Raw genomic sequence first — 288,358 nt, forward strand, 5'->3', positions numbered from 1 at the left:
ACCTCCGGTAGACCACCAGTCATGGAGAGAGACCCTAGACAACCTGCGGTAGACCAACGGTCATGGAGAGAGGCCCACTGACAACCTCCCGCAGACCATCAGTCATGGAGAGAGGCCCACTGACAACCTCCCGCAGACCACCAGTCATGGAGAGAGGCCCCTAGACAACCTGCGGTAGACCACCAATCATGGAGAGAGGCCCCTAGACAACCACCGGTAGACCACCAGTCATGGAGAGAGGCCCCTAGACAACCTGCGGTAGACCAACGGTCATGGAGAGAGGCCCCTAGACATCCTCCTGCAGACCACCAGTCATGGAGAGAGGCCCCTAGACAACCTCCTGCAGACCACCAGTCATGGAGAGAGGCCCCTAGACAACCTCCTGCAGACCACCAGTCATGGAGAGAGGCCCCTAGACAACCTGCGGTAGACCAACGGTCATGGAGAGAGGCCCCTAGACAACCTCCTGCAGACCACCAGTCATGGAGAGAGGCCCCTAGACAACCTCCCGCAGACCACCAGTCATGGAGAGAGGCCCCTAGACAACCTCCCACAGACCACCAGTCATGGAGAGAGGCCCCTAGACAACCTCCTGCAGACCACCAGTCATGGAGAGAGGCCCCTAGACAACTTGCGGCAGACCACCAGTCATGGAGAGAGGCCCTAGACAACCTCCCACAGATCACCAGTCATGGAGAGAGGCCCTAGACAACCTGCGGTAGACCACCTGTCATGGAGAGAGGCCCTAGACAACCTGCGGTGGACCACCAGTCATGGAGAGAGGCACCTAGAGAACCTCCCACAGACCACCAGTCATGGAGAGAGGCCCTAGACAACCTGCGGTAGACCAACGGTCATGGAGAGAGGCCCTAGAGAACCTCCGGTAGACCACCCAGTCATGGAGAGAGGCCCTAGACAACCTCCCACAGACCACCAGTCATGGAGAGAGGCCCTAGACAACCTGCGGTAGACCACCTGTCATGGAGAGAGGCCCTAGACAACCTGCGGTGGACCACCAGTCATGGAGAGAGGCACCTAGAGAACCTCCCACAGACCACCAGTCATGGAGAGAGGCCCTAGACAACCTGCGGTAGACCAACGGTCATGGAGAGAGGCCCTAGAGAACCTCCGGTAGACCACCCAGTCATGGAGAGAGGCCCTAGACAACCTCCCACAGACCTCCAGTCATGGAGAGAGGCCCTAGAGAACCTCCCACAGACCACCAGTCATGGAGAGAGGCCCTAGACAACCTCCCACAGACCACCAGTCATGGAGAGAGGCCCTAGGCAACCTGCGGTAGACCACCTGTCATGGAGAGAGGCCCTAGACAACCTGCGGTAGACCACCTGTCATGGAAAGAGGCACCTAGACAACCTGCGGTAGACCACCAGTCATGGAGAGAGGCCCTAGAGAACCTCCCACAGACCACCAGTCATGGAGAGAGGCCCTTAGACAACCTGCGGTAGACCACCTGTCATGGAGAGAGGCCCTAGAGAACCTCCCACAGACCACCAGTCATGGAGAGAGGCCCTAGACAACCTCCCACAGACGACCCGTCATAGAAAGAGGCCCCTAGAGAACCTCCGGTAGACCACCAGTCATGGAGAGAGGCCCTAGACAACCTCCCACAGACCACCAGTCATGGAGAGAGGCCCTAGACAACCTGCGGTAGACCAACGGTCATGGAGAGAGGCCCTAGAGAACCTCCGGTAGACCACCTGTCATGGAGAGAGGCCCTAGACAACCTCCCACAGACCTCCAGTCATGGAGAGAGGCCCTAGAGAACCTCCCACAGACCACCAGTCATGGAGAGAGGCCCTAGACAACCTCCCACAGACCACCAGTCATGGAGAGAGGCCCTAGACAACCTGCGGTAGACCACCAGTCATGGAGAGAGGCCCTAGAGAACCTGCGGTAGACCATCTGTCATGGAAAGAGGCACCTAGACAACCTGCGGTAGACCACCAGTCATGGAGAGAGGCCCTAGAGAACCTCCCACAGACCACCAGTCATGGAGAGAGGCCCTAGACAACCTCCCACAGACCACCAGTCATGGAGAGAGGCCCTAGACAACCTGCGGTAGACCAACGGTCATGGAGAGAGGCCCTAGAGAACCTCCCACAGACCACCAGTCATGGAGAGAGGCCCTAGACAACCTCCGGTAGACCACCAGTCATGGAGAGAGGCCCTAGAGAACCTCCCACAGACCACCAGTCATGGAGAGAGGCCCTAGACAACCTCCCACAGACCACCAGTCATGGAGAGAGGCCCTAGACAACCTCCGGTAGACCCCCAGTCATGGAGAGAGGCCCTAGAGAACCTCCGGTAGACCACCAGTCATGGAGAGAGGCCAACTGACAACCTCCGGCAGACCACCATGTTTTACGTTCATATCTGCCATGTTTCGAAACAAGACGTCATTGCTGGTGTGACAGTCTGCTGTTGACAGGAGCACAACTGAGAGACAGCGCATCTACATCAATCATCGTCAAATATGAAGTCAGTTGTTATCTCCTTGCCATAACATGGCCGTTATCAAAATACCAAAGGTTTCTTTTTTCCAAACGCAAACAACCAAACATAAATTATTCTGCCATCGGATTTGTTCGAAATAAATATCAAAACAAGGACAAATCGTCAACTGAGACTACGCTTATTCTGGTAAAGGAAATAAACCAGATTAAGAAAAACTTCCAAATTTCAACATAAACCCGTCCAAACAGAGCACCATTGCGAAAGTCGTAGTACAAGTAGTAGCAATAACGATCTCCTGTTCGGCCTCACCAATTCACACTTAACTACCAGTTGTTTCGAGAAGATGTCCTAAAATAAATAAATGTGATATGTTGAGTTTCCCCCCTTCCGAGCTGAAAGCAGTGATGTCCATTCATCCACACTATTTACAGCGCCGGAGAAGAGGATGCGAGTTACGGCGGCGTGTCATATCACCAGCAGTAGGGTATCTGTCTTGTTAGGCTGTAGGTAATCGCTGGTCGTATAATATGTGACGCTATCGATTTTTTATTAGAATGCCCATCATTGAAGGTGGTGTAGGGTTTCGTTTCTGTACGACAGCAATACAAGCTAGTATGTAAAAAACCTACTCCACTTTGACGCACTCGATTTGGAACTGCAGACTGATCGGTGACGTCACCTGCTAATTTTGGCGTCATTTGACGTCAAGTGATACACAAATGCGATTTTGAGTTTGCCAAGTTTTAGGTGTCGGGGATATTTTCGTCTCCAGTTCACGGAACTAAAGGAGAGACGAAACAGAGATTGGTGTGAAATATTAAACTTAACTTTCAATAAGACACCTGTTGTCAAATTATGTCTTTCCATAATGGCGGACCATAACGTGTGGTGGTTTGGTCGGGGATGCAGCAAACATTAATACTGATAGTCAGGTTCGCTACAACACATTATTACGTTTTAAATGTTAAAGAGTTCTACAAGACGAGCAAGATAGGATTACACATTTCTCGCAATCATGGCAAAACCATGGTGTACATTTCATCTGTGACACGTGCCGTCGCACTTTAGTATCCCCAAATAAGGAGTGGAAATAATATATTTTTATAGACCTTCTAAACCACTGAATTGAAAGTCTTCGAACAATTAGCAAGAGTAACAACAAGGTAGACACAATTTTATGGATAACAACTTCTTTCATGCTTTATCCATAAAATTGTGTCTACCTTGTCATCGTCAACTTCTAAGTAATGCCTATCGAACAATTTAAAAGTACCAACGTCCCTGATCCAAAGGAGGGGGAGGGTTTGTTTGTTTGTTTGTTTGTTGTTTAACGCCGCACTCAGCAATATTCCAGCTATATGACGGTAGACAATCCAATGATTGATATCATGATCCACGCAATTGAGACCGATGACATGTATCAACCAAGTCAGCGAGCCTGACCGCCCGATCCCGTTTGTCGCCTTTTACGACAAGCATAGTCGCTTTTTACGGCAAGTATGGGTGGCTGAAGACCTATTCTACCCCGGATCTTCACGGGTCAGGAGGAGGAAGGAAACATACCGCTAGCGCCAATATGCATGTTCTACACTTCGTTATCAAAGGGTGATTGATTGATTGTTGTTCTCTGCAATATTCTAGCTATATGACGGCGGTCTGTAAATAATCGAGTCTGGACCAGACAATCCAGTGATTGATATCATGAACATCGATCCACGCAAGTGGCATACGATGACATGCATCAACCAAGTCAACGAGCCTGACCACCCGACACCGTTAGTCTCCTTTAACAGCAAGCATGGGTTGCAGAAGACCCATTCTACCCCGGATCTTCACGTGTTTCAAAGATGACAAGAGTTTCTCTTTTTAGCAAGAGAGACATGTTGGCTCTTATACAAGGCTTAGATTTAACGCCACTTTCAGCAAAATCACAACGGCGTGCATATAGTCGAATCCTCCAGTGGTTTATAGCGTGAACAACGACCCTCGCCGTCATGGTAACCCATCGTCACCAGCCGATTCTTACTTATTGTCGTCTATCGGGGTTACATACATCCATTCCGGCCCTGACACCCCTCATGGGTGATAAGGTTAAGTTTAGGGGTACCAGGGGTTTCTATTTTAAGAACGTTCCAGTGGTCTAAGGCGCCGCAATTCGCTGTGCAGAGTTGCGTCCCTTGGACACGCCAAAAACCTATGATCGGTTCGAATCGCGGTCCGCCCCGACAAAGGAAAGGCCTGACATGTTCACTAGCTGTGTCTTGCTGGAGAAAGAGGAGGGGTACATGTCGTGCACATGTTATGTTATGTTTTTGTAATGTTTTTGAAAGTAAATACATACTTTTTTTGGTACTTTTCACAAATTTGGTGAAAGCATGTACTTTTTTCGAAATTCAAAATTTGGCATGTTTGCTTAACGAAGTTAAATTTAAATGGTAGCGTATAAATGTCACTTTAGACAGCAGACATTGAATGTTGGTATATGCGTATGTTCTAGACTTCAGTACGTTTGCGTACTTTGAACGGTCAGAGATATCGTGTATTAAATACTGAATTTACGAAACATCTCGTCAGTATTCATATATCATATATACACGCATACGCACAGAATCGCGTTGTAAACTATGCATAATCCACAGGGTTCAAAATAAGCGGCTTCATGAACAGACCAACATCTAATAAAAACACTAATAAAAAGGAGCCAAGAGATACTGCGGTAATCTAGACTTGTCAAATATTATAGACTTAAATGGGCTTTATTGGATATATATGTTTCGGGGTCAGTATGACAGATTAAGAGCACATGTGCAATGATGTCACATTACCAGCGGCATTGTTGACACAATGTGTAGTGACGTTACAATAGATCATGACACTACTCACATCACTGTTGACACAATGGGTAGTGACGTAACAATGGATCATGACACTACCGATATCACTGTTGACGGAATGGGTAGTGACGTAAATATAGATCATGACACTACTGACATCACTGTTGACACAATGGGTAGTGACGTAACAATGGATCATGACACTACTGATATCACTGTTGACGGAATGGGTAGGGACGTAAATATAGATCATGACACTACTGACATCACTGTTGACACAATGTGTAGGGACGTAACAATAGATCATGACACTACTGACATCACTGTTGACACAATGTGTAGTGACGTAACAATAGATCATGACACTACTGACATCACTGTTGACACAATGGGTAGTGACGTAACAAGAGATCATGACACTACTGATATCACTGTTGACACAATGGGTAGTGACGTAACAATAGATCATGACACTACTGACATCACTGTTGACACAATGTGCAGGGACGTAACAATGGATCATGACACTACAGACATCACTGTTGACACAATGTGTAGGGACGTAACAATAGATCATGACACTACTGACATCACTGTTGACACAATGTGCAGGGACGTAACAAAAGATCATGACACTACTGACATCACTGTTGACACAATGGGTAGTGACGTAGCAATAGATCATGACACTACTGATATCACTGTTGACACAATGGGTAGTGACGTAACAATATATCATGACACTATTGACATCACTGTTGACACAATGTGCATGGACGTAACAAAAGATCATGACACTACTGACATCACTGTTGACACAATGGGTAGTGACGTAAATATAGATTATGACACTACTGACATCACTGTTGACACAATGTGCAGGGACGTAACAATAGATCATGACACTACTGACATCACTGTTGACACAATGGGTAGAGACGTAAATATAGATTATGACACTACTGACATCACTGTTGACACAATGTGTAGGGACGTAACAATAGATCATGACACTACTGACATCACTGTTGACACAATGTGTAGTGACGTAACAATAGATCATGACACTACTGACATCACTGTTGACACAATGGGTAGTGACGTAACAAGAGATCATGACACTACTGATATCACTGTTGACACAATGGGTAGTGACGTAACAATAGATCATGACACTACTGACATCACTGTTGACACAATGTGCAGGGACGTAACAATGGATCATGACACTACAGACATCACTGTTGACACAATGTGTAGGGACGTAACAATAGATCATGACACTACTGACATCACTGTTGACACAATGTGCAGGGACGTAACAAAAGATCATGACACTACTGACATCACTGTTGACACAATGGGTAGTGACGTAGCAATAGATCATGACACTACTGATATCACTGTTGACACAATGGGTAGTGACGTAACAATATATCATGACACTATTGACATCACTGTTGACACAATGTGCATGGACGTAACAAAAGATCATGACACTACTGACATCACTGTTGACACAATGGGTAGAGACGTAAATATAGATTATGACACTACTGACATCACTGTTGACACAATGTGCAGGGACGTAACAATAGATCATGACACTACTGACATCACTGTTGACACAATGGGTAGAGACGTAAATATAGATTATGACACTACTGACATCACTGTTGACACAATGTGTAGGGACGTAACAATAGATCATGACACTACTGACATCACTGTTGACACAATGGGTAGTGACGTAACAATGGATCATAACACTACTGATATCACTGTTGACACAATGTGTAGGGACGTAACAATAGATCATGACACTTCTGACATTACTGTTGACACAATGTGTAGTGACGTAACAATGGATCATGACACTACTGACATCACTGTTGACAGAATGGGTAGTGACGTCACAATAGATCATGAAACTACTGATATCACTGTTGACACAATGGGTAGTGACGTCACAATAGATCTAAAACTACTGACATCACTGTTGACACAATGGGTAGTGACGTAACAATGGATCATGACACTACGGATATCACTGTTGACACAATGTGTAGGGACGTAACAATGGATCATGACACTACTGACATCACTGTTGACACAATGGGTAGTGACGTAACAATGGATCATGACACTACTGACATCAATGTTGACACAATGGGTAGTGACGTTACAATAGATCATGACACTACTGACATCACTGTTGACACAATGGGTAGTTACGTAACAATGGATCATGACAATACTGACATTACTGTTGACCCAATGTGTTGTGACGTTACAATAGATCATGACACTACTGATATCACTGTTGACGGAATGGGTAGTGACGTATCAATAGATGATGGCACTACTGACATCACCGTTGAAGGAATTGGTAGTGACGTAACAATAGATCATGACACTACTCACATCACTGTTGACACAATGGGTAGTGACGTAACAATGGATCATGCCACTACTGACATCACTGTTGACGTCACATGTACACTTTGTGCTGTGAGGCACGGTTGTTGCTGACAAAAGACACTGCTTCTTGTGAACAGTTAATGATGAAGTATTGAAAACAAAGAGGTTAATATTATCATACTGATTCAACAAAGCTCGTGCCTATCGCTCGTTAAATACAAACTTCTCGGAACATTGCCGTACTCTTGTAATTATCTCTTTATATATGCAGTAAACTACGGTTATAACGAACTCAAGTTCGTAATAACCGTAGTTCGTTATAAGCATATATACAGCATATATACAACAAATGGCCGGGACTAAAAAAATAGTTCGTTATATCTGTCAGTTCGTTATAAGCGTGTTCGTTATAAACGTAGTTTACTGAAATGTTTAATTTCAAGAGCGACATCTGTAGGTCAGATTGAACGTTACCTACGCCCTACTCTGTTTTCAGGACACGCGTATTTGTTTACAAAAGAAGTGACCACTCCTAATAAGATGACAGTCACCACGGGGCGTGTGTGCCATGTCGTAAAGGATTTCCCGATGTCCCAAGTGGGTCATATACTCTGTCAGCCAGCTAACCACTCGCGTTGTCCGCAACTTTGACACGGATTAAATTGAGACAGATCAGTTGAGTGTTGGTGATGCTTTCATTGACTGATTAGTGTTTCTCACGCACCTGCGCACGCACACAGACACTGAGACTACAGACCTCGTCGATGGCTCCCGTCTCAGCATATGGACACGCGACGGGGTTTAGAAGCGCCAGGGTAACAGGGTCACCCAAGCGGGCATTGAAAATAATATGTTCCTTCAAATGCTGTAACCAAATAATTTTTCTCTCTTTTTACAATAAAAGAAATATAGTTTATGACGTTCACCGGGCATGCTGCTAAAAAATAATAAGTTGGTGGTAACCAATTGCCCCCCCCCCCCCCCCCCCCCCCCGCCCCTTTCAAGACTACTGAACTGAAGATCACCAGGACGTGACACCTTCTACAACATACCGCTAATGCGCAGTTTCACAAAAATACCCCGCTTGGAGTAGGTTCACAGATACATCCGGCTGAGCCCCGTGGGGGGTATATTTGGTTGAAGAAAATATTGGGGATAATCTCACGGTGTATGGTCTCCATTATTTATCACGACACATGTAACACACTAGTTAATCAAGGGTGTATTGGACCCTAAGCGTGATTTTTTGGAAAACTCATAACCATACCCATTTTAGTGAGTGAGTATGGTTTTACGCCGCTTTTAGCAATATTCCAGCAATATCACGGCGGGGGACACCAGAAATGGGCTTCACACATTGTACCCATGTGGGGAATTGAACCCGGGTCTTCGGCGTGACGAGCGAACGCTTTAACCACAAGACTACCCCACCGCCCCCATACACATTATAGGCATAAAAGATTTGCACGATATTCTGAAGCGCCGTTTTTTCCCTTTCCTCCTCGTCAAAAGACAATCGCCGAAATGGATATACACCAAGTATTGCTACTGACGTTCTGTGTCCCGTTTCACAAGGTCACGTGACAGCTACGACTGTCGTATTAAAGTCTATGTCCGGTTAAATAGTTACGATCGTCTAAACTCTAAGCTTTGTGGACCAAAACCATTATCAAAAAAAGACTTTTATCCTCAGCAACCAATGCTTGCCGTCAAAGGCGACTAACGGCATCGGGTGGCCTGTCTCGCTGACTTGGTTGATCCATGTCATCGTATAACAATTGCGTGGATCGATGTTCATGATGTCAATCACTGGATTGTCTGGTCCAGACTCAATTATTTACAGATATACGTCATATAGCTGAGTGCGGCGTTAAACAAACAAACAAATCATGACAATGGTTAAGTTAAAGATTACAAAAATATGCCTGCCTATAAGAAAGATTGATGAGAAAGAATCACTTAGTTACTGGAGAAACCGTTGCTCCCCTTCAAAACAGAAATTCGGGAGATACACGAGAGCAAAGAGGATCTTAACAACAAGTAAAACCCATTATACACCTCGAAAAAACACTCCTATATTCTGAAATAGTCCTAACTCCAATATATAATTTGAAAATATCGACATATATCATTGACCTCTATTGATGATGGATTGATGCGACGGATTCCTGCTGACCAGTTGGTACACTAGAACCTGACGAAAAGTGTGTCCCTCCAAGGACTGGTCCTATCATGGTGCGCCGGCGGGGTAGCCTTGTGGTTAAAGCCTTCGCTCGTCACGCCGAAGACCCGGGTTCGATTCCCCACCTGGGTACAATTTGTGAAGCCCATTCTGGTCGGCGACTTACGGGATCGGGTGATCAGGCTCGCTGACTTGGTTGATGCACGTCATTGTATTCCAATTGCGTGGATCGATGCTCATGATTTCAATCACTGGATTATCCGGCCTAGACTCGGTTATTTACAGATCGCCGTTATATAGCTGGGATATTGCTGAGTGCGGCGTTAAACAACAAACAAACAAGAAACAAATCAAGTGCGGGCTCTCCTGTTGTGTTTGTCCGGCCGTCCAACTGTAACATAGTCGCGGGTACATTCCACAGCGGGACATGTTTGGTTCTGAAGTCTCGGCGAGTGCAGGGTGTATATACTGCTGTGTAGTTTCTCGACGACTTCCACAACCTTGTTTCATGGAAGACTACACAATAAAATGACCGCCTCTGTGATCTAGTGGATAGAGCGTCTGCCCGTTCCGACCAGTACCTAGTGTGGTGAGGTGAGGTGAAATGGGGTTTAACGTCGCGTCCAAGATTATTGCACTTATATAGAGACGTGCATGTACGTGTGTGTGTTTGTGTGGCTGCTTGTACTAGTCCGGACTGATGCCGATTTATAGTGCTAGCTCACTGAGATACCATGCCGCAGTTTAACATGAATACCCCACTCAGACACAGTATACTGACTCCGAGCCGACCATCCTTGTTTTAGCCCCTTAATGCCGAGCGCCAGACAGGGTAACACAACAAGTACCATCTTTTAACGTATTTTGGTATGACGCGGTCGGGGATCGAACCCCGGACCTTCCGCTCTCCGGGCGGACGCTCTACCACTAGACCACGGAGGCGGTCAGTACCTAGAGTGACCAGCGTGTGCTGTTATAACTGCTGTACTCACCTCATTGCCACGGACTGAAGAAGTCCCCGCATTCTGTCTTGTCGAATTCTCCATTCTGCCTACATCGGCCAGTTGCAGGTGTCCGTGGCGTACGTTGACGTTGACGTTGACATTGCCGTTGACGTTGACGTTGACGTCGATCGAGATTATCCCACAGATGCGCTATCGGGTTCAGATCCAGAGAGTGTACATGGACACGCGCATACAACACGCATACATGTATGCAAGCACATTACTATGATGTGCAACACGATAACTTTCAACACGGCGCGAAGACATTTGTAGCATGCCTGCCATTGATGCAGGCACCTATCCTGTCACAGCCCACATATGTCACCCAGAAGGTGAAACAAATTGTAATCTGCATGTGGTACCTTCAGAATCTGTAATGAGAATATGACACATTTGAGTTTAAATACATATGTAATATAAAAAGAGGAAACAAACATATGAAAACAAAACTAGTAATATGTTTTCCTAATAAGGTGAGGCGAAATGGGGTTTAACGTCGCGTTCAATATTGAAGCGCTTATACTGACCCCGAGCCGACCAGTCCTTGTTTTAGCCCCTTAATGCCAGCGCCAGGCATGGTAACAATCCCTTGATGGAACCCCCGACCTTTCGCTCTCCCGGCGAGCGCGCTACCATTACACCACAGAGAAGGCCCTTGACAACCATGCCTTTTGAAACACTTGTTATTGTTTTCCAGGAACAAGAGGGATTAAGTTGGCACAACCATCGTGGTATACATGATACATGTGTAAAATATAAACTAAAGTGAATGGCATAAAAACTCTTTTGTTGGCAAATCATATGTTAGCAAAATATGTTGCATTGTCTAGAATTGAACGAACCTTTATGGCAGTGACAATGGCTGGACGGAATGGCATAAAAATGTTATCTATATCTATGGTGGTAAAGTTATTAATATTTTTCATAATGTATCTTTTCAAAGTAATAGTTACATTGTAGTAATATTATTCTTATAATGAACTAGATCAATTGAGATATGCAGATATTGTTAAAATTGAAAGCCACAGTGTTGTGAGTGCGTCGTTTTTTAAAGAAACCATGAATAATACTCCACTATGAGAGTTACCTCCAAAATACTGTATGTTTACCGGTACTCCTGTAGACTGACACGTCAAGTATTCACGCTGTACAAAGGTGCCCATGCCTCGCTACACGGAAACTGAGTCAACGTTTCCCGCCTGTCCCCGTGACATAATGACTGTTTGTTTGTTGTTTACCGCGGCACTCAGCAATGTTACAGCTATATGATGGCGGTCTGTAAATAATCGAGTCTGGACCAGACAATCCAGTGATTGACATCATGATCATCGATCGACGCAATTGTTATTCGATGACATGCATCAACCAAGACAGCGAGCCTGACCACCCGATCCCGTTAGTCGCCTCTTACGACAAGCATGGGTTGCTGAGGACCTATTCTGCATAATGACAGAACTTGTCCTTCTTTGCTCATTGTACCCGACTAACACACAAATGTTTTGCGTAATAATTTACGGTTTGGAATGTTAAAAAAATATTTTTATAATTATTTATTGATGTCGTGTGTTTATGCCGTATTAACATCATTATACATAAGTGAGACAAAGATAAAGTTTCTGGATAACGTTTGTTCACAGCTTTCAAACTATACTGAACCGCAAAAGAAACGTCGTCATAGATATATGAGAAACCTTATTTGTCCAAACACTGTAAACATACTTTGAGACATATAAAAAAGATGAAACTTGGCAAAACTGATCATCAAGGTTGAAATTAAAGTGTCAAATGTTCTTAAAGTGAAACACAACACTAGTCTCTGAGAAAATGGCATCACAAGTCAGTATACCGTGTGTCAACCATGTGCATTGATGACTGCTGTGCAACGTCGACACATGGAATGGATGAGGCGGTAGATGAAGGCCATAGGCACTTGAGCCCACACTCTCGGGGACGCCTGACGCAGTTCAGCTGCAGTTGTCGGCCTTGGTCGGACGTCATTCAGTCGTCTTTGAATCTCGTCCAACAGGTGCTCAATGGGATTTAAATCGGGCCTGAGGGCAGGCCACTGCATGGTTCTGATGCCATTCTGCTGGAGGAAGTCTCTCGTTGCTCTCGAAGTGTGGACAAGGGCGTTTTCATGCTGAAACTCGTGGTTGCGGCAACGTGCCAAATGAGGTATTGCGTGTGGTCTCAAGACTTGATCAATGTACCGAGCTGCTGTGACACCATTGCCTCTCCCTGGACCGATGATCTGGAAGACCACAGGGCCGACCCTCTGTGCAAGACCAATTCCACCCCACACCATGATGCTCGGACCACCCCACGAGTCTCTCTCAACAACACAACATCCGAATAACGTTCCCCACGTCGTCGCCCGACTCTCTCTCTGCCATCTGCTGTTGAGATACAGTAACGGCTCTCCTCTGAGAAGAGGACTCTTCTCCACTGCTGGTGGCACCAATGTTGGTGCTGTGTTGCCCAATGAAGACGGTCCCGGCGATGAAGTGGTGTCAGAATGGGTCCTCGGTGTGGCCTGTGACAGTGGAGGTGTCTGCTCGTCAGTCGTCGACGCACGGTGTCCGCACTAATGTGTCGCTGGTGTGTCCCCATGGTCTGTCGAGCAGTTTCCGCAGCAGTAACAAGGCGATCTTTAAGATGCTGCCTCACAATCTGAAGATCCTGACGTCCGGTGGTGTCCCTTGATCTTCCACTACGTGGTCGGTATTCTGTAGTGTTGGTGGTCTGGTACCGTTGCTGGAGCCTGTATACGGTCCTTACGTGGACTTGAAATGCATTTGCTACTTGTCGGGCGGTTTGTCAGCTTGCAATCGTCCAAAGGCTTGGTGTCGCTGATTTCTTGTCAATCTTGGCATGTGGTAGCAATTCAATAACGAATGAATGTTATCCGATCTAGGTGGATTTTTGAAGGGCAAGAAATGTGGGAACGCATGTGCATTTCAATTTGCATGGAACTCACGTGCACCCGGTTACCATGGCCATTGCCGTGATGTGTTAGGGCGATCGGTTTTATTGTCATTTGCTTTGTTTTTTTATCATCAAATTTCATTTTTCCGGACAAGGTAATGATAAATTTAAGAAACTTTGCCAAAAATTACCCAGATATTTAAATGACAACTTTTCATGTAATGTTACTTGGGGTGACGTTTCTTTTGCGGTTCAGTATATTACCCTCTCCATGTAACCTTCTCAAACCAAAAACAAACAGAGCATGGCTCATGGCGAAGGGGACTAATCTTCAACGCGACGTTAAACCCCATTTCAGTTCATCTCATAAATATTATATTTTGAAAATTTTGAAATATTAATATTGCAATATCTCTGCCACACTGATATTTGGTAAGGTATAAATACGGATATATATCTGGGAAATACTGATATTTTAAAAACTGTGAAAAATTAATATGGGAATATCTGTGCTAGGCTGATATTTTGCAATCTATGCAATACGCCAAGTTAAAATTGGTGAAATATTAATATTAGAATATCTTTCCTTTACTGCCTGTATTTGAGAATCTGTGAAATACTTATATTTGGAAAACAACAGAAGTTGAATGTCAAAATTCGCTATAGAAAAAATATAGAACTTGTAGAAAGTAACTTTTAATAAACAACCAAAACTCAAAATCGAGTATTTCAATGATATCTGTAACAAACGTAACTTGTTGGGGAACATGATGTTGCGCGAAGCTCTGGTGCAGAACATTTTTATATATTATCCCCAACTTAAGATATTTTCAATAACATCAACTCAGAGAAATAGTTTCACTTGTCGCTCAGTTTATTATTATAATGATGTGGAGAGGTAAAATAACAAAATGTGAAATAGATGTCACTGCATACATTTTGTAGTAAATCATAATATCAATCAATTTTTGTTGTTGCGTTTAAATATAAAAATGTTACGTATTATTGAGCATGAAATATCACCATAGAAAATAGACTGTGACGAAAAATGGATTTAAGTACCATATAACATTATTACCTAGACATCTATATGTATAAATATACATAGTACAGTAATCATGTCACCGTAGTTATAAGGGTCGCGGTATTGGCAGTAACGACATGCATCGTAGCCACTGTATACATATGGCGTGAGCGAGCGCCAAGCAGTTTGCCTCGCGGATTAGGCCTAGCGAGTCAATATATACGCGTACGTGTTGTACATTGTGCAGGCAGGTGTAGTGTGCAAGTTATGGAAGTGAGACTGTGTATTTACGATCTACTGTTGATTAAATAAGCGATACTGAGATAAGGAGAGGATACAGGAGTGAGTCGCTGTTTTGAAAACACATACAGACCCATTACGCGATTACTCTCAAATGTCAACAGATGAGCAAGTTCTTAATTGCATAGTTTCTTTTCAAATTAAATCAGATTTCATCGTAATTGTATCATTTACGTATATAATATTTTGCTTGGACTATTCGAAGAATCATTACGCGCTCAAAATATTACCCCGTAGCTGAAATAATGCGTCCATTACCGTCGTGGATTTCCAGTACATATCCCTGTTACAGAAGAATTAGTTTCAATTGTCACTCATCCAGCAGTGTGCATTGTTGTAAGTATTTTAATTATAATTCGCATTGCGCACGTGCACTAGGCAAGTGCAGGTCGGTATATATTTATAAATCCAGAAGATATAATATCCGCGCATAAAACCGTGTTAGTTGTACTAGAATTTAATCGAGAAATGACATCATATTGTATTTTAAAAATCCCGAAAGAAATCTGGTTAAAGTGGTTAATAGGTGAGTTTTATAAACAACAGGTATTAGCGGCTTCTTGTTGTCTATGCATGGGGTCTGCATAATGTGGTAGTTATATCAGTCACACATTTTAGTTCAAATTACAAAAGTAGTGTTGGACAAAGTTGATAAAATCTGAAACCGATCTCATCACTTGCGAAACAAACGACACACACACACGCGCGCGCACGCTGTCTCCCCGGACAAGCGGAGGAATAAATCATATAAAAGCAAACTAAAATTCGAGACATCAGTCTTCGAAACAAACGTCAACTGGTTTAATTTTGGTTGATAAAATACGTATGTAAACGTAATTCAAGATGTTACAAATCCAATGCACCAATGTATTGCGAATATCCACATGTTTATAAATAAATTTCTATGTAGATTAAAATCTTCATATGAACAAGACTGGCATGCAACTCTTTCAGAAAGCTCAACATCATATAACTATTCGTTGTATAAGCAAACGTTTGGCCTGGAAATATATATTACTATGTTCACACAAGAGAACTTTAGACATGCTCTGGCTAGATTACGGTGTAATTCCCATCATCTTCGGATCGAATCTGGCAGACACAAAATGGAACCTTGAGCGGAACGAGTTTGCAAAGCATGTAAATACAATTATGTTAATTTATGCTAATATGCAAAAGTTACCAGATTCTGAGGGCAGATTTATACCAAGAAAATATTATGAATTTCCAACAGGGCAAAAATTGAACATTTTAATGTCATCTTTCCATCGAGCAACTGTACAAGGTCTATCTTTGTTTATTGTTAAAGCCATGTATTTTAGACAATCATTGTTAAATACATAAATGCGATCCTCGAACTTCCACTGTACATTTCCCTTAGTTTCGCGGGCCTATGGCCTACAATACACTTGAATATAGACCCTACTGCTACAGATCCACGATCCTATGGGTATTTGCAGTCCTAACGAATTACATACCGTACATCGAAAGAACTTGTTTGATAGGCATTACTTAGAAGTTGACGGATGACACAATTTACGTTGCTTGACAACGGTATAAGGATCTATACCGAAACGTCGCTTTTCACAGTATTAAAGAAGTTGTTATCCATAAAAATTGTGTCTATCTTGGGAACTCTGGGGAAAATATCCTTTCACATATTATATCACAACTAATATATTTATGAATAGAGTGAATTAAAGGTGTAACTCCTAACTTTGTCACCGCATTAATATCAAGCAACAATGAAACATTGCCGTGTCGGGCGGGGTCGTGTAATTTGCACAGGATGTGTTAAGTATTTTCACAGCCTGATGCGCCAATAAAATCCTCGAGAGAACCCTGGCACCACGTATTATGGGGGCCAGGACCAGCCGGGCGCCCAGTCCGACGGGGAAGACCATATGAAAACGTTCTACCGTTCCCATTTAGGTTTGCTTTGTACCATTTCAAAGATGGTAACAAAGATGCTTGAGATAAAAGACCGGTCATCTGTATGTTCAAGCTAATGATCTGCTGGCGTCCTGACGGCGTTGTTGTCAAGGCCATGAGGGTGCTGCTGCAACCCCACTGAAGCACGCAGTGATATACAATAACGATGCTGATTAGAAACGGTAAATCCTCCCGTGGTGACAAGTAGCCGAGTCTGGAGATATACAATGTCTTGGTAACAGACGAATGACACAAACACTGATAGAAGTTGAATAAGATTGTTGGGTTCCGGATAAAACAGTAGGCTTTTCTCCCGGAGCAGACTGGGAGACAGCATTACAGTCTCTGCTTTGAAGGCAGAGATTTTTTCGAATCATTATCGTTTGTTTTGATGTTGATGCGTCCATGTATGTTTTGTGTACTTGTTCTCAGGCCACACCTGCCTGGTCTGCCAGCCACTGGCAATACAGTTAAATACATGGCTTTGGAGATGGCATACATCATTCGTCACCACTCGCCCCTTTCCGTAACCTGCAAGAAAAATCGTCAAACTATCGATGAATGTAATGTGCGAAAAATGGACAAACCAATCAGAATGCGCGTATGATTTCAAGTTCTTCGCCAAAGGATCCCTCAGAAATAATTTTTGATTTTACACATGTCATGCATCTAAAAATATTCCAAAGACACAGTAAATTTGTGCTCAATCATACTGTATAATTCCGCATGTCCAGATGTGCTTTAAATGCATCTGAAACATATATAATATATAGGGAAATGCGTGTGAAGCATTACGCAACGAGTTGACAATTATTGTTTTAAGTATGCCCGTTTGCGCTAAGACGGAACCCGGTCGCAAAAATGGCCATGTGAGGGGCACGAGTAGCTATTCGGCGAGTTGGTCACGAATGGGCATGCATTGGATACACCGGAACCGGAAGCCCCGCCATCTTGGAAAAAGACCACAGAGAGACCAGGGTGCCATTGCACAAAGCGATCTTAGAGCTAAGGTGATCGTAACACCCATACCTTAACGTAGACTTACGACAGTCGTAACACTAAGTTTGTTTTGTACAACGGCACCCTGGTACACTACTCACGTCCAGTTCGTGAAAGGGTGTTCGGTGGTGTACATAGCGAGCATGTCGTGCGCTCTGTAGTGCTCTTATGTGCTCAGTGGTATTCGGGGGTGTCAATGGTGCTGGTGTGTTGTACTATAGCTTTGTTATTCTGTAGAGCGTGTGGTCTGTTGTGGCGGTCTATGGTGCTGTAGGGGCGGTGGGGTAGCCTAGTGATTAAAGCCGATTGTTCGATTCCAAACAAGGGTACAATGTGTGAAGCCCATTTTGGTGTACCTCGTCATGATATTACGGGAATATTGATAGAAGCAGCGTAAAATCCAACTCACTCACTCACTTTGGTGCTTTTGGCGTCATGGGGTTTTCTGTTTTCTCTTTGATGTTCTGTTTTACATCATGTGCTGTTGGTGTTCTGTTGTGCTTTGATGAATCAGGACACTGCTGGCATCTGAAGACATCTCGTCTAATGGGGTAGTGGATGAGTCAGTGGGTGAGGTAGTGGGTGATCGAGGTAGTGGGTGAGGTAGTGGGTGACCCAGGTAGTGGATGAGTCAGTGGGTGAGGTAGTGGGTGATCGAGGTAGTGGGTGAGGTAGTGGGTGATCGAGGTAGTGGGTGAGGTAGTGGGTGACCCAGGTAGTGGATGAGTCAGTGGGTGAGGAAGTGGGTGATCGAGGTAGTGGGTGAGGTAGTGGGTGACCCAGGTAGTGGATGAGTCAGTGGGTGAGGTAGTGGGTGATCGAGGTAGTGGGTGAGGTAGTGGGTGATCGAGGTAGTGGATGAGTCAGTGGGTGAGGTAGTGGGTGATCGAGGTAGTGGGTGAGGTAGTGGGTGATCGAGGTAGTGGGTGAGGTAGTGGGTGACCCAGGTAGTGGATGAGTCAGTGGGTGAGGAAGTGGGTGAAGTGTTTGATTGTTAACCTCGATGACCTTTGGCATTTGCAGGATGATTTTTTCTTGGGAAACTTAAAACCAGTTTTCACGTGCAAGTCATTGACCATGTCAACTCACAATCCGTAGGTATATGACACTTTCTCACCAAATCATTTAGCCAACGAAGTAAATTTTGAAAATCGTCGTGGCAACACTCGTCAGAGGAGCGATAAATAACGCGTTTGGTAGACTTGGCGCTACCATGGTGAATCACACGTATCAGTGGCAAGGCATTTCCATGTTACCCAGAGCACGATTACCTGACTTGGGGCACGATATCGCCATCATGGCACCATAAGAGATCATCCGAAATCCGGGAGTCCCTGCATCGAAACAAAACACTCACTGCGACGTACGCTGTAAGACCTTTCTGGTTTATGTTCCATGTCGGCACAGCCTGTCCGTAACCGTTTACGAGCTGCCGGAACTCTTCCAATAATAATAATAATAATAATAATAATAATAATAGAAAACTACTACTACTACTTTTACTACTACTACTACTACTACTACTACTAGTAGTAGTAGTGAGCATATTCATTATGCGCTAAGGGCTACATTATTAGGGCTCAGTGAGCACTCGATTTTCATTCTCAGCTCCCTGGATTGAAAACAACCCAAGCTCAAGAAGGCCATATGATGGCGTTATTGTACCACAACGTAACCGACTTCAGCGGCAACGGTGGTGTTGATAACATCATCAGTGGCTTCCCCAACGTTGGCTTAACTTTTGGCCTAGTGACGAATCCTTCAAAGAAGAGATTGCGGATCTGTGTGTATCGGAATGAGCGCTATGCCGGGTGTTTCGTACAAGAAATGTCAGGATGTGGGGTGCCATCTCTTTTGGGCGAAGAACACATCTTGTTCATATCCAGGGTAACGTAACAGGTATGCGTATTCGTGACGACATCTTACGTCCTCACGTTGTTCCGACTCTGCAAGCACCAGCTCGTCTCCACACAACACAAGTCTGTACTTGCGAACTCAGAACATACTCGTTCTACCGTGGCGGTCAAGGTCACTGGGTCTGAACGACATTGAGCATCTGGATGGGATGGACAAACGTTAACGTTAACGTCAACAAGGGCAGCAATTACGCCAAGCGCTTCGGGGAGAATGGGCTGCCATTCCACGAGGTGTCATCTCATGGTTTCTTTGTCCTTGATGCCAGGCCTTGAGATATTGACATAATCGGCACATACACAGACATCTGCGTTAACGTTTCATGACCTCTGTTCCATTTTGTAATCTTCCAAGCGCACAGGTGTCCCGCGTATCGCTTTCAAAACCTATAGGTGCGATTCTTTTTAAAAATAATTTATTTTGCTTACTCATTCTGCCGAATCATTTTTGGGTGCACCAACACAAGCACGATTCGAGATAGCCTTACGAAACACAAACAGCCTGCATGTAATGGGTCTCCAGTAACCCATTCTTGCCGTGAAGGGCGACTATGCTTGTCGTAAAAGGCGACTAACGGGATCGGGTGGTCAGGCTCGCTGACTTGGTTGATGCATGTCATCGTATCCCAACTGCGCAGATGGATACTCATGATATCAATCACAGGATTGTCTGGTCCAGATTCGATTATATACAGACCGCCGTCATATAGCTGGAGTATTGCTGAGTGCAGCGATAAACAAACAAACAAACAAACAAAGAGGGTTAGTACAATGTGAGGGTGGACCACGGCTCTGAGACGCTCGCGGTCGAGGTTGCCACGTGCGGTCACCGGCGTTGTAGGAGTTGAACTGATGTGTGACATTTGGGTAATGAAATGCTGCTGCCGCTGAGGACGGGTAGTGCAGTTACTCTGTGGTGAGAGGGGCACTGTGCTGCAAGTTGCTGTGCCCATGTGCTGTCTCGATCTATAGACTGTGTAGTTAGAGCCACGTGTGAAACTGATACATTGTACCTGTGTATATGGTTACCGCCCCCCCCCCCCCCCCCCCCCCCCCCTCTCTCTCTCTCTCTCTCCTCGTACAATCAGATTTTTTTAATATGTTGGACTGTACACTCGAATTACAAGTAAATGTACTTCTGTTAGCAGACAAGCTAACTTGGGTCTTAAAGACTGTGATAGAATGTGCCTAGGCTTCCAGTTAGGAGAGTGTGGTCCTCCTTTAAGGCGTTGGCTTGTTACTCCCACGACTCGTGTTCGAATCCCCAGGTGAGTGCAGTGTTAACTCATTCGTGGTGCCCCCGCCGTTATATTGCTGAATTACTGTTAAAAGTGACCTAGAATCCCACTCACTCACTCATCCGTAATTCCACGCGTTGTGCATGTTTATACAGAACAGTTCCTACCTGAAATATACAAATAGTTCAATATAGTAGTCATGCGATGGTATACATCTTCGCGAAATTCGTATGCATTTCAGTCCTCGTGGTAAACTTTACATATCCGGCACTCCATATGGTTCAGTCCTCGGTGGTAAACTTTACATATCCGGCACTCCATATGGTTCAGTCCTCGGTGGTAAACTTTACATATCCGGCACTCCATATGGTTCAGTCCTCGGTGGTAAACTTTACATATCCGGCACTCCATATGGTTCAGTCCTCGGTGGTAAACTTTACATATCCGGCACTCCATATGGTTCAGTCCTCGGTGGTAAATTTTACATATCCGGCACTCCATATGGTTCAGTCCTCGGTGGTAAACGTTACATATCCGGCACTCAATATGGTTCAGTCCTCGGTGGTAAACTTTACATATCCGGCACTCCATATGGTTCAGTCCTCGGTGGTAAATTTTACATATCCGGCACTCCATATGGTTCAGTCCTCGGTGGTAAACGTTACATATCCGGCACTCCATATGGTTCAGTCCTCGGTGGTAAACTTTACATATCCGGCACTCCATATGGTTCAGTCCTCGGTGGTAAACTTTACATATCCGGCACTCCATATGGTTCAGTCGTCGGTGGTAAACTTTACATATCCGGCACTCCATATGGTTCAGGGGACATAGGGAACTCATTCATCGCCGCAATTCGTAGCGCAGAGTTGCGTCCCTTAGGCATGCCAGAAATCTAAGATCTTTGTTGAAACCTGGTTCGCACTGATTATGTGTCTAGGTTTGTCAGCACCATCCCTGTGCGCTTAGGTTTCACCGAAGTGGTAAGACCTGCATCACTTCTCCTCCACAACAAGCTCTCAGGCCGTGATATAACTGAAATACTCCCACATCAAGCTCTCAGGCCGTGATATAACTGAAATACTCCCACATCAAGCTCTCAGGCCGTGATATAACTGAAATACTCCCACATCAAACTCTCAGGCCGTGATATAACTGAAATACTCCCACATCAAACTCTCAGGCCGTGATATAACTGAAATACTCCCACATCAAGCTCTCAGGCCGTGATATAACTGAAATACTCCCACATCAAACTCTCAGGCCGTGATATAACTGAAATACTCCCACACCAAACTCTCAGGCCGTGATATAACTGAAATACTCCCACATCAAACTCTCAGGCCGTGATATAACTGAAATACTCCCACATCAAACTCTCAGGCCGTGATATAACTGAAATACTCCCACATCAAACTCTCAGGCCGTGATATAACTGAAATACTCCCACATCAAACTCTCAGGCCGTGATATAACTGAAATACTCCCACATCAAACTCTCAGGCCGTGATATAACTGAAATACTCCCACATCAAACTCTCAGGCCGTGATATAACTGAAATACTCCCACATCAAGCTCTCAGGCCGTGATATAACTGAAATACTCCCACATCAAGCTCTCAGGCCGTGATATAACTGAAATACTCCCACATCAAACTCTCAGGCCGTGATATAACTGAAATACTCCCACATCAAACTCTCAGGCCGTGATATAACTGAAATACTCCCACATCAAACTCTCAGGCCGTGATATAACTGAAATACTCCCACATCAAACTCTCAGGCCGTGATATAACTGAAATACTCCCACATCAAGCTCTCAGGCCGTGATATAACTGAAATACTGTCCAAAGCGGCGCTTAACCAACCTCATTCACTCACTTTATGTCCAACTGGAAGCTAAATGACATACTCTTAGTTAGAAGTATATATTCCCTGAAGAAATTCCGGGTCACAACATTGGTCCTAGACTTGCACAAGTCTCAAAGGCAATAATTATTAGTTAAAATCATAATTTCTAGATTATGTAAACAACAAGAACAAATTGTCGCTATAAGAGATTGGAGTCTTGACTGTCCACATACCTAGACTTGATTATTTGGAGAATAGAATTACTACACATCCTATGACTTTTCTTTCAGTACAGCCTTGGAGCAAGGCTACATTAGTCCTTGTACCCCATGCTGGTCGTGAGAGTTGACAACAGTGGAGATCGGAGGGATCTGATTGTAGGCTATCGTATCCACTGACTTATTTGTGAATTGGGTGTATTTTAATAAAGCAAGAAGAAGGTTTTTATCTCCTTATGACATTTATGGACCATCAGTTTTCAAAATGACCAAGTTATGTCAACCTAAAAACATATCTCATTTCTGTCGCCACATTTTTGTACAATTAAATAGAACAATGATTGTATTTTTGCCGCCATGTCACAAAAAAAGACTTGTGTAAACTCCTCATTTTGCTGTGTTTATAGCCTGGAGTGAATAAAGTTCTGTTCGGTTCTGACGTGGCCGTGGATCAATCTATAACAATCACTGGTATACCTATGCCTGGATCATCGACCGACCGACCGACCGACCACCAATCAATCAATCAGCTTCATTACACATAAGTTTACATATACACTCTTCCAAAAAAGAAACGCACAGGTAGATTTTTAGTAAATTTATTGTACGTAATAAAGTCCATATATTTATTTTAATATCACAGATACAAATATGACATTTTGGAGCTAGATAGTCACATGTTTTCGTTGTACAAAGGCATTGAAAACTGTTCATTGTCATGTCACATAAGGCCACAAGGTTGTGCTGAACTCAGTATCTCGTGTGACCGCCCCGGGCAGCAATCACGGCTCTGCATCTCCTCGGCACTGACTGGATAAGTGTACGAATTCTGAGCCATTCTTCTTGTAACGCGCTGGCCATTTGTGGGAGTGTCTGCGGCTTGTTCTGACGTTGACGTACACGTCGATCGAGTTCATCCCAGAGGTGTTCGACTGGGTTTTAGATCTGGAGATCCCGACGGCCAGGTCAAGCCGTTGATGTTGGCATTATGAAGGTAGTCTACCGTGACACGAGCTGTGAGCGTTGTCCTGTTGAAACATCTCCCTCATGGAGGTCAAGGATTGGAAGGAGGTGAGGTTGAAGGATTTGATTCATTTAGCGATTTGCTGTCAGATGTCCCTGAACCACAACCAAGTCAGATCTCCTAGTGTAGGATATGTACCCCCAATGTGGGGCAAAACGCTCATTTCGACGCCGATAAACACGTTGTCTTCCACCTCGCCGATGAAGAAGAAATCGTGATTCATCGCTAAACCACACTCGCCTCCGGTTTCTCAAATTTCAAGGGCTGTAAAGTATGGCACCAACGCAAGCGTCGCTGTCGATAGATCTGTTGCAAAACAGAGACGATAACTGGTCTTCTGGGTCGGATTCCAGGCTCGCGAAGATGGTCACTGACAGCCTCCGATATCCTCCTCAAACCATGGATGCTTCCTGCAGTCTCCGTAGCTGTGGTATTGCGCTGACGTTTGTGGAACAGTCGAATGTAGCGATCCTGTGCAGGGGTGGTAATTCGTTGTCGGCCGGTTCTCGGACGGTCTGCAGTGGATTTGAACTTTGTATATCGGTCCCAAAGGCGACACATGGTGCTGGGGTGGACGTAGAACTGGCGTGTAACAGAAGACTGCGATCCCCCTCTTTGGATACGTCCTATGGCGATGTTCCGACCGGCAGCGCTGAGTCTCGGCATTTTCGAACTTGAAAAATGTTGACAATTGAATGACAAATGCTTGCCTTTTTGTAGCCACTACCACGTGTTACGAATGCCATAACTTGCAGGTGCATTTTGCTTTACCGTTTTCCTCCATGACATTTTTGAACAAGTTTGAAAACAATGCCGTTTAAGACATTGCCAATCGACAATGGCTGCGTTTTGACGCACCGTTTGTCGAATATCAGGCCACCAACATTTTCCAATTACATATATCCAATTTATTATACCGGATTTTTTGTGTAGTCAGGTTCAGTAAACTACATACTACCTGTGTACGTGTAAATCATTATGGAGATAGAAATTTACGAGTAGAGAGGCGTAGGCAGTTACGGTTACAATCCAGCCTATTAAATTTATATAATAACATGCGTACATATTGTATTACTAGCTTATCTATGTACATACCCAGTTATCATGAGCACGTGATACAATTATAGATAACAATGTGCACGGGTTTCGTGTGTGCACTGTCACATTTTTTTTTATCGAAAGTTAATTAACATTTAATAGAAATTCGGGATGGATTGGTAATTTATGGTTTGAAGATTTAAATTTTAACAAATATATTACAATGTGACTTCAAACAAAGCTAAGTGACACACTTAGAGGAAGATACTATTTTTTTCATTTTATATTGGAGCGACTTGCCGGGAATTCGTACATTAAGTGCATGTTTAAACCACGGGGTGAAATAATTCTGTATTTTGGGAGCCCAAGGCTATGCGGAGATACTGTAATAAACTGGAGCCATTTAAAGTGGTAGTCGTGTTTCAGTGAGTTTTTCAGTGACATTGGGTATAATATAGACTTACATTTATCTGATGCTATTTTACACCAGTATAGCAGAGCGTGTGGGATTTGGCCATAGTCGACTATACACAGGCTACTATAATTAATGGATGGATGGATGGATGGATGTATGGATGTAGGTTATGCAGTCGATGTCATGTTATACCCTTTGTCGAAGTATACTGAGTTATAAACTGCCGAGCAAGAGAAAGTAGACTTGAAACTCGGATTTGACCAAAAAAATGCAAACCTTATCAAAACGTTACTGGGCGGAAAACAGTCTCCGAAAAACTGCAAACTTAAGAAAAACTATGATAACCGTATCATATAAATGTCAACCGAATAACCATTTCTTGTTTGTTTGTTTTTACCAGTGTGAAATATCGGTGTATACTTTCGTTTGTCCGGCAGTGTATGTGGAGGTGATACAGATAGGACTTACGTGACATATGCATCATGTGCTAGAGAGACCCGGCAGAGCCCTGTCCCCGTTATGACTGTCGTTGGGGGAGATCGCTTAGCGGAACAGGGCCGACAAAGCTACATTAGCGCTACGATCATGGTATGTCGGTATGCATATATAGTGGAGTGGACCGCCTCCGTGGTGTAGTGGATAGAGCGTCTGCCCGGAGAGCCGAAGGTGGATGCTTCGATTCACGGCCACGTCATATCATACCAAAAGACGTTAATATAAGGTGCACACGCACGCCTGCACGTACGCGTGCGCGCACGCACGCACGCATGCACGCGCACACACACACACACACACACACACGTAGCTATGTAAGGACAATAATCTTTAACGCGATGTACAGCGCCATTTCGCCACACCTCACCTATGTTAAAGTATAGGAGTTGGGATTGACACTTGGCGCTAAGATCGGCCGTGGGTGTCATCACACAAAGCGATCTCAGCGCGACGACTGTTGCCCCGTTCCACAAAGCGATCTTAAGTCAAATGCTTTAATACAGATTTACGACAATCACAACGCTAATTTCGCTATGTGGAACCTTCCCTTGGGATCTGTATTTCTGTAGACAGTGAGATAATGTCGCGGCTCCGGACGTGTGAATGGCGACATCGTCCAGCTGATTGAAGTAACCATTCCTTCTCTCCGAAACGTGTCCTTCACATATTTTCGTTTGTTTATTTTGTTAACCTCGAACTATAAATGTTCAGGTCTGAACCGAGCGAACCAGTGATTGATATTGCCAAAAACGCCCAATGCCGTTAAAAATATTATAATTCTCGGTTTGTCAGTACCAGCTAGTGGGTTTCATCTACGACCATCTTGATATCAATCACTGGATTGTCTGGTCCAGACTCGATTATATACAGACCGCCCTGATATACCTGGAATATTGTTGAGTGCGGCGTTAAACAAACAAACACATATCTAGGACCTGCTAATTCACTCTCCTCCAAAACTAAACTTGACACGCCAAGATATAGCTAAAATATTGTTCAATGGGGCGTTTAACCCAAGTCACTCACTCACTCGTGCGTGTAGGTGCCTTGGCTGTCTTCCTCTTCACAAGCATGGCACATGCAGCGGCAAGTTATTCAACCTTGGAAATAAATCTGTACACTTAAGAAATTATTCATGTTCTTGTTTCATTATGACTAGACAATTTCGACCAACGAAATGTTTTAGATTAAACATTTAGTACGAATGTGAAAATACGAGATGTATACGAGATTCGGCAGCCTATGAAAGAGGGAAAGATAAGTCGTTATCTGGGATATATACATTGAGAGTATCTTGGCATATCTGCGTTGGTGAAAACGCGACAAAATCTCTTGCTTGGGGAGGTACGCAGACCAGAATCAGTGGCCTTTGCGTTATATCTTGCGGAATTTTCATGCTCCGAAAAACGGGGGAAAAACCATTTCCTTATTACTCGCATAAATATTTAAGAGTATACACTACCACATTAAGTTGAGCTATGATTTATGAAACGATTCCTATAAACAATAAGAATATTATTTTATATATGTCCAGACGGTAATTATCATCTACATGTATATGCGGTGTCATGTGATTGGATCGACTCCACATATAGATGGAAGTGGGTAGCTTTGAGAAGAGCCCTTACGGTGGGATGTTGAATATTTCATAAAATGCAAACAATCGAAACTGGAACGTAAGATAAGAAACTAGATTTGACATATGGAGCTTCATATGCAACTATAACAGTATATCTACAGGTTATCTCCTCCGCATATCTACAAGTACTCGTATATTTTAAAATAAGTTAAAACTGATAGACTGTTCGGCCTAACCACCATTAATACTTCACTGCGACTAACCTGCGACATTGGGTTATGTGTGTGTGTGTGGGGGGGGGGGGGGGGTGGGGGGGTGGGGGGGGGGGGGGGGGGGGTGGATGGTGCTTATTCTTTGGTCTTCTCTCATAGCGCTATGGGACCCGTGAAAATCCAAGGTACAATAGGTCTGCAGCAACCCATGCTTGCCGTAAAAGGCGAGTATGCGTGTCGTAGGGGGCGACTACCGGGATCGGGTGGTCAAGCTCCCTGACTTAGTTGACGTTGATCTTTGTCAATCACTGGATTGTCTGGTCCAGACACGATTATTTACAGACCGACGTCAAATACCTGGAATATTGCCGAGTGCGGCGTTAAACAAACAAGCAAAAAACATAGCCCTATGAACGTCATATATACTTTCGAATGCTCTTCTTAGTAATAAACTAAAATATCACCTTGTAACAAAATATGTGAGGATGTTATTCTGTGGTATGTAACTGTATGCATGGAACACATGTATGTGCCCTCATCCCTGGAATACATGAACAACAATCGAGATGATACGCGATCCAACAAGTTGTCCTTGCGTTACTTTGATAGATGGCATTTTAAGATGACGGATATTTATACTATCAAGATAGATAAAGTAAATCACAAGTAACAAAACTATACTCCATCTTTTTTAAAATAAGAGATTTTCAAATAGATTTACTACTCACATAACACCGGACCCCCCCCCCCCCCCCCCACACACACACACACACACACTTCTCTCTCTCTGTGTCTCTGACGAATACATTTATTCGTCAATCCGTTAGGTAAAACTTGAATTTATTTATATACTATATGGATCACTGCTTGTCTCTGCATATATACCTCAGAAAAAAATACCTCACAAAATTCGAAGTATTTGAGAAAGATATAAATGAAATAGATGGCATCCTTATGTCTACCCTCCACTGCATAGGCACTACCCTACATTGGTCGTGGGAGTCCGATTTCCCCAACTATCACAGGCTAGCTCCTTTAAAAAACCAGCATAACATCGCCCCAGTTTATTTACTATGATTCATGACAAATCTCTCACGAGCATAACACGTACGTCAAACTTTATTTTAAGAGGAATGCGTAAACTCGGCCTCTTCCTAAACAGTGGAAATACGCACGCATTAAAAAAAGTCGCGTAAGACGGAATATACCCATATAAGCAATCGAGAGGCGGGGTTATAAATTGTCACGCACGTGGCCGATAAATTCCATGTGTAAAATCAGTCGGACATCGGCGTGGTAGCATTATCTAATTACACGTGCGTGCTATTGGCATTTACTCAGGGCCAATAATTCAGAAAACGAAAGTGACAATAATAAAACGACTGTAAACCAGTGGTCAGGTGAAACGACGAGAGGTTTATGTTCTACTGTCTGCTGTAGTTTCACGTGAGCATTTCCACGATTCTGATTGGTGTTTCCATATGACGTCAATAACATGGAATTCCTACTGGCGCGTGAGTTCTGGAATATTTAATTTTCAACTCTAAGTCTCTTGATGAAGCTACGAAGCAAAGCGCGGAAATAAATATACTACAGAGGGCTTCTGCAGTCGATGTATTCTTATCTGCCATGTTGAGAAGAGTATTTTCAATCATGAAGAATATATCTGGGTCACTGATGACGCAAATGAACCGCCGCGCTTAGTAACCAGCAATCGACTCCTTCCGCGCAAGAAAAGAGGTCAGATTTAGGTTGGAGGGTTATTTCAGTCTTGATCGTTCCGTGGCTGGATATAGTGACGGCGAGGATTACATAAGGCTATTACTACGTTAGTTTATACCGCCTTAATCTGGTGAATATATACCAAGTGGCTATGTAAGCGGACTGATATTTTCATATCGTCCCACTATAAATACTGGACTGGTGTGTTTTCCTTTTCCTAAAATAGAACGAGCTTCAGATTTTCACCTATAACTCCTCACTGGGTAGTAAAAATAGAAACGTTAGAGTTATTTTGGTTCAATTCATGGATTTAGTCTGGTGAGACTTGTAGTGTATCGGGAACGCTGTTTATTCAATAGTGAACTCCGATTTGAAAGAAATATGTCACTTAGACGGAAGAAAGTGAAATATGAACATTTCCGTCTTATCGCGTACTGGATATTTTGACGTCCGTTAGACTTGTCATGTTATACTTCGTTATCAAACCTGTGCTAAATGACTGGCTGTCTCTCTTTCAGAATACCTTACACCCTGTAAGAAACACTGGAATCGCCGAAGGACAATTTCTTCCTACTGTACAGCGGGATTGTGACCAGCACTCCAGCCGTCAAAGGCCGTTTCATCAGTCTGTCTCACTCGGACTCATGTAGTGAACACGGCATTTTACAGACGAAGAAAAAGTCATCGCGACCCTTGAGGGTAAGTCAACATGTTGTATGTACTTATACACCCTAGCTTATGATAGTGTTGAAATATGACCTTAACGGCAACAGTTGTAGCGGTCGGAAGGCTGGTTATGTCAAATGTCAATCAAATGTTACGCCCGTGTGGAACACAGTGCCTGCGGGAAAGTTCGGACCATGTACGTAACTTTAATACTTATGTCAGCATTGCCAGACAGTATAACCACTCGGCGAAAACGGCCGACAGACTTTTAACAGGGGATATATATTCGGGTTTGTGTGAATAACTGTTATCGTACATTTAGGATGTGTTTTAGCAAGTGAGACCCGAGGCTTCGGTTAGTTCGAACTTGATGTGTTGCCAATGGCATTTGCGTCACAGACCTGCCTGTCGTTCCTAGCAACGTATCGCCTAGGTACTGCATTGGCTTGGTAAAACCGTCAAAAAACTGACGTTCACGGTAGCGCCTGCATCGCGTATTGACCGGTCCGAGTACTAGGTCCAATTATTGATATTTTTACCAACTACCTTTCCCCTGCCTGTCGTCGGCTGACTTAGCTCCACATAATCAGGCAGCTCAATCGCAATTTGTTGGTCGTGATTTTGGCCCTGAAACCAATTACCAAATCTGTTCTTCTTATACACAGCCCATCTGTAGTCATGGAGTCTATCTGCTTAGCTGTAGATAAGACAACGGGATTAGTAAAGAGTTTTCCCCATCAACGTAATGAGTTATTATCATACCCAGTGCTCGCATGTCGTGTGGACCTGGTTGTCTATGGCGATACTACCAGCTTGTGTTTTGCCAACACCTCTACTCTGGCAGCAGTATATCAATTTAATAAAAATGCTTTTGACTGTTTATGTTACCTAGATTTATTATTGTATTATTGACATGTAGTCCAACATGTTTTGCTGTATATTTCAGTGTGTTGTTTTTGTGTCTGAAAAAATTGTTCCTATTTTCATGCATTTCTGTGATTATATTTGCTCATTGTTGAATATAATAAATCAGTTTTAATTTAATTCAATCATTAAATGAATGTCATGTGTCTGTTTTTACACATGAATGATTACAGAGTGGTTACCATGTGGGTGACCTTGATAGTGTCCTCATACCTTGAACACAAAGATATGTTCATGCTATCAATCACATGTTGGCTGATTTTGACTAGTATTTGCAAGGTGCTTTCATATAGGTGAGATACAATCAGATTTGTGTTAACACATTCACTCACTCACTCAGACACTCACTGATTAGTGGTCAATGTTCTATTGATGAGTTTATAATGGCTTCTGGTCAATAGGCTATTTTCAGCTTAATAGAAGAAGAGTAAACTTGTAATACATTGTTCTACTTCTGCTGCAATCCATAGTGAGCTTACTGTAGGTGAACACACTGTTATCACATGAGGCACTTTGATGTACTAACTGTCAAACTAGGCTGTGTGATATACAGAAGACATCAACTGTGTACATCTCTGTTGCAAGTGTTGATGAGAGGTAGGGTGTTATTATTCATATATACCTGGCAACCATACCCAAATTAGTAGGAATTAGGGATTTGCATCAAGTGACATTATATTTTTGAAGGTCCTTAATTAAACCAAGCATATATGAGGTATATGTGTATCATTTTCAGTGAGGTGTAGAGCCACTTCATTCAAGACAGGCATACATTTTTCTCAGAGAGGTATTTGTGTCAGGAATGTTTAATTTTGTCTCTTCTCAATGTTTTTCATAATTTGTGATTTATTTTATAATAAGACATTGTTCTATCATGGTGTCATTTCCAGAGATTCGAACATGCGCTTGCAACTTGATGGCGTAAATTTATTCTCCCTGCAGTGTTGTTTTATTGTACGGTTTACAACTCACACTTGTCATTTATTTCTTAATTATAGGAGTTTTTGAGCCTAATTATTATTGAATGTTATGGAGGTGTTTAAGCCTATGGGCTTCATTTATTCATATATTGTTCAATATTTGATGAGCAGTTAGGAAGTATTTTTCAAAACGAATATTATATTTTTTATAGCTGTTCACACTGTCTTTGACATGTTTCATTAGAATGGGTACATGTAGGACAATTTAGGTGTTTAAAAGTTTGGAAAACAAATTGAGAAATATTGATCTAAGAAAACAAAATATCACACTTTTCAAATCTGAATCCCTGTGAGACACATTACTATCCTCTCCGAGCACTATGACTAGGAAATCCCTTGTAGATATGTGTGTTTTTGTAATATTGACAGTCAAGTGCATCTGCTAAGCACAGGAATCCAATATAAGATATTTGTTCAATAAAGGGGAATAATCTCACCAGGGTTTTATTTGTCATAATAGCTGGATATGAACAGCTGGTCAGTGTGTGTGATCCAGTTATACAATATTGTAAAATATTAACTTGGGATAAAAGAAAATGTATTCTAATACATTGATTAATATATAGTTTATTGCTTTTGGGCGTAAAATATTTGAGGCACTCCCATTGAATGGAACATGTTTCCAGTAGGGCAAAATTTGGAAAGTTAATAATTTGTGGTTTAACTTCAGATACATGTAAACATGTTTTTATATGTCTTTTCATGGGGATCAGCTGTCTCTTTGCAATATTGATATTTTCAAAAGGTTAATTTGTTTAAGCTGTGACTCCGGTCAGCATCATGTGTCTGGGTGGGACGTGCTGTATTGTCACTCCAGGGAAGTATGGCACTACTCATCTGGAACGGTCACACCTCAGTGAAGGCTCCTTATTGTCAGTGTTGGCATCATATGCCAGGACATGTTCCCTTGGCAACACACCAAAATATTTACATAAATTCCCTGTTTGTGAGAAAACTAGTATATCTAAAAATACCGTGAAATACAGTAAAATAGTTTATAACGAACATGCTTATAATGAACTGACGGATATTACGAACTTAATATTTGGTCCCGGCCATTTGCTGTATAGATGTTGTATATATGCTTATAACGAACTACGGTTATAACGAACTAAAATTAGTGGTCCATTTGAGTTCGTTATAACCGTAGTTTACTGTATAGCAATTTTCGAACAATATGTTGTTTCATGCTGAGTTGGAGGAGATGTTAATATTATTAACGAAATAATAAACTTAGGATTGTTAGAATTAGAAAATCATAGTCAAGTAGTTGGAGATAAGTGACACATGTTATAATTGAACACTTCATGTGTGAGTGTAATGCTGAGAACAGCCTGTTTGGTTTAGTTAGAATAAGGGCTTATCAGTTAATGTTGATTCGGCTGATCAGTTAATGTGGAAGAAAGTCGGGGACACTAGGACAGAGGTTGTAGACATTTTGTGTAGATTAAGGAAAGGTTCACCTGACACAATTATCAGAAAGGTCTGACCTAATTTGTGACTATAGATATAGTGAGTGACACAGGGCCACATCTGGAGGAGGGTTATGGGTAGATGTTACTGTCTGGTGACAACTGACAAACAATAACATACATTCACTTCCACAATTACTTCTTTCTCCCAATAAATGATATTAATGTACAGTTGTATGTATCAATCAATTTTAATCCTAATGTTCCTGTGACTTCACAGATTCTTTTATGTGTATGATGTTACATCAGTAACTAGGTCCTCAGCATCCCTGGTGATGATTGTCGTAAGAGGCGACGACCAGGATCGGGTGGTTAAGCTCGCTGACTTGGTTGATGCATGTCATCATATCCTAATTACGTGGTCGATACTCATGATGTCAATTACTGGATTGTCTGGTCCAGACTCGATTATTTACAGACTATGATATATAGCTGGAATATTGCTGAGTGCTGCATTAACAAACAAAAAAACAAACAAACATCAGTATTTGGAATGGTGCATATGCTTCGTTAACAGGAGATTGGCCCACTCAAATAGTACTGATCTGATTCTTGCCAGTTTAAGTTCATAACAGTTTATATTAACCTAATACATCTTCCACCATAATATTTTATTGAAGTTGAAACATTTGTTGAAAGCTTGGTACTGCTATTCCTGATCCCCCCCAATTGTGGCTGTGCATATCACTACACTAGCTGTACGGATGATCCTCAACACTGTGATTATATTGTACATGTATTTTGGCAGGTGTTTGAAGAACACATGGAAACCAGATCATTGTTTAACACTCATTTTTAAAAATGTTATTTGTACTTACAAAAACAGATTACAATTAACAGATAGGAGCTGCATGTTTTGATAAAATTATCAGAAAATAATTTTGAATATGATCTCAGGACCGATATGGAGACGACATGGTCCTTTTTAGATTGTTGATTAATGAGCATTAACATATGGAAACTGGGAAAATGAATATTGTTTCTAAAAAGTAATGATGTCTTAATAGAAGGCCCTCATTAGTTTCCCGTTGGTGTACCTGGATTAGAACAGGTCCCCGGTAACCTATGCTTGTCTTAAGACCCAGTGGGGACCAGGGTTAGAACAGGTCCCCAGTAACCTGTGCTTTTCTAAAGACCCAGTGGGGACCACGGTTAGAACAGGTCCCCGGTAACCTATGCTTGTCTAAAGACCAAGTGGGGACCAGGGTTAGAACAGGTCCCCAGTAACCTATGCTTGTCTAAAGACCCAGTGGGGACCACGGTTAGAACAGGTCCCCGGTAACCTATGCTTGTCATAAGACCCAGTGGGGACCAGGGTTAGAACAGGTCCCCGGTAACCTATGCTTGTCTAAAGACCCAGTGGGGACCAGGGTTAGAACAGGTCCCCAGTAACCTGTGCTTGTCTAAAGACCCAGTGGGGACCACGGTTAGAACAGGTCCCCGGTAACCTATGCTTGTCTAAAGACCCAGTGGGGACCACGGTTAGAACAGGTCCCCAGTAACCTATGCTTGTCTAAAGACCCAGTGGGGACCACGGTTAGAACAGGTCCCCGGTAACCTGTGCTTGTCTAAAGACCCAGTGGGGACCACGGTTAGAACAGGTCCCCGGTAACCTATGCTTGTCTAAAGACCAAGTGGGGACCACGGTTAGAACAGGTCCCCAGTAACCTATGCTTGTCTAAAGACCCAGTGGGGACCACGGTTAGAACAGGTCCCCGGTAACCTATGCTTGTCTAAAGACCCAGTGGGGACCAGGGTTAGAACAGGTCCCCGGTAACCTGTGCTTGTCTAAAGACCCAGTGGGGACCACGGTTAGAACAGGTCCCCAGTAACCTATGCTTGTCTTAAGACCCAGTGGGGACCAGGGTTAGAACAGGTCCCCAGTAACCTGTGCTTGTCCTAAGACCCAGTGGGGACCAGGGTTAGAACAGGTCCCCAGTAACCTGTGCTTGTCTTAAGACCCAGTGGGGACCACGGTTAGAACAGGTCCCCGGTAACCTATGCTTGTCTTAAGACCCAGTGGGGACCAGGGTTAGAACAGGTCCCCAGTAACCTGTGCTTGTCTTAAGACCCAGTGGGGACCAGGGTTAGAACAGGTCCCCGGTAACCTATGCATGTCTAAAGACCCAGTGGGGACCAGGGTTAGAACAGGTCCCCGGTAACCTGTGCTTGTCTTAAGACCAAGTGGGGACCACGGTTAGAACAGGTCCCCAGTAACCTGTGCTTGTCTTAAGACCCAGTGGGGACCAGGGTTAGAACAGGTCCCCAGTATCCTGTGCTTGTCCTAAGACCCAGTGGGGACCAGGGTTAGAACAGGTCCCCGGTAACCTATGCTTGTCCTAAGACCCAGTGGGGACCAGGGTTAGAACAGGTCCCCGGTAACCTGTGCTTGTCTTAAGACCAAGTGGGGACCACGGTTAGAACAGGTCCCCAGTAACCTGTGCTTGTCTTGAGACCCAGTGGGGACCAGGGTTAGAACAGGTCCCCGGTAACCTATGCTTGTCTTAAGACCCAGTGGGGACCAGGGTTAGAACAGGTCCCCAGTAACCTGTGCTTGTCTTGAGACCCAGTGGGGACCACGGTTAGAACAGGTCCCCAGTAACCTGTGCTTGTCTTAAGACCCAGTGGGGACCAGGGTAAGAACAGGTCCCCAGTAACCTATGCTTGTCTTAAGACCCAGTGGGGACCACGGTAAGAACAGGTCCCCGGTAACCTGTGCTTGTCTTAAGACCCAGTGGGGACCAGGGTTAGAACTGGTGGCTGTACACCTGGCAGTGTGCACAGGTGGTCAGAGGTTTCCCATGTGTGGGGCATTGGCCAAGAGCTACAGCCTAGGCCTCCTTTCACATGAAGCTAATATGTTGTGATATCAATTAATTTCTGTTCAAACAGAAAGCTGTGTTTACCACATTCAGTCACTCACTCTGCCCTATCTGTCTATCTGTCCGTGTGCGTGCGTGTTGGGCGAGGGGTATACCCAAAGGGGGTGGGGGGTGGCACATCAGTTTGGTAAAATGGCTATAGATGGGTCGATAATGTCAATCAAACAAAACATATCAACTATAAATGACATGCAATGAACCAATCATCTTATGATGGATTTTATCCAATTCTCACCACATGGAATGGTAGTAGTTGACACAGCTGTCCATGGTGGGGGGTGTCTGTCTGTAGTGGGCTGGCCCCCCGTTGTGTGTTGCAGGTAGGTGGCACCAGCACTGGTGTTATTGGGTGTGTCACATGTGTTGGGGATGACAAGGGAATGTTTGACTATGTGCTAGAGACTGTTCACCTGTATACTCTCAGTCCTGTTTGTGCAGGTAAGGTGTACATTTTTCACTTTGCAGTCTTCTCTACCATGTCTGTAGTAATTTTTAATTGAGCATATGACATTGTAATAATTCTCGTACATGACCTTAAACAATATATTTAAGAAATCAAGACAGAAATGGTGGAATCACTGTCTCCAAAATGTTCCTAGAGTAATTTGGGGCATTTTGAAATCACCAGCTACATAATATCACACACAAGACATATACAAGAATGTTAACTGGCTGTTTATACTGTTCCATGATTTTAGAATAATATTCTCCACCTGGGTACATTGTGTGAAACTCATTTCTGGTCCCCCGCTGTGATATTGCTGGAACATTGCTAAAAGTGGCGTAAAACCATACTCACTCACTCACTCACTCACTCGAGAACATCCAGTATTCATGGGACTTTTCGGCCATGGAAAATTTCATACATCTTTGGTCATACAAATCTGATATGTAGCTGAAATTCTTCAAGGAGCACAAAACATACTGATACAGTTGGTGAGTGTAAAGGTGGACATGCCTGTGGTCTACAGTTGGTTGGTGTAAAGGTGTCGATATGCCAGTGGTCTACAGATTGTTGGTGTAAAGGTGTCGACATGACTGTGGTCTACAGTTGGTTGGTGTAAAGGTGTCGACATGCCTGTGGTCTACAGTTGGTTGGTGTAAAGGTGTCGATATGACTGTGGTCTACAGTTGGTTGGTGTAAAGGTGTCGATATGCCAGTGGTCTACAGATTGTTGGTGTAAAGGTGTCGACATGCCTGTGGTCTACAGTTGGTTGGTGTAAAGGTGTTGACATGCCTGTGGTCTACAGTTGGTTGGTGTAAAGGTGTTGACATGCCTGTGGTCTACAGTTGGTTAGTGTAAAGGTGTCGACATGCCTGTGGTCTACAGTTGGTTGGTGTAAAAGTGTCTTCATGTCTGTGGTCTACATGTGGTTGGTGTAAAGGTGTTGACATGTCTATGGTGTACATGTGGTTGGTGTAAAGGTGTTGACATGTCTGTGGTCTACATGTGGTTGGTGTAAAGGTGTTGACATGCCTGTAGCGTACTGTTGGATTATGGAAAAAGTGGTGATTTAAAGGTCACTATTCACTGCCAGTCCAGCCAATTACCTTCTTTTTGTTTGAGTACAATTCACCCTCATAATTAGTCGACTGTGAACCAGCAAATTATATACCTCATAACTAACACCAAGAGTTGCTTAATGTAGCACAAGATATTCATCATCAAACCACAGCTATGGAACACGCAGTAATGTTTGCGCGATGTAAACCGGTAATATGTATACTTGTGACTTATCAACTGACATCGCTGTGATAGATAGGCATCTGACGCAGATACTGTCATATGACACACTTGGCACAATTCTCCTGCCTCAGATTACTGAGAGGCGGCAATCTCAGGGTGTTACGTACCTGTTATAATCAAAGCATGTGATACGATGAGTTATACCACGGCAATGTAACCCACAGGTGTTGGTTAAATCAATATGATGTAAGGAAATAGGAGGCTGGGTAATGACTGTGCATCCACTGCTTCCATTGTGAACAGTGTGAAATGTATACACAGATATGTGATATTGATTACAGAACTGTGACGACCATACATGCAAATATTGCAAGACTCTTCTATTTAGAACAGGAACTAGTGTGACGTCATTCACCTCAGAATATACTCTAGTGCTTAGTATCTGTTTACGGGAAAAATATTTAATGATATTTATAGCCGTTATAAAAACATCCTTGTATTCAAAGGTTGAGTTAATTAAGGTTTAAAAAAAATCACCGGAAACATAATTTGAATTTACTTAATGTATCCTGGTATATACGTAAGATAGTAATTGATCAGGTAAGTTCTAAGGATTATTGTTAGTGGTGTGTTTGATTGGCAAGATGTAACATGTTGACATTGTACGTCAGTCTTGTTGAGAGTGGCCATGCTAAAGCAGGCCTTAAGAGGAACTGGTGGGCTTGGCTTCACGGGGTGGCACTGTTCAGTGTGATTTATGAGCATGTTGGCCGTCTTACAGTGGCTCAAGTCAGGTGAGCAATTAATCATAATGTGGTAACCTACAGGTACGATGTGAGGGTTACTACGGGGGGTTATGTCACGTCAGAGGTTTTTTTCACTTTTGTTTTATTCATTTCAGCAATATATACAGAAAAAAACATGGCATGTGATACTATGCATTGTTGACATCATATGATATGATCATTTGCAATATATTTTAACGTTACAGCATGATGTGTTGTCACACATCAGAGAGTTACTACAGGGATTGTATCACACATCAGAGGCTTACTACAGAGGGTTACTACAGGGGTTGTATCACACATCAGAGGGTAACTACAGGGGTTGTATCACACATCAGGGGGTTACTACTGGGGTTGTATCACACATCAGAGGGTAACTACAGGGGTTGTATCACACATCAGAGGATTACTACAGGGGTTGTATCACACATCAGTGTTACTACAGGGGTTGTATCACACATCAGAGGGTTACTACAGGGGTTGTATCACACATCAGGGGGTTACTACAGGGGTTGTATCACACATCAGAGGATTACTACAGGGGTTGTATCACACATCAGGGGGTTACTACAGAAGGTTACTAAAGGGGTTGTATCACACATCAGAGGGTAACTACAGGGGTTGTTTCACACATCAGGGGGTTACTACTGGGTTTGTATCACACATCAGAGGGTAACTACAGGGGTTGTATCACACATCAGGGGGTTACTACTGGGGTTGTATCACACATCAGAGGGTAACTACAGGGGTTGTATCACACATCAGGGGGTTACTACAGGGGTTGTTTCACACATCAGAGGGTAACTACAGGGGTTGTTTCACACATCAGGGGGTTACTACAGGGGTTGTATCACACATAAGGGGGTTACTACAGGGGTTGTATCACACATCAGGGGGTTACTACAGAAGGTTACTAAAGGGGTTGTATCACACATCAGAGGGTAACTACAGGGGTTGTTTCACACATCAGGGGGTTACTACTGGGTTTGTATCACACATCAGAGGGTAACTACAGGGGTTGTATCACACATCAGTGTTACTACAGGGGTTGTATCACACATCAGAGGGTTACTACAGGGGATGTATCACACATCAGGGGGTTACTACAGGGGTTGTATCACACATCAGAGGGTTACTACAGGGATTGTATCACATCAGAGGGTTACTACAGGGGTTGTATCACATCAGAGGATTACTACAGGGGTTGTATCACACATCAGAGGGTTACTACAGGGGTTGTGTCACACATCAGAGGATTACTACGGGGGTTGTATCACATCAGAGGGTTACTACCGGTGTCATAGCACATTGTCTCTTGTCTGTCCGTCTGTTTATCCATCTTTTCATTGTGAACATTTACATTTTTCACATCTCCTTATAAGGAAGTCATTTTTACCTTTGCAGCATTATAGTTGGGGTCACAAATGTGAAACAATGTTGCAAAATGTTTATTTTTCCAGAATTTTTTGCACCAATTTTTATTTCACGCACTGTTGATATTTGTACCAAAATATTGTTAAAGCGAGCTAAAGTGATACTTCTTTTCTAAGTAAGGTGAGCTACAGAGCCTCTACTTATTTTCATTCCCACCTACTGTCCCAAATATATCTGAACTCCCCTTAAAAACATGTTGAAACATTTCAGTAATAAAATCTGCAAATCAAACAGAAATCTGGCCTAACAATACATGATTCCTACAATAAGTGCCTCAGCACCGGAGTGTGTGTGTGTGTGTGTGGGGGGGGGGGGGGGGGGATGCTGTTTCAGTCCCATGTTTCCTGTCATTGTTTTAGACCTGACTAGGCATCAGGGAAGTAGTGTCTCCATTATGAATAACCCATACATAACAATTCTTTTCATCCAATCAGCCACCAGAAACACTTCAGTCCTGTATCTGATATACATGTTTATGGGAACATATGTATGGTATATACTAAATATCACTCATGAATTATGATACATAAAAGTGTGATAAGTGTGGTATGAAATATGAATTAAGTTTTACAAATATCAGTGTGATAGGACTGGTGAAGTTTTGACAGTGAGATATGGGAAAGATTATCGACACTGAATATTTCTCCTGTATTGGAGGGAGTTAATAATATGTTCTCCCATTACAAATATTAATAATCAATGGGAAATTAAGGATCCTTGGAACTTCAAAGGCATTTTAAGAGGCTGATTATATGTATTGAAACTGTCAAGATGAATGTATTATTAATGGCAATGAGCTGTTCTCCAGTCAGTTTACCATGTAGATAGTATACATGTCAATATCTCAAGTTACTAAGAGATTACAAATTGGCATTTCTTTCATCTTACAATTAAATTTTCAAGCCAAAACTCTCCTCAGCATTTACAACCAATGTAAAATATTCTGAAATTTAATTTTTCTCACTGAACGTATTGATTTGTAATTGTTCCTAATTGAATTTCAGGCAACTTTGTGGCTTGTTAGGTGGTGAATTCCTCCTGATCATCTGTTCGTTCAGTCCATTGATTGGATTGTTAGCATTGTACTGACAAGAGCCCCCGGGGGTGTCAGAACTAATTTAACATATTGGATGCCATCTTCCAGGCAACACATCTAGATATACAACATTAGATAAGGTTTCACACTCCATGCTTAAAGTCATTACTAGGCTGGGGCAAAATATAGTTCTAGTAAGAATTATTTTTTAACATACCTGTCACTTTGTGCTTTTGTTTTTGTTTTTTTCACTGAGATTTTGGTGGCTAATTTTTTTAGGGAAGAAAAGAACTGTAAATAGTTTTTCAGTAGGATTTTGGTTGCTGTTTTTTGTGGGAAGAAAAGTGGTGTATATGTCTTGACTGATTATAAAGATGGTGAAGATGACGGCCACGAACACTGTGATAAGGAACACGTGTGTGAAGACCAATTTCTTGTGAAGTGTAGTAAAGATTATCTATTATCAAGTAAATGATTTGATGAAATTAAAGGTGCAAGTACACTGAAACATTCATATTTTCTTTATTATGCATCAAGAAGGAGGGTGGTTGGGTAGTGTAGCCTCAATCTCATTCCAATCAGATGTTTTACTCCGATACGATATCTCTCTGTGGGAAGATCTGAGGACGCTCCACAGAAGGTCATTTCGGGTGAACTTTCTAATCAACCAATCAGCATCATGGAAGGCTTCTCGGTATGAGTGAGCGCAGAATTCACACAAGCTTATCTCATTTCTGCATCTTGAACATGGATGTAATTGGGTTTTTTTGAATGCAAAACGATGAAACTGTGTGATAATATTGTTGTCGGTGTTTTATAAATCGATAGTACCCGGGCAAAGTGGATTCTATACCCAAGAAAGGGTATTGAGGGTATATTTTGTTTTGCTATGATCAAGGCAGTAAAATTTGGTGAAGATCTACGAGTCCTGGAATAGATCTCTTTCTGAAAGTGCTGATGTGACACCCTGGGTACAAGGGGATGGGAACGCAAGCTGTTCCAAATGTCTGACCAATGATATTGCTGAAACAGTTCTAAGAGTGGCGTAAATTCTTACCTTACCTCTCAAGAGGTTTGACAAGTTAATATGGTAACTTTTTATTTATTTTAAAGTATTTACGCCCTGGATTTGGGAGCTTCAATTGTTGCCCTTTGTTCAGGTTATCGGATTACCGCTTGATATTTGGTTAAACGGACGATTTTATAAAGTGTATGTCTTTAAGGCTTGGTGTTAATACTGACATATTGAACTCTGAGGCAAACAACAGCATAGCACTCCTGTACAGCAGTGACTATCAGCGTGTCTCTTGACCCGTGTACTCGAGGAACTGAACACAAGTGACTTATCTCATCTCACCGAGCCTCTTGTCTTTCGGGAATTTCTATCATAGAAGACTTTATCGGTTTCTTAAGAGTATGATACTTTTTTCATTTAGAATATCTTGACTGTTCATTTTTAACATCCATATCAAATTCCAATATGTTTACAAAAAATGTCTAAAACATTCAGGTTATTTGACAAACCATATTATTCAATAATGTGTTATGAGTGTCCATAAAGTTGTTATTAATGTTTTAGAATAGTTCTTGATTGCCTCAATATGTTTCAGCAAATATCAAACTGGTCCTCGGATATGCAGGACCAATGTTCATGTTGATCAGGTCATGGTAGATTTCATATCTTGGATTATCTAGAACATTTCAAAACTTAAGAAGTTTTTAATGTATGTTTAAGTGTCATTTTAGAAGCTGTAGCATCAGTGAATACAGGATTGTATAACTTCTTTATTTTTTTCAATGTCACATTTCAGTGCTTTATCAAGCAGGTGATAAATTAAATAAAATTAACTTAAATTAAATTAATAACTGGGCAGGACATGGTTGTACATCTGAGGTAGAGATTTATAGATAAGAGAAAACAACAAACAAGAGACACCTAGGGCCACTATTGACAACTTTAAATGAATCATAAACTTTGAATGAATCATGAACAGCAATTTCTGTTAAAGAATTGAAACTGTGCCTCATTGGTTAGAATGTCGACGTTAATATGCAGTGTAAGAGACTGGCAAGATGATATAGAGCTTGTTGAATCTACTAATAGCCTAGGGTTTATAGCCTCAAGTTTTTCACAAGTTGTAAGTTAAGCAGAATATACATGAAAGATCAGGTGGGAAAAAGAACATTAAGGTAAGAAGTGGAAGGTTCCAATGTAAGATAAGTTCATAAGACAAAGCTTGGTGACATGGTTTGGTTCCTTAAGTGATTGGAAAGCTGAACAATTTGCATAATATGTTGGAAATTTCTCTACATAAACAATAGTTTTTTCTCATTTTGCTAATGGCAGGATTATATTCTACCTGATGAGGAAAATCAATTGTGTACACCTAACAAGAACACAACTTCAAAAAGTGGCCACAATTGAACATTGATTGCCAGAGTGTGATGGGACGAGGTCTTCACCATTTCTAATGTACCGCCACGTTGAATTATTCACATTTCAATAATCTGGACTACGCACACGTCGTCACACCCACGTCATACAAAATCGATGTGCACTTGTCTAGTGCTTGAGCAAAAACTACTCGCTTTCGTCACACAAAAGGCAACGATTTATAGTAGCATGCATTTACACAAAAGCGCCCCCTATCTCATTGAATAAGGACGTTTGTGTATGTGTGTTTGTCCTGCACCTCACACAGGGATTTACTTATCTAAGTTTGTTCAAGGATTGTCTATTTATAGCTAATCTCTTGACTTGAATTGATAATTTTAGGTAGGGCTTCTATTTCTGAAACATATTGTCCACATACGCTGGACCATTTCAGTGCCACCGGAAGAGCCCTCATAACGTAATCTGTTGTTTATTTACATGATGATAAAGAATTGATTGAATGGGATATGTAGATTAGCTGCCTTGCTACGAGTAAACCGAGACATCCAAGTTAGGATGAAAGCTAGTCAGGTGTAGTTTGGCTGCGTGGTTGTTTTTTCAGACACTCATAAATCTGACACAAGACCAGGTGTTAATGCTATACTTGACAGACAGGTACGCAAGTCTCACAATCACAGCCAGGTAAATCAGTGGTTGGATATTACTGTAGATGAAGATACGTCAGTTTGTTATACCTCATCCATCACCACATCTGTATATTCCTGGAGTCTGATGTATCTCAGTGTGTTATTGCACTGCAGGTAAATCAATGTCTTTATACATTGCTATGTCATGTGTTTTATCATCTACTGGTCATAGACTCAAAGTCATTATATTGCTGTTGTCAGATATGTATCAATGTGTTATGTCATATCCAGGTTGGAATAATATACTTACACAGTTGTATAGTCAGATATATATCAGAGTATTATACCATGGTGAGGTCATAATATATTTATATAATTGTTAAGTCAGATATGTATCAATGAATTATACTGTAACCAGGTAGTCATAATATAATTGTATAGTCAGATATATATCAATATGTTATACCATGATCAGCTACAATCATTGTCATCATTGCTGCAGTCTGTTATATATCAATGTATTACACTATAACCAGGGAGTCATAATATACTTACATAGTTGTATGGTCAGGTATATATATATATGTGTGTGTGTTATACCATGGTGAGGTAGTTTGTATATCCTTACATTAGTGTCTAGTCAGATATATATCAATGTTTTATGCCATGACCTGGTTAAATCATTATCATCATTGCTGAAGTCTGTTATATATCAATATGTTATACCATGATCAACTACAATTATTATCATCATTGCTGAAGTCTGTCAAATATCAATGTGTAATACCATGATCAGGTAAAATGATTATCATTGCTGAAGTCAGCTATATATCAATGTGTTATACCATGATCAGGTAAAAAGATTATCATTGCTGAAGTCAGTTATACACCAATGTGTCATACAATGATCAGGTAAAATGATTATCATTGCTGAAGTCAGTTATATATCAATGTATTATATCATGACCAGGTAAAATAATTATCATTGCTGAAGTCAGTTATATATTAATCTGTTATACCATGATCGGGTAAAAAGATTATCATTGCTGAAGTCCATTATATATCAGTGTGTTATATCATGACCAGGTAAAATGATGAAAATTGCTGAAGTCAGTTATATATCAATGTGTTATACCATGACCAGGTAAAATGATTATCATTGCTGAAGTCAGTTATATATCAACATGTTATGCCATGATCAGGTAAAATAATTATCATTGCTGAAGTCAGTTATATATCAATGTGTTATATCATGAACAGGTAAAATATTTATCATCATCACTGGAGTCAGCTATATATCAATATGTAATGCCATGACCATTAGTATGTATGATCTCTTGAGTCCAATATGCATGCATCTATATGTAGTCTGGTGTTTACCTGGTAATGTGATGAGTTGTGTTAGATCTGCCTATACCCTGGTGGCTGGGTGTGGCACAGATAAGGTGGATCTCTGTCAGGTGAATTACAATTCTTGTATCATGTTGCGGCTGGCATAATTGGGGTAAAATGAACCTAAATAGGTTTGTCTGTGTCTTTGGCGTCACATTGTTTTTCAGAATCCTTGTCCTACGCAAAAGTGAAGGCCAGGCTGCTTTTATCTCGGCTCTGTAATTCCGGAACACCAGAATTCTGTTCAACATTATATCTGCTATCTTTTCTAGTTTTCAGTGGAGACTGTGGGATAAACTGTGTAGCAGGTTTTATGGTACAAGTTCGAGGGATGAGGTTGATTAGCTGTTTTGGTCCTGGAATTGCCAAATTAAACATTGAGAAAACATTTAAAATTTGTTATGAAAGTTATTGGAAGTGTTGAGAAGATTGACCGCTAGTATCTTTTCTTTCCATCACATATGTTTGGATGGATTTGAATTTGAAATTGTTCCAAATCTCTTAGTAGGACTGAAGTTGCAGTCAGGTTTCAAGCTTCGATCATCAGGTTGTCGTCTGAGAAATGGATATTTATGAATCACAATGTTACGTTCTTCTTGTACAATCTACTGCACAGCTGATATCCAAAACAAATTAATACACCAAGAAGTATGTCACAACTGTAGATACGTAAGTTTAGCTGATATAATGTTGACAAAGGTCAACTCTTGGAGCCTCCCAGGGCTACAGAGGAGTGATGTGATATGTCGTATGCTCTCAATCGGCACGACTTTCATAAACAGTTAATAGGTGCCACAAAACATAACGTAAGGAATTTTTCCCCCAATATTTTAAACATGTATTTGTGTTGAATACAAAGATAAGGTTTTAAGTGTAATTTAATAAAATTTGAAAAATATCAAACTTTTGAAAAAGAGTGTAGTATTTGATTCAGATGTTAAACATGAAGTTGATTGTTTTATGACCAAACTTGCTATATTTTAGTGAAATTGATACCCAAATGGAAGATTTTTGTGTTTTCAATTAAAAGATTGTATGGTTTTGGATGGATTCCTATCATGTGAAGCAACGGGAGAAATGGGATGGCTTTCCCTAGAGTAAACTGTTTGGGTTGTCGGTCAGCCGAAGATTGGAGTTCTCACACCGACATTGTGGTTTGAATTCCCCGTGTGAGCGTGGGCTCTGGTTCCACGAAAATGTGAAAGTGTGTCCCGGCCACGTTAACATGAGGTTTTATCGAGGGACTGTGAGGTCTCGCTTTCATAACATTAGACTCTTACAAATATTGACGCAGGGAATTATCGGTTTTACTTGTGCCTCAGTAAAAGCCCATGTTTCCCAAGGAGGGCTTGCTATTGTGTCAAAATGTGTAGACTGAATCGTGTGTCAAGACAGTTTCTAAGACGATGCTTAAAAGTTGATGTTTTGCTGTCAAGAGATAGACTTTTTTATTTTCTCGTGCTTGTGAGGGTGTTTGTTGGAAGTTAGGCAGTTGAGGCTTTGGTACAAAGCGACTTGTCTGATGTCAATCATGATGATGAATTGTCTCAAGCCAATGAAGCGATTTGTTTAACGGGGTACGTATGTATCAATGTCACTGTTAAGACAGCCATCATGTCGTCAGCAGAAGTGTCCTGTAATAAACTCCCAACATTCAGATACAGGGGTGGATTCCTTGTGTTTTTCACCACTACATGACCATTACTGTCCGAAACAACATCCATGAATCGCGTTCATCAGCTCTGTCAGAAATGAGTGCTTGTTGTTACATTTTTTATTTTTTATTTTTTTCAAGATATGGAAATACTTTCATATTTCACATACAAATGATTTATGACACAAGAAATAATAGGGCTGTTGGCAAAGACCTCCTTACACAGATCAGTGGTCAGAAGTACTTTGTTCCGATTTGACCCGTGAAGATATGGGGTAGAATAGGTCTTCAGCAACCCGTGCTTGACGTAAAAGTCGACTATGCATGTAAGAGGCTAGTAAACGGGATTGGGTAGTCAGGCGCGCTGACTTGGTTGATGCATGTCATTGTATCCCATATTGCATGGGTCGATGCTCATGATGTCAATCATTGGATTGTCTGGTCCAGACTCGATTATTTACAGACTGCCGTCATTTTGCTGGAAAAGTGCTGAGTGCGGCATTAAACAACAAACAAACATTGTTCCAATGTATATGACTGTCAGTCTATAATGTAAGGGACATGTCAGGTGTCGGCCTGCTCATTTTGCTGTAAACAGTTATCAACATTATTTTTACATCTTTAAAAGTGGTAAAAAAAAAATTGACTCTGAAATATTATATCGTTTTCCTTTCTGAACTCCATGATATTCCTATTTAGGATTTAGATAATGGGACAAAGTGAATCTTCGGGAATATCCTTTCAAGCCATTATTGAATATACCTTTTTTCTTTGTACTGGCTTGGTGTAATCATAACTGTTTGTCAATATCTTATCAGACAAAGTGAAGATGGAATTGGTCTGGTCTGATATGTGTGTGGGTTTTTCTTCCATGGTTTCCTCACTGGCAGCTCCTAATGACCCAGATGGAGGCTCGGAAACTTGAAACTGTCTGAAATGGAAACGGAACAGAATTAGGAGCTAGATTGGTGCACCTCCTGAACTGGAAGAGAGGTGATCAATTGATTTTGCTGGTATTGATTAGGTATTGATTAGCAAAGGTCCTAAGGAAAATGCACGATGTATTTTGACTGACATATTAATGGATGCTTCGGCATGGAGGACACTCTCGGCAAAGGGCAAGGCTCTTCGTTTTTGAGCTAGACTTATTGATTGTTGAGGGGAGGGCTGAGGCAGAGCTTTCAGACAGCCTCACACTGACTAGACCTCCAAAAAAGGGGAATGTTTTTGCACATTTAAAGTAGCGATATCGATTTAGTTGAAATAAGTGTGGAACAGGAATTGTTATGATTTACTGCTATTTGTAACAGAATAAGACTTTCATGAATACGGGCTGACCGAATGAGGAGGATGTCCTCTACAGGACCCCTGACTGGTGTGGCTGTACTAGCCACTAGTAAACTGAGATGACAACAGAATTAAATTGCCATCAAATGTAAGGCAACTAGGCTAACATAGGCTATTTTCCTGTTTCATCTGTATCATTAGAAGCAGGTTAAGACTCCACTTGAGTAGAAGTAAGGAGTTTTTCTCAACTTGGGCATGAGCATGGAGGCAAGGAGCTATAAGATCAATACATTCCAAAATTGTTTTAGTCCCCACAGAATTTGGACCAAAAAGGTTGAAATCTGAATTCTTTTCAGACTCAGCTGTTATATATGCTCAAGAGAATTGTGAAATCAAAATGCTGCTTTCTGATTCCAATACCAATGGCTCTGATTTCGTACAGTGGTGCTAACCATTCGTGTTCAGTAGACATAGGGGACGAGGAGCCTGAAGCTTTCCTGGGGCAAGTAGAAGCACCAATCATTAGGGAGAAATTGGCAATTGTGTTCATGACACCCAAAGAGGGGCTACTCACGGAGGCTAATGGTATTGGATGACCAAATATGCAGTTGCTATATATGCTGCATTCATGGTGGGTAGGGTGCCATGTTAAATATTTGGGGTATGCAAAGCCATGTTCTGTTTGGTGGGTGGCTGAGTCTGGTTACAGACATGCGAGGAGAAACATGTTTGATATTGTTACTCATGACGTGTTTGGTTGGGAGTCATGTTTGATATTGTTACTCATGACGTGTTTGGTTGGGAGCCATGTTTGGTGTTGTTGGTACAGAGAGTCATGACATGTTTGGTTGGGAGTCATGTTTGGTGTTGTTGATACAGTCATGACATGTTTGGTTGGAGTAATGTTTGGTGTTGTTGGTACAGAAAGTCATGACATGTTTGGCTGGAGTCATGTTTGGTGTTGTTGACACAGAGAGTCATGACGTGTTTGGCTGGAGTCATGTTTGGTGTTGTTGATACAGTCATGACGTGTTTGGCTGGAGCCATGTTTGGTGTTGTTGGTACAGAGAGTCATGACGTGTTTGGCTGGAGTCATGTTTGGTGTTGTTGATACTGGAAGTCATGACGTGTTTGGCTGGAGCCATGTTTGGTGTTGTTGATACTGGAAGTCATGACTTGTTTGGCTGGAGCCATGTTTGTTGTTGCTGGTACAGAGAGTCATGACGTGTTTGGTTGGAGCCATGTTTGGTGTTGTTGATACAGAGAGTCATGACGTGCAGTGTTGGAGGCTATGCATACCACCCTGATGACAGTATGGTGCATCTGACCTAGTGTGGGATCCCTTGTTTAGCAGCAGAGTGCATGATTTCTTCAGTCATGGTGTTTCTGTGTAATGTCCTTGACATGTGCAGACACTGTCAATCCGACTTGACTCATTAAAACTGGCCCATCAAATTTTCTTTTAAGTGTTGTTGTTGGTTTGGTGTTTAATGCTGCACTCAGCAATAATCCAGCTATATGACGGTGGTCTGTAAATAATCGAGTCTGGACCAGACAATCCAGTGATCGATATCATGAGCATGAAACATCCTCATTAACAGAGGGAAACAAATACCAACATTTGGGCCAGTAAATGTTACATATTGGATTGAAAAGTCAGTGGATGTGTTGCTGTGTCCAATACACATTTTGAAACCCATTTAACCCCTGGTATATCTGCTGTGCAGGGTAGTGATGAATTGATAATACAAAACAAAAACCAACATTGCCATGTATGTTAATGCCACGCTGTCGTTGCACTTAAGCCAGAAAAAAATGTAGATTTTTGTCTATAGAGTTTGTTCTACATAATTCATGTGTGATTGAAGCAGGGAAAGATAATATCAGGTCAGATGCATTGCATGATGGGAAGGCTAAAAACATCATTCCTGCTATAGTGAACATCGGTGTGTTCATTAAGAGTACATGAGGTCAAGGGTTGAAAGTACCGGTGAGTGAGTGAGCGTAGGCAGGACTGGTTGAGGGACAGGAGTAACACCAACAAAGTTTTACTGAAAGCTGCTGAGTGAGTGAGGGAAAGATTTGTTTGTTTGTTTGGTGTTTAACTCAGCAATATTCCAGCTATATGACAGTGGTCTGTAAGTTATCGAGTCTGGACCAGACAATCCAGTGATAGACATCCCGAGCATCGATCTAGACAATCAGGATATGATGACATGCATCAACCAAGTCAGTGAGCCTGACCATCAATCCCGTTAGTCTCCTCTTACCATTTACTGCAAACATGGGTTGCTGAAGACCCTTCTACCTCGGATCTTCACGGGTTGAATGAGGGAAAGAGTATAAATGTGTTTGTTTTATGCCACTTGTCAAATTAAGAGGGGGAACACAAAGAAGGAGCTTAACAGTGTATGCATCAGGGGATCAACCATGCTGTTTGTGTGATGAGTGAACACCTTACCTACTCGACCATTGTTCTGGGTTGGGGCTGGCAGGTTCATCTTCGGTCTGATGGCAAGTCGGTTGTATGATGTGTTGTTACATGAAGCTGGGGCCCGCCTCCTGGTATTGACATATTGAACTAAAGTTTGTTAGCGATAAAGACAATGAAGACTATACTTCACTGAATGATGCATGATGGGAGGAATAATGATGCTTGCAAACTTCTCCATACGTAGTATGTAGTTTACCCGGGGGAACAGGGACAATATGTCAGAAATTGAAAAACATATAGAGAATGTGAGTGTGTGAAAGAGTGGATTGACCCGAAACCTAGACGTGTTGAAGCTATTGAAGTCGCTGGGTGCAGTTAGGTGTTTATCCTTGCACTCATAGTACACAGTCCAGGAGATTCAGTCTTGTCAGACCTCACATGGGTAACGTTCAGGTAATGGGTTGTGGCTCGCTTTACCCGAAGCCAGCCTTGACGGTTTAGTTCACATTCTCATCCATGACAAATATGATTTTACCTTGGTTTAATTGGGTTTGTACCCTTGTGGGGATTCTCTGGCAGAATAGGTCTCCATTACCTTATTCTTGTCTCCCTGTGGTGATTCTGGTGCAGAATTGGTCTCCAGTATTTCATGCTTGTCTTCCTGTGGGGATTCAGGGCGATTATGGGTCAGAATAGTTCCCCAGTACTTTATGCTTGTCTTCCTGTGGTGATTCTTGGATAGAATAAGTCTCCAGTATTTCATGCTTGTCTTCCTGTGGGGATTCTTGAATAGAATAGGTCTCCAGTACTTCATGCTTGTCTCCCTGTGGAGATACTGGTGCAGAATAGGTCTCCAGTACTTCATGCTTGTCTCCCTGTGGGGATTCAGGGCGATTATGGGTCAGAATAGTTCCCCAGTACTTCATGCTTGTCTTCCTGTGGTGATTCTTGGATAGAATAAGTCTCCAGTATTTCATGCTTGTCTCCTTGTGGAGAATGTGGGTCAGAACAGGTCCCCAGTACTTCATGCTTGTCTCCCTGTGGTGATTCGGGGTAGAATAGGGATTCAGGGCGATTATGGGTCAGAATAGTTCCCCAGTACTTTTGCTTAAAACAATACTCACTCACTCACCCTATATGTATGTAAGGTGACAGCCTCAGTACTCACGGCAATGACGAATCACTGTACACTATCAGGAAAACAAGACACTGTATCTTTGTTTTGAAAGAAATGGTGAGATAAGTGCTGTGACTTAAGAGGACTATCTGGAAAAAGATTACAGGCAAGTTTTGTTAGTTGTCGACTGATATCTATTTCTTGCAGAGTTATCAGAAAAGTCGTTTTGATACCTACTGTTTCCCATGATTATTTGATGAGTAGGAAACTGTGGAGTTGGAGAGAAACGAGACAAACACTGTGTGGCAGGCCTATAAGAATTGGATGACTCGTAGTCACTTATTGATTCCAGTAGATAGCAGGAAGAAATGGAACTTTGTGATTTGTTTTCCACTGTTGGAGGTGCTATTGATCAGGTCCAGCTATAAACGCGGGGTTTTGATAAAAAAAATTAAATATGCAGTGGGATTGATTCTTGGTTATGATTGCATGAAAGGGGTTGCTGCAACAGAGCTGGTGACGATGACAGAGTTATTTCACCTTTTGATTTTCACCGTTTGAAACTTGAAACTTATACATACTTTTTCGACGATAAGAAAACGAAAAAAAAATATGAAGTAGAATGTTGTTATGGTTTAATAATGATGGTCTTACCATTTATAATACCTTGAAAAAAAAAGTTATTGTTAAGTCATGAGGCGAGAAAGGACAATGATTATCTGTAGAGTGTAGATGGTAAAATTAAGTCGTTGCTTTAGAAAAAACGATTGTGACATTTGTACTGTTACATTGGTCCTTGTTTAGATATATTTTTAGTCATTAGTCTTTATGTGGTATGTGGGATATTTACTAAGATGGGACAGGGATAATTTATTTATATGATATTACTGTTATATATTGGTTAAATCTGTGTAAATCAGCTACCTTATCTTAGCTCTGGAATGATCCGTACTCTTGTAAGCATATTTTTGAATAAAAATTCTTATCAGTTAAGAATTGCAAAAAGTGTTGAGGTTAATATCTTACAATTATTGTATGTTACTAAAACCAACAAGCAGTATAATGTGTTAATTTCTCTCAAGTTTAGTTTATAGGTTATCAGCTGTGAATATGTTTACACACATTTCTTTTTATTGCCAACTTGTGATAAAATTCGAGCAGAATCAATATGTAAAGAAATCAGTGTTAACAGGGCTGTTGGTGGTATTGGCGGAGTTCGTGGAAGACATGAGGATGATAGTGATTTAGTATCAGTGAAATAATACGTTGTAGTTGCATGATGTATACATAATTCTCGAGTAGTTTTTGTTTTGGATGTTTTGTTGTTGATGCTATGACAACTAAGGTTGTATTCTATGGGTATACCCTCTGCAGGAGCTTTCTGGGTGATATTTACGACTTGGATTGAGGCTCACAATATCAATCACTGGATTGTCTGGTCAAGACTCAATTAGTTACAGGCTACTGTCATATATCTGTAATATAAGGTGTTAAACTCACTGACTCACTGACTGACTCACTGACTCACTGGACTGACTGACTGACTGACTGACTGACTGACTGACTTGTGAAGATTGGGGTTCTTCAGCAACTTATGGACTATGCTTATTGAAAGAGGCGACGAACGGGATTGAGTGGTTAGGCTCTCTGACCTGGTTGATGCATGTCATCATATCCCAAATGCGTTGATCAATGTTCATGATATCAATCACTGGATTGTCTGGTCCAGACTCGATTATTTACAGAAAGCCATCATATGGCTGGAAAATTGCTGAGTTTGGCATTATACAAAAAACAAACACTCAGGGGTGGGTTGGAATCAGACATGGAAAATTATGAATTTCAACAAATTGCAACTATCATTATAAATTTCAGATCTAATGTTTGCCCATATGTAAGACTAATGGGTTGTGGCTCGCTTTACCCGAAGCCAGCCTTGACAGTTTAGTTCACATTCTCATCCATGACAAATATGATTTTACCTTGGTTTAATTGGGTTTGTACCCTTGTGGGGATTCTGTGTCAGAATAGGTCTCCAGTACTTCATACTTGTCTCCCTGTGGTGATTCTGTGTCAGAATAGTTCCCCAGTCCTTCATGCTTCATGATATAAGATTATCCTTAAACATTGTAAGGGAGTTTTCTACATGTGGATTGGAACATTGTGGAGAAGACTGATTATAATTCTGTCAGTACAACTAGCCAGCTCTTGACTCTTTTCATTACCTGCTTACCTTGAGATAACACACAACTTTAATAAAAAATAAAATCATTGACCGTCAAACTTTTTCGCTGCCGAGTCCCATGTCAGCATATCTTTCATAATTCATGAATGTTTGTCTGTTTGATATTAGAGAATCTGTGCAGTGGGGCATGGATCATGGGGCATGGATCAGGCACTACAGTTTTATGGCTGTTGTAAATGGTTGGAAATATGGTAGGTGGTTGTATGTCGGTGACAGTGTCCCCCACTAGATCACCGTGTTTGTTTGTTCTCTCTGCTAGCCTGTACCCCTTGAACTTGTGTTTAGTTTGGAACGGGCTACACATTCTCTGAGGGGTTCCCTGGGATGTGGAGGTAATGCTGAGATTCTGCTTACAAAACTTCAACAAGCGCAAACACACAAGTTTAGTCAATGAAGTTTAAATGGGATCTATTGTGTGAACATTGCTTAGGCCTTAACAGCTGTTCTATCAACTTTGTTGTGTGACGTTTTGTGCATCGATATTTCTGATGCGCTTGAGTTGAAACTGGAGTCGAGGTAAGTTTGTCCGATTCTCATTCAGCACCAGGGGGAGGGCTGAGAAGGCTGTGTCAGAGGCGAAAGGTTGAAACGCGGTCATTTTAATCAGTGATATGGAAGTTTGAGAAATCCGGCTTGTTTGTGGCTAAGATCTGATATTGTGGATAATTGCCAAGTGTAAACATTTGACATGGAAAGGTAAGGTCTACAACTTAACACCCCCGACTGTTTGATGGTTAAGTCTGTGGCTATTTGCTTAGATGAGTTCACTATTGATTTTAGGGGTGATGGAGTCCCAACACCTGGACCAATGTTTATTGATCGGTTCTACACATTTATGACATCTTTCTGCTCAGATTTAAAATTTATTGTCTTCATTCAAAAAGTGGAAAGCTCTCAAATTCAAGTGAGCTAAATCATTTAGACGGTCGAAAGGAGGTTCCGCCGCATGTGAATTTTACGAACATCGATGAAAATGGAGGCATTGATGGGTCTGGGAGCCTCTAACATGCTGTCATTCTAAACGTGCGTACAATTTCCAACTCAAATATACTTGAACTCGTTAATACCAGTAGCGAGCCGGCCTTATGTAAGACCCTTTGTCTTGTGGGAAATTTTTCAACAGAGAAAATGAATAACGCCCGGTTTCTCATCCCGTCGTTTATGCCAAAGCTTCTTCGTCTCCGAAAACTTTGTGGCGTGGAGGATATTCTGGTGTGCTCTGGAGGTGGGAAAGTTTTGTCAAACTCGACAAAGTTGCTACAGCGGAAAAAGTAGCGACACGACTGACAAGTGTTACAAAGTTGTCTTTTCCCCTGTAGTAACAGTTTGGTGATTCATTTAGCTGCTCTATTGCTACTTGTAGTTTAGCTGCGGTAGAAACTTTTCATGTTTGATCTTTAACTCTATTTGTTTCTCAGCTTGCAGTAATGTCCTCTAAAATACTTCACAGTAAGATATGTCTCATGTTGGCTCTGTTTCATTTAGATGAACTGGTTAAATGTGTAGTTTTGTATTTTGACATTCTTTATTCTGGAAGTACTTGTGTGGTTTTGCAATGAAACCAGAAAGATTATCAGATAATTCTTTGTTCACTGATTAGTGTGGAAATTGTAGTTATTTAATGTACCATATGTTTTGTAAATGAATTATCATTTATGTAGTCATATGTATAAAGAAAATCAAGAATTGATACGAAAATTATTTTTTAATTATATAATTGTTAAGTGAATGTTTCTGAAAAAAGTGGATCAGTTTTCCTTAGGTTTTACAAAAAATAATAATGGTTTGCTGGAGATGGATTTGTGAGGAAGCAGTGACTCCATTAGCGATCCATGGAAGCAAGTGGGGATCCACACTTTGGTATATAAGGCAGCTTGGGTTGTATACTCCCCAGGGAGCTGAGAATGAGAATGATTCTAGAGTGCACATTGATCTAGTGACCGGGATATTAATAGCACTTTGAGCATGCCCCTGAGTGCTGTGGAAATATGTGCAATATAAATGACCTATTATTATTATTATTATTATTATTATTATTATTATTATTATTATTATCCACAGTTCCATGGTTCCTCAGTCCTTAATGAGGGGATAGTTTATGGGGACAATGCCCTCCATACCAGATGGAGAAGGTTGATTGTGTCAAATGTATTGAAGCTCTGCTTTATGTTATTGCCTACAGTTTTGATCAACCTTAAGAATAGTCTTTGTCTTCAGAATAAAGCATCCTAGTTCTTGTGTCCGATCTGGAAAGAAGTGCCTAAGAATTGTGTTTCAATTATTTTTATTTTTATCCTCTTTTAAAATGATCTGCCTTTGAGAATTACTGATAAATTGTGTTTATTATATGTTAACTTCTGACTTTTTTAGATGAAATTAAAAAAAATCATTTTCTATTAGTGCAAAGCTATTAATGTTTGATGGTTTCAAAATTAAAATCCTTGAGTTAAATGTTCGAACCTTTGTGATCCTTCATGGTGGCCTTTCTTGAAGCCGAGAATTAATGATTAAAATTTAAGTTGGAAATGAATAATAAAAAGATGTTAATATTGAATTATACGGCTTGACAGTGTTCATGAATTTACCACAATCCAATTAAATCTGGTGCATGAGAAGTAAGATTTATCTAATAAAATAAGTCTGTCACAACAATCTGTAAAATATTGATCTTACTTCGGTACATTGACAACAGCGTTTCAAAGATTCACAATAAAACTGATAGCATGACTTTGTAATTGACATTAAATGAAGCATATTTTGCCTGATTAATCACATTAACTGCCAGTGTTTACAGTAGGTGGCGCTCATTATACTGCAAACTGTAAACGTAGAATTTCACCCAACCGGGGGCCAGACGTGAATATACCCTCACGAAGCTATTAGCACCCACTCCTATACCAGAGGAGCTTCGGGAGTGTTAAGCATCAATTATTTTCTGGCCAAGCAGACGTTTTGAGGACTATCAGCTCGGAGAACTGGGTGTCAGCTATGGTCATTGTAGTATGTATTGACTGATTGTTAGAGGGATTGATAATGTAGGAACTGATCAACAGGGACGACTGCCTCGGGCCGCTGCTTCCTACGTCATGTTCCGTAACTCGGCCAAGCTAGCTACGTAAACCTGGACAAAGTCAAGGGGACCAAACAAGCAGGCAGTATTGATCACCAGATAAGAGTAGCACGAAACTCGCTCGGCTTTGATGTCGGTTGAAGTGACAGCTGATGGATCAGTGGAAATAGGCAAAAGAAAGCGATGTGATGTTCATCTCATATCTTCATAGGTAATGCACATGGAATTTAAGAAAAAATCTTTTAGTCTATGGTTGCGTTGGAGGTGAAAGTCATTGGTTTCTGACATTTTCTTCGTGTGTAAAAAGTAAAATTGATCACTTTCTTGAATGTTTATGATTATTTTCACCCAGTGTGAAATATGACGCTTTGATTGAATATTTTCACGAGATTTATGGGATAAGTACTTAAAATGAAACAAAAGACGCAGTGTCCTTTCAGGAGAGTGAGGGAATTCCAACACACTGGCTGAAACACATTGTAACGATCAAGGTAACTACGTCTAATTCAGATATTATCTGTTATGTACGTCCCTTATGGTCAGAATAGTTTCCCCAAGAGAGAAGGACGATTGTATGTGTATACTGTATGTAGGCCAAATGGTCAAGGTGAAGTAAATATTCACAATACTGATGGATAATCTGAAAATGCTCCTTTAAGGACCCCTGGGTGCTGGGCTTGTTTCCTTCGTCGGCTGTTGATGCAGTGAGGGTGGTGTGGCCGCAAGGTTAAGACTAATGAGCTCGGGCATAAAGTTAATTATCAGGTTAACACCATGTTGGGGAGCAGGTTGTCGACTGTCGTCTAATCTCCCAGGGGTATGAGCGGCGGGATGCACGGGGTTGAAACCAAGCACACTTGGTTAGGTAATGGATTATTTATCAAATGATATGGCTGATTGGTGCTGGTGATTGTTGCAGGTGTTTAGTGCAGGTGTTCAGTGCAGCCCGATCTGTGATGGTACATAACGTAAAATTTATCTCTCTCTATGACGAAGATAGGCAACACACCTATCTCAGCCTTGAAGCGAGACTGACAGGTAAACAAAACTGGGCATCAGTGAATGAAAGAAAGATGTTTAAGAATCAGAATTAACTGCCTGATTTTATTCTTTCTTGTCACAGCATGTATCAGCCGTTAATTCTCAAGTGGGAAGTGTAACAGAAGTTGACACAAGGGTGAGTGAATTCACTTGCCTTCAGAAAACATTTTTACGGAATTTTGCTGGCACAACCTTGTCTCGTACTGTACATGTTGGGGCAGTGTTGTGTTGAGTGAGTGTGGTGATGTCCCTTGGGCCCGGGGATGCAGGGGCTGTCCTTGGACTGTCAGTCCTGATTTGGGGGGTCCCAGGTGTGGCGGTGGGGTCCCACCGAGACTATTGGACCAACAACAAATAGGAAGTATTTGTGACGCCTTACGCCAATCATAGACAGGACTTTTGAAACAAAACGTAAGGTAAAGAGAATCGGACATGGATAGTTATAGTTATGATTTATGCTGCTGTACATGGTCACAGCAGAATGTTAACGATATCTTTGTGTAGGGGCCATAAATTTCAGCGAGTCCAGTGATGGGATTCGAACCGTCAGCAAGCTGACAAGGTAAGGATGTCATCTGTGGAATAACACCACGTCCTTCTACATTTGCATCCCATCAGATTTCCAGTGCAAATTATTAGCGTCCACTCTCAATTTTTATGATCAGGTGGGTGGCATACTCTGGTGTCCTTGCTCACGCCGTCAATCACAGGCTTGTGTGGTTGTCATATTGCTGACTGCATATAAAACAACAGTCACTCACTCACTCATGCAGAAGCAGCGATGTCACTTAGGAATGCAGGAATGTCGTCAAACAGTGGATAATGTCACGTTTTACTGAGAGTGAGAAACAGCCAGACTGGCGGGATTTACATCATCCCTGAAGGTTTTTGGCAGTTGCGATAAGATGGAGTATTGGTTATGCAGAATAAAAGATATTATGCTGTCTTGCAAAATATAACTTTTTTTCTAGTAATCTGGTCATATGTCTGTACAGGGTATATTGATCATATGCATGGTAGGGTTAATTGGTCATATGGCTTGGAAGGGTTAATTGTCATGAGTCTTGGAAGGGTTAATTGTCATAGGTCTTGGAAGGGTTAACTGTCTTATGTCTTGGAAGGGTTAACTGCTCATATGTCTTGGAAGGGTTAACTGGTCATGTCGTGAATAGGAAAAACAAAACATGAATGGCTGCCTAAGGTATACATGTTATTTAACCCAGAGGTGTAATGACTATAGAAAAAGGTTTCCATGGTTACTTTCTGGTGTCTTAGACACCCAGGGGTAGTATCATCAGCAGCTGATGTATTCTAGTAAACATGTTACGATTATTTCCATTAATGACTGAAACGACTCTGGCAGTAATGGCCGATGTTAATTAATGTCTGTGCTCGTGGATATCATTCTCCAGTTCACCAGGACGCTGAGGAGGAAGTCAGTATAGCTACTCCACCTTTAGCTGATCACCTGATGCTGTACATCAAAGTAGTGAATCATACTGTTTTCTATGACTATTGAATTAAACTGACATAAAAATGAATTACACATCATTATTTTTGTAGCAAATCTTTAGGCAGTATTTAAGGTCTTGAGACGGAGACCTGGGTCGTTAGGAGAGATCTTGTTTCAAGTTTTCTTGCACTTATGACTATAGTGGAAATGTCAATGATTGTGATTAGCAAGACATTTATCAGGAAAACATCCAGTAGAAAATGTGATAGTCTATGAGATTAGCAATATACAGCCAGTTAAGGGGTTGTATGGGCTGTTATGAATGGAGGAGGATGAGTCTCTGCTCTGGCTATCATGTGACATACAGGAGAGCTGGTCGAGTTGATCTCACACTGATGGAATGGTCGCACGTCATTGTTATGACACACGGGTCTGTCGGAACAAATGGTTATATAGTTATGATGTTTGACGTATCACCTGGTGAGGCTCCCATCATGCACCAGTAGCACACGCAGGAACATTTGCCGATCATGATTCTAAAGATGCAATTATTTTTCAACCCGAGTCGTTTGGAGGGCTGATTGATACTTGAGACTTTATTTATAGGCATAATATCTCATTTCATGTGGGATTCAGGTGTTTTAGATTTCAATTTGAGCAGATATCTGTCATTATTGATGTGCCCGCACTCTAGGAGGGTTGTTGAAATACATACCTCCATCTGAAGAGTGGTCAGCTGACCTGTGCCGCGATAGGGAGAGGGGGGTTCTGATGACGGTCTTGCGTAAGCTGCTGTGGCCTCTCTTGGTCGCTATTGCTGTACATGTGTACCGATAGTCCATGAGCCGACCATGCTTATTTGGCATAAGTTCTCATAGATGCACAACAAATGTTCTGTATTTACTTGCCGTGAGCTGATAAACAATTGTTTGCTTGTTTGTTGATTAATGCCGCACTTAGCAATATTCCAGCTATATGACGGAGGCCTGTAAGTTATCGAGTCTGGGACAGACAATCCAGTGATTGACATCATGAGCATGAATCCACGCAATTGGGATACGATGACATGCATCAACCAAGTTAGTGAGCCTGACCATCCAATCCTGTTGGTTGCCTCTTACGACAAGCATAGTCGCCTGACACGACAAGCATGGGTTGTTGAAGACCTGTTCTACCCTGGATCTTCACGGGGGACAAGCATGGGTTGTTGAAGACCTGTTCTACCCTGGATCTTCACGGGGGACAAGCATGGGTTGTTGAAGACCTGTTCTACCCTGGATCTTCACGGGGGACAAGCATGGGTTGTTGAAGATCTGTTCTACCCTGGATCTTCACGGGGGGCAAGCATGGGTTGTTGAAGACCTGTTCTACCCTGGATCTTCACCGGTCAGTAAAAAACTGTGAAGCTCAGCTTTGACCATTTGAAATGTGTTAGGGCATTAGCTGCTTGTTCATCGGGAATGATAGTGTCAGGAGGTTAACTGTCATGTTACTTTAGGGGAGGTTAACTTGTCATGTGTCAGGAGGTTAACTCAAGAAGTTAACTGGTCATTCATCAGAGGAGGTTAACATGGATCTGTTGAGGGTTAACCACCCATTTATCCATCAAATTAGTGAATACACAATAATCCGGTCAGTACACTATGGTGGCCAATACACTAAGGTAGCCAATACACTATGGTGGCCAATACACTAAGGTAGCCAATACACTATGGTGGCCAATACACTAAGGTAGCCAATACACTATGGTGGCCTATACACTAAGGTAGCCAATACACTATGGTGGCCAATACACTATGGTGGCCAATACACTATGGTAGCCAATACACTATGGTGGCCAATACACTATGGTGGCCAATACACTAAGGTAGCCAATACACTATGGTGGCCAATACACTATGGTGGCCAATACACTAAGGTAGCCAATACACTAAGGTGGCCAATACACTATGGTGGCCAATACACTAAGGTAGCCAATACACTAAGGTAGCCAATACACTATGGTGGCCAATACACTAAGGTAGCCAATACACTAAGGTAGCCAATACACTATGGTGGCCAATACACTAAGTTGGCCAATACACTAAGGTAGCCAATACACTATGGTGGCCAATACACTATGGTGGCCAATACACTAAGGTAGCCAATACACTAAGGTAGCCAATACACTATGGTGGCCAATACACTAAGGTGGCCAATACACTAAGGTAGCCAATACACTATGGTGGCCAATACACTATGGTGGCCAATACACTATGGTGGCCAATACACTAAGGTGGCCAATACACTAAGGTGGCCAATACACTAAGGTAGCCAATACACTAAGGTAGCCAATACACTATGGTGGCCAATACACTATGGTGGCCAATACACTAAGGTGGCCAATACACTAAGGTGGCCAATACACTAAGGTAGCCAATACACTAAGGTAGCCAATACACTAAGGTAGCCAATACACTAAGGTAGCCAATACACTATGGTAGCCAATACACTATGGTGGCCAATACACTAAGGTGGCCAATACACTGGCCAATACACAATGTGACCAATACACTAAGGTGGCCAATACACTATGGTGGCCAATACACTAAGGTGGCCAATACACTAAGGTGGCCAATACACTAAGGTAGCCAATACACTAAGGTAGCCAATACACTAAGGTAGCCAATACACTAAGGTAGCCAATACACTATGGTGGCCAATACACTATGGTGGCCAATACACTAAGGTGGCCAATACACTAAGGTGGCCAATACACTAAGGTAGCCAATACACTAAGGTAGCCAATACACTAAGGTAGCCAATACACTAAGGTAGCCAATACACTAAGGTAGCCAATACACTATGGTGGCCAATACACTAAGGTGGCCAATACACTAAGGTGGCCAATACACTAAGGTAGCCAATACACTAAGGTAGCCAATACACTAAGGTAGCCAATACACTAAGGTAGCCAATACACTATGGTGGCCAATACACTAAGGTGGCCAATACACTGGCCAATACACAATGTGACCAATACACAATAATAGAATTGGGTCGGTCCTCAGTTATCGATATGATAAACAATATCGTGGCATGAACTCCTACTTAATCATCACTATTGTAATTGAGTATCTCAATCACTATAATAACACACTGCTCAGACCATATGGCGTTCAGGTCGCTGTAGCCTGCCTGTCATTGGGGGACGTTTTGGTTAATATTGGTCCCTAATTAATCTCTCACCTAAGGCCATCCTGTTAGATGTATTGACCCCTTGAATCTCAGGTGACAGAGCAGTTTATTACATGGTGTTCTACCAGGTAGATTACTAGATAGGACGGTATCCAGGCACAGGTACATGCATATATCACCTTGGAGCCCCACCTCCCACATCGAACATGACCCACCCTGGGCCGGGTCAATCTCAGCGCTGGCTCTCAGTGCTCCAGGGGAAGTTACACAGACATGAGGTGGGGTGAGGGTGTGTGGGGGACAGTTTGTTTTTCCCCCTACAGTTGAAAGGAAGGCATTTTTGGATTCCCACTTGAATAAATGTCCGAACATGAATGGGAGTAGATTTTGTGAACAAGATTGAATAAACGCTACTTCCTAAGTCTCCAAACTGATAATGAACTTCACTAATTTAGAAGTAGTTTATTCAAGTAATTTATAGAGATGAAAGATTCTCTCTGTCACGTTCACATATGAGTTGATTCTGGGACACTGATGTTGTGAGACAGTGTATGTGTTGAGCGGGATAAGAGGCCCTGCTGGGCCAATGGTGAACATTACATTCTCAGTGAGTGAGTTTGGATTTACGTCGCTTTTAGCAATATTCCAGCAATATCACAGCAGGGAACACCAGAAATGGGCTTCACACATTGTACCCATGTTTGGAATTGAACCTGGGTCTTCGGCGTGACGAGTGAACTCTTTAACCACTAGGCTACCTGACCGCCCCATTACATCCACAAGTGACCATAGGTTGTGTGTGAGTGTCCAAACTAAGGGATCTGTCGGTGCACCAGTGGGACTCACCCCTTTCCATTACCTGCAAGAAGACTCGTTCCCCTATTGATGAATGTTATGAGCGAAAAAAGGACAAACCAATCAGCATGCACGTATGACTTCAAGTACTTCTGTCAAAGAATCCCTAAGGAATAATTTTTGATTTTTCATATGTCTTGCATTTAAAAATATACCCAACATACAGTTAAATGTGTTCCTTCATGCTAAATAATACTTTGAGTCCTAATGTGTTTTCAATAGAATCTGGAATATGTATGATATATGGGGGAAATATGCATGAATCATTAAGGTAGGAGGTGACCATTCTTTAGCTGTGCCCGCAGACGCAAAAATGGCCATGAGAGGGGCACAAGTTGCTATTTGGCTTGTCCCGGAATAGCACGAGTTGATCACGACTGCAGTGTGACTGTGTCAACTGTGGGATGTGTTGGTTCCCCAGGAAGCGGCATCTATGAGGTGTGTCTGTGCCCCAGACCGATCTCAACTTTTAGGGTGTGCCTGTGCCCAGTGTACACAGTACACTTCTTAGTGCAGTCCAATTTCTACAGAGGACCTATTAAACTGTTAGTCAAGTCCCTCGGGTGCCCACGATCTGCATATAATCTTGTAATTGTTGCATGGAGGCTTGTGACGGAAGGCGATCTGTGATAGGGTCGGGCGGGGTCACAGGGAAGCGCTAATGAAGCAGTCACTCTCATCATCGCCTGATTTATATGGAGATTGCAGACATCTTTTATCAATTATCAGCCCTGCTTGCATGGCAGCAATTTCATGTGGAACTCATAGGAGACCAGTCGGCCCACAGAGGCTGTCCTTTGTGAATTTTGGAGGGATATTTCAGAGGTGATGGAAATGCACCGAGGGCTGAAAAATGGCTGCTGTGACATTGTATGTGTGACGGGACAGCTTGAATGTGTGTCCCATGTGAATGGACCACTTGAAGAGTGTCACATTGTATTGAAATACATGTTTGATACCTTGCAGTATTTAATATCCCTGCAAGTAGAAATGGGGGCTGTACTGGACGTCTGTCCTGCTACTAGCCTTGCTCCAAGGCTGTACTGAAAGATAAGTCCATGGATGTGTTGTAATTCTATCCTCCTTATAGGCAAGTCTAGATATGTGGACAGTAAGGACTCCAGTTTCTTATAGGGACAACTTATTCTTATTATTTACATAATCTAGAGATTATGATTGTAACTAATAATCATTGCCTTAGAGACTTGTGCAAGTCTATCCCGCTACTTGTTAGTGCTGTGTAAGTGTTCTATGGAACTTGGACAGACAATATGTTCATTATGTTTCCCATTGATATTGTTTCAGCTTGCCTATGTCGCAAATAAAGATGTGTCACTGTTTTGTGTATTGAATTGGCTCGAATGATATTACCAGGAACACAAGTGGTGAACCATGCATCACATATATGTCAATGATTGACACTGGCATGTTATTCCTTCCACTGCCATGTGCGTGATATCCTGTCACATACAGGATATTAATCAACTTCTTGTCTATATTCTATCAAAATTTTAAGAATATTTTTATGTTTATCCGTCGTATGTTGAACATTCAGCAGTAACCATAGAATATGATGTAACCTAGAAATGAACCGACAGAGCTTGAATGTAGAACTTAGGTTATTACAAGGACCCGGTGACAAATTTGGAGCTGGCCAGTCGACGTACATGAATGTTGTTGTGTTGACCCTGCGTTCACCCACGAGTCTCCTCTCTATGCCACGATGCATAATACGCCAGTGAGGGCTGACCCCGAGTCCCTTGCAGTTAGCTCATACTGCTGTTGGAGGTTGTAAGAGAGCTGACTTTGTCTCTTGATTATTGTAATTGGATAAGTAACAAGCGTATATTTTTCCTCCATTTTTGTTGTTTGAAGAGAGTGACTACGGAGTGGTCGGAGCCAAGTCTGAGAATGGGAGACGACAGGGAGAATCAATACCTATTGACCGGGCAGCACCGGTCGAGAATGTGCTTTTGTGTCCATGTTGTGTTGACCTCCAGGTTAACATGCTACTGACTGCCATGATGGCGTGGTGGGCGTGGCCAGCGGGGTGAGGTACACACTTGAGCACCAGTCAAACTGCAAGATTGCCTTTGCTTATCTTTGCTTGAGTGTCGCAGTCGATCTTGCTCTCCTGATGCTAAAACGTCCACTTTGGTAGATTTCATGGCTGTGACAATCAATAAAAAAGCTGTCGATTTCATGCCGCCATTATCTGATTTCCACACCTGGGGAAGAATTGCGATTTTCTTAGAAAATATGGTATGTTAAAAGAGGGGAAGGTAAAGCCATGTCTTTATGTGACCACTTTGAAACAGATGGGTCCCCGTTCAGCGAGGCTATCTTGCTCACTGCATTTAGTGCCAAGTCAAGAATATGTTGACATGAAATTCTTGATCTGTGTCATAATTTAATTTTTCAAAGGTTATCTATATTGTGCAGTGAGTTGAAGTTAGCACTTGTGACATCTCCCATCCACTGAGGCCCACATTGATGTGGAGTCATTGAAGGAGAAGATAGTGAGGACTTGCCTTACGTTTTGTTTGTATCGGTTTTTGAACATTGATTTTGTGCTTGAAAAGAGTTTATGCCTACACTTAGTGTTGAACCCTGTATTGATTTGTTCCCAGTGTCCTCTGTGTGCACAGTTTAGTACAGCTTAGAACATCACAAAGAGTGGTCATTATTCATCAGTGAAAATATTAAATATCAAGAAATTTAATGAAATGCATATATATTTTATTGAAATATTTTGAAATTTAATCAGTCTTGTCTATTTTTGAAATAAAAACAAAAAATTCATTATTGTGGATATTTGGATAAAAAATGGATGAGGTCAAGGGGTGGGACTCACATGATGTGAGTGAGTGGTGGGGAGGAACCCGTAGGGTCGGTTGGGTTGTGGGTGTGGCTAAATGGAGCCAGTGGAAGGTGTGGTTAGATTGTGGGTGTGGCTAGATGGAGTCAGTGGAAGGTGTGGTTAGATTGTGGGTGTGGCTAGATGGAGCTAGTGGAAGGTGTGGTTAGGTTGTGGGTGTGGCTAGATGGAGCCAGTGGATGGTGTGGTTAGGTTGTGGGTGTGGCTAGATGGAGCCAGTGGATGGTGTGGTTAGGTTGTGGGTGTGGGTAGATGGAGCCAGTGGATGGTGTGGTTAGGTTGTGGGTGTGGGTAGATGGAGCCAGTGGATGGTGTGGTTAGATTGTGGGTGTGGGTAGATGGAGCCAGTGGATGGTGTGGTTAGATTGTGGGTGTGGCTAGATGGAGTCAGTGGAAGGTGTGGTTAGGTTGTGGGTGTGGCTAGATGGAGTCAGTGGAAGGTGTGGTTAGATTGTGGGTGTGGCTAGATGGAGTCAGTGGAAGGTGTGGTTAGGTTGTGGGTGTGGCTAGATGGAGTCAGTGGATGGTGTGGTTAGGTTGTGGGTGTGGCTAGATGGAGTCAGTGGATGGTGTGGTTAGGTTGTGGGTGTGGCTAGATGGAGCCAGTGGATGGTGTGGTTAGGTTGTGGGTGTGGCTAGATGGAGCCAGTGGATGGTGTGGTTAGGTTGTGGGTGTGGCTAGATGGAGCCAGTGGATTGTGTGGTTAGGTTGTGGGTGTGGCTAGATGGAGCCAGTGGATGGTGTGGTAAGGTTGTGGGTGTGGCTAGATGGAGCCAGTGGATGGTGTGGTTAGGTTGTGGGTGTGGCTAGATGGAGCCAGTGGATGGTGTGGTTAGGTTGTGGGTGTGGGTGTGTGGAATGTGGGCTGGGAGACAGATGTACTGCACAGTAACACATCAATCGTTGTTAAGTGATAAATATTTCATCAAATAAATGTTGCATAGATTTTTATGAGGTAAGTGATATTGCACGTGTAAAGTTCATTTCTATCACATAACAAAATGGCTCCTAAATCCAACACCTATGAGTGTAAGCTGTGAAGATCAAATGTCATGCGTACCTATATATCACCATGGCAATAAATTAAGCAAAAGTGATTTGTGTGAAGTCAAATCATATGCAAGTGTCATGTGTCTCAGAAGTATTTTCTCAAAATAGAAGAGAAAAAGTGAATATTTAATTACCCATTTTCACTATTTGTGTGAAAAATGAGATATATTTGAATCAGTTAAAAATTATGTTCAATCATTTTGACTAGTATACTTTATTGATTCATACCTATTTCATGTATACTTGAAGGTAGGAAACAATTATTTATTGCGTGCCTGTGTGTGTGTGTGTGTGTGTGTGTGTGTGTGTGCGTGCGTGCGTGCGTGCGTGCGTGCGTGTGTGTGTGTGTGTGTGTGTGTGTGGGTGTGGTGCATGCATGTGTGTGTGTGAGTGTGTGTGTAAGTATTTGTGTCTGTGAGTTTTTTTGTGTGTGAGTGTATATGTGTATGTGTGTGTATATGTGCATCTGTGTGTATGTATTTATGTGTTTGATGGTGTGTGTCTGTCTGTGCTTGTGTGTGTGTTTGTGAATGTGTGTGTGTCTGGATGTGCTTGTGTGTGTGTGTGTGTGTGTGTGTGAATGTGTGTGTGCATGTGTGTGAGTATCACCAGATATATGTGTAACTGGAAATCAATAGATCAATTCATCCTTACAGTGTGTAAGTTGACAAGATATTGTCTCCAAGGAAGTTCCCATTTCCGACCCATTTTTCATTTTTCTCCTTGCCACTTCATATTTAATACCAGTAACCTGCCCAATTAGGCTCACCTGGATATTGTTGAACTGAGCGGAGGAAGTATGTCTAATTTCACACTTCCTACCTACACTGATAGGTCGGCACATTCCTACAACTGTCAAGACAACTAATGACAATGGCTGCTGTTGTTTACAAGAATGTTGGAACACAAATTCCATTACAGACAATGTGGAGTGCTCTGTGACAGACCTCTTGCGCTCCACGGTGCCACTGAGGGTCCGAGCGGCACGAAATCAACAAGCTTTGTAAATACGCCGAGATGACCGTGAGATGTGATGTAAGGCCATTAGGAAGTGGCTTCTTGTAATCCCCTCAACCTGGGGCTTCCTGTCAGCCAGACACGACTTGCCACGCTCTCTCTGTTTGTCCAATGTGGGAGGGGGATGCTAGGAGGTGGACATGATCTCTTACTAATAACCATCAGCAGATGATGCCTGCCCGTGTGGACATTGGCAAGGGGGGTAACTCACCAATACGTTATTTCAGTCCTGGTGTTTGGCAATTTCTTTTTGGCCTTTCTTAATTTTTTTAAACAGTACTGACTTTGCTGACTCTCTTTCTTTGTAATTTCTTTACCTGGGTTAAAGTACATGATTTGGTCTTCCCATTGGTCATTTCAACAACACAGGGTATCAAACATGATAAAGGGTGGTGGGGTAGCCTAGTGGTAAAAGTGTTTGCTCGTCACGCCAAAGACCTGGTTTTGATTCTCCACATGCCAGGTGCCGTGATGTTGCTAAAACCCATGTAAAACCATACTCAGTCAGTCAGTCCTACATGATAAAGTTGGTTGGTTTGGTTTGTTGTTTAACGCCGCACTCGGCAATATTCCAGCTATATGACGGACGTCTGTAAATAATTGAGTTTGGACCAGACAATCCAGTGATTGACATCATGAGCATCGATCCACTCAATTGGGATATGATGACATGCATCAACCAAGTAGGCGAGTCTGACCACCCGATCCAGTTAGTCGCCTTTTATGGCAAGTATGGGTTGCTGAAGACCTATTCTACCCCGGAATCTTCACGGGTCACATGACAAAGTAATATTGAACATTGAATAGGAAGAATAAGTCGACTGGCATGGTATAGCCTGGTGTCTCTGGGACTCTTCCGTGATATCTTCGCGGGGGTTGGGATTGGGGTAGGTGAGTACTGAGGTGGGGGTGAGGAGAGAATTGTTTGGGTGTAACGTGCACTCACTCCCCCTGTTAATTGAATGTGTGGAAGGAGGAGGCAGAAAGATAGGTGTCTGATAAGGTTACCACAGCCCAATGCCAAGGACTTCAGGTTTGTCAGGGAATTGCGTCAGTGATTGAGTGGAGGGATAGTTGTTTAACGCGCACTGACTCCCACCTGTATATGGAACTGGTACTGAAGATGGGTGAAGGGTATCTGGTAGTGTTACCAAGGTCTCATGTCATGGACTGCACTTGGCGCCAATGGTTTTGAGTTAAATAATGCTAAAACGGTGATTTAATAAAGACCTGTCTGAGTGTCTTCTTTTTGTGAAAATGATTTTAAAATAGGATTTACACTAGGGCTAGATGGGATACTGGTGTGGAATATGAAACTTTCTCCCCATGGACGATAGGTAGATCGTTTGATAGATAGGTAGATAGGTCATGGTTCATGAAGGCAGAAGGCTAGATTAACATCCAGTTTTCTAAAATGAACATATTATACAGAAAAAAACAGTTGTTGAATTATAGTTATAAAATATAATAAAAAGGAGCCCAGAGTCTCATCTAGACTTGCCAAACATTATAGACTTGCCTGGGTTGTATTGGATATATTTGTTTCAGGGTCTCTATGACAGACTATTAGAAGGCCAACATGCCTTGTTTTGTGTCTGTGTTTGTCATGATGAAGCTTTAAAACAACATCAATATAATGGACAGAAGAACCTTTCTTCAACTCTGTGTCACTGCTGATTCACAGGTGGAGGCAGGAGTAGAACACATTCAGTGTAACTCTTGAGTGAAGTTGGGTTAGTTTTGTTTAAGTATTGTGTTATTTTGGTTGTTTATGCCTCAGCCTACACAGATGATGATGATGATGATGATGATGATGATGATGATTAGGAATTGTCGTGTGGTGTTTTCAGCTTTGTTTATAGGGTATGGATGAAATGTATGAGTGTTGATGAGAATGATGTTTTAGTTGGTGACGGTGATGATACAGATAATGACGGTGATGTTCCTGCGTGTGGGAGAAGGATCGTGAGTTTGGTAGTACTGCTGCTGGTAGTTACACAAGGAAGTGAATGACTGTCCCTCGTTTCCTGATATATAAAATAGTAATAGGAAATATCCCGCGGGCTGTGGTCGTTGACAATACGTCACCAACTTCCGACCCAGCCTAAGTTTGCATCATTTCCTGTGAGTCTACTCAGTTAAAGTTGAACTTTAATGGTGGAAGACGAGTGATTGTTCCCCACTTGTTGTAGACTGGGCTGTGTGTGTGTGTGTGTGTGTGTGTGTGTGTGTGTGTGTGTGTGTGTGGTGTGTGTGTGTGGTTGGTGTGTGTGTGTGTGTGTGTGTGTGTGTGGTGTGGTGTGGTGTGGTTGGTGTGTGTGTGTGTGTGTGTGTGTGTGTGTGTGTGTGTGTGTGTGTGTGTGTGTGTGTGTGTGTGTGTGGTGCAGTCTGGTGTGTGTGTGTGTGCATGCGTGCGTGCGTGCGTGCGTGCGTGCGTGTGTGTGGTGTGTGTGTGTGGTGTGTGTGTGTGCTTTGTTCATCAGTTTCATCCTCTTGCATCAGTATCAGTAACCAGTTTAGTGATATTTACATCATGTGAATCTTTGAACGAACATTATATTCTCTGAAAAGAAAATAAGAATTTGTTCATGATCAGAACATCAACTTTTTATGTTTCATTCTGGTTATGAACTGTGTCATTATTTGGAGATGACAGGACAAGAGCTCTCATTGCGAGCATGTGACGTGGTTACAAGTGAGTTGCTTTAGCAGTTGTGAAATGACATACAAGCCTAAACTAAACTTTCAAAAATAAAAAGTTCCATGTTTGAAACAAATTCTAAAGACATATTTTATGGGTATATTTGTTAAAAATATTATTTCAAGAGCTGCTATGATAATGTTAAATCAATCTGACAATATATATATGAAAGCCAAAACATTCTATGAATCAAGAAATGACGAACACATTTCAACAGGATAACAGTTTAAATACAGATGGATGTGTTCAGCTCCCTATTCAGTGGCATGAAAGCCCACTACTCTTGCTCAGAATGACCCAGTAAAGTTAGTCTGTAAAACTTTGTTAAACAATGTGATCCTCTTCTCACTTCCTGTGAGAGATAAATTCATTATGAATGGTAATACGCTGCAGGCACCCCGCCACAGACAGAACTAATTCTTCAAGTTATTGTTTTTAATGGCCCTTGAAAAAGAACATCACTTCACAGAGGTCACATTCTCCAAAGATCGGAACTCGGAAGAAACCTCCGTAGAAAGTTTGAGGCTGATGATAAATCAATGCTGTTCAAATGGTTATGAAAAGTTGGTCACAAATGCAAATCATGACAAAGTGTGATGTGTTGGGGTTTTGAGTTATGTTGAAGATGTGGAAGATCTGAGTGAATATTACTGTTGAGCATTGATCTGGGATTTAAGTAATTGTTTTGTGCTGCCCAGGGAACATGGGTGGCCCAAAGTTGTATCAATCTTTGTTGCCCTGGTTGGAGAAATGGGAGGATGGGTTCACTGGCTGTGACACCTGAAACCTGGTCACCTGAACAAAACTTTCCACACTGTGAATTGTTATATATGAATGTGGTCAATTTGTTGTTTTTTTACATGTTTTAGTTTCTGTCTATTTTATAAGCCTTTTGTGTTTTGAAATATTTTTTATAGTTCTACATAGTTTGAGAAACATTGTAGAGTATGCTATTATTTTGACAGTAAATGAGGATTGAATCTGGAGGAGTCCTGTAAGACAAATCTTGGTTGTGTGGAACAGATTATAGAACAAGGTCTCCCCTTGAACAGAGGCCTGGATGTAGCGTGTGCCGTTCCTGCCGTTGCCAGCCCCAGATTGATGGGGTATCTCCCTCTGTAATTAGTTCCCATCTGTTACTGCAGCAGACGATGCTCCAACAGCAGCATCGCGGCCACTGTGCTGGTGGGGGGAAGATCATGTCCTCACTTTTCCCACTTTTACAATTATCTGATTACATAGTGTGAGGTGCAGCCTTAGTCATTGGTCTGAGGTGTAACAATACCAACAGTATGTGATACAATGTATTATACATGGGTGGGATACTGTACGTATTACAGTAGTATGCAATATCAGATGCATGTGGAATATTTTGTATCGTATATGATAGCTGGAGGTTATGTATCATGGTACACATTAGCTGTCGGTATCAACTGACTCCGTCACATGGTGGTCATAGTACAATGATTGTGTTGATTTATGAACATATTCCGAAATGTCTCTTGAACTACCAAAACAGCAGTATGAGTAAATGAGAAGAGAGAAAGCATTTCATATATCTGAAACAATGGACCAATATTGACTAGACAGCAAGGACAAAAATAACAAGTTGGATTTCGTCTTGGAAATAAGAATTCTAACCAAAGGTTAATATACTAGTGAGATGTAAAGAGTGTGCTTGGTGACCAGGACAGGTAGAATTATGTGATTGCTATATACAGTATACTACACTTATAACAAACTGACGGATATAGCACACTGTTTTCTGGTCCCTCCATTTGCTGTATATATGCAGTACGTATGCTTATAATGAACTACGGTTATAACAAACTTAAATTAGTCATCCCTTTGAGTTCGTTATAACCGTAGTTTACTGTACATCATGGGGACCTGGGGCTTGCCGTACACTGACAGGTGCTGGGTGTACAGAGGCAGCAACACGCTGTGGAGGTTACATGCTTGTGTGGCAGTAGTCATACCATTGCTGCTGGAGTACATTGCTGTTACTGAAGCAGGACTAGGTACAGAGCAATGCACTGGGCTGCAACACAGGGATGATACGCCTTGTCTACTGCTCGTACTCACATCTGTCGGAGTACTTGGTGAGACCCAGCTTGTGTTCCACCTAAGGTTACTGCCCGACTGGGTTCATGGTAGACCTCAACATGTTTGTACAACAGTCAACGAAGAAATAATGCTAGAAATAACACTATGCTATGGTGTTGATGTCTTTGCCGCTGCTGCTGCTGCTGCTTGGCTTTTACTTCAGAGGAATTAACTAATTCAAAGCAGCAGATACTGGGAGAAGTTTGGAGTAGAAGGTGCTTTCAGTAGGTGCTGTCTTGGCTGTTGCCTGTTAGGCTTTGAATATGTATATTAGAGAAGATGTCAAGAGTAGGCGTCAAGGATTTCCAGTGTACTATTCAAGAATACACATCAAGGACTGTCAGGGTACTTGTCAAGAGTAGGCATCAAGGACTGTCAGGGTACTTGTCATGAGTAGGCATCAAGGAATATCTGGGTACTTGTCATGAGTAGGCATCAAGAATTGTCAGGGTACTTGTCAAGAGTAGGCATCAAGGACTGTCAGGGTACTTGTCAAGAGTAGGCATCAAGGACTGTCAGGGTACTTGTCAAGAGTAGGCATCAAGGACTCAGGGTACTTATCAAGAGTAGGCATCAAGGACTCAGGGTACTTGTCAAGAGTAGGCATCAAGGACTGTCAGGGTACTTGTCATGAGTAGGCATCAAAGACTGTCAGGGTACTTGTCAAGAGTAGGCATCAATGACTGTCAGGGTATGTGTCAAGAGTAGGCATCAAGGACTCAGGGTACTTATCAAGAGTAGGCATCAAGGACTCAGGGTACTTGTCAAGAGTAGGCATCAAGGACTCAGGGTACTTGTCAAGAGTAGGCATCAAGGACTGTCAGGGTACTTGTCAAGAGTAGGCATCAAGGACTCAGGGTACTTGTCAAGAGTAGGCATCAAGGACTGTCAGGGTACTTGTCAGGCATCCAGGATTCGAATGTCAAAGATAGTTGTCAAGGTAGCTGTATGTTCATAGGGGGGTTGAACTTCGGAAGTAGGGCATGACATCCCAAAAGTGTTTTTGAAACATGTAATCATGTCCAATAAGATGCTGTAGCTGTTTGCACTCTCACCTGTTACGTCGGTCTGTATGTCGGTGTGTATGACTAAAGTAGGAACCAATGAATTCCTGCTAATGTTTGAATCCTTTATTTCAGATCGCCCATACAGTCGAGTTACCTCCCATGTTTGATGCCTGCTGTATGCTGTCAGAATCTACTGTTTCTGTCTAACTAACTTCGTCTCCTGGTAGGTGCACTTGTTTACATGAATGAATAGCCGATCCAATTATGTTTCTTGCTGTAAGCCCATATGCAGTAGTCTAAACTGAATTTTAGGAAAAAATATTATGGGTGAAGTTCTACTTGTAATTAAGACGTTGCAAGATATCATTTTCAAAATGCCTGTTATTTTTTAAGCCTGTTTTTTTTTTTTTAATACTTTTCCTTGTAAAGAGGATAAAAACAAACTGGTTGTAAGTGACAATTTGAAATGACTCTACTTTTAATTGAAAATAATATTTTGTACTTTCACAAATCTGTAAAATCCGTAAAAAAAAATCACAGATTGGTTTGATTGAATGCCCAGTTTAGTTTGTCTCCTTTTTAAAGATGGAGTCTGAGTGTATGCTCTATGTATGTATTCATGTTAGACAATTATCATTAAATCATTGCGTGTGTTAGGGAAGTAGCATATTGCGCTGTCTCATACAGACAAATGAGACTGAAATGAGCTGATGTATTTTCTTTGGTATGAGGTTTTTGGGGTTGGATTCTAAGCTACAGAATCATCTCTTTACAGTGCCAATTGTTCACTTAATATTCACAGAAGCACATATTCACTTCTATCAGTGAAAGGTTTTTATTATTAATTGTTAGCCCAGACACTATACAATGCATCTAATCACTTAACATTTAAACACACTGACAGAACCTTTTTAAAAGTGTTGTTCTACATATGATACTACAATATTTCAAAAGTATTAACTTTTAAATATCATTGCTAAGATAAACTCTATCTGATGAAACCTGCAGGTTAATCATGAAATCAGAAGATATGAGGCACAGACATATCAAGCCGAGTTGGTATAGAATATAAGGGAAATATCAATAAGGCAGTGGAATAATGGAGACCTACAGCAATGAAATTTGGGGAAATACAGGGGTGGAATAATGGACAACTACAGCAGTGAGATTTGGGGGTATACAGGGGTGGAATAATGGAGAACTACAGCAGTGACATAAGGGGAAATACAGGGGTGGAATAATGGAGAACTACAGCATGAGATAAGGGGAAATACAGGGGTGGAATAATGGCGAACTACAGCAGTGAGATAAGGAGAAATACAGGGGTGGAATAATGGAGAACTACAGCATGAGATAAGGGGAAATACAGGAGTGGAATAATGGAGAACTACAGCAGTGAGATAAGGAGAAATAGAGGAGTGGAAAAATGGAGAACTACAGTAGTGAGATAAGGGGAAATATAGGGGTGGAATAATGGAGAACTACAGCAGTTAGATAAGGGGAAATACAGGGGTCGAAAAATGGAGAACTACAGCCGTGAGATAAGGAGAAATACAGGGGTGGAATAATGGAGAACTACAGCAGTGAGATAAGGAGAAATACAGGGGTGGAATATTGGAGAACTACAGCAGTGAGATGAGGGGAAATACAGGGGTGGAATAATGGAGAACTACAGCCGTGAGATAAAGAGAAATACAGGGGTGGAATAATGGAGAACTACAGCAGTGAGTTAAGGAGAAATACAGGGGTGGAATAGTGGAGAACTACAGCAGTGAGATAAGGAGAAATACAGGGGTGGAATAATGGAGAACTACAGCAGTGAGATGAGGGGAAATACAGGGGTGGAATAATGGAGAACTACAGCCGTGAGATAAGGAGAAATATAGGGGTGGAATAATGGAGAACTACAGCAGTGAGATTTGGGGAAATACAGGGGTCGAAAAATGGAGAACTACAGCAGTGAGAGAAGGAGAGATATATATCAGCAGAATAAAAGACAACTACAGCAGTGAGGTAAGGGGAAATACAGGAATGGAATAATGGACAAATACAGCGGTGACATATGGAGAAATATAGCTGTTGAATAAGGGAGGAATTTTGCAGTGGAATGTGGGGAAATTTTACTGTGGAATACAGGGCAAACATGACAGTAGAATAAGGGGGGGATATTACAGAGGAATATTTCGGAAACATTACTGTGGAAAATGGGGGAAATAATGCATTGGAATAAGGGGGAAATATAGCAGTGGAATTAGGGAAATCAGAGAAAGGAGGTATTGGTAGTGTTCTCTGGTGGAAGGCTGAGTACTTGGGGATGCAAGTGGCAGCAAGTCATATCATATACTGCTTTTATTTACTTTATTCAAAGGTCAGACTTAATACTTTGAAAGAATCAACTTCAGAAAAGCAGATTCTTTTTAATCTGAAAAATATTTTTTTGGTGATTATAAATATTGAGAATAGAGGCATTGCATAACACCAAACTCTTTAGACAAACACATATCGAGATGGTATTGATTTTAGTCAACCAAAAGAAATGCATTAATGACAAATCACTCACTCACTCTGCTGTCCCACGTGGAAGCTAATGAGATGTACACATACAACTATTTCTGGGAATACAGGAGTTCTTAGCATGCTGATCGGCTTTGTTGTGTTTCCTGACTGACTCTGACTGATCCGTGCAGGGTATTGGGTACATCCTTCATGCATGGCAAAGCCTGTAGCTCCACTTGACACAGATATGACACATTTTCCTAACACTTCCTTAAGAATCACTATGGTTAACCTTTTACATACATTTCTCTGGTGCAGTATAGTTAGTGACAACTTTGTGAGCTAAACAGAAGACAAGATGTGGTTTATGTGTCATATTCCCCCTGTGTTGCATCGAGTGACGGTGATACAAAGTCAAACATGAAATACAGTTATTATTTATGTGATATATATGTTTTATATTACATGTATGACATTTATATAATGCACACACACTATCGTTTTTAGCTATTATTGAAAGATCTAATTTAACGTTTCAATGTGTCCAGGCGTGGATGAAATTGTTGCTGCTGTAGTTGGTAATGAGAGGAGGCTGTCCACTGGAGCTATGGCGATGGAAGACAATTGTCCTTATATGAACATTGCTACTTAGGGATTGGGCTTAAGGCCATTTAAGGCCATTCATTGATTCCCCTGGCTTCCTTGTTCATTGGGCATCGTGCAATCATCATAGCAAATTAATAATATATATAGGGTCAAGTGTAGCACAGGTTGTTATTGAATTGTTTGATAGGCATTACTTAGAAGTTGACAGATGGCGGTATAAGGATCTATACCGAAACGTCGCCTTTACAGTATTAAAGAAGTTGTTATCCATAAGTTGTGTCTACTTTGTCAGGTTTTTAATGGTAACATATCTCGGTATCACATTGATGTGGGTCTTGTAGGAGGCACTGCCATTCTTCCCCTTCACAATTCTATGCCATTATACATGTCAGAATTTTCAATGGAATTTATGGTTCTTGTAATTGGATTTCACATTATTTGTCATAGGTGAAATGTTTCTGTGTCAACATACACTCACACTTCTTTGCACTGAGCTGGAATAACATGACATGTCACTAGTGTTCTCATTATTCACCAGGTAGAACAGTGTATCTTATCATGGTTTTAACATGGTGATAAGAAAGTTAAGATATATGCTGGAGTGTCCGGGCAGACATGGTGAGTTGGTCACTTAGTATACACCATATGCAGAGTAACATATTTAGATTAATCATCGTCCCTGAAATGAAGTATGAGTCGTATTCAACAGTCGGATTAAGACATACTCCTCGAAGTCAAGTATCAATCGCATTCACCAGTCTATGAAATAGTTCTATACAGGAATCCCTCGAGTATTATGGAACTTGAGTCTCTTAACTTCAGAGCTGAAAAGGGGATGAGGATTGGCTGCTGGAACTGAGAAGGGATGAGAATGATATAGGGATGTTTATGAAATATATGGTGGTGTCAATATGAGAGACTGACCAGCTAGAAGTCAGGTGCCACCTTGCATGCAGTCTTGATTAACGACACAGTACATTATAATGGTCTGAAGTCATTCATTGTCCCTACCTTGGCTCATCGAGTTCTACTTTCACTTTGAGTTTCTTGGTACAGAATTTGTCAGGGAACTGCAACTGCCATCGTGTTAGCCCTATTTGTAATGAACAGTTGAAGTAAGGCGACATCCCGAGTGCGATGGTTCAGAGAATGTTGAACCTGCATAAACTAAACCTGCTGAACATGAATCATCACAAAAGATATATTGTATAAGGTCATATTTACCTGTTTGTAAGCTGAACTCCTAAGATATGCAAAAAATCCGGTTTTGTATGGCAACTATAAGAAATCTGTGGAGCCCAGGGCAAAATCCTCCAGACTGGGGTGTAGATACGTGTATATCCTCCATCAATGTGGAGAACAGGCGCCGGCGCCAGCATCCAACACTATGTGATGTCGGTGAATACGGGATAAATATAAACATGAGGTTGGGCTGGTATCAACAAGTGTGGAATAGTCTTTTATTTAGATGGCAGAAAATAGTACACTTATGATGAAATATTTTTAGTCTTTCCTCTCTGGGAGTAGCTAAATTCAGAACAGACCAGTTCCAGAAACGTTCTTGAGTTTTTCCAGTTGCGTTACACGTACCTGTTCTACAGTGCCTGCCAATTCTCACACCTGATTGAGGTTACCGTGCCAAATGAGATAAAAAACATTGTTCACGTGTGGAATCGATGGTGATGACTGAGCAGAAGAAATACGCTTTGAACCCATGTGACTTAATTAGGGCAGACAAGAGAGTGAGTTTAGTGGAATTGATTGAGGGTGTTTTTTTGTGAACCCTCATTTTGGAGATATGTTTTCTGTCATTGTTGTCCTGGAGAGAGCCAAATGCTATCATTTGTTTTTTCATTTGTATTGATATGAAATGGAGCAATATCGCTCTATTTTGTTTCGCAATATTTACAAATTTAAAGTCACAAAATAAATCAATTTTGTTTGTGTATTAATTCTAAAATATTCCCAAATTACTAAAAAATCTGAATCTGTTACGTGTGAAAAAAGATAATTTCAATCAAAAGCAGTATCAATTTTCATAATTTCCTTCTTGTTACATTTTTCCACATGTGAAAAATATTTTTTTCTCAAAGAGCACGATGTTTATGTGTTCAAAGAGCTTTTTTATCAAGAAATTATATGACTTTCTCACAAAACCTGAAAAAAATCCAATAAATTTACCAATCAATGCAACGGAGTGAAGGAATGTCTTCTGGGAAATCTTGGAAAACATCCATCGGTCACTGTGGTTTTCATGGACCATTATAATAAGCTGAGACTGATCAGCGCTCCCTAATTAGCGGGAACTGTACAAGATTCTGTGGCCACCTGGTGGCCAGCGCTCATCTTCTCCCGAGTGTGTGCGGCAAATTATTTGACGAAGCCTATGACGTCAGTTGGGGATTTTTAGGCCGAAATCTTATTGTGTAGCTGCTCTTGTAAAAGACAAGTTGATTGGACGTGCCTGACAATCTCACAAATCAACGAGGTTGGAAATTTCTAGGGAGTAATCATGGGTGATCTAGGTCAATCTGTTCTGGTATAATCACAAAGTATTTTTTTAGACGATGTGTCTATAGATTTGATTTCTACTTAGGAAAGTGTTTGTGACATTTTTTCCTTAACACTTATGATGGCTGATGGTTGGAGAGAATATTTTCATGCATGTTTACAAGACTTTAAGAATGATTTCAATCAGACTTGAATAATGAAAAAAACAGGGGATTTTATCATTTCAAACATAAGTGATTATTTTCAACAGATTCAAATTATCTTTGCTTTGGGATGCCATAAATATAACGTTATTAGAAGGTGTTGTCAGGCACATATGCTCGCCTACATTAGCTGTAATATTTCTGATGTGGCATTGGGCACTATTCATACTCTGTAGGGTGGTATAGGGTGATAGAAACTTTGTGCAACATAAATGCTTCATTTAGTCTTGTGCTTTGTTTACTGGTGTAAGCTCTCAGTCCAAGTGGTTATCTCTCAGAGTGGTACGTAAATAGCACTGTTCACTATCATAGTACCAGGTACGATCTTGATATGGAAATATATTTGCATATTTCATTAGAAAGAGTTTGTGAGATAAAGGATCATTGCAAAAGTAATCTTATTGAGTATTGCAATTTTTTAGCTTTTCATTAGCCCCACATTTCTTGGGTACTGTGTTCTGGGGTACAGGTGTAAACAGGTGTAAACAGGTGTAAACAAGAACAATAAAATAAGTAGATTTTTGGGATTAGTTTCCCTGTGTTGCCATATTGTTTCCACCTGTCCTGTGTTGCATGATGATCGGCAGTCGACTTGCCTATCTACCTAAATCAGGCAGCCGCCTCGCAAGTCTGCAGAAATACACTGTCCTGTTAAATCAGTTTCTTTATCAGTGTAAAATTTTCCAATTCTCAAGTGCTAAACTCCCCCACTTTGTGTTTGATGTGCTTCCAAATAACACGCCCAGGGAGCAAAGAAAACAGAATTGTTCATATTTTTCAAGAATGATGTCTGCCGTCACCTATGAGTAGCGTCTATGATCCATTTGCAGTACACAAACTAAATGCTGGGACTGTTTGTTTTGTCTGCAGGCAGGATGGATTGCATGTGAGAAAGATTTTCTGGAAAATTATTAGTTTTTTTCTTTGGCTCCGTTTGGGGTTTCGGAGTTTGATAACTGTGAGTTCATCAATCACTTCTGGCCAATTTCTGGAAACTTGGACACCAATATTCTGAAAATGTTTTTCATGTGTTGTTTAAATCCACTTGTTGTAATCTGTTCATGTTGTTTAATATTTGCATAGGTTGTTTCAATATTGTCAAGTTTGTATGATAAGCAGTTGTCACTTTGAAGGATTTGTACTGGTGCATGTGCATCCCATGAATTATTACAATTATCTACATGTTAATGTTTGAGTTTCCGCTGATCAGTGTTGATGCATGTGCTATTACAATAGATCAAGTCGCTAATTGACAAATACAGGGCTCATTATCATATAGTTCTGTAAGTATCTCTTGACTGCATGTAAATTGAATCTGTCGGTGGTGAAATGAATTGTTGTTTGCTTGACTGACATCCCCTATCTACACATGTCTTTAATTGATATTTGTGTCTATATAAATACATGTAATAGGATTAAATATAGTATTCAGGTCCTTACTAAAAAGGAAATAGACGCTTTGTTTTGACACCTCTATATGGGGATATGTCAGTAAGTATACTGTGTGGCAATGGTTTTTGCCACTGTGTAATCTAACACAATTGACAATCACCTGCGTAAGTGCCTAGCCCCTCCTCCCCGTCAGACGACAAATGATGTCACTAGCTGTCATGTTCGTAGCATATCGCTACGTTTAGCTGGAGGCTGTTTTGCTGGCTTCAGGAATCTTCGTATGAAATGTACAACGTTTCTAGTTGACATGGCAGCCTGACATGGCTATAGGAACTGTCAGTGGGTGACATAATACCCGTCAGTCAAACTCCGGATGGTCGTGAGTTGTCAGGTAAGACCTCTCTCCCTTATTTCACCCAGTGTACATGTTACTGACAAGACTGACAAGTTTACAACTGCCCATCCATAAAGCACACGATCAGATCGGCTTGAGAGATTGCCAAAAGTTAAGACTACCAAGCAGCCCCTCCTTTGACACTGGTAGGGGGCTTGTTGCAGGTCTCCGAGGCATGTAAGGGGGATTTACGGCAGGATGAAGGTGCGAGAGAACATTGTGACATTGTGTTGCGAAGGCCTTCTGGTAAACCAGGGGTAGATGGTGTGTGCTGCACATCCGTGTAACAGGTTCACCAGGATGTTTATAGTAGTTAGGACACACAACCTGTAGTCTACCCTTTCTTTCATGAGACTGTTAATTGTCTGTGACAGTCGATGTGAAGTTTTGCCATTTTCATGTAATCAGCTGATAATTGTATATAAAGTTTCAACACATATACACTCATTCATTCGTTCTTTGGATGTTAAAACATAAGCTCAACTGAATTGGTTTTCATTTTAGCTTTTGAAAAAATGAAATATTATGAATTTTTCTGACATAATAATTTTGTGGTTTAGATGATGCTTAAAATTAGTGTTAGCTGGAAACTGAGCTTAACTCATAGATGGAAGGATTTGGTGAGGTTTTTGCTTTGGGCGTTGTCTGTTGTCTGTCACCTGTCTGTCTGTCTGTCCATCAATTCGTTTTCTTCAAAGTTGCAGTGAGGAAATTATGCTGGGTTCGTCCAGGCACTTGAGCTGTTCATGGCATCAAGATAAAAATATTAAAAATAAATTCCGATTATGAAAATGTATGGGGATCTCCATCCGAGAATCCCTAAACTGAGCTGAAACGTAGCATCATATTGTGTCCCAAACATTTCACTGGGTAGAATTTAGGAACATTTATAATTGATTTTGTTTTTTTAAGGTTGGCATTTATTTACACTGTTTCTTTAGAGTTTGCTTGAATATTACATGGATATGATGTTCTCCGTCATTCAAGCAGGACATTACGTGGCATGATTTAGTGCTGGTGAAACAGTGCCATGCTCTTCTTCCTCACCGGTAGTGTAGCCCATTTGGTGCAGTGTTGGCTTGTCGGGCTACAGAGCCAGGTTCGTTTCCCCCTTTGGAGGCTATAAGATAATATTTATATGAGATCATATTTTAAGATAATATTATATATGTGAAGTGTACTCCTGGCGTGTATGATATTACTGGAATATTCATGAAATCAGCATAAAATCATACTCTTATTTCAGTATTCATATTTTATGTAAGTTTATGTATTCATATTTTATGTAAGTTTATGTATTCTTATTTTATGTAAGTTTATGTATTCATATTTTATGTAAGTTCATGTATTCATATTTTATGTAAGTTTATGTTTTCATATTTTATGTAAGTTTTGTATTCATATTTTATGTTGGTTTATGTAATCATTTTTATGTAAGTATGTGTATTCATATTTTATGTAAGTTTATTTATTCATATTTTTTGTAAGTGGGTGTATTCATATTTGTTTATTCAGGGAATGCAATCTTACATGTTCACCAACGGCCATCATATAGTTGTAATATTGCTGGGTGCGGCGTTAAACAACAAACAAACAAATACATGTTCACCACATCATAATTTTGCATATGATAGGTTAGGCAATATGATACTGAAGGTAAGATAACGGGCCAGCATGGCACACATGAATTGTCAAACATATACAGATGTTTTATAGAAGCAGAGAAATATTACTCTTAGGGTACTTTAGCACTGTGCTCATGTTTGTTTTGCTGTTTTGTTTTATAGTCCGCAGCGGGTGAACGGTAGTTTTCATGTACTAGATAAGAAAACAGTTTAATTGTCAGGTAGGCTGAGTAAACAAAATAACAACGTGTGGAATATGCTGGGAGAATGCTTGTGATGAAGCAGAACAAGCGATGCTGAACTGTCATTAGATCCACACAGACTCATAAACAGTAACAGTATATTTACCAGCAACATCATAACAGTAAGTCCATTTCAGATGCCAGGCTATAAATATGGGATACAACATGAAATTACTGACCCCATTCTGAGTCCATCTGATAATCATATTGACGGAAATCTCGTAAATTTTTCAATTAAACATAAATATTTACTTTAATTCGAAGGGAAACATTATGACACAAAAACTGTTTATCCTCCGAAGCTTAAACCCCTTCTTCCCCCTGGCTGCCTCATTCACCAGTTTGCTATCACCAGTTAAATATTTTCTGACCTTTATCGCAGTTGAACAAAGATTCTGTGTAAAATTTGAACATTTATCAAGGTTGTCCAAGTCGTTTTTCTGGCAGTTGTTTCCATGGAAACAGATAAAGCACCAAAAGCAAGTTTGTCCTGGGAAATGAGTAACTTAGTGAAGTGACATGATTAAGTCAAGTTTGTTTAGTGTTTTTTTGAAAGATCGTTAGTAGGCAAGTTCAGCACCTTTACCTCACAAGCCTCTGTCATGGAAATGTTACACCTTGAAAGGAGATTATGTAATTCCTGATTGTAATATTTAAAAAAAAATTTGCTGCAGAAGGAATTTTTCAAATATGTTTTGAGGTATATGCTTTGTTGATTTAACCTAGCTTTTCTGCTAATTACTGCACTCGCAAAGATGGATTCCAACTTGGAACATTCGTGTTTCTGTTTGGGAGGACTTTACGAAAACGTTGCATGATGGTCTTAGCATTGAGGTACAAATCGGCATCAAGTATTGTGTAACTGCCTCGCAGAGGGGAGACATCTTGTTTCGTTTGATCGGGGTAATGAGTTAGAAGCTTGTGTATGCTAGCCTGGTTTAACCTTAAGATTTACCGTCTCTCAAGGTCGGCCAAAGTCGTCAATTCTTTCACCTTCTGATTCCTTAAATCAGTGAAGTCTCTTTGTTTTCGCTTAAAGTGTTATGGCTACCGCCAAGATTCCGCCTGAAGGTGTCTTGTGGATTAACCAGATTAAATACTTAACAGGTCGGTAATCCTGAATAAACAAAATAGTTGGCGCTTTTATCGCAAACGTAATGTTTGCTCGCACAAACAGCAAAAAGTCTGGCTGGGCCGAGGCCTGATGAGGGCTGTACTGTGTATGAATTCCACAATTCTTTGTGCATTTCACAAGTAAATGGACATGGCGTTTGTTTAGTTGTTTTGTGGGGGATTGTTTGTCACTATGTGGACAGAACAAGCGGTCGCAGCATGCCGAAGGGTCACATGATCGGCACTGAGCTCGGCTCTACCTTGCTTAGCCGGCTCGCGGGAACGACCGAGGGTCCTAGAATCGCCTTCTTGTCACCATCTACAAACAGACAGAACTTTGTGTTTGTTGTCAATAAACAAAAACGCATGGCGGAGAAAGCGTAGGTGATGGCACCATTGTGCCGATGCGAACCAAACATGTCGGATTTCAAAGTGTTCCGCCCCATGATGTCGACTTGCACAATGGCAGGACAATAGAGTTAGTGAGATGGACAAAGAAGCCGTGTTGTACGAAGATAAGCTCCAGCATAAACCATGAACTGTTAATGCTAAGAAAGGTAGGTCTCACTTACTGCTTGCTCTTCAGTATTCTTGCATCAATAAACCATTGGCGATGTGGTTCAGGTCGATTTCCAGGGAAATAGTTTGTAATTTTCAATAGTTTTTCATTTTTAAATAAGAAAATTGCTGAGTGAATTTTTAAAATTTTTGATTTAATTCCATCAATGAAGTTCAACAATTGTGCAATGGTTTAGGTATGAGTTGTAGCTGATGTAGAATAGGTTGATATAATTTGATGTATTTATTATGAGTATGTCTGATATTTAACTGGGTGTTCATGATGATAAAGTTGGTCATTAAAATTAAAGGATTGACAATTTTACCTCTCAGCATATATTCTGCTGATAATTTGATAGAAAGTGTTGAATTATCAACCAATACTACTGTCAGATATGGTCATTATCGAAATAATATTTCAGCTTTGAAACATGTCTAATCTATTTTCCAGTCAGTACTTCACTGTGGACAAAATCAGTTGTAAATAATGAGCTGTAATTCTGAATGAGTTGAAGGTGGGGTATAGTCACCAGACATGTGAAACACAATCTTCCGGAACTAGCAGTCCACGGGCTGGGACGGAGCATGCAATATAGCGCTTGTTTTCTGGGAGATACTGCTAATGTTAAGTGACAGGTTCTGAAGAGATCCCTGGCATGAAAACTACCGGACTAAGGGCTTGAAACATGGAGCCCAAATTGAATTGTGTCGATGAGTGTATGCTATGAAGAACACTCCACCTTGCATCGTCATGATGTCCCGGGGCCACCATCAGCAATCTCCACAGAATGTCATCAGATTAAATCTAAATTATTACTTAATACTGTTTTAATGTTTAACAGGTAGAATTAAGTTTTAGAACTCGTTAACATGGAATGAAGAGGATCACAGGAATTAAGAGTTTTGTACCTAGAACACTTTCTTAACTTTCCTGAAATTCTGACTTTTACTTCCTTTCTGTTAGGTTCTCATCCAGGTTAACCTCCTAGATTACTTTCTTGTACTGGTAGGAAGATTTTCTATATTTTAGAGTGAAATGTTTTGCTAATATTTTATTATCCCCCACCACTAGGTGGAAGGTGGGTATAGGAATGGGTGCTGTCTGTCCTTCAATCCGTCACGTTTCGTTTCCGAAGCTGAACTCCAAAACCATGAAAGATATCTTAAACAAACTTGCCACATAGATAGGTCTAGTGGTGAACTTTGATAGTTTGGGATTTATTCAAAATTTATTTTTTGAGTTTCCAGGGCAACGACTTTGAATTAGCCTGAAAGCGGTAGTGCTTGTTTCCGAAGCAGATCTTGAAAAACGTACAATTATTTACCAAATTTGGCACAGATAGGTCTTGTGGTAAACTGGTGCCTTTTGATAGTTTGTGATTTTTGAAAAAAATATTTTTTGAGTTCTTGCTTTGCACGCAACTTGACATATTGGTGGGGGGCGATGAGTATTTCATGCTTGTTCACACATTATTTCCTTGGTGGGGCTGATTGTATTCCAGAAAACAGACTCTTTCCTCAACACATTGACAAACCCACAGGGCACTGAACTGGGTGACGTGACCATAAGCTTACGATTTCCAACAGTATCGCGAATGCTGTTCTTCAAGTGCCTTTGCCAGCCTGAGAGATATAGCCTATCCAGCTGATGGAACAGATATAAGAGTGTTTAATTATAGCCTCCATGGTGGTTGAGAGTGAACCTGTGTTCTCCATACCTGGGAATATATATGTGGGCCTCCACACTGATAACACCCTCCTTCAAGAAGATGGGATTTATATGATAGTTGTCATTGTAGAGAAGAAGCTCCTTCATGTATGACCTCAGTGTGAGGTCACATCCATCAGGTCCAGTCGTTTGTAGTGAGAAGCCACTGTTGAAGAAGAGTGATGGTGCTGTGTTATAGCCTGATATACTGTAGCAAGGAATAATACAATCAGGTTTATACATACAACACAGTGCTGTGTTATAGCCTGATATACTGTAGCAAGGAATAATACAGTCAGGTTTATATATACAGCACAGTGCTGTGTTATAGCCTGATATACTGTAGCAAGGAATAATACAATCAGGTTTATATATACAGCACAGTGCTGTGTTATAGCCTGATATACTGTAGCAAGGAATAATACAGTCAGGTTTATATATACAGCACAGTGCTGTGTTATACCTTAGCGTGGTATACTGTAGCAAGGAATAATACAGTCAGGTTAATACATACAGCACCGTGCTGTGTTATACCTTAGTGTGTATTCTATAGCAAGGAATAATACAGTCAGGTTTATATATACAGCACAGTGCTGTGTTATACCTTGGGGTGGTATACTGTAGCAAGGAATAATACAGTCAGGTTTATATATACAGCACAGTGCTGTGTTATACCTTAGTTCGGTATACTGTAGCAAGGAATAATACAGTCAGGTTTATATATACAGCACAGTACTGTGTTATACCTTGGTGTGGTATACTGTAGCAAGGAATAATACAATCAGGTTTATATATACAGCACAGTGCTGTGTTATAGCCTGATATACTGTAGCAAGGAATAATACAATCAGGTTTATATATACAGCACAGTGCTGTGTTATACCTTGGGGTGGTATTCTGTAGCAAGGAATAATACAATCAGGTTTATATATACAGCACAGTGCTGTGTTATACCTTAGTGTGGTATACTGTAGCAAGGAATTATACAATCAGGTTTATATATACAGCACAGTGCTGTGTTATACCTTAGTTCGGTATACTGTAGCAAGGAATAATACAGTCAGGTTTATATATACAGCACAGTGCTGTGTTATACCTTGGGTGGTATTCTGTAGCAAGGAATAATGCAATCAGGTTTATATATACAGCACAGTGCTGTGTTATACCTTGGTGTGGTATACTGTAGCAAGGAATAATACAATCAGGTTTATATATACAGCACAGTGCTGTGTTATAGCCTGATATACTGTAGCAAGGAATAATACAATCAGGTTTATATATACAGCACAGTGCTGTGTTATACCTTGGGGTGGTATTCTGTAGCAAGGAATAATACAATCAGGTTTATATATACAGCACAGTGCTGTGTTATACCTTAGTGTGGTATACTGTAGCAAGGAATTATACAATCAGGTTTTACAGGTAAAATATGTTTATTTCAACTGAATAGTTAATATATCTGCTGGGTAAAAATGGAAATGTACTTTTCACTTTGACATTGATACTAACGATCTCTTACTTCCATTGGATTTCAATCTAGAAATCAAAACAAAATGTTTTATAGTGTTAAGTTTTGTATTTATGTAATGTTGGCAAAGAAAATTGTTTCAAATGGTAGTAAGTGAGTAATTAAATGCCTAGAATTGGTATTTGATTTTTATCAAAATTGTGTTCATGGGTTTCACAAAATTTTGCTTTGGGCATTCCTCCCATAATAGCAGCTGACACACTATATAAATACTAGTCAAGGTGGCAACTGAAACAGGCTTGTAAGTAGCACAAAGTACTAATATTGTCTTCCATGGAGTATAGCAGTGTGGTGGTCTGTACAGTTTTGTACACTAGCGCACAGCGTTGAAGTTCATTGTAATCAGTGGTGGTGATAAAGGGTTCACAATGCTCTCAGAGAGTGGTGGTAGACTGCAATAGTTTCGTGGAGGCACACACATTGTCAACATGAATGATAAATGAGGTTTTTTAGGTTTATCAATGTATTCTCTTTTAAACATTACTCACTACTTGCTTGTGTGAATGCATTGAAGGCCTTTTTTCTACTTTCTAATGCAGAAATGAGTTGTAAGTCTAATGTTTTTGTATAGACAAGTAGACAGCAGGGGGATAATATCACCTGATGAGGCATGGCATGGGATAAATCTTATATGATCCAGGTGACAAGATACACATTCTTAATTCCATGTCATCGTGAGTGCACAGATAATCTCTCTTTGGTCCAAATAAAATATATAATTTATCTCTATGACAGCGACAAAGTAGGGAGAGTTATTTTCCTCAGTGGCAGAGAGCAGTTTACCTGAAATCAGTGATTTCCCAGAGTTGTGGCATTTCACACTTGATAAACTTGTTGCCTTTGTAAGGGCACCAATTACAAGCATGATATGGCCATATAGATATGACTGCAGCTGAAATATGAATGCCTGTATGCTCACTACAGGGGTGGTGTGAAGTTATACTTACAGTAAGATATGTTGTAACCTTTACAGCATGGTGTCAGGTTTCACTGACTGAGTTGGTTGAAGAGAGGTGATCTTTACCAAACATGCATAGAAATGACCCTTTATGACTTGGAGATTAAAGTTATCTTTTTGACCTTTCACACCTATGGAATCTACATGGTAAATAAAAACTTTGTGTTTGTTGGTGATAGACCTGCAATGAAACAAGTATGCCCCTATTAGTAAAAGTGATTTTTATATTTGTTTCAATGTGTTACCTTGGATACTTGAATTAATTCCTACATAAAGTTGAAGTGGTTTTGTTTTATGCTTTTTTTTTTTTTGTACTATTTTCATTTTTTTATATTTCATTTTATAGTATTTTCATTTTTTATTATGTTAGGAATCAGGAAGAGAAACAGAAACGGGAACACAATTGGTTTTAAATAAAAGAATATTTTGTTAATAATTCAAGAGTGTGGATTGTCCTTATGAGAATGGGTGTTGATTATGAGAATCAGATTAGTGGAAAACCCCGTTAGCCAGATAAAAATATGACACAATGTACTTTAGCAAGTAGAAGCATACTGAGTTTTGCACAGTATTTTGTTGCTTTTATTTGTTTTTTTCTCTACTGTAAAATTATGGACAGGCTCATCTGTAATACCCAATATTGGTCCTGCCTGATGTTTGATTCAAAGAGAGTTTAATCCGTGAAGTGTCTATCACCGGGTACAAGAAAGTCTTATGCCACTTCCTGTTGTTTATTCTTGATGAGAGCAGTTTAAAGATAAACCTCTCTCAATCTAGCTGATAGAATCTGTGTAACAACACCCTCCTTTTACCCAAGGCCCTGAAGTGTTTTCCTATGATAACCAGAGTGCAGTGCATCAAGGGAGATAAAGCTGTGAGAGACCATTTAGTGTGTTCATCAAGACCCTGTCTCCCTCCTTCACACTGGGGGATTACGGGACGTATCTACCAACTTGAGCAATACTCCACTCAGCGTTACACTGTACTACACCACCAAGTGGAAGGGGGATATAGGAATGGGTGCTGTCTGTCCGTCCGTCTGTCCGTCTGTCCGTCTGTCCGTCCATCACGTTTAGTTTCCGGAGCAGAACTAAAAAACAATGAGAGATATCTTTTCCAAACTTGGCACATAGATAGGTCTAGTGGTGAACTGGTGCCTTTTGATAGTTTGGGATTTATTCAAAATTTATTTTTCAAGTTTCCATGGCAACATCTTTGACTTAGCCTGAAAATGGCGGTAGTGCTCGTTTCTGGAGCAGATCTTGAAAACCGTACTATATTTCTTGCCTTGCACACAACCAGACATGTCATATTGGTGGGGGATATCAGTATTTCATGCTTGTTCTAACTTCTTTTGAGTAGCATATTAATGTCTAGGGTCTTCATTAATGATATTTGTATTTTGATATGGGTGACTTCCTGTAATGCCCATGTATTGCTGCACACCTCTGTGCTATTACCCTCGCAGTGGTAAGGCTATGTCAATACGGGGACTTACTATATGTATATTACTACACACATTAAGGTCGGATCCTTTGCAGAAACACCCCAGAACAGCAATGTAAGTAAAATGCGTAAGATGCAGTGTGTTGAAAACTCATTAGACGTGCGCATGCATATTGGTTAAGGACTTCTGAAGTAATGGAAAATGAAATGAAATGCATTCTGTCAACATCAAGACTAATTGTTTGAGACGGGTGGAGTATCAACTGTTATCACACAGGATTACCTGGTGTTGTTGGCGCCCAGTGTGTGGAATGGTGTGTACATCGCTAATAGAGTCATGTACTCGGAAAATATTTCATCCCTAAAATGAGAATATAGAACTCTCGTGAATAATGTTTTCAATCAGCCATTAGAATGTGGAATAATATACATTTGAAGGAACTCTGTTTCATTAGAATGATTTGAATCACATATACAGAACATATACAATTCATCCCCTAAAGTTTTCTCTTGTGAGATAAGAAGATCAAGTATCATTCACACTCACCTGCGACGATCCGGGGTAAATAGGTCTTCAACAACCCATGCTTGCCTTCAGAGGCGACTATGCTTGTCGTAAGAGGCGACTAATGGGATCGGGTGGTCAGACTCACTGACTTGGTTGATGCCTGTCATCGATCCCAACTGCATGGATCGATGCTCATGATATTAATCACAGGATTGTCTGGTCCAGACTCGATTATTTACGGACCGCCGTCATATAGCTGAAATAGTGCTGATTGCGGTGTTAAACAACCACTCAATTGTAACATTCCTCTAGTAGACTAAATTAGGATCTATACAGAGTAAATCCTTAAACTCAATGGTCAAGTGCTTGTGGAAGTTCTTGTGAGATTTTGTACCACTAATTACATAGTTTATGTTTTAACCAACAAAGAAATATGTTTTTCTCATCTAATCACGATATTGTTAATCCTGAGTTGTCATAACTTTATTTATGGTCCTATGTGACAATTCTGATCAAACCACAAGCAAATAAGCTGATATATAAAAATGTACATCACTATATGTGTATGTCTGTGGAGAAGGGGTTTTCTAAGCTGTAAGAACTTGTTCCCAAACCATTTCACTTATGTGAATAATAATATACTCAAACTTGAACTAACAGAGTCGTGATGTCTCTAGCTGCACAGGTGGCATCTGGACTGGACATGCTGAGGTGTCTTTGTATACAACGTCCACCAGTCTTCAAACAGGCGCTTGGACTCACCTGGACTCCAGCCTGGCTGTAACTGACACTGGCATTTGTTGATTTCTACAGCAGTGTAAACTGCTTCCTCAAATAGCGTAAAATGATTAAAGTTAAATATTTGCATTATTTAGCAAATGGAGTAACTGCAGATACCACACATTTATAAAACTTATCAAATTTTGTCGGAGTTGTAAAAATGGCACATGTTTACAGTTGAACATTCTGAATCGTTTTTAGTTTAGAGTATTAAAGCAGCAGATTTAATATACTCTTGTCACATATTTGTCTTTGGTATTAAATTAACTTTACATTCATCCATAATATTTGGTGAAAAGAACAGCATAATATGATTGCTGAATAAACATTGAATGGATGCTAAGGAAGAGAAATATATTTTAGGTTGAATTCCGGTGTGACAGGGCTTGTGTTAAGGATGTCATAACTAGTGTTGCTCCCATGATGCTAAAGTCAGCACCTCTTGATGGGCAGGGACAGTAGGCTAGTGGTTGAAGTGTTCTCTTGTCATGCAAAAGGCTGGGGTTTGATTCCCACATGTGTGAAGCCCCTATCTGGTGTACTCATTTGTGATGTTGCTGGCATAGTGCTAATAGCGGCATAAAACCTGACTCACTCACTCACTCTAGGTCTAGCTCATTGTGTCAGCTACAGATGTTTATGTGTCGTCTTCCTTCTGTGGTAAAGACGACATTGAAGTGGTATTCCCCTTGTAACTCTACCAGTCAGGTTGTCTGTCAACTGTTCCTTTTGAAATGTATCTCCGACAGTGCCAAAAAACTCTAGGTCCTCAAACATTATGTCTGGCAGGTGTAGTCTCATGTAGACAGTATATTGTTACACAGTGACGAATGTAGGTGACGCTATAATACATGATAATCAGATATGTAAGAAGAAGAAATCTATTAGCAAAAAAATGAGTGATGTTTATAAATGTTATAATATGTTTTATGATGTCAGTTGGATATTATAATATGTTTCATATCGTGAGTCATATGTATATGCTTCTTGTCTTGAGTTGGCATTCATAATCTGTTACATATATGGCAGGATATAATTTCAATATTCTGCCAGTCCAGACAGCTGTTGACATTTCCTTGGCAACTATATTTGAGTATTTCTCATACAGTTACCTAAATCTATCAAATCCTTCACATGACATATATTCTGTATTCCTCCTGCAGATATCGAAACGTATTAAATGCTTGACATCACATATATGCTGTATTCCCCATGCAGATATCTAAACCTATTAAATCCTTGATATGACATATATATATTGTATTCCCCATGCAGATATCTAAATCTATTAAATCCTTGACATGACATATATTCTGTATTCCCCATGAAGATATCTGAATGTATTAGATCCTTGACATGTCATCTAAACATATTAAATCTTTGACATGACATATAGTCTGTATTCTACATGCAGATATCTAAGTGTATTAAATCCTTGACATGACATATATTCTGTATTCCCCATGCAGATATCTAAGTGTATTAAATCCTTGACATGACATATATTCTGTATTCCCCATGCAGATATCTAAATGTATTAAATCCTTGACATGATTGACATATATTCTGTATTCTCCAAGCAGATATCTAAATGTATTAAATCCTTGACATGACATATATTCTGTATTCCCCATTCAGATATCTAAATGTATTAAATCCTTGACATGACATATATTCTGTATTCCCCATTCAGATATCTAAATGTATTAAATCCTTGACATGACATATATTCTGTATTCCCCATGCATATATCTAAATGTATTAAATCCTTGACATGGCATATATTCTGTATTCCCCATGCAGATATCTAAATGTATTAAATCCTTGACATGAGTTGATATCATAATATGTTTCATGTTGTGAGTCAGATATGATATGTTTCACACGTTTCATAACATGTTTTGTATAGTCAGTCAAATTTAAGAACATGTTTTATATTATGAGTCAGAAATACAGGAGTATGTTTCATGTACACATGTGTCTCACACTGATTTGATGGAATGAGTAAAAAGCCCTTGTGTACATGACAAGTTTGTCATATCAGTTTGATACAAACAGGACCAGATCCTAATCATGAACACCGTAGTGAACTAGTGCCTTACATATTGAAACTTAACATCTTAAACGTGTTGAAATGACGTTATTAATAATGTGACATCATTAAACATAGCATCTGTAATGATGCCTGTATTACGTCCATAGTGGTACCAGAATTACATCAATAATGTTGTTGCATGAGTAAAATCATTATCACACATGTGCCTTGTATAGATTTTTATTAACTCGCTCATGTGGATAATTAATCTTCATGTGTTTCTTATGGTGAGGCAGATATCATATGTTCCATAGTGTAAGGAAGATATCGTTTGAAGCAGATGTCAAAATATGTTTTATGTGAAGTCACACACAGGTAGTAGGAGTGATATCATTGATCACAGGTACACAGGTAGTAGGAGTGATACCACTGATCACAGGTACAAAGGTAGTAGGAGTGATATCACAGGTACACTGGTAGTAGGAGTGATATCACAGGTATGCAGCTACACAGGTAGTAGGAGTGATATCATTGATCACAGGTACACAGGTAGTAGGAGTGATACCACTGATCACAGGTACACAGGTAGTAGGAGTGATACAACTGATCACAGGTACAAAGGTAGTAGGAGTGATATCACAGGTACACTGGTAGTAGGAGTGATATACAGGTATGCAGCTACACAGGTAGTAGGAGTGATATCACTGATCATGGGTACACAGGTAGTAGGAGTGACATCACAGGTACGCTGGTAGTAGGAGTGATATCACAGGTAAACAGGCTCACAGGTAGTAGGAGTGATATCACAGGTATGCAGCTACACAAGTAGTAGGAGTGAGATCACTGATCATGGGTACACAGGTAGTAGGAGTGACATCACAGGTACGCTGGTAGTAGGAGTGATATCACAGGTAAACAGGCTCACAGGTAGTAGGAGTGATATCACAGGTATGCAGGCACACAGGTAGTAGGAGTGATATCACAGGTATGCAGCTACACAGGTAGTACACAGGTAGTACACAGGTAGTAGGAGTGATATCACAGGTACACTGGTAGTAGGAGTGATATCACAGGAACACAGGTAGTAGGAGTGATATCACAGGTAGTAGGAGTGATATCACAGGTACACTGGTAGTAGGAGTGATATGACAGGCACACAGGTAGTAGGAGTGATATCACAGGTACACAGGTAGTAGGAGTGATATCACAGGTAGTAGGAGTGATATCACAGGTTCACTGGTAGTAGGAGTGATATCACAGGCACACAGGTAGTAGGAGGGATATCACAGGTACACGGGTAGTAGGAGTGATATCACAGGTACACTGGTAGTAGGAGTGATATCACAGGTACACAGGTAGTAGGAGTGATATCACAGGTACACAGGTAGTAGGAGTGATATCACAGGCACACAGGTAGTAGGAGTGATATCACAGGTATACAGGTACACAGGTAGTAGGAGTGATATCACAGGCACACAGGTAGTAGGAGTGATATCACAGGTACACAGGTAGTAGGAGTGATATCACAGGTACACAGGTAGTAGAAGTGATATCACAGGTACACAGGTAGTAGGAGTGATATCACAGGCACACAGGTAGTAGGAGTGATATCACAGGTACACAGGTAGTAGGAGTGATATCACTGATCACAGGTACGCAGGTAGTAGGAGTGATATCACAGGTACACAGGTAGTAGGAGTGATATCACAGGTACACTGGTAGTAGGAGTGATATCACAGGTACGCAGGTAGTAGGAGTGATATCACAGGTACGCAGGTAGTAGGAGTGATATCACAGGTACGCAGGTAGTAGGAGTGATATCACAGGTACACAGGTAGTAGGAGTGATATCACAGGTATACTGGTAGTAGGAGTGATATCACAGGTACACGGGTAGTAGGAGTGATATCACAGGTATACAGGTACACAGGTAGTAGGAGTGATATCACAGGTACACTGGTAGTAGGAGTGATATCACAGGTATACTGGTAGTAGGAGTGATATCACAGGTACACAGGTAGTAGGAGTGATATCACAGGTATACAGGTACACGGGTAGTAGGAGTGATATCACAGGTACATGGGCAATAGCAGGCCATGGTAGCATGGTAATCAGTATGGTCCAGATTGTAACAAGATATGTTTGTGAGGTTTATACAACACTAAGCTGCCACAGTGAAGCTGGTTTAATGTGACAGATTACCCACTTCCTGCACAAAAAGGTGGTCTATGTATTCACCATGTATGTGTGACATGATATCTTGGACATGGACTGGGGGACTACATGCAGGCTGTCGTCAGGAGTAGGTCAGTCCATGCAGTCTTACAGCAGGTTAGCTGGACTGGAGTTTGTTGACAAAGTACAGGTTCATATGGGGCGAGTACTGGAGCGATGTGATTGGTCAGTCTAGCATGGTGCATTAAAGAAGTGTTTGTGCCTTGCTCCCCAGGGTTATATATCTTTATCATGGACTGTTTTTGGTCTGTTAATGTGTCTGTAGGAGTAGACTTGCACAAGTCTCCAAGGCAATAATTATTAGCTTAAATCATAATTTCTAGATTATGTAAATAATAAGAACAAATTGTCTATAAAAGACTAGAGTCCTTAGATTTGCCTATTTGGAGGATAGAATTACTACACAACCGTGGACTTATCTTTCAGTACAGCCTTGGAACAAGGCTAGTGTAGGAGGTACAGTATGCTACAGTGTTTTCATATGGGTTATGAACCTATATCACACAGCTGACTTCCCTGCTGCCTCTCAACATTGATACATTGATATAATAATGATGTGTTGTGCAACAAGTAGAATATCATCCTTCAATATTTTAAGTAAAATAAGAAAATTATACAACAAATGATATTGAAATAACTGAAAAAGAAAAAGGAAAATATCTAAAGAATTTTTGTGTTTTAAGTATTGTGTTGGCTGTGATTGAGAGTTTTAGCGTGGATGGTGAGTGTTGCTAGTATCTGCCGAACAAATGCTTGTTTGTAAAAGGTTAATATGTGGTTAGATGCAGAATGGAGAAACAGATTTCTATTAATGATGTGATAGTTTAATTCAAACTTATCTTTGATGTATCAGTTTAAAAAAGTCATCTGAATGCTTTTTGAATTATGAAATATGAATGTTGTATTGATATTTGATAGGGAAGGTAATCTTTTGTGTTTCTATTCATGTTATACAAGGTGAGGGAAAAGCTGGGCACAGATAGTGTCATACAATGAGATGAGAGTGTAAAAAGTGGTGTGAGGTGCGGTGAGTGAGTGAGTGGGTGGATGGGGGGCAAGGTGGGTGAGTGAGTTGAAGTCTGTTTATTACAGGAGGAGACCTCAGAGTAAGGTCTTGGACATGTAGCACATTGATGAACTCCTAGGACACAGGTATGATGCAGACCGACCAAAGATTTGCAGGTATGACGCAGTCCGAAAAAAGATTCACAGGTATGACGTTGACAGACCACAGATTCGCAGGTATGACGCTGACAGGCCAAAGATTCACAGGTATGATGCTGACCGACCAAAGATTCTCAGGTATGACGCTGACCGACCAAAGATGATGAAAATATGGGGAAGGGAGGGGAGGGGGAAGGGGAGGGTTGGCGTTTCGGTGGAATGCAAACTCTGATATTAAAGTAATAGAAATAAAAATATGGTTATAACGGACTCTAAAGGACCACTAGCTTTAGTTCGTTATGACCGTAGTTCGTTATAAGCATATATACAGCATATATACAGCTAAAGGTCAGGGCCAAAACATATGTTTGCTATATCTGTCAGTTCGTTATAAGCGTGTTTGTTATAAACGTAGTTTACTGTAGTCAGTTATTGCAGGAAAAGAGTGGGATGTTATACAAAGTCATTGTGTGCTTATTTATTTAATATATTGATGTGTTTCTCTCCGAATCTGACGTTTGTTACTAATGACGTATGACACAATCGTTGTGAACATGAAGAATGATTTCCATGATTTAAAGCTTTGGGTACAAGTTCTAACAAGGTTTTTGTAGGACGGATTTAGTTTCAGAATGTACTGGCTTTACATGAAATATTTATGAAGGGAAGAAAATAATTTATAAGTAATCAAGATGAGCCTGATCAAGGCATTATTGACTTGAATAGAAACGAGGCCTTGTGTTTTCCGACTTTATGTAAGGGAAGTGAATTTGTATTGATTAAACAAGTACTCACAGTTTTGTTTTAGTTTAACCAGTTCCTTCTTGATTTATGTGCCACATGTGATGAGCTAAATATATATCTGGCACGATATAAGCTCAATATTCCATATACCACATAGTGACACAATACTACACATCTGACATGATATATACTGATTATTCCACATGTCACATTGTTATACATTATTCTATATCTGACATTTTATACTAAATATTCCAAATATTCTAAATATGTCAATATCTCAACATATTAAATCCTTGACATGACATATATTCTGTATTGCCCATATCTATATCCGTCTTGTTTGGAAGTTGTGGTGTCATTGTACTGAGGTCACTAATGATTTATCAAACGTTGGGAAGATCACACATGGACATAAAAATCTGATCATCTGATCACATATTAATAATGGATCTCCTTAATAAGCTGAGACAGTGTAAGAAGCACATCTTGAGTCAAGTCATGATCCCAGCAAGGTTGGATGTGAAGCTGGCACTGCGTTTAGATGGATGATATGGAAACTAATTGATATAATAGGAAGTAAGAGCGGTCTGAAGGACTGGCAGGAGGCAGGGTTCCTAAGGAGGGTCTGTTGGGTATAGACGTGTTCCCCAGCATCTGGTGAGAGTGAGGGGCTAGTGGGGGGATCCATGGGAGAGAAGGAAAGACCAATTCCTCTGCCAGTAGACTGGTGCCTCCGTGGTGTGCTACGGCTGAAGAATGTGGGTCTGACGTCATACACCTCTACGATAAGCTGAGTGTCGTATTGCACGGGAAGAAGACTAGCACATACCTGACAGTGAACACTCCGCCTCTCTTCCTCTGCTGCCTACAGCTTCAACAACTTTCATACTCCACATACAGTTTGATTTTCTTTCCATTTGAGTGTTGGCTAGGATTTGCACGGACAATCCTCCTGATTGTGGGGCTGATTTACAGGTGATGACTATTGATCTCAGGTAGGAGACTTACTGCCCTGGTGCCGTTCCTATCATATTTGATACACTCATTCCTATTGCCCTCGTATTGCTATTTTGGTTGAATGTGTGGTTAATTTATTTCGGTACCTCTTCTCTCTGGGTATATTTAGACGGCTTCTGTCGAATTTAGAAACCAACTCCTTGGTGAGCTATATCGGTAGTCTGTTTGGCTTTAGTCTTTGAGTAAAAATAACGGTACTGTTTCTAGGTGAAATGATTGCATGAGACGATGTCAGGATGCTGTTAGATTGACAGACAGGTTTTGTTTACATCGCTGGGTTTTCCACGCTTCTTGTTTTAATCTTGGTCTCTATAGCAACTTTCTCTCTCATTATCCTTATCGGAATTGTGTCCTTCAGAATTACAGATCTGGTTGACTAAACATTTCCTTTTATTCAGGCTCACTTCAGGGACTTTTTGGCTTCACTGAGTTTACTTTGAAAATAGATGTGTTTTTGCAAAAGCACCTTGAAAAATTGATCATTATTGTTCCTGCCAACATTCTGTGCTTGACATTTATCATTTTATCTTTTTATCTTTCTTGTAAAAAAGTTTGAATCTCTTAAAAGGCATCACTACAAGCATCATTTTTAGTATTTAATGGATTTTTTAAGTGGGGAAAATAGAAAAGATAAGTTTACTAGATTCAAATAACAAGAATGTTTTGATTTGTAACTATTTTGTATCCACTTGTCATGTATTCAATCTGTATTGATTCTATAATTGTCTTTCGTTTACTTTTTCTAATTCATGTTTTAGGTTTGAAATACAGTGCCATATGTTTACTTTTTTCCTGAAGGTCCTAGCACCATATCAATATCCTATTTCCAAATTTGGTGAGAAAATGATAGCTTCTTTTAAAGAACTAGCTATCAATACTGCTATGTTTATCTCCAGACATGAACTTTTGACTGGGCATATGCACTTTACTCTTTTTATAAATATTCTTTGGACATGCAGAAAAATATGTTGACATTGATCTCCTTAATATCCACTGATTTTGACAGCTTGACCCGTGGTCATTTTATTTATTTGAATTTAATCACAGAGTGTGCAGCTAATTGTTGTCTGAAGTCTCTTTGATTATTGTTGCCGTGATGGGAAGATTCCCCTCTCTAACATTGAAGATTCACATAGAACCATGTGTCCGCCCAGCCACTAAATCACCTGTCCTCTGTCCGGAGTGTGACCGTGACTGACCGCTCCACTGAACAGATGGGCGCACGACTGACCGCCACGTGCCATGGACAATTGTCTTGTCACTGACTCCCGTCCATGACAATGTGTTCCTCACACCTGTGAGGCGGACGCATGTAGCAACCATTTTGAATGGACGTTTATCTGCTTTATATGAATTTGATCTAGATTTGGATTAACAGATTCAGAGGTTGGATTGAAATGGATCTGAAATTGAACACAAATGTTTTGTCTATTAAGTGCCAATATTACTCAAAATGTCTTTCAAAGACTGCCACTCTTGTGACTGTTTGATGGGTGCAAATATGATTGTTTTATTTTGCACTGAAAATAGGAAGAAGATGAATATCCCAGTCTAACAATGTCATATTAAAATTGGAATTATTTTCAAATAATATTTAGGTTTATTTAGATGTTCAAATGCAGAAATTCAAGAATTCTCAAAAATAGCTTGTGTGTAGATGTAATTTGATGGGGAAAGAAAAGACAATGTTGATGATTATGTTCATCATTTTGACAATATGTTGATGATTATGTTCATCATTTTGACAATATGTTGATGATTATTTTCATCATTTTGACAATGTTGATGATTGTTTTTATGATATTGACAATATTGATGATTATATTCATCATATTGACAATGTTGATGATTATGTTCATCATATTAACAATGTTGATGATTATATTTATCAAATTGACAACATTTGTATATCAGTGTTGTCTTAACCAGTCATCTTTAGTGTTGTTTACTTTAATAGCCAAATTGATTTATATCTCAATAGTTTGTGAAAAAGATTACCATCATTACAGTATATATGTTTCTGGGGTTTCAAGATAATTTATGGAAAAGTCAACAAATTCCTTGAGATGAGATTACTTGATGTAATCAGAGGGCTAGTAGGGTGCAGATGCTCAGAGGGGAATTGTACAAGTCTTTACATGCCTCCCCTCATTTGAACCTGTCAGCTAATTTAACCCTCCCATTGAACAGCGCTGACCCCTTGTTTCAAGGGGAACGGTCCAGAGGCCACCATTGTCATCAGATTAGAAGTCATGATGTATGGGACCCATGATGGTCTCCCTCAAATGACCACTGTCCTTAAACTACCAAACCTTAAGATGAAAAGTTGTGAGAAATGAGGGGGGCATCCCTCCTTTCAGGCCCCCCTTGAGACTCCCTGTGAACTCACCGCAGGACAGTGGAGGTCGGCACGTGGCTTTATTTGTGCCGACTCCTGGTACGATTACATTAGCCCCCACCATTGTGAGTGTGTGATGATGGGCACTGTTCTGGTCATCTGCCGGGACAGTTGCATTAGCTGACCACTGTCCATTATTGTGAAGAGCAAGGCCACGGGACACCTGCCGCAAACCCTCAGTCGTGTGGGCTTCCCCCCAAATTTGACCAATCGCTGTAATGATGTGCCCTGGTTGCATGTTAGGATGTTGTTGTGGAACAGCTGTTTGAGGGGGAGGGGCAGGGGCAGGGGGGCAAGGAGGGGGGATTGGAGGGGTAGATGGGGACGTGGGGTGTCAGTATCTCAGTTGTGAGGACGGAGTAAGGATGTGGGAATCTTGCTGTTCATATTGACCCCTGCATCTGCTTATAAGGTGTACATATATCCAGTTGATAGCACAGGTATGTTTTCAGTGATCTCACTTCCTGTTCATTTTACAGTGAAACCTTGTCAAGTCCATGGGATTTTAGGACAAAATGGTTCAAGAAAAGTTGTGTTATAACAGTAAACTATTGTGACAATAGGGATTCTGTCATAGTATTTAGTGATATGCTGAGTTAATCAAGGTTGATTTAATCAGGCTTGCGCTACCCTGTATATTCCTGCTAGTGTAGGAATGTTCGCTGACAGCTAATGTTGTTTAAGGTAGAGCAGACTACAGATTGACTTACTGGTCTATTACATACTATTTCCCTCAAACTGTTCCAGTTTGTGCCCTAGTTTCTTAATTTCTTAGAGAGAACTATGTCACAATATGTTGCTCTCTGAAATGGAGCTCCAGCCAAACTTAGCGTGTGACTGGATGCTTCCTCTGCCTGTCCCTCTTTCAGCTTCCATTTTGTGTTTCATCTGCGTATTTCTGATCGTCGCTGTGAGGAACCAGAAAACTGTCACTACAGTGGGTGAACGGCCCCACATCTTTGTAATGCACCTTCAAAAAACAATGTTGTTTGTAACTCCCATCGACATTCTCTTCACTACTGCATGGGCTGCATCCTGGTGGTGCTTTGTTTTGCTACCAAGTTTAGACTTCCTTACTTTGAAGGAAGGAGGGCTCACACTGCATATCCGGGTATCAAGGAAAAAAACCAACACAGCCTCAACTTCATTGTAAAATTGTAACTGCCTGTGTTTATCAGCTGACTAGACATAGATACATAGATACCTTTAAGGGACATATAAAACTGTTTGGAAGTCACAGGAAAGTTTTCATTTGTATTCTGACAGGCACAATGCTAGAAGTTGACTGTGATTGAAGGAGGAGTCTGCTCTGGTTCCTGTTGGTAGGCCCCTTGCTTGTTGATGTATGTGCGAGGATTGGTTCGATAATTGATCGTCCCATGTTCCTCTGCTGTATCCTGTTCAGCCCCCACGATATAGGTCAGGTGTTCACCGCTTGCCGCAATCTCCTATAAAATCCTTTGAGGATGAAACTTGTCGAAATTTTTTTGCTTCATTTGTCTAAGATTTTGTATGGCAGCAATGAATTGCCATGAGTAGGTTGATCAGACAGCATGTTTTTACAGAGGAAATAGGATTTTAGTTGTCTTTGTCTCCTCTACATGGAATATCATTGTCTTTGAAGAATTATAGGTTTTAATGATGTCTTGTGGTTTGAATGTTTCTGGGGAAAAAGGTATTTTCTTGTGAAGGAGGTCTTTGTTCTGGCAATATTATTTTACCTGCAGATGACATCCTCATGTTGGATGGCACACTGGGGAGGTCCTGTTCATCGTGTTTGGTATTTTGGATATTTTATCTAAAATATTTCTAATCTGAATCTAAACGTTAAATAGGGGAAATATGACCGTTCAGATTACGAGTACAATTCATATGTTTATGTTATAACAATATAATATATTTTTAGCCTCTGGTCATCTGTTGACATTTGGACTATTTAGCGCTTCTTTTCTCTTGGTACTGTTACCACACATGTGATTATGTGGCATGGTTGGGAAATAAATAGAAAAATCTGTTTATTCCATATTTAGACAAAAAACAGGGTTTTGAGACACTGAAAATAGCGGCAACATGAGCTGTCTACGAACGCAACATATTTTCATCTGCCCATCCTTATATTAAGCCTGTCATTTAAATCTAAATGAGAGACCTCTGTCTCAACATTGCAGAGTTCTCGTAGCCCTGCTCTTGCGAGTAGCGCACCTTTGCGAAACTCGAAACGCTGACGTCAATAGGAAAGGAGCTGGAGAGAGGACTAATAGCGACAAAGGAAGTCTTACTAGCCTGAGTTGTTGCTGGTGCATAATTATTCCCTCTATGGCTTGCTTCAGTCGCCTGGTAAAGCTGGTGGTCACGCCAGGAGATCAGCAGTAGCCACACTTGCACAATAAACCTCCACCAGACCCTCATGCATTTCATCATAACACACCAACCAGGTCGCCATTCCACATTTAGCAAGGGAGAAGAAGTGGAAAATATATTTCCATCTTTTTTGTGATAATTGTTTTTTTACCTTGTATAATAGATTGATTAGTGTGGATGTTTCATGAATGAAGCATATCACATATTTAGTTTGTTTGATTATCGCTGAAATTATTTCCTAATTGTGATGGATCAAGTGTATCTTAATTAGTAACAAAGCAGATATTTTGTAGAAATGAGCATTGCTAGGTGTATATGCATAATGTTGATCACAAGTTTAGAGGTGCGTGCAGTGAAGGAAAAATCTCAGTGATAGAACATGAATGGGGAGATGTCATGAGGATGTCACAGCTATTTTCCCCATCCATTCAACAATGAATATGCAATATACAAATATTCTATGTATGAAATTCGTTGACAGCTGTAACCTAACGTTGTTTTGTGAGTTAGTTTCACTTTCATGTGTTAGGACTGGCATCCATTTTGGTTGAAAGCTCCTCACCGGTGTTAGGTGACAGACAAAAAACAGCTTGCAATAGGTGTTAAGATCATACCTTGTTGCCATGGCAATACATTTAAAGGAAAGCAGTGAGGAGTGTGTTAAACATTTGTGCATTCATCTCAATCACTTGGAAGGATGGCGGCTGTCTCAGGGTATGGAGCATGTGGGTATGTTAGTTCACTCTCAGAATATTCTTCCTGCTATGGATGTATGGTGACTTGATTGAGACAGAAATTGTGGAACATGAACTTCATGCTGCAAAATATTAAGGAAAAAATAATGATAATATTTACAGATTTCAAATTTTGTGTTTTTGTTAATCCCATTTGTGCTGTGTCCCAGTTATCACATCTCATGAGTTGAAGTGATGAGATTATGGGTTTTATTAAGAATATGGGTTTTAGTGTAGTGATTAAAATATGGGTTTTAATGAAATGATAAAATATGGGCTTTAATGTAGTGATAAAAATATAGATTTTAATGTAGTGATAAAAATATGGGTTTTAATGAAATGATGAAATATGGGCTTTAATGTAGTGATAAAAATATAGGTTTTAATGTAGTGATAAAAATATAGGTTTTAATGTAGTGATAAAAATATAGATTTTAATGTAGTGATAAAAATATAGTTATAATGTAGTGAAAAAAATATGGATGTACTAAACATGTGTTCATAGTATATGGGCCTTAATGAAATACTGAATGTGTGTTCATGTGGATGTTCTCATCATTAGATGTAGAGGGTAATTGTGACCGTAACTTATGAGTGATGCTATCGGCACTCTGCTGCCCCCTAGGGCAGGAAAGGTCAGCTGGTTTATCCTGTGGCTGTGGCCTTACCTTCGCGCGCTAACATGGCCACCTATCTCCACACAGCTAGATTAATCTACCTGTACAGGTGACTGTAGCTTGCAGCGTCTCAGGCACAAACAACAGCCTGAGGATAGACAAGTGTTGGAGATACCTAGTAGATTGTTTGTGATATTTTTCCTATACAAGGGCTGGGAGCGACTGTTTTTATCTGGGATTTTGTGTTGTACTAGCTGTGGATTTAGGAACATTTTACTTCATCAATTACCAGTGTTGTGACTTCCTGGAGTTGGAAAACTGACTGTATGATTTTAATTGGTGAGTTGGCTCGTGTTGATTTCTGATGTTGTGAGAATGACAGTTGTAGTAGTGTACGGTTTCACAGGCGAGAGACGTTCGCGTTCCTTTCATGACGTCAAGGAATAAGACACCATCTTGCTCTTGTACAGCTATTTCAAGTTGTAGATGCAAGTGGCTTTTCCCAATTCTGACCGTTTAATGAATGGAATCATTTTTTGTTTTCAGAAGCAATATATTTTTAGATGTAGAGATTTTGAAGCTGTCATTATTCAGATTGATTTTACTTTTGTTTACAAACGTGAATAGTTCTGTCTTCCTTTCATGATGTTTTAAAGTATATGAGAGCATATTTCTGTAAGCTATAAAATTTAATTAAATGTGATTCAACAATTTTGATAGAAGATATATATCAAATTAATTAAAATGAAAAGTATTGGTATATCATGTAAGGACGTTAATGTCTCAAATGACACCAATTCGTTAAACAATTCTCATCAAGCCCGGGAATTATTCTTGAAATGACTAAAACGCAATTACCTACTATATGCTATCCCCTACATGTATTAAATAAAGAACGATCCTTTAATAGAAATGAAATTTCTATGCTGTACATGAAAGAATCTGTAATACATTCACTCGCCAGTCAAGTCTACCACATGATAGTGTTGGCCTTTTAAAAATTACCCTCAGGCATATCTGACCTACATGTTGAGAGTACAACCTAGACATGGTAACTTGGCATCGTTACACCATGGTTCATCCATTCTATAGCGCTGATGGACAACTTCAAATCTGGGTTAGCTACCACGTGTAAGTGCTACTCACTGTCTTCCAGGGCTGACTATTTGTTTGTAGAAGTTACCTTCCAGATGCATAAGCTGTGTGTGGTGCTGTTTTAGTGCCGTGTTTGTGTGTATACTACTAAAACACTAGCTAGTGTGAAGAGGCTAGCATCTATGGGGTATATCTAGCTGCCTCTCCCTCCACACTGGTACAGAAAATGTTAATGTGTTAAGCTTCTATATGTGGTCTTGGTGTCAAGAATGAGCCAGTCTCTTAAACATAATGAAGGGAGTGAAATAGAGTTTTGGATAGGAATGTGAATATGTGTTTATATCGCAATCATTTTTTGATAGGCATTTAGAATTTGGAAAAACATGGAGACATTGAAACTGGATACCACTAACAACTTCTTTATGGTAACAATGTTTCAGGGCTACATCACTTCCCTGAAGGGGCAAAAAGTAGCCCTGAAAAGTTATAAACAATAAAGATGTTATTATCCATAAAACTTGTCTTCATCACAATCATAGTTTTTCAAGTGTATTTTTAAATAGATGTTGTATTTTGATGACTTGACAAAATAAATAAATTATGAATTTTGACATGAGAATGATAAACTTAAAGTCTTTGAAAGGCATTTAGAAGTGATACACACAAGGAAGTGAATTAATGGATGTCAATTTCTTTATTATGAGGAAACAATGTTTAGGAGTATATACTTACTCCTTCATCAGGTAAATAAAGAATAAAGAAGAGGTTGACATCCATAAATTCTCTTCCTAATGATGAACTTGTTTTTCTTTTGTTCACTGAATACATGATTGCCTGTTAGAGGAATATTTCTGATGAGAAGTTATTAGTTATGTACAGTATATTAGTCATACTGGATGTAAGTAACTTTAGATTTCTGAGGAAGGATCCTTACAATGAATATCCTGTGTGGACGAGAGTGTTTAAATTCTCTTCATTTAGTCTGATGTTCCATGGAAACAAGTGGCAGTGAGTTGAACTGTGTGTGATGCAGGGAATTCCCCCAGGTCCTACGTTGTTGTGATTTGTTGCCTGGTTTTGGGCTGTTTCCTGCTTCCTACACCACTACTCCCCGCCACCAAGTGTCCTACTATTGTCCAGATGCACCCACTTTTGTATATCACTGTCACAGCTCACACTTCCTGTCAGTGACCGAATCTCCTGATGGACACAGCTAGTGGGAGCTCTATACTTACATCACACCCATATGGGTCATACACGTCACACAGACATTTAAGGTAGAGTTGTCACAATATCCATATTATTCTGATATGTACAATGAGTACTGTTCTCCTGATGTAGATAGTGATGTACTGGTATTGAACTTGTTTGACACGTGATGTAAGGGTTATCAACTTGTTTTAGATATATTTCAGCTTTTTTCTTGTTATGTTAAAAATGTAACTTGGGGCTATTAGCGACATTGTCTGCAGTCAACACTTACTTAATGTTACAAGTTATGTTTCATTTCATGGCACTGTTGTAATATTATTTTATTATGTTATAAGATATTACTTGTCATTGATCTGTTGGCATCATGAGAGATTATCTTATTAGAAATGAAGTCATAATGTTTGTTTCATGATCAGAATGTTAGTCATAAAACCTGTCATCTCAATTTCTGCTCTTTACTGACCCAATCATGAGGAGGACATTCCTATAACATTTATATGTATTGCTGTTAACATTGCAGCCGTGGTATATAGTCTTTAGTACATAGCTGTCATATATCTCCCTGCATGTAAGTGGCCATTGTACTAGACACACCCAAGTTTCAGGACACCAGTAGCTGATCTCTGGCTGTAACATACGTTACTAGAAATATCGTGTTGGGAGAATAAATGATCTACCTAGAAGGTATGGGAGGTAGTAGAACCCCTCTTGGAATATATATTGGGTAAGACTTGTGTATGCAGAATGGTGATTGGTGTTTAAGACTGTGATTGGCAATATGTTTTCCATTTTTGTTGGTATTAGTTGTGATTTGTGCTATTTACATTTTATTATTTTACATTTGCTGGTATATTTTCTACTTTCACTTGTATAATAATTTTAGATTTTTCCAGTATTATTTGATGTTTTCCCTGTATTATTTTATATTTTACAAATATTATTTGACATTTTACACGTATTATTTGACATTTTCCAAGTATTATTTGACTGTTTTCCAGTATTATTATATATTTTACAAGTATTATTTGACATTTTACAAGTATTATTTGACATTTTGCAAGTATTATTTGACATTTTACGAGTATGATTTGACTGTTTTCCAGTATTATTTTATATTTTACAAGTATTATTTGACATTTTGCAAGTATTATTTTACATTTTACAAGACTTAGTATGATTTGACTGTTTTCCAGTATTATTTCATATTTTACAATATTATTTGACATTTTACAAGTATTATTTGACATTTTTGGAAATAAATATATCTTTAGATCATGCACAATGAGATGTTATTGAAAAAACATTGATATGAAAAAATAATTTATGGGAAGATATTCTTCTTAAAAAAATTATTGAATGGGGTTCCAGACTGGCTTCCACCATATTAAGGCTTTAAGTTGCAGAATCAATGGGAGATGTTTTTTGAATTGTTGAATTGTTGATTAAAATGCACATTTTGAGACTGGATTGTCACTTTGACAAATTAATGGGTGCTATGTCTCACCATGAAGTCAGAGGTTGAGAGAGGCTTGAGATCCACTGTGCTAAAAATGTATTTTCATGTAGGGTGAAAAAAGTAATTTGTATGATGCAGACATTATCGATCACAGTTAGGCTGTTTCTCTAGCTGAAATCTGTCGTGTTCTTTTAGAGATGGGGAGAGTCTTGGTTGGACGCTAAGCGGGTCATTTGGCCCCTGGGGTAGGAGTAATTAGACTCAAGTAATGGAGTATGAAATACCCATGACTCCATATCGCTATATTGATTGGCTGCTGTGGCGAGGTAATGACGGTCCGCGAGGAGACGAAGGGGAAAGGTGTGTTAGGATGCTTCTGGTCATTTACCTATCAAGCAATGGGAAATCCTATTGTGGTCATACCTAGTGCTGAAGTAGCATGTTGTTTTGATTGCGCGCTTGGCACGGGGGCGTTTCGGGATAGTTTTAATGAGGTCGGAGTGAACATGCTGAACCAGTGAGGAGAATATTGAATGAGTTCCTTGGTAGCTAGACTCCGGCATAATTGTGTGATCAAATCGGGAATTAGGTGAGGATTTGGAAGGGAGGTCAGTTGAAAAAGACATCCATTTGACCAGCGTTTTCTCGTGAGTCGGTGATGAAGATGTCAGCTGTGTGTTCGTGGTGACAGGTAGGCTAATGTAATAGACAGGCTTGTTAATTTTACCACCATCTCAGGTAGGACAGGTGAATCTCGTTGGTGTGTCGGAATGTGAAGTGTGCAAACAGGCAAGTTTATATACACAGCTTCTTGCATAACACGTCATGTACGCGCTGTAGGCCAGTTTTAGAGTTTTTTTCGACATCAAGTGGTTTAATTCACTGATATTTATTTGGCTTGTGACTAATACTTGTTAATATCTGGAGATATTTTAGTAGACTAGGTTATATCCTTTTGACGTTGTGATGAATTTATCTAGTGTGTTCATTGTAACAAATATTATATTTTGAATAATACTTTATTAAATATAACAGTTGTTACATTTAACCACTTTCTAAATGGCACTGTGTGTTGATTGTTCTGTATATTGCTGGCCACTTGTCTGATGTGATCATGTGTTTGGATGATGTATGATTGATGGTGAAGTTGGTCACAAACCACCTTGTCTTCACACGAGCTATGCAGACAATCTGTGTCTCCCTGCCATAGCCCTGCAGTTATTAGTGTTGTTTATAACTACAGTTTATTTTTAACTGAGATATTTTAGGCAGGGCTGCTTCCTCCCAGACTCGTATTAATGGGCAATGTTATACACTGTGACCTTATCCAAGAGCTCTGCTGTTCTGACAACTCACATCAACATCATATTTACAGTGCCTCCACCTCCCCCATAGTGTAGGATTGGGCATAGAGAAATTAAAGTAGGCCAGTCCAATTTGGTTTCCCGTTTTAGCAATTTTCTAGACCGATGTGCCTCCATGGGGTAGGCCACAAATATGTCCACGTAAAAATGTGAATTGTTACAAGATTAAGAATCATCTCAAATAGGAAATGGGAGCTTATTAAAGATCACGTTAGACCGTTGACGATAGGGGCAGGCGACGTACACCTACAACACAAACAAAACTGATGCATGGCAGGAAAATTTGTTTATAAACTATGAATTTGATTCACTTCAATAATATTTTTCTAAATATTTATCTTGAATTAAAGTTCAAACAAAAATGTCAAAAGCAGCAGTTTGAAATTAGTCTGTTTCACATTTTCAAAATATGTTGGTGTAAAAATTAGCTACTAACAGACGTTATCTGTATTCCATGTGGAGAACTTAGGTTGCTGAGATAGCTGGTTTCCATGTTTACTATTTCTTAGAAGATAATAGCTACGGTTTCTGTTTCTATCAGCCTTATAACACTCATCTGCCATATGGATAATAGATAGTCAGTGGATACAGAACTCACAGACTTGTACCTTCACATAAATGTTCAAAGAAAAAATATTGTGTCTCACACGCACATGTAATAAACAAGAGGGTTTAGACAGGACATGCTTACTCTTTTCACAAACACCTGGTGTCGTCACTGATTTTAAGTGATCCATTTATATTATTATCATCACAATATTTCTTTTTACACCCAATGGAATCTGTTTTGGAGAATTATCGAGACCGATTATTCTCTGGCATTGACGTTTTATATTTACAATTTACATGGGGGTTTGGGAGTGTAATGACGACATTGTGTGCTATATTTGTGCAGACCTCCACTGTAATCAGTGACCTTAGACTGTCGTCATTCACTCTGTATGACAGGTGAAATGGAGTACTCGTAGTATTGATATTTACTATTGTCTACAACCAGCCTCTTGACACGGACTATTACTTCATCTGCGTCATTCAGCGTCAGTCTCAGCAAATATAGATTATTTGGATCAATTATTTTCAAGGGGTATTTGTTCCCTAACTACTGTTTCTATCTATGGACTTGCATCAGACCTTCTAGCGAACACAACCTTGCTAATTATAGCTGAATTATGAATGAGTTTCTGTGGAATCTAGGGGAATCCCTCACTACACAATAAATGCTTATTGGTTGGCGATGCACTTGGGTAGTTCTGATTTCAAGGGTCAGACGATCAGCCATTACTTACAGCTGACAACTGTTCTAGACAATGTGATGTGTCAATATCGGTATGTTCAGGTGTTGATGTCACACATACAGGTGATTTGTGATTGTCAGCTTTACCTGTATCCATAGACTGTCTGTCAATGGGGTATTTCTCTGATGAAATAATTATGTTCAGCAGGCATTTGTAATATATAGTGAAGGTAGAGGGTTCGCGGGTGTCAGTGTGTTCACACTCAGTTGATGGCAGTCCCTTTGTGACAGGGTACTTGAGGTAGCCATTAGTCTCATGTCAGTTGTGGCATTTGATATGGTGTAGTTTATGTTGAGTGTTGTATTTTGGTATGCTGTGTGCATTCATTATCTTATTCTTATTGTTTCCCTGACTTGATTTGAAAATCTCCACATGACTACTTCACGTTCAGAAATAGTTGTAGTGGCTGTATTGTAGGTTGTATTGGGAATTTAAAATTTCAACATTCATCATTGATTTGAAGAAATAATTCATGATTAATTATTGATCGCTCATAAATGAGAAAATAAACAATTTGACATTAAGGGCATTCTTTAGATATTTTATGTTTAGGGCTATAAATGAAATAACAAAGTTTCCAATGATATTTTATGATACTCTGCAAATACAAAACTCTATTTGGAAAAAAACCACAGGAGCAGTTTTAAAACCAGTGCAGGATTTGTATGATTTAAGCCGACTTGAATATCCTCGCAATTAGCTCATGTAACTGGAAAATAATTAAAGCCAATTGCTAATCACTAATTTCTTCATTGAAGATGCATCCTCCAAAACGATTAAACTCTGACTTTAAGCCGACAGCTCTGAGTAATCCATGGTGTTTTCTTTAATCATAGTTCTTGTAATGTTTTAACCCTGCTAACTTACAAAAGTGATCAAAAGTGTTTTCTTCATTTCTTCTAAGATAGTGTGAAGAATACGACCTTGGGTTGAGTTGTGAGTTTGTTTTCAGGTGCTGAGTGTTGTTTGAGAGGCACCTGCTCCTCATGGAGGTGCTGGCATCTGAATGTGACCCTGTTGTTCACACCTCTCTCTTGGTTTCAGAGTTGACAGCAGACTCGACTGAGGTACCAGTGCCAAGTCCATCACTTTTTTCTCCTTCCCGGTTCCACGTACGGCATAATATTGGCTCAATCAACCAAATCTCCTACTTCCAGCATGGGGCGCAAAAAAATCCAGATCTCGCGAATAGGCGATGAACGCAATCGTCAGGTATGTGTCATTTGATTTTTATGTTCTTCATCCTCTTTTTGTCGGTGACTTATTATTTATAAAGATTCTACCTGAATAGTCTTCGAAGAGTATAAGAAAGAGAACAACGTGTCATCTCAAAGCTGATGCATCGTGGCAAAGAATATTAAATGGCTCCCTTCAGCGAGTATGGGCCTAGAAGTGCATGACACTCGGAATATGTGAGCAAGGCATTTGCTTGTCGGTTAAAAAACATACATGCCTCCATTATGTATGTGATGTTGCCGATCCAAGCTCACATCTGTGTAAAAAACTCATAACATTTACACATGCACATATGATTAAAACAAGCAGGATTTGTTTAAACTGTAGGTAGTTAACAGCACAAGTGGTCCTGCCACAATACAAGTTCATGTGTTAGGCCGAGTCCATCCATTCTGTGTCCTGTTTACATTCCTGTTGCGATGTCGAAAAACTACTTTATTAATCTTCGCTAAAATGTAATACATTATTCTCTCGGAGAGATTCAACACAGACAGCATACCACTACTTAGTTCATTGATTATATAGCGGAATTAAATAATATAATGTTTTTGTTAACAGGAATAAATGGCTTCATGTTGAATGGTACTAGCTTGCCATGTCAGTAGTGATCATTAGACTTAAGTTATTGCTTCCAGACTAGTTATATGTGCATGTCTGGTTGTGTGAGTTCAACAGGGTGTTAAATGTTCATGACTGGCATCACTAGGCTCTCCTCACACATTGAGCTGACACATATAGCTGAAGTAATGTTGAAGGCAGTGTTAAACCCAGCTCACTCACTCACTCACTCACTCACACATTGAGCTGACACATATAGCTGAAGTAATGTTGAAGGCAGTGTTAAACTCAGCTCACTCACTCACTCACTCACTCACACATTGAGCTGACACATATAGCTGAAGTAATAGTGAAGGCAGTGTTAAACTCAGCTCACTCACTCACTCACACATTGAGCTGACACATATAGCTGAAGTAATAGTGAAGGCAGTGTTAAACTCAGCTCACTCACTCACTCACTCACACACTCAGTGTTATGTGATGTAGTGTACATTTAGTGCAGACATACACCCACATGGCCTGTGTGTTAACATTAGGAAAGATTAAACGGCTGTAATGAGACGGCAGCTCATGGCAATGGGTCTATTATGTTTGTGGGCATAACATGTCAAAAAGGTTATGATTCAAGGCACATGCACACACGTTATGATGGAGAGTGTGGATTAGGTAACACTGATGCAATGTTACCAGGGATAGTTATGGCGCTGTGACTATACGCCATATGTAAATAGCCCATGATGAAGGGTATAAACACAGTACTTGGCACTGCTTAACAGAAGCAGAGGTAGAAGAGAGAGGCCAATTGTTGTACTACATGTCGAAAATGATTAAAACCCACGATAAGGTATTACTGGCTGTTGTTGATAACTGTGACCAACTGGCTGGTTCACAAGAGATTGTCTCACAGTCTGTTTGAACAAACCCCTCTAACCCAGTGGGAACTAGCCAAGAGAAAACAATATTATGGGTGATTCTAGGCCTCTGAGTCAATATATGAAGTGTTTTACAGATGCTGGTATAGGGACGTTTGTACAGCTACATACTGACAATTTGTGAGCCACTTAAATCTCCGGCATTGGGCTGTTTGGTTTGATGATGTTCTTCTAAACCCGAAACGGGTTGATGTTCAAACAAACGAGGTGACTTAACAGTTTAGGAGGAACAATCACCAGTGTGTTAACATTAGTAACGGAATTGTAAGACTAGTTCCGGCTTGTAGTAGTTGTAGCTGGGACAACTGGGGTTTGTTAAGGTCAATAAGTAAATATGAGGAGGGTGGATGTAAGTATTTAGTTCACTATCTTATGTTAGGTTGGTATGCATTAATTTTTCTGATTTTTTTTGTACTGTAAATATAAACGTGTGTGATAGGAAAATTGTGTCTTGGAAAGTTTGGAATTGGAATGAAATCCAACTAGGAACCTTGTTGTATAAGAAGTGAAGTTCATGTAGATCAATGCTAGAATGGTGGTTGAGGGATAGATCTAATCTGGTGAACGACTGGCCCGGCAAGTTCCCAGTGGTTGAACACGGTAACACTGTTGTGGAGGACTGGGAATAAATACCCTGCACCGGCATGGAGCCACTGGTTTGATTTTGTGCCAATCATATTGGTGGGAAATGGAGTAGAACTGACTGGGGCAAGATTGATAGTTTCTAATTAGTGGAGGTACGTTGTGGGGATACATAGGCCAGGCTGCGAGCTGTTGGAGGGACGGGGGCTTATGAATAACCCCTACCCACACCCAGACGTCTATAGACTTGCTCCAAAATAACATTGTTACTTGCCAAGACCGCGAGGCATTCAACACCGAAGTTAACAAAATTATTTTTGAACTGAAAATGAAGGATGTTTGATTTTTTATGTGTAGATTGACAACTTTATGTAAGTAAACTGAAATGTTTGAAATGTATTTCCCACAACTTTAAATTAAAATTTAAATTAAGATTGTTTACAGAAATTTGCATGTGTCTGCTTATAAAATATTAAGATTCATGTGAAATTCTCTTGAACAGAATTTAGGTGAGTCAGGAAAATATACTTGTTTTGTCTTAGAACACACGTTATTTCACGTTTTTAGTTAGAAACGTAGGTTCCTTTGTAAAAGTTAGCTACTAACAGACATTATCAATATTCCGTGTGGAGAACATTAGTTGCTGAGGTAGCTAGTTCCCATGTTTACCATTTCCTAGGAGATAATCGCTACGATTTCTGTTTTCTTTCAACCTGAGACAACAGCATTCTGTTCGCCAGTGGTCGTTTGTCTCCCTGAATTCAAGTCATCTTCCTCCCTCCAGGAGTAGACAAAGCATTGACATCAAAATTACAGATATTAAGTAGGTAAATAGCAAATAGAGGGCCCAGCGGTCTTGTTGACAGTGAATCCATTCCAACAAACAAGAAGGTCTTGAACTCGCAACATTAACCTTTTTTTCTCAGGACGTTTACAAATTGCCCAGTGGTCAGTTGTGTCCAGCCATTGTACTCGTCAGGCTCCACCTGGATGTAACGATCTGTATTTACCTGACAAACAGGTGAAAATCTCTGACATGCTCTACATTGTGTGGTTGGAATTGTGGCAAACCGCCCCTAGCCATGGTTGTTTGGGTGTGAGACTGGAATGAGTCACATTTAGTCGTGTACCTTTGGAGTAACCTCGGAGCTAGCATTGCTCCAAGGCTGTACTGAAAGAAAAGTGCATGGATGTGCAGTAATTCTACCCTCCTAATAGGCAAGTCTAGATCTATGGACCAGTCTCTCATAAGAACAACTTGTTCTTATTATTTACAAAATCTAGAAAGTATGATTAAAACTAATAATTATGCCTTAGTGACTTGTGCAAGTCTACATTGGAGCCGGCGCACAGTGAGGTGGCCATTACACACCAGCAAACTTGCAGATTATTAAAACTGAAAGGGTATAAATAGAATATAATGCCTCTAATATTACATTGTTAGATAAAGTGACACATACCTCCTACTGGTCATAGTTATCAATGAGGGGAAGGTAGGATGTTTGAATCACCACAGAGGCGACAGTATAGACAATAATAGCACAGTGTGCTAGAACTCTCCACACTCAGTACTGACAGATTGATACACAGTAATGCTTTTATCAATATGTAGGTGTCATTTTACATCTAATTATTCTTAAAACTTTATGATCGTTTTCCATAATGATGAAAAGGAAATTAATAGTATAGGTATTGTGTAACAATATTACATATCAGACGATTAATGGCTTCCTTGAGATAAGTTGTAGCTTAGTCCCTGCTGTGAGGAATATGTCGGTTGTACAGAGAGTTAGCTATGGCTGTAGATCAGTGACATATCAAGTACAACCGTGATGTCATTCCGATGGAAAAAACAAACCGATTACTCTCAAATATGTTTGAAAAGATTTTCTGAAATTGAAGAATGTCTTAATTTGAAGGATTATATGGGAAAATGCCACCCATGCTAAGTGTTTGTTTAGACAGAATCCAATTGCTGGATTATCTACGTTAATGATCCATGTAGGCATGTAATACGACTCTTTGGTGGCCTGGGATGACCGGTCTTCCCCACAGGCACATCTGCCCACCATATCACAGATGACTGTAGTGTGGCTGGGACCTCCCCACAGCGGGAATAAATCTCTATAATCCTTCTCCAATGGTGCAATACAGCCAGACAGATTTCATTGCATGTAGCCATGGTGTAACATGTTCTCTTTTGTCAAGAGGTTTTTGTCTGTGGTGGTGTCCAGCGTGCGTCATGATGGCCCCGAGTATTGTGATTAGTTCGGCCTCCTTGGGCACTGATACCTATGCGATTTGTCACTCACCGCAGCAGAAATCTCATAATAGGTTAAGTGGACTGTATGAATCCAGGTTCCTTCTCCTCGGCCGTTTTGTCCAACCTCGGGGAGTTTTCGAAGAAAACACACATCGTTAAGGATATATTGGCAATTTATTGTAATTGAAACTGGAGTATATTGACCCCTAGTCGTCCTGTCCAGTTAACCTTACCAGGACATGCCCGAGAGGTAGTGTTTTGTCAGTAGCTGCCGAACCATACCTGTTGTGTCTCTGGTTCTTCCCCTCGATGGGGATGAGGAGAGTGGGGTTATATAAGGGTTGTTCTGGGAAGAAAGGCTTTGTTCGAAGATGACCAGATTTCTGAAACATTGTAGTTAAACTGGGAGGTATTCTGTTGAAACCAGTAGAAAAACATCCTAGTTTGGCTTGGTCTGTGAGTAAAGAGTTCTAGTTACCTACCACACAAATATTTATACAGGTGAAACATTGAATGTGAGATAGTTACTGTGTTTAATGCTTGAGAAAAGATATCAACAAACCTATTTTTCAGGTAATGTTTGGAATTTTTATCTTTCAAGGTTGAAAATGACATTAAGAATAGAACATCATGCAAAAAACATGATAGGGTCATGATTCATTAATGAAAGATCATTACAAATGTATATTGAAAAAATAACTGTGCAAGAGGCTTCAGGATTGTTACAATGTTCCAATGTCCTGACAATTAATTACTAATATCCTCACAAGGAAGAAAGGTCTTATTCCATGATGGTTCATAGAATGTGACCTTTGACCTAGGATATGCAATCGTCTAGACAGATGGTGTTGAATACAATGAAACATGGACACACCTGTCTTTCACAAGAGAATATGTTTTGATGGCATTGCCTTTAATCAAAATGATTCCTCAAAATTGGCTTCTTGATTTAAGTTGTCTGATTAAACACTGATTGGATGTCATTAGTGATGGCCCAAACAATACTCCTTGCCCCATCTTTTGTAATGTTTGTTGTTATTGGTCACCTGGCCTTATTACAGCCAATGAAAAGGGAGACAATGTGAAATGTGGGATTTGATTGGCTGGGGTATTTTGAGAGGTGCATCTGTCGGAATTGTCGGGTATTATGCAATAGTTTGAAGAAGTGCTACTTAGGCAGACAATGGCTATTCAAGTGATTCCGTTAATACTTCTTGATAGCGGCCTCATCAGAAGTGCAGAGAATTAAACATGATTGTTGGTGTTTAATCTGTGTCATTGTGTAACGCATCTGGCTCAGAACTTGTGCAGAGATTTACAAACAAGTCTGTGAATGTTAGTCTTAGGTCATAGCAAAACTTAAATGTTTCCAAGGATTTTTCTCAAAAGTGAGAAGGGAGTAGAGCCTGCTTTATGTGATATCGAAAACCATGATGAGGCGAGAACACTCCCCTAATGCAACCAACAAACTCAGCCGGGCACATGTTGGACATGGCTCTTTAATACACACGTTTTATGTTCATGGATAATAGTCCCTATATGGCTGAAATAATGCTGATGTGATATTAAATGTTAACTCATTCACTCATGGATAATAGATTCTGCTTGATATGACACAGGATATCTGAGAAATATATATGTACTGGCAATAGAATGACTGACAAGTAGGATTAAAGTGAGGTGTCAGTGCCAGAGAAACAGCTCCCTTTTTGTTAGCCCTATAAAATCAGAATACCTGGAATTTCTGGATAGATGGCATTTTGTTCCAACCATGTCATGGCAGTTTGAGATTTGTAGGTAACAATTTAAACTAAATGTTAGTTTGTCTGCATTTAGTAAGAGTCTTCATAGGTGTGATGGTTTCACTAGCTGAGGCTTGGTGAAGCTATGACACCTGGTGCTGCCGATGTAGTTCTTCATTTCATGTGCCTGCTTACAGTGCTAGATGACGGATGACCTTGTTGGCTGAAACGTTAAACAGTTTTATATTTAAGTGTCCTTCAGTGTCTTTTTCTCCTGGAATTAGTTGAGTTCAGACAATTATCTATTTCATGTGTTTGAAACATCATCCTCACATGTTTGATGTGAGGTAACAAGATGGATTGGGTAGTCAGGCTTGACCTTAACCCCAACACGTGCGACTTCACTTGTAACATCAATCACTGGTTTGTCTGGTTCTGACATGAATATTTACTGCCACCTTGATAAACAAGCACCATTATCATCATCATTTTAAGTTTATGATATTCATATTTTGAATCTTTTTTCACAGGTTACATTCACCAAACGAAAGTTTGGATTGATGAAGAAAGCTTACGAGCTAAGCGTGTTATGCGACTGCGAGATTGCTCTCATCATCTTCAATGGCTCTAACAAGCTGTTCCAGTATGCCAGCACCGACATGGACAAGGTCCTTCTGAAATACACCGAGTATAATGAACCCCACGAGAGCCGCACAAACAAGGACATCATTGAGGTGAGTGGGGGAGGAACGAGGGGTCGCCACCAGCACCAAGGCAACAGTCATGTCATCACAGCACTTACATAGAGACATTTCAATGTTAGCTTTTTTTGGATCTGAGGGGGAAGTTGGGGAGACATGTTTGTTTCGATATTTGTGACGTAGTTGACAACTTGATCCGAGATGGCACAGTTTCACATAAAAGGTATTCTTGTGTTAGTTCGTGGAAAACATATTGAAGTGCTTTATGTTGACACAGCATACATTGTTTGCCTTTGGAACACAACTTATTATCCTGTTATTGCCGAATGATAATGAAATATTGTTTTTCCATGGCACTGTGTTGTATCTAGTGATATTTTGGGGTGAAATTTGAATTTACCGATGAAGTGACTTCTACATTTAGTACATTAGCGCTGTGAGCATTCCGTTATGTGAGGCGCTGTCTCTGTAGTGAAACATCCTCGGTTCAGGAAGCACATACTCTTATGTGAGGAGGCAATTCCATTGAGAAATGTTGCCATTGTAGGAAGCATTTGGCTTTGTGATGATGCAGGTCTATTGAGAATATTGTCATTAATCGAACATATGTTTACGGGGTGCAGCTATTTGGAGCACAAGTTCATGTGATACCCATGTGGTCGTTTGAGCAAGCTATTTTATCTCACAAGTCTGTAGTTGACTAAAACTAAAAGTCTAACATGACCTGTCCAAGCCCATCATGCGACTATGGTTGGCAAGAAAATGTTTGCAGCAATAAGATTGACCTGATATCAGGTACATTGTATTGAGAATGATTGTGGTAATATTTTGATGACTATTGTGCAATTAATAAGGATGTTTACTTTCCATGATCCCAATCTAACTCTCAGTCAGCGATTGAAGAATATTACAGAGTCACCTGGGGTTTACAATTGCCTGAAATGAACAACTGAAATGCAATATTGGAAAATGAAATATGATATTCAAAATCATGTAATGAATACAGTCGGTTGTGACAGGTTTACATTTCTTTTCATGGACAAGTATGTTTTAACAATTACTGTGTGTTAATTCGTTTTCTAACAAGCTGGTGTTGACATTCTCACTGTAGATATACTGCTTAAGTTTGATTGGAATAATTCTATTCCCCAAACTGATTACTTGTAATGTGTGTAAATAGTATTGAAGATCTGAATGTCCCAATCAAGATTTGAGTAACATATATGCCATATGTGTCAGCAAGATCATGTCAAATTATTTCAAACCTAAGCTAAAACAGGTTCCTTCTTTGTATTCACAGTAGAAACATGGCCTTGAAGCGGTGTTCTGATTTCTTTACAAAAATTTAGAAGAAAATAATTGGTAGTCACCCCATTACCTTCTTTTTCATCATAGTGTATATCTAATGAAGGCATTCGACTCAGTTTTATCTTAGCGGCCTGCGCCGAGACTAAACAAACTGCAATTCTTTAACAGAAATTAACAAAGCTACATTAAGAAACCCAAGAAAAGTGATGTTTCCAAGAATTTCTGCCTCTACGGCTGAATAAGTTCTGCCATATTGGCAACAAACCCTCGTGTGTCTGCAACTTGAAGTTAGACATAGTCTCGCGTTCATTCAAGGTGTGTGTGTGTGTGTGTGTGTGTGTGTGTGTGTGTGTGTGTGTTGTGTGTGTGTGTGTGTGTGTGTGTGTTGTGTGTGTGTGTGTGTTGTGTGTGTGTGTGTGTGTGTGTGTGTGTGTGTGTGTGTGTGTGTGTTGTGTGTGTGTGTGTGTGTTGTGTGTGTGTGTGTGTGTGTGTGTGTGTGTGTGTGTGTGTTGTGTGTGTGTGTGTGTGTGTGTGTGTGTGTGTGTGTGTGTGTGTGAGTGTGTGTGTGTGTGTGTGTGTGTGTGTGTGTGTGTGTTAAAGAATACCAGATTTTTTCTGCCATGAAAAACAAGAACATATCGATTGCACTTTTCTAAACTAAGATTAAGTAACCATAAATTAACTATAGTACTTGTAAGACATACAAAGCCACTGACCCCACTACATCAGAGACTATGCTATAAATGTTCACCCATTGATGATGAAAAACACTACCTACGTCACTGTACCAAACCACTTCAAGAAAGAAATATACTCTTTGGAAAGTTATCTACACAAGATGTAAATGTCCACAATAAAGAAAACAAATTATTTTGCAACATCTTCTCAAATAAGGAAGCCATCAACATCAATTACATATCTGTAATTTGCAGCAATAACTACCTATTGATTTTAATCAACCTATGACATTCCATGTATAATATCATCAAATCTGTTGATATTTTCTTTAAATGATTTCTTTGTATACAGATATGTTTGTCTGTATATGTGTATGTGTAAAGTCATGGTTTTTCATTTAAATATTGCATCTGTTCCGTAATGGAATGTTTTCTGCAATGATTATTATCTTGTCTTATCTTATGAAAACATTGGGTGTTCTTTGACTTGCCTTGTGTAGTTTATAATCTCTATATATACATCATACACACACAAAACAAGTTAAAGAACACAATGTTGTATTATCTATAGGATAAGATAAGATAGTATATATTGCAGGAAGCATTCCATTATGGAACAGGTGCGATCTTTTAAATGACAAAACATACATACATTCATGTAAACAAAGAAGTCATTTAAAGAAAATATCACTATTAAAGATTTGATGATATTATGCATATATATTCATATACCTTTGTATAGGTATATTCATATACCTTTGTATAGGTACCTATATACACACACCCACAGTACCACATGCAGACTGAGCACGGCTGTGATCTCCTGCTGGTGGGCAGTGGGTACAGTACATACATAGAGCTCCCATCTCCCAGGTCGACTCAGCCATCCAAGCATGGGCTAAACTGTAGAAACATGGCTACTAGCAAGGAGGAGGCCGTGGAGAGGGATGGACGACACCGCCGGCATATTGTGTGTTTGAATGGAGGGTTGTTATTGAGATGAGATATCTTTTGTGAGCTGTTTACACAGCGATACCAGGATATACTACATCAATGTAGTTGATAAAGATCTCCCTGCGTTTTCAAAGGGGCTGAATACATTCAGTGACATGCTGTGTCAGTGCGTGTAGTTTTTATAAGCTTATGTGTTTTTATTTTCGATATGTCAGATACTGTTGAGGTTACGGAGTGCATGACTGACAGTGATTTGAAAGCACAGGTGAATTTGTTTTTAGGTAGGAGGTGATATAATAGATGTTCTTATCATATGAGAAAATCTGATCATTTCATATAATGGAGATGTGTTATTTTTAAAAAATCTCAGTCTTGTATTTCTTGTTAAAAGTTTTAAGCAGGATTTCATAGTGATAAGGCGTCACTCTGAGGTTATTGCATGGTAACTATCAATTATAAAGATGGAAATTCAGATGGTGACAAACTGTATCAAAGGGAGGTGACTCTTGTCAACCAAGTGTGCCAAGAATCCTGTTTGTTTCTGAAACAGATGGGTCTGTCTCGTACTGTGCCATGACAGTAGGATATATGTACTTTATGAAACCAAAACCAGTCTAGTCTTGGAATGGCATTTAGAAGTGATACACATGAGGGAGAATTTATGGCTGTCAACTTCTTTATTATAAGTAGGAGTATGTACTTACTCCTTCAAGTGAATGATTCGCCTGATGGAGAGTAGGCATATGCTCCGAACATTGTGTTCCTCATAATAAAGACGTTGACATCCATAAATACCAATCTAGATTATACAAAAAGCAAGTCTAGCTGGCTCTATTCAACATGTGAAATCCGGGTTAGCAAAATAAATATAGGAGAGAAATATATTGTGTAATGAAAGATTTGATAGATTATGTGTTAGTCTTGGGGCGTTCCTTCACCGTATTTAAACCATTCTGATGACGTCATTCTATTGTTGTTGCAGTTGATTCCGAGCCAGGAATTTACTGGCCATTTTGAATGTGCAATTTAACAAATAAAACTGATAAAACTATAGGTCATTACGCAAAATATAATTTCGAGAAATTAAATTTCAACCATTACATGGTATGGTTCAGAGAAATTACTTCGGGGCTTGTTGAATCTACTTCTGATTCAAGTGATTTCTCCATTATATGTAAAATACATGAAATAAGATGTTGGAGCTTGGCACCCTCCCCCTGTAGCCCCTCAAGTATTGAATCTTCATCCTAGCAGCATCTCTAGCAGCATCGTTCCCCACAGCCGAGCTGTTTGTTTACAACCTCCAGCCCATAAATGGATAATTAGGTCACAGAGGTAGATAGACAGATGAGAAGAGGATGCCTTGGTGGGGAGAAGCAACACGATCTTGTCAGTTAGATTCGCTCAACCAATATCCAACGCATGTTTTGGCAGCCATTTTCTTGTAGGATAGAAAGAAAAATCTTAATTGATTTGAATTTTCGTTTTTTAGAACAAATGCTTCTAGACATATGCATCAATGAAGGTGCCTTTTTCCATAATTACGTTGTTGAATGTGGAGGAAAGATACTGGAGCAATAGGTTGATTTGACCGTTGACATGCCCTGTGGAATCAGTACCTACCATACACAGCACTAACATGCCTGTACTGTAGTGTAGCGGGCGATCACTGTCGATACGTCAGTACCTTACAGAACAAGGGACTGTAATCTACGTAATTAGTGGCTTCACACTCAGAGGCTGCGGAGTGATGGCTGGGATAGCTTCCAGGATTCAGGTGCTCTACTTAACCTGCTTACCATCGATGCCATCCCAGAATTCATTCTTGACTCATAAACAAATGTTTTCGCACTTTGGATGGTAACATTGTCCAAAGTGTATCAATCAAACAAACTTTAGTTTTAGTTATGTTAAATACTTAAAATACTAATTGTTTGACACAACAGAAATCTTCATTTTTGAAATTCAACAAAGATGTCAAATCTTTTAACATTTTTGATGATAACATAATATTGTCCAAATTTATTAAACAAACCAATTTCTGAACTTCAGTTTTTATGTTATACTGAACATATGATTTGTGGCACAAAAGTAATCTTCCTTTTCATATCTGAACAGTTAATTTGAAAGTACTCTGACAAACGTTTGGATGAGTACGCGGGTAGGGGTGGGTACACAGAGTGCAGTTCAGGTTCTTGTCTATCTCCTGTGTCTGATTGGACTGCCTCCGTGGTAGAAAGTGTCTGGCCAGAGAGTTGGGAGGGCAATGGTTGGATCCACAGCCGGGTCATTCCAAAAGATGTTAAAAGATGGTACTTATTGTTTCCCTGACTGGCTTTTGGCGTTAAGGGGATATAAACAAGGATTGGTCGGTTTGGAGTCAGAATGCTGTGTCTGAGTGGGGTGTCCATGTTAAAACTGCATCATTGAATCTCAGTGGACTAGCATTAAAAGACCGGCATTAGTTTGGACTAATACATGCAGCCGCATGCGCGCGCACGCACACACATCACTTTTAAAATGCAATAATCTTGAAAGTGACTTTAAATCCGAAATCACCACACATCTGTGCCTCATTAACGGAGTAGAAGTGATGTATCAACTTATCAACTTGGACTTCGATAAGTTGCTACCAAACAGTCTTAGAGTTCGAGAGTTATATTGTCCACATGTGTTGCTCTTGGTACATTTGTATATGTTTTGGCATGATATGAAATGTAATATATTACGTTGTCAGTCAAGGGATTCATTGGATATCTTACCTTGACAATCAAGGTATGGAAATAATATCTTGCTCTAAGGGAAATGAAAAATCTTTGTCATTGTTAATAGTTATTTAAATATACTTTCATACATATTTCTAAAGAAAAGTTGCTATGTGACTGAAAGCATAACCAACACTGAGGATAAAAATATATAATAAGTTACACAAATTCATCAAATTCATCAGTACTAATGTACCGCTCTGTTAATGCAACCTCCAAATGAGCAAATCCCAGTCTGAATGAACTCCATAGAAAGTAGGTCTATATCGTTGCCTCCCCTCTGAAGACTTACACAGCACTTATCAGCAACACAAGGCCGCACAGACATGGTCAGAAATTAAGAAGGTCTTTCCCTGTCTGTGATAGCATTAGCTGGGCTTCGTTTATCAGAATATTGAAGTTGACAAGCTGTATGCTGGGATATTATTCCATAATGTCCCATAATAGCTTAATCTCCATTCATAAATCAGGTTTCTGGGCTTGGCCCCCGAACAGGAATATCCAGGTTACAGTAGATACTAATGATGGGGGAAATTAATTACCTGTAATGAATCTATTTTAGAGGGTGTGTGGGTAGCTGGTGATCGGACCAAATCCAGTCTTACCTTTGATAAGTCGATCATGTTTCTCGGGGGCTGGTTATGCCACAGTTGAACAACTGGTGTAAAGTCCTCATGGTAGGAAAGAAGTCTGTCTAGGTTACATGCATGTTATTCCTTGAAGATTGTCAAAGTGTTTGTGGGATTGGGCGGGCGCATACTTGTTCTTAGTATGGCTAATGTTTATGGGCTTAATAATAGCATCAGTAGTTTTTGGTGCTTCTAAATGAAACCAAGATATTCCAGTTGACAAAAATAACCCAGACTATTTTATATATAACCTCGGCCGAATTGCCGGAATGGCTGGTTGTGTGAGCCGGTGTACTCTGTTTCAAGCATATAGCTTTTGGTGGGGAATGTCATGATAAGATATCGATCCAGTTACCTAAAATAGTCACAGCCGAGGCACCACACTATAAATAGGCAGTCGCAGTACCGAAATAACTCAAGTGTGAGTCAAATACTTTACAACCAGGACTTTGTGATATAGAATATACCTCCCCGGAACACAGTGACCCACATTCAGACAGCCTGCCCACAATTCAGAAGAGGCAGTAGTGCCACACTGAATATGCTCCCTGGAGGCAGGCAATCAACCCATTATCTGACTGGCTCAGAAATATTGAAAATTCACTCCGACCTTTATGCGGAAAGATCTTTCAGGAGATATTTGTGTAAATTGCTTCGAATGTGGACTTGGCAAGTGCTTGTTAAGCTTTTAGGGAAAGTTATCGAGTTGATCAGAATAAGTGAGATGGTGGGAGCGATTCTTCACCTGAATTAACACAAGCCGAGCCTGGAGTGACATGCTTATTTGAAGTTGGAGTCAGCTTAGTGACCACATTTATTGCTGAAAGAGGAGAAATAAAGTCAGTAAAAAGGAGGGATTACTTGTCTTAAGGTCCCCTTTGAAGACATTGGATAAATGAAATAAATTTGGTGTGGTGTCACCTGTAGGAGTAGTGGAAGTTGATGCTGGGGAGGGAAACATGGGGAGAGGGGGTTGTTCATGTGTCTAAGGACATTGTTATAAATCTGTGTACTTTGTTATAAGTCTAAGGACTTTGTTATAAATCTAATGACATTGTTATTAGTGTAAAGACTTTGTTATAAATCTAAGGACATTGTTATAAATCTCAGAACTTTGTTATAGTGTTATAAATCTAAGGGTATTGTTATAAATCTATGGACATTGTTGTAACTCTAAGGACTTTCGTATAAATCTAAGGACATTGTTATACATCTGTATATCTAAGGACATTGGTTGAATTGACATTGGTTAAATTTGCTGCAAATTGTAGCTTTGTAACACTCATGAAAATATAGACAAAGATAGTTTATATTATACAATACAAACATATAATGACTTTGTGATTTTCTTGATCTTATGCTGAAAACCATATTTGAAGCTCAAGAAGATTTTATCAGATAAATACATTATCATACAAGCAGTATGTAATCACTATTTACATCATTAATCAGTATATTTGCTGCAGGGGACATTACTTGTCAAATATTTTAACTCAATATTATTCATTCAAATCACACAAGTGTTGAACAATATTCCCTCAGTACTTGTTTGTTGCAGGCTCTCAACAAGAAGGAACACAAGGGTTGCGAGAGCCCGGAGCCCATTGAGCAGGACCCCTACGCCCAGGGCCTGCGTGGAGACGACAAATACGACCGCATCAACGACGACTACCAACGTGTCATGCAGCAGAACGTCATGAGGGTCAGTGTTACAGGGTGATACTATTTGGGGTACAACAAAGTATATAATGTTCGTCATAGAAACAATATCAAAACGTGTCAAAACATGTGAACAATAAATGTAATATCTTGAGCTATTATATAAATTTATGATATCAATTCATATTTCAGACAATGGGATTTTGTGTATGACATTTTGTAATGTTTCTGCTGATTGTTGAACAGTTTCTGACTCTTTCACATGATTCTCTTAAAAACCCAAGACAGTCTTCCGTTGGCAATCTCATGGAATTCTCTGTTGACATTTTTCAAATAAAACAAAAACTGACGAACACAATTTACTTGTTGTGCCCAAGCCTTAAATACTAAATTTCTTTTAACTTTGTGTTCTAAACAACAACAAACACAAGATAAATACAATTGACACAGCTTAAAGTGTTGGACTAGGTTGCTCAGTGCTTGTATTCTCTGTTGTTAATGTATACGGAGACGAGTGACCGCGGCCTCAAGTGAATCTCTTGTCAAAGTTCTTTTCTTTTTACCTTTCAGAAGTTTATGAATTATCCACAGTTCTTTGACCAGAGCGTATGTATTAGTCTGCCGTTATTTCTGTATCCATGTACTCCAACTTGCTCATGCTTCTTGTTAAAATACATCTGCATATGTAACAAATCCCGAAATAATTCTTGTTGGTAAAGGGGTTACCTCCCATAAGTTCCTAATGCATATTTACAACGATGGATCCAGGAATTTGAGATTAAGGTCCCAAAACAAACATTTGATTTTTATGTTTTGGGGTGGGAAAATAATGAACAAGTTATATGAAATTAATAAAAGTGGGGTTTGTTTGCCCTTGACCCCCCCCCTGACCCCCCTGGATCCACCTGGATCCCCCTGGATCCACCTGGTTTCACCTGTGACGTCCAAACCAGCATGCCTCAAGAAGCAATCAAGTTTGTAGATGAAGCTAGGCAGTATGAGTATATCTGCTTGTCTGTTCTCATTTAACTTGCAGTTGTAAAGAATTATGCAATACGTTTAAACACAGTATTTATCTATGTTAGAAACACATGTTTATTTGAATCCACACCTTGATTGATGGTAGTGTGACAGCAGTACCTGTCTACCAGCGCCATGGTCCGTCCCCACACCACCCTCCACTAGACCACCTATAGGACCACCTGCCCACCCACCCACCCACCCACCTACCTACCCACCAGCCTGCCTCAGTTACTCCTGTCCCAATGCTTGCGTAATGCACCACTAAACATGGTATACAGCACATATCATCACATTGCTCTAGTGCTATGCTGGTGTTTCTTGTACAAAGGGGACAAGTGACATCCTGGTTTGATCCTCTCTGGTACCTTGAGACAACTTTGCTGTAGACAATGTTTATGTTTGTGTGGAAGTGTCTGGGAGATCAGTGTACATATGATCTGTTTGCAGCACAGCCTTTGTCAATAACATTGTCGAGCTGAAAATGTTCCTCAATTTGGTCAGGTTACTTTCGTCTTTGGGTTGAATATGTTCACAGTGAAGCTTGTCCCATGTATTTACAGCGATTAGCAGAAAATAGCAGTAAAATTTATTAGTTTAAGAAATCATTCTAGATTCTAGTTGTTTCCCTGTTGGACATTGTATGAAATTTCTATCATTACATTTGTAACATACACACTCAAGTTTTTGATGTTGCTGTTGTTCAAAATAAGTGGTTGGATGTTGAGGTGGTATGTGAACAGGGTATTTGACGGGTATGTCAATGGGGTATTCTGACAGGTATGTAGGTATGTCAATGGGGTATTCTGACAGGTTTGTAGGTATGTCAATGGGGTATTCTGACCGGGTATGTCAATGGGGTATTCTGACAGGTATGTAGGTATGTCAATAGGGTATTCTTACGGGTATGTAGGTATGTCAATAGGGTATTCTGACAGGGTATGTCAATGGGGTATTCTGACAGGTATGTAGGTATGTCAATGGGGCATTCTGACAGGTATGTAGGTATGTCAGTGGGGTATTCTGACAGGTATGTAGGTATGTCAATGGGGTATTCTGACAGGGTATGTCAATGGGGTATTCCGACAGGTATGTAGGTATGTCAATAGGGTATTCTGACAGGTATGTAGGTATGTCATTGGGGTAGTCAGTCAGGTATGTAGGTATGTCAATGGGGTATTCTGACAGGGTATGTCAATGGGGTATTCTGACAGGTATGTAGGTATGTCAATAGGGTATTCTGACAGGTATGTAGGTATGTCAATGGGCTATTCTGACAGGTATGTAGGTATGTCAATGGGGTATTCTGACAGGGTATGTCAATGGGGTATTCTGGCAGGTATGTAGGTATGTCAATGGGGTATTCTGACAGGTATGTAGGTATGTCAATGGGGTATTCTGACAGGGTATGTAGGTATGTCAATGGGGTATTCTGACAGGTATGTGGGTATGTCAATGGGGTTTGTTGACAGGGTATGTAGGTACGTCAATGGGGTATTCTGACAGGTATGTAGGTATCTCAATGGGGTATTCTGACAGGTATGTAGGTATGTCAATGGGGTATGTTGACAGGTATGTAAGTACGTCAATGGGTTATTCTGACAGGTGTGTATGTATGTCAATGGGGTATTCTGACAGGTATGTAGGTATGTCAGTGGGGTATTGTAAAAATGTATGTCAATGTGGTATTCTGACAGGTGTGTATATATGTCAATGGGGTATTCTGACAGGGTATGTAGGTATGTCAATGGGGTATTGTAACAATGTATGTCAATGGGGTATTGTAACAGGGTATGTAGGTATGTCAATGGGGTATTGTAACAATGTATGTCAATGGGGTATTCTAACAGGGTATGTAGGTATGTCAATGGGGTATTCTAACAGGGTATGTAGGTATGTCAATGGGGTATTCTAACAGGTATGTAGGTATGTCAATGGGGTATTCTAACAGGGTATGTAGGTATGTCAATGGGGTATTCTGACAGGTATGTAGGTATGTCAATGGGGTATTCTGACAGGTATGTTGGTATGTCAATGGGGTATTCTAACAGGGTATGTAGGTATGTCAATGGGGTATTCTAACAATGTATGTCAATGGGGTATTCTGACAGGTATGTAGGTATGTCAATGGGGTATTCTAACAGGGTATGTAGGTAGTTCAACGGGGTATTCTAACAATGTATGTCAATGGGGTATTCTGACAGGTATGTAGGTATGTCAATGGGGTATTCTAACAGGGTATGTAGGTATGCCAATGGGGTATTCTAACAGGGTATGTAGGTATGTCAATGGGGTATTCTAACAGGGTATGTAGGTATGTCAATGGGGTATTCTAACAATGTATGTCAATGGGGTATTCTGACAGGTATGTAGGTATGTCAATGGGGTATTCTAACAGGGTATGTAGGTAGTTCAATGGGGTATTCTTACAATGTATGTCAATGGGGTATGGTGACAGGGTGTTTGACAGAGTATGTTAGTTAACAGGGTTATCCTGGCTTTTAGAATATTAATGGGGAATGATGAGAGGGTGTCCTGACATCTTGCCTTGTCTTTCAGGGGGGCATCCAGCAGTACCACAACACTATGCCGGTGCCGATACACAATAGTGGCTATCCCAGTCAACCGGGTTTGATTCCGCCCCCACAGAACCATGTCCTGAGTGGCTCCCCCGGACTGCTACAGCCACCACAGGTGGCGCCCCCTAGCCACAGTCCCAGGCCAAACTCCACCGGTAGGTACAGCCACGCCCAGTTATGGCTGCGTGATAATCATCTCTCATGATCTAGCTTGCTTTATTGACTCTCAGAAAGTATTGAAGCTGTGTTACGGTGTATCAGCCTGTGACAGAGGAGCTCAAGGTGTACAGGTGGTATATGTTTGCCCCATTCTGATACTGTGACCACGATTGTGTTACTTATTCTCCAAGGAGATAATTCTGGCCAATCTGGGATTTGAACACAAAACTGGTCAAACCAGACACGGCTAAGGGATTCTTAGTTTGCCGATTTATGTAACGTAAGTTCGTGAACATTTAGAAAACTGTTTGCAGAATAGTTTGTGAAGTAGACAAACTGTTGTCGTGTAATATAATCGGTTTCTATTCATACCAATATTTCGGCCAACATTTCTGTGTCTACAAACTTTGAATGGTTGACAAACATTTGCGTAGATATTACTTTTTTAGATTTTACTTTTACGGCATATGCGAGAAATGAAGAGGACCCAAGTAACAACAACATATATTTGTCGGGTGAAAACAAACGTTTTTTAAGAGTGGAATATTCAGAATGCTGAATTTTTTTATGAATATCTAAATTTATGGTTTAATTTGTTTAGAAAAAATGACCAAATGTCAGTGTTTGGTCCATCTACTTTTGCAGGGCTTGTTGAGTTAATTCACTGTGTTGGTCAGCAGTTCTTATCTGCTTTTGTGTCTATTATGTACAAATTGTAATGTTTTGTTTTGTTTTCTTGCAGGTGGGATGGTTGATCTGAGTCATTCCCCCACCCCCAATGGCTACCCCCATCGAGTGTCCCCCTGCAGTTCGCCTGGGGTGATGGTCCACCACGCCAAACAGATGGCCAAACAGTCGCCCACCCCACCCCAAATGAGGCCCAACCCAAATCTTCGTGTGATGATCCCACCTCATAGCCGTGGCGATCTCATGTCCCCTGATGTATGTATATACACCTCTCCACTTTGTATTAGTGAGTCAGTGTGTGAGTGAGTGAGTGTGTGCATGTGTGAGTGAGTGAGGGAAAGAGACACTCCACTTTCTGTGTATTAGTGAGGGCAGCATGGGTGAGTGAGGGAGTGAGTGAGTGTGTGCATGTGTGAGTGAGTGTGTGAGTGAGTGAGTGAGTGTGCATGTGTGAGTGAGTGAGGGAAAGAGACAATCCACTTTCTGTGTATTAGTGAGGGAAGCATGGGTGAGTGTGTGAGTGAGTGAGTGTGTGCATGTGTGAGTGAGTGAGGGAAAGAGACACTCCACTTTCTGTGTATTAGTGAGGGCAGCATGGGTGAGTGTGTGAGTGAGTGAGTGAGTGAGTGTGCATGTGTGAGTAAATGAGGGAAAGAGATACTCCACTTTCTGTGTATTAGTGAGGGCAGCATGGGTGAGTGAGTGAGGGAACGACACTCCACTTTCTGTATATTAGTGAGGGCAGCATGGGTGAGTGTGTGAGTGAGTGAGTGAGTGTGCATGTGTGAGTAAATGAGGGAAAGAGACACTCCACTTTCTGTGTATTAGTGAGGGCAGCATGGGTGAGTGAGTGAGTGAGTGAGTGTGCATGTGTGAGTGAGTGAGGGAACGACACTCCACTTTCTGTGTATTAGTGAGGGCAGCATGGGTGAGTGTGTGAGTGAGTGAGTGAGTGTGCATGTGTGAGTGAGTGAGGGAAAGAGACACTCCACTTTCTGTGTATTAGTGAGGGCAGCATGGGTGAGTGAGTGAGTGAGTGAGTGAGTGTGCATGTGTGAGTAAATGAGGGAAAGAGACACTCCACTTTCTGTGTATTAGTGTGGGCAGCATGGGTGAGTGTGTGAGTGAGTGAGTGTGTGCATGTGTGAGTGAGTGAGGGAAAGAGACACTCCACTTTCTGTGTATTAGTGAGGGCAGCATGGGTGAGTGTGTGAGTGAGTGAGTGAGTGTGCATGTGTGAGTGAGTGAGGGAAAGAGACACTCCACTTTCTGTGTATTAGTAAGGGCAGCATGGGTGAGTGAGTGAGTGAGTGAGTGAGTGTGCATGTGTGAGTAAATGAGGGAAAGAGACACTCCACTTTCTGTGTATTAGTGTGGGCAGCATGGGTGAGTGTGTGAGTGAGTGAGTGTGTGCATGTGTGAGTGAGTGAGGGAAAGAGACACTCCACTTTCTGTGTATTAGTGAGGGCAGCATGAGTGAGTGTGTGAGTGAGTGTGTGAGTGAGTGAGTGAGTGTGCATGTGTGAGTAAATGAGGGAAAGAGACTCCACTTTCTGTGTATTAGTGAGGGCAGCATGGGTGAGTGAGGAGTATGAGTGAGTGGGTGATAAGTGTATGAGTGAGTGAAAAAGTGTACGAGTGAGTGAGTGATAAGTGTATGAGTGAGTGAATAAGTGTATGAGTGAGTGAGAGTATGTATTAGAAAGGACTCATTACTCCCTGCTATAGTGTCAGTGTATAGTTATGGGTCAATGTTTGTATATTTGTTCAAGGAAACATATAGTAATTGTGGTATTTTGTTCCACAGCTCCAAGGCCGAGTAGGCAACTCCTTAGTAACGCCAGTTGTTTCCTTGGCAACCCCGAACATGCCGGGTAGCGGGTACCCCTCCTCACTTCCCTCGTCGTTTCATCCAAGTAAGTACCGATCTCAAATTCAGTGTCATGTGACATCGCGGAGCATAGAAATTATGTTGAAAGCTTTGTTGTCCATGAGGTAAGTAATCAGAAACTGGCAATGATAAACAGAAACTAGCCATGATAAATATGAACTAGCCATGATAAACATGAACTAGCCATGATGAACATGAACTAGCCATGATGAACAGAAGTAGCCATGATGAACAGGAACTAGCCATGATAAACATGAACTAGCCATGATAAACATGAACTAGCCATGATAAACATGAACTAGCCATGATAAACATGAACTAGCCATGATAAACAGAAGTAGCCATGATGAACAGGAACTAGCCATGATAAACATGAACTAGCCATGATGAACATGAACTAGCCATGATAAACAGAAGTAGCCATGATGAATATGAACTAGCCATGATGAACATGAACTAGCCATGATAAACATGAACTAGCCATGATAAACATGAACTAGCCATGATGAATATGAACTAGCCATGATGAACAGAGGTAGCCATGATGAATATGAACTAGCCATGATAAACAGGAACTAGCCATGATGAACATGAACTAGCCATGATAAACAGAAGTAGCCATGATGAACAGAAGTAGCCATGATGAACATGAACTAGCCATGATAAACATGAACTAGCCATGATAAACAGGAACTAGCCATGATAAACAGGAACTAGCCATGATGAACATGAACTAGCCATGATAAACAGAAGTAGCCATGATGAATATGAACTAGCCATGGTAAACAGAAGTAGCCATGATAAACAGAAGTAGCCATGATAAACAGAAGTAGCCATGATGAATATGAACTAGCCATGGTAAACATGAACTAGCCATGATAAACAGGAACTAGCCATGATAAACATGAACTAGCCATGATCAACAGGAACTAGCCATGATGAACAGAAGTAGCCATGATGAACATGAACTAGCCATGATAAACAGGAACTAGCCATGATGAACATGAACTAGCCATGACAAACATTGCCTCCTGTATTCCACCTTGCCGCCATGTACTTGCCCCAGCCCAGCTTGATGTGGTCCTAATGTTGAGATGTTCATGATGTGTGTGTTTCCCCGCAGATGACTTCCCGCTGACCACTGCTGATGTGAGTAACGGTTACAACTCCTGGTGTGGGCAGGGCTCCCTGACTACCGGCTCGCCACACCACTCCACCGGCCTGTCCCTGACGTCAGGGTGAGTACAGCACATGCCGTCATATCTTGTGTTTGTTTGTTTGTTTGTTGTTTAACGCCACACTCAGCAATATTCCAGCTATATGATTGCGGTCTGTAAAAAAAAGAAGTTTGTACTAGACAATCTGGTGGTTGATATTATGAGCATCGATCCACAATTGGGATACGATGACATGCATCAACCTGGTCAGCGAGCCTGACCACCCGATCCTGTTAGTCGCCCCTTATGACAAGCATAGTGGCCTCTTACGGCAATCATGGGTTGCTGAAGACCTAGTCTCTACCTGGCGCTTCACAGGTCATATTAAATGTGTTGTATGTACTAGAATGTAATAATGTTAGTGTATTGTACAGATAGATATATTAACCAGCCTTAAACAGTTGTTATATGTTATGAAGAAAGGGTTAGATTCTTTGAGGATATGGAGAACCATTCAATGTATATGTCAGTAGCACCATGATGTTTGAAAACAATCTTTTGTACAAGAGGATTACAAGACTTATGTATTTGTGTATGTAATATAGTACTTGGCTTTTTATAGGGATACTGATTATAATATAATTATGTGTACATATAAGTATACATGTAAGTATAAAAGTAGAAATAACCCTTTCCCTATCATGGACTTGTAGGCTATTATGTCCAGCTGGACTGTGTGTTCTGTTTGGAGGAGTTGACGTACAAGTAGTATTTGTAGTTGCCTTGGAACACAGGCATGTGTAGCTTCATTTCATGTTTGAATAATGTCAGTACACAGTTCCAACAGCTATTCTCCTCTGAGTATGTAGCAGTACGAACTAGCTCAGTCTCATATGTTATATTTGGGATAACACTTTCTTAGTAAAGTACAGATTCTAGTACTTTTTGGGGGTTGAGACCCATCCGGGATTCGAACCCACACTGCCAGAGTGAGGCACCTAATCACCTGACTTTGTGTGCTGGCGATAAGTGCCTCACTTTGGCAGTGTAGGTTGGAATCACGGATGGAACTCAACCCCCCAAAAGTACAAGAATCTGTACTTTACTAAGAGTGAGTGAGTGAGTGAATATGGTTTTACGCCGCTTTTAGCAATATTCCAGCAATAACACGGCGGGGGACACCAGAAATGGGCTTCACACATTGTACCCATGTCGGGAATCGAACCCGGGTCTTCGGCGTGACGAGCGAACGCTTTAACCACTAGGCTACCCGACCGCCCCACTTTACTAAGAAAGTGTTATACCAGATATAACATTTGTTACATTTGACCCTTTTCTAAATGGCACTGTGTGTTCCTAGCTCTTTATCCCCACCAACAGTTGTGTGGCATTGTTACACAGATGTGAATCTGACCAAGGGTGTTGTGTTTTTCAGGACAGTACCACACACTGCCAACTCGGGCCACCATTTATCTCCCTTGGCAATCAACACAATGACACAACCTATGAATATCAAAAGCGAACCTATCTCGCCTCCACGGGACTCCACGACCCCCTCTAGTCACCACCAACAACAGCAACAGCTACGTCCTCCATCTGCGGGCACCGGGCACCTGTCGCCCGGCCACATCTCTCATAGCAACAGTTCGTCTCCGGTGAATGTACACACCAACGACTACGACGGCCCGATGGTGAAACGCTCCCGTATAGAGGGCTGGGCGACCTAGGGGATGCTGGAGGACATCCGAGTCTCCATCTTGCTGTCTGTCTCTATCTCAATCTGCAGACACAGAGACTAACGTCGCCTGATTGGTCAGCAGGACTTGGTCAGCAGCTTGCTCATTGGCACGCTAGCTACGGCCATCAGCTGGTCTGACTGCATCCGGAGTGGTGGACTTGTATATTGTACAGGAAGCTGTGACAAGCAGGACAGTTATGTACTAATACGTACTTAAAATCCCATATTTTCGTACGTATGTTTCTACTCCCGTGTTTCTGCGTAAGATTTTGCGCATGGTGGAAGGCCGCGAGCCTTTGGTGCCTTTCAGGTGGACAAACTGGATAGACGCTTTCATTTGTGTAAATATTGCTCCTGCACCTTGTGTCACTCACCACTGATGATCACTACATATGTTTATTATCATTATTATCCAACTGTGCAGAAGATGTTGTATCAGTTACTTATGTGGCTGTTTTGAATACACTGACAAATGAGGTGGAGTGTTTTGTTGACATATAAATGCATATATTCCCCCGTCTGGTGCCTAGTAACAACGTTGTGACCTTGTAACACGACATAGTAGCTCTGGACGAGTCCGAACAGCGACGGACGGACGGACGGACAGATGCTATTTCAGCTAGAGTAGTGCTCACTGTCAAATAATTCAACGAAATTAAAAGTGGTAGTAGATTAGCTAACTAGGATGGATGAAGCCCCTCGCGTGGGATTAGTCAGCGACAATGAGGATTGATATCACTGTTGTGCACAAATTAGACATGAACACACGTACGTGTCCATTCCCTCAGTGGGTAATTGTTGATGTGTATTCACCATGCAAAGGGCAAAGCTGAGTGACAGTCACTCTTTGTATACCTTGCACCATCACACAGCTTTTTCTTCTCTTTGAAACACATTGTTATCTTGACCTTTGACCTGATCATGAATCATTCGTATGATATTCAAAGCCAACTTTTCAAATGTCAAAAATAATGCGTCTGAAACTTATTTAATGTAATAGACACTGTTATTGATGAAGTAATGATCGTAATTGGACTTTTTAGGGAATCTAGTTTATCTGTATGGAACAAATTCCAGAGATTTATTATATATCTACACCCGTGAGAGGATGCTTCCTTCTCATAGCAATGTGCAATATGTTCAATGCCAGTACTGACAACACTACTTACTGATTGCCACCTCCCAATGGTCGTTAAAAGTGCTTTTAATTTATTTACATGTTAAAAATTGTTGAAGTTTGTGATGAACTAGAAGCCTGATAGGAAAGTGCAAAGTGACAGGAAAACTTCTCTCGTCAAAGCCGACGGACACTTTCGCTCCTCTGTACCGATATCTCCACTCCTAGTTCCTATAGGTTTAAGGAACACCAGACTGCATGGTTCTAAGAAATGGCTCAGGTTCAGCATATCCGAGAAATGAAATAAGTCAAAGATTGTAATATTCTGACGATTCTGAAATTTGACATGGAATACAGACGGTGTATATGTTCGAAAACATGATCGTGCTTGACGTTTGTAGTCTGGCTATGTGTAGTTCAGGTGCATTTATAAAGGCTAATAGATCATTATTTTTGTATTTGTTTCATAACACCTATAGAGTATATTTTCAAACTTTTATCACAGAAGTCGATTATGCTCATATGATCTTTTAGACCTGCAGAGTAGAGGTTGTAAATATTGGAGAGTCTTTAAATGACACTTTTCTAATCTACGCAAATTGTACGTTTACAACAATTTATACTTTGAAACCAGATACTCTTTCTGATATGTTTATTTTAATTCTTTTTCTTGAAACATTACGACCTAGTCCTTGTCTGTTACTCTGTATATGAAAAGATTAAGTTTTCATATTTTTTCATACTTTACTATTCCTTGTATATTTTAGCATTTATAAACAGTTTCATATCAGGGATGAAATTTTCTGTTAAAAGTTGAAATTTTTAGATGATACTCATCTATGAATGTTGTACAAACTATTACTATTTAATTTCCTCGAGACGGTTGATTGTTCCCTCTCACCTCTGTTAATCAACTGACATTAGGCGTAAGTTGAGTGCTTTTACTAAGATCAACTGTGATATTCAAATGATGGCTATTTCTTGAGTGAGTGTTCTATATGTTGCCTTAGCGATAATATGTTACTATGGTTACTAGGCATGTTACAGAATGTGTATATCAGGTAGCACTGGCTTGGCAGCTCCCCAATTGCAAACTGACCCTGGACTTGACAAGTGTTTACACTCAAACTATGAAATATGATTCCTACAGAAAGTGCTGTTGATTTTTTTCGAACACGGAATCAAATATTCTTTCCGTACTGTCCTATCGGTTTGTGTCTTCACAAGATGTCACTTTGCAATTGAAAAGCTGAGAAATGTGTATAGTTACTCAGGCAATATAATGTGTTACTTCGTGTTTTACTTGGAAGCGTCAGCGGTATTGTTGAGGTCATGGCACCACGGCGTGTTGGCTGGCTGACTGGAGGGCGTGGCTTCTGTCTGTGTTAACAAAAGCATTGAGGGAGAGTTGTTCCTATTGAAAGACTTCACATAATGAAAAAGTGCTTTTAACTATTAATATGTTTGTATACCATTATGAATGGTTCAATTGTTGCAAAACTTGCAAGAATTTTGTATGTATAAATATTTTTGTGCTGTAGTATACTCGTTGCCAAGTAAGTTATTGTAAAATGATAGTGTATGTGTTTTGTACTGTGTACTTGGATCACAGAGGAGAAATTCAATATGGCAGCACTCAGGCGAGGAAATGAAAACTACATGTTTCTACACAAAGATGGCATGATAACACTGGTGGCACGTCATATAAGGCGTTAGACGCTGGTGGCACGTCATGTGAGGCGTTGGACACTGGTGGCAAATGAAGCAATGCTAGGCTTGTTTCAAATGTCATGAGGCAATGCTAGGCTTGTATCACATGAGGCAATGCTAGGCTTGTGTCACATGAGGCATTGCTAGGCCTGTGTCACATGAGGCAATGCCATGCTTGTGTCTTATGAGGCATTGCTAGATTTGTGTCACATGAGGCAATGCTAGATTTGTGTCACATGAGGCATTGCTAGACTTGTGTCACATGAACCAATGCGAGGCTTGTGTCACATGAGGCAATGCTAGACTTGTGTCAGATAAAGCAATTCTATGCTTGTGCAACATGAGGCATTGCTAGACTTGTGTAATGTGAAGCAATGCAAGGCTTGTGTCACATGAGGCATTGCTAGACTTGTGTCACATGAAGCAATGCGAGGCTTGTGTCACATGAAGCAATACGAGGCTTGTGTCAAATGAAGCAATGCTACGCTTGTGTCACATGAAACATTGCTAGACTTGTGTCACATGAAGCATTGCCAGACATGAGGCATTGCTAGACTTGTGTAACATGAAGCAATGCTATGCTTGTGCAACATGAGGCATTGCTAGACTTGTGTCACATGAAGCATTGCCAGACATGAGGCATTGCTAGACTTGTGTAATGTGAAGCAATGCGAGGCTGGTGTCACACTAGGCATTGCTAGACTTGTGTCACATGAAGCAATGCTAGACTTGTGTCACATGAAGCAATGCTGGGCGTGTGTCACATGCCATCAGGCATTGCTAGGCTTGTCACATGAGGTGTTTGCAAGACTGGTGTCCCGTTACGCGTGAGGTGTTGCTGGAACGTCCACAGGGAGCCATTACGATACCAGCTGCAGATGAATGCTGGGTACAGTGGGTGTCCTTGTCTCCTCCACAACCATGTGTAGTCCGTTGCCTCACAAGTCTGTGAAGTGGAACAGTATGTGACAGGTAGACACACATGATGTTAACAGAATTTCCGAGTGATTTTCACAAACATGAATTCTTCAGACACTTATTGAGATGTGATTTTGATTAAAATCAACACAGAATTTATCATGAGGTGTTGGATGTTTGTCTTAGGGAATGACAATCCTCCAGGATTGGGGCATTTTATTGCAGACTCTGGAGGAGACGCTCCAACACTCACCCACATGTACCGAGCATCTCTCTGATTCCTATTTATTTCTGCAGCAGCCATGTCGGTGTGAAGTCAGAAGCTGTTTCAAACACGCACCGAGAACCAACTCCAATGTCACTCCGTGTCTTGTCATTTGATGGCAGATGGTCTTCCGTGGCATATTTCGATCAGGGCGCTGTTCTACAAAGCAATCGTAGCGCTTATGACAGTCTTGAGCCTATGTTAAAGCATGAGAACTATGATCATCAGCGATACGATCACTTTATGGAAACGGCCCCAGTCCTATAAGATGAAACTGTTACAGGTGCAAAATTAATTAATTTGTAAACTTGAAATGTCTGCTTCTACTTGTGTCAAATACCAGTTGTTGTCCCCACACCGACATCGCCCTGCAGCCGAAGCTACCCCAATGACTTCCGTCTCACTCTGCTGTATATTCTCATTGTCCACTCAGTGTCTCCTGTATTTGCTGAGTCAGCGGTTGTCAGCCTGTTGCCTGCTGGGCAGCACCACCAGAGTGGATAGAAGTGATGTGTGCAATGACCAGCTTTAACTATATGAAGGAGAAGTGCACTTGAGATATTGCCAGACATTAGCTACTCATACATTGTTTGTACACATCTTGTAATTGGGATGTTACCATGGAAACTGGTTGTCAGTCACATGACTGGCTTCTGATTGGTTGATGTAGGAGCCAATCAGTGCTCTGTAGCGGACAATGCTTGTTCTATCTTGTAATGCTTCGAAGGTTTCAGAATAATAAATCAGTTTTGATTTAGATTTGTTTTCACATTTTCAAAGGATTGAATGCATTTCATGCATCTATATGAAAACTTATGTATCTTTGTATGCTTGAAGACAAAGTGAAAGAAATAGTACAACAGTGCTATCTGATTCATCAGGTAGACAGGCAGTGTCTGTTACAGGTGAGATACTGGGGGGGGCTTCTTTAAGGTGAAGTGTCTGCATACAGGTGAGATATGGGAGCGGGGTGGGGAGGGGGGCTACTTAGGGGTCTTGGGGGACAGGATAGCTACTTCAATATGCTAGCGGAATGGGTAGTTACCTCAATATTCTAGAAGCACAGGGTGCAACCTTGATAAGCTTGAGGGGAGTGGTGGCGAACTCAATCTGCCAAACAAGACAGACATGGCTACTTCAATTTGAAATTTACGGGGTGAATACTCCTCAATGTCCAAGTGCCTAGGTAGGTACTTTCAGGTAGATGCAAGGTAGGCCTGTTGATGGTACAAGATACTGGGAGGGTGGCTACTCCTGGGTAGATGATAAAGAAGGGACGGTACCTTTACTGACAAGTTTAGAAGAGGTCGGTGGTAAAGACGTCATTTGGGAAGGTTGCAGCCCCAGTTTCAGAGGTATATGGTGCAGGTAGAAGCTGATTGGAAGCAGGGATATGGGGAGGGCAGTTACTTGGTGGCTCCCAGCTACAGGTATTCGTGCTGTACTGCTGTGTAACACACATGTAGCACACACACGTAACACACACGTAATCATGGCAACAGGCTTGTGTATGTCACGATGTTCACTTGTGTCTGCTCGTTGGAGGTATCAGTCATCTTAGACAGGATGGTACTAAACAATTAAACTTGTTGAAGTGCAGTTCAACTCTGTTGTTTTTTCTTGTGTGCTGGTGTTTCAATGTTCTGGGGTGCAGATGCTGGATGATGACGTCAGAGGTGTCCTGTATGTTGCACATTACTTGGTTTGGTGTACCAAATGTTGGTCTTGCAACCGAACCGCCATACAGGTGTCCTGACTGAAGTTGCACAATCCCGTCAAACAGGTGTCTGGGTTGAGGTTGCACAATGCCTCATACAGGTGTCTGGACCTTGGTTACACAATCCCAGGTCCCTGGACCGTGGTTACACAATCCTGTCAAACAGGTCGCTGGACCGTGGTTACACAATCCCGTCAAACAGGTGTCTGGACCGTGGTTACACAATTCTGTCAAACAGGTGTCTGGGTTGAGGTTGCACAATGCCATCACACAGATGTCTGGACCGTGGTTACACAATCCTGTCCAACAGGTCGCTGGACCATGGTTGCACAATCCCGTCATACAGGTCGCTGGACCATGGTTGCACAATCCCGTCATACAGATCGCTGGACCTTGATGGTATCTGGACCGTGGTTACTGAATGCAGCACACTTAAACAAACATTATGAGAAGGCCAGGACAGCTTACACACACATTATTAGAGGAATTGGGGGACGGCTTACACATTATTAGAGGAAAGGACAGGATGGCTTACACATTATTAGAGGAAAGGACAGGCTGGCTTACACACACATTATTAGAGGAAAGGCCAGGAAGGCTTACACACACATTATTAGAGGAAAGGACAGGCTGGCTTACACACACATTATTAGAGGAAAGGCCAGGAAGGCTTACACACACATTATTAGAGGAAAGGCCAGGATGGCTTACACACACATTATTAGAGGAAAGGACAGCATGGCTAACACATTATTAGCGGAAAGGACAGGATGGCTTACATACACATTATTAGAGGAAAGGACAGGGTGGCTTACATACACATTATTAGAGGAAAGGACAGCATGGCTAACACATTATTAGCGGAAAGGACAGGATGGCTTACATACACATTATTAGAGGAAAGGACAGGGTGGCTTACGCACACATTATTAGAGGAAAGGACAGGATTGCTTACGCACACATTATTAGAGGAAAGGCCAGGAAGGCTTACACACACATTATTAGCGGAAAGGCCAGGAAGGCTTACACACACATTATTAGCGGAAAGGCCAGGAAGGCTTACACACACATTAATAGAGGAAAGGCCAGAATGGCTTACACACACATTATTAGAGGAAAGGACAGGATGGCTTACACATTAGCGGAAAGGACAGGATGGCTTACACACACATTATTAGAGGAAAGGCCACGATGGCTTACACACACATTATTAGAGGAAAGGCCAGGATGGCTTACACATTATTAGAGGAAAGGACAGGACAGCTTACACACACATTATTAGAGGAAAGGCCAGGAAGGCTTACACACACATTATTAGAGGAAAGGCAAGGATGGCTTACGCACACATTATTAGAGGAAAGGCCAGGATGGCTTATGCACACATTATTAGAGGAAAGGCCACGATGGCTTACACACACATTATTAGAGGAAAGGCCAGGATGGCTTACACATTATTAGAGGAAAGGCCAGGATGGCTTACACACACATTATTAGAGGAAAGGACAGGACAGCTTACACACACATTATTAGAGGAAAGGCCAGGATGGCTTACGCACACATTATTAGAGGAAAGGACAGGATTGCTTACGCACACATTATTAGAGGAAAGGACAGGATTGCTTACGCACACATTATTAGAGGAAAGGACAGGATGGCTTACACACACATTATTAGAGGAAAGGCCAGGACGGTTTACACACACATTATTAGCGGAAAGGCAAGGACGGTTTACACATTATTAGAGGAAATGCCAGGACGGTTTACACATTATTTTTTAGAGGAAAGGACAGTACGGCTATTCTGTGTTTCTCATGCATGCCAGAAATCTATGACCATGTGTTTGAATCCCAGGTTTGTTCTGTTTCTCGGTTTGTCAGCACCATCCCTCTGTTTGTGGGTTCACCAGTGCTAAACATCACACTACCTGCACCACTTCAAGCTTTCCTCCCACAAAATGCTCACATACCATGATATAACAGGAGTACTGTTCAAAGTGGCACTGAAACAAACTTACTCACTCATCCACTAGAGTCCCCACCTGACCCTGGAAACGGCACGTCAGTCCTCTTGGTGCAAACTTACGAAATAAATACTTAGGATTATCCTCTAAATTGATGGAATGTTGTCCCTCACATACTTTCTGGTAAGAAGGGATCATTCTTTGTGTGTACAACATGCTGTCTGGTCAAAGGGAAGTAACTCTGACATTCAGAACCATGACAGTCCAAAGCTGAAACAATTGACAACAAACAAGCACAGAAGATGGTTTATGTATAATATATTCAATGCATATAAAATGATTTTATACAAATATTGCCAATAATAAGAATGAGGATGACAATGTTATATACAAGTGCAAGAGAAATTCCTGTTACTCATGGTAGTGCTGACATAACGAGACCTCCAACTTCCAGTACGCCACAGACACTGGAGACATCAGGCCTAATGCAGACATGGTACATGGTGTTATAATTACGCTAAATATAATATGAGCAATCTTATATTATCTGGCTGACATATAAAATAAACCGTTTATCGAACAATGACAAAAATGTGTGCTACTCATGTATCTGGATATTTCTTTGGAGTTTTTAAGAAGAAATTTAAAGCCTTTATGTGGTGAATTTTAGTAAAAATTGAGGAACTGGTTAATTTTGTGCTTTTAAAGCTTCCTAAACAGTAGACTGGAGAAATATCTTGCACAGTTATGACCGCCATTGTTTGGGTCCAATTTTAAAGGACTGACATGGAAGGCTCGACAACGCTATCAGTGATTATCAAATTCATGGCATACCAGTTATGGAATTTAAACACAATTATTTTCAGCTGTTCCTATGACTAGAAATTCAGCAATCATCAGAATAAATGCAAAAAAGTCTTTTTAATCCTGTGAACAAGAAAAGAGTTTGATTCCTGCATAGCATAACATGGAGTGACATCCTTTTCAGTATGTAATATCAGGCAATAACGATATAGTGAAACTTTCTGCTATATTCATTGGCCTAGGAGCGGTTACATGTCATTCGACCGAAACGCATCTTGACTCCAAGTTAGATCTTATAATTTGCTGTATTGATCTGATGTCTCCATCTGCTGAAACCCCCTACGTTCTTCATAGTTGGATTTGATGAATCTGCTTTTGTGTTTTTATTATGTAATAAAACAATTATAGACTCTAAATGAGATCAACACCTTTTTGTAGACCCAAGAAAAGTGATATTGACCTCAGATTATGTCTGTAATTAGTCTTATATATATCTATAATTGTTAATAATAATAACATCTTCGATAACATACTCTTTCATGTAATATTATGAAATACTTTATGGCATACCATATCCTGCTTTATAACAATATCCTTTATAACACCATATCATCTGATATAACAAAATACTTCATAACATACCATATTATCCTATATCAAGACATCATTTACAGCACACTATAATTCTACAAGGTGTGGCTGAAAAGTCCTGGTTGGTTGCCTACTATTTGTCTACATAATCCCCACTGAGGTCCACACGATTCTGCCGAGGATGATGGAGTGCCTGGATCCCACTGATGTAGAAAGCTTCCTCCAAGTGGTATAAGAAATCCGCCACAGCAGGAATGGCGTCATCATTTTGTATAATGCTCGACAGTCATCACCTTACAAATGATGGAAAAGATTTTGTCTTCTTCGTCAGTGTAGACGTTAGACGTTTCCACTGCTGTTACTGTTGTTTAGTGGCTGGGGAACCCAAGTACATCCATAGTTACCAAATACAAATCGATCAACAAAATTTGCCAGATTTGTTTCAAACGATGTAAATGTTCATGAGACATGATGAACCTGGACGTTTCTGATCAGGCGTCAGAAGCCTTGGAACCCAGTGTGCTGAAACTGATAATGCCCAGTTCTTCCCCTAACGATGACACCATGTCACATGGGAGGCTGTGGAGGTATCATCCCCTAACCATGACACCATGTCACATGGGAGGCTGTGGACAGTGTGGAGGTATCATCCCCTAACCATGACACCATGTCACATGGGAGGCTGTGGAGGTATCATCCCCTAACAATGTCACCATGTCACATGGGTGGCTGTGGAGGTATCATCCCCTTACCATGACACCATGTCACATGGGAGGCTGTGGAGGTATCATCCCCTAACCATGACACCATGTCACATGGGAGGCTGTGGAGGTATCATCCCCTAACGATGACACCATGTCACATGGGTGGCTGTGGAGGTATCATCCCCTAACGATGACACCATGTCACATGGGTGGCTGTGGAGGTATCATGCCCTAATGATGACACCATGTCACATGGGAGGCTGTGGAGGTATCATTCCCTAACGATGACACCATGTCACATGGGTGGCTGTGGAGGTATCATCCCCTAACGATGACACCATGTCACATGGGTGGCTGTGGAGGTATCATCCCCTAACCATGACACCATGTCACATGGGAGGCTGTGGAGGTATCATCCCCTAACGATGACACCATGTCACATGGGTGGCTGTGGAGGTATCATCCCCTAATGATGTCACCATGTCACATGGGTGGCTGTGGAGGTATCATCCCCTAACGATGATAACACCATGTCACATGGGAGGCTGTGGAGGTATCATCCCCTAACCATGACACCATGTCACATGGGAGGCTGTGGAGGTATCATCCCCTAACCATGACACCATGTCCCATGGGAGGCTGTGGAGGTATCATCCCCTAATGATGACACCATGTCACATGGGAGGCTGTGGAGGTATCATCCCCTAACCATGACACCATGTCACATGGGAGGCTGTGGAGGTATCATCCCCTAACCATGACACCATGTCACATGGGAGGCTGTGGAGGTATCATCCCCTAACGATGTGACCATGTCACATGGGAGGCTGTGGAGGTATCATCCCCTAACCATGACACCATGTCACATGGGAGGCTGTGGAGGTATCATCCCCTAACGATGTCACCATGTCACATGGGAGGCTGTGGAGGTATCATCCCCTAACCATGACACCATGTCACATGGGAGGCTGTGGAGGTATCATCCCCTAACGATGTCACCATGTCACATGGGAGGCTGTGGAGGTATCATCCCCTAACGATGACACCATGTCACATGGGAGGCTGTGGAGGTATCATCCCCTAACCATGACACCATGTCACTTTGGAGGCTGTGGAGGTATCATCCCCTAACCATGACACCATGTCACATGGGAGGCTGTGGAGGTAACCCTTTCACCTGGAGATACTTCATGATATTGTCATCTGATGCCTGCAGAACTAAGCTGCCTGGTTGTATATTTGTCCAAAGCAACCTGTGACCATGGAAAGTACTGTACTTAGTACATGCAAACTGTTTAGTCTGCTCTATACATCCTTCGTAGCTTTGCTCAGAACTTTTCAGTCACCCCCTGTATATAAACAAAGACATCCTTTAAAGCACACTACATCATTCAGTATAAAACAACATCCCTTGTCTTGCATGTCAGATACGTTATAAATTACACTGTAAGTAACACTGAAGATTGAGGTTTTAGGGGTGTCACAATTCACTAACTCATAATACGTACACCGACTTGTGAAATATTGACGACATTGAAGCATGATATTTATTATTGTAAAGGTACCAAAATAAATGAAATTGAACACGGGACATTGAATGTTGTCAGTTCAACTCCCACACAACCTGACCTGTGTAGATCTGGTAGAATAGGCCTTCAGCAACCCATGCTTGGCGTAAAAAGGCAACTATGCATGTCGTAAGAGGCGACTAAAGGGATCGGGGGGTCAGGCTCACTGATACTTGTCATCGTATCGCAACTGCGTGGATGGATGCTCATGATGTCAATCACTGGATTGTCAGGTCAAGACAGGCTATTTACAGACCGCCATCATATAGTTGGAATATTGGTGAGTGCGGCGTTAACCAACAAGCATACAAATAGACCACACAGCCCAGCTAGCTAGCCTTGTGCCAGTGTATAGCATGGGCTTTCTGCTACATGATATTCTATCCATGTTTTAATATTTTCAAAGGTTTGATTTGCAATAAATTGTGACACCCCCATAATATACAGAATTCCGGTACAAGATCAATCAATATTGAAATATATTTGAAGGTTCATTGTACAAACATTACAATTATTTGTAACATCCCGGATATACATTCTTAGTGATTTCACAAAATCCCACAACACCCACCCCAAGTCTTCTTGTCCACATCCAGTTGTCAATACCTCCTTCACTGCAAGGCTTTATATATGTACATGCATATAACAGTGTTATAACAGTGAACATTCACCACACATACATGGCACATCCTCCAAGTGGAACTGTAACCATGGCAACTTCTCCTGTACTTGTATGTATGTTGTGATCCTAGCAATAACGTCTACTGTACACTGTTTACTTGTATCACAGCAGTAGTTCCCCATGGAACCAGCCGTTTCAGAGCCGTGTTGTAATGCTTTTTAAATGTAGAACTGTCAATAATATTCTAACAAAAACAGCAAAAAAAACCAACCATTGTTATATAATTCAACCACTGTTCTAATTCTTCAAGTAAAACGATAACTTATCGATGAACAGCAGAACATTTCATGTCCTAGTTGACTTTCTACAGCTAATTACAGGTGATAACATACACTGGTATGTTACTGCGATTTGAAACCCCTGATTGACTAATCAGTTTCAACCATTCCTCACAGTCGGTCCCTTAAATGCCCTGCCATATGACAATATTATTACCAGAAAAACCCTACATGTGAAATAATATTATATAAACATACTAGGTGATGGTGAACTTAAATAGAGGGCTGAATGGAAATGTGAACTAATCTTAGTGCATGTTGATATAGAGTATTTACACAGTCCCTGAGTGCAGTACGTGACCCGGAAAGGCATGTCTTACGGCAACCCTGTTTCAGAATAGTTGTTTTGAGTGAGTGAGTGAGTTGGGTTTAACGCCGCTTTTAACAGTATTCCAGTTGTATCATGGCGTGTCAGCTTGATGGGGGAGAAAAGCCCGAAGTGATGCAGGTCTCAGACGTTTACCACTTCGGTGAAACCCACGAGCACGGGTGTGGTGCTGACAAACCTAGAAACATAATCAGGGCGAACCTGGATTCGAACCCACAATCATAGGTTTCTGGCGTGCCCAAGGGACGCAACTGTGCACAGCGAATCACAGCGCCTTGGACGACTGGGCCACCCGTGCCCCCAAAGGTGTTTTGATTGATTCGAGTTCATTTCATGGAATGTTTGCCTTTTAAAATTTTGGTTTAAGGAACCAAGGTAAACTTTAGTTGTTGTAACTGAGTAAGCATGTCACGGGTGGCAATAGGCCCCCCAAACATATATCAAATGACAATACAGGCGAATAGTATTCAAACTAGTCAAATGTTATGAAGAAATCACTAAACTTTTCTGATAAACGTCACTGTACACATATGGGGGGCATAACACCCCCCTGCACTATGTCATTCCTCATACACAACGTGACCTCATAAAATAATGTAGCCCAGTTGCGCCATCTGGTGTTCGGTTTGTGAATGTTGACCTTTAGCAACTGGTGTTCACTGATTCTGTTTTTGATGGCTTTTCTTAGCTACTTTTTTTATGTCTGTGTTGTTCACTAATGTTCTTCAAAATTTTGATTACATATTCCACAATTCATATAGATCTTTGCAAATGATAATTATTCGTAGTAATATTTAATGTTTTCTTCACTAAGTCTGACACATCTATTTCCATGTTTTCACTGTATGGTTGCTCATACATATCTCTATCATAACTCAGACATACAATCCTTAATGCTTCTCCAAATCATGGGTTGTCAGCCATTGGTCTAAGGGAGACAACCCTGGCTAGGAATGTGACAATAGTTTTTGGCTGTAAGAGCATGGTCAAACAAGAGCCTTCTCATGGAGAGACCACACATCGTCCAATAAAACAGCAATTGTATAATATTGAATAACACAATGACTGCCATTGGCTGGTGGAAATAAAATAATACCTAATATCAACTCACGCCTAGAAATATAACATTTGAAGGGTCTGAATGGCCAAATGTTTGAAGTGTTTGGAACTTACAGTGCAGATTCTTCTACCAGGAATTGAAGTGATGTACTCAAACTACAGCCATGTCTAGTCAAAACCATTCTAGGAAATGAGGTATTGTATTTTGAATACTTAATGAGGGAAAAAGCAAATGGGTGACATGAAAAGAGTTATTTCAAATTAATATATTGAAAAAAACATGTTTCATGATGATAATACTTACGCACCAAATATATTGAAAGTTGTCACGGTTAATTCAGGGAATGATTGGATTAAAAAGGCATGAAATAGTATAAAGAAAAATCAAAGAAACTGTTAAATAAAGCAAAAAGATACTGACGTAAGAAAGTTCTGCTATGCAAGTACCGGTATCACACAATCTGATGTTGTGTATCTTTGTCTGTGCGACACCTGACTGGTGACACCTGACTGATGACGCCAGGTGCTCCAGTGTTCATTGCTTCACTAGACCTACAGTCCGCTACAGTCTGCTACGGTTCGCTACAGTCGGCTACAGGTAGGTACACAGTGGCGAGGACTATTCCAGTGTCCGGATATGCCCTCACAAAGCAGGTCATTTGAACCAAACATTTCAACAAATTGCAACAATCAATAGATCTCCATGTTATTTCAGGGTCGTCAATATGATATCACAAAGGTTGTCTTCTACCAAAACAGGTGAGAACTGCCTGGCACAATGGCGAGGCACAGATGTTGGTAAGTCCTGACAGGAATTCTGACTCTCAGGAACTCCCATCACACCAGCCCTCTTTTCCTCTGTGTGATAGACAGCATTGTGCTAATACAATACAAAGAGTTTTTGTACAAACAAACATTTCGTTTACTTCAAATTTAAATGATTTCTGAATGTGAATAAGTTTTGAGTGTCTTTAACTTAGTATGGTGGCAAGAACCGAGGTGTTAAAAGTCCAACAAGAGCTTTCAATACTTACGTCAATTATGGGGCGCTAGTACCAAAGTTTTGGTTCTGTTTCCTTAGGTCTTCTATCTTACCCTGCATGAACACATCCCTTTTGCTTTTATAACTTTGAGGCCAAATCAAGTTTGAGTCAAGTTTGTTTCTTAACGTTAATGTCTTCAGAAAGTTACAAGTAAACGGCCGTTATCACATAATGATAAAAGGACAACTGTAAGGTGAAACTCATATTTACCACCCTGAAATAAATGGATTTTGTGGCTTGTGAAGTACTTGGCCTCGAGTGAAGATAAATATAGGCAGCAAGTACCACATCAAACGTTTGCATTGACACAATAACCATTTGTTTTCACCATTTTGTGTACCAAGTGAAATATCGTGAATTCCCTGATACAAATATCACTAAGTCAACTCTCTGTTCAGCTGTTTCAGTGAATGTTGACGGAACACAGTCTGTCGTGCTGTAATCTGGGAACACCTCCGACTGATGTATGCACAGGCTCAATCACAGCATAGAATAGTAAAGGCATGGATTTAGCACTCATATAATCACAGTGAAATCCTGGTAGCAGGGAGGCGACTGCAGCAGCTGGCTCCAATACCCCTGGCTCCAGGCTCAAACTCAGCCAACTCCCCCTGCTCCGAGCTCCAACTCCCCCTGCTCTGAGCTCCAACTTCCCTGGGTCTGGGAGCCAACTCTGCCAACTCCCCCTGCTCTGAGCTCCACCCCCCTCCCCCACCCGGTCCCCTCGGCGCCCCCTGGTGGCCGTCTACCATCTACTCCTCCTGCCACTGCTGGTGGAGAGTGTGAAGATGGTCTGCTGCCCGCTGGCTGATGTTGAGAGCAGGATGGAGGGATGCGAGGCCAGGCTCCTTCATCAGCGACAAGCCACAGATGCCAAAATAGGCATGGAGAGCATCTAAAACATCATAGGATAATGTACATCTACTGCACCCTGTACATACTCCTGTCCTATCACTATAAAGGAATTCTGTTTGTTTGTTTGTTGTTTAATGCTGCACTCAGCAATATTCCAGCTACATAACAGCAGCCTGTAAATAATTGAGTCTGGACCAGACAATCCTGTGATTGACATCATGAGTAACGATCCACGCAATTGGGATATGGTGACATGCATCAACCAAGTCAGCGAGCCTGACTACCCGACCCTGTTAGTGGCCTCTTACGACAAGCATAGTTGCCTTTTACAGCAAGCATGGTTTGCTGAAGACCTATTCTACCCCAGATCTTCACGGGTCGGGGGCGGTCGGGTAGCCTAGTGGTTAAAGCGTTCGCTCGTCACGCCGAAGACCCGGGTTTCGATTCCTGACATGGGTACAATGTGTGAAGCCCATTTCTGGTGTCCCCCGCCGTGATATTGCTGGAATAATGCTAAAAGCGGCGTAAAATCAAACTCACTCACTCACTCTTCACGGGTCAGCGTGACTAGTGAGCACTCTACCAACTGAACCACCCTATCACCTTGGTGGCACTAGACATTAGGAACATAACATGTGGTTGGGGGCTACAGTAATAATTGGCCTTGGACAGTACTCCAATAATAGCAAACATTCACCTTTGTCAGCTGAAGTTTGTAGACTTACCATATTCGATGTAATTAGCGCCCCGCTCTAATAAGCGCCCACAGCGATATTTATAGTGAACAATCCCAATTAGCACCCCTTCCAATTGATCAATGTACACACAACATATTTATTTGTGTATAATACGCACTCGTGTGTTATATGTACCCTTAATTAATAGCAATTCATTTCTGGAAAATATATCTGTCGTGTATAATATGCACAGGCTTTTCTTTTGTATCATTTCAAGCTGTCAGCACAAACCACAAAATTTACAATCTTTCAACTACATGTTTTTTTCTCACCAAAATTATATTCTAATTTTCCCCTATTTCTAATTTTAACAGCGCCCTGGGCGCTTATTACATCAAATATGGTATAACTAGTGAACTAGCAGATCCTGGCATGGCAAAGGGACACAATTGTGTTTGAACAGCTTTGAACATTTATTATATTCCTAAAGCTGAAGATGAACACTTAAGATATTTATATAGCCTATTAGTATATTATTACAACTAGTGTGGCTTGGCGCTGGCCCTGAGGCTGTGTGTACCGTACCTGGAGTGCTTTCTGGCCACTTTGCAAAGCCACCCGTTACATTGGACTGAGTTTGTAGGATGTAGGAACGGTTGAATTCAAAACTTGATAATTCAAAAGTATCTAGAAGCTGAAGCAGAAAGAAATCAGAGAACTATTAAACAATTAAAGGGAGATAATTGATAAAGGGAGAGCACTCCTGCATTCAGAAACAAGTTACTCAAGGAAGGTGTTTAGGTGGTATTACAAGTTATTTTGAATTTAGCGTTAAAAATTGACACTAGTCCTGTAGTCCTTGCCAAACTGCCCAATAGTTAAGGTATCACATAAGGACTAGTAGAAAGTTTCCCTTCTTATGAGTTTTGCTATATGTTATCATTATATGGACTAGTTGACTAAAACTGTTAGTTTCTAACACTGTGAATTGTTACTGAAAGTGCTGTTCACCATGAGCAAGTGCTGAAAGTAGCATACACAACAACGGAAGTTTAATATTACACAATTGACATTTCTGGTTATTTTCTTAAATATCCTGCCAAGTAGAAAGTCTGGTATGGTGCAATGTTTGAAACAACGGTGATTACAAAACTGTGTGAGAGTCGTACCTGTAATGTTGCTCCAACCCAGAAGGAGTAACACGTGTCGACTGGTTTGTTCGGTCGCCCCTGGAAACCAGTTTGTTGTCTACTGATGCACCATCGTTTTAACCGCGATACTTGCCTAGGTGTGAAAGAACTCTGTAGCTTGTCCATGAGAACTAGTGATGCAAGGCCACAGAACGTGGGGCCCCCTGCAAGAGAACACAGAGAGGAGAGTTGTACTGTAAAACTACAGAAGATTACAATATTTTTGACCTGAAGTATGTGGTGTCACAGTCACCCGGTGTATTATCAGCGAGTTTGAGACCGATGGTATTCAGACATTTTCATGATTTTTTAATCAGCTGTTTTTATCAGACACTTTTCTACAGCAGTGTTTCTGTAACAAATAGCATCAGTTGGCAATCAGCCAGCGTCCTGAACAATATACTAATCAGAAGCCCTGATCATGTGTACAGGAGAAATGTTGCCCCTAGTTCAACCATCTTTAAAAGTAACCTTTGGGTGAGTCAAATTGTTTTAAGTTTCAAATATTTCTTGGTTCTTAGTAGCAATAACAAGAATACAAATATCCTGACAAAGGACAGATCCTGCCATTGGTAAGCCCAGTTACAACAGAGCCCAGTCCAACAGAGCGACCCCTACAACCTGGAACTCACCACGGGCCTTGAGGACGCCTAGGATCTGCCCCGGTGTCTTAAGTGGGCTTCCAAGGGCGTTTAGTGCAAATAATCCTTGATTCTTGGTAGTGATGACATTAATGCAAACTATCCTGCCAAAATTGATCCTGCCCTTGGAGCCCCACTAAAAGACACTGGGAACAGATCCTAAGCCCCTGAAACATCCGCAGATCACTGTGGACAGAGGTGAGGTGAAATGGGGTTTAACGCTGCGTCCAAGAGTATTGCACTTATATAGCGACGTGCATGCCCACTGAGATACTATGCCGCAGTTTTACATGAATACCCCACTCACACACAGTATACTGACTCCGAGCCGACCAGTAGTTGTTTTAGCCCCTTAATACCGAGCGTGAGACATGGTAACAACAAGTAAATTTTTTAAAGGTCTTTTGGTATGATGTTGCTGGGGATTGAACCCCGGACCTTCCACTCTCCGGGCGGATGCTCTACCACTAGACCATGGAGGCGGTCCCTATGAACAAAGAGAAACTCCACACACTAGAACTTACCATGGGCCTCTGCATCTGGGCCCTGGGCAATGCCTCCCTCGTAGGACTGAAGCAGAAGGAGTACCAAGTATCAGTCACTGGACCAACAACACCTTCATCTTGTCCATAACTTAGCACCCACAGCTAAGATTAGTTGGATATTTGTATTTCGGAGATAAATTTACTGTGTTTTGAAATTTGATGTAGTCCCAGTGTAGAGTAGATACCTCTCATTTAAATTGAGTGCTGTAACCACTTCTTTTTAACCAATCAGAATCAAGCATTCTTCAATGTCATGTAGAATCAATACAATACATAATCACAGTGTTGATCCCAAAGATGAAAAAGGTATCAAAGCACACCTCTTTAAGATGGATTTATCTAGGATTACGAAATAGGACATGCTCTATTTTCATAAGACAAGGGACACTGGGGGCCTATGGCGGCTGAAGTACTGTAAGACAAGGGACACTGGGGACCTATGGCGGCTGAAGTGCTGTAAGACAAGGGGCACTGCGGACCTATGGCGGCTGAAGTGCTGTAAGACAAGGGACACTTGGGGCCTATGGGGGCTGAAGTGCTGTAAGACAAGGGACACTTGGGGCCTATGGGGGCTGAAGTACTGTAAGACAAGGGACACTTGGGGCCTATGGGGGCTGAAGTACTGTAAGACAAGGGACACTTGGGGCCTATGGGGGCTGAAGTGCTGTAAGACAAGGGACACTTGGGGCCTATGGGGGCTGAAGTACTGTAAGACAAGGGACACTTGGGGCCTATGGGGGCTGAAGTGCTGTAAGACAAGGGACACTTGGGGCCTATGGGGGCTGAAGTACTGTAAGACAAGGGACACTGGGGACCTATGGGGGCTGAAGTGCTGTAAGACAAGGGACACTTGGGGCCTATGGGGGCTGAAGTGCTGTAAGACAAGGGACACTGGGGACCTATGGGGGCTGAAGTGCTGTAAGACAAGGGACACTTGGGGCCTATGGGGGCTGAAGTGCTGTAAGACAAGGGACACTGCGGACCTATGGCGGCTGAAGTGCTGTAAGACAAGGGACACTGGGGACCTATGGGGGCTGAAGTGCTGTAAGACAAGGGACACTGGGGACATATGGGGGCTGAAGTGCTGTAAGACAAGGGGCACTGCGGACATATGGGGGCTGAAGTGCTGTAAGACAAGGGACACTGGGGACATATGGGGGCTGAAGTGCTGTAAGACAAGGGACACTGGGGACATATGGGGGCTGAAGTGCTGTAAGACAAGGGGCACTGCGGACATATGGGGGCTGAAGTGCTGTAAGACAAGGGACACTAGGGACCTATGGGGGCTGAAGTGCTGTAAGACAAGGGACACTGGGGACCTATGGGGGCTGAAGTACTGTAAGACAAGGGACACTGGGGGCCTATGGGGGCTGAAGTGCTGTAAGACAAGGGACACTGCGGACCTATGGCGGCTGAAGTGCTGTAAGACAAGGGACACTGGGGGCCTATGGGGGCTGAAGTACTGTAAGACAAGGGACACTGGGGACCTATGGGGGCTGAAGTGCTGTAAGACAAGGGACACTGGGGACCTATGGCATCTGAAGTGGTATAAGACAAGGGACACTGGGGACCTATGGGGGCTGAAGTGCTGTAAGACAAGGGACACTGGGGACCTATGGGGGCTGAAGTGCTGTAAGACAAGGGACACTGGGGGCCTATGGGGGCTGAAGTACTGTAAGACAAGGGGCACTGCGGACCTATGGGGGCTGAAGTGCTGTAAGACAAGGGACACTGGGGACCTATGGGGGCTGAAGTGCTGTAAGACAAGGGGCACTGGGGAGCTATGGGGGCTGAAGAACTGTAAGACAAGGGACACTGGGGACCTATGGGGGCTGAAGTACTGTAAGACAAGGGACACTGGGGACTTATGGGGGCTAAAGTGCTGTAAGACAAGGGACACTTGGGGCCTATGGGGGCTGAAGTACTGTAAGACAAGGGACACTTGGGGCCTACGGGGGCTGAAGTACTGTAAGACAAGGGACACTTGGGGCCTATGGGGGCTGAAGTACTGTAAGACAAGGGACACTGGGGACCTATGGGGGCTGAAGTACTGTAAGACAAGGGACACTTGGGGCCTATGGGGGCTGAAGTACTGTAAGACAAGGGACACTTGGGGCCTACGGGGGCTGAAGTACTGTAAGACAAGGGACACTGGGGCCTATGGGGGCTGAAGTGCTGTAAGACAAGGGACACTTGGGGCCTACGGGGGCTGAAGTACTGTAAGACAAGGGGCACTGCGGACCTATGGGGGCTGAAGTGCTGTAAGACAAGGGACACTTGGGACTTATGGGGGCTAAAGTGCTGTAAGACAAGGGGCACTGGGGAGCTATGGGGGCTGAAGAACTGTAAGACAAGGGACACTGGGGACCTATGGGGGCTGAAGTACTGTAAGACAAGGGACACTGGGGACCTATGGGGGCTGAAGTACTGTAAGACAAGGGACACTTGGGGCCTATGGGGGCTGAAGTACTGTAAGACAAGGGACACTTGGGGCCTACGGGGGCTGAAGTACTGTAAGACAAGGGACACTGGGGCCTATGGGGGCTGAAGTACTGTAAGACAAGGGACACTGGGGCCTATGGGGGCTAAAGTACTGTAAGACAAGGGGCACTGGGGACCTATTGGGGCTAAAGTACTGTAAGACAAGGGGCACTGGGGGCCTAGGGCTGAATACATTGTGATTCAGTACCCCGTACAACCCCTTGATAAGACAGTGAGTATTCAGCAGCTCACAGAGATGTCCACTCACCACACTGTTCTTTATGTAGTCTGCAGTGGTCTGGATGTTGATGCCGCTCCAGTCTTTCAGCATGTAGCTGATGCAAGAGGCGCAGTAGACAAACCTCATGTCATGCTCACTGCCCTCCGGCATCGCACAGAAGCTGAAACACACTCAGGTCAGTGAACACAGAACCCCCATATGTTGTCATCTCTTTTAAACATGAGGGTCGGTTATGAGGTTAACTCCACGCATGGTTGTAGCCACCTATCACAGTGAGGAGCCATGTCTGGTGGCAGCAGTAGAGAGCTCCCACAGTGGGCAATCGCTGTGAGGAGCTTGAAGCTGTTCATTGCATAGTGACTACAGATAGTGACTGCAAATATATATTGATAGACAAATTGTTTTTTCTTAAAATTATGGAAATTATTTGAAATGGGGCATGGCTACTAAACTTCAAGGCATATTATCCAATTATGAGACCCTGGTAACATTAATTGAAATGAAGCAGATGGACAGACATATCTTGAACTGTTTTCTGTGATTTAGCGGTAACTTCAATATGTTATGCGTTTATGGAGCCATTACGTTAAAAACAGTTTGCATACCGTGTAATTCCATACACACATTAAACATATTAGTCAATTCTTATAAACATCACAAACTTCACCATGTTCACATACTGCTTATTTAAACACACAAAACACTGTAGACATCAGGGAATCAGTGACACCATATTAAGCGCAATGCTGCAACACAAGCCCTGCCCATTCTATTATCTGCCAACCAGGAAAGAATGTGAGTGTTAGTTGGCGAGGCCCAAATTTGATAGGATTATGGAAACATAAACTAAACAAACCCTGCTTGGTTAGCCAATTAAATGCCTCAGAATCACCTGCAGTTATGTATTTTTGGGACAAAAACAAGTGTGCCCCCAGTGTCACCCAGATCACCAAGGGGAGTGAGTAGGGGTTTAGTAACATTCCAGCAAAATCACGACGGGGGACACCGGAAATGGGCTCCACACATTGTACCCATATGGGGACATGAACCTGGGCCTTGGGCCTGACGAGCGAACGCTTTAACCACAAGGCTACCCAACTGCCCAGATCAGCATTGTAACGGAGTGGACTTACCTGCCATCGTCTTGCTGCAGAGCCTTGAGGCCGCTGATGATGGCATCCTTGTCAAGTCGGGACAAATCATCTCCGAGAATCACCAGTGATGCCAGGGCTGTGTAGGTCATGGCGATGTGTCCACTGTCGTATACAATAGGTTTTGTACGTGCCTGAAGGCGAAAAGGGACAATGTAACATACAATGTCTTCAGTCATCATATTCACACTATTAAATACATATCGGATTGTAATGACATGTCAAAAGCAGGTGCAGAAAGTCTTTTCAACTTCCACATGTTGTACTTTGATTGCTTTGACCAGTGAGAGTTTGGACCAGTGAGTGTTTATTCCGATGAGCGCTCAGACCAATGAGTGTCCAGACCAATGAGTGCTTTGACTAATGAGTGCTAAGACAATGAGTGCTTAGACCAGAGAGAACTTAGACCAATTAGTTGTTAGATGAGGGTGAACTTTGATCAATGAGTTCTTAGACCAATGAGCGCTTAGACCAGTGAGTGCTTAAACCAGGGAGTGCTTAGACCAGGGAGTACTTTGACAAATGAGTGCTTAGACCAGGGAGTACACAGACCAATGAGTGTTCAGACCAGTGCGTGTTTAGACAAGTGATTGCTTAGACCAATGAGTTCTCATACCAGTGAGTGCTTAGACCAATGAGTGCTTAGAGCCATCGAGTGCTAAGAACCATTGAGTTCTCATACCAGTGAGTGGTTCATCCAATTAGTGAGTGAGTGAGTGAATATGGTTTTACGCCGCTTTTAGCAATATTCCAGCAATATCACGGCGGGGGACACCAGAAATGGGCTTCACACATTGTACCCATGTCGGGAATTGAACCCGGGTCTTCGGCGTGACGAGCGAACGCTTTAACCACTAGGCTACCCAACCGCCCCTCATCCAATTAGTGCTTAGATCAGTGAGTGTGTAGATCAATGAGTGCTTAGACCAGGGAGTGCTTAGACCAAGGAGTGTTTAGAACCATTGAGTACTTAGACCAATGAGTGCTCAGACCAATGAGTGCTTAGACCAATGTGTGGTCAGACCTGTGAGAGTATATACCAATAAGTGCTTAGACCAGGGAAAGTTTAGACAAGTGAGCGCTTAGACCAGGGAGTGTTCAGACCAATATGTGCTTAGACCAATATGTGCTTAGACCAATAAGTCCTTAGACCAATGAGTGCTTAGACCAATTAGTACTTAGACCAATGAGTTCTCAGACCATGGGGTGCTCAGGGGAGAGTTCAGACCAGTGAGTGCTTAGGCCAGGAAGAGTTTAGACCAACAAATGCTTAAACCAGGGTGTGCTTAAACTAATGAGTGCTTAGACCAGGGAGAGTTAAGACCAATGAGTACTTAGACCAATGTGTGGTCAGACCAGGGAGAGTATATACCAATAAGTGCTTAGACCAGGGAGTGTTTGGACAAGTGAGCGCTTAGACCAGGGAGTGTTCAGACCAATATGTGCTTAGACCAATATGTGCTTAGACCAATGAGTGCTTAGACCAACTAGTACTTAGACCAATGAGTTCTCAGACCAGGGGGTGCTTAGACTGATGAGTGCTTAGAGCAATGAGGTCTCAGACAGGGTAGAGTTCAGACCAGTGAGTGCTTAGACCAGGTAGAGTTTAGACCAACAAATGCTTAAACCAGGGTGTGCTTAGACTAATGAGTGCTTAGACCAGGGAGACTTAAGACCAATAAGTGCTTAGACCAGGGAGAGCTTAGACCAGTGAGTGATTAAACCAGTGAGTGCTTAGACCAATGACTGCTTGGGTCAGGGAGTGCTCAGATTAGGGAGTGCTTAGACCAGGAAGAGTTAAGACCAATAAGTGCTTTGACTAATGAATTCTCAGACCAATGAGTGCTTTGACCAGGAAGAATTTAGACCAATGACTGCTTAGACCAGTGAGTGTTTAGACCAATGACTGCTTAGGCCAGGGAGTGCTCAGACCAGGGGGTGCTTAGACCTGGGAGAGTTTAGACCAATAAGTGCTTAGACTAATGAATTCTTAGACCAATGAGTGCTTTGACCAGGAAGAATTTAGACCAATGACTGCTAAGACCAGGGATAGTTTAGACCAGTGAGTTCTTCGACTGATGAGTTCTTAGACCGGGGAGAGTTAAGACCAATGAGTGCTTTGACCAGATAGAATTTAGACCAATGACTGCTTAGACCAATGAGTTCTTAGACCAATGACTGCTTAGACCACTGAGTTTTTAGACCAATGAGCACTTAGACCACTGAGTGCTTAGACCAATGAGTTCATAGACCAATGAGTGTTTAGATCAGGGAGAGCTTAGACCAGGGAGCGCTTAGAACCATTGAGTGCTTAGACCAAAGAGTGCTTTGACTAATGAGCTCTTAGACCAATGAGTGCTTTAACCAGGAAGAATATAGACACATGACTGCTTAGACCAGGGAGAGTATAGACCAGTGACTGCTTAGACCAGGAAGAGTTTAGACCAATGAGTGCTTTGAATAATGAGTTCTTAGACCAATGAGTGCTCAGATTAGGGAGTGCTTAGACCAGGAAGAGTTCAGACCAATGAGTGCTTTGACTAATGAATTCTCAGACCAATGAGTGCTCTGACCAGGAAGAATTTAGACCAATGACTCCTTAGACCAGGGATAGTTTAGACCAGTGAGTTCTTCGACTAATGAGTTCTTAGACCGGGGAGAGTTCAGACCAATGAGTGCTTTGACCAGGAAGAATTTAGACCAATGAGTTCTTAGACCAATGAGTTCTTAGACCAATGAGTGCTTAGACCAATGAGTGCTTAGACCAATGAGTTCTTAGACCAATGAGTGCTTAGACCAATGAGTGTTTAGACCAGGGAAAGCTAAGACCAGGGAGAGATTAGAACCATTGAGTGCTTAGACCAATGAGTGCTTTGACTAATGAGCTCTTAGACCAATGAGTGCTTTGACCAGGAAGAATATAGACCAATGACTGCTTAGACCAGGGAGAGTATAGACCAGTGACTGCTTAGACCAGGGAGAGTTTAGACCAATGAGTGCTTTGACTAATGAATTCTTAGACAAATGAGTGCTTTGACTAATGAGTCCTTATACCAATGACTGTTTAGACCAGGGAGTGCTTAGCCCAGGGAGTGTTCAGACCAGGGAGAGTTCAGACCAGTGAGTGCTTAGACCAATGAGTGCTTAGACCAGTGAGTGTTTACACCAATGACTGCTTTGACCAATGAGTTCTTAGACCATGGGGTGCTTAGGCCAATAAGTTCTCTGACCAGTGAGTTATTTGACCAATGTGTGCTTAGACCGGGGAGAGTTCAGACCAATGAGTGCTTTGACTAATGAATTCTTAGACCAATGAGTGCTTTGAGCAGGAAGAATTTAGACCAATGACTGCTTAGACCAGGGATAGTATAGACCAATGACTGCTTAGACCAGGGATAGTTTAGACCAGTGAGTTCTTCGACTGATGAGTTCTTAGACTGGGGAGAGTTCAAATCAATGAGTGCTTTGACCAGGAAGAATTTACACCAATGACTGCTTAGACCAGGGAGAGTATAGACCAATGATTGCTTAGACAAGGGACAAGGTATGGTGCTGACAAACCTAAAAACATCATTGCGACGAACCAGGATTCGAACCCACAATTATAAGTTTCTGGTGTGCCCAAAGGCCACAACTCTGCAGACAGAAGTAACAACACACTCAGCTATACATCAGCTATATGATGATGGCCTGTAAATAATCAAGTGTGCACCAGACAATCCAATGATTTCTATTGTCATGATTGTGAGCAATGATCACTGTCAGGTAAGATGCCACACACACCATTTGGTCACCTCTCATGACCAGCATAGGTTGCTGGGGACTTCCTCTAACCCGGATTCACCATGAGGTGGTTCAGACACTTACAATTCAGAGATATGTTTAAGTGCTAAAATAATTGAATATTTGTCGTGTTTGTGAGCATTCACAGTGAATATGAATTTGCACTGCATCACTAATTTAGTAGCAGATGGGATATGTGTTGTATCTCTAACAGATTGCGCATCAATATATAAACATGGTCAGCATTCATGATCAATATGGTAACCATGGTAAAGAAACAAGAAGGTAACACGATTAGTAGCTTCATTGAATATGACTTTATCAGAGACTGAGAACCATCAACCTAGCACACAACGTACTGCCACCATGTAGCCCTGGTTAGCCACCAGCATCAATCAATGAAGCGACCAGTGCGATGGTCTGAGGCTAATGTATTACTGAGCAGGCTTTGTTCGGAGACTGGATGTTCCATGCTTCAGTGAAACAGGTGCTCCTCACTATGCTTGTATTGAGTGATAAACACATTAACAGCATATACTTCCATAAATCGTATACATCAGTGTTCATTAACATGGTCATGGAAGTTCAGCATATGAAAATTAAAGTTTGTCCCCAGCGTTTGTTTTAGGTCCTGATCTTATTATTATTATTATTATTATAATAATAATTATCATTATTATAATAATTATCATTATTGGAGTGAGTGAGTGAGTTGGGTTTAACGCCGCTTATAACATTTTTACAGTTATATCGCGGCGTGTCAGCTTAATGTGGGAGGAAAGCCCGAAGTGATGCAGGTCTCAGATGTTTACCACTTCGGTGAAACCCACGAGCACAGGTATGGTGCTGACAAACCTAGAAACATAATCAGGGCGAACCGGGATTCGAACCCACAATCATAGGTTTCTGGCGTGCCCAAGGGACGCAACTGTGCACAGCGAATCACAGCGCCTTGGACGACTGGGCCACCCGTGCCCCCAAAGGTGTTTTGATTGATTCGAGTTCATTTCATGGAATGTTTGCCTTTTAAAATTTTGGTTTAAGGAACCAAGGTAAACTTTAGTTGTTGTAACTGAGTAAGCATGTCACAGGTGGCAATAGGCCCCCCAAACATATATCAAATGACAATACAGGCGAATAGTATTCAAACTAGTCAAATGTTATGAAGAAATCACTAAACTTTTCTGATAAACGTCACTGTACACATATGGGGGGCATAACACCCCCCTGCACTATGTCATTCCTCATACACAACGTGACCTCATAAAATAATGTAGCCCAGTTGCGCCATCTGGTGTTCGGTTTGTGAATGTTGACCTTTAGCAACTGGTGTTCACTGATTCTGTTTTTGATGGCTTTTCTTAGCTACTTTTTTTATGTCTGTGTTGTTCACTAATGTTCTTCAAAATTTTGATTACATATTCCACAATTCATATAGATCTTTGCAAATGATAATTATTCGTAGTAAGGTTTTCTTCCTGCTCCGCCCTGTACTTTCATTTACAGTATACACTCTTGCCACAGACCAATGAGACCAAATCGTGAAAACCATTGTGTACATCGGACCCATGAAGATCCGGTTAGAATAGGTCTTCAGCAACCCATTCTTGCTGTAAAAGATGACTATGCTTGTTGTAAGCGGCGATCGGGTGATGAGGCTTGGTTTCTGCGTGTCATCGTATCCCAATTGCGTGGATTGATGTTCATGATGTCAGTCACTGGATGGTCTGGTCCAGATTTGATCATTTACAGACTGCAGTCATATAGCTGGCATATTGCTGAGTGCGGCGTTAAACAACCAACAAACAAACAGTGTCTTTAAAGTTTGACTACATTCAGTTCAGCCCACTTATGCATTACCTATTGAAAAAGCTGTTGACATGGTAAAAACAAAAACACTGTCTGCAACTTTAGCAAATAGTCCGAAGCCCGAGTTCAGTAAAACATTTTCTGGTGGAGTAAAATAACATAATACCAGTCCATAAGTAAGACTAAATAAAGTATACTGGACACTTTTCTTTGTAAACAAACACGCTAATACTGAAATCAGAGCTGTCAGTCAGAGCGATACAGATTGTTGGGCATAAAAATTATGATGTCCTACAACATGGCGCTGTGAGGAGTATGATAAAGTACCTTCACACAACAAAGTGACCGTGTTGGTAGCTCTCGATAGGTGTTCAATGTCGGCACATTTCACGAATACAATGAACAACACACAGATGATCAACAGATGTAGTTTGCTGAATGGACTGTGGAAGACATGATTGATCATCACATCCTGCCAGCCTGCGGTAGAGGGACAAGACTGACTGCAGATGCAGGGAGTTCTGGGTGGGAGAGTGGACATGCATCATGGGCTTCAATAACTTGCAATAGCCAAGTCCAGAACCAATAGGATTCAAGGGCTGCATGGCAATCAGACATGCTTTGCCTGTATTGCCAGCTTAATTTACAGCCTACAACATACTACATTTGGTTTTGGTTATCAAAAGCCACCTACACCCCCCCCAACCCACCCCCACCCCCCCAGATCTGCCTATGCAGCATCAGAAAGTGGAACTAGTCCTATAGTCCTTGTCAAACTGCCCAACAGTTTAAAGAAATTTGCCATTATTAAGGGTTTTACTATATGTTATCATTATAAAGATGAAAGCAGTTAGTTTTTATTGCTGCTATTTCCAATCAATAAAGTCACAGAGCCTGACGATTTGATCCATTAAGTCACCTCCTAGGACAAACACAGGTTGCTGGGGTTCAATTCTAAGCCAAAATCCCCACGGGTGCCATTCAGTCTAAGAGAAGCCATTGAGGATGCTGTGTCCAGCAACAGAGGTTGTAGCAACGCGAGTGGTATTCCCTACCTTGGCCGGATCATGGTGATGCCCCAGTGTTGAGGAACCTCTGAACCCACACTGGGGTCGGTTTGCACCTGAAATAGGCACCACAGGAGCTCTGACTTTAACATGTTTAAAGAGACTGTTAGCCAGTGATACTATAGCTGATCACTAAACATGCTGATAACTTACAGAGTGGAGTTGACCACAGTCATGCTTGGAATTGATCTTGAAACATAACATCAGATCATGTCAAATAAACATGATTACCTATGTTTTCTTTTCACTTCATACATTGTTTATAGACAACTCCAGACTTCACTAATGAAGTGTTTAGTCAGAATTCTTTTTTTCTTGCCTCCAAGATAGTTAGTTACCAAATTGTGGAAAACATCAAGAAAACATCCAAAAGTTGATCAAAACAGGAAGGCCTAATACGTTCAACCAATACATTCAACCAACATGTTCAACCAACAACTGTTCAATCAACAACTGTTCAACCAACAATACATTCATCCAACAACTGTACAACCAACAACACATTCAACCAACAACACGTTCAACCAACAACACGTTCAACCAACAATACATTCAACCAACAACTGTACAACCAACAACACATTCAACCAACAACTGTACAACCAACAACTGTACAACCAACAACACATTCAACCAATAACTGTACAACCAACAACACATTCAACCAACAATACATTCAACCAACAACTGTACAACCAACAACACATTCAACCAACAACTGTACAACCAACGACACATTCAACCAACAATACATTCAACCAACAACTGTACAACCAACAACACATTCAACCAACAACTGTACATCCAACAACACATTCAACCAACAACTGTACAACCAACAACACATTCAACCAACAACACATTCAACCAACAACTGTACAACCAACAATACATTCAACCAACAACACATTCAACCAACAACTGTACAACCAACAACACATTCAACCAACACCTGTACAACCAACGACACATTCAACCAACAATACATTCAACCAACAACTGTACAACAACAACACATTCAACCAACAACAGTACAACCAACGACATTCAACCAACAATACATTCAACCAACAACACGTTCAACCAACAACACATTCAACCAACAACACGTTCAACCAACAACACATTCAACCAACAATACATTCAACCAACAACACGTTCAACCAACATGTTCAATCAGCAACACATTCAATCAACAACACGTTCAACCAACAACATGATCTTGAGACTCATGTCCATCAACCAGGTATAACATATGCATTAACAAACCTTGTTCATCTGGCAAAACTTGGAGGGAGTAAATCCAGTCAATGATGTCTTGTTTCTCCTTCTCAATGGCATTCAAGGCACACAGAACATCAAGGCCAGACAGGGCAAAAAAGGCAATGGTCATTCTGTAAACAGCAGCAACAACGTGGTTAGACATCACGCCATTAACCTCTGTGTAGATGTATGACAACAATAAGGTAGAGATACAATCTAGTTTGTATGTTTGTTTGTTGTTTAACGCCATACTCAGAAATATTCCAGCTATATGAGTGAGTGAGTGAGTGAGTGAGTAAGGTTTTACGCCGCTTTTAACAATATTCCAGCAATATCACGGCGGGGGACACCAGAAATGGGCTTCACACATTTTACCCATGTCGGGAATCGAACCCGGGTCTTCGGCGTGACGAGCGAACGCTTTAACCACTAGGCTACCCGACCGCCCCTCTAGCTATATGAAGACGGTCTGTAAATAATCCAGTCTGGAACAGACAATCCACTGATAGACATCATGAACTTCGCTCCACGCAATTGGGACATAATGACATGCATCAACCAAGTCGGTGAGCTTGCCCACCCGATCCCGTTAGTCGCCTCTTACGACAAGCATAGTTGACTCTCACGGCAAGCAAGGGTTGCTGAAGACCTATTCTACCCCGGATCTTCACGGGTCTACAATTAAGTATTACAATCAGCTCTAAGACAGTTGACATGATGTTATTCTTGTATATTGTCATGGTATGCATATGGACTGGATTAAACCATAAATACCTGTGCTAGCAACCTGTTAGTTAAATTGCAACCATATTTATGCGAGTCAGACAGCACATCCAGTCCCTGGCACAAGTCAAACAGTAGTTATTACCATGATACTCATCTGTTAATTTCCTCAATATATAGATCCAAGATGTGTCTTTAGGTGAGGTGAAATTGGGTGTAACGTCCATCCAAGATTATTGAACTTTATAGCAACGTGCATGTACATGTGTGGCTACTTGTATTAGTCCTGATGCCAATTTATAGTGCTAGCACACTGAGATACCATTCTGCAGTTTAACATGAATACCTCACTCAGACATACTATACTGACTTCGCGCCGACCAGTCCTGTTTTAGCCCCTTAATGCCGAGCGCCAGACAGGGTAACAACAAGTACCATCTTTTAACGTCTTTTGGTATGACGCGGCCAGGGATCGAATCCCGAACCTTCCGCTCTCTGGCTCTTCCAGTGGACCACAGAGGCAGTCAGATGTATCTTTATGTGACATGAAGGTGTGATGAGGTGAAATGGGGTTTTACGCAGCCTTCAAAGTTATTGCACTTTTATATTGTTTTTATAGTGCTGGCCAACTGATATTCCATGCTGCAGCTGAACATGGGTACCACACTCAGACTCGGTCCACTGACTCCCAAGCCGATCAGTGCTTATTTTACTCCGTTAATGCCGAGCACTAGGCAGGTAATCAACAAGTAGAATATTTATATGTCTTTTGGAATGACACGGCCAGGTTTAATGAAGGTGCAAGGATCTTTACATGTAATGAAGGTGCAAGTATCTTTATATGTAATGAAGGTAAAGTAGGCACAATCAATAGGTAATAATTTGTTTACAGTAAAGGTGAAATTTCGGTATAGATCCTCATACCGTTATCAACCAAGCAAAGGTGCAAGCATAGTTATATGTAATGAAGGTTCAAGTACCTTTATGTGTATTGATGGCACAAAGAGTAACCCCTCACTCTGAGGTGAATGTTTTGATGCACAGTATACAGGGAATGCAGGTGTTTAAGGGAAGAGCTTTGAGCAAATACTCCTCCATAAATTGTGTCTTCAATGTAGATCTAGGTTACCTGTAGATTTGACAGCCTTAAATTTAACATTTAAAACATCAGACTATGCATAGGGTTCCAATTTCAATTTAGCGTGGATAAAACAACTGGTAACCTAGCTCTACATTGAAAACGCTGTACGTTTAACTCCATTCTACCAGGACTAAATAAAATGATATGTTCTTGGTGTTAGCAAATATAGTTGAGTGAAGCGGTATGAGTTGAGTCCAATGTTTTGATTGGGTGGTTGATCTAACAGTCTTTAGACAAAATATGCTGCTCTATATGCTAAAGCAGTTTTGACGAGCATAGAAAGCATTATCAGAGCAACTTTGTAAGGTAACATAAAGTAGGAACTCCTAAAGAAAACTAAGCAAGCCTTGCAAGTTTTCGTTCTACACGTCACTTTTAAGACTTCATATTGGTCATTGTAACGCAAAAGATAAGACAGCCCACTCTTATATTAAAAAGCACCTCATATTGAGCTCTCTCATGTTCCTAAAACTTTAAACACAGTCTATTCGTAGATGTCCACTCTGTTTTCTGCACAAAATGTATTGCCACACATATTTGAAATATTACAGTAACCTGCACTTTTGCATTTTCTAACCCATAATTGTACATACAATTATTTTTTAAACTACCTACCGAGAATGACTGAAAGAGAAGTACTATTCTATAAATATTAGCTTCTGCAGTGATTCAGCTGTCAAATAAGAGGGGCTGTTTCAATCAGAGGGGGTTTATGGTGATTTGATAATCTCTGAATGACTAGGCAGATTCCAAATTTATAGTTGAATGCATTCTTACCGTTGCGTGATCTACATTACCGTCGTGAAATCTTCCTTACAAAAAACTAATACAGTGTATCTGATGACACCTGGGCGAGGCCTTCAAAAGTTGTCTCTGGCCGTTTTAGCAATCAAACTGATCGATTGGTAGCTGTATATCCACAACTAAAGACAATAAAATAAATAAATGTCAAACTTTCACTCGAGAACATCTCACTTTCTAGAACACCTAAAACTTTTGGGGGTGAACGTATGATTCGGTTTTCGTGACTCGCAGTCGTTGGTTACTCATGCTAAGTGTTGCATCATTAAGTGAGTTTGACTGCCGAAACAGCATATACTTGTTAATCTTGCCTATTTGTATCCAACGATGCGCAACTTGATGGCAGGATTTGAAGAGTTCGAACAAAAAACTTGACATGCTTTTCTCTCACAAATTCATTCCCAGCCATTTTCTACACCGGAAGTAGTATGACTGTCATGAAGCAAAATCCGGACAACCTATGAAAAACCGGAACAAAACCAAACCTTTTGCCCATGGTCATTTCCGTGGCACCTTGTTCTCTGCATATAAATTAGCAGTAAATTCGCTTTCCACCCTTTCCAAATCCTTCAAACCGAGAAAAAACACTGTCCATGTAACTCTTTGTACACACGGGTCTATGCACAGATATGGCGCTTATAACGCATGGTAGCCCTGGCAGTGTAGAAATACTTCGAACTCTAAGCATTTTATCATCCTCGCACACTTTATGATCTATAGTATTACTCTCTACGAACATCTCGAGATGGGGACCGCTTTGGAAACTACAGCTCTGGAAAATATTAACATCCCCAGTAAATCGGATAATGTCTGAAATGGTTAGTGCCAAGAGAGTTACCTCCCTTTGACCAGGTGTTGGTTGAGGTAGACGGGCACAATTCTGAATGCAACTTGAATGTCCTTTGCAACAATCTCCACTCTTACAAAAGACTGATTCTTTTTAATTCAAATATTTCATTTAGGGTCTTGTCATGTATTACAGGGATGGGTGGGCGAGAGGTTTTTGACGCTCTAACGTACCGATTATATAATGACGTTCTCCCAATGCTTGTACATATTTTTCATGAACCTCCAAAAAAAAGACAAAATGCAAAATCACTGTATATTTTATAAAACAATTTTCATCTTTTTCATGGCCTTCCCCAAATATGGGTAGTATTTTTGATGACCCTCCCCTAGAGATTGTAATTAATATTACTGGGTGACGCCTCGTGAATCCCTTGACTGACCCCACCCTGTAATAAATGTAACTCTTTCCCTTTACAAAAGGAGGATCCTATTAAAATATCCCATTAACCTTCACTAAAGAAAGAAAGAATCTATTTCTCTATATATGTACTCATATTAATCTTTTTCTAAAAAGGGATTAAGGTGAGTTGAGGTGAAATTGGGTTTAACGTCGCGTCCAAGATTATTGCACTTATATAGCGACGTGCATGCACGTGTATGTGTGTGTGTGGCTGCTTGTACTAGTCCGGACTGATGCCGATTTATAGTGCTAGCTCACTGAGATACCATGCCGCAGTTTAACATGAATACCCCACTCAGACACAGTATACTGACTCCGAGCCGACCAGTCCTTGTTTTAGCCCCTTAATGCCGAGCGCCAGACAGGGTAACAACAAGTACAATCTTTTAACGTCTTTTTGTATGACGCGGCCAGGGATCGAATCCGTGACCTTCCGCTCTCCGGGCGGACGCTCTACCACAAGACCACGGAGGCGGTCAAAAGGGATTAAACTTAACTATATATTTATATCCCGCGAGGATCAGGTTTGTCACAGGTCCCCAGCTTTCTTTAACACGTGATATTGACACGACTGGATCGTGGGGCTAGCCTCTGTAACATGGTTGATTTTATGTCATCATAACCCGAAAGCGTGGATGTTTCTTCATGATATCAATCACCGTTTTGTCTGCCCCAGGCTCAATTATTTACCGGCCGCTGTGATTATAGCTTTGTATTGATCACAGCGGCGTAAAACAACCAAAACAAGTATTTTCATTGACCCCCAAAAGGATGCTGTTCAGCTATTTGCCTTTGGAAAAGAAGGATTCTATTCAACTACATGTATTTCACTTTCATTTACTAAACAAGGAGATCCGGGGTAGAATAGGTCTTCAGCAACCCATGCTTGCTGTAAAAGGCGACTATGCTTGTCGTAAGAGGCGACTAACGGGGTCGGGTGGTCAGGCACGCTGACCTGGTTGATGCGTAGTATCGTATCCCAATTGCGTGGATCCTTCACTGGATTGTCTGGTCTAGACTCGATTATTTGCAGACCGCAGCCATATAGCTGGAATATTGCTGAGTGCAGAGTTAAACAACAAAAACAAACAAACAAACAAACAAACAAACAAACAAACTAAACAACGATTATATACATATTTCTATTTATATTTACCGAAGACAGACTATATTCAACAATCCTCTGGTTCTCTACCAAGGAAGGGTTATATTCAACAGTCCCATTTACCTTTACTGATTACTTAACGACTATCAGAATTAAACAAGACATGCACACCTGCTCTACTCCCACTGTGGTAGATTTGCCCCAAATTATGTTTCTTGGTTTGTCAGCACCATACCCATTCTCGTGGGTTTCACCAAAGTGGTAAACGTCTGAGACCTGCATCACTTCGGGCTTTTCCCCTACCGTGTGCTTACATGGAGAGATATAACTGGAATTCAAACCAATGTTTTTATTGGTCCAGGCATCCGTCGACAAACCAATGTTTCTATTGGTCCAGGCATCCATGACAAACCAATGTTTCTATTGGTCCAGGCATCCATCGACAAACCAATGTTTCTATTGGTCCAGGCATCCATCGACAAACGATTTGTCGAATGTTTCCTTATTGGTCCCAGCCCTATCGACAAACCAATGTTTCTATTGGTCCAGGCATCCATTGACAAACTCATGTTTCTATTGGTCCAGGCATCCATCGACAAACCAATGTTTCTATTGGTCCAGGCATCCATCGACAAACTCATGTTTCTATTGGTCCAGGCATCCATCGACAAACTCATGTTTCTATTGGTCCAGGCATCCATCGAGCAAGCAGGGTTTCTATTGCCTCGGCATCCATCGACAAGCCAATGTTTCTATTGGTCCAGGCATCCATCGACAAACCAATGTTTCCTTATTTGTCCAGGCATCCATCGACAAACCAATGTTTCTATTTGTCCAGGCATCCATCGACAAACTCATGTTTCTATTGGTCCAGGCATCCATCGACAAACTCATGTTTCTATTGGTCCAGGCATCCATCGACAAACCAATGTTTCTATTGGTCCAGGCATCCATCGACAAACTCATGTTTCTATTTGTCCAGGCATCCATCGACAAACCAATGTTTCTATTTGTCCAGGCATCCATCGACAAACCAATGTTTCTATTGGTCCAGGCATCCATCGACAAACTCATGTTTCTATTGGTCCAGGCATCCATCGACAAACTCATGTTTCTATTGGTCCAGGCATCCATCGACAAACTCATGTTTCTATTTGTCCAGGCATCCATCGACAAACCAATGTTTCTATTTGTCCAGGCATCCATCGACAAACTCATGTTTCTATTTGTCCAGGCATCCATCGACAAACTCATGTTTCTATTGGTCCAGGCATCCATCGAGCAAGCAGGGTTTCTATTGCCTCGGCATCCATCGACAAGCCAATGTTTCTATTGGTCCAGGCATCCATCGACAAACCAATGTTTCCTTATTTGTCCAGGCATCCATCGACAAACCAATGTTTCTATTTGTCCAGGCATCCATCGACAAACTCATGTTTCTATTGGTCCAGGCATCCATCGACAAACTCATGTTTCTATTGGTCCAGGCATCCATCGACAAACCAATGTTTCTATTGGTCCAGGCATCCATCGACAAACTCATGTTTCTATTTGTCCAGGCATCCATCGACAAACCAATGTTTCTATTTGTCCAGGCATCCATCGACAAACCAATGTTTCTATTGGTCCAGGCATCCATCGACAAACTCATGTTTCTATTGGTCCAGGCATCCATCGACAAACTCATGTTTCTATTGGTCCAGGCATCCATCGACAAACTCATGTTTCTATTTGTCCAGGCATCCATCGACAAACCAATGTTTCTATTTGTCCAGGCATCCATCGACAAACTCATGTTTCTATTTGTCCAGGCATCCATCGACAAACTCATGTTTCTATTTGTCCAGGCATCCATCGACAAACTCATGTTTCTATTGGTCCAGGCATCCATCGACAAACTCATGTTTCTATTTGTCCAGGCATCCATCGACAAACTCATGTTTCTATTTGTCCAGGCATCCATCGACAAACCAATGTTTCTATTGGTCCAGGCATCCTTTGAAAAACTCATGTTTCTATTGGTCCAGGCATCCATCGACAAACTCATGTTTCTATTGGTCCAGGCATCCATCGACAAACTCATGTTTCTATTGGTCCAGGCATCTATCGACAAACCAATGTTTCTATTGGTCCAGGCATCCATCGACAAACCAATGTTTCTATTGGTCCAGGCATCCATCGACAAACTCATGTTTCTATTGGTCCAGGCATCCATTGACAAACCGATGTTTGGGGGGTGGGGTTGTGGGGTGTGTGTGTGTGTGTGTGTGTGTGGGGGGGGGGGGGGGGGGGGGGGGGGGGGGGGGGGGGTGGGGGTGGGGTGTGTGTGTGTGTGTGTGTGTGTGTGTGTGTGTGTATGATAAATCCGTCCGCTACTTTTGTAATGGACGTATGTCCATGTGTTTAATGTTCGAGTTCGCCTAGCTCCCATGCCTTGCCTAGACAATCTGATTACGACCTAAGAGGATTTATTTAAATAACATGACGTACGTTTTATTGGCGTAATTTACTATGCACAGGCTAACTTGACTATTTGATAGATCACCGTGTAATTTTACAAGTGAAACATCCTTTGAAGAGGAATAAAAATAAATTCATTATTGTAGAATTTGTTTATCTTTTTAACTCCTTGCAACGGAATTCATTGCAAATGGCGACATGTTGTCTTGGCACGCCACCAGTGAAATGAACTCGATATCTTGCTTGGGATCTGTGCAGTCCGGGAATCCGTGCGTTTTTTCCAGATTGTGCGCATATAGGTAGACCGTGTTGTATATGCTAAGTATTCCGAACGCTGGCTGTACACATGTTTACCCTGAAATGAGAAAAGGATCTGCCTGAAGTCGTTAGCAGTCAGTTGCAGGAGATAAAACTGGTACTGAAAACAGCAGCATGGAACGATCACCGTACCATAATGGAGGGCTCATCGTCTGCTTATGTTTTCTAGTCGTACAGATATAGCCTGTCTCTTTATCTGATTTCTAATCACATTGTTCAAAGTGGCAGTCAACCTTACGCGAGGAGGTTTTATTTTGGATGGAAATAGAATGTCTCCCCTGCATTGGGAAATATGCCCACATCTATTTGACAGACTGAGTCGATGCCTTGGGCAACAATATTAGCTCTACCTGCTCCACTGATGAACAATGCCATTAAACAAAAATATCTGTCTGTATTACGATCTACAGAACAGACCATGAATTGTGTCTGTGAAATGTGAAGAGGTGGTAGACTTGTGTGTGTGAACTGTGAAGAGGTGGTAGACTTGTGTGTGTGGATTGTGAAGAGGTGGTAGACTTGTGTGTGTGAAATGTGAAGAGGTGGTAGACTTGTGTGTGTGGATTGTGAAGAGGTGGTAGACTTGTGTGTGTGGATTGTGAAGAGGTGGTAGACTTGTGTGTGTGGATTGTGAAGAGGTGGTAGACTTGTGTGTGTGGATTGTGAAGAGGTGGTAGACTTGTGTGTGTGAAATGTGAAGAGGTGGTAAACTTGTGTGTGTGAAATGTGAAGAGGTGGTAGACTTGTGTGTGTGAAATGTGAAGAGGTGGTAGACTTGTGTGTGTGGATTGTGAAGAGGTGGTAGACTTGTGTGTGTGGAATGTGAAGAGGTGGTAGACTTGTGTGTGTGTGGAATGTGAAGAGGTGGTAGACTAGTGTGTGTGAAATGTGAAGAGGTGGTAGACTTGTGTGTGTGAAATGTGAAGAGTCGGTAGACTTGTGTGTGTGGAATGTGAAGAGGTGGTAGACTTGTGTGTGTGAAATGTGAAGAGGTGGTAGACTTGTGTGTGTGGAATGTGAAGAGGTGGTAGACTTGTGTGTGTGTGGAATGTGAAGAGGTGGTAGACTTGTGTGTGTGGAATGTGAAGAGGTGGTAGACTTGTGTGTGTGAAATGTGAAGAGGTGGTAGACTTGTGTGTGTGGATTGTGATTACGTCGGAGGCGTTTCTCCCATTTATTTAGTGAAAAACAATTTCCAGTCCAGCTATAGTTAAAATCTCCCCCCAGTGTCCCAGCAGTGGTAATGCCTTCGGCTCCCAGCTCTGAAAATACCCGCACACCTACTCTAGGCTCCACCGCTGCACAGAGCAAGTGACACAGGCCGGATATTGGCGTATTGCTCTATAATACTGGGGAATATGCCGGAGATTATGACTGATAGTATTGCTTATAGCGTTCCGGGCAAGTCATCCACGGCCCCGTGGTGTCTCTGCTGTTGAAGGACCTACTGCCATGCGGACCAGCAGTGCCAGGGAACACAATGACCGGGCACACTCTCTGACATTTCTGGTACATGGCCGAACTCGATAGGTAATACAGTTAGGCAACTGTGGTAGTGGTGTGTAGAGAGGTGGTATAAACTGTATGTAGAGAGGTGGTATAACATGTGTGTAGAGAGGTGGTATAAACTGTATGTAGAGAGGTGGTATAACATGTGTGTAGAGAGGTGGTATAAACTGTATGTAGAGAGGTGGTATAAACTGTATGTAGAGAGGTGGTATAAACTGTATGTAGAGAGGTGGTATAAACTGTATGTAGAGAGGCGGTATAACATGTGTGTAGAGAGGTGGTATAACCTTTATGTAGAAAGGTGGTATAAACTGTATGTAGAGAGGTGGATAACACGTATGTAGAGAGGTGGTATAACACGTAGAGAGGTGGTATAACATGTATGTTGAGGGGTGATATAACCTATATGTAGAAAGTGGTATAAACTGTATGTAGAGAGGTGGTATAACATGTATGTGGAGAGGTGGTATTACATGTAGAGAGGTGGTATAACATGTAGAGAGGTGGTATAAACTGTATGTAGAGAGGTGGATAACATGTGTGTAGAGAGGCGGTATAACATGTAGAGAGGTGGTATAAAATGGATGTAGAGAGGCGGTATAACATGTAGAGAGGTGGTATAACATGTATGTGGAGAGTGGTATAACATGTAGAGGGATGGTATAAACTGAATGTAGAGAGGTGGATAACATGTATTTAGAGAGGCGGTATAACATGTAGAGAGGCGGTATAAACTGTATGTGGAGAGGTGGTATTACATGTATGTAGAGAGGTATATAACATGTATGTAGAGAGGTGGATAACATGTATGTAGAGAGCTGGTATAACATGTAGAGAGGCCGTCTAAACTGTATGTAGAGAGGCGGTATAACCTGTATGAAGTGAAAACTGTACGGTATAACCTGTATGTAGTAAAGTAGGGATATCCTGTATGTAGTAAGGCGGTTATAAACTGTATGTAGAGAGGTGGATAACACGTATGTAGAGAGGTGGTATAACTTGTAGAGAGGTGGTATAAACTGTATGTAGAGAGGTGGATAACACGTATGTAGAGAGGTGGTATAACACGTAGAGAGGTGGTATAACATGTATGTTGAGGGGTGATATAACCTTTATGTAGAAAGTGGTATAAACTGTATGTAGAGAGGCGGTATAACATGTATGTGGAGAGGTGGTATTACATGTAGAGAGGTGGTATAACATGTAGAGAGGTGGTATAAACTGTATGTAGGGAGGTGGATAACATGTTTGTAGAGAGGCGGTATAACATGTAGAGAGGTGGTATAACATGGATGTAGAGAGGCGGTATAACATGTAGAGAGGTGGTATAAAATGTATGTAGAGAGGTGGTATAACATGGATGTAGAGAGGCGGTATAACATGTAGAGAGGTGGTATAAACTGTATGTAGAGAGGTGGTATAACATGTATGTGGAGAGGTGGTATTACATGTAGAGAGGTGGTATAACATGTAGAGAGGTGGTATAAACTGTATGTAGGGAGGTGGATAACATGTTTGTAGAGAGGCGGTATAACATGTAGAGAGGTGGTATAACATGGATGTAGAGAGGCGGTATAACATGTAGAGAGGTGGTATAAAATGTATGTGGAGAGGTGGTATAACATGTATGTGGAGAGGTGGTATTACATGTAGAGAGGTGGTATAACATGTAGAGAGGTGGTATAAACTGTATGTAGAGAGGTGGATAACATGTTTGTAGAGAGGCGGTATAACATGTAGAGAGGTGGTATAACATGTAGAGAGGTGGTATAAACTGTATATGGAGAGGGGGTATAACATGTAGAGAGGCAGTATAAACTGTATGTGGAGAGGTGGTATAACATGTATGTTGAGGGGTGGATAACATGTATGCAGAGAGGCGGTATAACATGTATGTAGAGAGGTGGATAACATGTATGTTGAGGGGTGATATAACCTATATGTAGAGAGGCGGTATAAACTGTATGTAGAGAGGTGGATAACATGTATGTAGAGAGGCGGTATAACCTATATGTAGAGAGGCGGTATAAACTGTATATGGAGAGGGGGTATAACATGTAGAGAGGCAGTATAAACTGTATGTGGAGAGGTGGTATAACATGTATGTTGAGGGGTGGATAACATGTATGCAGAGAGGCGGTATAACATGTATGTAGAGAGGTGGATAACATGTATGTTGAGGGGTGATATAACCTATATGTAGAGAGGTGGTATAAACTGTATGTAGAGAGGTGGATAACATGTATGTAGAGAGGCGGTATAACCTATATGTAGAGAGGCGGTATAAACTGTATGTAGAGAGGTGGATAACATGTATGTAGAGAGGCGGTATAACCTATATGTAGAGAGGTGGTATAACATGTATGAAGAGAGGTGGTATAAACTGTATGTAGAGAGGCGGTATAAACTGTTTGTAAAGAGGTGGTATAAACAGTATGTAGAGAGGTGGTATAAACTGTATGTAGAAAGGCGGTAGAACCAAAATGAAGAGAGGTGGTATAAACAGTATGTAGAGAGGTGGTATAAACTGTATGTAGAGAGGTGGTATAAACTATATGTAGAGAGATGGTATAACCTGTATGTTGAGAGGCGGTATAAACTGTATGTAGAGAGGCGGTATAAACTGTATGTAGAGAGGCGGTATAAACTGTTTGTAGAGAGGTGGTATAAACAGTATGTAGAGAGGTGGTATAAACTGTATGTAGAGAGGCGGAATAACCTGTATGTAGAGAGGGTGATAACATGGATGTAGAGAGGCGGTATAACCAAAATGAAGAGAGGTGGTATAAACTGTATGTAGAGAGGTGGTATAAACTGTATGTAGAGAGGTGGTATAAACTATATGTAGAGAGGTGGTATAACCTGTATGTTGAGAGGCGGTATAACCTGTATGTAGTAAAGTAGGTATAACCTGTATGTAGAGAGGTGGTATAAACTGTATGTAGAGAGGTGGTATAAACAGTATGTAGAGAGGCGGTATAACCAAAATGTAGAGAGGTGGTATAAACTGTATGTAGAGAGGTGGTATAAACTGTATGTAGAGAGGTGGTATAACATGTATGTAGAGAGGTGGATAACATGTATGTAGAGAGGTGGATAACATGTATGTAGAGAGCAGGTATAACATGTAAAGAGGCCGTCTAAACTGTATGTAGAGAGGCGGTATAACCTGTATGAAGTGAAGACTGTACGGTATAACCTGTATGTTGTGAAGTATGGATACCCTGTATGTAGAAAGGCGGTTATAAACTGTATGTAGAGAGGTGGTATAAACAGTATGTAGAGAGGTGGTATAACCCATATGTGGAGAGGTGGTATAAACTGTATGTAGAGAGGCGGTATAAACTGTATGTAGAGAGGCGGTATAAACTGTTTGTAGAGAGGTGGTATAAACAGTATGTAGAGAGGTGGTATAACCAAAATGTAGAGAGGTGGTATAAACTGTATGTAGAAAGGTGGTATAAACTGTATGTAGAGAGGTGGTATAACATGTATGTAGAGAGGTGGATAACATGTATGTAGAGAGGTGGATAACATGTATGTAGAGAGCAGGTATAACATGTAAAGAGGCCGTCTAAACTGTATGTAGAGAGGCGGTATAACCTGTATGAAGTGAAGACTGTACGGTTTAACCTGTATGTAGTGAAGTAGGGATACCCTGTATGTAGAAAGGCGGTTATAAACTGTATGTAGAGAGGTGGTATACACAGTATGTAGAGAGGTGGTATAACCCATATGTGGAGAGGTGGTATAAACTGTATGTAGAGAGGCGGTATAAACTGTATGTAGTGAGGCGGTATAAACTGTTTGTAGAGAGGTGGTATAAACAGTATGTAGAGAGGGGGTATAAACTGTATGTAGAGAAGCGGTAGAACCAAAATGAAGAAAGGTGGTATAAACAGTATGTAGAGAGGTGGTATAAACTGTATGTAGAGAGGTGGTATAAACTATATGTAGAGAGGTGGTATAACCTGTATGTTGATAGGCGGTATAAACTGTATGTAGAGAGGCGGTATAAACTGTATGTAGAGAGGCGGTATAAACTGTTTGTAGAGAGGTGGTATAAACAGTATGTAGAGAGGTGGTATAAACTGTATGTAGAGAGGCGGAATAACCTGTATGTAGAGAGGCGGAATAACCTGTATGTAGAGAGGCGGTATAACCAAAATGAAGAGAGGTGGTATAAACTGTATGTAGAGAGGTGGTATAAACTGTATGTAGAGAGGTGGTATAAACTATATGTAGAGAGGTGGTATAACCTGTATGTTGAGAGGCGGTATAACCTGTATGTAGTGAAGTAGGTATAACCTGTTTGTAGAGAGGTGGTATAAACGGTATGTAGAGAGGTGGTATAAACTGTATGTAGAGAGGCGGTATAACCAAAATGTAGAGAGGTGGTATAAACTGTATGTAGAGAGGTGGTATAAACTGTATGTAGAGAGGTGGTATAAACTGTATGTAGAAAGGTGGTATAAACTGTATGTAGAGAGGTGGTATAAACTGTATGTAGAGAGGTGGTATACACTGTATGTAGAAAGGTGGTATAAACTGTATGTAGAGAAGCGGTATAAGCTGTATGTAGAGAGGTAGGAGTAACCTGTATGTAAAGAGGCGGTATAAACTGTATGTAGAGGAGCGGTATAAACTGTATGCAGAGAGGTCTATAGACGGAGCCTGAGGTCATATATGTTGTTCTCTAACTGGCAAAGTTAATCTGGTGCTAATACACACACACAATATTAATGACCTGCAGAAAAAACACTGCCTTGCATTTATCAGCCTTGTAGATACGTCCGCCGAAGACGACACCGTCCCCTTGATAGTCTGATCTTTTAAAAAAACACGTCATGGAAAATCAGGTTTTAATTACAATTTACTACATCACTCGAGCGGGTTATACCGGATCAAAGTCCTACAGTCAATGGGAATTTGAGATGTATGTTTCAAATCGCCATGTTTTAGTAGCTGTGTTTTCTCGATGTTACATGAGCGGGTTTACGGTTTGCACAGATCGATTCCCTTATATTACGTGGAGTTAACGTCTCGAGCTCACTATTTATTTTCGCTCACAAGAATCGGTTTATAGCCCGTGGATCAGGCCAAATGGCAAACTGAAATGCCGCTAATTTAAAGGGTTGACTTTTATATTCTGTTCGCCGGAGACAGAGCGTCCGGGACTTATGAAGGAATATTGCCGATCCTCGTTTATTATCACGTAGTGACATTAAGGGCTACCACGCGGAATCCCTGTGGGTGCTTTACGAGCACTGTGGTCAAGGTCGATCACGTGACATGATGTAAAAAAAGATCCAGAAATTAATAACTGGATGCTTCAGAAAGCTAATTGTTTACTTAAAGTGGTACTTTTTGAAACAGTTAAACTCTTGCTAACACGTGTACTTCTCATATAAGTGAAAAAGTGTCAAAGTGTAGTAAAAAAACAACAACCCCATTCAGGCAAAGGGTTGTAATTCTTTCATTTAATGTGCATTGGCGTCTTTGCCTTGAACCAATAAATCAGTATTGTATCCTTGTCAATTCTTTACCCCAAATAAACACGTCTGCGTGCATCCGTTTGAATTTTGAGTTCGACTGTTAAAGACTTCTAAAGACGTTTTAATTGAAATAACAGCGCCTCACGAATACAATAAATCTTGGATACTCATATTCATTAAAGCGCGACATCCGAGAATTTGATATATAATAAACCTGTGCATACATAGTATTTATGCCGATGTTCGACACAATGATCTTGTTGTACAATAAGGCAACACGATGACGATGACGTCGCAAGATGAGGATATTGTTGTTAATAAAGCAATGCTGATAATGACGTCGTACAATGAAAATGTCATTGTCAATAAAGCAACGACGTCGTACAATTAACAAATTGTTGTTAATGAAGCAATGCTTACGATGACGTCGTACAATGAGGATATCATTGTTAATAAAACAACGCTGATGATGACGTCGTGCAATGAAGATATCATTGTTAATAAAACAACGCTGACGATGACATCGTACAATGAAGATATCATTGTTAATAAAGCAACGCTGACGATGACGTCGTACAATAAGGATATCATTGTTAATAAAGCAATGCTTACGATGACGTCGTTTAATGAAGATATTGTTGTTAATCAAGCAACGTCGACGATTACCTCGTACAATGAGTATATATTTGTTACTAAAGCAAAGCTGACAATGTCGTTACAATGAAGATATCACATTGTTAATAAAGCAACACTTTCGATAACGTCGTGCAATGAGGATATTGTTGTTATTAAAGCAACGCTGACAATGAGAATAACATTGTTAATACAGCAACGCTGACGTTGACGTCGTACAATAAGGATATTGTTGTTAATAAAGCAACGTTGGCGTCGTACAATGAGGATAACATTGTTAATACAGCAACGTATAAGGTTGTACAACAATGCACAACACTTACAAAGACGTCATACAATGGGCATATTGGTGCTTTGGCCTCAGTTAATACGCACTGTGTTCCAGTTTTCTTCATCTCTGTGTTGTCGTAAATGGATGCACTTTCAATTGTGTATATACGGAAAATAATATATGACAGATGTCCCTACTTTTCATTACAATCACTATTTCAACATACAGAATCATGACCCTATGCACTAACTGAGTCTACAATGGAGACTTATTACAGTCTGTCGACTCTTCTTCTCAATGAAATTGTGTTTATAGCCAATATACGTTTCAGGGTGACGTGAAATCACTGCTGCACTTTATGAAGAAGCGAGTGACACCACTAACCCTGGGTAATCCACCTCCTCGGATCGCCGGCCGGCGGGCTACTTGCACCTTATATTTTTATTTGACTTCTTTTTATACAGAGAAAATGCGACCGCGAAAGAACTTATTGGACAGTTTCATTACAGTGAGGGATTTGGGGCATTAAAGAGGTCTTAATTGTTTCTATTGCTTTTCTTCCAAAGACCGTAAATCAGAGTTGGTGTTGAGGCACGTGAAGTAATAGAGGACCATAAAGCACTGCGTGTTAAATGTGGCTGAGAAATGGGTCGCCATAAAACTCAGAAAAATCTCACTTTATGCACGGGGAACGGATTTGTTACTGTCAAATACCAGCGAACGTTGCGTATAAAACAGTTTTTTGGTTTATTTTTATGTTGTACTTCCAGCTTCTTTTATTCAAATTACTTTTAACCAGTTATTCTTTTGATTAACAGACAGCGATAAGATGTTGCATGACTTTGAAGAAGCATCAGAAAACACTTGTCACGTGTTGTGTTTACGTCTTTTCACTATAACCTGATGCCATACGTACGTCTAGTCCAGACTCAGACACCGTACGTCTAGTCCAGACTCAGACACCGTACGTCTAGTCCAGACTCAGACACCGTACGTCTAGTCCAGACTCAGACACCGTACGTCTAGTCCAGACTCAGACACCGTACGTCTAGTCCAGACTCAGACACCGTACGTCTAGTCCAGACCCCGTAGTCTCTCTCCGTTCAAAAACCAGACACCGTAGTCTCTCCGTTTAATAACCTGACACCGTACGTCTGTTCATTTAACGGACACCGTACGTCAGCTCATTTACCCGACATCGTACGTCTGTTCACTTACCTGACACCGTAGGTTAAAGGCAATCACACGTTCAGACAATTACAAACTCAGGCGACAGCGTTAACTCTATCGATGCAACAAAGTATGCCAGCACTTCGGTTAGTGAAGTCGGTTCAAGCGCCCCTCTCACTGTCGAACAGCACCAGCAACGATGGCAACGTCGACAGTCGTTTACTCTACACAGAAAACCACGTATTTCATAGTTATTGTCCATGCAACTCAAAAGTTCATATGAATAACTTTTGTATATGAAAATGAGTCATGTCGTTATACCTTGAGATTCCTGTGATGTAACAGACTATTGCTTCTGCAACTGCAAGTTACTGTATTATTGAATAAAAGGAGACGGGTCCAACTCAGTAAATACAAAAACTGTTTTTCTGCGCACCCGCCACTCACGCTCCAGTCATGTGACTACCCCGCTCCACGATCACATGATCGCTGGGTCTAATTATAACTTGACCATTTGGTCGCTGAACGGACAAGCGACAAAGCTGCTGGGTTTAACCAGTCCATCACTCTCAATACTCTCGTTATCTCACAGAAAATAGAAAATATCACTATTGTCCTTCCACTGCAGACGCTACATACAACAAATAATATAAAAATAACTAAACCCATTAGAGTTACAGATATATAATCAGTTAAACCCGGTGAGTAGATGTGTACTATTCGTGATGGTTCACGCTCGCGCGCCGGACATACTCTCCTCCCCTGGACCACCGCTGCACACTCGTGGATATTCTCATTACGATGGCACATCTATAAAATAGATTTGTGATTTAGACTGAGAAATGACTCGTCAGTCATGGTAATGGCCCCATCAAGATTCACATTCCATCCCTGTAAGATGGAATAGTAGTGTTTGTGTTCAACGTTGATTACGTGCTGACCGCGCCCGGTATTTGTCCTCCCGAGTCGTTTTCTCCCCGTGCTGAAGGCGATTATTATTGCCCTCTAGGGGACCGGCATAACAAGTAGCTAGCGAGTGGTGTCCAGTGTGTTCACTGTTATAGACAACATCATTGAGGATATTCATAACTGGCAGACACTATTTTCAGACCAGTTGGATAAAAGTGAATGTGACCGCCTTGCTGGCCCTGTACAGTGTAGGACAACATTTGCCTAACTTTGATGGACAGTGATCAATACAGCAAGGAAATGATCAAAGTAAGAATCCATTAGTCTTCCACTGATATCATTCAATTTAGCGTCTATGACTTATTATAACATACTTTCAAATCACGGAACACACATGGCACAGAGGTGATGGCGGCTAGACACACATTAAGTAGGTCATTGTCTGTATATTCTGAGTGAGTGAGTGTATACAGTAAGCGCTGTAAAATCTCCCCACATCTGCATTTCCTGCGTTTGTTTGTTTGTTGTTTAACGCCGCACTCAGCAATATTCCAGCTACATGACGGCGGTCTGTAAATAAATCGAGTCTAGACCAGACAATCCAGTGACTGACATCATGAGCATCGATCCACGCAATTAGGGAGAGAGAGAGAGAGAGAGAGAGAGAGAGAGAGAGAGAGAGAGAGAGAGAGAGAGAGAGAGAGAGAGAGCCTCCCGAGGACAAGAGCCTCCCGAGTAGAATGATTGTCCCGCCCACCAGGGAGAGAGAGAGAACAGAATACGTCATGGCTCGTGTGGCAGTCTTTACAGTTCTGTCTGGAGCTGATGGAGGAAGTAGTTTTAATATTTACTTAGTTTCTTCAGATTATTGACGGTATCAAACCCACGGGCAAACTGTAACAATTTCCTTTACGATACCATTAGAAAAACTTGCTCGACCATATATACAAATGGAACATGTGAGTTGCTATAGTAACGGGATGCTTAAAGCCCGCTCATATCAATATTTATCGTTTTGTCAAAACTATAACATGGAACTTGTGCTTCCTGGTTGTCGGAGACAGCATTGGGACATGCACAAACACAGAGACGTCACGCGGCGCTTCATTTGTTTCCTTTTAATGTTGTATAAAGTAATACATTGAACCGATCTTTATCTCTGTGTTTTATTGTGGTCGTTTTGCATAATGGGTATTCACACATGCACATATAAATGCTGTTTCAGCAGTTTATTGGTTTTTGTTGTTTTTCGGTTATGCGTTACTAGCGGAGAATGTTTGGAATCACGTGACATCGTCCATGATGTTGAGTGTCTGTGAAGCTGGCTCTAGTTGTCAGCGTTTATCAGACGAAGATGGACACGGCTGGAAATCGGAAATTAAAACTTCCGATGAAACGGATCATGAGAGGTAGGGGAATTGTCGCCGTGACAAGATGCATACATTGATATACAACGCATATTGTATAAGAAAAATCGATGATTAAAATCCTGTTCTGAATCTAGTTGTGGACCACGGATCTGTAGCAGTAGCTTACGATTGTGATCCTCCTGGGGTGATATTCATTTTGTTTTCTCACAAATGACATTAATTATCAACATCGATCATCAATACGATCATGGATGTCATCAGCTCCACGCCACAAACAACAGTTTGAGGGTGTAGTTTCCGCTTCAGCCCACTGTGTGTGAGTGCAAGTAGTTACAAACCTACACGTCACATCCGGTTTGAACGCCAGGACGTGACCTGGCCTCCTCTAGAAACGATGACTGGGCAGGCTGTGGTCACAGGCGGCAATGAACAAATGGCGAAATTTCCGGGAACTTCGAATCAATAATGTTAACTCGCCCCACATCAACAGGTGGTGTAGTTTTATAGTTATTGACCAATAATCGCTGCATCGTGTGCAAGAAAAAAGCGACTTCGGCGTCTTCAAGTCTGGTGTCATGTCGGGATGCTGCGAGGAGCTTTAGATGAGTGTTATGTGAATCACAAAACTAATACTACCAATTTTCAAATCTTTTGACTTATTAGAATTGAAAACGTGAATCGGAACCATGAAATTAAATTATCCCGGGTGTCGGGTTGCATAATCCCGTAACAGTGTCTCCACAGGAATATATATTCGGTAGTTAGCTCAAGGTGGTATTGCTAGTGAGTTGGATTTCCGTGGCGAGACTTAGGTCCGAGTGGAAGGCTTAGAAAAAAGAACGTGTGCCCAAATCCCTGTTAAACTGGATCATGTTATATTGTTCACTCAGTGGGTCATGGCTAAGTGTCGTTGTTGAACTGTGGAGTAGTTTAAGTTAGGAAACAAGGTGTAAAAAGGTTAAAATGAGTGGAAGGAGCTGCTTCGCTCGGGAAACCATGCTGTCGGGTTGATGCATGATGCGATGATGGTTGGGAAAGATGCTATGAGGGATTGATGCGCTCTTGCCACCATCTGAATACAGATTGGAAGGGGATAATCCGCTTTGAAGGAATTGCCGTATAGGGACACATTTTCTGAAGGGTGAATGCGAAGATGAAGTGTTGTCCAATAGAGACACATATTCTCAAGGGTTAATGCGGAGATTAAGAGTTTCCCAATAGCGACAAGAATTTTCAAGTGTAAATGCGGAGATGAAGAGTGGTCCAATAGGAACACGTGTTCTCTTGGGTTAATGCGGATATGTGTAAAGGAGCTTGCTAGAATCGGGACAAAGGTTCTCGTGGATTAATGGGGATATGAAGAGTTTGAAAGGGTTAATATGCACCAGAGTTGTTGGTACAGTCCATGGGTTTGGAAGGGTTAATGAGCATGATGTCAGCAGGTTGTTGGGATGATACGTAGAGTGGGGACATGCAACAAATTATCGAGATGGAATCAATGTTTGAGAGCAATGAAATGAACAGAATCATATTAGATGACTAACACTCAAAGTTAGATGACAGAGGGACCATGCTTACAGATGCTTAATACCAATTTGTAAAGTTCTGCACGTGGCTACATTTTCAAACACTAATCTTCCAGGAACTTCCCACAAAGGCGATGCTTGTCTGGGCATGTTTATAGCTCGTAATGAATTTAATCACAAAACACTTTGATCGTGCAAGTGGAATAGTAATTTCAGCTTTCACATTTCTCTAGAGCGTTTTCCACTCTAATATTGGAATAAAGCATGCTTTGTGTTGACGCTGAAAAGTTCATGTTTCTTCCGGCAAAACCTGTTTAAGGATGTTCTTCAGAATGATTTTATGATCGGATGGTATTAAGTTTTATGTAAAGGTTTGAAATACAATGGAGAATAACATGCAATTAAACTTAAAACGCGTCCGTCATCCCACCACGACACATTGTACGCTGTCTCCATTACAATGTGATACCAAGAGGACCCGTGAACATCCGGGTTAGAATAGGTCCTCAGCAACCCATGCTTGCCCTAAGAGGCGACTATGCTTGTTGTAAGAGGCGACTAACGGGATCAGGTGGTCAGCACCAGAATTACGTGGGTTGAATCTCATACAAATAAACCCTCTGTCTCTTGGTCTACCATGGTGCCAGTTGCAATGCTGACGCTGTTTCTTTTACACAGTTTCGCTGTTCAATCGCTGCGACCAAACGGCGGGAAGTATTTGTTTTCAGTGACGTTGATGGTATTTGAGGGTTGTGTAGAAATGAATCATTACCCTATTTACTCAGCTCGCCAGGAATCACATGTGCCCAATCACAATGACTCTCTCCTACCAGCCAGAGCAATACATCCAATAAAACGTCTGTTTCTCCACGATTAATTCCTGCAGCACAACCTGGCACAAACAAACAGAGGAAAGCATTGGAGCCTGACGTACAAAACCTGTAAAATACGTGGCGACTTAACATGATGTATGTCACAATGTGTCACCTGGGCTCACCAACTACTGCCAGATTGTACACAATCTCACGACTCCTCAATGATTAAGAGTATTTGAAAGGCAACGACTAAGATAGATCTTAGTATAACAAGAATTAGGATATTTCCTTTTAGGGATCAGACACTTGGAGAATGAGATCCCCGTCGGAGATGTTGTTGTTGGTGTGGGGGTAGTTGGCGGAATGTAACACTGTGGAAAGCCATTAACACATCTACAGTTCAATACATGCATGCTATACTCTCGATTTCTTCTTGTGGCGGTGGGGTAGCCTAGTGGTTAAAGCGTTCGCTCCTCACGCCGAAGGCCCGGGTTCGATTCCCCGCATGGTACAATGTGTGAAGCCAATTTCCCTCCCTGCCGTGATATTACTGGGATATTGCTAAAAGCGGCGGCGTAAAACCATACTCACCCACTCACTCACTCTATTTTTTCTCATCTCTTGGTAACGCTGATCTGACGCCAAGGGTCTTATATAACACGTGACATTGTAAGGTATCATTTTTATAAGAAACCTGTTATTGGCCTATCGCTGATAAAAATAATATAGACTTCTAATTTCATCTATGTAGTTCCAGCACATAGCGGGGGCACGGATTGTACATTCGTCTACGGCGCCGCAATTCGCCTCGTTCCCATGTCGTGTTACGTGCCAGAAACGCATCGTAGCTTCCGATTATGTTTTCTAGGCATGTCAGCGCCTACCCGTGCTCGTGGGTTTCATCAAAGTCGTAAACAGCAAAGACCTCCATTACCCCTCCGACATCAAGCTGATGACATGTGGTGATATAACTGAAATATTATTCAAAGCGGCGTCAAACAAAACTCACCCCAAGAGCAAATGGTATGTGTTTAGCCTTGTCTCGGTAGCGAGGGGACGTGCGTCTTTGAGCTTCCAGTGACAACATGCCACCAGAAAGGGGAGAGGAGGGGGGTGGGGAGAGCAGATGGTGGAACTGGTGATGGGGGGAGGGGCTAGCGTGAGACTGTTACCAGCTGACACAATACCACTCTCAATTACAGTTTTTTTGGTGGTTAAACCAACATAAATCTATGTCACGTGACTCAGCACGCATGAAACGCCATTTGCTCGGCAACACTGCCATTGTCATTTGTTGCATCACCTCACAGATCGGCGTAATCATGCAAATACGATTATTTAAATCTAATCTTTGTCTTGTAAAGTAATCAGAATCGGGCACCCGGTGACGGAGATGGCATTGCATGGTCATGCCTGGTTTAAATTCAATTTGCCAATTTTGTTCCTATCAAGTAGTTTCTGCCTGAGATAGTTAAGACGGTATTGTCTGATTTGATGACTTGTCGCTGCCCCCTGAGATGTGATTTAAGTCGTGAAGGACGGTGAACGGAACTAATAGCACTGTAATACAATCTGTGTCGTCCATTGCTTGCGAAGGCACGGACGTCCCAAGATTCTTGTTAAAGTAGTTTATGTTTACCAGTTTCTTTCTCTTTTGCTACAACCGCCTCCGTGGTCTAGTGGTAGAGCGTCCGCCCAGAGAGCGGACGGTCCGGGTTTCGATCCCACTGTTAAAAGATGGAACTTGCTGCTACCCTGCCTGGCGCTCGGCATTTAGAAGTGAAACAAGAGCTGGTGGGCTCGGACTCAGTATACTGAGTGGGGAATTGAGGTTAAACTGCGGCATAGTATCTCATTGGGCTTGCACTATAAAATCGTCATTACTCCGGACTAGTACAAGCAGCCGTTACCTGCATCACTTCGGAAGTTTTGACAACGTCACGTTGACACGTCGTGATATAAATGAACTGTTCAAAGCGCACATAAGGAATCACCAGAAACGACTAGTAACCAATTAACATGTGTAGTGTAAGTATTTTTTAAAATAATTTATGTAAGAATAGACTTTCATTTTGTGTGTGTTCCTTGGTGTAAGAGCCATTCATAGAGTGAGGGCCAAATTGTTCGAACGTCGGAGCTTGCGACACTGTTATATAGCTCTGATGCTGTACAGCAAATGTGTACAAAGAAAGTCGATGATTAAAATCATGTTCTGAATCTAGTTGTGGACCACGGATCTGTAGCAGTAGCTTACGTTTGTGATCCTCCTGGCGTGATATTCATTTTGTTTTCTAACAAATGACATTTATTATCAAAATCGATCATCAATACGATCATGGATGTCATCAGGTCAACAGCCCTAATAACAGTTTGAGGGTGTAGTTTCCGCTTCAGCCCATTGTGTGTGAGTGCAAGTAGTTACAAACCTACACGTCACATCCGGTTTGAACGCCAGGACGTGACCTGGCCTCCTCTAGAAACGATGACTGGGCAGGCTGTGGTCACAGGCGGCAATGAACAAATGGGGAAATTTCCGGGAACTTCGAATCAATAATGTTAACTCGCCCCACATCAACAGGTGGTGTATTTCTATAGTTATTGACCAATAATCGCTGCATCTTGTGCAACAAAATAGCGACTTCGGCGTCTTCAAGTCTGGTGTCATGTCGGGATGCTGCGAGGAGCTTTAGATGAGTGTTTTGTGAATCACCAAACTAATACTACCAATTTTCAAATCTTTTAACTCATTATAATTGAAAACGTGAATCGGAACCATGAAATTAAATTATCCCGGGTGTCGGGTTGCATAATCCCGTAACAGTGTCTCCACAGGAATATATTCGGTAGTGAGCTCAAGGTGGTATTGCTAGTGAGTTGGATTTCCGTTGCGAGACTTAGGTCCGAGTGGAAGGCTTAGAAAAAAGAACGTGTGCCCAAATCCCTGTTAAACTGGATCATGTTATATTGTTCACTCAGTGGGTCATGGCTAAGTGTCGTTGTTGAACTGTGGAGAAGTTTAAGTTAGGAAACAAGGTGTAAAAAGGTTAATATGAGTGGAAGGAGCTGCTTCACTCGGGAAACTATGCTGTCGGGTTGATGCATGGTGCGATGATGGTCGGGAAAGATGCTTTGAGGGGTTGATTCGCTGTTGCCACCATCTAAATGCAGCTTTGCAGGGGATAATGCGTTTTGAAGGAATTGCTAGTACCAGAGAACATGTTGTGATTGAGAAATCAAAATGTTGTCCAATAAGGACACATGTTCTGAAGGTTTGATGCGAAGATGAGGTGTTGTCCAATAGAGACACGTGTTCTCAAGGGTTAATGCGGAGATTAAGAGTTTCCAAATAGAGACACATGTTCTCAGGGGTTGATGCAGAGATGAAGAGTTGCCGAATAGAAACGAATGTTCTCAAAGGTTAATGCAGAGATGAAGAGTTGACCAACCGGGACACGCGTTCTTAAGGGTTGATGCAGAGATGAAGATTTCTTACTCTCGGGAATAATGTTCTCAATTCTAAGAGTTAATGTTTATGTGAAAACCTTTTATCATCGGGAAATTTGTGTAAAGGTGCTTGCTAGAATCTAGACAAAGGTTCTCGTGGATTAATGGGGATGTGAAGAGTTTTAAAGGGTTAATATGCACCAGAGTTGTTGGTACGGTCCATGGGTTTGGAAGGATTAATGAGCATGATGTCAGCAGGTTGTTGGGATGATACGTAGAGTGGGGACATGCAACAAATGACAATTATCGAGATGGAATCAATGTTTGAGAGCAATGAAATGAACAGAATCATATTAGATGTCTAACACTCAAAGTTAGATGACAGAGGGACCATGCTTACAGATGCTTAATACCAATTTGTAAAGTTCTGCACGTGGCTACATTTTCAAACACTAATCTTCCAGGACCTTCCCACAAAGGCGATGCTTGTCTGTGCATGTTTATAGCTCGTAATGAATTTAATCACAAAACACTTTGATCGTGCAAGTGGAATAGTAATTTCAGCTTTCACATTTCTCTAGAGCGTTTTCCACACTATTATTGGAATAAAGCATGCTTTGTGTTGACGCTGAAACGTACATGTTTCTTCCGGCAAAGCCTGTTTAAGGATGTTCTTCAGAATGATTTTATGATCGGATGGTATTAAGTTTTATGTAATGGTTTGAAATACAATGGAGAATAACATGCAACTAAACTTGGCAATGTCCATAAGTGAAACGCGTCCGTCATCCAACCACGACACATTGTACGCTGACTCCATTACAATGTCACACCAAGAGGACCCGTGAACATCCGGGTTAGAATAGGTCCTGAGCAACCCATGCTCGATTCCCCGCATGGGTACAATGTGTGAAGCCAATTTCCCTCCCTGCCGTGATGTTGCTGGAATATTGCTAAAAGCGGCGGCGTAAAACCATACTCACCCACTCACTCACTCTATTTCTTCTCATCTCTTGGTAACGCTGATCTGACGCCAAGGGTCTTATATTACACGTGACGTTGTAAGGTATCATTTTTGTAAGAAACCTGTTATTGGCCTATCGCTGATAAAAATAATATTGACTTAAGAATTTATTCTATGTAGTTCCAACACATAGCGGGGGCACGGATTGTACATTCGTCTACGGCGCCGCAATTCGCCTCGTTCCCATGTCGTGTTACGTGCCAGAAACGCATCGTGGCTTCCGATTATGTTTGTAGGTTTGTCAGCACCTAACCGTGCTCCTGGGCTTCATCAAAGTCGTAAACAGCGAAGACCTCCATCACTTTGGGCGCCACTCCCACATCAAGCTGATGACATGTGGTGATATAACTGAAATAGTATTCAAAGCGGCGTCAAACAAAACTCACCCCAAGAGCAAATGGTATATGTTTAGCCTTGTCTAGGTAGCGAGGCTTTGAGAAAAGTAACCGTGGTCATATATAAAATGTTTGTTTGTTTGTACGTTGTTGTTTGACGCCGCAAACGAATATTCGAGCAATATCTAGCAAGCGGACCAGAAAATCCAGTGACTGACCTCATGAGGCTCGGTGTATGGAATTGGGATACAATGTCATGCATCAACCAAGCGAGCCTGACCACCCGATACCGTTAGTCGCTTCTTACGCCAGGCATGGGTTGCTGAAGACCAATTCTAACCCGGATCTTCACGGGGCTGGTCATACATAGAACCATGAGTTGCTGTAATGACTGGATTGTAGTTCGGTCAAACAAATTACGTCTCTCATCCTCTTGATCTTCGAGCTTCCAATGACATCATGCCACCAGAAAGGGGGGTGGGTTTGGGGGGGGGGGGGGGGGGGGGGAACGCAGGGGGGGGGGGGGGGAACTGGTGGTGGGGGGAGGGGCTAGCGTGAGAGTGTTACCAGCTGACACAATACCACTCTCAATTACAGTTTTTTTGGTGGTTAAACCAACATAAATCTATGTCACGTGACTCAGTACGCATGAAACGCCAATTGCTCGGCAACACTGCCATTGTCATTTGTTGCATCACCTCACAGATCGGTGTAATCATGCAAATACGATTATTTAAATCTAATCTTTGTATTGTAAAGTAATCAGAATCGGGCACCCGGTGACGGAAATGGCATTGCATGGTCATGCCTGGTTTAAATTCAATTTGCCAATTTTGTTCCTCTCAAGTAGTTTCTGCCTGAGATAGTTAAGACGGTATTGTCTGATTTGATGACTTGTCGCTGCCCCCTGAGATGTGATTTAAGTCGTGAAGGACGGTGAACGGAACTAATAGCACTGTAATACAATCTGTGTCGTCCATTGCTTGCGAAGGCACGGACGTCCCAAGATTCTTGTTAAAGTAGTTTATGTTTACCAGTTTCTTTCTCTTATGCTACAACCGCCTCCGTGGTCTAGTGGTAGAGCGTCCGCCCAAAGAGCGGACGGTCCGGGTTTCGATCCCACTGTTAAAAGATGGAACTTGTTGCTACCCTGCCTGGCGCTCGGCATTAAGGAGTAAAATAAGGACTGGTGGGCTCGGAATCAGTATACTGAGTGGGGTATTGAAGTTAAACTGCGGCATAGTATCTCATTGGGCTTGCACTATAAAATCGGCATTACTCCGGACTAGTACAAGCAGCCGTTACCTGCATCACTTCGGAAGTTTTGACAACGTCACGTTGACACGTCGTGATATAAATGAACTGTTCAAAGCGCACATAAGGAATCACCAGAAACGACTTGTAACCAATTAACAGGTGTAGTGTATTTTTTAAAATAATTTATGTAGAATAGACTTTCATTTTGTGTGTGTTCCTCGGAGTATGAGCCATTCATAGAGTGAGAGCCAAACTGTACGAACGTCGGAGCTTGCGACACTGTTATACAGCTCTGATGCCGTACAGCGAGATACTATGCCGCAGTTTAACCTCAATACCCCACTCAGTATACAGAGTCCGAGCCGACCAATCCTTGTTTCACTACTAAATGCCGAGCGCCAGGCAGGAAACCCGGACCGTCCGCTCAAAGAGCGGACGCTCTACCACTAGACCGCGGAGGCGGTTGTAGCATAAGAGAAAGAAACTGGTAAACATAAACTACTTTAACAAGAATCTTGGGACGTCCGTGCCTTCGCAAGCAATGGACGACACAGATTGTATTACAGTGCTATTAGTTCACCGTCCTTCACGACTTAAATCACTTCTCAGGGGGCAGCGACAACGTCATCAAATCAGACAATACCGTCTTAACTTTCTCAGGCAGAAACTACTTGATAGGAACAAAATTGGCAAATTGAATTTAAACCAGGCATGGCCATGCAATGCCATCTCCGTCACCGGGTGCCCGATTCTGATTACTTTACAATACAAAGATTAGATTTAAATAATCGTATTTGCATGATTACGCCGATCTGTGAGGTGATGCAACAAATGACAATGGCAGTGTTGCCGAGCAAATGGCGTTTCATGCGTGCTGAGTCACGTGACATAGATTTATGTTGGTTCAACCCAAAAAATACAACTGTAATTGAGAGTGGTATTGTGTCAGCTGGTAACACTCTCAAGCTAGCCCCTCCCCCCATCACCCTTTCTTGTGGCATGGCGTCATTGGAAGCTCGAAGATCCAGAGGATGAGAGACGTAATTTGGTTGACCGAACTACAATCCAGTCCTTACAGCAACTCATGGTTCTATGTATTCTATGTGTTCTATGTGAAGATCCGGGTTAGAATTGGTCTTCAGCAACCCATGCTTGTCGTAAGAAGCGACTAACGGTATCGGGTGGCCAGGCTCGCTTGGTTGACACATGACATTGTATCCCAATTGCATAGACCGATGCTCATGATGTCAGTGGTTAACTGGATTGTCTGGTCCAGTTGCTGGATATTGCTAGAATATGTGTGCAGCGTCAAACAACAAACACACAATTAAACATTCTATATATGACCACGGTTACTGTTTCTCAAAGACGCACGTCCCCTCGCTACCTAGACAAGGCTAAACATACACCATTTGCTCTTGGGGTGAGTTTTGTTTGACGCCGCTTTGAATAATATTTCAGTTATATCACCACATGTCATCAGCTTGATGTGGGAGGGGCACCCAAAGTGATGGAGGTCTTCGCTGTTTACGTCTTTGATGAAGCCCACGAGCACGGTTAGGTGCTGACAAACCTACAAACATAATCGGAAGCTACGATGCGTTTCTTGCACGTAACACGACATGGGAACGAGGCGAATTGCGGCGACGTAGACGACTGTACAATCCGTGGCCCCGCTATGTGCTGGAACTACATAGATAAAATTCTTAAGTCAATATTATTTTTATCAGCGATAGGCCAATAACAGGTTTCTTATGAAAATGATACCTTACAATATCACGTGTTATATAAGGCCCTTGGCGTCGGATCAGCGTTACCAAGAGATGAGAAAAAATAGAGTGAGTGAGTGGGTGAGTATGGTTTTACGCCGCCGCTTTTTTCCAGTTATATCACGGTAGGGAGGGAAATTGGCTTCACACATTGTACCCATGCGGGGAATGGAACCCGGGCCTTCGGCGTGAGGAGCGAACGCTTTAACCACTAGGCTACCCCACCGCCCCAAGATGAAATCGAAAGTATATCATGCATGTATTGAACTGTAGATGTGTTAATGGCTTTCCACAGTGTTACATTCCGCAAACTACCCCGACGCCAACAACAACATCTCCGACGGGGATCTCATACTCCAAGTGTCTGATCCCTAAAAGGAAATATCTTAATTCTTATTATACTTAGATCTATCTTAGTCGTTGCCTTTCAAATACTCTTAATCATTGAGGAGTCGTTAGATTATGTACAATCTGGCACTAGTTGGTGAGCCCAGGTGATACATTGTGACATACATCATGTTAAGGCGCCACGTATTTTACAGGTTTTGTACGTCAGGCTCCAATGCTTTCCTCTATGTTTGTTTGTGCAAGGTTGTGCTGTAGGAATTTATCGTGGAGAAACAGACGTTTTATTGGATGTATTGCTCGGCCTGTTTTTTTAGGAGAGAGTCATTGTGATTGGGCTCATGTGATTCCTGGCGAGCTGAGTAAATAGGGTAATGATTCATTTCTACACATCCCTCCAATACTATCAACGTCACTGAAAACAAATAGTTCGCGCCGATTGGTCGCAGCGATTGAACAGCGAGACTGTGCACAAGAAACAGCGTCAGCATTGCAACTGGCAGCATGGTAGACCAAGAGACAGAGGGTTTATTTTGTATGAGATTCAACGCACGTAATTCTGGTGCTGATCACCTGGTCCCGTTAGTTGCCTCTTACAACAAGCATAGTCGCCTCTTATGGCAATCATGGGTTGCTGAGGACCTATTCTAACCCGGATGTTCACGGGTCCTCTTGGTGTTACATTGTAATGGAGACAGCGTACAATGTGTCGTGGTGGGATGACGGACGCGTTTCAAGTTTAATTGCATGTTATTCTCCATTGTATTTCAAACCTTTACATAAAACTTAATACCATCCGATCATAAAATCATTCTGATGAACATCCTTAAACAGGTTTTGCCTGAAGAAACATGTACGTTTCAGCGTCAACACAAAGCATGCTTTATTCCAATATTAGAGTGGAAAACGCTCTAGAGAAATGCGAAAGCTGAAATTACAATTCCACTTGCACGATCAAAGTGTTTTGTGATTAAATTGATTACGGGCTATAAACATGCACAGACAAGCATCGCCTTTGTGGGAAGGTCCTGGAAGATTAGTGTTTGAAAATGTAGCCACGTGCAGAACTTTACAAATTGGTATTAAGCATCTGTAAGCATGGTCCCTCTGTCATCTAACTTTGAGTGTTAGACATCTAATATGATTCTGTTCATTTCATTGCTCTCAAACATTGATTCCATCTCGATAATTGTCATTTGTTGCATGTCCCCACTCTACGTATCATCCCAACAACCTGCTGACATCATGCTCATTAACCCTTCCAAACCCATGGACCGTACCAACAACTCTGGTGCCTATTAACACTTTGAAAGTCTTCATATCCCCATTAATCCACGTGAACCTTTGTCCAGATTCTAGCAAGCACCTTTACACAAATTTCCCGATGATAAAAGGTTTTCACATAAACATTAACTCTTAGAATTGAGAACATTATTCCCGAGAGTAAGGACTATTCATCTCTGCATCAACCCTTAAGAACGCGTGTCCCGGTTGGTCAACTCTCCGATCATCTCCGCGTTAACCCTTGAGAATATGCGTTTCTTTTCGGCAATTCTTCAGCTCTGCATTAACACTTGAGAACACGTGTTCCTATTTGACAACTCTTCATCTCCGCATTAACCCTTGAGAACATGTGTCTCTATTGGACAACACTTCATCTTCGCATTAACCCTTGAGAACATGTGTCTCTATTGGACAACATTTTGATTACTCCATCACAACATGTTCTCTGGTACTAGCACTTCCTTCAAAACGCATTATCCCCTTTCAATCTGTATTCAGATGGTGGCAACAGCGCATCAATCCCTCATAGCATCTTTCCCAACCATCATCGCACCATGCATCAACCCGACAGCATGGTTTCCCGAGCGAAGCAGCGCTTTCCACTCATATTAACCTTTTTACACCTTGTTTCCTATCTTAAACTACTCCACAGTTCAACACCGACCCTTAGCCATGACCCACTGAGTTAACAATATAACATGATCCAGTTTAACAGGGATTTGGGCACACGTTCTTTTTTCTAAGCCTTCCACTCGGACCTAAGTCTCGCAACGGAAATCCAACTCACTAGCAATACCACCTTGAGCTCACTACCGAATATATTCCTGTGGAGACACTGTTACGGGATTATGCAACCCGACACCCGGGATAATTTAATTTCATGGTTCCGATTCACGTTTTCAGTTATAATGAGTTAAAAGATTTGAAAATTGGTAGTGTGAGTTTGGTGATTCACAAAACACTCATCTAAAGCTCCTCGCAGCATCCCGACATGACACCAGACTTGAAGACGCCGAAGTCGCTATTTTGTTGCACAAGATGCAGCGATTATTGGTCAATAACTATAGAAATACACCACCTGTTGATGTGGGGCGAGTTAACATTATTGATTCGAAGTTCCCGGAAATTTCCCCATTTGTTCATTGCCGCCTGTGACCACAGCCTGCCCAGTCATCGTTTCTAGAGGAGGCCAGGTCACGTCCTGGCGTTCAAACCGGATGTGACGTGTAGGTTTGTAACTACTTGCACTCACACACAATGGGCTGAAGCGGAAACTACACCCTCAAACTGTTATTAGGGCTGTTGACCTGATGACATCCATGATCGTATTGATGATCGATTTTGATAATAAATGTCATTTGTTAGAAAACAAAATGAATATCACGCCAGGAGGATCACAAACGTAAGCTACTGCTACAGATCCGTGGTCCACAACTAGATTCAGAACATGATTTTAATCATCGACTTTCTTTGTACACATTTGCTGTACAGCATCAGAGCTATATAACAGTGTCGCGAGCTTTGGGACATGCACAAACACAGAGACGTCACGCGGCGCTTCATTTGTTTCCTTTTAATGTTGTTTAAAGTAATACATTGAACCGATCTTTATCTCTGTGTTTTATTGTGGTCGTTTTGCATAATGGGTATTCACACATGCACATATAAATGCTGTTTCACCAGTTTATTGGTTTTTGTTGTTTTTCAGTTATGTATTACTAGCGGAGAATGTTTGGAATCACGTGACATCGTCCATGAGGTTGAGTGTCTGTGAAGCTGGCTCTAGTTGTCAGCGTTTATAGACGAAGATGGACACGGCTGGCTTTCCGCTAGTTACAAATCGGAAATTAAAACTCCCGATGAAACGGATCATGAGAGGTAGGGGAATTGTCGCCGTGACAAGATGCATACATTAATATACAACGCATATTGTATAAGAAAAATCGATGATTAAAATCCTGTTCTGAATCTAGTTGTGGACCACGTATCTGTAGCAGTAGCTTACGTTTGTGATCCTCCTGGGGTGATATTCATTTTGTTTTCTCACAAATGACATTAATTATCAAAATCGATCATCAATACGATCATGGATGTCATCAGCTCCACGCAACAAACAACAGTTTGAGGGTGTAGTTTTCGCTTCAGCCAACTGTGTGTGTGTGCAAGTAGTTACAAACCTACACGTCACATCCGGTTTGAACGCCAGGACGTGACCTGGCCTTCTCTAGAAACGATGACTGGGCAGGCTGTGGTCACAGGCGGCAATGAACAAATGGCGAAATTTCCGGGGACTTCGAATCAATAATGTTACCTCGCCCCCACATCAACAGGTGGTGTAGTTTTATAGTTATTGACCAATAATCGCTGCATCGTGTGCAACAAGATAGCGACTTCGGCGTCTTCATGTCTGGTGTCATGTCGAGATGCTGCGAGGAGCTTTAGATGAGTGTTATGTGAATCACCAAACTAATACTACCAATTTTCAAATCTTTTGACTCGTTATAATTGAAAACGTGAATCGGAACCATGAAGTTAAATTATCCCGGGTGTCGGGTTGCATAATCCCGTAACAGTGTCTCCACAGGAATATATTCGGTTGTGAGCTCAAGGTGGTATTGCTAGTGAGCTGGATTTCCGTGGCGAGACTTAGGTCCGAGTGGAAGGCTTAGAAAAAAGAACGTGTGCCCAAATCCCTGTTAAACTGGATCATGTTATATTGTTCACCCAGTAGGTCATGGCTAAGTGTCGTTGTTGAACTGTGGAGTTGTTTAAGATAGGAAAGAAGGTGTAAAAAGGTTAAAATAAGTGGAAGGAGCTGCTTCGCTCGGGAAACCATGCTGTCGGGTTGATGGTGCGATGATGGTTGGGAAAGATGCTATGAGGGGTTGATGCGCTGTTGCCACCATCTGAATACAGATTGGAAGGGGATAATCCGCTTTGAAGGAATTGCCAGTATAGGGACACATATTCTGAAGGGTTAATGCGAAGATGAAGTGTTGTCCAATAGAGACACATATTCTCAAGGGTTAATGCGGAGATTAAGAGTTTCCCAATAGCGACAAGAATTTTCAAGAGTAAATGCAGAGATGAAGAGTTGTCTAATAGGGACACGTGTTGTCAAGTGTAATGCGGAGATGAAGAGTTGTCTAATAGGGACAAGTGTTGTCAAGTGTAATGCGGAGATGAAGAGTTGTCCAATATACGAACACGTGTTCTCAAGGGTTAATGCGGAGATGTGTAAAGGAGCCTGCTAGAATCGGAACAAAGGTTCTCATGGATTAATGAGGATATGAAGAGTTTCAAAGGGTTAATATGCACCAGAATGGATGGTACGGTCCATGGGTTTGGAAGGGTTAATGAGCATGATGTCAGCAGGTTGTGGGGATGATACGTAGAGTGGGGACATGCAACAAATGACAATTATCGAGATGGAATCAATGTTTGAGAGCAATGAAATGAACAGAATCATATTAGATGACTAACACTCAAAGTTAAATGACAGAGGGACCATGTTTACAGATTCCTTAAAACCAATTTGTAAAGTTCCGCACGTGGCTACATTTTCAAACACTAATCTTCCAGGAACTTCCCACAAAGGCGATGCTTGTCTGGGCATGTTTATAGCTCGTAATGAATTTAATCACAAAACACTTTGATCGTGCAAGTGGAATGGTAATTTCAGCTTTCGCATTTCTCAAGAGCGTTTCCCACTCTAATATTGGAATAAAGCATGCTTTGTTTTGTCGCTGAAACGTTCATGTTTCTTCAGGCGAAGCCTGTTTAATGATGTTCTTCAGAATGATTTTATAATCGGATGGTTTAAGTTTTATGTAATGGTTTAAAATACAATGGAGAATAACATGCAACTAAACTTGGCAATGTCCATAAGTGAAACGCGTCCGTCATCCCACCACGACACATTGTACGCTGTCTCCATTACAATGTGACACCAAGAAGACCCGTGAACATCCGGGTTAGAATAGGACTTCAGCAACCCATGATTGTCCTAAGAGGCGACTATGCTTGTTGTAAGAGGCGACTAACGGAACCAGGTGGTCAGCACCAGAATGATGTGGGTTGAATCTCATACAAATAAACCCTCGGGTTTGGCTGTTCCAGAGTCTCTTGGTCTACCATGCTGCCAGTTGCAATGCTGACGCTGTTTCTTGTGCACAGTCTCGCTGTTCAATCGCTCCGAACAATCGGCGCGAACTATTTGTTTTCAGTGACGTTGATGGTATTTGAGGGTTGTGTAGAAATGAATCATTACCCTATTTACTCAGCTCGCCAGGAATCACATGAGCCCAATCACAATGACTCTCTCCTAAAAAAACACCCCAGCCAGAGCAATACATCCAATAAAACGTCTGTTTCTCCACGATTAATTCCTGCAGCACAACCTTGCACAAACAAACATAGAGGAAAGCATTGGAGCCTGACGTACAAAACCTGTAAAATACGTGGCGACTTAACATGATGTATGTCACAATGTGTCACCTGGGCTCACCAACTACTGCCAGATTGTACATAATCTCACGACTCCTCAATGATTAAGAGTATTTGAAAGGCAACGACTAAGATAGATCTTATTGTAATAAGAATTAAGATATTTCAGATATATCAGACACTTGGAGTATGAGATCCCCGTCGGAGATGTGTTGTTGGTGTGGGGGTAGTTTGCGGAATGTTACACAGTGGAAAGCCATTTACACATCTACAGTTCAATACATGCATGCTATACTTTCTATTTCTTCTGGGGGCGGTGGGGTAGCCTAGAGGTTAAAGCGTTCGCTCCTCATGCCGAAGGCCCGGGTTCGATTCCCCACATGGGTACAATGTGTGAAGCCCATTTCACTCCCTGCCGTGATATTACTTGAATATTGCTAAAAGCAGCGGCGTAAAACCATACTCACCCACTCACTGACTCTATTTCTTCTCATCTCTTGGTAACAGTGATCTGACGCCAAGGGTCTTATATAACACGTGACATTGTAAGGTATCATTTTTATGAGAAACCTGTCATTGGCCTATCGCTGATAAAAATAATATTGACTTAAGAACTTCATCAATGTAGTTCCAGCACATAGCGGGGGCACGGATTGTACATTCGTCTACGGCGCCGCAATTCGCCTCGTTCCTATTTCGTGTTACGTGCAAGAAACGCATCGTAGCTTCTGATTATGTTTGTAGGTTTGTCAGCACCTAACCGTGCTCGTGGGTTTCATCAAAGACGTAAACAGCGAAGACCTCCATCACTTTGGGCGCCCCTCCCACAACAAGCTGATGACATGTGGTGATATAACCGAAATGTTATTCAAAGCGGCGTCAAACAAGACTCACCCCAAGAGCAAATGGTGTATGTTTAGCCTTGTCTAGGTAGCGAGGGTACGTGCGTCTTTGAGAAACAGTACCCGTGGTCATATATGGAATGTTTAATTGTTTGTTTGTTGTTTGACGCTGCACACATATTCTAGCAATATCTAACAACTGGACCAGACAATCCAGTTAACCACTGACATCACGAGCATCGGTCTATGCAATTGGGATACGATTTCATGCATCAACCAAGCGAGCCTGACCACCTGATACCGTTAGTCGCTTCTTACGACAAGAATGGGTTGCTGAAGACCAATTCTAACCCGGATCTTCACGGGGCTGGTCATGCATAGAACCATGAACTGCTGTAATGACTGGATTGTAGTTCGGTCATCCAAATTGCGTCTCTCATCCTCTTGATCTTCGAGCTTCCAATGACATCATGCCACCAGAAAAGTGGAGGAGGGGGGTGGGGAGAGCAGATGGTGGAACTGGTGATGGGGGAGGGGGGTGGGGGTGGGGGGAGGGGGGGGGGGGTGGAGGGGGGGGGAGGGTAGGGGCTAGCGTGAGAGTGTTACCAGCTGACACAATACCTCTCTCAGTTAGTTTTTTTGTGTGGTTAAACCAACATAAATCTATGTCACGTGACTTAGTACGAATGATGAAACACCAATTGCTCGGCAACCCTTCCATTGTCATTTGTTGCATCACCTCTCCGATTGGCGTAATCATGCAAATACGATTATTTAAATCTAATCTTTGTATTGTAAAGTAATCAGAATCGGGCACCCGGTGGCGGAGATGGCATTGCATGGTCATGCCTGGTTTAAATTCAATTTGCCAATTTTGTTCCTATCGAGTAGTTTCTGCCTGAGATAGTTAAGACGGTATTGTCTGATTTGATGACGTTGTCGCTGCCTCCTGAGATGTGATTTAAGTCGTGAAGGACAGTGAACGGAACTAATAGCACTGTAACACAATCTGTGTCGTCCATTGCTTGCAAAGGCACGGACGTCCCAAGATTCTTGTTAAAGTAGTTTATGTTTACCAGTTTCTTTCTCTTATGCTACAACCGCCTCCTTGGTCTAGTGGTAGAGCGTCCGCTCTTTGGGCGGACGGTCCGGCTTTCGATCCCACTGTTAAAAGATGGAACTTGTTGCTACCCTGCCTGGCGCTCGTCATTTAGGAGTGAAACAAGGACTGGTCGGCTCGGACTCAGTATACTGAGTGGGGTATTGAAGTTAAACTGCGGCATAGTATCTCTTTGGGCTTGCACTATAAAATCGGTATTAGTCCGGACTAGTACAAGCAGCCGTTACCTGCATCACTTCGGAAGTTTGACAACGTCACGTTGACACGTCGTGATATAAATGAACTGTTCAAAGCGCACATAAGGAATCACCAGAAACGACTTGTAACCAATTAACATGTGTAGTGTAAGTAGTATTTGAAATAATTTATGTAAGAATAGACTTTCATTTTGTGTGAGGTCCTTGGAATATAAGCCATTCATAGAGTGAGGGCCAAACTGTACGAACGTCGGAGCTTGCGACACTGTTATACAGCTCTGATGCTGTACAGCAAATGTGTACGCAGGAGTGACTGATAAGCCGACCAAAAGACATTAAAATGATATATTTTACAACAATCCCCTTCCACAATGATACAGTATTGCCATCCATGTTGGAGGTATTTAAACCAGTTTCGTTGAAATTCGTCTCTTGGCTGTCCACAAGGTTCTCCACAGCTGCTATGACGTCATTGTTCGAGTCGAAATGGGTATCGGCTTTCTTACTGTTTAGGGATGGATAGAAATCTGACGGAGCCAGAGCAGGAGACAACGGTGGATGCAGAAAGCTGTCGTTGATGTAGCCATGGAAATGACTGATTTGCGCGCTGGCACATTGTCCTGTTGAAAGAGCACACTTTCTCTCAGCCACGTCTTGTAGTCTTACTTTTATGCCGTAACTCCCTCAAAAATGCAGCGTAATATGTTCCGTTTATGTTCTGGCCATGTGGATGATAGTCCGCCATGATGACACCCCGACATCTCAAAACACGGAGGTCATAAACTTGCCAGCTGATGGGACAGTCTTTGTCGTCTTTGGAGGTGATGATGTCATAATATTCCACTGGTTTGATTGATCTTTGGACTCAGACTAGAAGTGGTGAACCCAGGTTTCATCCCTAGTCATGCTTCATTGCAAGAACCTTTGTGGGTCAGATTCAAACAGAGCTTGGTTATCATGAAACATGTGATGTCTGGAAGTCTGGAACACAGCGAGCTGATATTTTCTTCCTTGCCAAAGTTTCTGTGACAATGGAATATACTCTCTTCTGGTAGCAATAAGACGCTCTGTCATTCACTGGTGGGTCATCACCATATCGTAGACTCTCGGGATAAGTTCTGGTGTTGCTGACGTCACAGGCCTTCCAGGACCGGTGTCATCTTCAATGCTCTCCCTGCCAGGTTAAATTCTGTTGGCCGGGGGTAATTAGCACTGACAGGTGAATTACCACCTGCCTCCTGTTGGCCCATTGTCCATTGCACATCACCAATCAATGATAATTTAAGGGCTGGCTTCCACTTGTCCATAACCATCAGCGCAAATTTCTGTAAAGTGTTGGCTTCAAATGCCTTTTGCTAATCACCTATCAGCGGCAATTATTTGTTGGCCTCCCTTGTTAGTTTCCGACTTTTGTTTCTTAGTACCTTTGTACATGTACATGGATATGCTCTCTACCTCATAGCATTCATTCACCTTGATGAAGGAGTAAGCATATACTCCGAAACGTATCAGTTCTTAATGCCATTCAAAGACTTGACATACACTTGTTACACATGTGACCACCACCCTGACGCCGTAAATCTGTTCATTTATCTGACATCATACATTTCAGAGAATTTCACGTTTTGACTAACAAACACAGGCGGCTGCATTAACTGTATCGATACAACAAAGTATGCTAGCACCTCGGTTAGTGAAGTAGGTTCAAGCGACGCTCTCACTGTCGAGCAGCAGCAGCAACGACGGTTACGTCGGTACGTGTTCTGCAACTCAAAAGTTCATTTCAATAACTTCTGTATATGAAAATGTGACATGTCGTTATACCTTGAGATTCCTGTGATGTTATGGACAAACGAGTTGAGACAAAGTTGCTGGGTTTAACGATTCAGCATCATCCATCACTCTCAATACTCTCGTTATCTCACAGAAAACAGAAAATATCACTATTGTCCTTCCACTGCAAATGCTACATACAACAAATAATATAAAAATAACTAAACCCATTAGGGTTACAGATATATCTTCAGTTTAACCCGGTGAGTAGGGGTGTAATACTCGTGATGGTTCACGATCGCGAGCCGGACATACTCTCCTCCCCTGGACCACCGCTGCACATTCGTGGATATTCTCATTACGAAAGAGATTTGTGATTTAGACTGAGAAATGACTCGTCAGTCCTGGTAATGGCCCCATCAAGATTCACATTCCATCCCTGTAAGATGGAATAGTAGTGTTTGTGTTCAACGTTGATTACGCGCTGACCGCGCCCGGTATTTGTCCTCCCGAGACGTATTCTCCCCGTGCTAAAGGCGATTATTATTGCCCTCTAGGGGACCGGCATAACAAGTAGCTAGCGAGTAGTGTCCAGTGTGTTCACTGTTATAGACAACATCATTGAGGATATTCATAACTGGCAGACACTATTGTCAGACCAGTTGGATAAAAGTGAATGTGACCGCCTTGCTGGCCCTGTACAGTGTAGGACAACATTTGCCTAACTTTGATGGACAGTGATCAATACAGCAAGGAAATGATGAAAGTAAGAATCCATTAGTCTTGCACAACTGATATCATTCCATTTAGCGTCTATGACTTATTGTATCATACTTTCAAATCACGGAACACACATGGCACAGAGTGGATAGCGGCTAGACACACATTAAGTAGGTCATTGTCTGAATACACGGTTGTATTTTCTGAGTGAGTGAGTGTACACAATAAGTGGTGCTTATAAATCGTTCTATTTCTTAAAGCGCAGTAAAATCTCCCCACATCTGCATTCTCTGCGGTATAACAAGTTTGTTTGTTTGTTGTTTAACGCCACACTCAGCAATATTCCAGCTACATGACAGCAGTCTGTAAATAAATCGAGTCTAGACCAGACAATCCAGTGACTGACATCATGAGCATCGATCCACGCAATTTGGATACGATGACATGCACCAACCAAGTCAGGGAGCCTGACCACCCGATCCCGTTATTCGCCTCTAACGACAAGCATAGTCGCCTTTTTCGGCAAGCATGGGTTGCTGACGAACTATTCTACCCCGGATCTTCATGGGTTGTATAACACGTCATGCATGAACAAGTAAATCACTGTCACATGGTACCTTGGACAAGATCTTCCCGAGTAGAATGATTGTCTCGCCCACCAGGGAGAGAGAGAGTACAGAATACGTCATGGCTCGTGTGGCAGTCTTTTACAGTTGTCTGGAGCTGATGGAGGAAGTAGCTTTAATATTTACTTAGTTTCTTCAGATTATTGACGGTATCAAACCCACGGGCAAACTGTAACAATTTCCATTACGATACCATTAGAAAAACTTGCTGGACCATATATACAAATGGAACATGTGAGTTGCTATAGTAACGCTATATCAATATTTATCGTTTTGTCAAAACAATAACATGGAACTTTTGCTTCCTGGTTGTCGGAGACAGCATTGGGACATGCACAAACACAGAGACGTCACGCGGCGCTTCATTTGTTTCCTTTTAATGTTGTATAAAGTAATACATTGAACCGATCTTTATCTCTGTGTTTTATTGTGGTCATATTGCATAATGAGTATTCACACATGCACATATAAATGCTGTTTCACCAGTTTATTTATTTATTTTTTCAGTTATGCGTTACTGACGGAGAATGTTTGAAATCACGTGACATCGTCCATGATGTTGAGTGTCTGTGAAGCTGGCTCTAGTTGTCAGCGTTTATAGACGAAGATGGACACGCCTGGCTTTCCGCTAGTTACAAATCGGAAATTAAAACTCCCGATGAAACGGATCATGAGAGGTAGGGGAATTGTCGCCGTGACAAGATGCATACATTGATATACAACGCATATTGTATAAGAAAAATCGATGATTAAAATCCTGTTCTGAATCTAGTTGTGGGGCATGGATCCTCCTGGGGTGATATTCATTTTGTTTTCTCACAAATGACATTAATTATCAAAATCGATCATCAATACAATCATCGATGTCATCAGCTCCACGGCATAAACAGCAGTTTGAGGGTATAGTTTTCGCTTCATCCAATTGTGTGTGAGTGCAAGTAGTTACAAACCTACACGTCACATCCGGTTTGAACGCCAGGACGTGACCTGGCCTCCTCTAGAAACGATGACTGGGCAGGCTGTGGTCACAGGCGGCAATCAACAAATGGCGAAATTTCCCGGAACTTCGAATCAATAATGTTAACTCGCCCCACATCAACAGGTGGTGTAGTTTTAAAGTTATTGACCAATAATCGCTGCATCGTGTGTAAGAAAATAGCGATTTCGGCGTCTCCAAGTCCGGTGTCATGTCGGGATGCTGCGAGGAGCTTTAGATGAGTGTTATGTGAATTACCAAACTAATACTACCAATTTCCAAATCTTTTAACTCATTATAATTGAAAACGTGAATCGGAACCATGAAATTAAATTATCCCGGGTGTCGGGTTGCATAATCCCGTAACAGTGTCTCCACAGGAATATATTCGTGTGCCCAAATCCCTGTTAAACTGGATCATGTTATATTGTTCACTCAGTAGGTCATGGCTAAGGGTCGTTGTTGAACTGTGGAGTAGTTTAAGATAGGAAACAAGGTGTAAAAAGGTTAAAATGAGTGGGAGGAGCTACTTCGCTCGGGAAACCATGCTGTCGGGTTGATGGTGTGATGATGGTTTGGAAAGATGCTTTGAGGGGTTGATGCGCTGTTGCCACCATCTGAATACAGATTGGAAGGGGATAATGCGCTTTGAAGGAATTGCTAGTACCAGAGAACATGTTGTGATTGAGTAATCAAAATGTTGTCCAATAAGGACACATGTTCTCAAGGGTTAATGCGGAGATTAAGAGTTTCCAAATAGCGACAAGTGTTCTCAAGGGTTAATGCGGAGATGAACAGTTTCCAAATAGAGACACGTGTTCTCAAGGGTTAATGCGGAGAGAATAAGTTGTCCAATAAAGACATGTTCTCAAGTGTTAATGCGGAGATGAAGAGTTTCCCAATAGAGACACATGTTCTCAAGTGTAATGCGGAGATGAAGAGTTGTCCAATAGAGGCACGTGTTCTCAAGTGTTAATGCGGAGATGAAGAGTTGCCCAATAGAGACATGTGTTCTCAAGGGTTAATGCGAAGATGAAGAGTTGTTAAATGAGGACACGTGTTCTCAAGGGTTAATGCGGAGATGTGTAAAGGTGGTTGCTAGAATCGGGACAAAGGTTCTCGTGGATTAATGGGGATATGAAGAGTTTCAAAGGGTTAATATGCACCAGAGTTGTTGGTACGGTCCATGGGTTTGGAAGGGTTAATGAGGATACTGTCAGCAGGTTGTGGGGATGATACGTAGAGTGGGGACATGCAACAAATGACAATTATCGAGATGGAATCAATGTTTGAGAGCAATGAAATGAACAGAATCATATTAGATGACTAACACTCAGAGTTAGATGACAGAGGGACCACGCTTACAGATGCTTAATACCAATTTGTAAAGTTCCGCACGTGGCTACATATTCAAACACTAATCTTCCAGGAACTTCCCACAAAGGCGATGCTTGTCTGGGCATGTTTATAGCTCGTAATGAATTTAATGACAATACACTTTGATCGTGCAAGTGGAATGGTAATTTCAGCTTTCGCATTTCTCTTTAGAGTTTTCCACTCTAATATTGGAATAAAGCATGCTTTGTGTTGACGCTGAAACGTACATGTTTCTTCAGGCGAAGCCTGTTTAACGATAGTCGTCGGAATGTATTTATGATCGGATGGTATTAAGTTTTATGTAATGGTTTGAAATACAATGGAGAATAACATGCAACTAAACTTGGCAATGTCCATAAGTGAAACGCGTCCGTCATCCCACCACGACACATTGTACGCTGTCTCCATTACAATGTGACACCAAGAAGACCCGTGAACATCCGGGTAAGAATAGGTCTTCAGCAACCCATGCTTGTCCTAAGAGGCAACTATGCTTGTTGTCAGAGGCGACTTACAGTATCGGGTGTTCAGGGTCCCTGACTTGGTCGATGCATGTCATCGTATCTCAATTGCGTGGATTCATGCTCATAATGTCAATCACTGTATTGTCTGGTCTAAACTCGATTATTTACAGACCGCGTCATATAGCTGGAATATTGTGCGGCGTGAAACAAGAATCAAATACCAAGCACACCCAGCACTCCACCCAGCCCGGACCCGTGCACCGCGCACGCCGTTCTCCGCATGGATCTTTTGTTTCAGTGGTTTCCGCTGTTTCTTGTGCACCGTCTCGCTGTTCAATCGCTCCGAACAATCGGCGCGAACTATTTGTTTTCAGTGACGTTGATGGTATTTGAGGGATGTGTAGAAATGAATCATTACCCTATTTACTCAGATCGCCAGGAATCACATGTGCCCAATCACAATGACTCTCTCCTGAAAAAACCCAGCCAGAGCAATACATCCAATAAAACGTCTGTTTCTCCACGATTAATTCCTGCAGCACAACCTGGCACAAACAAACATAGAGGAAAGCATTGGAGCCTGACGTACAAAACCTGTAAAATACGTGGCGACTTAACATGATGTATGTCACAATGTGTCACCTGGGCTCACCAACTACTGCCAGATTGTACACAATCTCACGACTCCTCAATGAATAAAGTATTTGAAAGGCAACGACTAAGATAGATCTTAGTAGAATAAGAATTAAGATATCCCCTTTGGATCAGACACAGAGTATGAGATCCCTGTCAGAGACGTTGTTGTTGTTGTTGGTGGTGTGGATGGTGGTTGAGGATGTAACACAGTGGAAAGCCATTTACACATCTACAGTTCAATACATGAATGCTATACTTTCGATTTCTTCTTCGTGCGGGGGGTAGCCTAGTGGTTAAATCGTTCGCTCCTCACGCCGAAGACCCGGGTTTGATTACGTACATGGGTGCAATGTATGAAGCCCTTTTCTAGTGTCCCCCGCCATGACATTGCTGGAATATTGTTCAAAGCGGCGTAAAACCATACTCACTCACTCACTCTATTCCTTCTCGTCTCTTGGTAACGCTGACATTGTAAGGTATCATTTTTATAACACACCTCTTATTGACCTATCACCGATAAAAGCAATATTCACTGCGAAATTCCATCCATGTAGTTCTCAGCAAATAGCGGAGACACAAATGATCCAATCGTCTGCAGCGCCACAATTCGCCTCGTTCCCATGTCGTGTCACGTGCGAGAAACGTATCGTGGCTTCCGATTATGTTTGTAGGTTTGTCAGCACCTAACCGTGCTCGTGGGCTTCATCAAAGTCCTAAACAGCGAAGACCTCCATCACTTTGGGCGGCCCCCCCCACATCACGCTGACATGCGGTGATATAACTGAAATATTATTCAAAGCGTCGTCAAACAAAATTCACTCCAAGAACGCATGGTGTATGTTGAACCTTGTCTAGGTAGCGAGGGGATGTACGTCTTTGAGAAACAGTAATCGTGGTCATATATAGATTGTTTGTTTGTTTGTTGTTTGACGCCGCAAACGAATATTCGAGCAATATCTAGCAAGTGGACCAGACAATCCAGTGACTGACCTCATGAGGCTCGGTGTATGGAATTGGGATACAATGTCATGCATCAACCAAGTTTTTTTTTGTGGTTAAACCAACATAAATCTATGTCACGTGACTCAGCACGCATGAAACGCCAATTGTTCGGCAACACTACCATTGTCATTTGTTGCATCACCTCTCAGATCGGCGTAATCATGCAAATACGATTATTTAAATCTAATCTTTGTCTTGTAAAGTAATCAGAATCGGGCACCCGGTGGCGGAGATGGCATTGCATGGTCATGCCTGGTTTAAATTCAATTTGCCAATTTTGTTCCTATCAAGTAGTTTCTGCCTGAGATAGTTAAGACGGTATTGTCTGATTTGATGACGTTGTCGCTACCCCCTGAGATGTGATTTAAGTCGTGAAGGACGGTGAACGGAACTAATAGCACTGTAATACAATCTGTGTCGTCCATTGCTTGCGAAGGCACGGACGTCCCAAGATTCTTGTTAAAGTAGTTTATGTTTACCAGTTTCTTTCTCTTTTGCTACAACCGCCTCCGTGGTCTAGTGGTAGAGCGTCCGCTCAGAGAGCGGACGGTCCGGGTCTCGATTCCACTGTTAAAAGATGGAACTTGTTGCTACCCTGCCTGGCGCTCGGCATTTAGAAGTGAAACAAGGACTGGTGGGCTCGGACTCAGTATACTGAGTGGGGTATTGAAGTTAAACTGCGGCATAGTATCTCATTGGGCTTGCACTATAAGATCGGCATTAGTCCGGGCTAGTACAAGCAGCCGTTACCTGCAGCACTTCGGAAGTTTTGACAACGTCACGTTGACACGTCGTGATATAAATGAACTGTTCAAAGCGCACATATGGAATCACGAGAAACGACTTTTTACCAATTAACATGTGTAGTGTAAGTATTTTTTTAAATAATTTATGTAAGAATAGACTTTCATTTTGTGTGAGTTCCTCGGAGTATGAGCCATTCATAGAGTGAGAGCCAAACTGTACGAACGTCGGAGCTTGCGACACTGTTATACAGCTCTGATGCTGTACAGCGAATGTGTACGCAGGAGTGACTGATAAGTTGTGAGTCGACCTAAAGACATTAAAATGATATATTGGAGGTATTTTTTACCAATTTTGTTGTAATCCTTCTCTTGGCTGTCCACAAGGTTCTCCACAGCTGCTATGACGTCATTGTTCGAGTGGAAATGGGTATCGGCTTTCTTACTGTTTAGGGATGGATAGAAATCTGACGGAGCCAGAGCAGGAGAATATGGTGGATGCAGAAGGCTTTCAAAGCCACTGTCGTTGATGTAGATATGGAAATGAGTGATTTGTTTGCTGGCACATTGTCCTGTTGAAAGAGCACACTTTCTCTCAGCCACGTCTTGTAGTCTTACTTTTATGCCGTAACTGCCTCAAAAGTGCAGCATAATATGTTCCGTTTATGTTCTGGCCATGTGTGTGATAGTCCGCCATGATGACACCCCGACATCTCAGAACACGTAGGTCATAAACTTGCCAGCTGATGGGACAATCTTTGCCGTCTTTGGAGGTGATGATGTCATAATATTCCACTGGTTTGATTGTTCTTTGGACTCAGACTAAAAGTGGTGAACCAAGGTTTCAAAGACTTGAGAAACACTTGTTACACACGTGACCACCACCCTGACGTCGTAAATCTGTTCATTTATTTGAATCCGTACGTCTGTTCATTTACCTGACATCATACATTTCAGAGAATTTCACGTTTTGACTAACAAACACAGGCGGCTGCATTAACTGTATCGATAGAACAAAGTATGCTAGCACTTCGGTCAGTGAAGTAGGTTCAAGCGCCCCTCTCACTGTCGAGCAGCAGCAGCAACGACGGTAACGTTGGTAGTCGTTCACTTTACACCAAACACCACGTGTTCTGCAACTCAAAAGTTTATATCAACAACTTCTGTATATTAAAATGTGACATGTCATTATACTTTGAGATTCCTGTGATGTTACGGACAAACGAGTTGAGACAAAGTTGCTGGGTTTAACGAGTCAGCATCATCCATCACTCTCAATACTCTCGTTATCTCACAGAAAGTAGAAAATATCACTATTATCCTTCCACTGCAGATGCTACATACAACAAATAATATAAAAATAACTAAACCCATTAGGGTTACAGATATATCATCAGTTAAACCCGGTGAGTAGGGGTGTACTACTCGTGATGGTTCACGATCGCAAGCCGGACATACTCTCCTCCCCTGGACCACCACTGCCCCCCTCGTGGATATTCTCATTACCATGGCACATCTATGAAATAGATTTGTGATTTTGACTGAAAAATGACTCGTCAGTCCTGGTAATGGCCCCATCAAGATTCACATTCCATCCCTGTAAGATGGAATAGTAGTGTTTGTGTTCAACGTTGATTACGCGCTGACCGCGCCCGGTATTTGTCCTCCCGAGTCGTATTCTCCCCGTGCTGAAGGCGATTATCATTGCCCTCTAGGGGACCGGCATAACAAGTAGCTAGCGAGTGGTGTCCAGTGTGTTCACTGTTATAGACAACATCATTGAGGATATTCATAACTGGCAGACACTATTGTCAGACCAGTTGGATAAAAGTGAATGTGACCGCCTTGCTGGCCCTGTACAGTGTAGGACAACATTTGCCTAACTTTGATGGACAGTGATCAATACAGCAAGGAAATGATGAAAGTAAGAATCCATTAGTCTTGCACAACTGATATCATTCCATTTAGCGTCTATGACTTATTATATCATACTTTCAAATCACGGAACACACATGGCACAGAGTGGATGGCAGCTAGACACACATTAAGTAGGTCATTGTCTGAATACACGGTTGAGTGAGTGAGTGTATACAATAAGTGGTGTTTATAAATCGTTCTATTTCTTAAAGCGCTGTAAAATCTCCCCACATCTGCATTCTCTGCGGTATAACACGTTTGTTTGTTGTTTAACGCCGTACTCAGCAATAGTCCAGCTACATGACAGCAGTCTGTAAATAAATCGAGTGTAGACCAGACAATCCAGTGACTGACATCATGAGCATCGATCCACGCAATTTGGATACGATGACATGCACCAACCAAGTCAGGGAGCCTGACCACCCGATCCCGTTATTCCCCTCTTACGACAAGCATAGTCGCCTTTTTCGGCAAGCATGGGTTGCTGATGACCTATTCTACCCCGGATCTTCATGGGTTGTATAACACGTCGTGCATGAACAAGTAAATCACTGTCACATGGTACCTTGGACAAGATCTTCCCGAGTAGAATGATTGTCCCGCCCACCAGGGAGAGAGAGAGAGAGAACAGAATACGTCATGGCTCGTGTGGCAGTCTTTTACAGTTCTGTCTGGAGCTGATGGAGGAAGTAGTTTTAATGTTTACTTAGTTTCTTCAGATTATTGACGGTATCAAACCCACGGGCAAACTGTAACAATTTCCATTACGACACCATTAGAAAAACTTGCTGGACCATATATACAAATGGAACATGTGAGTTGCTATAGTAACAGGATGCTTAAAGCCCGCTCATATCAATATTTATCGTTTTGTCAAAACAATAACATGGAACTTGTGCTTCCTGGTTGTCGGAGACAGCATTGGGACATGCACAAACACAGAGACGTCACGCGGCGCTTCATTTGTTTCCTTTTAATGTTGTTTAAAGTAATTCATTGAACCGATCTTTATCTCTGTGTTTTATTGTGGTCATATTGCATAATGAGTATTCACACATGCACATATAAATGCTGTTTCACCAGTTTATTTATTTATTTTTTTCAGGTATGCGTTACTGACGGAGAATGTTTGAAATCACGTGACATCGTCCATGATGTTGAGTGTCTGTGTCTAGTTACAAACGGAAATTAAAACTCCCGATGAAACGGATCATGAGAGGTAGGGGAATTGTCGCCGTGACAAGATGCATACATTGATATACAACGCATATTGTATAAGAAAAATCGATGATTAAATCCTGTTCTGAATCTAGTTGTGGGGCATGGATCCTCCTGGGGTGATATTCATTTTGTTTTCTCACAAATGACATTAATTATCAAAATCGATCATCAATACAATCATCGATGTCATCAGCTCCACGGCATAAACAGCAGTTTGAGGGTATAGTTTTCACTTCATCCAATTGTGTGTGAGTGCAAGTAGTTACAAACCTACACGTCACATCCGTCACATCCGGTTTGAACGCCAGGACGTGACCTGGCCTCCTCTAGAAACGATGACTGGGCAGGATGTGGTCACAGGCGGCAATCAACAAATGGGGAAATTTCCGTGAACTTCGAATCAATAATGTTAACTCGCCCCACATCAACAGGTGGTGTATTTTTATAGTTATTGACCAATAATCGCTGCATCGTGTGCAAGAAAATAGCGATTTCGGCGTCTCCAAGTCCGGTGTCATGTCGGGATGCTGCGAGGAGCTTTAGATGAGTGTTATGTGAATCACCAAACTAAGACTACCAATTTCCAAATCTTTTAACTCATTATAATTGAAAACGTGAATCGGAACCATGAAATTAAATTATCCCGGGCGTATCGTTGCATAATCCCGTAACAGTGTCTCCACAGGAATATATTCGGTAGTGAGCTCAAGGTTGTATTGCTAGTGAGTTGGATTTCCGTGGCGAGACTTAGGTCCGAGTGGAAGGCTTAGAAAAAAGAACGTGTGCCCAAATCCCTGTTAAACTGGATCATGTTATATTGTTCACTCAGTGGGTCATGGCTAAGGGTCGTTGTTGAACTGTGGAGTAGTTTAAGATAGGAAAGAAGGTGTAAAAAGGTTAACATGAGTGGGAGGAGCTGCTTCGCTCGGGAAACCATGCTGTCGGGTTGATGGTGTGATGATGGTTTGGAAAGATGCGCTGTTGCCACCATCTGAATACAAATTGGAAGGGGATAATGCGCTTTGAAGGTAATGCCAGTATAGGGACACATTTTCTGAAGGGTTAATGCGAAGATTAAGAGTTTCCCAATAGCGACAAGTGTTCTAAAGAGTTAATGCGGAGATGAAGAGTTGTCTAATAGGGACACGTGTTGTCAAGGGTTAATGCGGAGATGAACAGTTTCCAAATAGAGACACGTGTTCTGAAGGGTTAATGCGGAGAGAATGAGTTGTCCAATAAAGACATGTTCTCAAGTGTTAATGCGGAGATGAAGAGTTTCCCAATAGAGACACATGTTCTCAAGTGTAATGCGGAGATGAAGAGTTGTCAAATAGAGGTAAGTGTTCTCAAGTGTTAATGCGGAGATGAAGAGTTGCCCAATAGAGACATGTGTTCTCAAGGGTTAATGCGAAGATGAAGAGTTGTTAAATGAGGAAACGTGTTCTCAAGGGTTAATGCGGAGATGTGTAAAGGTGGTTGCTAGAATCGGGACAAAGGTTCTCGTGGATTAATGGGGATATGAAGAGTTTCAAAGGGTTAATATGCACCAGAGTTGTTGGTACGGTCCATGGGTTTTGAAGGGTTAATGAAGATACTGTCAGCAGGTTGTGGGGATGATACGTAGAGTGGGGACATGCAACAAATGACAATTATCGAGATGGAATCAATGTTTGAGAGCAATGAAATGAACAGAATCATATTAGATGACTAACACTCAAAGTTAGATGACAGAGGGACCATGCTTACAGATGCTAATTACCAATTTGTAAAGTTCCGCACGTGGCTACATATTCAAACACTAATCTTCCAGGAACTTCCCACCAAGGCGATGCTTGTCTGGGCATGTTTATAGCTCGTAATGAATTTAATCACAATACACTTTGATCGTGCAAGTGGAATGGTAATTTCAGCTTTCGCATTTCTCAAGAGCGTTTTCCACTCTAATATTGGAATAAAGCATGCTTTGTGTTGGCGTTGAAACGTACATGTTTCTTCAGGCGAAGCCTGTTTAACGATAGTCGTCAGAATGTATTCATGATCGGATGGTATTAAGTTTTATGTAATGGTTTGAAATACAATGGAGAATAACATGCAATTAAACTTGGCAATGTCCATAAGTGAAACGCGTCCGTCATCCCACCACGACACATTGTACGCTGTCTCCATTACAATGTGACACCAAGAAGACCCGTGAACATCCGGGTTAGAATAGGTCTTGAGAAACCCATGCTTGTCCTAAGAGGCAACTATGCTTGTTGTCAGAGGCGACTTACAGTATCGGATGTTCAGGGTCCCTGACTTGGTTAATGCATGTCATCGTATCTCAATTGCGTGGATTCATGCTCATAATGTCAATCACTGTATTGTCTGGTCTAAACTCGATTATTTACAGACCGCGTCATATAGCTGGAATATTGTGCGGCGTGAAACAAGAATCAAATACCAAGCACACCCAGCACTCCACCCAGCCCGGACCCGTGCACCGCGCACGCCGTTCTCCGCATGGATCTTTCGTTTCAGTGGTTTCCGCTGTTTCTGGTGCACCGTCTCGCTGTTCAATCGCTCCGAACAATCGGCGCGAACTATTTGTTTTCAGTGACGTTGATGGTATTTGAGGGTTGTGTAGAAATGAATCATTACCCTATTTACTCAGCTCGCCAGGAATCACATGTGCCCAATCACAATGACTCTCTCCTGAAAAAACCCAGCCAGAGCAATACATCCAATAAAACGTCTGTTTCTCCACGATTAATTCCTGCAGCACAACCTGGCACAAACAAACAGAGGAAAGCATTGGAGCCTGACGTACAAAACCTGTAAAATACGTGGCGACTTAACATGATGTATGTCACAATGTATCACCTGGGCTCACCAACTACTGCCAGATTGTACACAATCTCACGACTCCTCAATGATATAGAGTATTTGAAAGGCAACGACTAAGATAGATCTTAGTAGAATAAGAATTAAGATATCCCCTTTTGATCAGACACAGAGTATGAGATCCCTGTTAAAGACGTTGTTGTTGTTGTTGGTGGTGTGGATGGTGGTTGAGGATGTAACACAGTGGAAAGCTATTTACACATCTACAGTTCAATACATGCATGCAATACTTTCGATTTCTTCTTGGGGCGGTGGGGTAGCCTAGAGGTTAAAGCGTTCGCTCCTCGTGCCGAAGGCCCGGGTTTGATTACGTACATGGGTGCAATGTATGAAGCCCTTTTCTAGTTTCCCCCGCCATAACATTGCTGGAATATTGTTCAAAGCGGCGTAAAAACCATACTCACTCACTCACTCCATTCCTTCTCGTCTCTTGGTAACGCTGACATTGTAAGGTATCATTTTTATAACACACCTCTTATTGACCTATCACCGATAAAAGCAATATTCACTGCGAAATTCCATCCATGTAGTTCTCAGCAAATAGCGGAGACACAAATGATCCAATCGTCTACAGCGCCACAATTCGCCTCGTTCCCATGTCGTGTCACGTGCCAGAAACGTATCGTGGCTTCCGAATATGTTTGTAGATTTGTCAGCACCTAACCGTGCTCGTGGGCTTCATCAAAGTCCTAAACAGCGAAGACCTCCATCACTTTGGGCGTCCCCCCCACATCAAGCTGACATGTGGTGATATAACTGAAATATTATTCAAAGCGGCGTCAAACAAAATTCACTCCAAGAACGCATGGTGTATGTTGAACCTTGTCTAGGTAGCGAGGGGATGTGCGTCTTTGAGAAACAGTAATCGTGGTCATATATAGATTGTTTGTTTGTTTGTTGTTTGACGCCGCAAACGAATGTTCCAGCAATATCTAGCAAGCGGACCAGACAATCCAGTGACTGACCTCATGAGGCTCGGTGTATGGAATTGGGATACAATGTCATGCATCAACCAAGCGAGCCTGACCACCCGATACCGTTAGTCGCTTCTTACGCCAGGCATGGGTTGCTGAAGACCAATTCTAACCCGGATCTTCATGGGGCTGGTCATACATAGAACCATTAGTTACTGTAATGACTGGATTGTAGTTCGGTCAACCAAATTACGTCTCTCATCCTCTGGATCTTCGAGCTTCCAATGCCTCCATGCCACCAGAAAGGGGGAGGTAGGGGGAATGGGGGGAGCAGATGGTGGAACTGGTGATGGGGGGAGGGGCTAGTGTGAGAGTGTTTACCAGCTGACACAATACCACTCTCAATTACAGTTTTTTTTGTGGTTAAACCAACATAAATCTATGTCACGTGACTTAGCACGCATGAAACGCCAATTGCTCGGCAACACTGCCATTGTCATTTGTTGCATCACCTCTCAGATCGGCGTAATCACGCAAATACGATTATTTAAATCTAATCTTTGTATTGCAAAGTAATCAGAATCGGGCACCCGATGACGGAGATGGCATTGCATGGTCATGCCTGGTTTAAATTCAATTTGCCAATTTTGTTCCTATCGAGTAGTTTCTGCCTGAGATAGTGAAGACGGTATTGTCTAATTTGATGACGTTGTCGCTGCCCCCTGAGATGTGATTTAAGTCGTGAAGGACTGTGAACGGAACTAATAGCACTGTAATACAACCTGTGTCGTCCATTGCTTGCGAAGGCACGGACGTCCCAAGATTCTTGTTCCAGTAGTTTCTGTTTACCAGTTTCTTTCTCTTATGCTACAACCGCCTCCGTGGTCTAGTGGTAGAGCGTCCGCTCAGAGAGCGGACGGTCCGGGTCTCGATCCCACTGTTAAAAGATGGAACTTGTTGCTACCCTGCCTGGCGCTCGGCATTTAGAAGTGAAACAAGGACTGGTGGGCTCGGACTCAGTATACTGAGTGGGGTATTGAAGTTAAACTGCGGCATAGTATCTCATTGGGCTTGCACTATAAGATCGGCATTAGTCCGGGCTAGTACAAGCAGCCGTTACCTGCATCACTTCGGAAGTTTCTCCAACGTCGCGTTGACACGTCGTGATATAAATGGACTGTTCAAAACGCTCATAAGGAATCACGAGAAACGACTTTTTACCAATTAACATGTGTAGTGTAAGTAGTATTTGAAATAATTTATGTAAGAATAGACTTTCATTTTGTGTGAGTTCCTCGGAGTATGAGCCATTCATAGAGTGAGAGCGAAACTGTACGAACGTCGGAGTTTGCGACACTGTTATACAGCTCTGATGCTGTACAGCGAATGTGTACGCAGGAGTGACTGATAAGTTATGAGTCGACCTAAAGACATTAAAATGATATATTGGAGGTATTTTTTTCCAATTTTGTTGTAATCCTTCTCTTGGCTGTCCACAAGGTTCTCCACTGCTGCTATGACGTCATTGTTTGAGTGGAAATGGGTGTCGGCTCTCTTACTGTTTAGGGATGGATAGAAATCTGACGGAGCCAGAGCAGGAGAATATGGTGGATGCAGAAGGCTTTCAAATCCACTGTCGTTGATGTAGATATGGAAATGAGTGATTTGTTTGCTGGCACATTGTCCTGTTGAAAGAGCACACTTTCTCTCAGCCACGTCTTGTAGTCTTACTTTCATGCCGTAACTGCCTCAAAAGTGCAGCATAATATGTTCCGTTTATGTTCTGGCCATGTGGATGATAGTCCGCCATGATGACACCCCGACATCTCAGAACACGTAGGTCATAAACTTGCCAGCTGATGGGACAGTCTTTGCCGTCTTTGGAGGTGATGATGTCATAATATTCCACTGGTTTGATTGTTCTTTGGACTCAGACTAAAAGTGGTGAACCAAGGTTTCAAAGACTTGAGAAACACTTGTTACACACGTGACCACCACCCTGACGTCGTAAATCTGTTCATTTATTTGAATCCGTACGTCGGTTCATTTACCTGACATCATACATTTCAGAGAATTTCACGTTTTGACTAACAAACACAGGCGGCTGCATTAACTGTATCGATACAACAAAGTATGCTAGCACCTCGGTTAGTGAAGTAGGTTCAAGCGCCCCTCTCACTGTCGAACAGCAGCAGCAACGACGGTAACGTTGGTAGTCGTTCACTTTTCACCAAACACCACGTGTTCTGCAACTCAAAAGTTTATATCAATAACTTCTGTATATTAAAATGTGACATGTCATTATACCTTGAGATTCCTGTGATCGACAAACGAGTTGAGACAAAGTTGCTGGGTTTAACGAGTCAGCATCATCCATCACTCTCAATACTCTTGTTATCTCACAGAAAGTAGAAAATATCACTATTATCCTTCCACTGCAGATGCTACATACAACAAATAATATAAAAATAACTAAACCCATTAGGGTTACAGATATATCATCAGTTAAACCCGGTGAGTAGGGGTGTACTACTCGTGATGCTTCACGATCGCAAGCCGGACATACTCTCCTCCCCTGGACCACCACTGCCCCCCTCGTGGATATTCTCATTACCATGGCACATCTTTGAAATAGATTTGTGATTTAGACTGAAAAATGACTCGTCAGTCCTGGTAATGGCCCCATCAAGATTCACATTCCATCCCTGTAAGATGGAATAGTAGTGTTTGTGTTCAACGTTGATTACGCGCTGAACGCGCCCGGTATTTGTCCGCCCGAGTCGTATTCTCCCCGTGCTAAAGGCGATTCTTATTGCCCTCTAGGGGACCGGCATAACAAGTAGCTAGCGAGTGGTGTCCAGTGTGTTCACTGTTATAGACAACATCATTGAGGATATTCATAACTGGCAGACACTATTTTCAGACCAGTTGGATAAAAGTGAATGTGACCGCCTTGCTGGCCCTGTACAGTGTAGGACAACATTTGCCTAACTTTGATGGACAGTGATCAATACAGCAAGGAAATGATGAAAGTAAGAATCCATTAGTCTTGCACAACTGATATCATTCCATTTAGCGTCTATGACTTATTATATCATACTTTCAAATCACGGAACACACATGGCACAGAGTGGATGGCAGCTAGACACACATTAAGTAGGTCATTGTCTGAATACACGGTTGAGTGAGTGAGTGTATACAATGCATGGTGTTTATAAGTCGTTCTATTTCTGAAAGCGCAGTAAAATCTCCCCACATCTGCATTCTCTGCGGTATAACACGTTTGTTTGTTGTTTAACGCCGTACTCAGCAATATTCCAGCTACATGACAGCAGTCTGTAAATAAATCGAGTCTAGACCAGACAATCCAGTGACTGGCATCATGAGCATCGATCCACGCAATTTGGATACGATGACATGCACCAACCAAGTCAGCGATAACCCGATCCCGTTATTCGCCTCTTACAACAAGCATAGTCGCCTTTTTCGGCAAGCATGGGTTGCTGACGACCTATTCTACCCCGGATCTTCACGGGTCGTATAACACGTCGTGCATGAACAAGTAAATCACTGTCACATGGTACCTTGGACAAGATCTTCCCGAGTAGAATGATTGTCCCGCCCACCAGGGAGAGAGAGAGAGAGAACAGAATACGTCATGGCTCGTGTGGCAGTCTTTACAGTTCTGTCTGGAGCTGATGGAGGAAGTAGTTTTAATGTTTACTTAGTTTCTTCAGATTATTGACGGTATCAAACCCACGGGCAAACTGTAACAATTTCCATTACGTTACCATTAGAAAAACTTGCTGGACCATATATACAAATGAAACATGTGAGTTGCTATAGTAACGGAATGCTTAAAGCCCGCTCATATCAATATTTATCGTTTTGTCAAAACTATAACATGGAACTTGTGCTTCCTGGTTGTCGGAGACAGCATTGGGACATGCACAAACACAGAGACGTCACGCGGCGCTTCATTTGTTTCCTTTTAATGTTGTTTAAAGTAATACATTGAACCGATCTTTATCTCTGTGTTTTATTGTGGTCGTTTTGCATAATGAGTATTCACACATGCACAGATAAATGCTGTTTCACCAGTTTATTTATTTATTTTTTTTAGTTATGCGTTACTGACGGAGAATGTTTGAAATCACGTGACATCGTCCATGATGTTGAGTGTCTGTGAAGCTGGCTCTAGTTGTCAGCGTTTATAGACGAAAATGGACACGGCTGGCTTTCCGCTAGTTACCAATCGGAAATTAAACTCCCGATGAAACGGATCATGAGAGGTAGGGGAATTGTCGCCGTGACAAGATGCATACATTGATATACAACGCATATTGTATAAGAAAAATCGATGATTAAAATCCTGTTCTGAATCTAGTTGTGGAGCATGGATCCTCCTGGGGTGATATTAATTTTGTTTTCTCACAAATGACATTAATTATCAAAATCGATCATCAATACGATCATGGATGTCATCAGCTCGACGGCACAAACAGTTTGAGGGTGTAGTTTCCGCTTCAGCCCACTGTGTGTGAGTGCAAGTAGTTACAAACCTACACGTCACATCCGGTTTGAACGCCAGGACATGACCTTGCCTCCTCTAGAAAAATGACTGGGCAGGCTGTGGTCACAGGCGGCAATGAACAAATGGGGAAATTTCCCGGAACTTCGAATCAATAATGTTAACTCGCCCCACATCAACAGGTGGTGTATTTTTATAGTTATTGACCAATAATCGCTGCATCGTGTGCAAGAAAATAGCTTCGGCGTCTCCAAGTCCGGTGTCATGTCGGGATGCTGCGAGGAGCTTTAGATGAGTGTTATGTGAATCACCAAACTAATACTACCAATTTTCAAATCTTTTGACTCATTAGAATTGAAAACGTGAATCGGAACCATGAAATTAAATTACCTCGGGTGTCGGGTTGCATAATCCCGTAACAGTGTCTCCACAGGAATATATTCGGTAGTGAGCTCAAGGTGGTATTGCTAGTGAGTTGGATTTCCGTGGCGAGACTTAGGTCCGAGTGGAAGGCTTAGAAAAAAGAACGTGTGCCCAAATCCCTGTTAAACTGGATCATGTAATATTGTTCACTCAGTAGGTCATGGCTAAGGGTCGGTGTTGAACTGTCGAATAGTTTAAGATAGGAAAGAAGGTGTAAAAAGGTTAATATGAGTGGAAGGAGCTGCTTCGCTCGGGAAACATTGCTGTCGGGTTGATGGTGTTATGATGGTTGGGAAAGATGCTTTGAGGGATTGATGCGCTGTTGCCACCATCTGAATACAGATTGGAAGGGGATAATCCGCTTTGAAGGAATTGCCAGTATAGGGACACATTTTCTGAAGGGTTAATGCGAAGATGAAGTGTTGTCCAATAGAGGCACGTGTTCTCAAGGGTTAATGCGGAGATGAAGAGTTACCCAATAGAGACACATGTTCTCAAGTGTAATGCAGAGATGAAGAGTTGCCCAAAAGAGACACGTGTTGTCAAGGGTTAATGCGAAGATGAAGAGTTGTTAAATGAGGACACGTGTTCTCAAGGGTTAATGCGGAGATTAAGAGTTTCCCAATAGCGACAAGTGTTCTCAAGAGTTAATGCGGAGATGAAGAGTTGTCTAATAGGGACACGAGTTGTCAAGTGTAATGCGGAGATGAAGAGTTGTCCAATAGAGGCACGTGTTCTCAAGTGTTAATGCGGAGATGAAGAGTTGTCCAATAGCGACAAGTGTTCTCAAGAGTTAATGCGGAGATGAAGAGTTGTCTAATAGGGACACGAGTTGTCAAGTGTAATGCGGAGATGAAGAGTTGTCCAATAGGAACACGTGTTCTCTTGGGTTAATGCGGAGATGTGTAAAGGAGCTTGCTAGAATCGGGACAAAGGTTCTCGTGGATTAATGGGGATATGAAGAGTTTCAAAGGGTTAATATGGACCAGAGTTGTTGGTACGGTCCATGGGTTTGGAAGGGTTAATGAGGATGCTGTCAGCAGGTTGTGGGGATGATACGTAGAGTGGGGACATGCAACAAATGACAATTATCGAGATGGAATCAATGTTTGAGAGCAATGAAATGAACAGAATCATATTAGATGACTAACACTCAGAGTTAGATGACAGAGGGACCATGCTTACAGATGCCTAATACCAATTGTAAAGTTCCGCACGTGGCTACATTTTCTAACACTAATCTTCCAACAACTTCCCACAAAGGCGATGCTTGTCTGGGCATGTTTATAGCTCGTAATGAATTTAATCACAAACACTTTGATCGTGCAAGTGGAATGGTAATTTCAGCTTTCGCATTTCTCTTTAGCGTTTTCCACACTAATATTGGAATAAAGCATGCTTTGTGTTGACGCTGAAACGTTCATGTTTCTTCAGGCAAAACCTGTTTAACGATAGTCGTCGGAATGTATTTATGATCGGATGGTATTAAGTTTTATGTAATGGTTTAAAATACAATGGAGAATAAGATGCAACTAAACTTGGCAATGTCCATAAGTGAAAAGCGTCCGTCATCCCACCACGACACATTGTACGCTGTCTCCATTACAATGTGACACCAAGAAGACCCGTGAACATCCGTGTTAGAATAGGTCTTCAGCAACAAATGCTTGTCCTAAGAGGCAACTATGCTTGTTGTCAGAGGCGACTTACAGTATCGGATGTTCAGGGTCCCTGACTTGGTTAATGCATGTCATCGTATCTCAATTGCGTGGATTCATGCTCATAATGTCAATCACTGTATTGTCTGGTCTAAACTCGATTATTTACAGACCGCGTCATATAGCTGGAATATTGTGCGGCGTGAAACAAGAATCAAATACCAAGCACACCCAGCACTCCACCCAGCCCGGACCCGTGCACCGCGCACGCCGTTCTCCGCATGGAACTTTCGTTTCAGTGGTTTCCGCTGTTTCTTGTGCACCGTCTCGCTGTTCAATGGCTCCGAACAATCGGCGCGAACTATTTGTTTTCAGTGACGTTGATGGTATTTGAGGGTTGTGTAGAAATGAATCATTACCCTATTTACTCAGCTCGCCAGGAATCACATGTGCCCAATCACAATGACTCTCTCCTGAAAAAACCCAGCCAGAGCAATACATCCAATAAAACGTCTGTTTCTCCACGATTAATTCCTGCAGCACAACCTGGCACAAACAAACATAGAGGAAAGCATTGGAGCCTGACGTACAAAACCTGTAAAATACGTGGCGACTTAACATGATGTATGTCGCAATGTATCACCTGGGCTCACCAACTACTGCCAGATTGTACACAATCTCACGACTCCTCAATGAATAAAGTATTTGAAAGGCAACGACTAAGATAGATCTTAGTAGAATAAGAATTAAGATATCCCCTTTGGATCAGACACAGAGTATGAGATCCCTGTCAGAGACGTTGTTGTTGTTGTTGGTGGTGTGGATGGTGGTTGAGGATGTAACACAGTGGAAAGCCATTTACACATCTACAGTTCAATACATGAATGCTATACTTTCGATTTCTTCTTCGTGCGGGGGGTAGCCTAGTGGTTAAATCGTTCGCTCCTCACGCCGAAGGCCCGGGTTTGATTCCGTACATGGGTGCAATGTATGAAGCCCTTTTCTAGTGTCCCCCGCCATGACATTGCTGGAATATTGTTCAAAGCGGCGTAAAACCATACTCACTCACTCACTCTATTCCTTCTCGTCTCTTGGTAACGCTGACATTGTAAGGTATCATTTTTATAACACACCTCTTATTGACCTATCACCGATAAAAGCAATATTCACTGCGAAATTCCATCCGTGTAGTTCTCAGCAAATAGCGGAGACACAAATGATCCAATCGTCTACAGCGCCGCAATTCGCCTCGTTCCCATGTCGTGTCACGTGCCAGAAACGTATCGAGGCTTCCGATTATGTTTGTAGGTTTGTCAGCACCTAACCGTGCTCGTGGGCTTCATCAAAGTCCTAAACAGCGAAGACCTCCATCACTTTGGGCGGCCCCCCCCACATCACGCTGACATGCGGTGATATAACTGAAATATTATTCAAAGCGGCGTCAAACAAAGTTCACTCCAAGAACGGATGGTGTATGTTGAACCTTGTCTAGGTAGCGAGGGGACGTGCGTCTTTGAGAAACAGTAATCTTGGTCATATATAGATTGTTTGTTTGTTTGTTGTTTGACGCCGCAAACGAATATTCGAGCAATATCTAGCAAGCGGACCAGACAATCCAGTGACTGACCTCATGAGGCTCGGTGTATGGAATTGGGATACAATGTCATGCATCAACCAAGCGAGCCTGACCACCCGATACCGTTGGTCGCTTCTTACGGCATGGGTTGCTGAAGACCAATTCTAACCCGGATCTTAACGGGGCTGGTAATACATAGAACCATGAGTTGCTGTTATGACTGGATTGTAGTTCGGTCAACCAAATTACGTCTGTCATCCTCTTGATCTTCGAGCTTCCAATGCCACCATGCCACCAGAAAGGGTGAGGTGGGGGGAATTGGGGAGCAGGTGGGGGAACTGGTGATGGGGGGAGGGGATAGCGTGAGAATGTTACCAGCTGACACAATACCACTCTCAATTACAGTTTTTTTTGTGGTTAAACCAACATAAATCTATGTCACGTGACTCAGCACGCATGAAACGCAAATTGCTCGGCAACACTGCCATTGTCATTTGTTGCATCACCTCTCAGATCGGCGTAATCATGCAAATACGATTATTTAAATCTAATCTTTGTATTGTAAAGTAATCAGAATCGGGCACCCGGTGGCGGAGATGGCATTGCATGGTCATGCCTGGTTTAAATTCAATTTGCCAATTTTGTTCCTATCGAGTAGTTTCTGCCTGAGATAGTTAAGACGGTATTGTCTAATTTGATGACGTTGTCGCTGCCCCCTGAGAAGTGATTTAAGTCGTGAAGGACTGTGAACGGAACTAATAGCACTGTAATACAATTTGTGTCGCCCATTGCTTGCGAAGGCATGGACGTCCCAGGATTCTTGTTAAAATAGTTTATGTTTACAACCGCCTTCGTGGCCTAGTGGTAGAGCGTCCGCCCAGAGAGCGGAAAGTCCGGGGTACGATCCCCGGTCGCGTCATACCATAACACGTTGAAAGATGGTACTTGTTGTTACCCTGCCTGGTGCTCGGTAATATGCCTTCCAGGACCGGTGTCGTCTTCAAGGCTCTATTTGCAAAACATTTCTTCTCACGCAATAATTCTTTTATGCGAGACTCTTAACCAACCCCCGTATGTGTAAATATGTTAATACAAATTAGGGATCGAAGATCGAAGACCCGTTGTAAAGGTCCAATGCCATTCCTAGCCTCCTGTCTTCAACCTTGGGCAAGAACTTGGACTTCAGTGCGCCTAGGTCTATAATTGTCAGGCGGACATTGTGCCCTTTCACCTCGATGTGTCCGGGCACTCCATGTAGCCCGAGCTTGTTATAAATCCAGAGGCCGTGTAAACACGAATTATCAAATAACCATCACAATCACAAAATGCACAAAATAACATCTGTAATTCATTTTTACGGCATACCCTGTGTGTATTGTGTTCATCTATATACAGATAGTATTGGGACCTCGGCACCTTGGGAGGAAGAAGGTCCTACAATAGTCGCTGATAAAAGTAATCGGAAATTGAATTTGATAACGACAGTGCATATAGTCTCAGTTTTAACTTTGATGGAGGGATATTTGGGGAGTATGCCATGTGCAAGTACAGATCTGTACTTGTGCAAAATATTGTCACCATGAATGTGTGCGTTTCTATCCACATTGTCATGTCACTCATTGTCGTTTAGAACTTGTCTGAAGCGAGTTAGGATTAGCCATTCTTCAACGTAAATATCGCCCTACTTTGTTTATTCCACTGAATAATAATAATACGCTATTCCCCCACCTGTCGCAAATGTATCTAAATATAAATACTAAATATAAATATACTACGACACATCCGGAAGTGTTCTTTTGTTTTGGACGAGAACATGGGTTCCTAAAGAATAGGACTTTGTGTACCAACTGGCACATAGCGCAGAAAACAGACACCGATAGGATATTACCTTTCAGACGAGGACTGTCTTAGGACTAGTGGTCCTGGGACATTGTTATCTAGTACTGAATCGCCTAGGACACCAGACACCAGGTGTCATTGTCGGGGACAACTGATCCTAGGATACATAGCCGGCCGGGTTCCATGCACCACGTGGGTACAGCGTGAAGATCCTACTATTGATTGGCTGGAGTTTTGTTTAAAGCAGCGGAAAACCCTACAGACATCAGGACCTCAACAGTCTTCTTGTCTACAACAACGTATATACTTCATACACAAATACAGGCACAATGAAGTTGTTTTCAAATCGCTTTGAACTATTAAATGTTGCAATCATTGTTGAGTGAGTTTACTGACGTGGACGTCTTAGTGAGTTGTGCGGGTGTATCTCATGGATGTTGAACCTGCCAGCCGTTCACACACTAATGTGGCACAATGCTGTGATTCACTAATGTGGCTTAATGCTAGCGCTGTGATTCACTAATGTGGCACAATGCTGTGATTCACTAATGTTCACAATGCTGTGATTCACTAATGTGGCTTAATGCTGTGATTCACTAATGTGGCACAATGCTGTGATTCACTAATGTTCACAATGCTGTGATTCACTAATGTTCACAATGCTGTGATTTACTAATGTTCACAATGCTGTGATTCACTAATGTGGCACAATGCTGTGATTCACTAATGTTCACAGTGCTGTGATTCACTAATGTAGCACAATGCTGTGATTCACTAATGTTCACAATGCTGTGATTCACTAATGTGGCACATAGCTGTGATTCACAAATGTTCAAAATGCTGTGATTCACTAATGTTCACAATGCTGTGATTCACTAATGTGGCACAATGCTGTGATTCACTAATGTGGCACAATGCTGTAATTAACTAATGTTCACAATGCTGTGATTCACTAATGTTCACAATGCTGTGATTCACTAATGTCTCACAATGCTGTGATTCACTAATGTGGCACAATGCTGTGATTCACTAATGTGGCACAATGCTGTGATTCATTAATGTGGCACAATGCTGTTCACTAATGTGGCACAATGCTGTGATTACATCCACACATCCAGGGCGACCTGAGATGATTGAACCACAGCCCCTGCCATTTCTTCCTGTGAAACAAATAACCCTTCCTCCCTGAGATTGATGCAATCATCTGTTGTATATTGCCACGATTATTGTCTGATTCAGTCCAAATTTATGTAAACCCGAACGAAAGCAACTGCTCCTTCACATTCCTGCTATTTGTTTGTTCTGTAATGGTTTTATGCCGTGATCCATTATGAAAATGAGTTTCTTTCGTGCTCTATGGCAATTATTATTGTGTATATCAAACAGCATTATCTGGCCTTTTTATTGAGACCAGTGCCCCTAATCACGCTCGGATTACATTTCACGAAAAGCTTTTTGTATTTGTAATGAGAAGAAATAGTGTTTGCAGTGCAGTCTGTGTGTGATGTCTTGCGTATGATGCTGCAGATTACTGTAGCGGGGTCGGTGTATCTCGCATCTTCCCGACGCAAGAGAGTTAACTGACTTTAAAAGTCCAGTTTCCACCCTTGCCGAACTAAGCTGGAATTACTGGGCTCAATCGTAGCACCACCAGTGGCTATTACCAGTTATGTCCCTTCTAAGACTACCAATCAGGTTCCATCTCTCGTATCGCTTGCGTTTACTTCACACAAAATGGTGGCGCCCAGTCAGGACGATCTGCTCGATAATCAGGATCTATGTTGTGATAAAACGGGTCTTACATCGCGAAATGCATCAAATCACGTGAGCACCTTGATTAAAAACATGAACAGATTTGGAAAATATCTGCTGACAACGAGTTGGCGGTGCACATGATTTGCAAATCCTGCAATCGATCGAAATCTGCACGACAGTTTACGAACCGAATTTCGATTTCGGTGCGCGCTTTTGATTGGACTATGCATAGACTCCATAGTTAGTCCAGCCAAAATGTAACTCCATAATACCAGCCTAGTTCGGCAGTTAACTCTCTTGCCTCGGGAAGATGTGTATCTCGTCGTATACGAGGTAGTGTACAGGGGTAGACGTCGGGCAGATGGAGTCGGTGATGGAGAAATCAGCCAATGACTGAAGCCATCCATACATGAGAAGGCGTCTACCTTACTGTGTGAGTGAGTGAGTGAGTGAGTGAGTGAGTGAGTGAGTGAAAAGCAATCGTAAGTTATACCAGATATACAGAAATGCATTTAAAACTACGCAACATCGTCGATATACTGTAGTGTCAACCAGATGCATTAAGAACCTTCGGCTTGGTTGCAAAAACATCCATGACACATCCGCAATATGTTATACGGTAATAAGGTTTTAATTAGATGCGATGATATCTGTCACCTCTGTTGCCAAGTAAATACCGTATAAAAATATAATATACAACTGGGACATATAACCTGGATATAAGGAATATCAATGTAGTTTTTACGGTATAGTTTAATGCTTAATGTTCATCTCCGCCAAGATGTATACCGTCGCCGAATCAAGCCATCGACATGGTTATAAGTCATGTATACTATTGGGATGCCGTAAGCATAGAGGTCAAGGCGTTAAAACGGATAGAGTGAGTGAGTGACCCTGGTTGTGATCGCATGTGCCAGAATCCTATGATCGTGTGTTCGAATCCCAGATTCGCCCTAGTTATGAGTCACAGCAATTACACGGAACTAGTAAGACAAGAAGTGGGAGGCTAAGTTGGTCAACGGCCTGCTACTGAAACTGGATGTTTTCCTTGGGAGATTTTGGTATGGGAGGGTAAGTTGGCCAATAGCACGTTACAGAAACTCGACGATTTTCTTGTGAGCTAAGTTGGCCAATAGCACGTTACAGAAACTTGACGATTTTCTTGTGAGCTTAGTTGGCCAATAACACGTTACAGAAACTCGACGATTTTCTTGTGAGCTAAGTTGGCCAATAGCACGTTACAGAAACTCGACGATTTTCTTGTGAGCCAAGTTGGCCAATAGCACGTTACAGACACTCGACGATTTTCTTGTGAGCTAAGTTGGCCAATAGCACGTTAGAGAAACTCGACGATTTTCTTGTGAGCTAAGTTGGCCAATAGCACGTTACAGAAACTCGACGATTTTCTTGTGAGCTAAGTTGGCCAATAGCACGTTACAGACACTCGACGATTTTCTTGTGAGCTAAGTTGGCCAATAGCACGTTACAGAAACTCGACGATTTTCTTGTGAGCTAAGTTGGCCAATAGCACGTTAGAGTAACTCGACGATTTTCTTGTGAGCTAAGTTGGCCAATAGCACGTTAGAGAAACTCGACGATTTTCTTGTGAGCTAAGTTGGCCAATAGCACGTTAGAGAAACTCGACGATTTTCTTGTGAGCTACGTTGGCCAATAGCACGTTACAGAAACTCGACGGTTTTCTTGTGAGCTAAGTTGGCCAATAGCACGTTACAGAAACTCGACGTTTTCCTTGAGAGGTCAGGTAGGTAGTATATCATACTTAGCGACCTTACAGAAAAACGAATCCAATAATCGTCGACGATAAATCATTGAAATAACCATATTGATATTAATCTTTTCTCCCAACCCAGTGGCAACAAAACGCCAGAGGGACTCCAGGGATCACGGGGTCACGTGGTCAGACTGGGTGAGTGTATCCGCAAGGTTGATAGTTCACAAAGGGACCATCTCACGAACTTCATATCAGATTCAATTCGTTTTAGGTTTACATCAATAGTGACTAATTTATTTGGAGCATTTAGGATCTTTCCACTGAAAACGCCTACTGTCAAGTTTTACAGTTAGTTAACGTGATAATAACTACAGGACGTTCTACTGACATACTTTACATCCACCGCTTTCTCGCCGAATGGCGTATGTGTACTGCTGTTAGATAACTACTGAAGAACAGCAAATGTTCCTGGGTGGTGGTGGAAAACAATCCGATGTGACCAAAAACAAAATTGGCCTTTACGAGCAACATCCAAACACAAATCTGCACTAAATTGGTACCCATAATGTATGCTGATCAGTCACTGGTATGTTGGCATGCACTGACCTTATTAGTAAACAGAATGGTAAGAAACGACCCTTTGGTTAACCATAATGTTAAGAATCCAACTTCTTTGGGAGGCATTTGAATTTTGAGTTCTTCGTGAGGATAAGATATATGGATGAACAACTTCTTTATTACAATTATGAGCGACGTTTAGGTGTAGATCCTAATTGTAATAAAGAAATTGTTCATCCATATATCGTATCCTTACTTAGAACTCGAAATTCTAAATGCCTCACAGAGAAGTTGGGTTCTTAACATTCTGGTTATCTTTTATTATCTTATCCTTACTAAGAACCCAACATTTGCGCAACCAGAATGGCAAGAACAGAGCCTTCAGGCAACCAGAATGGCAAGAACAGAGCCAACGGGCAACCAGAATGGTAAGAACCGAGCCAACGGGCAACCAGAATGGCAAGAACCGAGCCTACGGGCAACCAGAATGACAAGAGCCGAGCCAACGGGCAACAAGAATGGCAAGAACCGAGCCTACGGGCAACCAGAATGGCAAGAGCCGAGCCAACGGGCAACCAGAATGACAAGAACCGAGCCGACGGGCAACCAGAATGGTAAGAACCGAGCCGACGGGCAACCAGAATGGCAAGAGCCGAGCCTATGGGTAACCAGAATGGTAAGAACAGAGCCAACGGGCAACCAGAATGGTAAGAACCGAGCCAACGGGCAACCAGAATGGTAAGAACCGAGCCTACGAGCAACCAGAATGGCAAGAGCCGAGCCTATGGATAACCAGAATGGCAAGAACCGAGCCTACGGGCAACCAGAATGACAAGAGCCGAGCCAACGGGCAACAAGAATGACAAGAGCCGAGCCAACGGGCAACAAGAATGGCAAGAACCGAGCCTACGGGCAACCAGAATGGCAAGAGCCGAGCCACCGGCAACCAGAATGACAAGAACCGAGCCTACGGGCAACCAGAATGGTAAGAACCGAGCCGACGGGCAACCAGAATGGCAAGAACCGAGCCTATGGGTAACCAGAATGGCAAGAACCGAGCCGACGGGCAATCAGAATGACAAGAACCGAGCCGACGGGCAACCAGAATGGTAAGAACCGAGCCGACGGGCAACCAGGATGGCAAGAGCCGAGCCAACGGGCAACCAGAATGGTAAGAACCGAGCCTACGGGCAACCAGAATGGCAATGGTGGGGTGTATGTGGGGTGTGAGTGTGTTATCGATCCTCACATTCCATACATTGCTACAAACGCACTTAAATCATGACACTATAAAACTAACATGATTGTATATCATATTTCTGATTTTCTAATGGCATTTGAGTCAACTATGCCATAACCATTCAAATTTCGTGGCAGCAAATCTCGTTGGTTTGCAGACAACAAACTTCTAGCAGAAGCCATTAATCTTTTAGAGAGATAATCGAATACCGCCATTTCAGCTCATTACCTAGTTTAAGATGTAACTGCATCAAGTGGGACAACAGCTCAACACTGGATCAGCTGACGGCCACGGCCATGTGTCTCCTCCAGTGTAGCGAGGCTGGTCAGTGTACAGAACCTGTCCACATTGCCTGTGTTAGCATTGCATGTGCAGTGTACAGAACCTGTCCACATTGCCTGTGTTAGCATTGCATGTGCAGTTCACAGAACCTGTCCACATTGCCTGTGTTAGCATTGCATGGTCAGTGTACAGAACCTGTCCACATTGCCTGTGTTAGCATTGCATGTGCAGTGTACAGAACCTGTCGACATTGCCTGTGTTAGCATTGCATGGTCAGTGTACAGAACCTGTCCATATTGCCTGTGTTAGCATTGCATGGTCAGTGTACAAAACCTGTCCATATTGCCTGTGTTAGCATTGCATGGTCAGTGTACAGAACCTGTCCACATTGCCTGTGTTAACATTGCATGGTCAGTGTACAGAACCTGTCCACATTGCCTGTGTTAGCATTGCATGGTCAGTGTACAGAGCCTGTCCATATTGCCTGTGTTAGCATTGCATGGTCAGTGTACAGAACCTGTCCACATTGCCTGTGTTAGCATTGCATGGTCAGTGTACAGAGCCTGTCCATATTGCCTGTGTTAGCATTGCATGGTCAGTGTACAGAACCTGTCCACATTGCCTGTGTTAGCATTGCATGTGCAGTGTACAGAGCCTGTCCATATTGCCTGTGTTAGCATTGCATGGTCAGTGTACAGAACCTGTCCACATTGCCTGTGTTAGCATTGCATGTGCAGTGTACAGAGCCTGTCCATATTGCCTGTGTTGGCATTGCATGGTCAGTGTACAGAACCTGTCCACATTGCCTGTGTTAGCATTGCATGTGCAGTGTACAGAACCTGTCCACATTGCCTGTGTTAGCATTGCATGGTCAGTGTACAGAACCTGTCCACATTGCCTGTGTTAGCATTGCATGGTCAGTGTACAGAACCTGTCCACATTGCCTGTGTTAGCATTGCATGTGCAGTGTACAGAGCCTGTCCACATTGCCTGTGTTAGCATTGCATGTGCAGTGTACAGAACCTGTCCACATTGCCTGTGTTAGCATTGCATGGTCAGTGTACACAACCTGTCCATATTGCCTGTGTTAGCATTGCATGGTCAGTGTACAGAACCTGTCCACATTGCCTGTGTTAGCATTGCATGGTCAGTGTCAGAACCTGTCCACATTGCCTGTGTTAGCATTGCATGTGCAGTGTACAGAACCTGTCCACATTGCCTGTGTTAGCATTGCATGGTCAGTGTACAGAACCTGTCCATATTGCCTGTGTTAGCATTGCATGGTCAGTGTACAGAACCTGTCCACATTGCCTGTGTTAGCATTGCATGTGCAGTTCACAGAACCTGTCCATATTGCCTGTGTTAGCATTGCATGTGCAGTGTACAGAACCTGTCCACATTGCCTGTGTTAGCATTGCATGGTCAGTGTACACAACCTGTCCACATTGCCTGTGTTAGCATTGCATGTGCAGTGTACAGAACCTGTCCACATTGCCTGTGTTAGCATTGCATGGTCAGTGTACAGAACCTGTCCACATTGCCTGTGTTAGCATTGCATGGTCAGTGTCAGAACCTGTCCACATTGCCTGTGTTAGCATTGCATGTGCAGTGTACAGAACCTGTCCACATTGCCTGTGTTAGCATTGCATGGTCAGTGTACAGAACCTGTCCATATTGCCTGTGTTAGCATTGCATGGTCAGTGTACAGAACCTGTCCACATTGCCTGTGTTAGCATTGCATGTGCAGTTCACAGAACCTGTCCATATTGCCTGTGTTAGCATTGCATGTGCAGTGTACAGAACCTGTCCACATTGCCTGTGTTAGCATTGCATGGTCAGTGTACAGAACCTGTCCACATTGCCTGTGTTAGCATTGCATGTGCAGTTCACAGAACCTGTCCATATTGCCTGTGTTAGCATTGCATGTGCAGTGTACAGAACCTGTCCACATTGCCTGTGTTAGCATTGCATGGTCAGTGTACACAACCTGTCCACATTGCCTGTGTTAGCATTGCATGTGCAGTGTACAGAACCTGTCCACATTGCCTGTGTTAGCATTGCATGTGCAGTGTACAGAACCTGTCCACATTGCCTGTGTTAGCATTGCATGGTCAGTGTACAGAACCTGTCCACATTGCCTGTGTTAGCATTGCATGTGCAGTGTACAGAACCTGTCCACATTGCCTGTGTTAGCATTGCATGGTCAGTGTACACAACCTGTCCACATTGCCTGTGTTAGCATTGCATGTGCAGTGTACAGAACCTGTCCACATTGCCTGTGTTAGCATTGCATGTGCAGTGTACAGAACCTGTCCACATTGCCTGTGTTAGCATTGCATGGTCAGTGTACAGAACCTGTCCACATTGCCTGTGTTAGCATTGCATGGTCAGTGTACAGAACCTGTCCACATTGCCTGTGTTAGCATTGCATGGTCAGTGTACAGAACCTGTCCACATTGCCTGTGTTAGCATTGCATGGTCAGTGTACACAACCTGTCCACATTGCCTGTGTTAGCATTGCATGTGCAGTGTACAGAACCTGTCCACATTGCCTGTGTTAGCATTGCATGGTCAGTGTACAGAACCTGTCCACATTGCCTGTGTTAGCATTGCATGGTCAGTGTACAGAACCTGTCCACATTGCCTGTGTTAGCATTGCATGGTCAGTGTACAGAACCTGTCCACATTGCCTGTGTTAGCATTGCATGGTCAGTGTACAGAACCTGTCCACATTGCCTGTGTTAGCATTGCATGTGCAGTGTACAGAACCTGTCCACATTGCCTGTGTTAGCATTGCATGGTCAGTGTACAGAACCTGTCCACATTGCCTGTGTTAGCATTGCATGGTCAGTGTACAGAACCTGTCCACATTGCCTGTGTTAGCATTGCATGTGCAGTGTACAGAACCTGTCCACATTGCCTGTGTTAGCATTGCATGGTCAGTGTACAGAGCCTGTCCACATTGCCTGTGTTAGCATTGCATGGTCAGTGTACAGAACCTGTCCACATTGCCTGTGTTAGCATTGCATGTGCAGTGTACAGAACCTGTCCACATTGCCTGTGTTAGCATTGCATGGTCAGTGTACAGAACCTGTCCACATTGCCTGTGTTAGCATTGCATGGTCAGTGTACAGAGCCTGTCCACATTGCCTGTGTTAGCATTGCATGGTCAGTGTACAGAGCCTGTCCATATTGCCTGTGTTAGCATTGCATGGTCAGTGTACAGAACCTGTCCACATTGCCTGTGTTAGCATTGCATGTGCAGTGTACAGAGCCTGTCCATATTGCCTGTGTTAGCATTGCATGGTCAGTGTACAGAACCTGTCCACATTGCCTGTGTTAGCATTGCATGTGCAGTGTACAGAGCCTGTCCATATTGCCTGTGTTAGCATTGCATGGTCAGTGTACAGAACCTGTCCACATTGCCTGTGTTAGCATTGCATGTGCAGTGTACAGAACCTGTCCATATTGCCTGTGTTAGCATTGCATGGTCAGTGTACAGAACCCGTCCATGTTGCCTGTGTTAGCATTGCATGTGCAGTGTACAGAACCTGTCCATATTGCCTGTGTTAGCATTGCATGGTCAGTGTACACAACCTGTCCACATTGCCTGTGTTAGCATTGCATGTGCAGTGTACAGAACCTGTCCACATTGCCTGTGTTAGCATTGCATGGTCAGTGTACAGAACCTGTCCACATTGCCTGTGTTAGCATTGCATGGTCAGTGTCAGAACCTGTCCACATTGCCTGTGTTAGCATTGCATGGTCAGTGTACAGAACCTGTCCATATTGCCTGTGTTAGCATTGCATGGTCAGTGTACAGAACCTGTCCATATTGCCTGTGTTAGCATTGCATGGTCAGTGTACAGAACCTGTCCATATTGCCTGTGTTAGCATTGCATGTGCAGTGTACAGAACCCGTCCATGTTGCCTGTGTTAGCATTGCATGTGCAGTGTACAGAACCTGTCCACATTGCCTGTGTTAGCATTGCATGGTCAGTGTACAGAACCTGTCCACATTGCCTGTGTTAGCATTGCATGTGCAGTGTACAGAACCTGTCCACATTGCCTGTGTTAGCATTGCATGGTCAGTGTCAGAACCTGTCCATATTGCCTGTGTTAGCATTGCATGTGCAGTGTACAGAACCTGTCCACATTGCCTGTGTTAGCATTGCATGGTCAGTGTACAGAACCTGTCCATATTGCCTGTGTTAGCATTGCATGGTCAGTGTACACAACCTGTCCATATTGCCTGTGTTAGCATTGCATGTGCAGTGTACAGAACCTGTCAACATTGCCTGTGTTAGCATTGCATGGTCAGTGTACAGAACCTGTCCACATTGCCTGTGTTAGCATTGCATGTGCAGTGTACAGAACCTGTCCACATTGCCTGTGTTAGCATTGCATGGTCAGTGTCAGAACCTGTCCATATTGCCTGTGTTAGCATTGCATGTGCAGTGTACAGAACCCGTCCATGTTGCCTGTGTTAGCATTGCATGGTCAGTGTACAGAACCTGTCCACATTGCCTGTGTTAGCATTGCATGTGCAGTGTACAGAACCCGTCCACATTGCCTGTGTTAGCATTGCATGGTCAGTGTACAGAACCTGTCCACATTGCCTGTGTTAGCATTGCATGGTCAGTGTACAGAACCTGTCCATATTGCCTGTGTTAGCATTGCATGGTCAGTGTACACAACCTGTCCATATTGCCTGTGTTAGCATTGCATGTGCAGTGTACAGAACCTGTCCACATTGCCTGTGTTAGCATTGCATGGTCAGTGTACAGAACCTGTCCACATTGCCTGTGTTAGCATTGCATGTGCAGTGTACAGAACCTGTCCACATTGCCTGTGTTAGCATTGCATGGTCAGTGTACACAACCTGTCCATATTGCCTGTGTTAGCATTGCATGTGCAGTGTACAGAACCTGTCCACATTGCCTGTGTTAGCATTGCATGGTCAGTGTACAGAACCTGTCCACATTGCCTGTGTTAGCATTGCATGTGCAGTGTACAGAACCTGTCCACATTGCCTGTGTTAGCATTGCATGGTCAGTGTCAGAACCTGTCCACATTGCCTGTGTTAGCATTGCATGTGCAGTGTACAGAACCTGTCCACATTGCCTGTGTTAGCATTGCATGGTCAGTGTCAGAACCTGTCCACATTGCCTGTGTTAGCATTGCATGGTCAGTGTACAGAACCTGTCCACATTGCCTGTGTTATCATTGCATGGTCAGTGGAGGGGCGCACAGGTTGTTGATAATGTCCATTGGTCATATATGTTTGTTGTGGAGATGAAGTGTGTGTAGTAGATATATAGTGTGTGCAATAGAGATATATTGTGTGTAGTAGAGATATGGTGTAGTAGAGATATAGTATGTGTAGTGGCGATATAGTGTGTGTAGTAGAGATATAGTGTTTGTAGTAGAAATATCGTGTGTGTAGTAGATATATAGTGTGTGTAGTAGATATATAGTGTGTGTAGTAGATATATAGTGTGTGTAGTAGATATATAGTGTGTGTAGTAGATATTTAGTGTGTGAAGTAGATATATAGTGTGTATAGTAGAGATATAGATAGTGTATGTAGTAGATATATAGTGTAGGTAGTAGACATATAGTGTGTGTAATAGAGATACAGTGTATGTAGTAGAGATATAGTATGTGTAGTACATATATAGTGTGTGAAGTGGAGAAATAGTGTGTGTAGTAGAGATATAGTGTAGGTAGTAGATATATAGTGTGTGTAATAGAGATACAGTGCATGTAGAAGAGATATAGTATGTGTAGTACATATATAGTGTGTGAAGTGGAGAAATAGTGTGTGTAGTAGAGACAGGCGGCATGGGGTGTGTAGGAGAGATAAGGTGTATGTCCTAGATATATAGTGTGTGAAGTAGAGATATAGTGTATGTAGTAGATATATATAGTGTGTAGTAGAGATATAGTGTATGTAGTAGATATATAGTGTGTTTAGTAGATATATAGTGTGTGTAGTAGAGATATAGTGTGTGTAGTAGAGATATAGGTGAGGTAAAATTGCGTTTAACGTGGCGTCCAAGATTATTGCACTTATATAGCGACGTGCATGCACGTGTGTGTTGCTGCTTCTACTAGCCCGGACTGATGCCGAATTTTAGAGCTAGCCCACTAAGATACCATGCCGCAGTTTAACATGAATACCCCACTCAGACACAGTATACTGACTCAGGGCCGACCAGTCCTTGTTTTAGCCCCTTAATGCCGAGCGCCAGACAGGTACCATCTTTTAACGTCTTTTGGTATGACGCGGCCGGGGATCGAACCCCGAACATTCCGCTCTCCGGGCGGACGTTCTACCACTAGACCACGGAGGCGGTAGTAGAGATATAGTGTATGTAGTAGATATATAGTGTGTGTAGTAGATATATAGTGTGTGAAGTAGAGAAATGGTGTGTGTAGTAGAGACAGGCGGCATGGGGTGTGCGGTGCTGTCATATCGTGGATGGTGGTAGCAGATAAAGCAGTTAATCACGTTACTAATTATGTCACATTCGTATGTCTGTACCCGTGCCGCAACTATGTCAACACAGTGAATTTGATGACCTCTCTTCGAATTCAAGCCTTGTGTCTCCTAAAAACGTTCAGTGTGCAGATTTGTTTGGACGCATATGATTAAAGCGTAAACGTATGGGGCGCCATAGTTAGCGCACCAGAAGTGTGGCTCCCTGCACGTATATGCTTGAAATAAAACGCTTGTTGTTCGACTTATATGGACTTATGAATCATGCAACCAATTCCGATGAGATGTCGTTTATGTCTGTCTTCTTTGAAACGCAGTGCCAGGGAGTGTAGGTAGAGAATGTTATACACGGGTTCATTGTTAACACTTGTTAAGGCAGCTGATTGCTTTACTCAGTTACCCATTTAACTAGCGTGAGGTGCTACCTTCAGAGTGCTAAAACATGGATGGAGGTTTTCTCGACGCTGAAGCTGTGCTATCACTACTGTTATTAAAATGATCTACGATGCTGTAACCTTTATTCTCAATACAGTATAAACGAGGCGAAATAGATGCCGGCTTATAAAAACGTCGATCTTAGGTGTAGCATCAATGACATTGAAGAAGGGCATATCCCTTTTCTTCAAACGACTTACCAAATATAAAAAAATAAGCACTAGAAAAAATATGTACGCTTGGGGCGCTTCACCTCGCCTCCAGCATGATTCTCCCACGTAGGTACTGCCATCCATTACATATCGGACACACGGTGGATGCACATGGCGTATAGTGGAAAACAAGAGTATTCAAGATTACTGCCTTTTGCAAAACCTACGTCTTGACCCGCTCACTGGGTGTTTTAAGTAATGTAAGATTACCGGTGTGAACCTTTGATCGTGAACAACAGCGTCGACACGGGGCCATGTGTACCCATCCTCACAGCCCGAGGATGACCGAGCTGCATCACCCCCAGGTCTCTTTCAAAACATAAAAAATCTGTGGTGTCATGATCGCTGCCCGCCTTTACAGCTCCTGTGTCAGATAAATTGTGGAGAGGTGAAGCGCTCATAATAGGCGCACGGGCAGAGTTCGGGGGCTTCCGGTGTGTACGGAAACTACTGCTACACGACGGATCTGTCAGCCTGCAAGGTGGCAGGAGCGTGTCCAGAGGGGGATGGGGGGTGGGGGAGAGGGGTTGGGGTGGGGGAGGATGGTTGGGGTGGGGGTGGTTGTGGGTCTTGAGATTTGGGGGGTTGAGGGTTGTGTGTGTCGGGGGGTGGGTGGGTTCTGGGGGAAGGAGGGGCGTCTGATGACATTTTGTATGCACATTGCCTACCACGATAACATGGTGATTAATATGATCAATGTCCATTTCTAACATAGAACGAGGTCTCAGGCCTAATTTGAGCTCGAGCCTTACTTATTAATTTGCTCCAGTCCTGATGCCACATGCCCACCGAGGTGACCAATCCATGACAATATGCTGTCTTTATTAGTGCCTGAGATAGCTCTTACTGAATGTCACCGATTCCCCGTACATCATTCGCAGCTCAATGAGAACCGGCGCCGGTGAAAGCAGCTCAACACGACGACCCCAGTGGTGCTCAACAAGGTTTAGGGCAGACATATCTGGCTATAAATAAATACCCCCTACTCCAGTAGCCAGAGAACACACGTCTTCAGCTTCGACAAGACATGACACCATACTAGAGGAAACAGGATTCCTTTGCCACGGATCCGAGTGATCAGTTAAATAATACCTCTGACGACGGTAAGACAAATGACAAAAGCGGGTGGGGATGTTCATACAATATTCGGTCTCTGTGAGGACCACGCCATGTTGCCGAAATGCCGACGTGGCCTTGACCCCACTAGACCGGAGATCAAAGTTGAGGTTACAGTCGGCCAGGGGACACAGACTAGGGGGATGGGGAAGATTAGTTGGAAGAAACTAGATGTGTCTCGCAATGTGGTCGTCTTTTGTCTGAATGAAGTGTCTGAAGCCAAATGGCGCTATGTTAGTGGTACACTTGGGGTCTCTCATTGCCTGGTGCGTAGTCGAGGACATTATTTTGATAGTTTGTACCTCGTTACTTATATTTATGTTCATGTGTATTCAGACAATCTGCCCTGGGTGTTGTAATGGACATAGACCATCCATTCACGAGAAAGAGATAATCCGAATTTCAAGTGGGTTTAATATTAATATCACCCATTTCCTTGAAATATCAACCGTACAAGAAGACTCACGCAAGTCAATCTATTGTTCAGATGACGTAATGTTACCAACTTGTGACATCATGGATGACGTCATATCATATTGTTTTCAACAATCGAGCTTCAACTTCAACTAACCAATCAGCACTGGGAAACGATAAAATACTCTTATTAATATTAAATGGCATGACAGATTAATTATAGCATTATGAAAAAATCTGTTGTTCTTTAACTTCTTTTGAGTAGTATATAATATATAAAAAGTTGCAACCCTTGGTATTTCTACCCCTATCACGTTGAGATTCGGACACCCCGTGGGGCTTGAATGTTCGTTCTTCTTGTCTTTCCGCCATTTTGACCCGTGAAGATCCGGGTAGAGAATAGGTCTTCAGCAACCCATGCTTGCCGTATGAGGTGACTATGCTTGTCGTAAGAGGCGACTAACGGGATCGGGTGGTCGGGCCCGCTGACTTGGTTGATGTATATCATTGTATCCAAATTGCCTAAATCGATGCTCATGATATCAATCACTGGATTGTCTGGTCGACATCATTTGGCACAGATACCAACTGTCACCGTGGATGAAGTTAACCAATGTCATGGTCCAGTGCCGCTATGTTCCCGACTTTATTTCCGGCACCGCTCGGCAATCTCCGGCGGCCGCGGCCGCTATTGTTCCGAGTGAGATCATTTTGGTGTTAGAGAATTAGATGACCAACTATTTTTCTCTCTTGTAAATTAATGACACTCTCAAACCATGTAATGACTGGATGTATGTAGTCTCTCATATATTCGCGACTATATTCTTGTTTTGAAAATGTTTTCGTATTTATGAATAGCTAACATTAGGGTCTATAGAATATAGATCTACATTCAGATATTTCTCATGTAGTTATAGTCATTTTTGCCTCGTCAATAATTGTACATAATCTGTTGTGCATCTTTGATGATACCGTTGGGTAGCTTATGTTCAGAGCTTTATTATGATACTTACATATCCAGTGTAGATGTAGTAGTTAGTTTGCTTTCCTGTTTTCCCCGTGTTTAGAAACACACGTTGGCTTGTCGCCTCAGTCAGTTGTATTCCCGGCGGTCCAGCGGGGTATGCCCCCTCCGACGCTCGCGCGCGTAGTATATTTAAACTTTGTAAGATCTTTATCTTCACCGAGCGCGAAATACGCATATGTCGGAAAGCGCACGTTAAATTCCTAATTTAAGTAAGTAAGTTATCTTCACCCTCAAGGCTCCCTTAAATCGCTCACGATTGTCTCGCTACTGGAGTGGTCACGTTCGAAACTCAGGTTCTTTAGTAAGTGGGTTCGGGGCTTTGTCGATCTAGACTGACATGTTGTACTGAACTAAACGTAGTTACTATGGTTTGTAATACTGAGTTTTGTTAGTAATCCTTGGATAACCAACTTTCCCGTGATTTCAGGTCGAGTTTGTTAACAGAGGTCCGATGTTCTTTGAGTCTGGTGTTAAGGGGTATAAGGGTTTCTCCAATGTACTGGTGGCCACAGTTGCAGGGTGTATATACAAACAAACTCGCTAATCAACTATCAGCGCCAATCATCTGTTGGCTTCCCTTTGTTCGTACGTTGTTTCCACCTTTTGTTATCTTATCATTTTGTTGTTCTTACCTGTACATAGATATGCTCTCTGCCTCATGGCATTCATTCACCTGATGAAGGAGTAAGCATATACTCCGAAACGTTGTCTTCCTCATAATAAAGAAGTTGACATCCGTATATTCTCTACCTTCTGTGTATCACCTCTAAATGCCTTTCAAAGACCTAGTTTGTTATACAGACGTAATCGTCTTGTTTTGTAGTCTAAGTGGCTCATTTTACGGACAAGCTCTCTGTGTTTATTTCGCCTTTGTTTACTGAGCCGAGTTCATTCACTGGTCTGACCTCATATCGCCTACACCCCATTTCGCCTACGCCCTTATCAAAACAAATCTAGGGTTGACTGCACATCACATAAATGTTGTTATACCTTTAGAAAAGTGAACTCTTCCAATAATGAGGTATACGTCATATATTTCAACAACTAAAGAAAATAACTCTTGCACTGATGATTTATACTTTAATAAGGTCATATATTCAAGATACATCAATATCATCATCATGATCAGTCACATAAGTTAATCAAGTACATGTGTAATACACTAATTCATCAGTCAAATAACAATTACTGTAATTTCATCTAGTGTCCAACTGCATCTAGAAACTGTATCACAGTTTTTTCGTCCAGTTGGGAGGTGTAGCTTCAGTCTCTCAAGTCGGGTATCTCTGTCTCTGTCAATACGTGCACGGCGTTTAACAGCACCATCAAGACCCGTCTGCCGTCTAGAACGTTTATCTGCTGTCTCAATCTTCTTGATTTCTTTTATGAACTGGTAGATGTTGGGATGTGACCGTGGCATTCTCTTCTTCTGTCCATTGTGAAACCCCTCCAGGTGGTTGTGGGAGCGAGGTCCATGGTCCAGTGTTCTGGTTCCAGATATTACAGGGAAATCTGGCGTCGTCTTCTATCTAGGTACTTGTTACATAGTCATTGAAGGTGGAAATCTGTTGACCATCTGGACCCTGCTCCATAACTTTAATCCCAACATCTTGGACTTGATCCAGTGACAGTAGTGACAAAGCTGCAGCTCGTCGGACGTGGCTCTGTACTGCAGGATTGTTCATGTACTCTCGCACAAGACTTCCGTCAACAACTTGACGCCACAAAGCTTGGGCATAGTGGAAAAAACAGCCCCGAACTGAGCTGCCAGGGAAGATCCCACTGACAGCACTGATCACATCTGGGGAGAGTCCTACACCAGTCCTTGCACCAACAATGTCCTTCAACAATCTAAATAATCTAACATAAGTCTGCTTGGTCTTGTGTGGGAGCAGTGAAAATGCCACAGGATACATTTTGCCATCCACCAGACAATGAATAATGTACACCTGCAACCAACAAAGAAAGTACCATCAACAAACATGATGTCAGCTTCACTCTGTATTTCCAACATCTTAGTGGTTGCAAACACCAGTAGTCTGTCATCTACGCCGTCATCTACGCACAGGAAGTCTGCCATCTTCTGTCTTGGTCCATTCCAGCTTGACGTTGGCTCTGGATTGAGGAACTGGCGGAACCGACTTGGCTCTATGTCTGTACAAGGAAGCTTGTACACTGGCAAAGGAAGGCATGGTGGCTTCTGTGTCTTCGTCAGCTTGGTCGAGTTCAGCATTGTAGATCTGCTGCATAGGATCTGCATTCTCAACAGGAGGATGAGTGTGCGGAGTAGTGGATGCGATGTGGTCGCCGATAGTGCTAAGATGAGATGAACAGGGTTTGCTAACACAGAAAAAACAGCTTAGGTGATCAAAGTAGAAGATGAGTAAGTCATGTCTATACAATCAAAACATGTATGGTTGATCAAAGAAGAGTGAGTGAGTGAGTTGGGTTTTACGCCGCTTTTAACAGTATTCCAGTTATATCGCGGCGTGTCAGCTTAATGTGGGAGGAAAGCCCGAAGTGATGCAGGTCTCAGACCTTTACCACTTCGGTGAAACCCACGAGCACGGGTATGGTGCTGACAAACCTAGAAACATAATCGGTGCGAACCGGGATTCGAGCCACAATCATAGGTTTCTGGCGTGCCCAAGGGACGCAACTCTGCACAGCGAATCGCGGCGCCTTAGACGACTGGGCCACCCGTGCCCCCTGATCAAAGAAGAAGATAAGTAAGTCATCAATCAACGCATGTGTAGCCAGTTGGGTAATACCCATTGATATGATAGGGGTGGTACAACTGACCATTATAATTATTGTAGGCCATATGGGGTGTAGGTGATATGAGGTGTAGGCCTATTCCCTCATTAGAGTGTGGAGTTCATTGACTCAGGTGTTAATTGGTCGCAGTCGACGTAATTGGCAGTCGACGCACCGGGTCCACCTCTTGTCAAAGTGTTGTTTTAGCTACCTTCCTTTTTATTGCTGTAATACAGTTGTTTGGCTAAAACTTGGTTAAACAGACAGACAGACAGACAATTGTTTATTTACGTCTCACTTCTGTACAACATACATATATACATAGAACATAGATAAAAGTACAGAACCACTCAATATGAGTTATGAGAGACGAAGTCACATAAAAATAAATACAAGTAGAATTTATAAGGGTAAATTGTATCACGAAGGTAAATCTAAGCATTTTATAAAATATTCTTGCGTTTTTCAAGTAAAAGTTTGCAGGTTTTGGCCGTTAGAAACAACAAATCATCATTGGACATAATAAAAGAGAACTTATCAACATCAGATAAAACTTGAAAAGTATCACAGAGATTCGCACATGTAGTTAAAAGGCTATCAGTAATGTTTTTATATAAATATGTGCCCTGATAGAATTAATTTGTAATCTGTGTGAGCGCAGATTGGATATATTTTTAAATGTCAACTATTAGTATAATTAGTAGTTATTCAATAAAGCTATAACCACGTTTTCTTTATCACTTTATTCATATTTTATGAAACCCCTGATAATTGGAGCACAACTCCGTGACACGCACTATCCCAGCAGATTCACTTTTGTCCCTATTCTGCCATAAATATAATCGTCATTTGCACAATGTTTGAACATTAAGCGTTTTTGTTGAGGTTTTTAATACGTTTATGTGACCATTGTCTGCATAAGTGTGAAAGATAAGTGCCGGAATAGTTTATCCAAATATTTGTCAGTGGACGTACGGGTAAAAAAGGTTGACCACTTTGATGATCAACTGACTGTTCGCTTCGAGGAGGCTGTGGTTGATGGAGGTAGCATGATGGATTGGAAGCTATATGTCAAGCTGAGACCTCGGTGGTTGGTGAAAAACAACACTGAATTCATTCACAATTGGAATGTGTATTGCTGCCACTATTTATTGAGTTTACAATTCAAAATTATTTGAAAGTACTCTGTTGAATTTCATGAGTTCATATTCAGATATATTCAAATAAAACTGATTTGATATTATTAAATCAAAACTGCATTTCTATGAGATTGTATTGGTAGTAAATTGAATAAAGTGTGGTTATTGCCTCTATCGGTGAATTTAATAAATCAGTTTTTGTAGTCAATAAGCAATCCATCTTACCGACGGAGGCATGCGGTCTCTTATCGATCATTTTCTGACTTCTCGTTTTATCCTCATAATCCCGCATGGCTGTCATAAATATCCCACACACTCAGTGGGCAACACCGACTGGTCCTACCTCCACCTGGATACAGGCTGGAGGATTAGTGGTTCAAAAGTCAGGGTTGATTGTACATACCCCGGTTGCTGGGCCTGGCAACAAAGCTGAACAGGCTACCGCCAATCACCGGCATCGTGTCTTCATCGATCGCCAGAGCTTGCGGTAAAACAGGTAGTTTAATACGCAAACACAATGAAGCTCACCTGGAAGAATGATATTAATACTTTCATGTTGTTCACTTAAACTTGTCATGTGTTACGTTGACGTCCCACTGCATGTCATACATGTTATATCTTACGTTAATGATCTGGTCATGTTATACATGTTATATCTTACGTTAATGACCTAGTGCATGTTATACATGTTATATCTTACGTTAATGATCTGGTAATGTTTTACATGTTATATCTTACGTTAATGACCTAGTGCATGTTATACATGTTATATCTTACGTTAATGATCTGGTAATGTTTTACATGTTATATCTTACGTTAATGACCTAGTGCATGTTATACATGTTATATATTACGTTAATGATCTGGTCATGTTTTACATGTTATATCTTACGTTAATGACCTAGTGCATGTTATACATGTTATATCTTACGGTAATGATCTGGTCATGTTTTACATGTTATATCTTACGGTAATGATCTGGTCATGTTTTACATGTTATATCTTACGGTAATGATCTGGTCATGTTTTACATGTTATATCTTACGGTAATGATCTGGTCATGTTTTACATGTTATATCTTACGTTAATGATCTGGTCATGTTTTACATGTTATATCTTACGGTAATGATCTGGTCATGTTTTACATGTTATATCTTACGTTAATGATCTGGTCATGTTATACATGTTATATCTTACGTTAATGACCTAGTGCATGTTATACATGTTATATCTTACGTTAATGATCTGGTAATGTTTTACATGTTATATCTTACGTTAATGACCTAGTGCATGTTATACATGTTATATCTTACGTTAATGATCTGGTAATGTTTTACATGTTATATCTTACGTTAATGACCTAGTGCATGTTATACATGTTATATCTTACGTTAATGATCTGGTCATGTTTTACATGTTATATCTTACGTTAATGACCTAGTGCATGTTATACATGTTATATCTTACGGTAATGATCTGGTCATGTTTTACATGTTATACCTTACGGTAATGATCTGGTCATGTTTTACATGTTATATCTTACGGTAATGATCTGGTCATGTTCTACATGTTATATCTTACGTTAATGACCCAGTGCATGTTATACATGTCATATCTTACGTTAATGACCTAGTGCATGTTCTACATGTTATATCTTACGTTAATGACCTAGTGCATGTTCTACATGTTATATCTTACGGTAATGATCTGGTCATGTTTTACATGTTATATCTTACGTTAATGATCTGGTCATGTTTTACATGTTATATCTTACGTTAATGATCTGGTCATGTTTTACATGTTATATCTTACGGTAATGATCTGGTCATGTTTTACATGTTATATCTTACGTTAATGACAAAGTGCATGTTATACATGTCATATCTTACGTTAATGACCTAGTGCATGTTCTACATGTCATATCTTACGTTAATGACCTAGTGCATGTTCTACATGTTATATCTTACGTTAATGACCTAGTGCATGTTCTACATGTCATATCTTACGTTAATGACCCACTGCATGTTATACATGTCATATCTTACGTTAATGACCTAGTGCATGTTCTACATGTTATATCTTACGTTAATGACAAAGTGCATGTTCTACATGTCATATCTTACGGTAATGATCTGGCCATGTTATACATGTTATATCTTACGTTAATGACCTAGTGCATGTTCTACATGTTATATCTTACGTTAATGATCTGGTCATGTTCTACATGTTATATCTTACGTTAATGACCTAGTGCATGTTATACATGTCATATCTTACGTTAATGACCCAGTGCATGTTATACATGTCATATCTTACGTTAATGACCTAGTGCATGTTCTACATGTTATATCTTACGTTAATGACCTAGTGCATGTTCTACATGTTATATCTTACGGTAATGATCTGGTCATGTTATACGTGTTATATCTTACGTTAATGACCTAGTGCATGTTATACATGTTATATCTTACGTTAATGATCTGGTCATGTTCTACATGTTATATCTTACGTTAATGACCTAGTGCATGTTATACATGTCATATCTTACGTTAATGACCCAGTGCATGTTATACATGTCATATCTAACGTTAATGACCTAGTGCATGTTCTACATGTTATATCTTACGTTAATGACCTAGTGCATGTTCTACATGTTATTTCTTACGTTAATGACCTAGTGCATGTTCTACATGTTATATCTTACGGTAATGATCTGGTCATGTTCTACATGTTATATCTTACGTTAATGACCTAGTGCATGTTCTACATGTTATTTCTTACGTTAATGATCTGGTCATGTTTTACATGTCATATCTTACGTTAATGACCTAGTGCTTGTAATACATGTTATATCTTACGTTAATGATCTGGTCATGTTTTACATGTCATATCTTACGTTAATGACCTAGTGCATGTTCTACATGTTATATCTTACGTTAAGGACCCAGTACGTGTTATACATGTCATATATTACGTTAATGACCTAGTGCATGTTCTACATGTCATATCTTACGTTAATGACCTAGTGCATGTTCTACATGTTATAACTTACGTTAATGACCTAGTGCATGTTCTACATGTCATATCTTACGTTAATGACCTAGTGCATGTTCTACATGTCATATCTTACGTTAATGACCTAGTGCATGTTCTACATGTCATATCTTACGTTAATGACCTAGTGCATGTTCTACATGTCATATCTTACGTTAATGACCTAGTGCATGTTCTACATGTTATAACTTACGTGAATGACCTAGTGCATGTTCTACATGTTATATCTTACGCTAATGATCTGGTGCATGTACTGCAGGTCATAAGGAACCGAGATCGAAAAATGTTTTTGCAGGTTCTTTCCCAAGCCAATTGGAAGGGAAATACCAGGTGCGCTCAAGTATGAATTAGTGTGCTCTTTCAATTTCATACAACATGGTACAAGACATCCATTGCGGGTTTTAATCATCCGTCATACTGGCGGCCATCTTGGATTTTAAAAAGTCAACTGTTTCTATTGATTTTATGCCATTATTACTCTCGCGTTTCTCGTGGAACGGAAATTCATACGTCCAGTGCATTAAAACGGACGATATATGTGTGCATTTTCTAATTGGTGATGCTATCGTAATGTTCTTTTAGAAGTCCATGATATCAACTTTGCTATCAGATGTAGATTTACAGAAGACACAAAAAATCAATAATTGACGATCCATATGAATATGAAGTAGTTTTTCACTTAATACAGCGGCATCTGTTAAAGCCGAACTCTGACTAATCGGGATCTCAGTCTATACTATACTGGACCAAAGTTTCGGTCACAAATTTACAACGTAGATCGATGGTCATGATGTCAGATCCAGACTCGAATATTTCAGACCGCTGTCTTATTGCTGGAATATTGCTGAATGTGACTTAAACCACAATCAAACAAACTACGTACAATCAAGTCCAATCCGGACTTTCTTCACTACCCCGTGTAGCCTGGGTAAGGATTGATCCCCGGGACCCTATGTTGATCGTCAGAGGCGATTTAATGGATCGGGTGGTCAGACTTGGCAACTTGGATGATGATGACGTGTCATCATACCCCAGTCACTGTCTCGTAAAGACTCAATCAACGCCACCTTCATATATCCGGAAAAAAGTGCTGAGTGCGGCGTTACACATGAAACACACGCACGCACGCGAGCACACACACACACACACGCGCGCACGCGCGCACTGTCACCATGCGTGGATTCACGTTTTCATATGTCACGGTTCAGTGCCGCTACATTCCCCAGTAAACTCCGGCGGCCGCTATTGTACAGAGTCAGATCGTTTTGTTGTTAGAGAATTAGTAGCCCAACTATTTTTCTCTCTTGTAATCTAATGACACTCTTAAAACATGTATTGACTGTATGTATGGATATAGTCTCTCATATGTTCGCTACTATATTCTTGTATTGAAAATGTTTTTGTTTTTATGAATTGCAAACATTAGGGCAATATAGGTCTACATTCAGATATTTCTCATGTAGTTATGGTCATTTTTGCCTCGTCAATAATTGTACATAGTTTGTTGTGTATCTTTGATGATACCGTTGGATAGCTTATGTTCAGCGCGTTATTTTGATACTACATATCTAGTGTAGATATAGTAGTTAGTTTGCTATTCGTGTTGAGAAGCACACCTTGGCATGTCGCCAAGCCGATTAAGTCTACTAGTTGGTATTGACACGTAATCGTCTATTGTGTAGTCTAAGTGACTCATTTCCCCTTTGTTTACTGAGCCGAGGTCATTCGCTCATTAGAGTGTGGAGTTCATTGACTCAGGTGTTAATTGGTCGCAGCCGACTAAATGGGCAGTCGACGCACCGGGTCCACCTCTTGTCAAAGTGCTGTTTTAGCTACCTTCCTTTTTATAGCTGTAATACAGTTGTTTGGCTAAAACTTGGTTGTATATTTGCGCTGATTGAATTAATTTGTGATCTGTGTGATTTATTTGTAATCGTCAACTATTAGTACAATAAGTAGCAATTTAATAAACCTGTGAACCTATTCCGTTTTCGTCATCACTCTATTCTCATTTTATGAAACCCCTGATAGTTTGAGCACAGCTCCGTAACACGCACTATCACATACAAACAAACACTCTCACACACTCTCACATACACTCTCACACACTCTCACATACAAACTGTCGGGTGGTCAGGCTCGCTGACTTGGTTGATGCATGTCATCGATCCCAATTGCGTGGATCGATGCTCATGGTATTAATCACTGGATTGTCTGGTCCAGACTCGATTTTTTACAGACCGCCGTCATAAAGCTGGAATATTGCTGAGTGCGGCGTTAAACAACAAACCAACCAACTAACATACAAACTGTTCTTGGTGGTTTATCAGAGGGTGTATCGTTATAACACCGAAAAGAACACACAGCTTCCAAGTCCACGTCTGGTGATTAAAGCGTTTGCTCATCACGCTGAAAGCCCGGGTTCGATTCCCCACATGGGTACAATGTGTGAAGCCCATTTCGGGTGTCCCCTGTCGTGATATTGCTGGAATATTGCTAAAAGCGGCGTAAAACCATACACACTCACTCACTCAGGTACACGGAGCAAGGGTGTTATCAGTGAACAGTAGGATCAGATATTCCCCATTTCTTGCCTCACCCCGTCCCGCACCATCCCCACCCCCGGGGATATATGTACAATGTGTTTGCATCACAGAAACTGTTGCTGCGCTTGACAGCGTCACCACCACACTAACACACAAGTACCTCCCGACTCATCTCATGATGAGATATTGATGAGTGACATGACGACTCATGGCGTGTCCCGTTCACCTACATGCAACGGGAAACCCTTGGACTTAAAACATTCAAACATTATGTATATAAACAGACAAATAAACATTCTGCTATTGATTTGAACAACATCCATAAATTGTCGATAAAACATGTTAAAAATAGAAGCTGTCAAAATATTTATTAGTTTCTCATCTCAACAATCATTAAATATCAACACATCTTCAAACGCAGTTTATGACTTGGGAATGTTTATTTTAGTAAGTTCTATAAAATTACTCATCTTGATAAAGTGCACAAATATATACATAAAGGTTTTACTGTTGTAAATGTTTAAAATAGAAGATATATTTCATTCTGAACATCAGAATATTTTTCAAAATATAAACTATGTACCAGCATGTTTTCATACACGATTGCAAGTGGAAATTCCTGTGTATGGATCACAACCAGCAGCATTGTGAGTTTAGCGGCTTGTTCAGCCTACACATTAATAAATGCCATTATTTTTTCCGGCATTAGCTGTCGTATCATTTCGTTTAAAAATCTCCGATTCTGAATGTGGACAGGATATAATTTTTCCTAATCTTATGTAACTCTTTATGTAACTGTATAATGGGTTGGTGGGGTGGCCGAGTGGTTTAATGGCTTTCATGTGAGGATCGCTCATCATCCCGTGTCTCAATTTGGGAGTCGACACGTAACAACATACATTCATGTAAACCCTGATATAGAATGACTGATACTTCCAAGCTGATATCACACATGAAGTCCTCACGTAGTTCAGGTCCTTTTTATTGTTATGCTAAGGAATGTTGTTTGTTGAATAATTGTAAATGTCTTGAGCTTCACATCAGGATTAGGAGTTTCACGCTTTTCACACAAACATGTATCGCCGCGGTATCCATACGGATGAAGCTGACACACATAAACACTCGCTGCCTACATGCACATATCAACAAACCCGTGAAGATCTTCAGCAACCCATGCTTGCCGTAAGAGGCGACTATGCTTGTCGTAAGAGACGACTAGCGGGATCGGATGGTCAAGCTCGCTGACTTGGTTGATGCATGTCATCGTATCCCAATTGCGTGGATCGATGCTCGTGATGTCAATCACTTGATTGTCTGGTCCAGACTCGATTATTTACAGACCGCCGTCATATAGCTGGAATATTGCTGAGTGCGGCGTTAAACAACATAAAACATAAACAAAAAAAGCCACATATTAACAGGTTTAACGTTTCCTCCATACAGAACTACAAGTTAACTGTGTCGAATGGGGGAAAGTTCTGTTGATGTATCAAGTTCTCTCGTTGTTGAGCTATAAAAACATACATTTGAGATTTGCATCATCACGTCACTGATCGCAAGATAGTGTGGCTGATTAACGTCTAAGACTTACATCTGTTACAAAGAAGCCTGAATCTATACTATCTGCTCATCATGAACATATCAAACTTAATAAAAACACTCACATATCAATACAAACCATGTATTTATGCCGACTATTCAATGTAAATCATGTCATATTTCATCACAGCGAGTTGCCGTGTGCTGAGATAGACACATTGCATTCCACAAAGACTCCTATAACATGGACGGGTAATACAAGAAACAGCATGATGCTGCAAGCTGTAGTTTATTTACTCTTCCAACCAAGAAGAAACATTGTAGCTTTGAACTTCTGAGACCAAGAGTATACACAAAAATAATAACAAATTTGATATCATGGCGTAATAATGATCATCAAGATGATAACAAACAAACAATAAATAATTGAATCCAATCGGTTGAGGGATAGATTTAACATAAACTCAACAGAATGAATAGAAATAAATGCTATTGTAATGGAGACAATGGGACAACGCATTCAATATTAGTAGAAGTTTATTACATACACTAAATATTCTACCATGAAACTGAAGAATGCTTGATTAGTGGTGTCAAAATCAGGTATCTAGTTCCATTCGAGATCTCAAAATCAACGTGCCTCTTCAACTAATAAACATCGAACTATCGACTGCCAAAGCATCGATGTATTTAACAATGCATGCACGCGCGCGCGCGCGCGCGTGTGTGTGTGTGTGTGTGTGTGTGTGTGTGTGTGTGTGTGTGTGTGTGTGTGTGTGTGTGTGTGTGTGTGTGTGTGTGTGTGTGTGTGTGTGTTCTTGAATTAGTCCGGACTAATACCGATTTATAGCACTAGCAAACTGAGATACCATGTCGCACTTTAACATGAATATCCCACTCAGACACAGTATACTGACTCCGAGCCTACCAGTCCTTGTTTTAGCCCCTTAGACAACGTAACAACAAGTACCATGTTTTGTAACGTTTGGTATGACGTGGCCGGGGATCAAACACCCGACCTTACGCTCTCCGGGCAGACGTTCTACCACTAGACCACGGAGGCGGTCGTTAGGGTAATATAATTCTATGTGTTTGACATCAGAATAACATCTCATCTAACTTGATGAAATCTATTTTAGAACACACACAATCAAGTAAAACACACCTTGACCACTGAGTCAGAACACACACAATCAAGTAAAACACACACTGACCACTGAGTCAGAACACACACAATCAAGTAAAACACACACTGACCACTGAGTCAGAACACACACAATGAAGTAAAACACACACTGACCAGTGAGTCAGAACACACACAATCAAGTAAAACACACACTGACCACTGAGTCAGAACACACACAATGAAGTAAAACACACACTGACCACTGAGTCAGAACACACACAATCAAGTAAAACACCCACTGACCACTGAGTCAGAACACACACAATGAAGAAAAACACACAGTGACAACTGAGTCAGAACACACACAATGAAATAAAACACACACTGACCAGTGAGTCAGAACACACACAATCCAGTAAAACACACATTGACCAGTGATTCAGAACACACACAATGAAATAAAACACACACTGACCAGTGAGTCAGAACACACACAATCAAGTAAAACACACATTGACCAGTGATTCAGAACACACACAATCAAGTAAAACACACCTTGACCAGTGAGTCAGAACACACACAATGAAGTAAAACACACAGTGACAACTGAGTCAGAACACACACAATGAAATAAAACACACACTGACCAGTGAGTCAGAACACACACAATCCAGTAAAACACACATTGACCAGTGATTCAGAACACACACAATGAAGTAAAACACACACTGACCAGTGAGTCAGAACACACACAATGAAGTAAAACACACATTGACCAGTGATTCAGAACACACACAATGAAGTAAAACACACACTGACAACTGAGTCAGAACACACACAATCAAGTAAAACACACACTGACAACTGAGTCAGAACACACACAATGAAGTAAAACACACACTGACAACTGAGTCAGAACACACACAATGAAGTAAAACACCCGCTGACCACTGAGTCAGGGCCACAACATCATCGGTCACAAAATGAAAAGTCTCTCTCGTCTGCAGCTAAAAACAACGGTATTCAGCAACATTTCAGGGTTGTTCCGTTGGCTCACCACGTTAATGTAAACATAATTAAACATCCCCTGGGTTCATGCAGAGGAATAGAACTGTCACCGTAAATAGTACTGTCACCTTAAATAGCACTGTCACCATGAACAACTATATCGTCAACCATGGACAGGGAAAAGAAACGGAAGAACGTCCAGCCATGTGGAAGATCGGGTAGGAGAGATGGTCAATCTTTGTTTGGCGGCACCCACGAACCCGTGGACGTCGTACGAGGCACGTTACTCCATGGGCAGGCCGGGTGACTTCCTTGATTGCATGATGTTTACACCCGTGAAGTTCCGGGGTAGAATAGGTCTTCAGCAACCCATGCTTGTCGTAAGAGGCGACTAACGGGATCGGGTGGTCAGGCTCGCTGACTTGATTGATGCATGTCTTCGTATCCCTACTGCGTAGATCGATGCTCATGATGTCAATTACTGGATTGTCTGACCCAGATACGATTATTTACAGACCGCCGTCATATAGCTGGTATATTGCTGAGTGCGGCGTTAACAAACAAACAAACAAACAAACAAACAAACAAACAAACAGCATGTTGTTCCCATGATGAGTTATCTGGTCCAGCCTCGGTTAACTACAAATCGCCGTTGTAAAGCTGAATATTGCTGAGTTCGGCGTTAAACAACACACACAAATGATACACCTAAAAGCAAAACAAACACAAAACAAACACAAAACATGAAAACAATGCAAAACAAGGAGCAGCAGCAGAGAGCCACATCCTTCCTGTTTGTAGTGTCTCCATTGGAGCGGATATACCTCATGGAATCTTGTTTGTTTTAATCACATCGAAACAAATGGAGGTTGTCAGATGAAAGTCTGCGTGTTAAGGGGTTCCTACTCAGGAAAGTCATCCAGGCACTGCGCCACCTCGGAGAGCTATGCATATTGCAATGCAGTCACAAGCGATTACGTCAAGAGCGTCCAATACCCCCTCCCCCCCACACCCCGACACACACATACACACACACAGACACACACATACACACACGCACACACAGAGAAACAAACACACACTCATCCCACCCACCCCACAGAAACACTGGGGAAAAAAGGTTCTGTCGGATTGCAGATTTGATAACCTCTACCCCTCACCCAAACCAACGGAATTAAGTCTTTTTATCCGACATCAAACTTCTCCCTAACTCTTAACTCTCTCCTACTTTGAACGTGTCATGCCACATCTCCGCACTGAATGCCTTACAATCTAGCGTGGCTGTTTCACTCCCCGAATAAAGATATGATAGAGATATGACGCTCAGAGAAGCCACAATTTCATCAGACATGTTAAATGGAGACAGCTAAAATCTTGTTTAATCGGGCATGCGCTCTACCGGTCGAACGTATTAACGTCTCAACACATGTTGTTTTCTTATCTATACACATAAAATAAAATATACAGGGAATAAAAATAAAATCAATACAACAAATACATACATAAAATTCTAGATTTGATATAGCAATTGCTGACGTTTATCTAAAATAAGTTTGTAGGTTTCAAAATGGCAATGTTTGTTCATAGATTTCGGCCACGGGAGCCGTGCCGAGTTACATTTGTCAGATGGGGTGATCTGGGCTACCAGTTGTCGGACTTTCAGGTTTGTTGAAGCCTCGGTGGCTGAGTGGGTTAGATCGCAGACTTTGTGTGCTGGCGATTTTGTGCCTCACACTGGCAGTTCGGGTTCGAATCCCGGATGTGACTCAAACCAAACAAAAGTACTACAATCTGTACTTAACTAGAAAAACGTTTTGCCAAATATAACATGTGTTAATTAATATGGTGCAACTGGACCACCAAGAAGGTACAATACTGTCATCTCTTAAATCGGTGCATGCTCTCCCATTGTAGAATCATTCTCAAGCGTTGAGTGGAAATTGTCCATAGACTGTATATACACTATACACACACTGTCCATAGACTGTGCATACATTATACATACACTGTCCATAGACTGTATACAAACTATACATACACTGTCAATAGATTGATTTTAGACTGTCCTTAGACTGTCCATAGATTGGACATACACTATACATACACTGTCCATAGACTGATTTTAGACTGTCCTTGGACTGTCCATAGACTGTACATACACTATACATACACTGTCCATAGACTTATTTTAGACTGTCCTTAGACTGTCCTTAGACTGTCCATAGACTGCACATACACTATACATACACTGTCCATAGACTGTACATACATTATACATACACTGTCCATAGACTGTATACAAACTATACATATACTGATATACTGTCCATAGACTGATTTTAGACTGTCCTTGGACTGTCCATAGACTGTCCATACACTATACATACACTGTCCATAGACTGATTTTAGACTGTCCATAGATTGTACATAAACTATACATACACTGTCCATAGACTGATTTTCGACTGCCAATAGACTGTAATACACTATACATAAACTGTCCATAGACTGTACATACACTATACATACACTGTCCATAGACTGTACATACACTATACATACACTGTCCATAGACTATACATACATTATACATACACTGTCCATAGACTATACATACACTATACATACACTGTCCTTAGACTGTACATACACTATACATACACTGTCCATAGACTGTACATACACTATACATACACTGTCCATAGACTGTATATACACTATACATACACTGTCCTTAGACTGTACATACACTATACACACACTGTCCATAGACTGTACATACATTATACATACACTGTCCATAGACTGTACATACACTATACATACACTGTCCATAGACTGTACATACACTGTCCATAGACTGTACATAGACTGTACATACACTATACATACACTGTCCATAGACTGTACATACACTATACATAGACTGTCCATAGACTGTACATACACTATACATACACTGTCCTTAGACTGTCCATAGACTGTACATACACTGTCCATAGACTGTACATACACTATACATAGACTGTCCATAGACTGTACATACACTATACATACACTGTCCTTAGACTGTCCATAGACTGTACATACACTATACATACACTGTCCATAGACTGTACATACACTATACATACACTGTCCATAGACTATACATACACTATACATACACTGTCCATAGACTGTATATACACTATACATACACTGTCCTTAGACTGTACATACACTATACACACACTGTCCATAGACTGTACATACATTATACATACACTGTCCATAGACTGTACATACACTATACATACACTGTCCATAGACTGTACATACACTGTCCATAGACTGTACATAGACTGTACATACATTATACACACACTGTCCATAGACTGTACATATATTATACATACACTGTCTATAGACTGTACATACACTACACATACACTGTCCTTAGACTGTCCATAGACTGTACATACACTGTCCATAGACTGTACATACACTATACATAGACTGTCCATAGACTGTACATACACTATACATACACTGTCCTTAGACTGTCCATAGACTGTACATACACTATACATACACTGTCCATAGACTGTCCATAGACTGTACATATACTATACATACACTGTCCATAGACTGTACATACATTATACATACACTGTTCATAGACTGTCCATAGACTGTCCATACACTGTCCATAGACTGTATATACACTGTCCTTAGACTGTACATACACTATACACACACTGTCCATAGACTGTACATACATTATACATACACTGTCCATAGACTGTACATACACTATACATACACTGTCCTTAGACTGTCCATAGACTGTACATACACTGTCCATAGACTGTACATACACTATACATACACTGTCCATAGACTGTACATACACTATACATACACTGTCCATAGACTGTACATACATTATACACACACTGTCCATAGACTGTAAATAGACTGTCCATACACTGTCCTTAGACTGTACATACACTATACACACACTGTCCATAGACTGTACATACATTATACATACACTGTCCATAGACTGTACATACACTATAGACACACTGTCCATAGACTGTACATACACTATACATACACTGTCCATAGACTGTACATACACTGTCCATAGACTGTCCATAGACTGTACATACATTATACATACACTGTCTATAGACTGTACATACACTATACACACACTGTCCATAGACTGTCCATAGACTGTACATACACTGTCCATAGACTGTACATACACTATACATACACTGTCCATAGACTGTACATACACTATACATACACTGTCCATAGACTGTACATACATTATACATACACTGTCCATAGACTGTACATACACTATAGACACACTGTCCATAGACTGTACATACACTATACATACACTGTCCATAGACTGTACATACACTGTCCATAGACTGTCCATAGACTGTACATACATTATACATACACTGTCTATAGACTGTACATACACTATACACACACTGTCCATATACTGTCCATAGACTGTACATACACTGTCCATAGACTGTACATACACTATACATACACTGTCCATAGACTGTACATACACTATACATACACTGTCCATAGACTGTACATACATAATACATACACTGTCCATAGACTGTCCATAGACTGTACATACACTGTCCATAGACTGTACATACACTATACATACACTGTCCATAGACTCTACATACACTATACATACACTGTCCATAGACTGTACATACATTATACATACACTGTCCATAGACTGTACATATACTATACATACACTGTCCATAGACTGTACATACATTATACATACACTATACATACACTGTCCATAGACTGTACATACACTATACATACACTGTCCTTAGACTGTACATACACTATAGACACACTGTCCATAGACTGTACATACACTATACATACACTGTCCATAGACTGTACATACATTATACATACACTGTCCATAGACTGTACATACACTATACATACACTGTCCATAGACTGTACATACACTATAGACACACTGTCCTTAGACTGTACATACACTATAGACACACTGTCCATAGACTGTACATACACTATACATACACTGTCCATAGACTGTACATACATTATACATACACTGTCCATAGACTGTACATACACTATACATACACTGTCCATAGACTGTACATACACTATAGACACACTGTCCATAGACTGTACATACATTATACATACACTGTCCATAGACTGTACATACATTATACATACACTGTCCATAGACTGTACATACACTATACATACACTGTCCATAGACTGTACATACACTATACATACACTGTCCATAGACTGTCCATAGACTGTACATACACTATACATACACTGTCCATAGACTGTCCATAGACTGTACATACATTATACATACACTGTCCATAGACTGTACATACACTATACATACACTGTCCATAGACTGTACATACACTATAGACACACTGTCCATAGACTGTACATACACTATACATACACTGTCCATAGACTGTACATACATTATACATACACTGTCCTTAGACTGTACATACACTATACATACACTGTCCATAGACTGTACATACACTATACATACACTGTCCTTAGACTGTACATACACTATACATACACTGTCCATAGACTGTCCATAGACTGTACATACACTATACATACACTGTCCATAGACTGTCCATAGACTGTACATACATTATACATACACTGTCCATAGACTGTACATACACTATACATACACTGTCCATAGACTGTACATACACTATAGACACACTGTCCATAGACTGTACATACACTATATATACACTGTCCATAGACTGTACATACATTATACTTACACTGTCCTTAGACTGTACATACACTATACATACACTGTCCATAGACTGTCCATAGACTGTACATACACTATACATACACTATACATACACTGTCCATAGACTGTACATACATTATACATACACTGTCCATAGACTATACATACACTATACATACACTGTCCATAGACTGTACATACACTATACATACACTGTCCATAGACTGTACATACACTATAGACACACTGTCCATAGACTGTACATACATTATACACACACTGTCCATAGACTGTACATACATTATACATACACTGTCCATAGACTGTACATACACTATACATACACTGTCCTTAGACTGTACATACACTATAGACACACTGTCCATAGACTGTACATACACTATACATACACTGTCCATAGACTGTACATACATTATACATACACTGTCCATAGACTGTACATACACTATACATACACTGTCCATAGACTGTACATACACTATAGACACACTGTCCATAGACTGTACATACACTATACATACACTGTCCATAGACTGTACATACATTATACATACACTGTCCTTAGACTGTCCATAGACTGTACATACACTGTCCATAGACTGTACATACACTATAGACACACTGTCCATAGACTGTACATACACTATATATACACTGTCCATAGACTGTACATACATTATACTTACACTGTCCTTAGACTGTACATACACTATAGACACACTGTCCATAGACTGTACATACATTATACATACACTGTCCATAGACAGTACATACACTATACATACACTGTCCATAGACTGTACATACACTATACATACACTGTCCATAGACTGTACATACACTATAGACACACTGTCCATAGACTGTACATACACTATACATACACTGTCCATAGACTGTACATACATTATACATACACTGTCCATAGACTGTACATACACTATACATACACTGTCCATAGACTGTACATACACTATAGACACACTGTCCATAGACTGTACATACACTATACATACACTGTCCATAGACTGTACATACATTATACATACACTGTCCATAGACTGTACATACATTATACATACACTGTCCATAGACTGTACATACACTATAGACACACTGTCCATAGACTGTACATACACTATACATACACTGTCCATAGACTGTACATATGCTATACATACATTGTCCATAGACTGTACATACATTATACATACACTGTCCATAGACTGTACATACATTATACATACACTGTCCTTAGACTGTACATACATTATACATACACTGTACATACACTATACATACACTGTACATAGACTGTCCATACAGTGTCCATAGACTGTACATACACTATACATACACTGTCCTTAGACTGTACATACATTATACATACACTGTACATACACTATACATACACTGTACATAGACTGTCCATACACTGTCCATAGACTGTACATACATTATACATACACTGTCCATAGACTGTACATACATTATACATACACTGTCCATAGACTGTACATACACTATACATACACTGTCCATAGACTGTACATACACTATACATACACTGTCCATAGACTGTACATACACTATAGACACACTGTCCATAGACTGTACATACACTATAGACACACTGTCCATAGACTGTACATACACTATACACACACTGTCCATAGACTGTACATACACTATACATACACTGTCCATAGACTGTACATACACTATACATACACTGTCCATAGACTGTACATACATTAAACATACACTGTCCATAGACTGTACATACACTATACATACACTGTCCTTAGACTGTCCATAGACTGTACATACACTGGCCATAGACTGATTTTAGACTGTCCTTAGACTGTCCATAGACTGTACATACACTATACATACACTGTCCAGCTCGGAAACAGTACGTAAAATACTACCAGAATGTCCGTGAACTACTTGTAGATTACTTGTAATAACACAGAATTACATTGAATCCGATAACTACACTGAATCCATATAAATACACTGAATCACACATAATCCACAGAACTAGAAAGAATTACAACAGATTTGCACAGCAATTTCTAAAATCGAAAGATTTACACAGAATTACATTCAATCAAAAGTGAGTGAGTGAGTATGGTTTTACGCCACTTTTAGCAATATTCCAGCAATATCACGGCGGGGGACACCAGAAATGGGCTTCACACATTTCAATCAAAAGACAATTACACATAATTATATAAATATCATTTCATACATCTAGTTCATGCACATTTATGAATGTTAAACCGTTTTATAGAGTTAATGTAATGAGTGGCAATTCGTGCCCTGCATAACTGTGTCGAACGAATGAGTGGCAATCCTTTCCCCTTTTGTTATTTTCTCATAGAGCCACCCTAACCCCACACAACACGCCCACAACACCCACCCCTCTCACCGGCCCACACACCCCAACTATTATAATAAATGACCAGTCCCATGGTTATCAACACATTCATGTTTGTATTATCAGAAGACTCCATGAATTCGGTTAGAAAAGACCTGCACACCGAAAGGTAACACCGGCGTCCGACTCACACCCACACATGTTCCCACGCAGTCAAGATTAGCAGGTTTCGATGTTCGCCAAAAAGGAAAGATTCCCGAGCTGCACGTGGTTATGTGGCTGCAGCAGGAGCAGGAACGCCAGGAAGATGTCAGGCCATGTCCATGACTGTCCCTGTCGGTCGGTCTCGCCTTCAGCAGACCCATCGAGTGCAGTTCCCACATATTGGCGCTCATGATATAGACTCAAAGAGGAGGAGGCAGAAGAAGGGTATAGTCTCAAAGAGGAGGAGGTAGAACAAGGGTATAGTCTCAAAGAGGAGGAAGTAGAACAAGGGTATAGTCTCAAAGAGGAGGAGGTAGAACAAGGCTTCGTTTGGCCAAAAGGAAATGTCAAATTTTAAGTCTGTGGAAAACAGTGGACACTAAAAACTATCGTTCAAAACTTTCTTACACTCGCAAGTTGAGGACTTCTGACATGATCCTAAGTATGGCAATAATGAGTGAAAGAGGCTCAAGTCCATGACCCTAGATGAATGTTTACCTGATGTCTATACTGTTAATGTTTAAATCTTTTAAAAGATCCTGTAAGCTTGGGTAAAACAACGCTTATGAAAACATCCGCCAATTTTACACTAAGTAGTCCTACCTACGGGATGCTATAAGTCCCAAACATGATAAGTATTGAAAAGAACAAAGTCAAATCCTCATTCACATGAACACATCCGATAACTTTCTTGATGATTTGTGAAGGTTTCCCTCATATTTTTCTTCTTAATGTGCAACTTCTGTACGACAAGAAGAGCCATTTTCCCGACTCGTCCTTTACCACATATTTTGGACTTCTTACAGATGTTTATAGGTATGCAGATAAGCATTCGCTTTGCAGAATTGTGTCCCTTGGGTGGTTTCGAATCCCGGTTTGCCCCAAATATTTTTTCTAGGTCTTTCAGCACCACGCCTGTGCTTGTGGGTTTCACCCAAGTGGTAAGGTCTGAGACATGCATCACTTCCGGTTTTCCTCCCACATGAAGCTGTCATGCCGGTACACAACTGGAATACTTTCAAAGCGACGTTAAACCTAACTCACCAACACATGGATAGGCATGCAAACAAACAAGTGATGGAAGACGAACGTTACGCAAGAGATTACCTAAAATATTAAGAAGAAAGTTTTATTGCAGCTGTACATATCTATTTTACTTTAGAATAGTCAAAAACAACAAATAAATCTGAATTAATTTGAAGTGAAACCTAATTTTGCATGAAATACCATTTCTTCAGCATTTCAAATGTTGCAGCAGACTTGGTAATGACAGCGAAACATTTAAACTGTAGTATAGTGCAAACATTGTCACGACCACTAGCGGGTGTATAAGCGCAACGACTCCAGATCTTGACATTTATCAAGTTATCAACCGTGTTGGGCATTCTTATGGTATCAGGTGCCCTATTCAGTTGTAGGACTAATAACCCAGGAAGACGTGAAGGTCTTGAGACGGCAAGTATGGTAACCGAGAATGACTGTAACTTATTGAGACATTGGACACGAAGGTGGGTATGTGGGCTAAGGTAGATCTTAAGGCGGTAGGTGATTTAAACCAGGAAGGTGGGTAAGACTTGAGGCGGTAGGTGATTTAAGCCAGGAAGATGGGAAGATCTTAAGGCGGTAGGTGATTTAAGCCAGGAAGATTGGTAAGACTTGAGACGGTAAGTGTTTTACGCCTGGAAGATGGGTAGATCTTAAGGCGGTAGGTATGTTAGGCCAGGAAGATGGGTAAGACTTGAGGCGGTAGGTATGTTAGGCCAGGAAGATTGGTAAGACTTGAGGCGGTAGATGTTTTACGCCTGGAAGATGGGTAAGACTTGAGGCGGTAGATGTTTTAAACCAGTAAGATGGGTAGATCTTAAGGCGGTAGGTATGTGTTAGGCCAGGAAGATGGGTAAGACTTGAGGCGGTAGGTATGTTAGGCCAGGAAGATTGGTAAGACTTGAGGCGGTAGGTGTTTTACGCCTGGAAGATGGGTAAGACTTGAGGCGGTAGATGTTTTAAACCAGTAAGATGGGTAGATCTTAAGGCGGTAGGTATGTTAGGCCAGGAAGATGGGTAAGACTTGAGGCGGTGGGTATGTTAGGCCAGGAAGATTGGTAAGACTTGAGGCGGTGGGTATGTTAGGCCAGGAAGATTGGTAAGACTTGAGGCGGTAGGTGTTTTACACCAGTAAGATGGGTAGATCTTAAGGCGGTAGGTATGTTAGGCAAGGAAGATGGGTAAGACTTGAGGCGGTAGGTGTTTTACGCCTGGAAGATGGGAAAGACTTGAGGCGGTAGGTGATTTAAGCCAGGAAGATGGGTAAGACCTATGGCGGTAGGTGATTTAAGCCAGGAAGATGGATAGATCTTAAGGCGGTGGGTATGTTAGGCTAGGAATATGGGTAAGACTTGAGGCGGTAGGTATGTTAGGCCAGGAAGATGGGTAAGACTTGAGGCGGTAGATGTTTTAAACCAGTAAGATGGGTAGATCTTAAGGCGGTGGGTATATTAGGCCAAGAAGATGGGTAGATTTTAAGGCGGTAGGTATGTTAGGCCAGGAAGATTGGTAAGACTTGAGGCGGTAGGTGATTTAAGCCAGGAAGATTGGTAAGACTTGAGGCGGTAGGTGATTTAAGCCAGGAAGATTGGTAAGACTTGAGGCGGTAGGTGTTTTACGCCTGGAAGATGGGTAAGACTTGAGGCGGTAGATGTTTTAAACCAGTAGGATGGGTAGATCTTAAGGCGGTGGGTATATTAGGCCAAGAAGATGGGTAGATTTTAAGGCGGTAGGTATGTTAGGCCAGGAAGATTGGTAAGACTTGAGGCGGTAGGTGATTTAAGCCAGGATGATGGGTAAGACTTAAGGCGGTAGTTGATTTAAGCCAGGAAGATGGGTAAGACATGAGGCGGTAGGTGATTTAAGCCAGGATGATGGGTAAGACTTAAGGCGGTAGGTGATTTAAGCCAGGAAGATTGGTAAGACTTGAGGCGGTAGGTGTGTTAAGCCAGGAAGATGGGTAGATATTAAGGCGGTGGGAATATTAGGCCAGGAAGGTGGGTAGATCTTGAGGCGGTATGTACCCTGGGGAGGTCGGTAGGTCATAAGACGGAAAGTTCCTCAGGGAGGTACGTAGGTCATGAGACGGTATGTACCTTGGGAAGGTAGGTAGGTCATGATACGGACATTTCCTGAGGAACGTACGTAGGTCATGAGACGGTATGTACCTTGGGAAGGTAGGTAGGTCATGATACGGAAATTTCCTCAGGAAGGTACGTAGGTCATGAGACGGTATGTACCTTGGGAAGGTAGGTAGGTCATGATACGGAAATTTCCTCAGGAAGGTACGTAGGTCATGAGACGGTATGTACCTTGTGAAGGTAGGTAGGTCATGATACGGAAATTTCCTCAGGAAGGTACGTAGGTCATGAGACGGTGTTCACACTTGGAGGGTAGGTAGGAAAGTCATAACACGGAAAGTACCTCAGGAAGGTAGGAAGGTCATGACACTGTATGTACCCCGGGTAGTTAGGTCATGAGACGGTATGTACCTTGGGAAGGTAGGAAGGTCAGAAGACGGTCTGTATGCAGGGTAGGTATATGAAACAAGAGACGTATGTTAACCTATCGGTAAATAATGGAAGATATGGTTGTTTAAATTCCCGCCCAGCCCGCCGCCAGTGACACATGTCGGCGACCGCGACTACATCCAAATACAACTCGTTTTCTGAAAGCAAGCAATGCTTTAACTTCTAACCTAAATAAATTCCAGGGATGTCAATGTTTTCCCACCTTATTTCTGTTGACGCAGAGGACTGGGTCCCACAAACACAATATAGGATGTTATACCTCCGTGAGATGGGCTTCTTGTTGTTCCAGCGGCCGCTCGCGCACCAGTCGCTACGGAGAGGAAACCCTAGTCCGCCAAGATCTACAGAGAAAATATTTCCCCGTTGCACCGCAGCTGAATATACACGCCATCCATTATGCCTTCATGGAGACTGTTCGGGGAATTTGGGACCTTAATTCCAGCCCTGAGAATGCCTTTGAGCAACGAATTTCTTGTAACTTTTTGTAATTTTGTGCATACACACATGTGTGCTGAGGACGTATGCATGTGCATGTATTTATGAGACTTGTCTGAAACATTATTACTGCCACTTCGTATGATAATTTTCATGTAATATTTCCAATGTAATCTGATGTCTACATGTAGCAGTGTGTGGAAACAACACAGTGACAGGTATAATATTTCATTGCTATCGACTTTCTTCAAGTTGTGCTGTATTATATACATATAACAGCAGAGTTTCGTCAACAGTGCAGTGAAACCCCATTAAACCGACCGGCACCGTCCCCAGTGATTAAACCCTGCCCGGATTAATTATTGTCTGGCTTAACACATGTCCTGATTAATCATGGTCCGGAATATCTCATGTCCGGGTTAAACAGGGCCCGGAATAACCCATGTCCGGATTAACTGTGGTCCGGAATAACTCATGTCCGGGTTAACCAGGACCCGGAATAATGTATGTCCGGATTTAGCAGGGTCCGTAATATCTCATGTCCGGATTAACCGTGGTCCGGAAAAACTCATATTTGGGTTAACCAGGGCCCGGAATAACGAGTCATGGGCAGATAGTAATGTCATACTATAATAACGTTCCCATTGCATCTGCCCAGATGGTTTCCGTGACAACTGGGAACGGATAAACGATGTTTCGCTTTACTGAAAATTAGCTGATTCTCTGTGACGTCACAATTATATGTAAACGTCCATCACATTGGACAAGCCATCTGATGCTACAGCAAGTGTTCCTAGGTGTCAACTCTGGGCTGTAACACACATCACTTTGTTTGTTTGTTTGTTGTTAAACGCTCAATACTTCACATAAGTGCGGGCTGTAAATCTGGGGCAGACAACCAAGTGATTGTGAGCGACGATGCACGCCGTCGACGTACGATGCCACACAATCCATCAAGTCAACGAAGCAGACACCCGATCCGTTAAGTGACCCCTCAGGGCCAGGATAGATTGCCGGGGTCCTACCTAACCCGGAATCCCCACGGGATGCAGGATGTTAACTGAGTGGGATAATAGATAGGACACACTCAACAAAGGCCGAGTTCTCCAAAACTATAATTTGCAGATACTGTTCTTCTCAAACAAGATATGTATCTCCTTCGTGCCATGTCATGACATATTGCATAATTGTTTCATGGCAACAGTGATTTGATAACTCTTTCAATTAAAACTGCGGGCAAAAGTAAATATACACTCACGTTTGATGGTACTACCTTTATAACGAACACGCTTATAACGAATTGACGGATATAACGAACTGCCTTTTGGTCCGGTCAATTTGCTGTATATATGCTTATAACGAACTACGGTTATAACGAACTGAAAAGTGTGGTCCCTTTGAGTTCGTTATAACCGTAGTTTACTGTAGTTTAACATGAAACAAACAAGAAAGGCTTATTCAATGATGTATTTTATACGGGTATTATAGTGTTGTTTTGGGTCTTAATCTTGCAGTGTTTCGGTGGCTGTTTTTAGTCTTTTAACGTTTTGATAACGTTTGTATTTTTGGGTCAAATTCTATTTTTAAGTGTATACCTCCTTTGCCCGGCAGTTTCCGGTTCCTCGGTTTCTTCTCATCATATGATATGACCTCCTTGTGACCTTCTGGAGAAACATACAGCGTTCTTCAGCGTGTTTCTGGTGGCCATGGTATCTTAGACATACGTCAGTTTGCGGTCAATATCATTTGTAGATATTTCAAAGGATACGTGGAAGTTCAAAAATACATGAACATATAAAAGAGTGGTGCTTATGAGTGATTGTGTATTGTTTTACGCTGCTTTTTGCAATATTCCAGCATTTTCACGTCGGGGGACACCGGAAATGGGCTTCACACATTGTACCCATGTCAGGAATCGAACCGCCACTTTGGCTTAACGAACACGCACTTTAACCACTAGGTTGTACACCGCCCCTGATGTCAATTAGAATGCAATATAAATTTAATACTTGATAAATCATATTGCCCTGGACAATTACTGTTACATAGATGTATATTACATTTTCATTTAATCAGTTTCAGATGAAAATCAATAGGCCCGTGAACACGACACGCAATTTAATCTGAGGCTATTTCTAACTAAATTGCACCGCGACTATTCTTAAATCTGATCAGATGACTTGATATTATCTGCGTTGTTTACCTATGCAAGCGATTTGCTCTAGACTTACATGTACATAAAACTTCTGTTAAAGTTGGTCTGTATTGTGATTACATGAATTTAAATATCTGCTATATAATTATTGTTTCCTTAGATGGCTTTATACAGGGGCGGCCCGGGATTCGAACCCACAATCATAGGTTTCTGGCGTGCCCAAAGGACACAACTCTGCACAGCGAATCGCGGCGCCTTAGACGAATGGGCCATCCGTGTCACATACAAACTCGAAGGCGGCCTTCTTTCCCTGTACACCTACCCATCACCACAGCCGAACCTGCATCCCTCCTCGGAGACAGGCCACGGTCATTGGGGGAAGAGTTAGCCAGGCATGGCATGACAGATTGAGTATAATTATATGAAAGAATAGGGTGTTCTTTAACTTCTTTTTGATGATCTGGACAGATCAGTGAGTATGGTTTTACGTCGTTTTAGCAATATTCCAGCAATATCACAGCGGGGGACACCGGAAATGGGCTTCGGCGTGACGAGCGAACGCTTTAACCACCGGGCTACCCGACCGCCCCTCTGGACAGATTAACTATAGCAATATGAAAGAATCGGGTGTTCTTTAACTTCTGTTAAGTGGTATATATCTCTAGCTCTATATGGTAATTCTTATACTCCGAACACCAACAATATATATTGTTTGAGTGTCTTTCTGTTTTTTTTCGTGTAAAATCCAACAATAACGCAATTTCGCCAATATCTTTCAAAATCCAAGCAAAACCTAATCCAAATGACAACAATATTTTGAATAACAGTTACCTGAGTACAGGTCGGAGCATTGCCAAAACAACATGCACATATCTTCCTAGGAAAACGTCTACTGGAAACGTGTAAGCATGAACCCAATAATATCTCTAATGAAAAGGTATACTCCAGAAGTCTCTACTATAGAGCCCTACGGCCACCCTGCTTTAAACATCACTCACAAGACTGATACGCGACTCTTTCAGTTGCATCCTTCATGTCAAGTCGTCACACACACGTTCCATGTGAAAGTATCGTCTCATTGTAAAGACGGGATATCTACACAGAGTCCATCCCCGTTGTCTCGAACTCGGATGTGTCGAATTCCCGGTTATGTCGAACTCACAGTCATTTAACGGCAACTTACGATTTTTAATACTATTTTAACCTGGATGTGGTGAAGCTCCGGTTGCCTCGACCTCAATGAATAGTCCCAATTGTTACAAATAAGTATTACACCTGATAAGTCGAATTCATTTATTTTAAATCCACAAGACAGAAGTTAGAATCTGCCGGAACGGGACTAGACGTATACATGCATAAATACATATATGAAAAATGCTTCTGTTTTTATTGCTTGTTATATCAACGTTATTTACATAACGTGCACGATGTAGAACGTTTGCTTTCTGTTGTCTGAGGGGCAGCCGGGTAGCCTAGTGGTTAAAGCGCTCGCTCGTCACGCCGAAGGCCCGGGTTCGATTCCTGACATGGGTACAATGTGTGAAGCCCATTTCTGGTGTCCCCCGACGTGATATTGCTGGAATATTGCTAAAACGACTTAAAACCATACTCGCTCACTCACTCTAATGTTTGATGGCTGAATCAGACGGTAATAGGACCGAGTAGGATGTGTCGACCCTCGGATAAGTCGAACTATTTCTCTGGTCCCCAGGGGTACAATCTGTTCCACTGTAGATTATTCTAGGAATGACATCTGTCCCTTAACCATCGTATGTTGATGTAAAACTAAGTCGCCAACAACAACAACAACAACAACAACAACGACGACGACGACGACGACGAAAACAAGAAAAAGATATTGTCGTTGTTGATTATACAGAAAGCAACGAGCGTTCTATGAGACCAAGAATAAACTGGGTGCCCCTGTTTCCATTGTTTTAAAACGTGTTACAGAACTCCTTATAATGCAGTGAACTCAGCATAGGAGGGTCAAGGACACGTCTTTGTCAAAGGACAATCAAACATGTCTGTCAGACCATCAGTCGTCCTCATCCACTTACTTTCTGGCAAATGCTCTTGAAATTCCTGTTAAATTCACAACAGCAATATCGATTCCTAAATGCGAAGTCAAAAGCTTTCATAAAATCTACAAATAATACAAAACAAAACTCCCGTGTTAGGCTTATTTCTGTATAACATCATGTGTTTTATTAATATGACCTACTTTAAAGCAAAAAGCCCTGAAACGGACTGGAGCAGTATTGTGTTCACCACAAGTGAGACAAGTTCACAGCTGTTCGATTGATACTTAAACTACAGTAAACTACGGTTATAACGAACACGCTTATAACGAACTGACGTATATAACGAACTTACTTTTTGGTCCCGACTACTTGCTGTAGCCATCTGTATATGTACTTATAACGAACTACGGTTATAACGAACTAAAATTAGTAGTCATTTTCATTTCCCTTTGAGTTCGTTATAACCGTAGTTTACTGTGCACATTTTATTCTGACAACTGACAGCAAAGTGATATATTTATCATTGTCAGTATTGTGTATATCTCGAGGTATAAAGAGGATAATGGCCCATGACGTCAGACTGTCAGGAATTGTCCCCCGTATCACAGTTTACGACACAGTCTTCTCTAAAAACAATGACAGTGACACAGAGTAAAAACAGTGAAAGATTCACAGATGATTCATTTCTCATGCACTTCGGAGTATAAACAAAAACTCAACAACAGCCTAACTAGACTGGCTATCAACAGTGTCAATATTGTTCTAGATAGCTAAACACTAAATCAGAAAACAAAACAGAGTTTGGTGCCTCAGGTGCACATACGGCCCGTGTCAGCGTGTATGCATTGTTCCTGATATCAAACGGATGTCCTGGATATCAAGTGTATGTGCCGGATATCGAATGTCTGGCGATATCTCAGATAAAACAGAGGCGTGAACTATTGAATACCGTCATTTAACCTCGGCGCTGAAACTTGAAGAGATTTTAATTATGTACAGTTGTCAAATAAACATGATGGTATCTTAATGTATTTACACAAGCGTTGACCGGCTGGTCAGAAATGGTCCCAGTGAGTGGTCAGTCAGATCAACCGGACACCACCTGAGGTCAGTGTAATGGTTTGAGATTTACAGTACCGTGAAAGAATAACTGTCCCAAACATCATCTGACATCGATCAGTATCGGGAAGCCTTGTATACAACGGTACACGCGCGTTCCTCGTGCACAGGCGATACACATGCACACCTTTTGTCTGTGGTAAGTGACGGGTGACAGGTCAGCCAGTCGGAGAGTGAGTGAGTGAGTGACACTTGTGGCAATCACACAGCAGCACGGGGGAGAAGAGTTTCATTTATGTGGTATTACAGTAACTTACTGGATAGCAGTACGCCTGTGTGCGTGTGTGCTAGTTTGCGTGTTTGCATATATCTCTCTCTCATCCTATCTTTTTTCTCTCCCTCTCTATCCCTTCTATCTTTCTCTCACTCCCTCCTCTGTTTCCCTCTCTGTGTGTGTCTCTCTGCAACCCCCCCCCCCCCCTATCTCTCTCTGTCTCTCTCCGTCGATACTGTCCTTGTCGTGACCACTTCCCTCCCTCTCTCCCGCTCTCTCCCTCTCCCCTCTATTCTTCTCTCCTTTCATTCTCTTCTTCACTCCCCTCCCTCTCTCTATCCCCTCCCTCTTTATCTCTCCTCTTTCTTTCTCTCACTTTCTCCCCTTCTCTCTTTTCTTTCCGTCTCTATCCCCTCTATCTTTCTCTCCTTCTGTTTCCTTCTCTCTGTGTCTCTCCCCTCTCTTTCTCTCCCGACCGATACTGTCCTTGTCGTGACCACCTCCCTCACTCTCTCCAGCTCTCTCACTCTCATCTTTCCCAGTCTACCTCACTCCCTCTTTCCCTACCTCTCGCTGTCATTCTCTCTCTCTTTCTCTCCCGGCCGATACTGTCCTTGTCGTGACCACCTCCCTCACTCTCTCCCGCTCTCCCCCTCTCATCTTTCCCAGTCTACCTCACTCCCTCTCTCCCTTCCTCTCGCTGTCATTCTCTTTCTCTTTCTCTCCCGGCCGATTCTGTACATGTCGTGACCACCGTCAACAGGGAGATGTTCCCGCTGTGTATACTGAAGGAGCTTCTGTAAAACAGGGAAACAGTCCAACGTTACATGGCCAATCTGTTTCTCGGTTATGTAGGAATAGGTTCCAACAAACGGCAACCGTCCATCACGTACCGCGAAATGCATTATAGAAAAAACAGAATACATTTATCACGGGAGGGTACAAATATTTCATTATCCAATTTCAGGTTAACCTCAGACGGAGGGCAAAAATATATATTCTCATTCAATATGTTCGAAAAGATTTATTGCACGACAAAGGTTAAGCCCACATCCCCACAGCGGCAGCAGGCTGAAGGATGAGGATGTTACGGTAATGAGACTAATCCTTGACCACATCTGGACACGAGCGGTCCGAGATATTCGCCCTGATAAGGTTGTTCCGGGCCGGTACCGGTCACCGTCAGGACAAAGTAGCCACTGTCAAAGACATAACGCTGACAGCTGACGATAAAACCGGACAATGACACACGGCACCGTAACGAGATAGCTTTGATAATAATAGCCGTGTTATTGATTAGGGCTCTTTGATATGATCCCGCGTATTCTGATTATACCACACAGAAATGCTGGTTAGTGATAACAGCTGATTTGATTATACGGGCACTTCCAAACAATCAGTCGTTGTTTCACGAAGCTAATTAGTTAATTACAAGCAGTCAAACCAAGTCCACACACGTATCTCCTATCAAAGTTGGCACTGATAGGAAAGATAGTGAGAAGACCTGAGTGAGTGAGTTTGGGTTAACGTGGCTCTGAGGTGAGGTGAAATGGGGTTTACTGTCGCGTCAAAGATTATCTCGCACTTATATACGACGTGCATGAACGCGCGCGCGCGCGTGTGTGTGCGTGTTAGTGTGTCTACTTGTACTAGTCCGGACTGATGCCGATTTATAGTGCTAGCCTACTGAAATACCATGCCGCAGTTTAACATGCATACCCCACTCAGACACAGTGTACTGACTCTAAGCGGACCAGTCCTTGATTTAGCCCCTTAATGCCGAGCGCCAGATAAGGTAACAACAAGGACCATCTTTTAACGTATTTTAAGGTATGACGCGGCCGGGGATTGAACCCCGGACCTTCCACTCTCATGATACGGAGAACAGACGAAAAACAATGTTACTGTCACGTCAGAGAACTGACGACACCACATGTAACTGAGAGAACAGACGACAACACATGTTATGGATAACACAGACGAAAAGACATCTTTCAGAGAGAGCAGACGACAAATCGTGTTACTGAGATAAAAGGACACAAAACATGTTTTGGATAAATGACTAAAAACGCATCTTACTGAGAGAGCAGACGACAAAACATGTCACTGAGAAGACCAAATACAAATTACAATTCTTCCAGAATGCGCCAGGAGTGACAGAAGGTCACACTGTCCTCTGTAGTGCAGCAGAAGTGTTACACACGCGTCATCCGTGACAGCAGACGTGACAACAGACGTGACGTTTTTCACACTCTCGTCAACCGTCACAGGAGATCAAACATTCTTCATACACGCATCAAACATTCGTGTTATACTGCTCTGTTGAATATCACCTCCTTCCACTAACTGTCACATTGTCAGTGTCAACATGTCAGCAATTGTAGTCTTCAGCGTGCCAATTTTACATCAGAACCATTTTATTTGAGTGTAGTTTGCTCGGCGTAACGGAGTTTCATTTGAGCTGAAATAGCTGACGCAACTAAGATCTTGTGATATCAAATCATTTTGTAAGAAATCGATACGTTAGGACATTATTGCGAGAGAGAGAGAGAGAGAGTGAGAGAGAGAGAGAGAGAGAGAGAGAGAGAGAGAGAGAGAGAGAAACCAATTGGTTTAGAATAATTATATATAATTTATTGAAACTGCCAACTGTCACTGATTTTCTTGCACATTTTCTAGTTACTGAAACTAAACGTATATCTCTTTTCGTAATACACAAGTTTAACGTAAGTCTACGAATGTGATATTAATATGAAACAATATAAAACGCCAGAGAATATCCAGTCTCGAATATCCGACAAAACACATTCCTTTGAACGTTTGTTAGGAACTGCAAAAGTCAATGAAAATGATATGAATGGATCATTAAAAAATGCGACGACACATTACACGCTATATCCATCCCTTGGTGATGACTTAACGAAATTATGATGTTGCAATGCGCACCCATTAACAAACAATTAGTTGTTGTGAGAAAAAATGTTTTTATTTACCAGATGTTGTTGAAGGTGAGTGTCATGACTTGCCCTGTCACAATCTGTCTACCAGGACGAGAGTTCGGCTCTTGTTCACAAATGTGTCTAACAAGATGTATATATATATATATATATATATATATATATCCAAGTTTCTATATGTCCTACCGTGAGGGCACATTTTATACTTATGCTCATAAAGATAACATTATGGTATAGAAGTACGACTTCAATAAGTCTGTCACTGTCACTTGGACTTCAGTTTACAGCAAGCTGACACGACACAATGATAACTGTTAAAAGTGACTTTAACCAACTTTAACCTTGTTACACCTGACAGTTAGTCGACCAGGATGGTATTCCTGGCAGCCAACACTACAGCCATTGTGGCCATCCGGGACACATTGGATTGACGTGACTTTTTCTGGCAAGGCGGCGGTGGGTTAAAGCGTTCGTCGTCACGCCGAATAGTGAGTGAGGGAGTGAGTATGGTTATTCGCCGCTTTTAGCATTATTCCAGCAATATCACAGTGGGGGACACCAGAAATGGGCTTCACACATTGTACCCATGTGGGGAATTGAACCCGGGTCTTTGGCATGATGAGCAAACGCTTTAACCACTAGGCTACCCCACCGCCCTCACGCCGAAGACCCGGGTTCGATTCCCCAAATGGATACAATGTGTGAAGCCCATTTCTGGTGTCCCCCACTGTGATATTGCTGGAATATTGCTAAAAGCGGCGTAAAACCATACTCACTCACTATTCTGGCAAGACTCCCAAGACTAACATAGTGTAGAATCCAGGATCCTGTCTAATTAATTGCATGGACAAAACATGATTTCTCTGGATTAGAAAGCGGATGGTGTGTTTTGTTTTGTTGTTTTTAATACGGAGGTTTTGTGTGAATCTCGTTACAGATGTTAGACGAGTAATTACCACAGACGCCGGTACAATCAAGTGATTATTCTGAGCGGCATAGCAATTAATTGTAATCAATATAAAATCTTTGGAACAAAAATTGAAAGTTATTTTGAAACAAACTAAACAGAGAACATCTAACCACTTGCTGCACACCACGTCGTGGGTTGACGCAAGTTGTTGTGTGTAGTTGGTGTTCGCGGCGGAAATGAATGTGTTTGTGAATGAGATAGAAACGTCTGGAGACGGTTAAAGTCATCCCGGACACTATGAAAGACCTCTCTTCCTTAGTTTAGTTCTCCTAACAATATGTTCTAAACCTCTTATCCCGGCCTCTATGTTCTGACCTCATATCCCGGCCTCTATGTTCTGACCTCATATACAAAGCCACTATGTTCTGACCTCATATCCCTTCCACTATGTTCTGACCTCATATCCCGGCCACTATGTTCTGACCTCATATCCCGGCCACTATGTTCTGACCTCATATCCCTGCCACTATGTTCTGACCTCATATCCCGGCCACTATGTTCTGACCTCATATCCCTGCCACTATGTTCTGACCTCATATCCCGGCCACTATGTTCTGACCTCATATCCCTGCCACTATGTTCTGACCTCATATCCCGGCCACTATGTTCTGACCTCATATCCCGGCCACTATGTTCTGACCTCATATCCCTGCCACTATGTTCTGACCTCATATCCCGGCCTCTATGTTCTGACCTCATATCCCGGCCACTACGTTCTGACCTCATATCCCGGCCTCTATGTTCTGACCTCATATCCCGGCCACTACGTTCTGACCTCATATCCCAGCCACTATGTTCTGACCTCATATCCCGGCCTCTATGTTCTGACCTCATATCCCGGCCACTATGTTCTGACCTCATATCCCGGCCACTATGTTCTGACCTCTTATCCCGGCCTCTATGTTCTGACCTCATATCCCTGCAACTCCGCTCTGACCTCATATCCCCAGCCACAATGTTCTGACCTCATATGCCAGCTACTATGTTCTGACCTCATACCCCAGCAACAATGTTCTGACCTCATACCCCAGCAACAATGTTCTGACCTCATATGCCCGCCACTATGTTCTGACCTCATATACACAGCCACTATGTTCTGACCTCTTATCCCTGCCACTACGTTCTGACCTCTTCTCCCGGCCACTATGTTCTGACCTCATATACACAGCCACTATGTTCTGACCTCTTATCCCGGCCACTATGTTCTGACCTCATACCCCAGCAACAATGTTCTGACCTCATACCCCAGCAACAATGTTCTGACCTCATATGCCCGCCACTATGTTCTGACCTCATATACACAGCCACTATGTTCTGACCTCTTATCCCTGCCACTATGTTCTGACCTCTTCTCCCGGCCACTATGTTCTGACCTCTTCTCCCGGCCACTATGTTCTGACCTCTTCTCCCAGCCACTATGTTCTGACCTCTTCTCCCAGCCACTATGTTCTGACCTCTTCTCCCGGCCACTATGTTCTGACCTCTTCTCCCGGCCACTATGTTCTGACCTCTTCTCCCAGCCACTATGTTCTGACCTCTTCTCCCGGCCACTATGTTCTGACCTCTTCTCCCGGCCACTATGTTCTGACCTCTTATCCCTGCCACTATGTTCTGACCTCTTCTCCCGGCAACTATGTTCTCTCCTCATATCCCTGCCACTATGTTCTGACCTCATATCCACAGCCACTTTGTTCTGACCTCTTATCCCGGTCACTATGTTCTGACTTCTTCTCCCGGCCACTATGTTCTGACCTCTTATCCCTGCCACTATGTTCTGACCTCATATACACAGCCACTTTGTTCTGACCTCTTCTCCCGGCCACTATGTTCTGACCTCTTATCCCTGCCACTATGTTCTGACCTCATATCAACAGCCTCTATGTTCTGACCTCTTATCCCTGCCACTATGTTCTCTCCTCATATCAACAGCCTCTATGTTCTGACCTCATATCCACAGCCACTTTGTTCTGACCTCTTCTCCCGGCCACTTTGTTCTGACCACTTATACCCGCCACTATGTTCTCTCCTCATATCCTCAGCCGCAATGTTCTGACCTCATATCCCACCCACTATGTTCTGACCTCATATCCCACCCACTACGTTCTGACCTCATATCCCGCCCCTGTAGCCTCTTGTATTGTAAACGTTTACTGAGGTAAACATGTTGCCCGGTGCTAGACGCCGTCTCATTGGTCGAATCTGGAACAAATAGAAGATGAGCCCTTATAGAACTGCTACCGTGATGGCAATATCAAAATCACATCAAGAAAAGATGATTACAGTGTTACAATGAAAATGTCAGCTGCGACACGAAGGCGTCACATCGCCTTCTTCTGCCACAGCACACCGTGGCCTTAGGCTCTATTGCTATTATACAGCATCAAGTTGCATTACACTTTAGCCTATCTGGGGTTAATGAACCTCCAAATCACACTTATAGCCGCTTTTTCGACCATCCCAGGACGCAATCTGTTTATCTGAAATGACCCCAGGGTTAAAATAATTTCCTGGCCTTCAGTGTCGGAGAGCAATACGCCGAGCTTAGCGAGTGTTTGCCAATTATCATTATTATGAAATCAATGTGTTATATACATGATGCGACGCCGTGGACAGTATTTGCCCGTCACGATTATTATGAAATCGATGTGTAATCGACAGCTCGCAATCGGCATCATGGGAGATGAAATCTAAGTAGGACCCTTGGCCTAAGTCAACACCGCTGTACACGCCATCTGTACATCAGTCATCTGCCTACAGCGAGTACGGGGAGATTTGTTTGAAAGGGACACTGAAATGAATCTCCCTGACTATCTGTTTGTCCACCGATTCGCACTGTAGGGCCAGGCCTCTCCGTTACACCAGGATTGATCCAAGTGATCTCCTCAGTGCGTCATTATCCAAGCAGGGGTAATTCCACACTATACAGCTACAACACATATGCTGCTTTCTCCTACACCACGCCCTGCCTGGGGCACATACAAACTTCCAATATCAGGTCTCCGATAAAATCAGGAACCAGTTCTGTATATTTTTTATTGCATACAATGAACCGTAATCCCCTAGCAATGCTTTGGAGATTACTCTGACGGCTGTGGATACAGAACTCCACAAAGAGTATTTGCCGTTATGTAGTGTAGTCGAACCTTGTGATAAACTCATGTGGACTGGTAAAAAGTTCGTGTTATCCGGGGTTCGAGACAACCAACAAACCAAGTGAATCAACATAGGAATACATCAGTATATGAATCAATGTGAAACTATATTATGTTGAAACAGCAGAGGTAGTGGTTGTGTTGTCCAATATCTTACAGTGTGGTAATGTCTGACATCTTCAGGCTTGACCGTATAATCTGATACATGTAGTATTGCCATGTCCGTTACATGTAGTATTGTCATGTCTGATACATGTAGTATTGCCAGACCTAATACATGTAGTATTGCCATGTTGATACTGTTGGTATTGTCATGTCTGAAACAAGTAGTATTTCCATGTCTGATACATGTAGTATTGCCATGTCTGATAATGCAGTATTGCCGTGTCTGATACATGTAGTATTGTCATGGCTCATACATGTAGTATTGCCATGTCTGAAACATGTAGCATTGCCATGTCTGATCATTTAGTATTGCCATGTCTGATATATGTAGTATTGCCATGTCTGATACATGTAGTATTGTCATGTCTGATATATGAAGTATTGCCATGTCTGATACATGTAGTATTGCCATGTTGATATTGGTAGTATTGTCATGTCTGACACAAGTAGTATTGCCATAACTGATACATGTAGTATTGTCATGTCCGACACCTCTATGAAGGTTCATACTCCAATGAACTCACACAAAGTGAAAGTCGATTCTTAAGTGAAGTTCCACGGTGCTGTGCAGACCAGTATGATGTCACTAATATTCCTGCCACTGTGACTAGTTAGCTGCAGCGTCCTACGGGCAACTTTCTCATGCGATATCAGTTGCCTATATGCACATTCCTATAGCCAAGTCCCTGTTATATCAACTGTGAGCTATCAGCGTCTGTAGACAGGCTCCCAGTATGTGGCAGTGGGGCAGTAATGAAGACCGCCCCTTGTAGGGCGACATGTTTGAACGAGCACCGCGTGGGGACCAGCTCTTTGAACCTTCTATCTATCAATGCTGAAACGAGAACAGAAAATAATATTGTTTGAAAGGTGATGAATGTCTTCGGTAAGGTCTTTTGACAGCAAGGTTTTGTTCCATTGGGAAGGACTCAGAATGAAATTGGTATTTCTCACTGGCAGCGTACATAGAATGTCGTCTACTGGCCCTGAAATACGCAGCAATCGATGAGACAGTACATAGTTTGTGAGGGGACTTCTGTCTACGAGGTGTGACGCGGAAAGACGTGTGTTGCTTCGAAGATGTTCGCCCTCCCTGGGGTGGCTGGTGTTTCTAAATGCTTTTCATTCATTAGATGAAATGTCATATCTACCAAGACTGATTGTCACGATTCTTTGACCCAGCGATTCTGGAAGAATATCGAGCGTTGGAAACATTGGTTATATGGAACGAGAATATTATCATAGAGATCTCTGATGGTCGTCTCCAACGTCTCACTTGCAAAATACGTATACACATTTCCGTCCTGCACCTAAAACGGTATGCAGCGTATACGGTACGTCCTTGCCACATACGTACATCTGTTGTACGGTCTTGCTATATAATACTTGTGTAAAGGATATCTGTTATGCGGTCATGCTATATAATACTTGTGTAATGGACATCTGTTGTACGGTATTGCTATATAATACTTGTGTAATGGACATCTGTTGTACGGTCTTGCTATATAATAGTTGTGTAAAGGATATCTGTTATGCGGTCATGCTATATAATACTTTTGTAATGGACATCTGTTGTACGGTATTGCTATATAATACTTGTGTAAAGGATATCTGTTGTACGGTCTTGCTATATAATACTTGTGTAAAGGATATCTGTTATGCGTTCATGCTATATAATACTTGTGTAATGGACATCTGTTGTACGGTCTTGCTATATAATACTTGTGTAAAGGACATCTGTTATACGGTATTGCTATATAATACTTGTGTAATGGACGTCTGTTGTACGGTATTGAGATATAATACTTGTCTTGTGTAAAGGACATCTGTTGTATGGTCTTGCTACATAATACTTGTGTAAAGGACATGTGTTGTACGGTCTTGCTATATAATACTTGTGTAAATGACGTCTGTTGTACGGTCTTGCTATATAATACTTGTGTAAAGGACATCTCTTGTACGGTCTTGCTATATAATACTTGTGTAAAGGACATCTGTTGTACGGTCTTGCTATATAATGCTTGTGTAAAGGACGTCTGTTGTACGGTCTTGCTATATAATACTTGTGTAAAGGACATCTGTTGTAAGGTCTTGCTATATAATACTTGTGTAAAGGACATGTGTTGTACGGTCCTGCTATATAATTCTTGTGTAAAGGACGTCTGTTGTACGGTCTTGCTATATAATGCTTGTGTAAAGGACGTCTGTTGTACGGTCATGCTTTATAATACTTGTGTAAAGGACATGTGTTGTACGGTCTTGCTATATAATACTTGTGTAAAGGATATCTGTTATGCAGTCATGCTACATCCGTTCTTGTGTAAAGGACATCTGCTGTACGGTCTTGCTATGAAACATTATTGCGTAAAGGACTTTCTGTTTACGCTCTTCATCTGTGAACAGTAAAGAGCCTTCAGTTGTATATCCTACAAACATACTATGTGTGAAGATTGGTTGTTTGTTGTTTAACGCCGCATTCCAGCTATATGAAGGCGTCCTGTAAATAATCGAGTCTGCTCCAGACAATCCAGTGATTGACACCATGAGCAGCGATCCACGTAACTGGGATACGATGACATGCATCAACCAAGTCAGAGAGCCTGACCACCCGATCTCGTTAGTTGCCTTTTACGGCAAGCATGGGTTGCTGAAGAGGTATTCTACCCCGGATCTTCACGGGTGCATGTGTAAAGAACATCTGTTGTACACTCTTGCTATATACGTACTTGTGTAGGATGATATCTGTTGTACGACTTGCTATATAATACTTGTATATAGGACGCTCTTGTTATACACATACCTGCATGAAGGAGTCTGTTCTCCGGACTCCCGGAGCACCCGTTATGCAGCAAAGATCACACGTAAAGTAAACTCCCAGCGCGTGATGATAAACCCACCTCAAAGATATATCCCCGAGCTACGGGTCAAATTACTATAATCAAGTAAAGGTCTCTCCAAAACATGAGATATTATTAATATTTAGAATACGACAATAAAATAACCATTATAATATAATCAGTATTTATGACTAAGGAAAATGAGACATTCACAAGGTATACGTAGAAACAGTCTCCTTTCATAAGCATAACGTTTTGCCTACGGCAAGGGAAGTTAATCAGATGACTTTGTTGATGTTTTTATCACTTCGGAAATATTCGACGGAAAACTTTATTAGTATGACAAGTGTCAAGTTATCACATGG

General features: G+C 41.7%; 2 protein-coding genes across 23 annotated transcripts; one reads left to right on the plus strand and one right to left on the minus strand.

Moving 5' to 3' along the window:
• Positions 1-29,641: 29,641 nt before the first annotated feature.
• LOC124134164 (myocyte-specific enhancer factor 2A-like) lies at positions 29,642-143,817 on the plus strand. Of its 22 annotated transcripts, none has more exons than XM_046498848.2 (12): positions 29,644-29,819; positions 30,320-30,500; positions 75,307-75,397; positions 114,016-114,183; positions 120,815-121,018; positions 128,877-129,020; positions 129,548-129,583; positions 132,557-132,731; positions 133,478-133,677; positions 135,230-135,338; positions 136,437-136,551; positions 137,906-143,817. In XM_046498848.2, the coding sequence occupies exons 4-12, from the start codon at positions 114,130-114,132 to the stop codon at positions 138,195-138,197; spliced, it is 1,329 nt and encodes a 442-aa protein (XP_046354804.1). In that variant the 5' UTR covers positions 29,644-29,819; positions 30,320-30,500; positions 75,307-75,397; positions 114,016-114,129; the 3' UTR covers positions 138,198-143,817. The 22 variants fall into 22 exon arrangements, with proteins under 22 accessions (XP_048259586.1, XP_046354804.1, XP_046354806.1 ...); XM_046498850.2 differs by lacking the exon at positions 29,644-29,819 and adding an exon at positions 29,839-29,931; XM_046498851.2 differs by lacking the exon at positions 29,644-29,819 and adding an exon at positions 29,849-29,907.
• Positions 143,818-151,031: 7,214 nt separating this feature from the next.
• LOC124134163 (geranylgeranyl transferase type-1 subunit beta-like) lies at positions 151,032-172,119 on the minus strand. Its single transcript, XM_046498845.2, has 9 exons — positions 171,632-172,119; positions 168,662-168,786; positions 167,381-167,448; positions 160,716-160,867; positions 159,610-159,742; positions 156,840-156,885; positions 155,654-155,838; positions 155,070-155,178; positions 151,032-153,847 (listed from the first exon to the last, which is right to left on the minus strand). Exons 1-9 carry the CDS (start codon positions 171,727-171,729, stop codon positions 153,705-153,707), a joined length of 1,059 nt encoding a protein of 352 aa, XP_046354801.1. The 5' UTR covers positions 171,730-172,119; the 3' UTR covers positions 151,032-153,704.
• Between the last annotated feature and the right edge of the window lie 116,239 nt (positions 172,120-288,358).

This window comes from Haliotis rufescens, unplaced genomic scaffold, assembly GCF_023055435.1.
Source record: "Haliotis rufescens isolate VD_foot unplaced genomic scaffold, xgHalRufe1.0.p SCAF_1, whole genome shotgun sequence".
Lineage (NCBI taxonomy): Eukaryota > Metazoa > Mollusca > Gastropoda > Lepetellida > Haliotidae > Haliotis > Haliotis rufescens.

What these genes read in the sequence shown, in the direction of transcription:
- LOC124134164 (XM_046498848.2), top strand. Translation starts at nt 114,130, where the DNA reads ATGGGGCGCAAAAAAATCCAGATCTCGCGAATAGGCGATGAACGCAAT. An exon ending in TCCCAGGCCAAACTCCACCG is followed by an intron (nt 132,732 to 133,477) that starts GTAGGTACAGCC and finishes GTTTTCTTGCAG; the next exon opens with GTGGGATGGTTGATCTGAGT. An exon ending in GGCCTGTCCCTGACGTCAGG is followed by an intron (nt 136,552 to 137,905) that starts GTGAGTACAGCA and finishes TGTGTTTTTCAG; the next exon opens with GACAGTACCACACACTGCCA.
- LOC124134163 (XM_046498845.2), bottom strand. Translation starts at nt 171,729, where the DNA reads ATGGCTGGGAATGAATTTGTGAGAGAAAAGCATGTCAAGTTTTTTGTT. An exon ending in ATCACCATGATCCGGCCAAG is followed by an intron (nt 160,868 to 167,380) that starts GTAGGGAATACC and finishes TTTCGCCTTCAG; the next exon opens with GCACGTACAAAACCTATTGT. An exon ending in CTGCAGCAAGACGATGGCAG is followed by an intron (nt 159,743 to 160,715) that starts GTAAGTCCACTC and finishes AGTGTGTTTCAG; the next exon opens with CTTCTGTGCGATGCCGGAGG.